The sequence below is a fragment of the Eubalaena glacialis genome, chromosome 19 (assembly GCF_028564815.1).
Source record: "Eubalaena glacialis isolate mEubGla1 chromosome 19, mEubGla1.1.hap2.+ XY, whole genome shotgun sequence".
NCBI lineage: Eukaryota > Metazoa > Chordata > Mammalia > Artiodactyla > Balaenidae > Eubalaena > Eubalaena glacialis.
This window is the reverse complement of record NC_083734.1, coordinates 13,186,625-13,472,852: the sequence shown is the minus strand read 5'-3', so window position 1 is coordinate 13,472,852 and position 286,228 is coordinate 13,186,625. Positions and strand designations below refer to the sequence as shown.

The 286,228-nt window shown below is 47.0% G+C and overlaps 5 protein-coding genes and 1 non-coding gene across 11 annotated transcripts; 2 read left to right on the top strand and 4 right to left on the bottom strand.

The window, feature by feature from the left end:
- Positions 1-11,299: 11,299 nt before the first annotated feature.
- On the bottom strand, positions 11,300-12,308 carry LOC133079646 (high mobility group protein B1-like). Its single transcript, XM_061175232.1, has one exon. The coding sequence runs from the start codon at positions 12,237-12,239 to the stop codon at positions 11,592-11,594; it is 648 nt and encodes a 215-aa protein (XP_061031215.1). The 5' UTR covers positions 12,240-12,308; the 3' UTR covers positions 11,300-11,591.
- A 60,725-nt stretch (positions 12,309-73,033) lies between these two features.
- Positions 73,034-215,093, top strand: RAP1GAP2 (RAP1 GTPase activating protein 2). Of its 5 annotated transcripts, none has more exons than XM_061176461.1 (24): positions 73,034-73,182; positions 111,320-111,422; positions 153,889-153,924; positions 158,611-158,655; positions 159,388-159,420; positions 159,834-160,046; positions 161,254-161,357; positions 170,436-170,514; positions 171,300-171,353; positions 174,054-174,137; positions 179,269-179,369; positions 181,495-181,624; positions 183,855-184,010; positions 188,971-189,042; positions 189,558-189,644; positions 191,002-191,136; positions 199,955-200,092; positions 201,854-201,972; positions 204,519-204,632; positions 204,888-205,005; positions 205,513-205,639; positions 209,321-209,397; positions 209,791-209,829; positions 210,716-215,093. In XM_061176461.1, the coding sequence occupies exons 2-23, from the start codon at positions 111,399-111,401 to the stop codon at positions 209,797-209,799; spliced, it is 2,055 nt and encodes a 684-aa protein (XP_061032444.1). In that variant the 5' UTR covers positions 73,034-73,182; positions 111,320-111,398; the 3' UTR covers positions 209,800-209,829; positions 210,716-215,093. The 5 variants fall into 5 exon arrangements, with proteins under 5 accessions (XP_061032444.1, XP_061032441.1, XP_061032440.1 ...); XM_061176458.1 differs by lacking the exon at positions 73,034-73,182 and adding an exon at positions 73,325-73,478 and having other exon boundaries at positions 111,320-111,404; XM_061176457.1 differs by lacking the exon at positions 73,034-73,182 and adding an exon at positions 73,325-73,478.
- Positions 215,094-230,397: 15,304 nt separating this feature from the next.
- Positions 230,398-231,631, bottom strand: LOC133079928 (cyclin-G1-like). 2 transcript variants are annotated; one of them, XM_061175669.1, is made up of 2 exons: positions 230,727-231,631; positions 230,398-230,677 (listed from the first exon to the last, which is right to left on the bottom strand). In XM_061175669.1, the coding sequence occupies exons 1-2, from the start codon at positions 231,545-231,547 to the stop codon at positions 230,590-230,592; spliced, it is 909 nt and encodes a 302-aa protein (XP_061031652.1). In that variant the 5' UTR covers positions 231,548-231,631; the 3' UTR covers positions 230,398-230,589. The 2 variants fall into 2 exon arrangements, with proteins under 2 accessions (XP_061031652.1, XP_061031651.1); XM_061175668.1 differs by having other exon boundaries at positions 230,412-231,631.
- A 9,970-nt stretch (positions 231,632-241,601) lies between these two features.
- TRNAW-CCA (transfer RNA tryptophan (anticodon CCA)) lies at positions 241,602-241,674 on the bottom strand. The gene has a single exon. It is a non-coding gene; the product is annotated as a tRNA-Trp (tRNA).
- Positions 241,675-243,349: 1,675 nt separating this feature from the next.
- On the bottom strand, positions 243,350-259,998 carry SPATA22 (spermatogenesis associated 22). Its single transcript, XM_061176100.1, has 8 exons — positions 259,956-259,998; positions 258,084-258,212; positions 256,189-256,249; positions 255,954-256,049; positions 251,506-251,827; positions 248,663-248,792; positions 246,658-246,755; positions 243,350-243,541 (listed from the first exon to the last, which is right to left on the bottom strand). The coding sequence occupies exons 1-8, from the start codon at positions 259,996-259,998 to the stop codon at positions 243,350-243,352; spliced, it is 1,071 nt and encodes a 356-aa protein (XP_061032083.1).
- A 5,679-nt stretch (positions 259,999-265,677) lies between these two features.
- Positions 265,678-285,762, top strand: ASPA (aspartoacylase). Its single transcript, XM_061175699.1, has 6 exons — positions 265,678-265,965; positions 269,117-269,312; positions 270,780-270,873; positions 273,781-273,888; positions 280,704-280,813; positions 284,616-285,762. The coding sequence occupies exons 1-6, from the start codon at positions 265,730-265,732 to the stop codon at positions 284,811-284,813; spliced, it is 942 nt and encodes a 313-aa protein (XP_061031682.1). The 5' UTR covers positions 265,678-265,729; the 3' UTR covers positions 284,814-285,762.
- The last annotated feature ends 466 nt before the right edge of the window (positions 285,763-286,228 follow it).

Below are 286,228 nucleotides of genomic sequence, written 5' to 3'. Positions count from 1 at the left end.
CAGAGCCTGCTGGTGTCAGGTCTCGAGATTGCAGGCCAAGAGGGTTTCAGACGCATCGCAAAGGGGTTGGGCGCATGTCCCCGTTGTCCGAATGTTCAGGGCTGGGTTGGGCTCATGTCCCCGTTGTCCAAATGTTCAGGGCCGTTTCAGCCAGGGGCCTGACCTCTGCTTGGCGGAACTTAGAATGCAGGGCAGCCTGCTCAGCCTACTCCTGCCCTGGAAGGACTCCAAGAATGTCTGGCTGGGACCCCTCCCCATCGCAAATCATCCCACCCAAACCAGGGCCAGGAGCATCTTTGAAGTAGCATTCCGGAACACTTCTCACCAGGTACATTCTGTAGCCTGAATACAAAGAACAACAATAATATTGTTAATAATAGCAACCTGGCTTCCAGAGCACTTCCTACTGGCTTTACCATAATCACGCATTGATTCAGTTTCTCTTCACAGTGATAGTCAGGGGAAGGCATTAGCACCCCCCTCTTTCAGATGAGGAAACTGAGGCTCAAGAAGGAAAGTGGTTAATCAATGTCACCCAGCAAGCAAGTGACAGAGTCAGGGTTTGAACTCAGGGCTTCCCCAGGGGCTTAACTCCTCCTCTATTTTGCTTCGTATTTCCTGAACACAGGGCCTGGCTGCCCATCCGAGTTCACAAAAAAATCTCAACATGTCAGAGCAGGAGAGGGGTCAATGGGTCAGCCTGCTCAGCCCATCCCGCCTTTCAAGGGTTCCAGGAATCAAAGTCCAAATAATCAAAATTATTATTTAGCAGTGGAGCTACTCTTCAGATGAAACCTCAGTACATAAATCAGATAAAAGTAGAGTTAATCTGTTTGAAGATCTGGTGGGGAGTGGGCAGTTACTTAGTGCCCTCTCCCTGGAAAGGAGGCACCACCCTAGGACCCCAGAACTTCCCAGATCACTTTGTGCAGTTTGATTCCTTCCCTCACTTCATGGAGGAGGAAACAGGAAGAGTTTTAAAGAGGCAGAGCTTGGATTCCTGCTCTGACTCTGCCCTGATGCCTGTCTGGGTTGGATCTTGGGCTGAACCTGATGAAGCATAAATCATTATTAGTACCCTAATTAGGTTTTTAAAAAAATTTTTATTTATTTGTTTTTTATTATTTATTTTATTTATTTATTTTGGCTGGACCGGGTCTTAGTCACGGCACGCGGGATCTTCATGGCATGTGGGATCTTTCTTTTTTTTTTAGTCATGGCAGGTGGACTTCTTAGCTGTGGCATGCATGCAGGATCTAGTTTCCCGACCAGGGATCGAACCTGGGCCCCCTGCATTGGGAGTGCAGAGTCTTACCCATTGGACCACCAGGGAAGTCACTAGAACCCTAATATAGGTTTTAGGTCACCTTTCACTCCTGGGTAAAAAAGCCCATTGCTCTGAGAAGGTCCTGAACACGTGACTTGAGTGATCAGACAGCCTGGCAGGGAGCACTCTTTTATTTTTTAAAAATAAATTTATTTATTTATTTATTTATTTTTGGCTGCGTTGGGTCCTCCGTTGCTGCGCGTAGGCCTTCTTTAATTGCGGTGGGCAGGGGCTACTCTTCCTTGTGGTGCGCAGGCTTCTTATTGCAGTGGCTTCTCTTGTTGTGGAGCACGGGTTCTAGGCGAGCGGGCTTCAGTAGTCATGGCGCGCGGGCTTCAGTAGTCGTGGCACGCAGGCTCAGTAGTTGTGGCGCACAGGCTTAGTTGCTCCGTGGCATGTGGGATCTTCCTAGACCAGGGTTCAAACCCGTGTCCCCTGCATTGGCAGGCAGATTCTTAACCACTGCGCCGCCAGGGAAGCCCTGGCAGGGAGCACTCTTGAAGGCAAGACACCTTCTGAACTCCATGGCACACTCCCAACATGATCAGCCTTGGCCCCTGCTTCCAGGATTTCAGATTGAGTCAGTTTTCTCAATTCAAATTGGCTTAAGAGAAAAAGGGAATTTACTGGTTTATGTAACTGAAAACACCAAGAACTCTCCATGTTTCAGGCAAAACTGGATTCAAGTGCTCAAATAATGTCACCAAATAATGCCCTACTCTCTCTGTCCTTTCTCTTTCCTCTGTTCCCTTTTTATTCCCTTGTGGAAGTGAGGTGGCTCTCAGGAGCTGCAGGCAACCCTCCAGACGACTAACCCTCCTGGAAAGACAGCTTCCCTTTCTCAGCTTTCTAGCAGAAGTTTCAGAATGTCATCCCATTGGCCTGTTTTGGGTCACATGGCCATCCTTCAGCCAATCACCATGGCAAGGGGGATGGATTGCTCATATTGGCCAGGCTGGGTCATGCGCTTATCCTGGGAACTGGGGGCTGGGGTTAGCTCCACCCAAATAACAAAATTTTGAGTGGGAGAGAGGGTGGTGAATACTCATTGGGCAACAAATATGTCTGATGTCTACTTACTCTTTTAGAGCAGCTCTTGCTTTGGAGGCTCCTCCTCCAAACGCTCCATAAAGTACCAAAAACTAAATTAGAATTTGGTTGTGTTCTTTAGCTCAAGTTATTAGATATGTATGACTTTTTAGCTTCTGATTATTTCTGAGGGCCTGTTGCCCAGTTTCTGATGGTGGGGCTTCAGATCTGGGAGAAGGAACTGACAGAGGCTAGAGGCTAAGGCTGTGTGAGTACTTGAAAAACATTGCAAAGTGCTCTGGCAACATTCTTTTTACTGACTGTAAAGTATTCCATTCTAAGTTGAACCATAATTTCTTTGTCTAGCCTCTACTGATGACCTTTTAGGGAATATTTTTGTATTATAAACATCACTGTAGTGAACTTATACCCATGCAAACATGTGCAAAAATAATGGTTGGCTATATTCCCCAAAGTGAAATTGCAGAGTGAAAGCACATGCACATTGTGAAAGATACTGCCAACTTGATCACCAAAGAAATTGTACTATTTTATATTATCTCCAGTGATGTGTAAGTTGCCACAATTTTGCTCACACTGACAATTAACAAACTTTTAAATCTTGGCCCATGTCACTGGTGAAAAATGGTCTCTCATTGTTGTTTTAATTTTTATTTCTTATATAAGTTGATTTTTTTATGTTTATTGGTCATTTGTGTTTCTATTTTTGTAAACTCCTTATTTGTTTCCTTTGTCCTATTTTCCCTGTTGATTTGCTCATTTTATATATATATATTTTTTCATATTAATCTGCAAAAGCTGTTTATCATGGAGATGTCTTTTTTATTTCTTAGTAAATTTTATATTTTAGAACAGTTTTATTTTTTTTAAGATTTTTTTTTTTATGTGGACCATTTTAAAAGTCTTTATTGAATTTGTTACAGTGTTGCTTCTGTTTTTTTTTTATGTTTTGGTTTTTTGGCCATGAGGCATATGGGATCTTAGCTCCCTGACCAGGGATCGAACCCACACCCCCTGCATTGGAAGTCGAAGTCTTAACCACTGGACTGCCAGGGAAGTCCCTAGAACAGTTTTAGATTTACAGAAAAATTGAGAAGATAGTACAAAGAGTTCCCGTATACCCCACACCCAGTTTCCCATATTATTAGCTTCTTACATTAGTATGGTACATTTGTTACAATAATGAACCAATGTTGATATATTATTTTGACCAAGTTCCATAGGTTATTTAGATTTCTTATGTCCTTTTTCTGTTATAGGGTCCCATCCAGATACCACATTGCATTTAGTAGTTAACGTAATTCCTCTTCTCGGCTGTGACAGTTTCCTTGTTTTTGATGACTTTGAAAGTTTTAAGGAGTACTGGTCATATTTTGTAGAATGTGCCTCAATTGGGATTTGTCTGATGTTTTTCTCATTATTAGATTGGGGTTATGAGTTTTGGGGGAAAAAGACCACGAGGATAGAGTGCCATTTTCATGCATCATATCAAGGATACATACTATCAACATAGCTTATCAATGTTGATGTTGACTTTGATCACCTGGCTGAGGTAGTATTTGTCAGTCTTCTCCACTGTAAAGTTGCTCCCCTCCCCCTTTCTATAGTGCATACTCTTTGGAAGGAAGTTACTCTGTGAAGCCCATGTCTAAGTAGAGTGGAGTTATGGTTCACCTCTTTGAGGGCAGAGTGTTTACATATATTGTTTGGAATTCTTCTGCACCTGAGATTTGTCTCTTTCCTCCCCATTTATTTAGTTATTCAATCATTTATTTATATCAGTATGCACTATTAGATATTTGTTTATTTTAACAACAGCTTTATTGGAAATCATGTGCCACACAACTTACCCAAAGTGTAAAATTCAGTGAGAATATATTCACAGGGTTGTGCAACTATCACCATAGTCAATTTTAGAACATTTTCATCATCCCCCAAAGAAATCCCATAACCTTCAGCAGTCCCTCTCCTCCATTTCCTCCCACCCCACCCTCCCCCAGCCTTAAGCAACCGCTAGTCTCCTTTCTCTCTCTATGGATTTGTCTATTCTGGACATCATTTCATATAAATGGAATCCTACAGTATGTGGTCCTTTGTGACTGGCTTCTTTCACTTAGCAAAATGTTTTCAAGGTTCAGGTTTCAATGCCTGCCTGACCTTCCCCAGTGTTCAACTGAAAAAATAAGTGTAACCTGTAAAGTGCCTGACCCTTCTGTCTTTGGGTGATGGGTTGCATCCTCCTGGAGGTGTCGCCCACCTCCACAACTGGGGGACTCTTACTATGAGCAGCTTCTACCCCCCCCACCTTTTCTCATTCCTTTCAAAATGTCCCTGACTATGCCCAGGTCTTGATGCCTACTTTTCCAGGGATAATCTGAGAAGCTGGTTCTTGCTAAAGTTTTTTTTTTAATTTTTAAAAATTTTGGCTGCATTGGGTCTTCGTTGCTGTGCGCGGGCTTTCTCTAGTTGCGGCGAGCGGGGGCTACTCTTCGTTGCGGTGCGTGGGCTTCTCATTGCGGTGGCTTCTCCTGTTGCAGAGCACGGGCTCTAGTCACAAGGGCTTCAGTAGTTGTGGTTCACGGGCTGTAGAGCACAGGCTCAGCAGTTGTGGTGCACAGGCTTAGTTGCTCCGCGGCATGTGGGATCTTCCCGGACCAGGGCTCGAACCCGTGTCCCATGCATTGCCAGGCGGATTCTTAACCACTGTGCCACCAGGGAAGCCCCTTGCTAAAGTTTTAATGGCTGCTTGTGCCTTACAAGGTTGACCCTTTGCAGTATTTAATCTCCTTCTGTGTACTGTTCAATAGAATTTCAGGTACAGAACAGATTAATAGGGAAGATATTTGGGGATGGATGGTGTTCTGTTTTTCCTATATTTAATGAAGTGCAGTGCAGCAAATACACTCACTAAGTTAACAAATTGGATTCATTAATGGAGATCATCTGTGTCAGAGCATTCTGTGGAAGAAACCGCCCAAGAACGTAGTGAGTTGATCACTGTGGCTGTTGTGATTTTTATGGAAACTGGCTCAGTCGAACAGGGTGCTGGGTGAGGGTGTGGCAGGGATTTCAGAGATGATCAGACACAGTCTTAGCACTCTAGCAGGGAGACAGACAGGCACATAAATAACTCACGCGGGCAGAGAGCAACGTTGTGATCAAGGATAAGCACAGCATCCCTGGAACCTTGGAGCAACTTTGGATGCTGGCTGGGGGCGTGGGGACAGATTTTTAGAGGCAGTGTGGTTTGAGCAGTTGGGGTGGGGTAGGGCAAGACGCACATGGAGGGAGGGCGGCTGAGATCTGAGCACAGCCTGAACAAAGGCTCCGAGGTAAGAAAAGGCAGGGCATCTTTGGAGAAGGACAAACAGATGGGGAATGCAGGGGTCTGTATGCGTGAATGTGGGCGGGGGTGGGGGAAGGCATGTAACGGTGGGAAAGGCTGGCGGGGAGCAAAGTGGGGAAGAATTAGACCTCTCAGGTGAGCCGTTTGGAGGACAGTTGATACGTGGTGGGAAACCACGAACCTTTTTGGGCTGGGGAGGAGCTGACAAGATCTGTGTTGGGAAGTGGGGGCTGGTATGGAGGAGGAAAGGATGTGTGTGTGCACGGAGGGGACTGGATGCCAGGGGCTGAAGGTGCAAAGAAGGCCTGCCTCTGTTGCTTCCTGCGTGTGTGACCTTGGACAAGTTCACTTCTGTCCCCTGAGCCTCTTCTTCCTCATCTCTAAAATGGGTTCCACCGGTTCTGAGGGGTTTGATATGAAGCTTGGAGGAGAGAGTGCAGGGAGTGGGTTTGTCTGTCGTTGGTGAAGCGGGTAAAGCCAGTGACTGGTGAGGACTGATGAGGATGGTGGGGAGGAAAGGAGATAATGATGACCACGTGACAGAAGCTTCCCTGGCATTATCTCATTTAATCATCTTAACAACCCTTCAGAGTGGGTGTTATTAGTACTCCCATTTTACAGATGAGGATTCAGGGACTCACAGTGGAAAAATCACTCACCTGAAGCTGGGAAGTAGAATCCAGGTCAGGGTGCCTGCAAAGAGTGGAGGACAGTCCCTTCCACCTGCCTTGGGGAGATGGGAGTCGGGGAGAGGAGGGGTGGCTATGGCAAGGAGGGGGAGCGCATATTGAGGAGCCCAAGGATGGGGAAAGGCATAGAAACTCATCATCAGAATAGGATGGGATTAATCAGGGCAGGCTTCCTGGAGGAGCCAAGTTTTGAGCGAGGTTTTATAGGACAGGAGTCATCTTGGGGCAGGAAGCAGGTCATGGAGGAAGGTCATGTCCCAAACTGAAGTCATAAAGTCATGATCTTCCCTCCCAAACTTGTCCTTGTCCAGCTTGAATGGCACTGCAGCCAGATGCCCGCACAAACCAGGAACTCAGCAACAACTTTGTTGCCTGTCTCCCCTTCACCCATGTCCAACCCATCCCCCGGACCAGTGGACACTACCTCCTTTGCTCACTTGAGTCCTCCCATTTCTCTCCATCTCCAGCACTATCCCCTGTACAAACCAGCACTGTCCCACTTGGACCCCTGCAAGAACATCTAACCTGGCTATCTTGCTCTTTTCCACCAGGATGATCTTACTGAAATGCCCATCAGATCATATCGAAGAGAGTGAAGGGAGACAGGCGGGGACCAGATGCTTTGGTTTGGGAGACCATAGGAGCAATGAAAGCCCTCTGCCCTCCAGCAACGTGCATTCTGGGAAATCTCCTCCCCCAGCAAATAGCCTGTGCCCCATCGGGCAATATCAGAGCACCTGCACAATTTTTTCTTTTCATAGCACTTTATGCAGTTTGTAATTTCATACACACGGACACACACACACACAATTAAACGTTTGGAATAATAGGTAATACCTCTCCTGTATAAAAAGACACACTGTTAAAAAGTCACTCCCCCATCCCCGCCATTCCCCCAGCTCTCCCTTACCCCCACCCAGGTAACTACTTTTATTAGCTTTTGTGTCTCCAGAATTTCTACATATGAAGATAAGCAAATAGGAATTCCTACTTTATTCTTTCCCCCTTTTTAAACATAAAGTACACATACTGCCCTTTCTGCACTTGATTTTTATTCTCTTAACAACATATCCTGGGGCTTCCCTGGTAGCACAGTGGTTAAGAATCCTCCTGCCAATGCAGGGGACACGGCATGTGGGATCTTCCCAGACCAGGGCTCGAACCCATGTCCCCTGCATTGGCAGGCGGATTCTTAACCACTGCGCCACCAGGGAAGTCCCTAAAACACTTTTTATGTCTGCACACTGTTTTACTGTATGGATGCACCGTAATTTATTTAACCAACCCCCTGCTGATGGGTGCTTGGGCCATTCCCTGTCTTTTGTCATTATAAACAGTGCCACGGATTACCTTGTCCAACATGCTAGAATCTGTAGATAAATTCTCTGAAGGGGGATCGCTGGATCACAGAGGAATTACATGTATAATTTAGACGGATGTTGTCAGGCTATCCAGCAGAGGGCTTGTACCAATTGACAATCCCACTGGCAATGTATGAGAGGGCCTGTTTAAAATGATATATTGTTCATGTGATTATTTGATGGCTTCTCTCCCCACAAAACTGTAAACTCCAGGATGGCAGGGATTATGTATCTTTTGCTCATTGTCGTGGGCACTCAATAAATACTGAATTAATGGACAGATTTATGATTCTACCAGGAATGGGTGGCCAGGGTGGGTGAGATCCTTTCGTGTTCACCTTGCCCAGTCCAGCTTCCCCGATCCTTGCTCTGGGCTGATTGTCGATCCAGAGGGTGGCTGGGACCCTGTGAGTGACCCTTGAGGTTCTGGAAGATCTAATCCTGACATCTGACTCATGACCCCCACTCCAGAGCAGACTTTCTCCTGCTGTGAACTCAAGAAATCCAATGTCTCAGTCTTATAAAAGGCTTGGAGAATGGACCCTTGTCTGATGCTTGAATCCCCTGCCCAGCATCTGCTTACATACCTCTGGTGACAGGGATCTCACTCCTTCCAAGTGACTCCTTTCAACTTGAGACAACTAACTTTTTAAAAATAAATTTATTTATTTTGTTTATTTATTTTTGGTTGCATTGGGTCTTCATTGCTGTGCGTGGGCTTTCTCTAGTTGCGGCGAGCGGGGGCTACTCTTTGTTGCGGTGTGCGGGCTTCTAATCGCGGTGGCTTCTCTTGTTGCGGAGCATGGACTCTAGGCGCATGGGCTTCAGTAGTTGTGGTGCATGGGCTTAGTTGCTCCCTGGCATGTGGGATCTTCCTGGATCAGGGATCGAACCCGTGTCTCCTGGCTTGGCAGGCAGATTCTTAACCACTGCGCCACCAGGGAAGTCCCAGACAACTAACTTGTAAAAAGTTTTTCCATCTATTGAGTTGAAACCTGCTCCCTGTAGCTGCCTCTTCTTCAGGGAATTTTAACTGCGGCTCTCTGGAAACAGGGCTTTCTGGCAGACGAACAGGGGGTATATTTGGGGACAGGTACCTCTCATCTATCATTTTCTAGCAAGTAGGGCCAACTCCCAAAGGATCCCTGCAGAGCCCTGCCTGCCCACCTCCTCACTCTCTCCTGTCTTGCCTGCAGGTATGTGCAGGAAGGGCGGTTCCGAATTGAGGAGAGGACACTGACAGCCTTCCAGTGGCTCTACAGCCCCCAGCAGCATCGCATCCTCAGCCGTGCTGACCTTGAGTCTCCCTCCAGGTAAGGGGACCCACTGCCCTTACTCTCATCCTTCGTCCAGGCCCCTCCAGTTGGTACTTATTATGCAGCCAGCCCCACACTGGTCCATAAACTCCCAGTGGGGAACCACGGCCCTCAGTGGCAGAGAGGGCTTCCAGGGTCTTTGAAAGAGTCTGTCAGCCGGGGTGCTTGTCCAGCCTAGAATGCACTGAGTGATTTGAGGCAAGTCATTGCCTTTGCTTTCTCCTCCGTAAAATGGGTATGATCATATTTTCCCTGCCTTCTATCAGGAAGATCATGAATCTCAAGTGAAATGATGTCTGGAGATCATCAGCTGGTTCCTCTTATTTTATATTTTTGGCCGCACCGCGCGGCATGTGGGAATCTTAGTTCCTGGAACAGGGATAGAACCTGTGGCCCCTGCAGTGGAAGCGCAGAGTCTTAACCACTGGACTGCTAGGGAAGTCCCGCTGGTTCCTCTTTAAGAGGGAGAGCGGCTGGCATGTTTGCTGGGCAGTCCCTGCTTTGACCTGGGTAGAGCCAGCCCTTCCTTTCTTGTCGCTCTCCTCCGCCATGCCAGAGAACCCAGCTGGGATCCTGAGTCCAGGTGAGGGGCACCCAGCTTCCTGCTCCCAGGCTCCTTCCCGCCCACTCTTCCTCCACACTGCGGACAGACATGAGCTGTGTTAGCAATCTCGATGGAGATATCCCCGGGGGCCCTGCTGCTGCCACACCCCTTCCCAAGGCTTCTGCTAGACCTGACCCAGGACCTTTCTTCCCACTTTCCCCATCAAAACTTCCTTGCACCAGCTTCTAAATTAGCAGGCCCCTTGAAGCCAAGAAAGAACAGGTCTTTCCTCCCAGGGGTGGAAAAGAAGAATGGAAGTGATGTCATTTGGGGGTACACCATGTGCTGGCCAGCAAGAGAACAGGGACAATGCTCTTACCGCATCTCCCCAAACCGGCCCCAGGAATAAGGTTCAGAGGTGATAGGAGACTTCACCTACCCAGACATCTGCCAGGAGTCGTGTTTAGCTAAGAGCAGTGCAAGTGCTCTCTCTTGTCTCAATGACGATTTCAGAAGGTACAGGAAGCAGTGAGGGGGACAGGTATTCTGGATCCAGTTCTGCCCAAAGAGGAAGAATTAATTGGATGATGATGTGATGTGACAGGAACCTTGGGAAAGGTGACTCAGGCCACCTGGGAACTCCTGATATTCAGGAAATGGGAGGTCAGACAAATGCCCTGAACTCTAGGGGGCAGATTTCAAATCATGCAGAGAAAAGACCGAAAAGGCGCTAGAGCTTGAGGCAAGAGTATCAGGAAGGGTGTGGCAATGTTATCCTGAATGTACAGTTGTGAATGCTTGCAGGGACAGAGAAGGAGGCTGTCCTGGGAACATGCTGGTGAAGCACAGACATGAAGGGCACAAGGTCGGAATCAGTTTCAGGCAACGTGCAAAGCCCTATTGTGAGCCAAGCACCATCTGACGTAAAGCAGCTTCTTCCTCACCTCCTTTCCTTTCGTCAAAGCTCTCCACTACCTGACGTTATCTTATTTGCCTATTTGTTCATTGTCTGTGGCTCCCCTGGAATGTGAGGTCCATGAGGGCAGGGCCTTTTCTCTCTTGCCCTCTTCTGTATCCCGAGGTCCTAGCCCAGAGAAGGAGCTCATTAATCAGGCACCAGGTGAAGGACAAATGAACATAATGCAGGCTCACCAGTAGGAAGGCTGGAAGGGAAGCTAGCTCCAAGACTGATGTGGGCCAGCTATACCCGCCCAAGATAACAGCCAGGGAAGAAGAGGAGGGTGGACCTCCTGCCCATGCAGGTGGCTTGAGGCTAACCTTTTTTGAGCCAAAGAACAAGAATGCTCTTCAGAGTCACAGGAGCCCAGTTGAGTCCATGGCGGAGGGAAGCAATCATAAGATAGGAAGGATGGAGTTATTCAAAATAACTTCAGCTTTCATACCTGGGAAGGCTACCTCCCAGGAGACTTGAAGAGGAAGCTGCCATAGCTCTGTGACTCAGCACTCAAAAAATTAACTATTATTCTTTTTTTTTTTAATAAAAAAAATTGTATTTACTTAGAAGCATTCAGAATGTCAACAAAACAGCTGCAACTTTTTTTCTTTTTTTTGCAATTACAGAGTGGTATTCAGTTAACAGAACAACAATTATTTCGTATAAGCTGCATCAGAGACAACTGAAGATGAAAAAACTACCAACCCCATATATAAGTAATTTGTGCTGTGCACCAACAAGAACCTGCTTTAAATTTCCATGCCAATTTACAACCCCCATACTGTACCAGGCAAGGTTAGTGGCTATTGAAAATACCACCAGGACAGGGCTATCTAAAGACACATTCGGTAGTGTGTTAACTATACAAAAAAAGACACTGTACAGTTTAAAAACAAATCTTACACAGCCTTACATTTCAATTTTTTTCTTTAAAAGGAGTGAGTTGTGTACAGGGGGGTTAAATGCTTTATAGACAAGAAAAAAAAACTGCGCTAGAACCAACTTATTCATCATCATCATCTTCTTCTTCCTCTTCATCCTCTTCATCTTTCTCCTCCTCCTCATCCTCTTCATCTTCCTCATCTTCCTCCTCTTCCTTCTTTTTCTTGCTTTTTTCAGGCTTGACGACTCCCTTTTTTGCTGCATCAGGCTTCCCTTTAGCTCGGTATGCAGCAATATCCTTTTCGTACTTTTCCTTCAGCTTAGCAGCCTTCTTCTCATAAGGCTGCTTGTCATCTGCAGCAGTGTTATTCCACATCTCTCCCAGTTTCTTTGCAACATCACCAATGGATAGGCCAGGATGTTCTCCTTTGATTTTTGGATGATACTCAGAACAAAACAAGAAAAAGGCCGAAGGAGGCCTCTTGGGTGCATTGGGATCCTTGAACTTCTTTTTTGTTTCCCCTTTAGGAGGGATGTAAGTTTTCATTTCTCTTTCATAACGGGCCTTGTCCGCCTTTGCCATGTCTTCAAACTTTCCTTTCTCTTTAGCAGACATGGTCTTCCACCTCTCTGAGCACTTCTTAGAAAACTCTGAGAAGTTGACGGAAGCATTTGGGGGCTTCTTCTTGTGCTCCTCCCGGCAAGTTTGCACAAAGAATGCATATGATGACATTTTGTCTCTCGGCTTCTTAGGATCTCCTTTGCCCATGCTTAATTATTTTTCCTCCGCGAGGCACAGAGTCGCCCAGTGCCCGTCCGGCTCTCATTTGCCCCGGCGCTGTCTCTATCAACTATTATTCTTATATCACAAAAGTTGTACTGACAACTTTTATTTATTATGTTTATTATGTTGTAAATGCTTTGCAGGCATAAATTGATTTAATCTTCATAACAATGCTATGATCTAGGTACTGTACTCCCCATTTATCAGATGACAAAGCTGAGGCGCAGGGTAAGTGGCAGTGCTTGCAACCACTATGCGCACTGCCTCTCAGAGAATGAGGCATGTGCCCCAAAGTGGGAGATGGCGGAGGTAATTTTTATCATTGCAGAGAGGAAATAAGTCCATGAACCATAAATAAGTGAGCTTAGCACCATTCCTGGTCAGGTTTCAGAGTCTGTTATTAAAGAGATGGTTTGGGGGTACTTAGAAAAGAAAGAGATGGAGGACCAGCAGCAGTGAGTGAATTCCCTGGGAACCCATCCTGCTGGGGGAAGCTTATTTGCTTTTCTGATTAGTTTTCTAGACTAGAAGGTAGGTTGGGGGTGGTAAAGCAGGAGACAGTGGTTCTGAGTTTCAGCAAGAAATTGTTCTTTTCTTCCCATCAAAGCCTACAGGTGACACAGAGGAATGTGGGCTGGGGGAGGGCACAGCTAGGGAGGTTGATGAGTGGGCTGCCCTTGCTGAGTCTGCTCAGTGTGTTCATGAGGGACTTGGTGAGGAAGGATGTGGACAGCATGCCGGTGACACTGCCCATGGCAGGAACCTGGGCACCATCCCAACGGACAAGATGGCACAGTTGGACCCGAAGAGCCCTGGAGGCTTGGAGTCCAGGTCCAAGTCTAGAAGGTACAGTTTAACAGAAATAAAGGAGAAGTCTATTTTGGCCTCCAATCTTGTCTGCACCTGGGCAGCAGGCTGAGGGGATCAGCTGTCTGAGAGGTTCCAGTTGACTAGAAGCTTGGGTATGGCCCCATGTTTTAAGAAAATGCTCGTGTCTTGGGGCTGCAAGAGCTCAGGGCAGAGTCCAGAGCTGAGGAGGAAAGTCCTGCTATTTTGTCTCAGACTAAGAGGAATGCTCTATCATTTCCTCATTTATTTTGTGGACAGAGATTGAGCACATTCTTTTGCTAATACCATGCCGATGTTACCCTTGAATGGCTGAGCAGGTTACATTTTGGGGTGATGGGCTAGGCTGCTGAAGGGACTCAGAGGGTGGGTTGGCCACCCGCCTTCCTTTTTGCTTTCCACCCTGCTCCAGGTCAGGCCCTGGGGTTATGATGCCTTGTCTTAAGGAAGACAAGGGTCCTGCCTCCATGGGACACACATTCTAGTGGGAGAGACAGACTATAGACGCATAGACAAGAGAATATCTTGAGATGATCAGAGTGCTGAACAAACTGAAACAGAGCATCAGATAAAGAGTGACCAGTGGGTGTGTGGGGAGTTTGGAAGAGGTGGATGGCCTCTCTGAGAAGGTGACATTTGAGCTGAGTCCTGAAGGACTCAGGGGGCAGACATATGGAGAAGCTGCTGGTGAGGGGTGTTGAATAAAGGCTGGGGAGGGGCACAGGAGATGGGAAGTGAAACAGCAGTTACAAGGCCCTACCTATGTTCCAGAAGCAGGAAGCTGTTGTGGCCAGAGCGGAGTGAGGCCATGGCCAGCAGATGGAAAGGATGCAGATTTCCATGCAATTAAATGAAGGGCTTTTTAACATGTAGAACTGCCCGAATACAGCGTGGGCTGCCCCCTGAGGGAGTGGGCTTCCCATCACTGAGATGTGCAAGCCATATTCAGAGGCCGCCCTCCGTGGAGGTTAGGGAGGAAGACTCAAGCGTCTCAAAGGCTCCCTAGGGCACCCTTCCTGCCTTCAACCCCTTCAAGTTCAGGAGCACCCTTGGTTTGGCCAAAGCTGGAAGGATGGCTGTGCAGCGAATGAATGAAAGCTCCCGGCTGTCAGGTCGAAGGCGCGGGGGGGGGGGGGGGGGCGCAGTTTCAAGGACTCTGGCAGTCCCTGAAACCTCCCACTTCCAAGTGCAGATAGCACTGAACCCCCTCTCCAGCCCCACCGCACGCAGAGCTGGCGAGAACCGCGGTGTCTTCCTCAATCCACCAGGAACCCGCAGATCTTTCCTCACCTCCGTTCCCCACCGGCCCGGGCCCCATCCTCCAGGAACTTCTGTGGGCCGGTGGGCTGTCCCCTCCTCCGCTCCCCTGGGTCCCTTGGGCGCGCCTGCCCCTCCCCGCGCCTTTGTTCCCGAGGAGCCGCCTCGGGCAGTCCCCTGGCGGCGGCGACGGGAGCATCCCGCGGGCGCCGCACCCCGCACTCGCCGTACCGGGCCCCCCTCGGCCCCCGCGCCCTCTCCTGCCGCTCGTGCCCGCCCCTCCGTCTCCCCCCCCCACTTTCCGGCAGCTACGCGGCTGCGGCGCGGGGCGAGTCGGGTGGGCACTGCCGGAACCAGGGCGCGGACCCAGGCGGCGGCGTCGCGGAGGGCGGCAGGAGGGCCCCGCCTCGGCCGGGCGCGGGCTTTCCCGCGGCGAGCGAGGCTCCGGCGGCTGGGGCGCGACTGCCAGGTGTGCGCGTGGCGGCGACGGCGGCGGGCAGGGGAAGCCGCTTTGTGCCCGGCGAGCCGCGGCCGGGGTGCGCGCGTGCGCGCCGCGGTGACGGTGCGCGCGGCGGGGCGGGCGGCCAGGGCAGCCCGTCGCCGAGGAGGAGGGGGCTCGCCGCCGGATGGAGAAGGGGGACGCCGCCGCCGCGGGCACACGGGCCGAGAGAGCCGCCGCGACAGACTGTTGCCATTCCGTCCACGTCGAGGAGTGAGCCCCGGGCACCGGCTTCACAGAAGGTCAGCGGATTCGGGGCTGGGTGGTAATCCCGTAGTCAGCAGGGATCAGGACGCGAGTCCTGGGTGGGTCTGAACCCAGGGTGGAATTGGGGTGTATGTTGTGAGTGCAAATGCAGGTGTTTGCAAAGAGAAATCAGCTCGTGTGGACGCGTGTGAGCCCTGCGCTGCGATTCCACGGAGCAGTTCAGCGTAGTGGGTTGTTTGGGAGGCGGGGTGACTGTCCTCAGACATCCCTACGGGTGGGTCATGGCGCACACACATCCTGTATGGAGTGTGTAGCTGACCGAGGTGGAGAAGCTGACCGAGGTGGAGCTCAGAGGTGGGGTGTTTACAGGTGGTGGTGAAAGGAAAAAGCCAGGACCCCCAGGAGGACCCTGTAGCTAGGCTGGGTTGGTTTGTTTTTTTCCGAAAGGACATAAACCCCACCCCATGCCCGCTCCAACCTGTGCCTGTTGCAGGGAGGGGAGCTAGGATGGTGGGGTGCTGTCTGAGAGGCCTTTGTGGACCTTTGGGGCCGGGCCAGGATCATCAGCCTGATGCTCATTTCTGGAGGCCCTGGGTGGATGAGCGTGGGGTGCTTGCCATGGGTGGGGGTCCAGGGCACGCTGGGTGTCCTGACCTGGGAGCTGGTTGAGGAGGACATCTTTCTTTCTCCTCATCTGTTTTCTATAGCTCCTCTACACCCTTCTTAACAAACCAAAGGGCATTTATATGCAAGTGGGGTTTGGGCTCTGAATGCGGGGATCTGCCTCTGCTGAGTGGCCCCCATCGGAGCAGCCTCCATAGGGAATAATAGGGTTGTCCTGGGCTGGGCGCCAGGGCCCTCTGGTTCTTTTCATGCTTTGTGACCCTGGGGCTGTCCCTTAAGCCCCAGGCGCCTCAGTTTCCCATGGAGAGGGGAGAAGGCACCGCCCCGCCCCGTTCTTCCCGCTGCAGAGTGAGGAGTAAACAGAGAGCTTACAGCTGCCTGGGGCTGGGAGGCTGGGAGTGACTCAGGGCATATGAGGTCCCCAGCAGTGTTTTCCCCCTGGAAAGTCCCAGCACATCTTTGAGACCTGGGCAGGAGTTGGGGGAAGCTCTGCCCTCACCTCCAAGCGAGTGTGTTGGATTTTCTAAGTGTGGGGCAGGGTGGGTATCTGCTAGATCTGGCTGCTCAGGCTTCCAGAAACTACCTCAGGTTCCCCCTCCTTTCTAAGATGTTGAGGACTGGGGAGGGGGCAGGGTGTGGGAAGGATTGGATGGGATGGGGGACTTAGAGTCACCAAAAATCTGGGCAGAGGCAGTTGCTAAAGTTGAGTAGGGCCAGGGCACAGCTAGCTGGGAATCCCGCTCAGCCCAGGCTGTTAGGCGATTTGTCGGGAGGTGGCCTCAGTTCCAGAGAAGATGACCCTGCTGCTGCAGGCATCCCGTCCCCACGCCGACCATGATCCTGTCTGGATCAAGTGTGGCTGAGCCACTGTGGTTCAGAATGACTTGAACCTCGAGGGAAGGGGACCCCAGCATGGATGGTGGTGGCAGCAGCAGAGCAGACCTGGGTTGAATCCCAGCTCCACCACTCTCTGTGTTTCCACCTGTGTTCCCCCAAAGCAGAACCCGAGGATGCATTCTTTTTATATTACTACCGCTCTGTCCTGGGAGGTCTCCTGAGAAGCCTTACGGGATGCGTTTCAGAACTGCCCTGTTGGGGAGAGAAACAGGGACGTGTGCATCCATCAGCTCTGTTCCGTCCGTGGACATTAACTCCCACGTGCTTCCAGGCTGCACGTGTGAGGCCCCAGTGGGTTCGTGTGGGCATCCCGCACTGCGGCTTCAAAGACGGTCCCGCTGGGTCCTCGAAGAAGCATTGCCATGTGTGCTCTCAAAGCCTGCAGGGAACCGGTCATTGCAGAAGTCGCTGGAGTAAGAAGTGGGATCGAGAGGGTCTGAAGTCCACCCTGAGGTGTCCGACACTGCATGACCTTGGGCAAATTTCCTATCTTCTCTGAGCCTCAGTTTCCTTATCTGGGGGTTATGGGTATTAAATAAAATACTACTAAGTTTTTGAACATGGTGATGGGGTCCATAGCGAGAGCTCTGTGAATGGAATATTTCTGTATATTTGGGAAGACAGCACCTTCTGGGTGGCCCAGATATTCATTCACTTAAGTGGAGGAGGGGGCTGGATTAGGTGACCTCTAAAGACCCCCCTCCTAGTCAGAGACTCTTGGGCTCAGGGGCCAGATACCTGACCTGGTCATTTCCTCCTGGAGCTGTGGCCCAGTCTCCCAGAACCCCTGAATTGCTCTGCTTCACATTCTGTGGACTGGAGACAACAATGCCAGCTGCTCATATGTGCCTTTCCCTGGGCTCTGTCCCCTGAAGGACACGGGAGCCTGGAGGGTGGGCAGAGGGGCGAGGGGAACAGGCAGCTCAGAAGCTGGTGTTTGAAGGACGGGTGGCGAGAGGGCAGATGCTGGCGTTTGGAGCTGGCAGATGGTCGTGGGCACTGGTCTGGGCCATGGTCAGTGGGGAGGACAGGGCACAGGGGTGGGGGAGGGCGAGAGAAAATGAACAGGAAGGGAGGGGAGAGCGGGTTGGCAGAGAGTGGCCCAAACTGATGGCAGAACCGGGTTGTGGGGTGAGTCGAGGATTGGGGGGTGTCTGGAGTGGTGAGCTGTGGGGTGCCTGAGGATTGGGGGGTGTCTGGAGTGGCAGGGACAGGCTGGGCCAGTGGGAGAGCGACGAGGTGGTGTGAGGGAAGGGACGGCACTGGTTGAGGATTAGTTGGGGGGGCCCTAGGGCCTAAGCCGGGGCAGGTATCCTATTTCAGGGTACAGCACCTATAAGCCCCCTCCTTTTCCTTTTTCCAGTGCATCTACCTGCTCCTCCTGGGCCACCACCCACGTTGGCAGGTGAGGTGCTGTCGGCAAACACTTGGGTCCCGTTGTGAGCGGTGATTGGAGAAGGCGAGGATGTACCTCTGCCAAGACCCGTTGCCATGGTACCACGGTGACCCTTGTCTTCCTATCCTCTCCCATCTCTGGGCAACGTGGCCCTCCCCAGGGGGAGGTCGTACAGTGGGGAAGGTGTCCAGCTGCCTCTTGCTTATGCAGGAGCAGCTCAGGCTGGCAATACAAAAGTCATGGTGTCCATCCTTCTGCCTTCAGGCAAGGTCACACCTAGCCTAGGCTGGGCGGTTGCAACAGCTACTGTCTTCATTTACAGTCATTTAAAGACTCCTCTGACCTCTGTAATTTGGGACTCCTTTTGTTTTTAATAAGTTTAGTAAAAAAAAGAATCAGTAATGCCAGCCTATCCATCTCCCTTTTTATTTTTTATTTTATTTTATTTTATTTGGCCACGCTGCGGCATGCAGGATCTTAGTTCCCCGACCAGGGATTGAACCCGTGCCCCCTGCAGTGGAAGCACAGAGCGCTAACCACTGGACCACGAGGGAAGTCCCTCCTCCCCTTTTAAAGAGCCAGATGACACTCTCTTCTTGCCCACACCTTTTTCAATGCTTTGGTGCTTCTCTAGTGAGAAGTTTGGATCATGTCTGATCTCAGTCTGCCATGCTACACTTTCTTTTTGTTGTTGTTTTTGTTTGTTTTTTTTTACTGTGTTTGCCACCACGCTTTAAGCCTTATAGATGAGTTAGAAAGAGATTCCACTCTATCTTCTCAAGATGCAAAGTGGCCATTGGGGCTCCCAAGGCAGGTGGGACACCAAGGCAAGGACTGTGCTCTGGGGAGCCTGGCCTGAGACCTGGTTTTGGTTCTGAACTTGCTCCTGCTCTCTGGGCTGGCTGGTGTTCCGCCCCCTCCCCTAGTCCAGATCCAGGGCTGTCAGCCTCCTTCCCGGGTCATGCTGGGTGCGCTAGCTGGGCCCTACCAAGTCTGGGTCAGCAGGTGGCATCAGGTATGGGCACCTGGGGGACCCTGCCAATGAGATGACTGGTAGTGAGCAAGAGCTGGAGGGGAGTTACAGGCAGTCAGGCACAGTGAGGTACACCTGTGCGTGCGTGCGCATCTGTACACGCGGGTCCCTGGAGGGCGTGTTGCTGGATCACTGTGTCTGCACATCTCTGTGTGGTTACCTGCGGTCCTCTGAGCATGTCTCTGTGTGCATCGTGCTGTTCCCCGGCTTATTCGTTTTCTTTTCTCTGGGTATGTGAGTTGGCCACGACCCGGCGCTCTCCAGGGTCCTTGAGGGTGTGCAGGTCTGATGGCTGGTGATACTTTACCCAGCAGGATTTCCTGGCCCCCTGAGGCCCCTGAGTCTTCTGCCCTGCCCAGCTCTGCCCTCTTTCCGGGATTCCTGTCCCTGTCCCTCCCTCTGCCTTGAGGAAATTGCTTCTCCCCCACTGGCTGTGTGGGTGCCCACTGCTGTTCAGGTGGGGCCTGGGGAGAGACAACCAGTCCCATCTCCAGCCCCATCCTTCAAGCTCTGAGCTGAGGGTGATGGGTGGGTGAGCCCTGGGTGGAGGAGATGAGTCAGGACGGCTGCAGCCGGTGGCAGGCTATGAAGCCAGGCTATGTGTCAGCATCTTCAGGGAGGTGTGTGCACCCCCATCCACTTCACCCATCCTCAGGGGCTTGGGCACCAGTGCAGCAGTGGGAAGGCTCCCCCACCTCCACTGTCCATATTCTCTTCCCTCGTACCCATGCCTGGCAGTTTCTGATGGGGAGCAGAATGGTCTCTGAGGCTCCAGGCATCCCACTGGCAACCTTGGCCTCAGCATAATCATTTAAATTTATGGAGCTCTTCCTGTGCCAGGCCCTGAACTCACAAGATACATGTATTAGCTCATTGGCTCCTCAGAACAATCCAATGAGGTGGCTTCTGAAAGCATCCCCATCTTACGAGGAAGTGGAGGCTCAGAGAGGCTGGGTCACTTCCACAAGGTCACACAGCTAGTAAGTAGTGGAGCCAGGACCTGAATCTGGGTCTATTCTTGACACTTGTTGCTGTGCCCTCCACTCCTCACAAAGCTGCATCCATCTCATCCTTACAATCTCTCCTTCAGAGAGGCCGACTCAGATCATCCCCTCTAAACAGAGCTCACCCCCCACCCCCCACTCCCCTTTGGATCACATCGCCCTATTGTAAATACCTGTTGTAAAGTTATCCCTCTCTTGTCCTCCACCTCCCCACCCCTAGTCCCCCCCAGGGATTTGTCTGTCTTGTTCACTGAAATACCCTCAGCACTAGCAGAGAGCCTGGAACAAAGTAGGGATGTGACAAACATTTGATGAATGGATGAATGATTGAATACATGAAGGTATGTCTGACTCCAGACCTAAGCTCTATAGCCCTTCTCTACATTGTCTTTCACAGCAGGGACCACTGCAGGGTGGCTGGGAACACAGCTCTGGAGCCAGCTCGCTTGGTTCACTGCTCTGGTTATCAGATGCTGCATAATAAACCGTCCAGAAGCTATGGCCTGAAACAACAGTGATGTTTATTTTGCTCCGGAATCTGCAGTTCGGGCAGGGCTTGTGGGGATACTTGTATCTGCTCTGCCATTGTCTTCTGGAGTGGCTCAAAGTCCAGGGGCTGGAATTGTCTGAAGGCTCAGTTGCTCACATGTCTGGCATTTGGTGCTGGCTGTTGGCATGAGGTCTTAGTTCCTCGCCACACAGGCCTCTCTGTGTGCCCCCTCTGTGTGCTAGTTTGGGCTTCCTCACAGTGTGCTGGCTGGATTAGGGGCAAGAAAGAGCCAGACAGAAGCTATTTCACCTTTTCTTACCTGGCCTTGGAAATGATGCAGCTTCACTTCTGCCAGAGTCACAGATCCACCAGGATCCAAGAGGGGGGAACGTATACCCCACCGCTTAATGGAAGGGTGTTAATGTCACAGGGTAAGAAGAGCATGTGGAATGGGGATATATTATGGGATGGTGGGGCCATCTTTGGAAAATACAGTCTGCCACAGCCACTTCTTCGGAGTGTGACCTTGAGCAAATTACTTAGTCTCTCTGTGCCCCAATTTCTCCATCTGTAAAGTGGGAACACCATCAGTATGTATTGGGTTATTTCATACTCATTGGGTTATTTAGCGGTGACTACACTTCTACCCACGGATCCCCTTGGCCTCAGGTAAGGCATTGGTCCAGGTTTTCACTGAGCTGCAGGTTCCAGCCCCAGTTCCACCCCAACTCTCAGGTAATACAGGAGGCACCTACCTGTGCAGAGTCCTTCTGAGGTTGGGGCCGGTGATGGGGAAAGAAGAGGGGACCCTGAGTGGAAAAGGCCTTTTCTGTCTCCTTTTATCATGTGATTCTAAGTCAGCCCTGCTCCCTTCAAAGGGGCAAGAGACAGGGTTGGTGGAGATGCCACGAAGCTGGGACTCCAGCAGGATTCCTCTGGGTCTGGAGGCACAGATCCCACGAGGACCCCCATCTTTATCCAGGAAAGTCAGGGTAAATGAACATGCTGTGTTTGAGGTGCAGGCCTTTTTTTGTGTGTAGCTCCCTCCTTTTCTCTGTTCCCCCTGCCTGCCTCCATCTGAGTCACTGTTCATCTGCCAGAAGAATGACTCCCCAGCCTGGCTTGCCAGGCCCGGGGAGGAATCTCAGGGTTTCCTTGTCCTGGCCCAGGTTGGGGTACTCCTCAGCTGGGCATTGGCAGGGAGCCAGGGAAAATCTAGGGGTTTGCTGGAGCCCAGCCTGGCTGTATCTCACATCTAGCACTGCCCTCATTCTCTATAGAAATGGCAGAATTGTTAAAAGCAGAGGCTCTGGGTTTGAATCCTGCTGCTGCCACCTGCCAGCCCTGGGACCTTGGGCACATCTCTTAGCCTTTCTCAGGCTCCATTTCCTCACCAGGATGGAGGACATGGTTATGGTAAGGATTAAATGAAATTAAATCATGGCGTAACTGGTTCATGGAAAATAGTCAAGAAATGTTGGCAGTTATTCTTTATAGATGAACAAAGTGAGGCGGAGGGAGTTTAAGCGATTTCCCCACAGCCACATTTAACGTCAGAATCAGGGCTGGAACCCATGTGCTCTGACACCAGGTGGTTGTTGCTTATCTCTTGCCATACAGAGAATTCCTCCATCCCTCAATCCCTTTTGCCAGGGGGCAGTATGGCTGCCATCCTAGAAATACAAGCAAGAAGATGCCCCCTTTTCCTCCTTGCACTACCCAGACTTGCCTGTAGAGGGCGCCGACACCTACCTTCTCTCCCATCTGGGGAGGGAAGTATCCAGGTGAGGCTCTGCAGTGGTAGGGGAGGGTGGGGAGTGACACAGCTGAATGGGGGAGAGCGAAGAGCTGGCCTTGTGATCTCCTTTAGACAGCTCCTAGTGCCGAAGCTTTCCTACAGATAACTCCAGGGCCCCCAAAGATAATGGGAGTATCCTAGTGGATTTCATTCCAGTGTTTCTCACTGGATTAGAATCATCTGGGGAGTTTGTTAAAGATGCAGATTCCATGACCTTACCCGAGAATGATGGGATCCGAATTTTAGCCATTGCACTGGCTAACAGGTCTATAGATCTGTGCCAGACACCGCTCTGAAGGCTTAACCCGTATTAACTCATATACCCCTCCCAACAGCCCTATGAGGTAGGTACCATTAGTATTCCCATTTTATAGATGGGGAGTCTGGTCTGAGGCACAGAGAGGTTGAGGAACTTGCCCAAGTTCACACTGCTTGCAAGCAGCAGGGCTGGGGTTTAAACCCATGCTATTCAAGCCCCAGGTGGTTCTCACACCTGGAGCATGTGAGAACCACTATTTTATAACACTGGGCCCGTCCCCTTTCTTGCCTCCTTTTACTTCCTTTTATTTGTCGTTATTTTAAATAGCATTTATTGTGTTTTTCTAATTATAAAAGCAAAACCTGCTTATTTCAGAAAACTTAGAAAGTTCAGGAAAGCACAAAGAAGAAAAATCATGATCTTTAATCTCACCTCCTGAACAATATAGTCCTGAGCATATTAGTTAGCCTGTTGCATTCTGTTCAGAGACTTACTGTACCTTGTTTGCCCTGGCATCACATATGCAGTCATCCCTCAGTATCCGTGGGAGATTGCTTCTGGGACTGCCCCCCAACCCGCTCCCCCCAGTATACCAAAATCCTGTGATGCTCAAGTCCCTTATATAAAATGGTGTAGAATTTGCATATAACCTATGCCATTCTCCCTTATACTTTATTTTTTAAATTTAAAAATAATTTAGGATTATACTCCATTTAAATTTATTATAAAATATAGTTTGTACCTCTTAATTCCCTACCCCTATCTTGTCCCCCACCACCTTCCCTCTCCCCACTGGTATCCACTGGTTTCTTCTCTATATCTGTGAGTCTGTTTCTGTTTTGTTATATTCATTCTTTTGTTTTATTTTTAGATTTGAAATATAAATGATAACAGTCTTTCTCTGTCTGACTTGTTTCACTAAGTGTAATACCTTCCAGGTCCACCAAGTTGTTGCAAATGGCAAAATTTCTTTGTTTTTTATGGCTGAGTGGTATTCGATTGTATACATATACCACATCATCTTTATCCATTCATATGTTGATGGTCAGTTAGGTCTCCCATATACTTTAAATCATGTATAGATTACTTATAATACCTAATACAATGTAAATGCTATGTAAATAGTTGCCAGCATGGCAAATTCCAGTTTTGCTTTTGGAATTTTATGGAAATTTTTTTCACGAATATTTTCTATCTGTGGTTGGTTGGCTGAAATGAACTGTATTGTTGAGAGATGTTGTCTTTCTCTAACCTACTCCTACTGTTGGAAATTTAGATTGTTCCCAGCATTTCATAGTTATGACAACAATGAGCTGGAGACCCTCAAAAGTACAACCTGGCACACAGCTCTGATTTTTTCCCCTTGGGATTTCTAGGTCAAAAGGTATGCATATTTAAAAAAAACTTCCTATTGAAGCATAATATACATACAGAGAAGTGCACAGGTTGTAAGTGTGTAGGTTGATGGATTTCCACAGGCTTGACATACCCATGTAAAACCAACACCCAGATCCCCAAACTGGCCATGATCTGCACTCTAGAAGCTTCTTGGCATGAAGGTAAGGATTCCGACGTGAACTGTCAAATTTCCCCCAGCAAAGTGGTATATTGGTCTCTTTGGGGTTTTCTTACTTAAGGTTGAAAGACAAACTATGCTTAAAAGCAGAGTGGATGGGGAATTCCCTGGTGGTCCAACAGTTAGGACTCTGTGCTCTCAATGCCGAGGGCCCTGGGTTCAATCCCTAGTCAGGGAACTAAGATCCCACAAGACGAGTGGCGCAGCCAAAAAACAAAACAAAACAAACAAAACAACTAGAGTGGATGGAAGAACCATCTGGAGTCAGATACTGAGAGAGAGAGAGACCTGGGTTCTACCTCTCTGGGGCAAGACAGACTTGCCTTCAGGGTAGAAGAGGTGACCTCAGGACTGGGGTCAGCAGTCAGTCTGAGCTCTAAATAGTTTAAGAAGGTTTTAAAGAAATGAGCTTCTGTAGCTTCCACCCCTCCCCTCCTCCTCTTCGTCTTCATCTTCTTTCTTCTTCTTCTTAGCAAACCATCTGTTTAACACTTTTTCTTTAAATTATAACATGTTCTTGGTAAAAAAAAAAAAATCAAGCAGCACAGGAGGACATAAAGTGAAAAGGTTCTTCCCCCCCACTTTTCCAGTTCCAGTCCCATTCTTCAGAGGTAACCAGTCTTGGACCATTGCTTATGTTTCCTTCCAGAAATTGTCTAGGCATATCTAAGAATTTATGTATTTATTTAAACTAATGGGATCCTATTATATGAGCTGTTCTTTTTTTTTTTTTTTTTAGTTTTATTTATTTATTTATTTTTGGATGCGTCGGGTCTAAGTTGCAGCATGTGGGCTCTCTAGGTGAGGTGCTCGGGCTCAGTAGTTGCAGCGTGCGGGCTTAGTTGCCCCGTGGCATGTGGGATCTTAGTTCCCCAACCAGGGATCAAACCCAAGTCCCCTGCATTGGAAGGCGGATTCTTAACCACTGGACCACCAGGGAAGTCCCTGTTCTGTGTCTTTTTGTTTTTTAATTTTTTAATTTTTAATTTTTAAAATAAATTTATTTTATTTCTTTATTTTTGGCTGTGTTGGGTCTTCGTTGCTGCGCGCGGGCTTTCTCTAGCTGCGGCGAGCGGGCGCTACTTTTCGTTGCGGTGCGCAGGCTTCCCATTGCGGTGGCTTCTCTTGTTGCCGAGCACGGGCTCTAGGCGCGTGGGCTTCAGTAGTCGCGGCACGCGGGCTCAGTAGTTGTGGCTGACGGGCTCTAGAGCACAGGCTCAGTAGTTGTGGCGCATGGACTTAGTTGCTTTGGGGCATGTGGGATCTTCCTGGACCAGGGATTGAACCGGTGTCCCCTGCAGTGGCAGCGCCACCAGGGAAGCCCCTGTTTGTTGTTTTTTTAGTTTTTAGGATATCTTTATGTAGTAACACATATAAATCCTACCTCCTTCTTTTCAATGGCTACACAGTATTCCATTGTATGCTTGTTCCAACAATATTGTGAAATGATGGTTATTTATGTTACTAATTGTATTTGCTATTATAAACAATGATATAGTTAACATCTGTGTGCATAGATCTTGTCAGCTTGTATGAGTTTACCAGTAGGATAAATCTCTTTTTCTTCTTCTTTTTTTTTTGGCCGTGCCACGAAAATTGTGGGATCTTAGTTCCCCAAACAGGGATTGAACCCGGGCCCTTGGTAGTGAAAGTGCAGAGTCCTAACCACTGGACTGCCAGGGAATTCCCCGGATAAATCTCTAAAAACAGAAGTGTTGGCACAAACGGTATGTGCACTTAATATTTTAATAGATCTTGCCAAATATCTACACACTCATGGTGGGTGCCTGTTTCCTTACATCCTCACACCATTATCAAGGTTTTTTTTTTTAACTTATCTGATGGGTAATAATACTTTATTATTATTTAAAAATAATTTAAAATAATGGTACATGTTGCAGCTTCTTTAGTTCACAACCACGTGTTGCTGGGAGTTCTCTTGGTAGACGGTGTTACCGAACAAATCAGAATAAATTGCACAACTGTCATATGTTGGGGTCCTGCTCTTGGAACCGAGTTTTCACAAGCGCTTCTCTTGTAATTTTTTTGGTCATCATCTTGCTTTTCAGAACTTGTGCAATGGGAAATTCAGTCTAGCCCTTGAGACAGCGTGAGGGGGGAAGTGATCAGGGCACTGTAAATCACAATGCAGATGTGAGATGTCATTTTATCTCCATCCCAAGGTGTAGATTCCCAACCAGTGTGGGTCTGCTGGCTCTGAATACCATGGCACCCTGTCTTCCTGGAGATCAGAGTGTCCTTCTCTGCCACGGTGCTTTGTCCTCACCTGGTTTATCAAGGAAGCAGAGGCTAATCTAGCCTCCCCTTTGAGGCAAGGTCAACTGAAGCCTCCAAAGAGCACGTGACCTGCTCAAGGTGATTCAGTGGTCGAGATAGGAGGAGAGCTGAGCCTTACGGGGTCGGTACTGATGCCAGCTTATGTTGTCTGGAGTGGGGGAGGATCCAGGCTGAATGATCTAGTGCCTGCTTCTCTCGGGACATCTGTTTCCTCAGCTTCCTGTAACTGCCTCATCCCCACGCCTGGGAAAGGAGCTTGTTTCATCTTTTACCTCCTGCTTGTGGCTGCGAGGACAGAGCTGCCGAAGTGGAGGAAACCACACTGTCTCTCCCTTCCCTCCTGCCCCCAAGGGACTGCAGATATGATGGAGGGGCTCCTGGCAGGGGCCTGGGCTGCCTCTCCTCCTCTGATCCCAGCCAACTTTCTCCGCTCCATGTTTCTCTAAAATCCAGAGAACTGGGTGGGTTCCCTGGAGCTCTGTCCCGGGGTTGGGGCTCTGGTTGGTACCTGCTCCCTCAGCTGGACCAGAAATACCCACAGGCCTCCACCAGGGAAGCCAGGGCCTTGTGACTTGGTGACCCAAAGTGGGCTCTTCCTCTGTGGAAGGGCAAGGAGCAACCTCAGGTGAGAAGGACTCGGGCACGTGCTCTTTCCTGCTTTGTTGTTGTTCTTTCCTGGCTGTTGAGCTGAGCTTTGCTTTCAGGGCCTTCATTTCCCCATCTGTAAAATGAGCGTTGCGTGAACTGGGCATTTCTGTAGGTTCCAGAGTCAGTGGGGCAGGTTTGATCTGATCATGCAGATCATTGTACAGAACAGTGGCTGAGAACTTGGGCTCTGGAGTCAGACCTGGCTCTGCCACCATCACACAGGTTCCTTAACCTCTCTGTGCCTCAGTGTCACCGTCTGTAAAATGGGGATAAAGTGGTGCTATCTCAGAGGTGGTTGTGAGATTGAAAGGTCAGTGCTGACCCATAGTCAACTCACAGTCACAGCGCTGCCCCTGTCCCCCCTGTCCCCATAGCTTGTCCTTATCTCCACCCTGACTGCCCACATGCTGAGTCAGCTGAGGTTTGGGAGGAAGCTGGGCTGTGCTTGGTGGGGCAGGAGGGCTGGGCCTGGCACACAGCATGCTTCTCTTTTCTCTTTACTTGCAGTCCTTCCCAGAGAGCCATGGACTCCTCGCTGCCCACCTCCACCCAGAAGAAGAACAGAGGGGTCAGAGCAGGGGCAGCTGGAAGCTGTGTGGGACCGAGGGAGGGGGTGGAATCATAATAGATAGTACATATAACAGCTCTGGTAATGGTATGGGAGCCCTGTGCTGTGTTTACGTTCATTTATAATCTTGTGAGGTTGGTGGCAGCCACCGCCTATTATGGAGGAGGAAACTGAGGCCTAGAGAGGTTAGGTAAGTTGCTGGAGGTCACACAGCTCCAAAGCTTGGGAGCCTGAGCACTGAGGAGAGGAGAGTGGATGAGGCTCTAGAATGGCTCTCACCTCCCTCCCGAGCTTATGCGGTAAAATTGAAAGCTATCTGGGAACTTCCCTTCTCTTTCTCTGGGCCTTTACTCTGGGGGGCGAAGAGGGCACCGGCCCTTCTGGACTCTCAACTTCAAGTCCAGGCTGTGAGTTCTGTGCCCTTCCTGCTGATGCAGCCAGGCCATTGCCGCTCCTTGGTCAGGTGTCTGAATCCCATGACTCCGTGTCTTTTGTGGCTGCCGTGCAAGGTGGGAGAATCCAGCCTGGTCTTGAAATGCTCCTCCCTGCCTGGTCCTTGGGCTGCCCTTCTGACCTTCAGATGCTTGGGCTTGGGCCTGTGTCTCCTCTGGGTCTGCGAACATTTGGCCCAGGTGGCCTCCTACCTGGGTTTTATCTGGGTGTCTTTGCAGACTATGAGGGCCTGAATCAGAGCATCTCTCAGCTGTGTCTTCCCCTAGAATATGTTGGTGGACAGCAAGCACACATGGTGACATGTGTGTACAGATAAGAATAGATAGGACGGAAGGCCGGAAGTGCCCAAGCTTGCTGTGACTGCAGCCCCTCCTCTCTGTCCCACATGGAAGCGTGTCAGATGATGTGCTCCAATGATGGGCTCACTAGGAACTCCTTCTAATTGATAAAAAAAGTAAGTACTTTGCAAAAGGAATGTGGGTTATTAGTTATTAGTAATGCACATGACGCCTGGGCTGAGGCTGTGAGCCGTTTCTGGCTTACCCTGGTGCTCCATCCTGTGGTTCAGCAACCCTGGGGAGGAGAGGGGGGAAGCATTGTGGAAGTGAGTCCTGTTGGGTCCGATTAGGTCTCCTGCCCACTCCCAAACCAGTCACTGCAGCCAGGAGGGTGAAGCCCTGGTTGGCCAGGCCTGGCCAGGTGTCCCCCCTGGGGGCAGATATGGAGCACAGAGCTGTCTTCCTCAGAGGGAGGCCAAAAGGATGCAGGACAGGCAGGACCCAGGGTGTCCATGGTACCTGCTGAGCATCTCCTGAGTGTGAGGTGGGTGCAGTAGGGGTGACAGATCTGGGTGGAGTGGACGTCCAGCGGGAAGCCGGTGGTCTATGCAACCCTAGGGAGTGAACCACTTGATCCTTCCTTTTCTGATGAAGGTGAGGGTGGAGGGTGCAACCTGAACCAAGGACCACCAGGCTACTGCTGAGCAGCCAGCTGCCCTGGAGCACAGGACCCCACACTTGCCACCCCTAGCCCTGAACTCGGTCAGGACCCTGTGCTGCCCCCATAGGGCCTGAGGCCCCTTGTGTCCCCTGCAGCGGAGGAGTCAAGAAAATAAAAATGCCTGTGCCCTTTGTCCACAACCTGGGGGTGGCCCTCTGGCACCACAGCGCGGACCTGACTCCCAGCTCCGGGGAAGGTGGGCCAGTGGGAAAGGCCAATGGTGGAAGCTTCTCCACTGCTTGGTAGGGGCGGGGACCTGGCACCCCGCCTGTGACCCTCTACCCTAGACTGCTGTATGTATGTGCCGCACTCTTCTACGGGGCTCTCATTAGTGAGCACCTACCGTGTACCAGGCATGGTCGGCACTGGTGCAGACAGAGATTAGGACTAGCCTGTGGTTCCAGTGAGAAAGGCAAAGACGTGCACATCGGTGCCACCTGCCACCTCTGCCACTGCCGGCAGGAGCTCGGCACTGCTGACCTCTGTCTAGACGCTCAAGGGCATCTGAGTAGTACAGATCTGTGCCTGTGCCTGTGTACGTGAGGGCGCCTTGTAGGCGTGTGTGTGATCTGAGCGTGCGCCTAGGTGTGTGCACGTGTATGATGTGTGTGTGTGAGCGTGTGTTTGTATGGGGAGTTGTATGTGTATGAGTGGATGTGCGGGTGTCTTTGTAAACGTCTGCACGCACCTGTATGTGAGTGTGCAGTACCTGCGTGCACGTGTGTGCCGGCGTCTGCTGATGTATGTGAGCACGCGTGCGCCTAGGTATACCCGTGGGTCCTGTGCGTATATGTGTGCACGTGTGTGTGCCCCTGGGCCCACGTGGGTGCACGTATACTTGTGTCCACATGCGTGCACGTGTGGGGCAGGTTTATCTGGTACGGTGGAGGCAGAAAGGCCAAGGTCCCGCCTCCGGCAGCCCCAGGGAGTCGGTGTGGGCCCGCGTCGGCCCGGCTCCCTGAGCCTTCCAGCCAGGTCTCTCTCCCTATCCCAGGCACAATCATGGGAATCCTCGGGCCTCCTTGGGTTCCGGGCAGCCTGAGCTGTGTGCGGCAGAGCTGCCAACCCGGGCTGTGGTGCAATCTGCTGGCCGAGCCCCTTCCGGAGCTGCGGGTTCCTCCGGGTGTGGGGAAGCTGCCCTCTGCGACCTCCCCTGCCTGTCTTGGTGCGTCCTGGGGGGCAGGACACCCCTCCCACCCCGCGGCCTCACCCACAGGAAGCCGGGCTGGGGGGGCAGGCGTTGGGGGAGGTGCCACGCCGGGCGCCCCGCCCTTTGCCGGTGGCTGTCGACCCCGCTGCTCCGAGGCCGCAGCAGTCTTGCCAACAGCCCCGGGGGCATCGCTGGACCAGGGGCCCCTCCGTCACGACCATGTTTGGCAGGAAGCGCAGCGTCTCCTTTGGGGGCTTCGGATGGTGGGTAACAGATGGGAGGGCGGGTGAAGGGGTGGGAGCGAATCTGGCCGTGAAGCCCGGTTGAGCCTGTGGCTGCGACCTGGTCTGTAGGGGGCAGTGGGGGGGTACTTTCAGATGCTTGGCGGGATGGAGATGGAAGATCCTGTGGGGGGAGCACCAGGCTTTTCCTCACTGTCCCTTGGGTACAATCTTCTAGGGAATTCAGAGGTCGGAGCTGGAGCCAGTGTGAGTGTGACTCTGACGGGTGAACGTGGGCCTCTGTGTCATGTGTTTCCATATATGTGTATGTGCATCTGTGATGACTGTGAACACGTGTGTATCTGGGACTGTGTGTTTAGGTGTGCACGTCTGTGCGGCTGGGTGTGAGGTGTGTGCCTGGCTGGGTGGGTGTGCCGGCGCGTGACCACGTGTGCACTCTGCGTTTCTGAGCGGATGCCGGTCTGCACCTCGGAGCTTCTGTACCTGTGTGTGCTCTTGTCTGTGCATGTGTGTTATGCTTCTGTCTGGGTCATCTCTGTGACTTCGTGGCCGGGAGAGTGTGTGGCCTGCTTGGCCTTTGGGCTGTCTCCTCTCTGCAGGGGTGAGCAGTGAGAGGAGGGGGCAGGCCTGTCACCAGGGGCCCCTCCCTGCCCTCCCCCTACAGCCCGTCTGAGCAGCTGGGGCTGTGCTCCACCCTCTTGCCTGACCCTCTGGGCCACCTTTTGCTGCTAAGTTTCTGTCTGGGACAAAGCAGAGGCTCTTTCCTCCCTATGGGGCCATAAAGTGGGGAAACTGAGGTCAAAGACTTGTCTCTGGTTACCAGCTGCCGGCAGCTTCTCAGCTGGGGAACGGGGTCTAGTGGTTTTCATTATCAGTTTCCTTTCAGCTTCTAGGCTTGGAGCATTGTCAAAGAAGAGGTTCCCATTGCTGAGGCGGGGAGGGTGGCCAGGGCTGTTCTGGTGTGGAAGCTGGGTGGCCAGTAGTGGGGGGCATAAGAGGTGAAGCAGAGTGGGAGGGAGCACAGGGGCTGCAAGACATGGGATGGCAGAGCTTCCTGGTGGGGCTGGAGGGTTAGGGTGGCTATCATGCGGGGCTGGCTTTCAGCAGGGAAGGAATATTGCAGTTGTTTGAGGGCTAAATTACAGATTCCTGGAGCCCTGGTCCACACCAGACAGTGAAAAGAATCTTGGGGGTGGTATTTTCGGAGCTCCGTTGGATGCCAGGGTGGTTGTCCACTAGCATTGGTGGACAAGGTGTTGAGAGTGAATGGGATGGGGCAGGGGAGGGAGGAGAGAGATGGCACCCGGAAGAACCTGGGGACCTTGGTTTCCTGAAAGGGAAAAGCTCAGTGTCACATCGCTGCCCTATCTCCCCATCTCAGCCCTGCCAAGCCATAGACCCTGCCCTCCGAGGCCACACCCCCGTGGGAGCCCGGTTGACTGAGTAGGTGTGGACGTGGGTCCCGGGACCGGGGCTGCTGTGGCCCAGAGTGTGACCCAGAGAGTTGGTGGGTGGCGGGTGGCGGGTGGTGGGGTGAGAGGGCATGCTGGGAACCCTGGGTTAAGGAAGGTGCTGCTACTCTTCTGCTCTTTGAGGAACCCAGATGGGACACTTCCTCTCTCCAGGTCTCAGTTTCTCCATGTGTAAATGGGGAATTTCTGCCTTACCCACAACGAAGTGATGTTGTAAGAATTTAAAAAGATTCCTAGGGAAAATATAAAATATAAGGGCTTATGGATAGGGCTTCCAGTTGGGTTGCTCTGGGTGACAGATGTTATAGCAGAGTGCAGGGATCTGCTCCTGGGTCCACCTTACTCCCATTCAGTGAGTTGAATGGGAGAGGAGGAGGATCTCCATACCAGAGGGGGTTAGGAACCCAATGAGACCCCTGGGGGCCTCGTGGAAGCACCAAGGAAGGGGCCCAGGGGGCCCATGGGGAAGAAGCTGGGAGGAGGGACCTGGGCCAGGAACCTCGGGTGTGGCTTATTTTGCTGTTGGGAACTGAGATCAGAAGGTGCTGGGAGTTTACAGGGTGGAAGGATCCCACCCCCCAGCTCAGGGGCTTGGTGCTGACTCGTGATTGCTGGGGCAGCTCTGCGTCCTCACCGTGTGGCCCCTGACACGGCTCCCCTCCTCCCTGGGGCCCCAGTAGCTGCGTGTATGGGGAGCTTGTGGCAGAGCTGAGCTGCTGGACAGAGGTGGCTATAAGAGCTTTCCAGGGTTTCAAGCCTCCTGGAGGTGGTGGTGATTTTGGTGGCATTAATGGCAATGATGACATGGCGCAGTGGTGACACTGATGGTGATGTGACCCTGGTATTTGTGACCCCCTAAACAAGAGGAGACAGAGAGTGGGAATCTCGCCTACCTTTCTGTCTCTGGAGAGAGGAAGGGGCCTCTTTTACCAGCCATAAGGGCTGACATATGCAGAGGGTAAAAATAGAAGCCTAGCAGCCCTGCCTTGTCTTCCAGCAAGGGTGGGCGCAGGCTGGGGTAGAGTTGCTGGCTGCCAGGACAGTCTGCCGCAAACGTGATCTTCCGGGCTCTGAGCTCCTGTGCCCGACAGATCCCACCTCCTGTGCACCCTGGCGCCTGCTGTCAGGTTCTGTCTCAGGAGTGGCTTATGCCTTCTTAGAGGAACTGGCAGCTCCCAGAGCAGGAGGGCCCCTGGTGCTGGAGGTTGTGGCATCTTTCTAAAGCAGAATCCCAGGCAATATCCATGCATTGATTGTCCAGCCGCTGTGACCCATGAGGCTGGGTTGCAGAGTCCTCTTGTGGAGCTTGGGTAACGAAAGGAGAGATGGCATACAAAGTGCTTTAGATCCCTGGGTCTGGAGTCAGATACTGGGATCCAGACTGGGCCAGTGATTGTATCCTCCCGAGCCTGTTTCCTCATCTCTAAAATAGGGAGAATAACAGGACCCATCTCACTGGGTTATGAGTGGCTCCAGCCCTCCCAGAGCTCCCAAGTCCTCCCTTTCTGGGCTGGAGGATGACTTCCTTCCTCCTGAAGCAACATTGTCCAGGGCCCTGCGGGGCTGGTGGTCTGGGCTGGCCCCGGGACCTGTCCCCTGCAGGTGCTAGGTGGGAGCCTTCAGCCCTGGCACTGACGGAAGCCCTTGCTTTTCTCTCGGCAGGATCGACAAGACCATGCTGGCGAGCCTGAAGGTCAAGTAAGTAGCCACTTCCTGTTACGTAAAGGTCAGAGGTAACGGCAGATAGAGCTCTTCTGGGGCCCTCATATCCCTCCTGGTTGTGGAAAACGTGAGCGGGACTGTTGCATTTGTCAGATTCTCCGTCTCAGTCCAGGGGCTTGTGGACTTGGAGGAGGCTGGACTGAGCTCTTGATTCCTGAAGTATCCGGGAAAAGGCAGATGCTGGGAAGCAAGCAGGGGGACCAGTGTGGTGGAAATGTGTACGGCAGTGAAACTTTCAGGCCACAACTCAAGGGTATAAGAAAGATAATTGTATTTTCCATCACTTTAATTTTTATATTTTAATTTTCCATCACTTATAATCATTTTATTTTTATATATAATTTTTATAGCCCCAGTCCCAAGAGGCTATTTTTTTTTTTTTTTGCCGCACTGCACAGCATGCAGACTTCCCTGACCAGGGATCGAACCCATGCCCCCCTGCAATGGAAGTGTGGAGTCTTAAGCACTGGACCGCCAGGGAAGTAAGTCCCAGGCTGTCTTTCTGACATTCCCACCTACCTGGAAAATTGTGCCACACAGTTCTAGGACCTGGCAAAACACCCCAGTGTGTGTGTGTTTGTGGGTGATCAGGTGGTCATCGAGTCATCTATTACCAGACATCTGTCATTCTGATCAGCCTGGCCCTGAGGCTCTCTGAGAATTCCAGCACCAGATTCAGGGTCTGGGGATTGATTGTCTGCCTCGGTTTACCACGTGTCTGCTGGTCTGTCTGGGGAGCCCTGAGCAGACACCCCTTTGTCCTAGAACCTCTGACTGCCCCTCTGTCATCACCTTCGTTCTTTTCCCTCTGTGTTTCTGGCCAAACCATTTTGTCTGCATCTGGATCCTCTTTCCCCCTTGAGACTTAACAAAAGTCGGTTCCCAACTGCATCCCTCCCTTGGGCAATGAGTACTGACCAACCACCTTCTCCAATTAAGTGAGTTAAAAAGGAGGGAAATTTTAGGAGGGAAAAACAGCATTGGTCACTAGCTCAAAATATTATCCTGCCACATGTGAATTGGCTCAAGCATGAAAAATTCCTCTACTAAGTGTCCTCCTTTTCAGGCAGCCCCTCCTGCTTGTAACTCCCCCATCTCAGCTGAAAGATTTTCCAGGCTGGCCTCTCTCTGCCATGCCATTTAGTTGCCAGCACTGACTGTGCATCCCCTGGGTACACTTCCCTGGGCAGAGCACAGCCAGTCTTGCGAGTTGGCATCTAAGGGGGGTCAAAACAAGGAAGCTTCCCACTCAGGTCTGTTTTGCTCAGAAGGGTGAGGGTGGGCAGTTAGCAGGGCAGGGATGGATGGAAAACTGTCCCTGCCCTCTGAGAGCTTTCAGTCTCTCTCTAGAGTTGATGCCAGGGATGTAGTGGGAGCAATCTTGGAAGACTGCCAGGAGGAGGTAGCTTCTAAAGTAGCTCTTAAAGATGGGGCGGGACAATGGGCCTGTCTGTGCCTCTGCTGATTGGCGTGGGGTGTGCATCAGGGCAGTCCAGCATTTAGGGCAAGTCACTCTTGGGCAAGACACTTAACTTCTCTGGACTTCAGTTTCCGTATCCTTTGTCCAGTGGGCACAGTGATGTCTGGCCTTCCTAGAGCTTCCTATCGCGTATTGCATGAGATGCTAGGTAGGAAGCTGAGTTACTAAGGGGTGTAGAGTGGTCGGAGTGGGTTTTTTTGGTACCGTCTTGGGACATCTAGTTCAATTTCACAAGCGTTTATTGAGGGCCTGTTTGTTTTAACTAGTAAAGATGATACATGTAACCTGCAAAGGAACTAGTTACAAGGTGGAATGAAGGGCTGGGGGCATGGGCCAGTGTTGAGACTGGGACCCCAGTGGCCTCTCTGGGTACGTGGGGGACAGTCTGAGGTCTTAGGCCTTGGGGAGGTGGTGTTGAGAGGGTTGTTTGGGACAGTGTGTAGGACTGTGTTCCTACTTGTACTTGGTTAAAATCCTTTTGATTGCAAGAAACAAAAACCCAGTGTAATCTGGTTAAGCAAAAGATGGCGTTTATGGAAAAAAATCCCAGGTGCCTCAGGGAGTCCAAGGGGAGGAGGTGGAGCTAGAGCTCAGGGAGCGTTAAACAGGAACTGGAAATGCATCCCCATCAAAATCCCAGCTGCCTTCCTTGCGAAAATTGATAAACTGATCCTAAAATTCAAGGATAATCTTGAAAAAGAAGAACAAAGTTGGAGGACTGTACTTGGTGAGTTCAAATTTACTACCAAGTGACAGTAATCAAGAGAGTTTGGTAATGGCATAGAGATAGACATACAGATCAATGGAATAGAATTCAGAGTCCAGAAATAAACCCTCACATTTGTGGTCAATTGATTTTCAACAAGTACAATATGTCATGACAATTCAATGGAGAAAAATAGTCTTTCAACAAATGGTGCTGGGACAACTGATATCCACATGCAAAGGATGAAATTGAATCCCTGTCTCACACCGTATACAAAAATTAACTCAAAATGGATCAAAGACCTAAATGTAAGAGCCCAAACTATCAAACTCTTAGAAGAAAACATAGATGAAAATCTTTGTGGCCTTGGATAAGGCAGTGGTTTCTTAGGTATGACACCAAAAGCACAAGCAACAAAAACAACAAGAACAACAAATTGATTAATTGAACTCCTTCAAAATTAAAAACTTTTGTGTTACAAAGGACACCATTAGGAAAGTGAAAAGACAATGCACAGAATGGGAGAAAATATTTTCAAATCAATATCTGATAAGGGACTCATATCTAAAATATATAAAGAACTCTGACAACTCAATAATACAAAGACAAAAAGAATTTAAAAATGGGCAAAGACTCTGAATAACCATTTTTCCAAAGAAGTTATATAAATGGCCAATGAGCACATGAAAAGATGTTCAACGTCATTAGTCATCAGGGAAATGCACATCAAAGCCACAGTGAGATACTACTTCACACCCACTAGAATGACTATAATCAAAAAGACAGATAATAACAAGTGTAGGTGAGGATGTAGAGAAATTGGAAGCCTTACACGCTGCTGGTGGGAATGTAAAAGGGTGCAGCTGCTTTGGAAAACAATTTGGCAGTTTCTCAAAAGGTTAAACATAGAGTTACCGTATGACCAGCAATTCCATTTTTAAGTATACATCCAAGAGCAATGAAAACATATGTCCATAGAGAAACTTGTACGTGAATGTTCAGAGCAACATTATTAATAATAGCCCCAAATGGAAATAATCCAAATGCAAAGATACAGTCTTCTTTTTGGGGTGATGAAAATGTTTTGGGACTAGTTCATGGTAATGGTTGTACAACCTTGTGAGTATACTGAAAACCATTGAATTATAGACCTAGAAATGGTGAATTCTATAGTAAATAAACTACATCTCAATAAAACTGTAAAAAAATAAAAGAGGGAATCTGATTGGCCCAGCATGGTCCAATCAGTTTAGCTGGAGAGATGGGGTTTATGGATAAAATATGTCTGCTGCAGCCACCTCTCTCTGTGGGAGGGGTTAGTTCTCAGAGAAGAAGGATGAGTTGTGGGCTGGGCAGATACCATAGGAGGTTTTATCCCGTCACCCCCATGACTCTTAGGACTAAAAGGAAGATCAGTAGCTGCTCCCTCATTCTCCTCCCCACTAATACCTAAGAAGAAATTCTGCCTGGGTGCCCAGGATATGGCTCTGCTTACTGACAGGTCCTTAGGCAGCCAACTGCATGTGCTAGGGCTCTTCCAGGTACCCAGATGCTGCCTTCCTTCGGCCTCTGCTGGGTGAGACATCTTTCTGTACTAATGCAGCCCATTGGCTTCTCCACTGAGCACCAGATACCCCTGGACTGCAGCCCATGCTCCCGATTGCCTCAGCTCCTTTCCCAGGGACCTGGTGTCCTTGACACGAAGAGAGTCAGCCATACAACTCCTGGAAGTGTCCCTGAGCTATGCAGCTCCGAAGATGAGGGTTCTGGCACCACCATTATTGAGCACTTACTATGTGCTCACTTTTCGTCACACAGTTTCCCTGAGGTTTCACAACCATCTCGGGAAGCAGCTACCACTACTGTCTGCATTTTACAGAAGAGAAAGGGAGGCTTGGGAGGTTAGGAAACTTGGTCAAGGTCATCAGGGAGTAGGTCATGCAGCTGGGATTTGAATCCAGGTTTGTACTTCATGGCTGGTTCAGTCCAGGCTGGAGCTAAATAGTTCTCAGCACCTCTCTCTGCCCTACTTTTCCACTCTTTTCCCGATTTAGATAGAGAGTCTTGTGCTTTGGCCCCAGAATGCACCCCTGCCTCCACAACACTGTGGATGGGAGGGCCCAGCCGCCTGCTGGAGGCCCAGGTTGAGAGGGGTCTGGGGTGCCTGAATGATGAAGACCCTCAGAGGCAAGGGGTGCTGGAGGCCTGGAGCCACACAAGAACACTGGATAGGGGGGTGGTGGCAGCACATACAGGAGAAAAAATTGGGAGGCGAAGACTAACAAATTGTTAACCTCTCCAAGCCTCAGTTTCCCCATCTGTAAAGTGGGAGGGTTGGACTGGTGCCCAGTCTGCTCTCTTCTAGCTTTGACTTTCTGTGAGTTCACCTTCATGCCTTTTGTCCTTTTGCATTTCTCTCAGGACCTTGATGATGGTAGGTGCTCGCTGTTGACTAAGCAAATGCATGCACGAATGAATGAGTGTCTTTGAGAGCAGAGGTTCTGCATACTTCATCTCTGGCTCCCCAGAGCCTTACACCATGCTTGGCATATAGCAGGTTCTCAGTCTATATTTGCTGGATGAATGAATTATGGGTCATCATGGTTAGCCCATCACATGAGATGGAGGGCTGGAGAGAAAGAGGCAGGGACAGCAGGTGGGGAACGCCCCTTCGCCAGCCTGCTCCCAGGCCAGCTTGGGATACAGTCTGTGTTGCAGTGGTTGAACCATAGTCTGACTGGATTCCCACAGGCGGAGCCTAGGTTGGCAGGGCCATGTGTTTGCTCATGGAGGTCCTTGAAGCAGCATCCAGAGGGGATGACCTGAACTGGGAGCCTCTGATACTTTTCTCCACTCTTTTTTTTTGCTGCCCCTTGCCCTCCCTCTCAGAGACTCCTGCTTCTTTGCTAAAGAAAAAGTGTGTGTGTGTGTGTGTGTGTGTGTGTGTGTCTGCTGCATGGGCTGGTAAGCCATGCTCCAGCCATCTGAGATGACTGTGATACACAGGCACTGGCCATCGTGGGACTGCGTGAGCGTGGAGATGATTCAGTGCAGCCTGTCTCTACTGCTGGGGTAGGGCATCATGCACATTCCTGATGACCGGGAAGTTAGAACCCATTGCCGCGCAGGGAAAAGAATCCAACTTTTTAATTGATGGTCCCTGCTCTTGGTCACTAGAAGTGGGCATCTCTAAATAGAGAGAAAGTGTGTAAGAGGGCCCAGAGGTCACTGTGCCGTCTTATTTCTTCCTCAGGAGAAGGAGGGAGAGGGCCTGGAGGAGCTGTCTTCCCAGCAGCCTGGCTGGGGCAGCATTTCAGCTGTCCTGTAGTTTGGTCAGAAGACACCACACAGCCATCTGTACTCTAGGTTTCAGATTTCACCAGCTAAGATTTAAAATCTTAGAAGGGAGGTGAGCGCGTAGGGCAGCAGCAGACGCTGTGTGTCAGCGTAACTTCCCTTGGGCCCTGGGGTCCCTGATGGCAGCTGCTGGAGCCGTTGTCCATGCAGGATGGGGGCTTGCCACATCTAGAAAGCTCAATTTCTTGCTATGTCACAGCCCTTTTAAACTCAGGGCTTCAGTCCCCATCCTATGAGGATTACGTACAAAATCTGGGCGATTCCCTGAACAGACATCTGCCTCTCCAGGTTCTCTTGGTGTTGTTAGCAAGGCTACATTCTCGGGGGGTGCGGGGAGAGCAGAGTCAGGACCCAGGCAGCTGTGCATCAAGTGTCTGCCTCAGCTTTCCAGCCCTACCAGAAAGCCCATCCCTCCACAGTCCACCCCTTGATTCCGATGTAATGGCCTTTTTTTTTTTTTGGCTGCATTGCAGCACGTGGGATCTTAGACCAGGGATCGAACCCGCAACCCCGGCATTGGAAGCACAGAGTCTTAACCACTGGACCACCAGGGAAGTCCCTATAATGGCTTTTTTTCATGCATCGGTTGAGGGTCACGATCACCAATTCACTTCTCCCATCTTTGACCACCAGGTCTTTGTTTACTGTGGATTACAAGACTCCTTGAGGCACAAAGATGCTTTAGAACCTTCTGAGCCTGCCCCATCTGAGTCAGCTCATCTCCTACATATCTAGGGTGTCTGCTGAGTTTGCTGGGGTTGCCAAAGGCAGGGGGAACTTGATGTTTTGCGGGGTTAGAAGGCTGAATCAGTTAAGCTCACATTTATTGGGCACCTGCATTCGAAGCCCAGTGCTAGGCGCTGGGGCTGGTGGGGAAGCAAAGATGAAAAAGACACAGTCTCGGGACTTCCCTGGTGGTGTAGTGGTTAAGAATCCGCCTGCCAAGGCAGGGGACACGGGTTCAATCCCTGGTCTGGGAAGATCCAACGTGCTGCGGAGCAGCTAAGCCCGTGCGCCACAACTACTGAAGCTTGTGCTCTAAAGCCCACGTGCCACAACTACTGAAGCCCGCGTGCCTAGAGCCTGTGCTCCGCAGCAAGAGAAGCCACCGCGACGAGAAGCCCGCGCACCGCAATGAAGAGTAGCCCCCGCTCACTGCAACTGGAGAGCCCGCGCGCGGCAACAAAGAAAAAAAAAAAAAGACACAGTCTCTGCTCATGAAAGCTTATAGTCCCATAGGGAGACAGACAGACAGACAGTTGCGATGGAATGTGACAAGTGCTAGCAGAGATGTCCTCAGAGAGGATGGAGGTGGGCTTCCTGGAGACTTGGTGATGCCTCAGCCATCTCCAAAGGTGAGTGAGGCCAGCCTGGAGAGGAGAGAGGCACCCGGGGCGGCAGCAACAGCACGTCGGCAGTGGGGTGTGAATGGCGTGGGCTGGGAGGGACCTGGGTGCAGTTATGACACCAGACAGATCACTGGGTGCGACTGCCGGCTCAGGCTGGGCCACGTCCAGGAGTGTGGGAGGGCTGTGTGGAGGGCTGGGCTTGCCCCTCTGTGTGGCCGGGAGCCATGGAAAGGCTTTAAAGCAGGGGAGTAACGTGGCCAGATTTGAGTCTGAACGCCCCGCTGGCTGCCATCTGCTGACTCACTGGAGAGGCTGGAGGCCAGAGCAGGGCCAGTGGGGTTGGGGAGAGTGGACAGACTGGAGAGCTCTTGAGGAGGCAGACTCCCCAGCCTGGAGCTGGTTTGGATGTAGGAGGTGGGAGCAAGGGGAAGGGTCCGGGTGAAGACTCAAGGTTCTGGGTGAGCCTTTGAGCGGATGTTGGTCCCGTGTACGGAGACGGGGAGTTTGGGCAGCTTGGGGTAGAGGGAGAGAGTAAGGCTCTGAATATACAGTCTCTGCTCCTCCTTTCCCCTCTCCCCTCCCAAGTGGCTGGCTTAGGTCCTGACCTTTATACCTACCCCCCACCCTCCCATAGAAGGGTACAGAGGAGAGAAGCAGCATCCTGAGGGGTGAAGGAGGTGGTCGGCCGCCGGGGAAGTAGGCTGGGCAGTGCCCTCTCCCTGGCCTTGCAGGCAGAGCTGGTGGTGGTCCCGGGCTCTGCAACCCCCCTCCTCCCCAGCTCCAGGTGTGCCTTGGCAGGTGAGCACCAGGTGAGCCCTAGCTGGTGCCACTGCTCTTGTAACCGACAGCTGGCCACACGGGATGTGCAGGGAACCCACTTCCAGACACGTTCCAGGTGGGGCCGAGGGGAACCTCCCTGTTTCTGTCTAAAGTATCAATCCTGGTTCATTGATTCTTTAGGATGATCCCTGAGCCTGAGAACAGTGCTGGTGCGTGTAGGTGTGTGTCGGCGTGTGTGCAAGCTTGCCCGTGCAGGTGGACATGAGCTTTGAGGGCCCATGTGGGTGACTGTGTGGTGCCTTTTTTGGCTTTAGCGAGTTCCTATGGTAACCACGAACATGCCTGTTTTGGGATCTGGAGTCGTGGGGCGTGAGTGGCTACGGGGAGAAGCAAGGCAGGCGGGTGCTTAGCCGGCGTTTGGGCTGTGGCCTGATTTCATTGCCAGGCACTGGGGGAAGCACCTAAAGGTGCCATTTGCCAGGCAGCAAGGTCTGCAAACCCCAGGGATTTGTGTGCTCCTGGCCCTCATCCTGGCCGGTCCCCATCATGCCCAGGAAGCCCTGGTGAGTCCCTGTTCTGATTTCTTGATGGACAAGCCGCTCCCTGGGTCTCGACCAGGTCTGGTGGGTATCTGATAATGGGCAGCAGGGAGCTGGCTGGCAGCTCTGGCCAGTAGGTACTGGGCACTGGGGCTCTTCTGAGATGGGTGCGGGATGGTGGGCAGGAGGGGCTCTGCTTATTCCTGGGGCCCCGTGGGGGTTTTTCCTTGTGGCTGGTGAGCTGAATGGTGCTTGTTGATCCCGTGGGACAGGGCTAATGGGGACAAGGGCAGGGATGCGGGGGAGCAGAATGCATATGGGGCAGCCTGTGGCCTGCCAGCCCAGGTCCAACTATCCTGGGGGGCCCCCCTCACTCCAGCTCCCTGAAAGTCCTTGTGGACGCTCAGGGCTCTGGTCATGCCCTTGAGCTTCTTCAGAGGCCTGCTGGCCTGTCCTGGATGGGAAGGCTCAGGGTCCTGTGGGGAGGAGGCCAGAGGGCTCTGCCTGGCTCACCGGGAGCTGGATTTCGCCAGGGCTAGGGGAGGATTGCTCCCACTGGGCTTTGGCGAGAGGCTTTGACTCCCCACGCTGCACATCCCTTGTGCTTCCTGTTCACACACTGTGGGCCCTTTGGGTGTGTCCGGACCCCTGCATCCTCTTGGAGAGGCTCCTGATGGACAGGTGCCCAGGAAACACTCGGACGTGTCTGGAGTTGGGGGAGTGCTTGCTTCTATCGCCGTCCTCCTGCTGGTTCCTCTGGGGCTGGGAGCAGGGAGTGGGGATGGGGGTGTCAGGAGGGGATGTAGATGGCCCCTCTGGCTTGTGCTGGGAGCCCCGCCCAGGAGCTAGCTGCTCCCCCTGCCTCTGAGGGGGTGCTGGGTGAGGCTGTGCTGGGATGGGGGCTGTGTGGCAGAGGTTGCTGGGGGCTGTGGTCCTGGTGAAGGGCAAGGGGAGCAAGGAAGTAGACGTTCTACGCTTTTTCCAGACAATCTCGGCCTTCCCTCTCTGAAAGAGTCTAGAGCCTAATCCCTAGCACCTTTCCTTGGGAGTGCTGGAAAAGAGAAGGGAGCCTTCAGGAGAGATCCCCAGATCTCTGGAGTCCTTGAATCTTAAGGCTTGAAATAAAAAGGTCAAATTAGCCACTATGTGAATCCCTTGTGCCCCTAAAACTAGTCACCCAGCCTGAGCTTGGTTACCTCCAGTGACGGGGAGCTCATTATCTTGTAAGGATGCCTATTATATTGCAATACAGCTCTGATTGTTCAAAGCTGACCATTATTTTCGTCTGGAATTTCTGTAACTGCTACCGCTTGGTCGCTCATCTCCCACCCCTAAACAAGGCTAATAATCCTGCTTTCTCCTGAGAGCCCCTCAGAATTTGGAAGGTGGCTCCTGTTCCCTGAGTCTTCTGTGCCCCTGGCGGGTCATCCCTGGCCTCTTTGGCTCTGTTTGGGATTTCTCACTGCCTGGCCTGATCTTTGTTGGAAGTGTTCAGGTTTTCTAGGCTTCATTTCAAAGCCTGGCCAAAGGGATTGGCCCTGGGCAGCCTGCAGGAGCCTGATGGACATGAGGATGGACAACGAGAGATCAAGGGCTTCAGCCTCCTTGTTTGCAGATCAGTACACTGAGACCCCAAGTAGGGATGTTCCTAACTTGAGACGGCCCAGCTCGAAGGCAGTGGGTGTAGGACCAGGACACCGGAGGTCGGCTGTCGGCCTCTGTGCAGTGCCTGGCCCCTTTCCTGCTTTCCTGTCAGCTCCTCCATCTTCACCACTTTCTGATTTAGGACCTGGTCTCTTCTTTCTGAAGACAGACCTGATGCCTGCAGGGATATGGCAGGGCCTACTACAACTGCCAGGGGGGGCCTCTGGGCACCGGCAAGCACACATCTGTGCTCTGCAGGAATGCCACCTGTCTCCCCAGATCTTCCACATTACAGGAGAAGCTGGAAATCTGGAGTTTTGGGCAACATCTTGACAACTAGCTCAAGAATTAAAAAAAAAAACAAAGCCATATGTCACCCATCCTGCAGGCCAGATTCACCCCACCTGTGCGCCACTTCTGCTCCAGGTGTGTCAGCCCTGCGGGTCTCAGCTCCTATCTCCCTGTGGCCTACTCCCTGGTCCCTTCTCCCCAATTCACCCCTTCCCTGGTGCTCTCACCACTGCCTTCAGCCACTGACTGGTCATTTCCTGCTCTGGCTCCAGACTGGACTCACTCTCAATTAATCTTTTCTCTCTTCCTAATCCAGTTCTTTCTCTGTTACTGGGTTGTGAAGCCCCCGAGTCACGGGGACTGGTTCTCTCCTGCCCTCCTCCCGGTTCAGGCCCATTGTCTCCTGCCCAGATGGTGACAAAGGCTCTCTAATTAACCTCCTCCTCGGGCCTCCGCCAACTCTAATTCATCATCCCCACAGCCATCTCTAACTGCTCCAAGGAGGCCCGTATCCACGGCACCGATGGTAGACCTTGTTAGTCCTGATTCTGCATGGGTTTGTCCCCGGGACCCTGGGTGGGGAGTGGGCAGTCTTTTTTTTTTTTTTTTTTTGAATTAACTAATTAATTAATTTTATTTTGGCTGAGCTGGGTCTTTGTTGTGGCACGCGGGCTTCTCTAGTTGTGTCACGTGGCTTTCTCTAGTTGCAGCGTGTGGGCTCTAGAGCGCGTGGGCTCAGTAGTTGCGGGGCGTGGTATGTGGGATCATAGTTCCCTGACCAGGGATCGAACCCAGGCCCCTTGCATTGGGAGCACGGAGTCTTAACCACTGGACCACCAGGGAAGTCCCCCGGGCAGTCTTTGTGTTTACTCCCCAGTGACTTCTCTTTCTGGCATTAGAAAAACTAACTGTCCATGGTCCACAGAAGATAGTTGGATCCTCTGTGCCCTCAACCAAAGCACTGGTTCTCAAGCTTTTCTGCACTTTGGTACCACCTGGGAGGCTTAAAAAGTTCTCATGCCCAGGTCGCACCCAATGCCAGGCTTGGAAATCAGAGTGTCTAGGATGGGACCCAGCATCAGCACTTTTAAAAGATTCCCGGGTGATTCCAACGTGCAGCAAAATTTGGGAACCCCTGTCCCAAGGGATAAACGAGTGTGATGAATGTCAATGGCTCAGGTGGGGCTGGATGTTAAAATGGGCTGTAGGTGGGTGAGTCTCTCTAGCTCAGGGTTTCTGTTGACAGTTGGGGCTGGAGAATTCTTTGTTGTAGGGACTCTCCTGTACACTGTAGGATGTTCAGCAGCATCTCTAACCTCTGCTCATGAGATGCCAGCAACCTACTCCCTAGTAGTGACAATCAAAAACGTCTCCAGGCATTGCTGAGTCTCCAGGGCAGGGGTGTAAGAGCTCCCCCAACCCACTGAGAAACATTGCTCCCAGTCCAAACAGGTCCACCTCTATAGCATTCTAAAGCATGTGCAGAAGAAAAGGCTACCAGCCGGTGAGCCCCATCTTAGTGGTTAATTCATGGGCTTTGGAGTCAGGCAGCTTATGTTTAAATCCTGATTCTACCAGCTGGGTGACCTTGGGCAAGTTATTTAACCTCTCTGTGCCCCAGTACATATCTAGTTGTTCCCCCTGACCCCCTTACAACTGTGTCTCCTCTTGACCTTTAGCTCCAGCCGGGTGATGTGATTTGCTGTTTCCTGGCACTTTTCAGCCTTGATGTCTGCTTACGCAGAAATGCCCGGCATGAAATGCCTTTACTTCCTCCTCTCGCGTCAGCATCATCCCGCCTGTCCTTCCAGGACCAGCTTAGATGCTGCTTCCTCCGTGAACACCTTCCCTTTGAGGACAAAGCACTCTGTTCCTCGTGCTCCTGGAGCAGCTGGAACCTCAGGGGTTCCACATTTAGCTCCTCCTGCCCTGTGCTGGTCCAGTGGTTTCTGTCTGTGTCCCTCTCGCCTTGAGGGCTGAGGCTGTGGGAGCCTCTGGGGTGCCCAGCCTGGGCTCCGTCACTGTTGGCTGTCCAGGTGAGGCGGCTGACCCCTCCCTGCCTCGGGCTGAGCTGTGAACGGGCAGGTTACCGCACTGTCATTCTCCACCCACGGCCCAGCTCATTCTGAGAGGGTGGAGTGAGCGGAAATCCGTGCCTGGCAGGCCACAAAGCCACATAACTGAATTTTGGAGCCCTGCCCTGTGGTGTGTGTGTGTGTGTGTGACAGCAGCTATTACCTCTTTCTTGGTTGCCTTGCCACCAGCTGATGCCATCTGGAATTGAGGAGCATTGAATCACAGACTTTCCCAGGACCATTTCTGGGCCGAGGAACAGCCCCTGACCCCACCCTGCCATGCCTTATACAACCCTATCAGTCAGCTCAACCCAGGGGACCACTAGTTGTCCACCCTGGCTGCAGTGCAGACCCACCCTGGGGACTCTGCTTCCTGAGGCCTGGGTGGGGCCCAGGAAACCTGTGTGTTATCAGGGCCAGAGGTGGTGCTTCTGATGCAGCAGGGTTTGCAGCTGTTTGGGAACTAATGACATTTAAAGATCTCTTTTCCCCACAGTACAGATTCAGTGGTTAGGTTCATGTGCTCTGGGAGATCTTGGGCAAGTTACATAACCTCTCTGTGCCTTGATTTCTTTATCTGGGGATAATAATAGTACCTATATGTAGGTACTGTTGTTGTGAGGTTTAAAGGAGATAATCCAGGTGAAGCATGGAGCACAGTGCCTGCTACATTGTTAGTGCCTGGTAAGTGTCCCCTGCTTTAATATTTCTGATATTGGTAGTAATAGTCCTGGGCTGGGTAGATACACGTAACCATGTGACATGCCCGCATGCATGCAAACACACCCCCATGGGCAAACCGGAGCGATGTGCACCCAGACCCAAGCCTGCTGCTGAGGACAGACATGTGCAGGTGGCAGTCACTGCAGGCTCATGCGTGAACACATGGTCCCTTGATAAATATATCAGGAGGGCAGAGGTATGTGTACACGAGGCCCAGATGATCGGGGTTTTTATTTCATTCGCACTCTGACATTATTCCTGGAGTTAGCAGCACCTGGGCTGAGCTCTGGGAGCTCAAGGTGCCCCTTGTTTCCATAGCAACCACAATGCAGTAAAAATAGGAGGACCAGGGAAGAGATGGAAGAGGCCTGAGCCAGCTGCGAGGCTGTGGGCCTGGTCTCCACGTCCTCGACCACACCGAGCCTCCTGTTTTGTTAGTTTTTTAGAACAACGACATGGCAAACCGCTGAGGACTCATGACCCAGAATTGACAGTTGTTAACATTTTGTTGCATTTTCATCAAATCTTTTTAAAAAAAAATTGTGGTGAAATATATATAGTGGCATTAAGTACATTTATAATGTTGCCCAACTATCACCACTATCCATTTCTAGAACTTCTTCATGATCTCAAATTGAAACTCTGTACCCATTAAACAGTAACTCTCCATTCCCCACCTCCCGCCAGCCCCTGGCACCCACCATTCTGCTTTCTGTCTCTATGAATTTGACTACCCCAGGGACCTTATATAAGTGAAATCATGCAGCATTTGCCCTTTTGTGACTGACTTATTTTTCTTAGCATAATGTACTCAAGGTTTATTCATGGTGTAGCATGTGTCAGAATTTCCTTCCTTTTTAAGGTTGTGTATTATTTTATTGTATGTAAATGCCGCATTTTGTTCATCTGCTCGTCAGTCAATAGACGCTTGGGTTGCTTCCACCTTTTGGCTGTTGTGAATAATGCAGCTATGAACATGGGTGTACAAATATCTCAGTCCCTGCTTTCAGTTCTTTTGGGTTATACCCAGAAGCTGAATTGCTGGATCATGTGGTAATTCTATATTTAACTTTTTGAGCTTTGTTTTTTTAAGAAAAGAAGTAAAACATCATAAAGTTAAGTTCCTGGAATCACTCCTTCTTGGCCCTGTTACATTGCCTCTTCCGTCAGTAGAGGTGAGCTCTGTCAGCAATTTGGTGTGCTTTTCTCAGTCCACATTTTTAATACTTTCACATTCATAAGATAGGTATCTAGAAACACAATATAGTTTTTTGTGTGTATTAAAAATTCACCTGCATGATGTCCTTTTGAATTTATACGTCATGGTGGTGTTCTGGCATCAGCCTGCCGGGGTTCAGGTCTTGGCTCTGCCACTTAAGAGCTGTGAGACCTCAGGCAGGTTACTTAACTTCTCTGTGCCTCAGTTTGTTCATCTGTAGATGGGAATAAGGGTAGAACCTAAAACCTTCTTGTAGGGTTATTTTGGGGATTGTGCAAATTTACATATGTCAAGTGCTTAGAACAGGGTGGGCACGTAGAGTATACTAGATGTGTTAGTTGTTACCATTATAGTTCTGCATTTGTGCCACTCCACATGGATTTTGGAATCCATCCATGGTATCAGAGATAGGTGTAGCTCCTCCTTTTTAATTGCCATGTAGTATTTTTTGTTTTTCTTTTCGCACAAACATATCACATTTTTTGTTTCCCCCATTGTGTCTCCTACTGGTGGAAACTTAACGTTGTTTGCATTTTTTGACGTTGCAAACAGTGCTGCAGCCCTGTCCCCTCACCTGACCCTCTCTGCATTTGTGTGAGAGGTCACCTGGAGAGGGACGTGGGGGGTGGGGCTGGTGGGTTGCAGCTCTACCGGATGCAGCCAAATTGTCCTCAAGAGAGGTTTTACCATTGACACTCCTACCAGGGATGTGTGAGAATTCTCCTAGAGTCCTCTTCCCCACGTCCTCACTGATATTTAATTTTTACATTGATGTGATGGACCACAGCACATTTTATTATTTATTATACAAACATTAATTAATTAACTCTGAATAAGTGAATGAAAACTTTCATGACCTCTTTGAGTCTCTCTCCACAGACCTGGATGGATATGCTTCTGTCCTTTTTTTCTTTGTTATAGCACAAGCATTTTCCCATATTGGTACAGTCTTTTTTTTTTTCCCTTTTAAAGCTAGCATTTTTCCTGATGATAAAAATAAGTAAGGGCTCACTGTAGATTTAGAAAATACATACAAATATTGAGATGAAAAAATTAAAAGCCGTTACCCACCACCTAAAATGTTTTCACTTTGATGTGTTTCTTTACAGTCTTTTTGTGCTTTTAGCTTCCTTTTAAAACTTACTATATGATAACATTTTCAACACCATTAAATATTCTTTAAAAACATGATTAAAAATATTGCATACCATACCATCATTATGATTTCCCATAGTTAATTTAATCACTGTTTTATTTTTATTTTTAAATTTATTTATTTATTTTTGGCTGCTTTGGGTCTTCATTGCTGCATGCAGGCTTTCTCTAGCTGCAGTGAGCCGGGGCTACTCTTCGTTGTGGTGCGCGGGCTTCTCATTGCAGTGGCTTCTCTTGTTGAGGAGCATGGGCTCGAGGCACGCAGGCTTCAGTAGTTGTGGCACGCGGGCTCAGTAGTTGTGGCTCTCGGGCTCTAGAGCGCAGGCTCAGTAGTTTTGGCACATGGGCTTAGTTGCTCTGTGGCATGTGGGATCTTCCCGGACCAGGGACTGAACCTGTGTGCCCTGCATTGGCAGGCGGATTCTTAACCACTGCGCCACCAGGGAAGTCCCTTATTTTTAGATGTTAAGGTTGTTTTTAATTTTTCAAAAAAAACACTAAAAAAAAATTTTTTTTTGGCCGCACCGTGTGGCTTGCGATCTTAGCTCCCCAACCAGAGATTGAACCCAGGCCCACGGCAGTGGCGCTGAGTCTTAACCACTGGACCGCCAGGGAAGTCCCTGTTATTATTATTATTTTTTTAACATCTTTATTGGAGTGTAATTGCTTTACAATGGTGTGTTAGTTTCTGCTTTATAACAAAGTGAATCAGCTATACATATACATATATCCCCATATCTCCTCCCTCTTGCGTCTCCCTCCCACCGTCCCTATCCCACCCCTCTAGGTGGTCACAAAGCACCAGGCTGATCTCTCTGTGCTATGCGGCTGCTTCCCATTAGCTATCTATCTTACATTTGGTAGTATATATTAAGTCTATGCCACTCTCTCACTTTGTCCCAGCTTACCCTTCCCCCTGTTATTAATTTTTAACTATTAGTTTTTAATGCTGCAAAAACGTCCTTGAATATAAATCTTTGTGTGTATCTTTTATGATTTCCTTTGGCTACCAATAAAGGTAAAATGTTTTCACACATTTATTTTTTAATTTATTTAAGAAAATATTTCTTAATGACTCTTGCCTATTTTTCTATTGGTATATTCATATTCTTCTTGTTGATTTCTCTCTTTTAATTAAAGCTGTTAACTCGTTGTCATTCATATTTTTATTTACAAATCATTTTTCTTAGTTTACCCTTTGCCCATAAATTTGACTCTGTTGTTTTTTGGTGCAAAAGTTTTCAATTTTAAGACAGCAAAATCTGTCCGTGTTTTTATTTGTGATTTCTTTTTTTACTTTTATGCTTAGAAAAGTCCTTCTCCATTCAGAAAGTTGGTGGTTGCCTGTATGTTCTTTTTTTTTAAAAAATAGTTTTATTTCCTTTTTACGTTTAACTTTTTAATCCATTTGAAATTTAGTTTGGGGTAAGATGAGAGATGAACTTACACTTTCAATTTTTCCAAATAATCAGTCAGTTGTTCTAGCACTAGACTTTAGTCTTCCACTTCCACCACTAAATTCTTACATATCCAAAGATACCTTTTTGGGCTTCTGTTTTATTCCATTGACCTGTCTCTTGAATCTCGTGTGGCCCAGAGGTGAAAAAGAGCAAGTTTGCTTAGGGAGTCGGTGTGGCTGGGGTCTCAGAATAATGAGGATTCAGGTCCAAAAGGTGGGGGCCTGGTTGTGCTGGTGGGCCCTGAAGGTCAGACTTCAGAGTGTGTGTTCAGTTTACTGAGCTATGGGGAGATAGATAGTTGGAGGTTTTGAGTAGAGGACTGGAGGGTCACTGTGGCTGCTAAGGTAGAGCCAATGGGACTCCACTGGAAGCAGATGGACGTGGACCAGTAACTGCTCAAGAGAGATGAAGGTGGCTTCAGGTGTGATGTGGAAACAAGATGCTCCACGGTAGAATCTGCAAAATGTGGAGACTGGCCGGACTTGGATTGGGGAGAAATGAGGGAGCCAAGGACTATGCCCTGGTGTGGCAATCTAGATAATTGTTCTATTAATCAGTTTGGTTTTTTTTTTTCAGGCTGTAAAAACTTAGGTAATGATGGTTTAATGTAAAGCTATGTAGGACTAATAATTATTTTAGCAAACACTGAGTGCTTGTTCTGTGCATCTGTACTGTGTGAAATGCTCTTACATGCATTATCTTAACCCTCACCCAATCCCTGTAAGATATGTGCCCTGATTCCTATTGCACAGATTAGGAAAATTAGCCTCAAAGAGGTTGTCACTTGCTTCAGGTCACACAACTGGCAATCTGGGAACTGAACCAGATTTATCTGTCTCCAAACCCATGCTTGTGCCTGCAGTATAAAGACACAGAAAGGCCCTGGGTAGCTCTCCAGTCACGTGGGGTCCCAGCTCTTCCAGGATTGGGGTGTGCAGCATTCTGGAAGCGTGGAGCCCTGCCTTGTACCCACTAGCAGCTCCAGGGGCGTGGGCCCTCTTGTCTTTCAGTAATAGGCACCCATGCCTTCCTCCTGCCTTCCCTGAATGTGTTTTGTATTCATAGGCCCTAGAAGAGGATCCATTTGGGTCAGTTGTTTATCATCTGATTGCTCAGGACTCTTGGTGGAATTGGCCAGAACCCAGGTCTCACCAGCCTATGTGAAAAGGGGGTGCCTTGGTTTTCATAACTGGAAGGACCAGGGAGTCAGTCTGTCTGCCCCGAGGCATAGCTAGATTCCAGGTCTCAAACAGTCCTCCAGACCAGTGCTGTCCAATACGGTCACGTGTGGCAATTTAAATTTAAATTACTTAAAATGAAGTACAATTAAAAATTCAGTTCGCCAGTCACACTAGCCACATTTCCAGTGCTCAATAGTGACCTGTGACTGGTGCCTCCTGTATTGGACAGCACAGATACAGAACATCTCCATAATTACAGAAAGTTCTGTTGGACAGCGCTGGACAGACTCCCCTGGAGATCTCCAGACAAGCCCAGAGATTCTACCCAGTCTGTGACAGGTCAAATCCTGATGTTGAGAGATATTCCCAGATTTCCAGGCCAGAAGATGTCCGCGCTGCATAAATCCGGAGCCACTAGGTGGCGCCAAGGAGGCGGCCACAAATTTGATCTTTGGAAGCTGGGAGCTCACACCCAGCTCTTGCCTCCCTGGGCCTGAGAACAGAACTGGTCCACACCCAGTTCAAGTGTATTAAGTCGTGGGTCCTGGCTTCTGCATTCTCATTCAGACACCCCAGCCCCCCCCCCCCGCCAGCCACACACACACACACACACACACACACACACACACACTAGTCGCTCAGGGCTACACTCTGAGAAACACAACCCCCAAAAAGCACGAGCTTGGTCGATGCCACCTTATGTTATAACAGCAACAAAACCAGCACCGGCTTTGTTACCTCATTCCACCCTCACCACTGTCCCGTGAAGTGGCTCCTGCTGTTCTTCCCATTTTAAAATGGAAGAAACCAGAAATTCCCTGGCGGTCCAGTGGTTAGGACTCAGCGCTTTCACTGCCGTGGCCTGGGTTCAATCCCTGGTCGGGGAACTAAGATCCCACAAGCCGCTCAGGATGGTTAAGTGACCTGCTGGGTCACATAGCTGGTACAAGATGCAGCGGGTTCCAACCAGGGTTGTCTGACTCAGAAGGCTCTGTCATTCTCTTCTCTTGATCGTACTTAATTCTGAGCACAGGCCCAAAGGCAGACCCAGTGATCACGCTTGAGACAGGTTCAGGCATGGAAGGGTAGAACTGTGCTCTACACTCGCACAGACACACATCGATGCCGTTGGTCCCACTGAGACTCGAGGGGCACACGGAGTAATGGAGGGAGTAGAACAGGAGTGACGGCTGCTGCTTCCCAGGGGTGCGAGGCATGGTGTGTGGAAGGTCTCCTGGTGAAGTGTCAAATGCTGTAAACAGTGGTGATTGTGCCTGGGTCCGAAGTATTCGGGTGTTATGGGGATGGAGGATGGGGGTGACCTCTGACACTTTCTCTGTTTACACTTAAATCCAGGGCCTCCAGGTGCAGCTGTGGAATCCCTATCAGCCAGGAAGCTGGAGCCACCCCCTCTTTCCCTTGGGACCATGTTAGTTTTTGGTCGTGTGGGTCTGGGAGGGCTGTGTTACAGAAGACACGCAAGACAGCTATGTTTTACGTGGTGTGGTGTTCCACGCGGGGGCCTAAGTTCCTCGCAGTGAATGGGACCCAGGCTTTATTAGGGGAGTCCCAGCAGCGTCGGCACGCCTGTCCCGCAAATGGCGTGGGTTCAGGAACTTGTAAGTGTCTGAGACAGGAAAACTGTTAGGATTCTAAGTCCGTTAAAAAACCATTTCTGCCTGTATCTTTTTTTTTTTTAACTTTTTATTTTATACTGGAGTATAGTTGATTAACAATGTTGTGTTAGTTTCAGGTGTACAACAAAGTGATTCAGTTATACATATATATACGTATCTATTCTTTTTCAAATTCTTTTCCCAATTCGGTTGTTACAGAATATTGAGCAGAGTTCCCTGTGCTATACAGTAGGTCTTTGTTGGTTATCCATTTTTTAGAAAATAAAGTTATTTTATTTAATTTTTATTTTTGGCTGCGTTGGGTCTTCGTTGCTGCGTTCAGGCTTTCTCTAGTTGCGGCAAGCGGGGGCTACTCTTCGTTGCGGTGCGTGGGCTTCTCATTGCGGTGGCTTCTCTTGTTGCAGAGCACAGGCTCTAGGCTCACGGGCTTCAGTACTTGTGGCACGAGGACGCAGTAGTTGTGGCTCGGGGGCTCTAGAGCGCAGGCTCAGTAGTTGTGGCGCACGGGCTTAGGTGCTCTGCAGCATGTGGGATCTGCCTGGACCAGGGCTCGAACCCGTGTCCCCTGCCTTGGCAGGCGGATTCTTAACCACTGCACCACCAGGGAAGCCCGGTTATCCATTTTTTGAAAAAAATTTATCTTGGCTGCATCGAGTCTTCGTTGCGGCACGCAGGATTTTTCAGTTGCAGCAGGTGGACTTCTTACTTGCGGCATGCATGTGGGATCTAGCTCCCTGACCAGGGATGGAACCCGGGCCCCCTGCATTGGGAGTGCAGAGCCTGTATCTTGTCTTATCTCACAATCCACTCTTAGTCAACGGCAAGTGTGGAGCAGGTACGATTGTGTCTGCCGTGGAGGGGCCCTGAGCATCCAGAATAATGTGGGCAACTTCAGCTTTCTAACGAGCTGCACGCTTCATGCTCCCCTCCAGGAGCTCTTGGCCCACACACCGACTGAGCCAAGGCCAGAGGAGGCAGCCATTTCCCTGAATGGCTGTGTACTAAATAAGGCAGCTGGAAAGAGTGCAAAACAACATAGAGCATGTACTAATTAAACAGTGTGGGGAAACAACGAAATTGAATAGGAAATAGTGTATTGGCCGAAAATTCTGTTGCCTGAGCAGAAGTTAGGAGGCGTGGTTAGAGAAGAGGAAGGGGCGGTAGGTAGAGATGCCTGTGGTTATTCTGAAAGGAACATCTGGAATTTTTGCAGGATAAACAGTGTCCAGTTTTAGCTAAAAACTTATCATGCTCCCCTTCTCCTCCCATTTTTAAATACAGACTTGTCACTTGTGTTTCTCTACCTGTCACGGCTGGGTCATTTTTGGCTCACAGTGTGGATGGGAGGAGAGAGAGGAAAAGAGGAGGAGAAACTTTGCTAGTATAACTCGGTCAGACTTGGAACAGAGAAAGCAAGAACACAGGACGTTCATGCCTTTGACCTGTGAACAACGCTGAGGTCCACTGCAGGAGAAATGAAGGCATTCGTTTCTTTTTTTTTAAATAAATTTATTTATTTTATTTTTATTATTCATTTTTGGCTGCATTGGGTCTTCGTTGCTGCATGCGGGCTTTCTCTAGTTGCGGTGAGCGGGGGCTACTCTTCATTGCGGTGCGCAGGCTTCTCATTGCGGTGGCTTCTCTTGTTGCGGAGCACGGGCTCTAGGCATGCGGGCTTCAGTAGTTGTGGCTCACGGGCTCTAGAGCGCAGGCTCAGTAGTTGTGGCGCACGGGCTTAGCTGCTCCGCGGCATGTGGGATCTTCCCGGACCAGGGCTCGAACCCGTGTCACCTGCATTGGCAGGAGGGTTCTTAACCACTGCGCCACCAGGGAACCCCGCATTCGTTTCTCTAATGAATATTCACTGGGCACCTACCTTGTGTCAGGTGCTGTTTTAGGTGCTGGGGATCCTGGCTCTGCCACCCAGTAACGGGGTTACATTGGACAAACCTCGAACCTCTCTGAGCTTCCATGTCCCCATCTGGAAAGTGGATGATGAGAGTTCCTTCCTCATAGGGATGCTTGAGGATTAAATAAGCCAACACATGAAAGGCACTTAGGATAGTCCTTAGTGCTCACGATTATTGCCAGTACTGAAGACACTGAGAGTGGTTAGGTGATTCAGGGCCTGGCCCCTGCACCCCAAGAGCTCACAATCTATGGAGGAGACAGACATTTAAGAGCCAACCACAAAGTGCAAGGCATCGCCGGTAGAGACATGGGAGGAACAGTGAATATTTCCTGGTGGAAATAGGGAAGGCTTCTTGAAGGAGGTGGCATTTGAAGTTTGAAAAGGAACCTTCTAGGAGGGGAGGGTTGCAGGGGGCATTCCAGACTGAGAAAATGGTGAGAGCAAAGGCATTGGGTGGGGGAGTGTATGAAGCTGTTTGTGTAACAGTGAGTCAGGTACTGAGGCAAGTGGAGGGTGTGCTCGGGGAGGGTCTCAAGTGTGGTACTGAGGAGGTGGCAGGTGCCCTGAAGACTGGGATGGGGAACCGTCTGTCTCCTTGGTGGTTGGGGAAGGCATCTTTGGGAGTCCTGGGGATGGATTAAGGAGGTGAGGAAACTGTCACTCTTGAGGAACTGGGAGGTGGGGACTGGGCTGGGGAGGGAGGGTGGGGTGGGGGTGGGGGTGGGGGTGGGTCCCTCCACAGCGGGGGGCGGCCCGGCCAAGGCCGAGTGAAGGTGGAATCTCCAGATGAGGTGTCTGATCCACGTGAGGAGAGTAAGAGGAAGAGTCCCCTAGAAACCGGGGTTTCACGCCCAGAGGATTTGCAAAGTTGTCACTTGCGGGCACGGAGCTGGGAGCGCAGGAGAGAAGCCCCGTTTGCAGGGGAAGATAATGACTTTGGCCTTGAACAGGGTGTTTGAGGAGCTTGAGGGTCATCCCTGTGGTGTTTGAAGTTGGGTCTTTGTGCTCAGGAGAGCTCAGCTGAATGACTATGGAGTGGTTCAAACAACAATGCTCATTGCCAGGGCCAGTTCTGAGTGCAAGTCATACAAAAGTGGACCATTCAGACCTGGTGGGGCCTCATGGTACTTTCTAATGGGGGAGGCAGACAGGAACAGAATAAAGAATTCAGGAGGTCTCAGATAATGCCCAGACTCGCTTGTGAAGGAAACAAAATAGTGAGGTGATGGGGGAGGGGCACAGGGGCTCCTTGAGGTGGGTGGTCAGGAGCAGCCTCTCCATAGAAGTGACGTTTGAGCGGAGACCTGAAGAAAGAGAAAGAGCCAGTCATGAAGGTATTTGGGGGAACAGCATTCCAAGTGGTGGGAGGAGCACATAACGAGGCCTTGAGGCAGGAACAGGCTTGGGAGGTGTGAAATGAGGAAGCAAGAGGGGCAGGAGAGGGGATGGGAAGTTTGCACCCCCAGGTGGTGGGCAAGATGGAAACATAGACAGTTCTCCCCAGCACCAGCAGGTGGCGCTGTCAGCCCAGGACTGCCAGCCCTTGGGTGTGGCCAGTCGGGCAGGTGGGCGAGCAGGTGCTTTGACTTGAGGTTTGTAACTTGGAATGTGTACCCCTGCCCTCTGGGGAGATTGAGGTGGGCACCCGTGGATGCCCTGGCCAGGGCCAGCAGACCAGGTGATAATTTCCTGACTGTTCTGCTCCCTCGGCTGTATCGTTTTCAGTGTTTCTTTGCTCATCTCTCCTCTGGCTTCTGGGTATCTGCCTGTTTTCCCTCTCTGCTTCTCTGTCTTGCTCTCCCAGTCTCTGCTCCTCCCCTCTCCCATTGCTCCCTGGTGCAGCTGGTTTCTGTCTCAAAGATTAATTACTTTCCTGATGGTAGCTCTGATGGAGGGCTTGTGAGTTAGAGTCGGGAATAGACTGTTCCTAATCTCTGTGCCTGCCTCTCCTTCCTGGGGCTTCAGTTCTCCAGGGAAGGCCAGGGCTCAGGCAGTGACCTTCATCAGAAGAGAATGTTCCTAGGACTCCTCACTCCAGGACCCCTCGGGCCTGCCTCCCAGTGCCAGGCCTGTCTTACCTCTGGCACCTCCAGCAAGCAGCCCTGGCCTCACATCATCCCTGACAGTGGGAACCAGGACTTGAGCTGAGACCGGAGATCTGGATAGCAAAGCAGATGGCATCAGACAGCAGAAGAGCAGTCACCTTCAGGGACTGTTATAATGGGTCATTTTAGTCGGCAAAGATAAAGCGTCTCCCTTACCCCCGTTAGGACGTGCTTTCTGAATTATTTCTCAGTGGAGACTGAACTGGCCGCAGCCTGGAGTTGACCTCCTGGCTGTCATTATCAGGGTTAAGGCTGTTGGGTGAGCACAGTGGTTAAGAGCTTAGTGTTCTAAAGCTTCCTGCTGGGTGGGAAGTCCAGCTCTGCACCTTACCATGGGACCCCCAGCCAAATGCTTAACCTTTCTGTCCCTTGGCCGCTTCATCTGTAAAATGGGAGCAATAGTAGTAACACCCATGTAGATTGTCAGGAGGATTGAGTCAGCATGTGTACAGTGCTTCCCACTGCAGACATGGTAAATGCAATGAAATTGCTTGCTCTCATAACTTCATCTTTTTTTCAAAAAATAAATTTATTTATTTATTTATTTTTGGCTGCGTTGGGTCTTCGTTGCTGTGCGCAGGCTTTCTCTAGTTGCGGGGAGCGGGAGCTACTCTTCGTTGCGGTGCGTGGGCTTCTCATTGCAGTGGCTTCTCTTGTTGTGGAGCATGGGCTCTAGGCGCGTGGGCTTCAGTAGTTGTGGCACGCGGGCTCAGTAGTTGTGGCTCGCGGGCTCCAGAGTGCAGGCTCAGTAGTTGTGGCGTGTGGGCTTAGTTGCTCCACGGCATGTGGGATCTTCCCGGACCAGGGCTTGAACCCATGTCCCCTGCATTGGCAGGCAGATTCTTAACCACTGTGCCACCAGGGAAGTCCCTACATCTTTTTTATTAATAATTAAGACTGCATTTTTACTTACAATATATTATTAATTAATTGATGCTAATATAATAACAGCAATGGAATGGTAACATATTTTTAGTATAATGTATAGAGCTTTCTGATCTACCCCCCAGTTAAGACTGAGACATTTGCTTCCAGCAGAACTCACTCTCCCATGCTTGTACTTACATATAAAAATCATGGTCCGTGCATGTGGATATCCATGCATGTCAGTGTCTTTACTGGGAAGATAACATAACCCACTGTTAAAGAAAACATGAGACAAGTGAGCCAGAAAGCTCCTGTGATTAATCCTCCCTCTCTAACACAGAAAGTATTTACAAGTTTGCATTGACACAGAGGACAATAGTTTTCAAAGTGAACCACCTGGGGTACGTGATAAAATTCAGATTTTGGGCTTTACCCCAGACCCACTGAACTGGAATTTGGAGGGTGGAGCCAAGGAATCTGCAGCTGTCACGATGACCGGTGGTTCTGCTCAGGTACACGGAGTGTGAGGCTCAGGCTGGAAACCCTGAGTGCTGGCAGATTTCACCTGTGGTGTCAGTTATTCCATTCACCTGCACTAAATTGTCATTGTGCTGACACCCATGTTTGGCCCGTGTGTGTGTGGAGGCTGGTGTGGAGGAGCATCCCTAGGGAGCGAGCCCTGGACTGTCCAGTGGCCTTGTCGCCAGAGCATAAATAATAAGCTGATCCCCCACTAGTGGGCATTTAGGTTGCTTCCAATTCTCCGCTATCAGAAACACCGCTGGAACAACCATCTTGGTGCATGTAGTTTCTGCATGTGCAGGATTTATTTCCTTAGGATATATTCCCGAGGATGGAATAACCGACCCCAAGGGTCTGGACTTCTGTTTTTATGACTATTGCTGATTGTCTCCACGATGCGATCTAATGTATTGTGGTTATCCTGACTGGTCTATTTATTTATAATTTATTTTGAATAGTAGATTTATTTACATGTATTTGGTTCAGAAACCAAAGCGATTAAAAAATATACATGGTGAGAAGACTTGCTCTTACTCCAATCCACCTGGTCACCTCCTTCTTAAATCCTCTTATCAGGTATTTCCAGTGCTTCTGTATTCCTATATAATACCAACATTTATTCTTCTTATCTCCATTTCTTACATAAGAAGTAATATCCTACGCAGCATGGTGTTACATCTTACTTTTCTCACTGGAGAATATATCTTGCAAATCTTTCTATAGCCGTCCATTGAAAGCCTCTTCCTCCTCCCCCTTTTTCTTATAACTGTGTATCATTTCACTGTGTGGATTTACTTTTAAAAATTGATGATTCTTTTAAGAAATTTAATTCTACATGACACAAGTAATATAAGAATACATTTTCTTTAAAAAAAAAAATCAGAACATTAAAAATACAGTCTCCAGGTGGGGGGGAGAGATAAATTAGGAGTTTGGGATTAACATATACACACTGCTATATATAAAACAGGTAGATAAGAAGGTCCTACTGCATAGCACAGGGAACTATACTCACTATCTTTTTTTTTTAATAAATTTATTTTATTTATTTATTTTTGGCTTCATTGGGTCTTCGTTGCTGCGCATGGGCTTTCTCTAGTTGTGGCGAGTGGGGGCTACTTTTTGTTGCGGTGCGCGGGCTTCTCATTGCGGTGGCTTCTCTTGTGGAGCACGGGCTCTAGGCACGCGGCTTCAGTAGTTGTGGCACACGGGCTCAGTAGTTGTGGCTCTCGTGCTCTAGAGCACAGGCTCAGTAGTTGTGGCGCACGGGCTTAGTTGCTCCGCGGCATGTGGGATCTTCCCAGACCAGGGATTGAACCCGTGTCCCCTGCATTGGCAGGCAGATTCTTAACCACTGTGCCACCAGGGAAGTCCACTATCTTATAATAACCTATAATGGAAAAGAATCTGAAAAAGAATATATACATATGTATAACTGAATCACCTTGCTGTACACTTGAAACGAACACAGCATTGTAAATTAACTATACTTCAATAAAAAAATACATATGTTACAAAAAAAAAGAAACGGTCTCCTGTGGCCACAATGCCAGTCGCTTCTTCTCCTCCCCAGAGTAGCCACTGTTCAGAGTTTGGTACATATTTTTCTAAACATTAAAAAATATTTTTACATGTATCTTAAGTAACTGTCAATGTCCATACATATAGATTTAGTTCATTCCTTCTAAACATTGTACAGTATCTAGCTTATGAATATATCACATCTGCTTAGCAGTCTTCACTCTAAATGGTTGCTTCTGGTATTTTTGACTCTTTTCCCAAAGTGCCGCAGTGAACAGCCTCAGACTCATCTCTCTACACACATGTGAGTGTTTCTCTAGATTTGAGTAAATCTTAGAGGTGACATTGCTGGGTGATAGGGTGGGTGACTTTTTATCTTAATAGTACTGCAAAATTGCCCTCTGGTTTCTACGCCCACCGCTAGCAGGCGTGTGCATTTTGCCAGTCTGTTGGGTGAAACGCCCTCTTTGTTGTGGCTGCATTTTTCTGATTGCTCACCCCTGAGTTTCTCCAGCTGTGCGTTGCCTGCCACACCCTCTGCCCCTTCCGACACCGTCCTCCCTAAGTCAGTGGATTGTTGCCCTCTGAAGTTCCTGCATCTGCCTGGGATCTTTGCAGGATGGTTTTTTGCTGAGAGTATCCTCAACCTCTCCTTTTTTAGAAGCCCAGGAACCCAGAGAGCTTTATTAACCGGAGGGGTGGCCATCGATTTGTCTGTGAGACTGAATGCACTGACTTCCCCAGCCAAGTTCAGAGGGGTTGGCCTTGGCTTTTCATTTGGTTCACACTTGTTAAGGCACTTCTGCCCTGAGGGTCCCTTGGGCACAGCTTGGAGCCCACATGCATTTCCTTTGCTGATTGAACCCAGAGGCCAGTTCTCATTGGGCTGGTCCTGGATATTGCCTGCTGATCTCAAACCCAAGTTCAAATTCTAAGGTTCCTTGAGAGGCCTAGAACTGGGCAATTGGGTGGGAAGGGGGTGACCTTGGAGACAGTTTCTGTCACCTACACCCACTTCCTTAGAAAGGAACCTTAAGATAGAAAAGACCATCTCATCTAGGCCTCTGGCTTCAATTCTTAACCCCTTCACAGTACGACTCCATCCACCTAAATGTTCATACTGCATCTCATGGGTGTATATAGCATATTCAGCCCTCATTTTACAGCTGAGAAAATAGACTAGGATAAAAGGATGTATGGATACTGAGAGGACAGATCTGCTCCAGAGGCTGGTCCTGCTGACTCAGGCCCAGTGCTCTTTGCACACCCATCTGTTGGGTCACAGAATGCATGTACGTTGTGTACATGCATGCTCCCTGCACGCGTGCACATATGTGTGCAGATTTGAGGGCACGTATCGGCAAGGGTGATGTAGTTTCTTTTCAACTTTTTGTTTTGAAAATTATCAACCTATGCAAAAATGAGAAGGATAATGCAATGAGCAGCTGTATTCACCCAGATGCACCACGTATTAACATTTGCACAGTTGTTCTCATTTTCTCTGTATAATGAGAGTAAAGTAGAGAAAATAAGTGGCAGACATCAAGATACTTCATACGCAAATATTTCAGCAGGTGTCTCCCCCAAACAGTATCATTTTCTGATATAACCACAATACTATGATCACATGTAAGAAAGTGAATATTAATTTCACAATGTAACTTAATATACAGTCCATTTCCAAATATAGTATTTCCCAGATTTAAATGTGGATTGTATATTCGATTATGTTATTGGCTTATTATTAATGGTCACTCTTTGTACTTGGTTATCACATCTCTTTAGTTTCTTTAAATGTGGAACAGCAGACCTGGCAAAGTTGTTTTTGTAGAATGTCCCACATTTTTAGAATTGTCCAAATGTTCCTTTTTTTCAATGTTTTCCTTGAATAGGCCTTGATTTTACTGAAGAAAGATAAAATGAGTGACCCACATGCTGACAGTGAGGAGGAAGGGAGAAATTCCTGTTTTATCTTCAGGGTTGGATTTAGGCCATTCTGCCTTCCCCGTGAGTAGGGTCAAGAGGATTGTCCCCAAGCCTGTCACTTATGGGCCGGGTTGGTGCCTCCAGGTCTGTTTGGTGTTCCTAGGGGCTCCTCCTGGAAAGACTTTCCTGTGGACCACTTTGAGGGATGCTCCCCTCGGGTAAAGGAGTGATGTGCTTTTCATACTTGTCTAAAGCTATTATTTTGCATGCCCATTAGGTAGAGATCTCGTATGTTAATTAACTAATTTACTAGTGACAGAAATCTAACTCAAACTAGTTCAAGGGGGAAAAAAAAGACACCAAAAGGAAAAACAGATCTGAGAACTGACTTCAGGAATGGCTGGATCCAGGTGGGTCAAAAAATGTCATCAGTCTGTTTGTCCCTATCTCTTGGCTCTGCTTTCCTCTGCATTCACTTCACTCACAGGCAATTCTCCTCTCATAAGACAGTTTAAACATAAGACAGCCACCAACTTTGGAAATCCCAGTGGGTAATAAGCTGCTTCTTTCTATGGTGCCAGCAAAAATTCAGGTCTTCACTTGTTTGGACCTACTAGGTTTATATGCCCATCCCTGAAGCAGTCATTGTGGCCTGATGAATAGAATACATGGATTGGCCAGGCCTGGACCATGTACCCACCCTACAGCTCAGGGTGGATAGGTTGAGAAAGGGACAGTCCCATCTGAACCACAAAAACCAACAGTGGTGTCAGGGTATTCCCCAAGGGAAAATCAAGGCCTGTCGACCAGAAGAAGGGGCCTGAGTGCTAGGCAGGTGGGAAAGCCAACTCCAGTTTGTCTGGTGACAGGCATGGTGAGCCTCTGATTGGTTGTGTCGTCTCCTAATCCCTTGGGATCTCCATCCTCTTCATTATGAATTTTGTGGGAGTCAGGAACTATGGAGACCTGTGTCTGGGTCCCAGCTCTGCTTCTTAGGAGCTGTGTGATCCTGGACAGAAGAGTTAACCTCTCTGGGTCTCGGTTTACTCATCTAGCAAATGGGGATGATATTAATATTCCTTCTTTACAGAGTTGTGAGTATCCAATGGAATAGAAGATGTGAATGTGCTTGTAGCTGTCAAATGCTGCATCAGGGGGGTGGTGTTTATTCCCCTCCGAGGTGATTCTCCTGCTTCAGGGTGAGCAGGGCCTGCCCTTGGAGCTGCTCCTTGGATACTTGGGATGGTGACCTACACAGGGCCATGGACCCTCGGGATGGGTGGGGTGATTCCTCCATAGGTGACCATAGAATGGGGCACAGCACTTCCCCCCAGGGGACCATCTGAGCCCTTTGGTCATTCTTTGATGAGGAAGGGAAGATGGTGGAAGTAAATGGGCCAGAGGAGAGGGCTCCAAAAATACTGCATGTCCTGCCAACCCTAGAAGACTTAATTATTTATTTATTTTTTTATTTATGGCTGTGTTGGGTCTTCGTTGCTGCTTGCGGGCTTTCTCTAGTTGGGGTGAGCGGGGGCTACTCTTCGTTGCGGTGCGTGGGCTTCTCATTGTGGTGGCTTCTCTTGCTGCGGAGCACCGGCTCTAGGTGCGCGGGCTTCAGTAGTTGCGGCGTGTGGGCTCAGTAGTTGTGGCTCGCAGGCTCTAGAGCGCAGGCTCAGTTGTTGTGGTGCACGGGCTTAGTTGCTCCGCGGCATGTGGGATCTTCTCGGACCAGGGCTCGAACCTGTGCCCCCTGCATTGGCAGGCGGATTCTTAACCATTGTGCCACCAGGGAAGTCCAGAAGACTTTTTAAAAGGTATTTTTAGAAAAATAAAGGAATGTAATTTGTTTCATACCCAAGGGTGGTGGCCAAACCCCTACCTGTCACCCAAGTGTGGGCCCCAGAGTCAGACCAAGCTTGTCCAGGGTTGGCCCTAGAGAGGTCCCTCCCCTCATCTATAAACATGAGAAGGAGACTAGTACCCTCCTCCATAGGGTTGTCTAACAGTCAGGGGGATTTTCGGGTGTCCTGAAAGCGACCTTGGAGTTGGACCCACTGATCTGAGGTTTCTCCTTGCCAGACTCACGAGGCTGTGCCAGCCTGGAATGGGGCTTTCAATGTAGGCATCCTTTTAGCCACCCTATCTGAGTTTTTGCACCTGTGAGAGGGTGGAGGGTGGGTCTCCATCCCTGGAACAGCGATGTTCTGCCCTCCCATCCAGGCAGTCCAGTTCAATTCCAGGACACATGGTCCTCCTAGTGGGAATTCCCTCCCTCACTTTCTTTCTCTCCTCCTCCTCCTCGCCTTCCTCACTTCCAACAATATTTATTGAGGGTTAGAGTGTATCAGGTGCCATTCTGGGCACGGGGTGAAGAGGGAGCAGGTGATGGTGACCTCTAAGATATGTACTGTGTCTGCGCTCATGGGGTTTACAGTCCACTGGGGCAAACAGACCCAAAAAACCAGCAAACAGACAAATCAGTACCGCCCGCCCTGCCCCCCCCCCAATCCCCTCCCTAAGCTAGAACAATTGCCGCAAAGGAAACAAACCAGGGGCTAGGTGCAGAATAACTAAGGGATGTACTCTAGGTGAGTAGTCAAGGAAGGCCTCTCTGGGGAGGGTACATTTGGACAGGTCAGCAACTGGCAAGATTAATTTCCCCATTGGATTGTCGGGGATTACACTGCCAGTTGCCCCTCCTACACTAATTCCCACACATCCCACGGCCTCGAGGGCTGGATGGGTTGAGACTGTTTCTGCTCCAGGTTCTCCAAGAAGGGACCCTCACAAAGGTCACTGCTGGCCTTGCCTGGAGACAGTCTGACAGCATCTTCTTACGTGTCCTCTGCATGACAGGTTTGATGGATGGTGTTCACACACAGCTGGCTGCTGAGCCCAGCTCCCTGTAACCTTGAAACTGCTCTAATGCATTAAGAAGAAGGAAGTAATTGGGAAACTTTGGTCCTTTAGTTATTAGCTGTGACACATGCAGCCTCATGACTATGAGTGAGGGGGGCTGGGCAGGGGAGAAAATGGATGGAAGCAAAGAGTTTGGAGCCTTGGGGGGAAAGGGAAACAGCTGGTGCAGTTTCTGAAGCTGCTTTGGGACTTGGAGGAGGGGTAAGATAGTGGGAACTAAATGGGGTTTTCCCAACGATGGAGGGAATTATTCACCAGAAGAGCTTAGATTACAACAGGAGTGATGCAGGCTAGACAGCTGGAAGAACTTTTCCTGGTGGAAAGGGCAGAAAGGCCCCAGAAAGCAGTCCTGGTGAAAAGCTTGCAAATTGCAGACTCATAGCTGCTCACTGGGAGGCTCAAAGCTTGGCTCCTGGCTGGGCAAAGCTCAGGGAATCTGTGTCTACAAGGAAGATAAACTTTGTGTTTGTCTTTAAGGCTAATAGGACTTAAAGTCATCATGGGAAAGAGCAATGAACACATCAATGAGTTAGATTCCAGAGTCCGTTGTGAAGCAAACTCTAGTTTGGGTTAGGTAAGAAAGCATTTGATTATGGCCGCCTATAGGGGCAATTTCCCTCTAGAAAGGAGTATCTGACCCAGAGTTCTTCCGGGACCCATAGAAGCAGGAGATTAGTTCAGACAACAGGAAAAAAAATTAGGGTTTATTAGGAATCAGGTCAACAGGGCCACAACCTATGAATTTTCTGGTTGCCTAGGCTTGTGAGTGATCTGCAATGTACACAATCCACACAATGTGATCTTCATGTTCTGCTTGGTACACACACACACACACACACACACAGCGTTGGGCTGCACCCCGCAGGCCTGCAAGCCGTGTACTTGCCCAGCCTTGAGACGCAAGAAAGAGCCTGGAGTCAGCGAGAGAGACATCGATGGTTTAATGGACAGGGGATCTTACATGTCTGAAGCAAGGTCCTGGAGTGACACCCTACCGTGTGAGGCAGATGAGGGCAGGACAGGGCAGCAGTCTTCACTACTGGAGGGGAGAGGGAGGTTACCAGTTATAGGGGGAATTGATGTCAGGTTGGCTCATTAGTTACCAAGGAAACGAGCAGAGAAGCACGCCCGTCACCCACTTTGATAAGCTATTGTACAATCAGTAGCTGGGGCCGAGGGGAAGTCTGTAGGCATTTACTGATTAGGAAGGTCAGTCATATGAGTAGGGAGTAGATGAAGCAGGGGCTGGTGGAGCAGGGGATGTACAGAGAGCAAGAGAACAGCCATCTTGGGCGGCCTGATCATACTCTCTTCAGGACGTGTAAGATCTGTGTGTCTGTGCAAGTAAACACTCGCCCGCTTGCTGGTACCCAGGATGCTTGGCCTAATTGTTGTCAAGCTCAGTTACAGGCATACCTCATTTTACTGCACTTTGCTTTCTTGCGTTTCTCAGATATTGCATGTTGTTTTTTTTTTTTTTTACAAATTGGAAGTTTGTGGCAACCGTGTGTTATCAGACGATGGCTAGCATTTTTTAGCAATAAAGTGTTTTTAAATTAAAGTATGTGCATTGTTTTTTTAGACATTATGCTATTGCACACTTAGGAGACTACAGTATAGTGTAAACATAACTTATATATGCACTGGAAAACCAAAAAATTATGTGAATCGCTTTCTTGTGATATTTGGTTTATTGCGGTGGTCTGGAACCGAACCTGCGATATCTCCCAGGTACACCTGTATTTGGTTTCCCAGGGAGCAGTCACTGTGAGCAAGGACTTAAAACAGCGCAGTGAGAAAGGCCACTTAAAGAGTACCTGCGAGGTGTTTTTGCATGCATTCTCCTTTAATGAATGATAACATCCATCTTTTTACTTATTTACAAAACTATCATGTAGTCCTTATAAATTTACAGATAGAAGAAAAGCACAAAGACAACAATAAAAATCATCATAATTCCATAGATAAACACTATTAACCTTTCTTCCCCCCACTATGAACATTTTCTTTTTACTTTTTTTGGTCACTCTGTGCAGCTTTTGGGATCTTAGTTCCCTAACCAGGGATCAAACCCCTAACCCATGGCAGTGAAAGCGCCAAGTCCTAACCACTGGACCACCAGGAAATTTCCTCTTTTTATTTTATATTGTGGAAAATATCAAGCATATACAAAGTAAATGGAATAGTATAATGAACACCCCCCCTAATTATCAACATTCTGCCATTCTTGTTTCATCTATACCTCTACCCACTCCACATCCTCCTTCTATTATTATTAATTTCAGTTTTTTGAGGGGAAATTTACATATGTTGAAATGCACAAATCTTAATTATACATTTTGGACAAGTGGATCCCACCATCCTGTCCTAATAGAGAACATTTCCATCTCTCCAGAAAATCCCCCACCCCCAGAGGCAACCACCGTTCTAATTTTTTGTACCTTAGGTTGTCTGTTTTAGAATGTTGTATAAATGGAATCATACAGTAAGTAATTTTTGTATCTGGCTTTTTTTCACTCCATAATGCTTTTGAAATTCAGCCATGTTGTTGCATGTGTCAGTGTTTTGTTCCTTTTTATTGCTGAGTGGTCTTCCATGGTGTGGATAGACCACAGTTTGCTGATGGACCGTCTATTTTGAATAAAGCTACTACGATCATTTTCATCAAGTCTTTGTGTGGACCATGCATGCTCATTGAAGCCTTGCAAGAACCCTAGGAGGATGGCACTGTTGTTATGCCCATTTTACAGATGACCAAACCAGGGCTCAGAGAGATGAAATTTCTAGCCCACGGCCACACAGATAGTAAAAGCTGAGGATAGGATTCTAGCCCAAGTTCGTCTGACTGCGGGGTCTTTAAGTTTTTGTTCCCTCGCTGTAGTGTCTTCGCATCACAGCTGATCGAGGTCATTAAGTATAGAGACAAATGGGTCCTCACCTCAGTGACCTGTTGTTCATAACTGAGTTTTAGCTTAAGTACAGTAGGTGGTATTGATAATAATGGCTCTGAGTCACCAAGAAAAGTTTCCATTAAACCTATATTTGAAGTGGACAAAAAATCTGTAAGCCATTTTAGAGAAATTTCTAGCCAAGGTCATAACAATAAAAGCAAGCAAGCAAACAAAGAAAAGTTTTGCTACTCAGAACTCTGTTGTCTGGAAATCTCACTTAGCTGTAATACGTCCTCTCCTGAGGAAGCCAGCACAGAAGGTGTTACTGGGTATACAGACTAGTATATAAATAATGCACATATAAGAAACCACTCTGTTCTTTGTAGAGCCAAACAGAATAGATTTTTGGAGAGTCTGCTGGTTCTTGCTTTGAAAGATGTTGCTAAGCAATGTTGCTAATATTATGGAAAGACAGCTTTCCTCCCCACTTTTCCACTCAGCCCCAGAAAGCCTAGAGTTAGAAGTGGCTCCACTGGTAGCAACAGCTAATCAGTGAGGTGGGGAACGACTGGGGACCCTGAGCATGAGATGACTGTGCTGCAGGCCACCCACCCTTGGCCCCATCTGGTCCCGATTCTCTGGAGTGACCCCTGGCAGCCTCCGTGCAAAATCTGCTTCCTGCTCATCAGAAATTTCACACATGGAAGAATCCTTTTGAATGTTTCTACTGTGGGAAAAATTATAGCCATGCCATTTAGATTCATGGATTCAAAATTCCATAAATAAACCAAAAAGAAATATTTTAAATACCTTCAGTAACCCAAGAAATAGGTGAAGAACTCCTTTCTTCTTCCTCCTACCCCCTTTTTTGTAATTCCTGAACAGGAAATCAGCGAAGTTCTGATTATCATCGTGCATTGCAGGCTCTGGGTACTAAATGATGTGCAGCCCAAAGGCTGGATGCCTGCCACTGAGTGGGATCTGTGGGTTTCCTCAGGCATGGTTTCCTCTCCCTGGAGCTCGGAAATGCCACACAAGTCACCGAGATCCCTTTCCAAAATCTGAGCCAGTTTCTCGGCAGATCCTCTGTTCAGTGTGACATGTGTGGCTCCGGGGAAGTAGGCTGAGCTGTGGTTCCCAAGCTTGGCTTCCATGCCCAGCCTGTGCATGGCCTGTTGCTATCCCCAAAGGAGCCTGTTGTGGTGGGAGGGACCCCTTTGGGGGCTGGTCATGGGCTCTGAGAGGGGAGGTTAGGAGCTGGGAGGAGAGTCGACGTGTGGCAAAGATCCCTCCTGCGTCTCTCTCTCTTTTCAAAATAGAAACTGCTTCCCCACTTCAAATGACCTTCCCAATCTTTCCCTTCCCTCCCCTTTCCCTCTCCCCTTTCCTCTTTCTCCTTTTCCTCATATGGTGGTATCCCAGAGACGCAACTGTAACATGGTCCAGCAGGGGGTGCTGACGTACCTGCCAAGAATGAATGTCAGTCTGGCTCCTTGCAAGCACAGGTGTGAGTGCTCTGCAGAGAGACATGAGGGGGCTTCTGAGTGATTTCTCTCAGAGCTGGAGCTGGTGTGTACCCCCAAAGGCGTAAGAGAGTGGGGATGCTGGCCTGTCCTGAGCAGGTCTAAAGTTGTATAACTCTTGAATTGCTCCAAAGGTTGTGTGGTCCACGGGATGGCTGGGCACACTGTCCCCTGTAGAAGGGGAGAAGCAAGATATCTGAAAATAGCTGGTTTTCGTAAAAGGCCCTACCCCGTAGCTCCACAGTCCCTCTTGCCTCACATCTACCCGTGATCCTAGCCAAGGAGGGTTGAAATCCTTTTGGGGAGCAGTGGAGGCACTGGTAGTGGAGGTGGGGTGGGGGGGAGGAGCGCTTGCTTTGGCCTCTCTCTCAGACCTGGGCGCTGGCAGCGGGGCTGATTCCTGCTTTCACGCGGATGTGTCTCCTGGAGCGGCTTCCCAGGCACAGAAAGCCCTTTTCTTCAGGACCAAGCATGCGTGTCTGTCTGCTTCACCCCACTGGCCCCTTAGGAATGGGCTGTGCAGCTGTCTGCCCTCTGTTCATGATTAACTGCCCTGTCCCCTTCCCCACCCAGCTCCCACCCAGGCCCCCTCAGCCTTTGGGTTTCCCCGGATTGGGACAGAGACCCAGGCTGGCAGCTGCCTGGCACTTTGTTCTCAGGGACTGTGGGCTGGGAAGGGGGGAGGGCTGGAACAGAGGTCCTGTGAGCTGGGACACCGCTGAGGATAAACTGCTGCTCAGTGGCCTGGGATCCGGGAGAAGACCCCTTCTCTGACCACTGTGGTCCTCACTGACCTCACTCCCTGTGGTCTGGAAGTGTCCAGTCTTCTCCGTCCACCCCAAAGTGCTCCATGGATGTGGCCCTAGAAGACCTTTGGGTCACTTATCTGAAAAATCGTTCCCTTTTGGTTCTCTTTCAAATTTTGTGATTTTTTCAAGGACATTGTCTTCATTTGGTGCAAGTGTGTAGCTAAAAACTAATGCTTGTCTATTTTTCTCTTTTAACGAAGGTGCTTCAGGTGCCGAGCCTTCGCCAGGCAACAGAATTGAGCTAGAATTAATAAGTTTGTGTATGTTTTCATGGGATGAATGACAAGCAATAATAGATTTTAGGGTGGTAATAATGTTTTCTTTTAAAATCAGTTAAGAAGTGAGTGGATTTAATTAAAGCAAAGTTAATAAGTAAATAACTGAGTAGTATGGTATTAAGACATTGTGAAGGTGGTATGTGAATGGCCTAACTTTGGGGAACAGTGGCTGGGTCACATTGGATAAACTGGATAAGCCAGGAATGGGATGGTTTTGTGGTTTCATGTGTGTTAGCCCTGCTTGTTTTGAGCAAGGATGGTCTTACATTTCTCTTACCCTAGTTTCTTGCACAAAGCTGGATGCATCCTAATTGTTTCATAAATGTTGGTGGAATGGCCAAATCTAGCAGATGGCCATTACATTCTCTGCCACTGATGGGTTTCCTTATGCTTTGGTGTTTCCTGTGTGGGTTGTGGGCAGAAGGAATGGCTCTCCCACCCCCAGGAAACTTCTACCTCTTAGGGCGCTAGGAATCAGATCAGGTTACGGTCTTTGGGGGACAACCTTATATTTTCAGCCACATTGGGGCTGGAAACATTGTGGTTGTAGATGAGTTGAGAGGGCCTGGAAGCCCAGAACAACAATGAATAAAGTTACCTGCTTGGTGGAAAGATTTTTCACTTTCATCCCAATGCCCTGTTTCTCACTGATACACTTGACCTAAAATACCTCCCAGGCAGTGGGGCATAGGTGGGAGCCATCCACATTCACCCACCTGGAAGGGAGTCAGGTCTTGCACCGAGGTGTACTCTACCTGTGTGTGGATAAAATACACCCCATGCTGGCGTAGACCTACAGCCAGTGCCTCCAGCACACTCCTGGCCATGGAGAGGTTCTGTGTATGGCAAAGGCTGGAGGAGCCCTGGGCTGTATGTGCTGCAGCGCTGCCCTCTTACCCACTGAGGACATACTCATTTCCCCATTCTTCTTCCAGACTGATTCTCAGGTCACTTACTGGTGTAGTCCTTGAAGCCAGGGTAGCTGCAATCCCAGGGGTGGGGCCTGGGACACTCCTCTCTGGCTATAGATAGATGTCCATGGCTATATCTGTGATCTCCCACCACCCAGGCAGGCTCAGGGGGGCTGAGGCCATTGCTAATGGATGCTTCATAAATAAACCAGGCACATTTTGGCACCACTCCGGCGCTCCCTGCCCTCCCCCCAATTCCAATGCCAGCAAGAAGCTGTGCCCACTGGAGAGGCGGGGTTGAGGCCTCAGGCCCTTGAATTCATTCGCAGCCCCTGTCCCCTCTCCAGCAAGGTCCCCTTCCCTGTCTGGATTTTCTCTGCTTGCTTGAACTGCGGACTGTATAAAAAACAAGGCAAATTGCCTCAGGGACCTCTTTGGCCCCAACAGGGCTGTTTCCAAAGATGGACTAATTGGCTTGTTTTAATTCCCTCCAGTCCTCTGCCGATTCCCTTCCCTAGGGGGATGGAAGGAGAAGCAAAGCCAGTAGTTAAGCAGGGGGTGGGGGGAGGTGAGGGTGGTGAGAGGGTGCTAGGCTTCCTGGCAGCAAATGGAAGTGACTGAGTGGGGCTTAGGAGCGCCCCACGCCCGTAGTAGAGACCGGGCCAGGGCCCTTTCCCCACCGCCTGGCTTCTGAAGTAAAGAAGAAGCGTGCACGCGGTGTGCAGGAGGAGGGGAAGAATGCACGTTTGGGTGTGTGAGGCGGCCCGCGCTGGGGCCCCGGCTGCCGTGGAGTAGGGTCCCCCTCCCCCCACCTGCGTCTCCCTGGCAACCTGGGACGCGAGGTGCAGGTGTAGCAGCCAGGAAATCTATCATTGACCCTATGTTTTGTCAAACTCCCAGGGCCGGGAAAACAAATGTTAACCGGGGGACTGACGCCAGCCCACATCGATGCGGACTCTGTAGTAGATCCCTCTACCCCCGCATGACAATCCTTTCCCGGATTTGGGGAAAGGTGAGAGGTAGCATACGGCCGAGTCAAAACGCCAGGGATCCCTGGCCCGGGAGGGCGGGCGCCGCGCGCTGGGCACGGGATGCCCTTCTAACCGCCCGGCAGCCTGGCCGCGGGCGGAGGAGGCCCGCGGCGGTGCCCTCGCGCGAAGGCAGTTTCGCTTGGACTGAGGACGCGCGTTTCCTCTCGGTGCATGTTTTTTCTCCCTCTGTTTTAAAGACAGTGACAGCATCGGAGAAGTATCTCGGCGGGCCGGGCTGGGAAAGCGCGTCAGCCGCCTTTGCCTGGGGAGGGAGCCCGGGGCCCGGCCAGCGGGGGCGGGGGACACGGAGCGCTGAGGAGGGGGCCGAGGAGAGGCGAGGGAGCCCTGGGGCCTGGCCGCCCGGCGGGACGGGAAGGAGCCGGGGCGTGGGGCAGAGGGCGAACGCGGGCGCCGAGCCCCGGGAGCGCTGAGCGCGAGCCGGCCGCCTTCCTCCGGGGGCGGCCGGGCCGCTTGAACCGCCCGCAGCCGGGGCGCCCCGGGCCGGGGCCCGAGAGGCGGGTCCGGGGCGGGGTCCGGGGCGCGGGCGGCGCGTCGGAGCCAGAGCCCCGGAGCCACCCGTCCGAGCCGCGCCCCTAGCGAACCTTGGAAATGCCCGCGCTGGGGGAGCGGGCACCGGCCGCCCGGCGGGCCCCGAGGAGACACTGAAGGTCGCCGGGAAGTGAGCACCCAGTCACCTGACCCCCAGGGCGCACCTAGGCGGGGCGGGGCCCATGCGAGGCGAGCAGCCGGGGACCCGGGCGCGGGCGCAGGGGCCGGGAGCGGGCGGCGCGGAGCGCGCGGAGCGGGGCTTGCGGGGGCGCGCGGCGGGCGGGCGAGGGCGCGGCCGGGCACCGCCGGCGGCCTCGCCATGTCCCAGCCAGCGGGGAGGATGCATTGCCGAAAGGCGGGGATCCGCGCCGCCGTGGTGCTCATCGGACTCCTGCACAAATCCCGAAAACAGAGTAAAGAGAAAAGGTAAAGCCTGGCAGCGCCACCTCCCCCTTCCCGCTGCTTTCGGGCTAAATTCCCGTTTTCTTTGGGGTGGACTTTTCCAAGAGGGCGTTTGGCTCCGAGCTGGATGGGGAAAAGCCTCTACTCCGGGCGCTGTCTGGGGAGCGAGTTCGGAGCTTAGCCCCCGACACTGGCTGTTATGGGAAAGCCCGGGCAGGGCATTGGCTGGGTCGGAGGGCGGCTGGGAGAACCCTTCGGACTTCATCCCCAACAGAGGGTCACCAAGTCCTTCACTTCCACTCCCCGAATTTGCCTATCGCGGCGCCCTTCCCAAAGCCTGCAGCGCGAGTAGCATTGATCCGACCCGGGCGACCGTCCCTGGCTCAGGCCCGAATGGCCCAGTACGCTGGGGATGCCATTTGCTTCTCTGCAACTTGGCTGAGCCCGCGAGGTGCCGGCCAGGTCGGGATCTGCTAGCTTTGCGCAAGGTGCCGGCAGGCGAGGAGCAAGTTTGGAGGTTGCTTGCCACCTCCATCCCTGCCTCCGTGTCCCTCTGTCTTTGGGTTTTTCTGTCTTTGACTCTTCACCTTTCTTGGGTTTACTCTCTTAATTGTTTGATCCTGGGTGTTGAAAATCGTTCTCTCAGGCGATTTCAGAGATAGGCTGGAGGACCTATGGGGTGAGAGATGTGGGGTTTGGGATGGACGAAGGAGCTTTTGGGGTTGTTTCCGGGGCTGCAGCCCCCAGCTGCAGACGTGATGTCCACGAGACCCCAGGGAGCTGCCCACACAGGCTGGCATAGCCTCCCTCCTCTGCTAGGGTATATGAGCCCAAAGCTTCCCAGCAACCGGGGGTCATTAGAGTTGACTGTCCACAGAGATGCTGTGGGGATTTGGGGTAACTGCTGGTGGCCTTGCGGCATCCTAATTTCCAGAGGAGTTCGGAGTTAGTGCTGCGTTCTGCATTGGACAAGGGCTAAGACAAGGGCAGTGGAGCCATAGATGCCTGGGTGGTGACTGGTGGCCCCTGGGCTTGCCCAGAAGCTGGGTGTGCCTGTGGGAGGTGACGGGCAATGAACTAACTGGGGCACTTGGAGAAGCTGGCATGGGTTGCTGCTTATGGTTTGGTTGTCTCTCATCCCTCCTGTTCCCCTTCCTATAACGTAGTATAATTTGATGTTTCCCACAGCGCAGGATGAGTCCTCAGTGAAGTAACTGAAGGTGGTTAAGCATGAAGTAACATTGAGTCACCTAGTGAGAAAGTTCTTCCCTTTTCAGTTCTCTGCTAATCCCTGTAATTTCTTCAAGGGGAAAGTTTTAGATTGGTGCTAGTCTGGCTTTAACACCTTTTAAACACTTGCTAATCTTCCTTTTATAACAAAGAGAGCAGACCTCTGGCTCAGGGCCTTTAAATTGGGGAACAGTGCCTGCCTATAACTTAGGTTGTTTTTGTACTATTTATTTTTAGGATTCTCTCCTGGTTTTGGCCAGTGATACTAATTTTCCCTCTTGCAGTGGTGATATAAAGCATCACTTTAAATTAGATGTATGAAGTCACAAGAATGAGCCTATTTAGTAGAAACAGTAGTAATAGTACAAATGGTATAGAATATGGCAGAAATTCTGCAGGTGATCTAGGAATGACTGATGCCCAGGGAACACTTGTCTAGCAGAAGAAGCTGCCAGCAGGACTCCGGAGCTCAGGGCTCCATGTCTGGGCCCCATTCTCCCGTAGACTTTGATTCTCATCTATTCCGTGCCCTTTGGCATTTTATCTGTACAGTGGGGGTAAACAATCCAACCCTCTGAAGTCAGAAGGATATGGGATGGCTGTTCTGAGACAACCTGGACCTGTTTTGAGGGATGAGAAGGGAGACGTGCTCCATAGAAAGGCAGATGCATCAGAACACTTCTGTCTCTGAGTGTAGAATGTGGGAGCATGGCAAAAGCCCTGCACAGAGGGCTAGAAGCTCTAGTCCTGGCTCCTCCGTTGACTGTGATGTGATAGATTTCATCTCTTTGGGCCTCAGTTCCTGCATCCACACAAAGGGCGTGCAAGGCTCAAGGGAGGTAACGTGGGTAAACGTGCATCTGAAAGGTAGGAAGTGCTGCATGGGGGTGGAGAGGTTTGATTGGAATTGCTCCCATTCTCCTGTCTCTGGGCCCATGTCCCAGAAACGAAGGTAAGATGTTTGGTGATGACAGCCCCACCAGTAGTCCAGACCAGCCATGCACGGGCCGAGGAGGCAGCCAGGCAGGTGTGGGCCTGGGCAGAGATAGTCTGGGGGCAGGGGGCTGCAGTGAGGCAACAGGGAAGGACGTGGACAGGGGACAGGAAGGGATTGGCCGGGGTGAGGATGTCCCAGGCTCAGGGTACTTGTCTTTCCTCCTGGATGCACTGTGCTCTTCCCTCAATGCAGGCATACAGTGGTGACCCTCCTAACCTCTGCCTTTGTCCTATTCTTCTGTTGCTCCTGCCATCCTGATGGCTTTGGCCATGGATTTAACCTACCAAGGAGAGAGAGGGCTTGCTTTCATGTTTGTGCTAAATGACCTTTGCTTCCCTTGCTGTTTGTTTTCTGGAGTTCCTTTGTCTTTAAGCGTCTGAAATCAGTGCCGTGTACATAATTGACCCTTGCTCTGCAGGCACCGGCCATGGGGGGGCCTGGAGCAGACTGCAGCTGCCAACCTCTCTTAAGCACTTCCTAAACTCCATGATGAGTGTTAAATTTGCCGAGTTCCTCCTTCCTTCCCCCTCTCATCACAGGGTCAGGTCAGATTCAGGTCCCCTCCTCATCCTTCCCAGAAGGCTTGATTCACCCATCGATCTTCCCAGCACCTCTACTGACAGGCTTGTGCAGATAACGCTTGTGGCTGTTGGCCATAAGGGATGTAAAGTATTGTGTGTCTTGCAGTAATGGCCCAGTGGTCCTTGTCACCTTCCTGTCCTCCGCAGGCCACTTGGAGATAGTGTATATGGGGGACAGGTAGGTGTGCCAGGGAGAATGGTAACGACACAGGTAACCCATAGGGGCTCAGAAGCAGGAGACTCCCAGGCACTCTTGGTAGGTCCTGAGAACTGTACCCAAAGCTCCAGCCTCAGTTGGAGCTGGAGAAATGTGGGTAGGGCTCATCAGCCTTGACCTGACGGCTCTCTGGGAGTTGTGGGACAACCTGGAGGTTCTGCTTCTTTCCCACCATCTTCCAGGGATTCCATCACCTGCGATCCTACAGAAACAATGTTGTGTTTGAGAGGGGGCTGAATTTGAGCATGGTTCCAAGGAGGCACCTGAATGAAGCCTTGCTTGGAGATGGCAGTTTGGAAAACTCTGTAATGGAGAGATCCTTTAAAGCGCTCTGGGGGCTTCCCTGGTGGCGCAGTGGTTAAGAATCCTCCTGCCAATGCAGGGGACACGGTTTGAGCCCTGGTCTGGGAAGAATCCACATGCCGCAGAGCAACTAAGCCCGTGCGCCACAACTGCTGAGCCTGCGCTCTAGAGCCCACAAGCCACAACTACTGAGCCCGTGTGCCACAACTCCTGAAGCCTGTGTGCCTAGAGCCCGTGCTCCGCAACAAGAGAAGCCACAGCAATGAGAAGCCTGCGCACTGCAATGAAGAGTAGCCCCTGCTCGCTGCAACTAGAGATAGCCCTCATGCAGCAACGAAGACCCAACACAGCCAAAAATAAATAAATAAATAAATGTTTTAAAAAAAAAATCGCTCTGATTTTCAGGACATATAGATGTGGCAGAGCAGGGTAAATCCAGAGCATCCCTTCAATAATAATGGAAGTAGATGGTGAGGGGAGTGGTGCCCTCTGAGGGGGAAACGGGGATCTTTAGCTGGAAGGACTGAGGTAGAGGAACACAGTCAAATTTTGTACCTTCTGAAATGTATGGGTAAAGTCCGTGTGGCTGCGGGTATGACATTCTGAACTGGAGAGAGGTCAATTAGCATAAATGAAAGAGAAATCCACATTTTACAGGGGGTAGTTATTTTGGGACAACTCCCACCATGGGATTTATGAGGAGGAAAATATAAATTCACTCATCGTTCAGCAAATCACGAATGGCAGGCTGTGGGGAGGCGGAACAGTGAATCTAATGAACCTGGTCTCTCCATTGTCGGTAGGATGTCTAGTGGGTTACTCCTGTGTACGGTATTAGAAAAAGCTCATCCCTAGCTTAAAAAGAAACCTTTATTGTGGAAATTCTCAAGTGTGCTGCAAAGTGGAGAGAATAGTGTAATATAATACCCAGTTTCAACCCTTATCAACTCATGGCCAATCTTGTTTCATTTATTTACCAATCCACTCCCCCACAAGATTATTTTGAAGAAATCCCAGACATTATATCGTTTCATTCTTAAATAGTTCATGTATCTTAAAGATAAGAATTCTTCTAAGAAACTAGCAATTATCAGACCCCCTTAGTTAACAATAATTTCTTAATATCACATTCAGTTGGTGTTCAGATTTCCCTAATTGCCTCCTAAAAGTTTTTCAAAAGTTTTTTTGGGTCAGGATTCACAAAATCCAGTGTGATTGGTGATATGTCTCATTATAAGTTTTCTCCTCCAACTCTTTTTTCCCCCTTAACGATTTCTTTATTGAAGAAACTGTGTTGTCTTGGGGAGTTTCCCAGAGTCAGGATTTTGTGGATGGAGTCTCTGAGTGTCATTTAACATGTTCTGCTGTCCCCTATGTAACTGTAAGTTGGTATTTAGTTTTAGAAGCTCCATCAGATTTGGGTTTGATTTTTTTTTTTTTTTTGGTAAGACCATGCCAGTGGAGGTTGTCTAGTTGTCTGCTTTTGTGATGTTAGCAGCCATTGATTGCTTTGTCCTTAGGGTTTGAAGGCTGGTGTCATGGATGATACTTGGGTTCTCACATGGGAGAGCCGGTGACAGCCCTGCAAGCTGCCTGGATGACGGTGTCCGAGCCTCAGGAGTGTCCAGGAGTCCTGGCCTTGGAGTCCCAGAGTCCCAGGGCTGGAAGGGGCACAAGGCAGGAGCTAGTCTGCTCCCAGGCCCCAGAACAGATGGCTGCTTGTTCTCTTCTTAGGAGGTGGCTGGGTCCTGCCCTCTGTGGAAGGGCCTGGTACTCGCCCTCTCTTGTCTCATGTTTGACCCGGTTGGCTGTCGTTGCTTTAAAGAACAAACGTCTCCCTTTAACCAGCTTCCCATTTCTAACTTCACTGCGAGTCTGAGGAGTTAAGGAACAGAATTTGAGGCATAAATGAGTTTATTAGATTCCTTTTGAGCCATTATTTTCATTTTATTTTTTTAATAAATTTATTTATTTATTTATTTATTTTTGGCTGTGTTGGGTCTTCGTTTCTGTGCGAGGGCTTTCTCTAGTTGCGGCAAGCGGGAACCACTCTTCATCGCGGTGCATGGGCCTCTCACTGTCGCGGCCTCTCTTGTTGCGGAGCACAGGCTCCAGACGCGCAGGCTCAGTAGTTGTGGCTCACGGGCCTAGTTGCTCCGCGGCATGTGGGATCTTCCCAGACCAGGGCTCGAACCCGTGTCCCCTGCATTGGCAGGCAGATTCTCAACCACTGCACCACCAGGGAAGCCCTGAGCCATTATTTTAATCTCCTATTTGGTCTCCTCGCTTCTCATCCCCCTTACCCATTCTCCTGATGGCGGCCACAGCGGAGTTCTAAAAATTCAAATAAAATTAAGTCTGTCTACTCCGTAGGCTTTCCATTACACTTTTTTTTTGTTTTTTTTGTTTTTTTTTTAAGAAAAGACCCTGATTATTTTTTTTTAATTTATTAAATTTATTTATTTTTGGCTGTGTTGGGTCTTCGTTGCTGCGCACAGGCTTTCTCTAGTTGCGGTGAGCGGGAGCTACTTTTTGTTGCAGTGCGTGGGCTTCTCATTGAAGTGACTTCTCTTGTTGAGGAGCTCGGGCTCTAGGCATGCGGGCTTCAGTAGTTGTGGCACATGGGCTCAGTAGTTGTGGCTCGCGGGCTCTAGAGCGCAGGCTCAGTAGTTGTGGCGCACGGGCTTAGTTGCTCCGTGGCATGTGGGATCTTCCCAGACCAGGGCTCGAACCCGTGTTCCCTGCATTGGCAGGTGGATTCTTAACCACTGCGCCACCAGGGAAGCCCTCCGTTACACTTTACTTTAAATTTTTTTTAAAGTTTTTTTCTCTTAATGGCTTTATTTTATTTTATTTTATTTTATTTGGCCGCATGGCATGGGGGATCTTTGTTCCCTGACCAGGGATTGAATCGCGCCCTCTGCATTGGAAGCGTGGAGTCTTAACCACTGGGCCACCAGGGAAGTCCCTCCAAGGCACTTTAAGTTAAATCTAAACTCTGAAACTGGGTCTACTTCCCCTGCCTGGTTCTGTGAACCTGTCTCTTAACACGTCCCCCCTCACTCACTGTGATCACTGTACTTATGCTGCAAAGGCCTTCTCTCTGTTTCTAGAACATGCCAAGCTTGCTTCTACCCCAGGCCCTTTATACATGCTCTTTACAGTGACTTTATTGACTGTGCTTCCTCATCATCGGGCTCTCAACTCAAATGTCATCTCCTCCAAAAGGACTTCTCTGACTATCCAACCTAAACAACTCACTCCAGCCGTTTTTACTTTGCTCTGACTTATTTCCTCCATGGCACTTATCATTCACTGATATCATCTAGCGTAGGTAATAAATAATTTATTGGCCATTCCCTCCCCTAGAAGGTGAGCTGTCTGAGAGCAGGGACTTTGCCTTTTTCACATCATTGCCTACATTAGGAGCGCTCAGTAAATATTTGCTGAATGAATGAATGAATGAATGAATGAACTCACTGACTCCCCTGGTGAAATGTGCCCATTACTTCTTACCTCGAGGTCCTCTTAATACTGCAGTGCCCTCTGACACAGGTTTCAAGATGCCCCTTTTCTTGTCTGAGATTTTCCCCCTTTCCTCTCTTTCCTTCCCTTCCGGAAGAGATTTTGGAGAGAAATGAACCTGATTGCTTGCACATGTGTATTTCCATTGTTAGTCCTCTAACTCCTTCCTGCCTCTGCGTGGTTTGGGGACCCATAGATGGGAGGGTCCAGGCTGAGTCCAGCCCACCCTGAAGCTGGGTCTGGGCGCCAGGACTGTCCTGACTCTGGGTTCCTAGATTTGGGGTCCTGGGGCTGCTGTCTGATAGGCAGAGGCAGGCTCCCTTCATTTATGCCCAAGAGGGGCCAGTGGGCGTCTGAATTAGTGAACAGTCGCCATTAGCAAATATACATTTTTTTTCTAAATGCAGCTTTATCTCTTGGGAGCCTGCGTGGTGCACAGATGGCTGGTTACCAGGATGTTGCCAAATAGAGGGCTTGCCAGGCCTGCTCGGTTAAACCAACGAAAATCACTTCTGTGCAAACGGGGGCTGCTGAAGGGCGCAGGAAGTTTCTCAGTCATTTTAAGCAGATGAGGCCTGCCTCCCGCCCCTACCCCCCCATCTGCTCAACAAACGGAGTTTATTTGCCTCCCAGATGCACAAAAAGTAAAGGAGGTAGGCAAGATGATTTCAGGTGGACAAGTGCTTTTTATTTTAACAGCTATTTAAAAAAAATGAATTCTGTCAAGTGACGTTTTTCCATGTATGACAGTTACGTAACATTTTTTAAAGTAAATTTAAGTAAAAAATGGCGAGTAATTTAAAGAAAAGTGTTAAGAAAAGTAATAGGTGGTACATGGATTTGGGGAAAATTGGGAAGATGGTGAGGAAATGCCTACGGTTTAGGGAGCGCTGTTGGCAAGAAGGGGGCACTTTTCTCATATGTTACAATGGACCCTACGGCACCAAAGTCCCGGGTTGTTGAGGACTGAATGACTGTAACAAGCCAACACCTTTTTTTTTTTTTTTAAATTAATTAATTAATTTATTTGGTTGCACCGGGTCTTAGTTGCAGCAGGCGGGCTCCTTAGTTGCAGCACTTGGGCTCCTTTGTTGCGGCAGGTGGGCTCCTTAGTTGCGGCTCGCAGGCTCCTTAGCTGTGGCATGCGAACTCTTAGTTGCGGCATACACGTGGGATCTAGTTCCCCGACCAAGGATCCGAACAATGGCCCACTGCATTGGGAGTGCAGAGTTCCAGCCACTGCGCCACCAGGGAAGTCCTAGCCAACACCTTTTTTTTTTTTTTTATTCCTTTAATGTTGTATCTATTTTATTTATTTATTTTTGGTTGCATAGCATCTTCGTTGCTGCGTGCGGGCTTTCTCTAGTTGCAGCGAGCAGGGGCTACTGTTTGTTGTGGTGTGTGGGCTTCTCATTGGGCTGGCTTCTCTTGTTGAGGAGCACGGGCTCTAGGCGCGCAGGCTTCAGTAGTTGTGGCATGTGGGCTCAGTAGTTGTGGCTCATGGGCTCTAGAGCGCAGGCTCAGTAGTTGTGGCGCACGGGCTTAGTTGCTCCGTGGCATGTGGGATCTTCCCGGACCAGGGCTCGAACCTGTGTCCCGTGAATTGGCAGGCGGATTCTTAACCACTGTGCCACCAGGGAAGCCCTAGCCAACACATTTTGAGGCTTACTGTTTTTGAGGCTGTGGGCTAAGGGCTCGCATGCACATCTATCTTAATTCTACCAGTTGTTATCTTTGTTTTCCAGCTGAGGGACAGAGGCTCAGAGGTCGAGGAGCCTGCTGGGGGCAGAATCAGAGGTGGACGAGCAGGGATTTTAACTCGGTTCTATTGAGGTCCAGAAACTGTGCTCTTAACTATTACATTATCTGGAACCCAGGATAAGCACTTATGCAGTGCCTGACTTCTGAGAAGTGCTTCCTCCATGCTGTTGCTGTTATTATGAATGTAATGAAGGGTAACATCCACATAGTAAGTGCACAAGTCTTAAAGGTACAGCTCAACGAATTGCCACATATGTATCCGCCTGTGTAGACACCACCCGGATCAGATGTAGCACTTTCCAGAACCCCAGCAGGCTCCCTCAGGCCTCTCCACAGTCCAGTTATAATTACTGTGGAGTCAGGCCCAGTGCCTCGCATCTGGGTGGTACCTGGGGTAGCCTTGACACCTGTGATAAAGGGAACTCATGTCATGAGGTGGTATTTCTGAGTGGGGAGTCCCAGTTCAACCGTGGTGGATGGGGTCAGACTCCACACTGGTTTCTAGGGGTGAGGGAGCCTGGTTTCACCTTCCCTTCTCCTTCCAGACGTGCTCAGTGGGGGCCTGGAGCCGATGCTGTGTTTATTTGCTGCCCTTGGAGCAAGGCTGGGTTGAAAAATTGTCACTTGCTTTTAAGCTTATCAGTTATGAACACTGTTTCATGAAGGCTGGAGCTCTGGCCAAGTCCTTCCCGGAGCCCTTCGGGGGTGGGCTGACCCTGCGGGGCCACTTCTCCAAAGGCAGGAGGGAGCCGGCTGTTGGTTAGAACCATCCCCTCCCCTGTCCTTCTCCTCCTCCCCACTCTTCTGTTTCTTTACTATTAAGATCTTTACCAACCACACTGAATGTGTGTGGTAGAATCAGGGCGCTGTGCTGATACCTGTTGTCATAAGTGCTTACTCTCGGGGCTAGAACAACTTGTAACAGCCCCCGAGCAAGGCGCAGCTCTCACCGGGTTTAGAGGACAGACCCTTGTAAGGGTGGAGGCGGGACCCCCCTCATTTTTCACTGTCATGTGCTACAATACCACACTGTCCTGTCTGTAGAGAGTGGGGACAGCAGAACTGCTGGCACCTGGGAGTTTGTAATCTGAGGCAGAGGTGGGAAACTGGCCCCTGCACACTCCTCAGATCCTCATGAAGCCTCCACTGTGTACCAGACACTGTTGCAGGCACTGGGGAGGCCGCAGGGAACAGCACAAAGCCCTGCCCGTTCTCAAGGGGGCTTGTTAGACCCACATATGTTTTCTACTTTTAAGCTGGTATTTTTAAATTGGAAGGTTCCATGTTACAAATGTGTATTTCCATCTTCTCTTGAGAAATCAGACGCCATGGCAACATTGGCTGGGCCCGCCTTCCTCATGGCACCTACAGTGCCAGCTGCCGGCTCCATACAGGGCTGGTGCCCTCCTGCTGACCCCAGCACCCATACCTGGCTGCACCTGTGTCACCTACCCCAGCCCTGAGGGATTGGATGTACAGTGTGGGAAGCAAGAGGCTCAGGGTTGGGGAACTCTATGTGTAATTAACTGAATGTGGAGGCTGGGGGTTGAGTCTCAGCCCTGCATGCCCTTTGGGTCTCCTTGGTTTGGGGCAGGTCCATTGTGATTGGAAATGAGGGGTCCTGGCAGCCTGGCTGGGTGCCGTGCAGGAGCTGGGCTGCAGAATAGCCACTGTTAATTTGCCTGTAGATGTTCCTCCTCCCTTGCCCTCCCTAATTACCCACAAATAAAATAACAGAAATTATGCGAGGCTGGGTTTTACAGAACAAAAACTCAGGAATCCCAAGAGAAGGGACAGGGAAGGGAACTAATATTCAGCTCCACTCTGGGCATGGCACTGGGCTGGCACTTAAACCTCACTAATTTCTTTCTTTGCACGACTGATCATTGTCATCTCCATTTCTCATGGAGGAGAAAACTGATGTTCAAAAGGGGTGGCAGGGGACTTCCCTGGTGGTGCAGTGGTTAAGACTCCGTGCTCCCAATGCAGGGGGCTGGGGTTCGATCCCTGGTCAGGGAGCTAGATCCCACATGCATGCTGCAACTAAGAGTTCTCATTCCACAACTAAGGAGCCTGAGTGCTGCAACTAAGGAGCCCTCGAGCTGCAACTAAGGAGCCCATGAGCCGCAACTGAGGAGCCCACCTGCCGCAACTAAGACCTGGTGCAACCAAATATAAATAAATAGATAAATGAAAACCATAAAAACCAAAAAACAAAAGGGGTGGCGTATTCAATGTCACTCAGCTTGTATAGCAGAGCTGTGATTCAAACCCAAGTCTGTTTACTGCCAAATTCTAGGCTTTTCTCCTATCCCTATTACATGGTGACCCTGGCCAAGTTACTTGACCTCTTTGCCCTTGACTTTCACCTTCTATGAAGTGGACCGTAATGCATCTCAGGTGTATGAAATACATACCAGGTATATGAAAAGGCTTCAGGTTATATTGAACTAGGACACTTGAGCACATTGTCGTTATTTTGTAAGGAAGGGACTGGATAGGTCTCTCGGGCAGCTGGGCTTCTTTTGAACACCAGGCCTTAGCCGGGGGGTGGGGTGCGCTTGGGGGACTGTGGAGCCTTAGTTGGGGGAGGGGTCTGTCCTGTCAGCCTTCAGATAAGCTGAAAGGTCTCTTGGCTGCTCTCCTCACTAATTAGAACAGAAATTCCTGCTCCTTTATGAGAACGGGAAGGTCTGGGCTGGAGCCCGGGTTACCCGTGCCATCTGTATTTTAATAGAACATTTATTTTAATAAGATATTTAATCTGAGATGCAAAGGCAGAAACAGTATGTAAATCAAGAGGTAACTGAAACAGGCTGTCTGAAAACTCTATCTGCAAATGTGCCAGAAAGGGCTTTTGAGTGTGACCTCAACAAAGACTGGTTACTGATAGCCAAGAAGGTCCCCCAGGGGCACAGCCACGCGGAGCAGGACACAGGCTGTAGTGCAAGTGATGGGAACAAGGCCACCTGGCTTCCGCGTCTCAGGTCCTCTGAGCTCTCCCCGCTTCTGGAAGGTGCTGCCACCCCCTGCAACATTGCCTTCTCTTTCTCCTCCGTAAGTGCAAATGCAGGCGGCAGTCCTGCTTCTAAATGAGTTGGGTTCCAGACATTCATTCGTGCTGTTTCGGTTCACGTCCATCACTATACGTGGAGCACCGGATGTGTACCAGGCCCTGGACGATTGGGTCCAGGAGGAGAATGAGACACACTCCCTGCCTCAATCAGTCTGTGTTCCCAAAGGAGAGACCAGACATGTAGTGTGAACCCAAGACCGGAGATGTTGGTTGCTGGAGAAGAGGTGCCTGGTGCCCTGGAGGCCACCCGAGGAAGGCTTCATGGAGTTGGTAGTGTTTGAGGTGGGCCATTGAGCCTGGACAAGATTTCTGAAGGGAGTGGTGAAGTGGGGAAGTACATTCTAGTTAAGTAGGATATGTAAGCAAAGGAATGGAGGTGGGATGAGCAGGGGACATGCTCAGAACCCAGTTGGACTGTGGTGTGGATTTCATGTTGGGGAATAGTGGGAAATGAGGCTGTCAGGGTCACCTGAGTCCATTTTGTGGTTGGTGCTGAGTGTTGGGGAGAGAAGCGCAGGTTAGGCAATGGGAGGCTTCTATGCTCTGGGCCTCCCCCAAACCCACGTGGCAGTTTGGTACCCCAGTTAGCATAGAAAAGTAGAATTAGCGTTACGGTTGAAATAGAGTTCTGTAATATTTGTTTTATCGCAATCTATTGAGTCAGGGTTTGGGGCTAGAGGGTCTTTGTGTTGGAGGAGAGGTGGGTGGTACCTCCAAAATGACTCTTTTGCTGGACAATTGAGCTGAATTAGTCAGGGATCTTTTGGTTTCAAGTGACAGACCCCCATTCCAGTTAACCTAAAGGAAAAAAAGAAATGTATTGGTTTAGGTCAACTGGAAGGTTCAAGGGAGCACAGATTCAGGAATGGCTGGATCCATGGCTCCAGTGGTGTCCTTGGGCACCAGTTTTCTTTCTCTGTCTCTAGGCTATGTTTTTCTTTGAGTTGGCTTCATCCTCAGGTTATCCACAAAGTTGGGTGATGGCTGCTTCAAGCTTACATTCTCCCAGTTTAGCAACACCAGTAGGAAGAGCGAACCTATTTCCCAATAATTTCAGCCGGAGTCCCAAGGATGACCTACTGGATACAGTGGGTAGTGCACCCACCCCTGACTTTGGCCAGAGGGATAGGATACACTGATTAGCCAGGTCTGGGTCTTGTGCTCACTCTTGGTTCCAGAGATGGAGTCGCTTGGGCTGAGACAATAGGAGGGGTGGGTCACCTAAGGAAATTTGGTGTGTTGCTATCAGAAGATGAGGGGATGGAAGCAGGGCAGGAAAAAACCAACAGCTGTCCACTCTCCTGGCCCTGGTGTTTTAGCTGGTGGTGGTCTTGGTTCAGTCTTCGCTGGAGGCTGCAGCTGTTGGTACTCTCTTGATGCCTCCTTCCACCTCTGCGGGTGAGGTGTTCACTCTTCTTCCCTGATACAGCATATTGGATGCAGCCTTAGTAAACATGCTCCCTGGGCCACCTTTTCCCTGAGTCCATCCTGAACTTTGAGGCAGTCAGACGGGTGACTGTGCTAGACCTTGTCCCAGAGGACAGCCAGGCCTCCCTCAGGGTTGGCCCTCAGCTCTGGGGTTGGATCATGCTTTGAGTCCTCTTTTGCTGATGTTCAGTGGAGCCCAGTTGCTTCTCAACCCAGAAAGTCTGGATTCCTTGCATACAGATTACCACTGCCTCCAGCCGTGTAGCCAATAGGTGCTCTTGGTCACAAGGCCCCGGCTAAGAGTGATCCATCCCCCTGTTGGAGGCCCAGGCCCAGCAGAGGTCTCAGGTGTATGAGACGTAGGGACTCCTAGGTAACAAGGATGTAACTGCAGGAGGGCAGAGGGGCAGCCAGAAGGCTCATGGAAAAACCCAGGGAAGCAACACCATATGTGATCCTCGATGCATATGGTGTTCAAACTGTGACCCTCAGTTTCCCTATCTGTGAAATGGGACTAGAACTAATGAATGATTGTCACTTGTTCTTTAATGGAATTATTTGTGTAAACAAAAATCTTATTCGGCAATTCCATTCCTAGGTATATGCCCCAAAGAATTGAAAGCAGGGGCTCAAACAGATACTGGCACACCCGTGTTTATAGCAGCGTTAGTCACAGTAGCCAAAAGTGGAAGCAACCTAAGTGTCCTTCTGCTGATGAATATATAAACAAAACATGGTATATCCATACAATGGAATATTATTCAGCTATAAAATGGAACGGAATTCTGATACGACATGGATGAACCTTGAACACATTATGCTAAGTTAACTAAGCCAGACACAAAAGGACAGAGATTGTATGACTCCACTTATACGAGGTACTTGGAATAGGTGAATTCATAGAGACAGAAAGTAGAATAGAGGTTACCAGGGGTTGGGGGGTGGGGTGGGGAGAGTTATTGCTTGATGGATACAGAGCTTCTGTTAAGGGTTCTGGAAAAAGTTCTGGAAACGGATAGTGGTGATGGCTGCACGGTACTGAATTGCACACTGAAAAATGGCTACAGTGGTAAAAGAAAAAAAATCTTATTCAGGACCCTAAAATGTAACGCAGATAAAAGAGAGTGTTTCCCTGGGTGGAGATGGGGTAGGCAGGTGGAGGTATCTCTAGTCCCATTTCTGTGAAAACTGAGATGCGTGTGGAGCCAGAGTGCCTGGGGGACTCCAGGGAAAGGACAGCCCTTCCTTCCCTAACAGCCCATGTTCTAAAGTTGGAGGTCAGAACAAGGCCACTGTCCTGCCCAAGCCTCACTCCCCACTGATTGTCTTGTGGTGCTGGGGAAGGTCAGCCCAGGGAGCAGGCGCCGGAGGGACCGGGCCACCTCATGTGAGCTCTCCTTGTAGTCCGTGTTTTCTTTTCCTGAAGTCAACAGCTCAGGGATGGGCATTTGCCAGTGCGTTATGGGGCTCTCCTTGGAGGCTGAGGGGACGAGGGGTGGGTGGGGACGATGGGGGGCGGGCTCAGCATGAGCTGAGTATGAAGAAAGGAGCCTTGGCTCTGTGCTGACCTTGGGCCACAGACCAGAGCCCATGGCCACACAATGGAGGGCTGGGGTTTGTGCACACAAAGTGGCCTGAGATGGGCAGCAGCCACCCCCGGGGGCGCGGACCATGCAGAGCAGACATCTCTGCTGTTCCTGACCATGGCACGTGCTCAGAACCTTCTATGAGTACTCTCTGGGCTGCTTCTTGCCGATCTGATTTTTTAAAGAAACGTTTATTATATTTTTAAAATCCATGTTTCTTGCAGAAAAATTGGAAAACACAGAAAAGTACAAAGACTAAAATAAAACTCATCTGCAATCCCAGATGGGGGAATTGCAGAGATAACCACTATTAACATTTAATATATTTTCTTTGGTCTTTTTTCCTATCCAAACACATACCCACCCACACAGTATATTTACATCTGCATCTACATCTGTTTCTCTCTATTTTAACACAATTGGGATTATACTTTATACACAGTGTATTAGTCAGGACTCTTGAGGGCAAGTGACATAAGCCCAGGTTGAATAGCCAACAAGATCAGAGGGTTTAATTGGCCGGCATAACCTATTTGCAGAAACGGCCTCAGGAACAGCTGGATCCAGGACCATGAACAATCTCTCTTCCTCTCTGTCTCTTGTGTCTGTGTCTCTGTGTTGGCTTCATTCTCTTGGGCCATCTCTCCCCATGATATTGAAACCACGGTTGCAGACCACTGTGGCTTTACATTTTAATCCCTTTTCCTCCAGAGAGGGAAAAATAGCTCCTTTCCACCAATTCCAGTTAGACAGATCCCAAGGAGGAGTTCTGATTGGCTTGGATTATGTGCCCATATCTGCATCAGTCCCTGTATGAGGGTGAGGGTGGGGAATGATGATGGCCCCGCCTGAGTCCGGGGATCATTCCTGTGGCCATTGTGGGTATTGTGCCTACAAGAGTCCTTTTCGGTGGGAGAGGATCAGACCCCTGAAGTAGGGGTGGGGAGTTTTAGTACTAGAGGAAGGGTAAGAGTGAGTTGGGCAGGTAAGACGATAGACAAAAGCTGCTTTGGCAGTGGTTCCAGACACAAGGGCTAGCACAGTGTGTGGGGTGAGCATGTGGGCCCTCTTTCTTTTCTTTATTTTTTTTGGGGGCCATGCCGCCTGGCACGTGAGATCTTAGTTCCCCGACCAGCGATCAAACCTGCGTTCCCTGCAGTGGAAGGGCAGAGTCTTAACCACTGGACTGCCAGGGAAGTCCTGGCCCTCTTTTTTTTTTTTCTTTTTGGCTGCGTTGGGTCTTTGTTGCTGCTCGCGGGCTTTCTCTAGTTGCAGCGAGTGGGGGCTACTCTTCGTTGCAGTGCGCGGGCTTATTGCGGTGGCTTCTCTTGCTGCGGAGCACGGGCTCTAGGCACGCGGGCTTCAGTAGTTGTGGTGCGCGGGCTCTAGAGCACAGGCTTAGTTGCTCCGCGGCATGTGGGATCTTCCCAGACCAGGGATCCAACCCGTGTCCCCTGCATTGGCAGGCGGATTCTTAACTACTGCGCCACCAGGGAAGTCCCTGGCCCTCTTTCTTGTACCAGTTTAGTGGGAGATCAATGGGTACCATCCTATAAGCAGCACAGTTTGGCAACACTTGTCATCATTATGCATGCATATCCCCTTTGACCCAGGGAACCACTTTTGGGGATTTATCCAGCATGTATATTTCCATACTTGTGGAATGGTGTAGTACAAGGTCAATTCACCACAATGTTATTTGAAATAGCAAAACGTTGGAAACAACCAAATGCCTATCAGTAGAGAACTGGTTACCTAAATTATTTCAAATTCATGCCATGGGCTACTATATTACTTAAAAAAGAATGGTGGAGCTTTCTATGTAGCGACAGAAAGTTCTTCCAAGATGTTTTGAGTAAAGAAAGCAAGGTGCAGAGTGGAATGTATAATATATTAACTTTTGTGTAAAAAAAAAAGGGGAATATAGGACTCAATCTTTGTATTGGTTTATATTTGCATAAAGATGCTGCAGAAGGATGTATAAAAACCATTTCATGGGCCAGGTGGGAACTGGACAGACTGGAACAAGGGTAAGACGAGGCCTTTCACTGTACACCTTCTAATAATTGTTGGCTTTTGGACTACACGAATGTATCACTCATTCAAAAATCAACAGGTCAGTTTCCTTAGGAGGTGATGAAAAAGTTCTGGAACTAAAACCTTCCTGGTGGTCATGGTTGGACAACATTGTGAATATACCTAAAGCTACTGAATTGTATACTTTAAAATGGTCAGTATGGTAAATTTTATGTTATGTATGTTTTATCACAACTAAAAAAAGTGAAAAAAGTCAACAGACCAAAAAAAAAAAAAAGTGGAAGAAACCGAAAAAACATGGTATGAGGGTCCTGGGGTCAGATTGCCTGGGTTCAAATCCTGACTTTGCTACTTCCTAGTTTTATGATTGGATAGATAAATTACTTAATTTTTTGGAGAATTAGTTTAGTCATTTATAAAGGGTGGATAATAAAAGACTGTATCCTGAGAATTGGATGAGAGGTGAAGGATTTAGCTGGGGAATCTTAGGCCTCCCTGTGGGTTAGCTATCCAGAAAGATGAGGATTGTAAGGGCTGCCTGAGTTGGCTCCCTCCTTCTGGCTAGCTGGGACATTTGCATTTTAATGGAGACTCTTGAAGACTAAAAACAATCAAGACTCAAAGGGAGGAATGGTTGGAATTTCAGAAAAATTTATAGTTCCCAACTGGGGAAAATGAGGTCTTTTCATTTCCTGGGCAGAGTTAAACTTTTACCTTGTCCTCACCTGTGGCCCCAGATGGATGAGTTGAAAGTAGCAGAGGTGGGCTAGGAGAAAGGAGAGAGGAGAGCTGAGAATCAGACCCAAGACTGACAGAGCTTGCACCAAGCCTAAGGTTTGAATCTGGAGAAAATGAGACAGCCCGTCAATCAACCAAGAAATCGTGTCACCCCGCCCCGCCCCCCCCACCCCAATCGCATGTCCACCTCCAGCTACTGCCCCTGGCTCTGCTCCCCACCACAGTGGCTGCTCTGGTTACCAAATCCAGTGGTTACCTTTGGGCTCTCACCTTAGTCATTTGACACTGCTTAATACTCCCTCCTTCTTAAAATGCTTTCTTCGTTTTGCTCATGAAAACACCCTCCTGCTTTCCCTCCATCTCCTGGCCAGTCTATCTCAGTCTCACCCTCCTTCTCCTACGTGGACATGTGCCTGGGCTGATCCCTCAGTGATCTCCACTTGGATGTCTGAAAGACATTCCAAACTGAACACATCCAAAGTGGAATCCCTGGTCTCTGTCTCTCTCCCCTCCCCCAAACTCATCCCTCCTGTAGCTTTCCCTGTCTCAGTTACTTAGGCCAAATTCCTTGGACCCATCCTTCATTTCTCTACATTGTCCTTATCCCACCCTCCGCCCCCATCCAATCCATCAGCAAATCCTGTTGGCTCTGCCTTCATTCGCCATCCAGAGTTGGACCACTTCCCACCACCCCCACAGCAGTCAGTCTAGTCCAATCCATCATCAGCTCTCACCTGGGTTATTGAGGTAACGTTTTAACTGGCCTCCCTGCTCTCAGTCTTTGCCCTCTTACAGTCTGTGCTCAACACTGCAGCCAGAATGATCCTCTGAATCCATAAGTCAGATCACATCTCTGTTCTGCTTACGACCCTCCCTCCCATGGCTTCCCATTTCTCTGCAGTAAAAGCCGAAGTTCTTACCATGCCACAGGCCTTACATGATCTGCCCCCTGTGGTTTCTCTCCCCTCGGCTCCTATTCTTTTCTCATTGGTCACTCTGCATCAGCCACACCAGCCTCCTTGCTATTCCTTGACCCACTAAGCTATGCTCCTACCTCAGGGCCTGTGCACTTGCTGTTCCTTCTGCCTGGAATGCTTTTCCCCCAGATATTCTCATGGAATGGTCCCTCACTTCCTTTAGGTCTTCCCTCAAATGACAGCTTCTCATTGAAGTCTTCTCTTGATGACCCTATTCAAATTTGCAAACGTTTTCCTGCTTTATTTTTCTTTGTAGCATCTGTCACCACTTGATAAACCTCATATTAAAAGCTTTTACATCATTCGGTGTTTATTATCTCTTTTTCTCCACTAGAATATAAACTCCACGAGGGCAGGGTTTTTCATCTATTTTGTTCACTGTTCTCTTTCCAATGCCTAGAACAGTGCCTGGCACATAGAAGATACTCAATAAAAATGCAGTGAATGGATGCATGACCTTCGGTCTTCATAATGAGGGGAACTGGATGCTATTTCAAGGCCTTATGTAGGGGACTCCTTTGATCAGATTTACATTTCAAAGGGTCACTCTGTCTCCTGGGGGAGAAGGTATCAGAGTGGGGCAAGAGTGGGGCTACGGAGATTGGTTAGGAAGATGTCAGTGGCTTGAAGGTGATGGTGGAGGGGGATGGAAGGATGTGGATGGACTTGAGAGAATTGGAGGAGGCAGAATGAAAGGATTGTTGATCGTTAGAGCTGCGCTTCCTAGACTTTAATGTGCACACAAGTCACCTGGGCATCTTGTTGAAATGCAGCTTCCTCTGCCATATGATCCAGCAGTCCCACTCCTGGGCATATATCAGGAGAAAAACATGTTTTGAAAGGATACAGGCACCCCAGTGTTTATTGCGGCACTGTTTACAATAGCCAAGACACGGAAGCAACCTAAATGTCCATCGACAGATGACTGGATAAAGAAGATGTGATACATATACACAATGGAATATTACTCAGCCATTAAAAAGAATGAAATAATGCCATTTGCAGCAACATGGATGGACCTGGAGATTATCATACTAAGTGAAGTAAGTCAGACGGAGAAAGACAAATCTCCTATGATGTGGCTTGTGTGCGGAATCTAAAAAAAAAAATGGTACAAATGAACTTATTTACAAAACAGAAACGGACTCACAGACTTAGAGAATGAACTTGTGGTTGCCGGGGATGGGGGGAAGGGTGGGGAGAAGGGATAGACTGGGAGTTTGGGATTGACATGTACACACTGCTATATTTAAAATTAAATGCCTTTCCATAAAAAAAAAAAAAAAAAGAAATGCAGCTTCCCATTGGTGGGTCTGAGGTGGGCCCGAGAACCTGCATTTTCAAGGAGCTTCCAGGTGATGCCCCTGCTGCAGGTCCATGGATTCACCTTGGGGTTGGCTGTCAGGCATAAGGCAGGAGGAAGAGTCAGGAGTGCTCGGGGCCTTTGATTGGGAGACAGAACCCAGCAGGAGGAATAGGTTAGGGGAAGTGTTGAGGTCACTTTTGGACACGTTGAGTTTGAGGTGCTGTGAGATCCCAGAGGAGATGTCCAGCTGGCAGTGGGATCTGACTCTCAGAGGAGAGGCCCGAGCTGGAGGCAGAAAAGGGGGTCATCACAGAGATGGCAAAGGCAGCCCCAGCGTGGGTGAGGCTGAGTGGGGAGAGGGTGAGCTGAGGCGGGGGGCAGGGCTACGGGGAGCCCTCTCCCTCCCTGGGAGATCCATTGCCAAGGGAAGGGCCTTGGTTAAGACACCCGACCAGACACTGGGCGTGGGACAGGTGTTTTCTTCACTGGGCTCATTCAGTGCCACCCTGACCTCGCTGGTTCAACAGCCCCACAAAGAAAACGACAGGAGCCTTTTCCTTGAAGGAGGCGGCCAGCCTGAGGGCACAGGAGGGAAGCCAGACAACTCTGGTTCTCGAGGAGGCGGGACATTCTCCAGTTTTCGTGCTGCTGTCCCAGGGGGCCTGTCCTGGAGCATTTTGGTGTCCCTGCTACCTGGAGCCCCATTGTGGACTCAGGCAAACCTGGGCGCAGATCCCACTTCACCCCTTGGTAGCTGGGTAACCTTGGGCAAGGCACTCCACCTCTTTGGACTTTGGTTTTCTCATCTGTATGATTGGGGTAGTAACAGTGGTGGTTGTGAGGGTCAGTGAGATGGTGTGTCTAGCACGTGGAACCCAGAGGCTGGCACTGGCCAGTGCTCAGCAAAATTATAATTATCTCCAGAGGGTGTGGCGAAGTCAGGATGGGCACTGGCTTTGCCCACTCCCTCCCTGCCTGCCCTCTGCATGCACTTGGCTTGGCCCGACCTCCAAGCACTTCTCACATTGAAGGGGCCCTGCTTCCTCCTTGGTCCCTCCCCTTGGCTTGAACCCCCAGTCAGATCAGTCCCTGTGATCTCTCTTGCTTTGAATCCCACCCCTGTTGGTGCCCATGCATTCAAGCTGGTCTCTTGTCCATTCACTTTTCCCTTCTGAGCCGACTGTAAGCTCCCTGGGGGCAGCATAATTGTCTGTCTGTCCATCCATGTCCCCCATTACATATCAGTCCTTGAGCCTGGGTAGGGGCTGAGGATCCAGCAGGGATGAGGCAGGCCTGATCACTGCCCTTTTGGAGTTCATAGTCCGGCGGGTGGAGCTGGGGAGCTGGGGAGAATGGCCTTTTGGTGAGGGTCTGACTTGATGGGAGCCGTCAAGGGCTGAACTGGCAGCTCTGAGGGCAGTGAAGCCTATTCTGAGCTCCCCCCGGCTTGGGCGGAAAGCACTTCCCGTCCGCAGGGCACTGGGATGTTAGGGCAACCGCTGCCGCTCCTCAAGGTTTCCTCCATTCTTGCCACTTCTTCCCAGAAAGACCTGGCCCAGCCCTTTGTGTGGTTCCACTGATGTTCCCGCCACAAGCCTCAGCTCTGGGTGCCCCCCCCGCCCCCCACCCCGCCTGCTGGGGCTTCTTCAGCTCTGTGGCCTTTTAACTGATGGATTTTGGCCGTTATGGGGAGGGAAGTGTCTTCCATCTAGAAGCTTCTAAAAGCTTCCATTTTCTCTCTTCCCCCTCTCTCCACCCTTTCTTTTCTTCCTCTTTTTTCATCCTCTGCCCTGTCCCCTTGCCCCCACCCCCAATCCCCGTTCTGTAAATTTGTAAAACAAACACATTAAAAAAAAAACCAAACTCATTTACCTATTCCATCTGCAGCTCAGAGCAGGATAAAGCTGCCGCCTCCCTTGGGAGTTGGCTTTTGAGCTTCGGGCGTTAGTCAGCTCTGTGCCTGGGGCGATTGGCGGAGAATCCCAGGGCCCTGCCATGTGGCCTGGGGCCTCGTCAGCCAAGCGTCAGAGGCTCTGACCCAGATAGGCGGGTGGATGGCCCTTTCACTCTGCTGCCGTGCTCACCTTCTGATCTGGAGAGGGACCCAGAAAGGACAGGCAGGGGACTGGGAGACGTCAGCCAGCCTTCTGAGCAATAGCAAAGCTAGGACGGGCTACCGCAGTCACCCCTGGTCTGTGTGGACCCTGGGCTCCTTGTCAGACTTGGCCTCTGCCTGCTGTCCTCTCCCAAGGGAGAGCTGGGGCTACAGGGATGATTTGCGGGGGGCCACCTCCACCTGATGGCTTGCGTTCCTGGCCTAAGCGGACAGCACACGTGCTGCCTCAACAAGGACACGGCCAAGTCCTTTGCTCGGCCAGACAGGAGTTCATTGTTCAGCACTGTTGGAGGTGCGGAGGGTGAGTGGTAGCTGTAAGGAGCTCCGGGTGTGGTTCTTAGAAGCCCGCCTGGAGTTTGCACTGTGAGTGAGGACCATCCTTACCTGGCGGGACCCTGACTGAGCAGGGAAAACCAGGTGTAGTGATTTCCGTGCTTTGCTGAGGAAAGGCAGAGGTGAGAGAGATCAGAGGGGACGCAGCTTCCCTTTCCTTCATTCTTTCCTTCGCTCATTCACTCCACACATAAACAGGAGAGCTCAGCCCACAGACCTTGAGTCATTCTTGAGTTTGAGTTCTAGTCTCTCCACTAACTCGCTGTGAGTTCTTTAGGAAATCATCCCGCCTTCTCCAGGCCTCAGCTGACTCATCTATATATAAGACGAAAACATCACGCCTTGTCCTGATGATCTTCGCCAAACCGTGCTTGGCAGAGAAGGTGATGATAAATGTCGTCAGTGCAAATTGTTATATGAATGTAAGGTCTTAGTGTTAACAGACAGTTTTGAGGGTCTGCAGTGCTGCCCTGGGCCCTGTGTGCTCTACGGAGGTGGCCAAGACAGTTCCCATCCTCAGATCACTTACAGCCTAGTCTGTGAGTAGATTCATTTCTTGGAGGATCTGCCTGGAAAGTTCTCATCATGCTTCCTCATGGGGTACTGACCCGTCATAGCCCTCAAGCTCTTCAATTCATTCAACAGATAGTTACCGAGTGCCCAGAGGAGTCGGGTGATGCGTGGGGGGCAGGTTGGAGGCCAGCAAAGGGCCCTGGTGCCCCACTGAGTCTTTTCTTTTTTTAATTTATTTTTGGCTGCGTTGGGTCCTTGTTGCTGCGCGCGGGCTTTCTCTAGTTGCAGTGAGCGGGGGCTACTCTTCGTTGCGGTGCGCGGGCTTCTCACCGCGGTGGCTTCTCCTGCTGCCAAGCATGGGCTTCAGGCGCACGGGCTCAGTAGTTGTGGCTCGTGGGCTTAGTTGCTCCTCGGCAGGTGGGATCTTCCCGAACCAGGGCTCGAACCCATGTCCCCTGCATTGGCAGGCAGATTCTTAACCACTGCACCACCAGGGAAGTCCCGCCCCACTGAGTCTTGAAGCTGTGCCCGGCTTCTGTAGCAGAAAGAGCTGTGTCCTCTCCCCTTACTTGCTCCTCCCATCCCATCACACACACTAAGTTCCAGCAGTGCCTATTTATCAGATGATTTTCTGGCTGGCCCAGGAGTGGCCTCTTCCTGTCTCTCTTTGGTCTACTCCTTGGGACAGGGAGATCTGGGAAAGGACAACAGAGGTCCTGGGCAGGGGCCCTTACTTCTCAGTGGCCCCAGCTGCCTGTCGAGGCTGACTTCATGCCTCCTGGGGAGAATAAGGCCATGTCCATGGACAGACCCTTCCAGCATTATTGATGTTGATGTATCATCTTGTCACTTAAGTGACCAGGGCAGCTGGAAATGATTCAGCAGGAAGGCTGAAACAGCAGCCTTTTCTCAGCCCTGATTCCCTGTGGCAGGTGCTGGGTCTGCTCCCTGGGGCTTTGCCTGCTCTGGTTTGATGGGTTGCATCAGAAGAGCAGAAAGCAGATGTGGCAGGGCCCCTCCCTGCCCCCAGTCCACTTCATGAGATGCCTCTGGATCCTCTGAATTTGTTCCCAATGAGTTTCTCTTAATATTTACAATAAAATATGAAAATCAGAATTAGAATGATAGTCTCTCACTCGTGGTGTCCTTTGAAACAATGCAGAATAGACTATTTGTATTTAAAGGGATTTTTTTAGTCATTAAGCAAATGAAAAGTAACTTTCTCTTAAAAAAATACTCATCCCAGGCCCCTTTCCCAGCAGCGTTGCTTTTGGACCCCAGGTTGTTGTAGGAGGGAACTTCAAGGCTCTTGAACTACTCTTTTCCCAGCAGAATGTTTAATGAATGATCCCAGTGCCCTAGCTGCCAGCTCACAGAGGCCAGAGCTGCAGGGCTGCAGAGCTGAGTACCAGGATTGATGCTGAGGCCACCAAAGCAGGAGTGTAACAGAGGGGAGCCATCTAGAACTTGCCCTCCAGGGCCCCTTAGAATCCCAGCTTTGCTACTTACTTGCTGTTGGACCTTCCACAAGTCACTTAACCTCTCTGAGTCTCAGTTTCTTCATCTGTAAAACGACAGAATAATTCTGTATCTACCCCATAGGGTTGTTGAAAAGGTGAAATGAAATAATGCATGTAAAGAGCTGCACATAGTACTAAATACATCTTAGCTGGTATGATGAGGATGACGATGATGATGAAGAATGCTTCTTTTATGTCCACTATCCATGTCCAGAGGAGTAATCCAAGCTCGGAAGCAAAATCAGTTACCAGGGAATGACACGAGCTTAGTAACAGATCAAACTGGTGGGGAATGGGTTAACTGTGTCTCAGACTCTTGAGCAGGGCACTGAGGTCAGTTGAAGCCACAACAGTGAATAGACCAGATTGTAGTGGAGATAGCAGCCTCCTGCCCCATGCTGCTCTAACTTAGCCCTCTAGGTCTGAAGGTCTATGAGTTTCTCATTTTCTTATTCTGAACTCTTGAGTTCATTCAGTGCCAGCTGCTATGCTGGGAATGGGCCGGTGGGCAGGGTACATGTTAGAGACCTGTGAAGGGGCCAGACAGAGGTGGCTTCTGTTCTCACTGATTCAGGAGGTGGGCCTGGCCTGGGAAGTAGGTTTCTGCTCATCACTTGGGGCTCTTGGTTATCCAGGGGTGCTCCAGGCTGCCAAGCCCTTCTTCTGAACCTTCCAGTCATAGAATACTGCAAGGATCACACCCAGATTCCGGGATGCTCCTGGAGGCTCTCACAATTATCCTTCCTTTCCTAGTGTCCACTAGAGAGAAGCCAGTGCTGGGAGGAGAAAAGAGGTTTGATATTGCTGGGTTTGGTTCATCTGCTTGGGTTCCGTAGGCTGGGTCAGAGCATGTTGTTGGTAAGATGAGATTGTAGCCCTCGCTCCTGCGGGCTGAGTCAGCTATGGTTGATTTCTTGGCCCCAGGGGGATCCCCTTTGCCCTGGACATTCATCTCCCAGTGGTGCAAGAATGAGGGTGGGCCATGTGCCCTGTCTCGGTCCTGGAAAACAGCTCCAAGCATTTGTCTTTCTAGTGAGTGAAATTTTCAGATAGGGAATGACATTATTAATTGAAAAGATCAGACATACTTACCCTGAAATGCTATGATCTCTCCCCACTGAGACTATCATTTAGTTTGAACCAATGATGAAAATCCTTAATCTGGTATATCACCAAGTAATAACTTATTCGGAAGAGTTAAGAATTAAGAGGCAGAGTCTTGGAGTGATAGCTTAGCTGGGAGGCTGGTTTGCTCTGTGATAGGGTGACTCCTAATGCCAGCAGACTGTTGGCTGGTTTCTTAGCATGGATGGTTTAAAACACCCCTGTGTTGGGCACTCCGGAGGTGGGATCAGGGGGTTGCTCCTTCCTTCCCAGGTTTTACCAGGAATTCAGCCAAGACCTGGGGCCACTTAATGCGCAGTGTATCCTTCCACTAGCACCATTTTTTTGTTGTTGTTGTTCAATTCAATAGTCCATGTTTACTTATTATAAGTGTGTAAATATTATTTATTGTTGAGCCAAAGAGGGTGCTATAATTGTGTTTCCCTTCTTGTATAACCTTTTATTTTTCCGAGAGTTAATGAGCAACTCATGTTTCCCCCATTAGTGCAGTTTTCTATATACCTATCTTTATTTTTCTTTTACTATTTTAATTTATTCTACCATAATTCCTTTAATAGCTTTTCTTCCCCCACCCCAAAGCTTATGCCCACTGCATATTCTGTCAGTTCTACTCTTTCTAACAGGAGACCTCACTTCCAGAGCTTTCTATCTTCTGCTGGATTGATTGCTGCTTTTTAACAGTAGCCTTCCAAGAAAGGGTGCAAGGTGGTAAATTTTTTTGGGCTTTTGCATATTTCAGAATATCTTTGTTCTACTCTCACAGTTGCTTGATAGTTTGCCTGGGTATAAAATGTTAGGTTGAAAATAATTTTCCTTCAGAGTTTTGAAGGTATTATATCATTGTTTATACTAGATTCTATAATTGCTGTTGAAAAGTCTGATGATATGCTGATTTACATTCCTTTGTATACGGTGTGTTTTTATTTTTCCTTTCTGGAATTGTTGATGATTTTTCATTTACCTAGGCATACTGAAATGCCCTGACAATGTTTGGGGTGGATCCTTTGTCATTTACTGTGCTGGGTGCTCAGTGGACCCAGAGACTCAGGTCCTTCCTTCAGTTCTGGGAAGTGTTCTTGTACTGATTCTCTGATAAATTTCTCCTGTTAAGGTGAAACAACAACCATTTTATTATGCTCAAGCTCTGTGTGTTAGGATTTTAGGTAGTGCACATTGGTGATGGATGGCTTATCTCTGCTCCACTATGTTTGAGACCTCATCTTGGGTGGCTCAGATGGCTGATGATGGTTGGGATGCTCAGCTGGGGCCATATGTCTGGGGCCTTGGTTCTGGCTTGGTTCCTCGGTTCTTCGCATCTGCTGGGGGTGAAATGTCCAAGATGGTTTCTTCACTTGTAGAGACTGAGATGTCTGGGACATCTGAGAGCTGGCTGGGTGTCTCTCCATGCAACCTCTCCATGTGTTAGCCATAGCACGGCAATCTCAGGATAGTCAGACTTCTTACATGCTGGCTTGCTTTCCCTAGAGTAAATGTTCCTAGAGATCGAGGTGGAACCTTCAAGGGTTCCTATGACTCAGCCTTGGAAGTTAAGTAATATTATTTCTTTCCCATTCTGTCAGTCAAAACTGAGTCACAGGACCAGCCCAGATTCAAGGCAGCAGCGGGGACGGTACAAGTGCATCAATACCAAGAGATATACTCACTGGGAGGCCACCTTTGGAGACTAGCTACCACAACTCCCCTCTCTCTTCTCTATTACCTCTTTCTGGAAACTTTATTGGTCAGATATTGGATCCTCTGATGTTTTTACCTTTTCTCTTTCATTTTCCATATTTTTATCTTTTTGTCCTACTTTTTGGGAGACTTCCTCAACTTAGCGTTCCAATCATATTTCTCTTTTCTGAGATCTCTTTCTTTCCTGATCATTCCATTTTTACAGTGTTCTCTCCTTGTGTTGTGCATGTAAAATCTTGTCTTATATCTGAGGCTATATTACTTTATAGTATATTTTGAATTTTCCATTGGTTCCTTGCAGTGTCTGTTTCTTTCAGGTTCCTCTTGTTTATTTTGATGTCTCTTGCTTATGTTGGAGGCTTTCCTCAAATGTCTGGCCACCCTTAGCTGTCCCTCGGTCCTTAAGAGTGAGGTATTGGAAGTGGGTTGGGAGCCCTGTGTGCTTGGGCTGGCGTGCACCTGGGGGTTTCCATGCAGGGTGATGATTGGGTAGTAAGCTGCTCTTTTCATTGGAGGAACCTAGATGTTGTCTTTTCTTAGGGATGGTTCAGTTTCTCCTGGTGGTGGTGGCGGCGGCGGTTGATGAGGTCATGTGGTTGGTGAGGAAGTGAAAGGTTGGGGGATGGGGTCCAAAGACTTAGTGTCTCAAGTATCAAACACTCCCCCAGGTCATCCATCCCCCATCCTTCTTCCAGGCACTTGTAATCTCTTCTAGGCTGAATTTTCTTCTTCCATTGCATTTGCCTGTGTCATTTTACACCTTTTTAAGGGGCTTCAGAAGAAGCAAAATAAATGCATGTGATCAGTCTGATGTGTTCATCATAAAGTCTCAGCAGGCTTAAGAGTATATCTGTCTCTATCTCTATCTCTATATCCATATCCATATTTATATTCATCTCTCCTAAAGGAAGTGAGAGAGAACTGCTTAACAATTATTTTTTATTGTGATACATGTCCTATGTCCGAAATGATGCGCGAAATGAACACCCATATACTTGCTATCCAGGTCAGGAAATCCGCACAGGTTGGGAAAATGCTGATATTCTGTGCCTTTGTGACTCCGTGGCTTTATGCTTTTGATTCTGAAGCTGTCTGGGGCTGTGACCTTGTGAGCTGGCTGCCTTTGCTCTGACCATGATGTAGCTCCCTCAACTGAGGCCAGGCAATGCTAAGCAGAACCGCTGACCACGTGAGGGAAGCTGCTCACTCAGCAGTTTTCAAGTGATGCAGTACGTTAGGGGCTGGATGACAGGCAGGTAGGTTATTTCCTCAGTGCTATGGACATGGAGCCTCTTGGACAATGGGGTGACTTGCCCACCATTGCTTCCTTGGCACTTGCTCTTTGCTTGGCTTCCAAACTCCATCCGGGCATGGTTCTCCCTCTCACCTCTTCTTATCTGTCCTGCTGAAGGCTTCTGTTCCTTTTTGCTTTTTCAGCCCTACCTGTTCTCCCTGGGGGCCTCCTTTCCTCTCATGGCCTCAGCTCCTGCCTCTGTTTTCCTTACACCTGTGTCTCTATTTAGGCTGCAGTTCTTTTCTGATCCCACCTGGGGATCCCAGGGGCTCCTGAGCTGCAGCTCATCCAGAATGAACGCTTTATCATCTGCCTCTGCAAATCCAGTTCTCCTCCTCTGTCTGTGTCATGGTTGAAGCATCACTCAGTTTTCTGAAACCCAAGTCTTTTCACGTTTTTGGCTGTCTCTTCCTCCTTTTCTCTTAGTCACCAAGTGCCCTTAATTTTGGCTATGAAATGCCTGATGGATCTGACCCTTTCGTTTCATTTTTGTGACCATAAGCAGAATGGAGCCCCTCCCATGCTGTTCCTCCCTTCGCCCCTCCCCTTCCAGTCACTGCGTCCTCCGCTCTGCTGCCTGGGGCCCTCCAGCAAAACCCTGCAGGTCAGCCACCTGCCTTCCACGTCCACGCTCCCCTTTGCCCATGAGACAGAGTTCAGCTTGCTCAGTGCCTGTTTCCCAAACCACCTTCAGTGCTTCTGTCATGTCTGTGTGACACCTGTATCCGTTACTTAATAGTTTTCTTTAACTGGCTCAGTTTTAAAAACTTGAATGAACTCGTTTTAGAAGGTGACGTTATGTCACTAGCATAAAGGGAAGATCAGGGTGGCCTGCCACAAGTAGAAGATCAATAAGCGATTACTGCAATAAAGGGCACCCCAGATCACCTCAGGGGCCCGCAGGGAAGCGTGCCCCCCACTCTGGGAAAGTGCGACATGGATGCTTTTCCTGAGCGGGCTCTAGCTCTTCCCGGCAGGCAGGGTGGCACCGTGGTTAACATCGTGGACTGCGGAGCCAGACTGCGTGGGTCCAAGCTTTGCTCTGCTGCTTTCCTGCTGTGGGAACTTGGGCGAATAACTTAACCTCTCTGAGTCTCAGTTTCCCCATCTGTGAAGTGGGGTTAATGATATTTGCTGCAAAGGGTTGTTGTGAGTATGAAACGAGATAGGATATGTGGGTCGCTTCCAACAGTACCTAGTACATGAGAAGCCCGGAGGCCTGCTTGCTAGTTTTCACTTTTCCTTTTTGAGGGCGTGTTAAGTGCCGGGCATGTGTTCCTCTGCGGCCCCATAGTGCTCCTTGCTTTCGCTCCTCTGTGCCTCTGTTGAGCACCTTTCCCCTTCCTCTTTCTCTCCCAGACAGATGCTGGCCTTTCCCTCCAGGTCTGGCTCAGCTGTCACCTCCTCGGTAACCTTAGCTGATCTCCCAAGGAGACCTGGCCCCCTCTTTATTCTGTATCTGTTTTAACCCATAACCCACAGTGCACATTTGGCAGATGGGTCTTTCACGTGGGTGCGCTGTGCCTCCAGGATAGCTTTTGCATTTTCACTTCTCCCTCCTGGATTGTCTTCTCAGAGGCGTGTAAATAATCCTGACGTCACCGCCCACGCTAAGACACACAGCCCATCCTTGGTCCCCAAGAGCTCGAGCCCAAAGGACGTGGAAGCTGCTGGCCAGTGTTCTCCTTTCAGATGCTGCTGTGGCACTTGGGCCCGGCAGAGCTGGCTTTCTCTGGAAGGAGCCATGGAATTGGAGTCGGAGATCTTGGGGTTGAGGCCCGACTCTCCAGTTGTCTGGCTCTGTGACCCTCAGGCCCACATGGAACCCCTCTGAGTCTCCGCTTCCTCATGTGTGAACCCTACGGGCTGAGTCAGTTCTAAAGCTTATGTGTTCAGTAAAGGCGTATTTTCCCGGGAGTGTGGGGTTTGCCCGTGCGGACGGGTTGGTCCATCACCTCTGAGTTGTGATGCCGGGAGGGAGGCTGTGTCCCCCCCAGCCGGGGGCCACAGCTGGTTCTCATGGCTGGTTTGCCCTGTCGTGTGCTGCTCCTCCTGAAACCTGCCCTTTCTCCTACCCCTGGCCCAGTTTAGGGATTCAGGGTCCTCCAGGGAAGGGCAGTGCCATCCTCCACCTACACACTCAGAGAGATGCCGGCATGTTCTTTGCAGCTGCAGGCACGGAGCATCGCCCCGGCCTCCCCTTGGTCCCACGTGCTGGCCTGCGGCTGAGTCACACCTGGCACACCTGCGCAGCCGTAGACCCGTAGATCCCCGGGCCCCCTGCCCCACCTCTCCCCTCACACAGGGCCCCGGCACTCATGCTTTATAAACGTCTGTCCATAAACCAGCCGTGCTTCCTCAGGTTCTTCCTGAGATGTCGTGACCTGCTAACCTCCCACTTTCATGCTGAGGTGACGGGGGAGCCGCAGCTCTTCTCAGGAGAAGAAGAGAGAGGCTCGCTGCGGGGTTTGGGCATCTCCCTCTGCCTCTTCGGGCCTCAGTGCCCTTGTCACCATGATCAGGCTGTCGGGTGGCTTCTATTGGTTTCTCCCTGCTCTGCTGGTCTCTGCGTCTGTGAACCCTGGGATTGGGTGGGCATGGTGGGGTGGGATTGGGGTTGCATTCCCTGGGGAGTTTTGCATCCTCGAGGGTCCAGAGTTGTGCTCTGAGTCTCCTGGATCCTCTTAGAGTGTGCATGGGAATGGGATGTGTCACCAGAGCCAGCCCTGCCAGGTGCGGACAGGTGAGCAACACCTGCTCCTTCCCAAGGGGCTCTCCAGGGGGGGATCAGGACTCAATCCCTCCATGTGTTGGAGCCTCTCATTCCTGAATCCCGTGTCCCCTTCCCTCTCTCCGTTCCCCCGCCCGTTCTGCTGGGCTGGCATCCTTCTCCCTTTCTACACTGGCCCCAGCAGAGTGTGGACAGTAATGTCTTCACCTCCATGTCTGGGCCCTTGGGGCTTGGGATCAAGCCGTGTGCACAAACCCAGGGCCTGGCGGCCCACCCACAGTGGCTGGACTCTCCTGTCTGAAGTATGTGGGCATCCAGGTTCCCTCGGATTTGAAGCCGTCCCTGCCTCCTCTCTGCTCTCTGATTGGCTTTCTGCCTTCGTGTCCCCGCCACCATGCCCATTCCCTCCAGCTTATCTGACGGCAACCTTGGCAATGACAATGGCGGCCAGGTATTATGTTTTTGCTGTGGACCAGGCACTGTGCTAAGTGCTTTATAGGCCTTATTCAGACCACCCAAGGAGGTGAGTAGTATTATACCATTTTACGGATGAGGAAGCTGAGGTGGGGAGAGGTAAAGTAACTTGGTCACGGTCACACAGCTAATCAGGGGTGGCACTGGAATTCAAATCCAGGTCTGTTGGACCAGAACACCAGGGCTTTTGATCCACTGTACACACTGCCTGCCCGCCTCCCTCGAGGCTAGAGCCTGGCCCTCTACTCCAGCATCTGCCAGGCTGTCCTGCCACGATAGACAGAACTTCTCGGACGTGTTTCCAACCACAGGGATGCCCCAGCACTGCTGGCTGCTGGAATGAGGGCTACGTGATTGTGCCTCTGGCCTTGGGTCTCTGTAGACAGCAAGGTGGATTCCTCTGGGCAGGGACCCCCAGCCCATACCCAGCCCGGTCCCTGCTCATCCCTCCCCCTGGCCCAGCTTGCCCAATGACCACACAATTCTCTGCCACCACGAAAACTGTCTAAGACTCTCGTCATATTGAGGAGTTGAGCACAGTTTTCCGAGTCCAGTGCAGGGAACAGGAGTTGGGGGTTAGCCTGCCCATTCTGCAGAGGGGAAAGCAGAGATAATAAGACTCTGAGGGTCCAGCTTGTCACGGCTAGAACTGGTGGGCGCCAGTCCTGGCTTCTAATTCCCTTTTCTTCTCATCATATCTCCTTCTTATGATGATTTCTCTGGAAGCTTTTAAATTTCATTTTGTTTTATTTTATTTCCTATCATTTATGGTCTAGTTGGTTACGCAGGGTTTGGAAATGTGAAAAGTTGGAACTCCAAAACCCTCTCCTAAGTTCTTAAGTACTATGCTGCAAGTACTTAAGAATGCTGGGGGTGGGGAAGAAAGGCACTGCTTTCAAAAGGTAGGATTAGTTTGGAAACCGTACTCAGCATCTTCAGCATCTCCAGAATGCAAGACCCTGTACACAGCCCGGGGCCCCGGGGCCACCAAAAGGCAGCCAAAGAAGAAAATTAAGCGGCAGGAATGACAGAAATGGAGCCCATTCAGCCCCTTCATCCTTATTTCTTTCTAAAAAATTGAGGTATGATTTACATACCATGAAATTCACCCTTTTAAAGTGTACAATTCAGTGGTTTTTAGTATATTCACAAAGCTGTGCCATCACCACTGCATAGTTCCAGAACATTTTTATCACCTCCAAAAGAAACCCCGTACCCATGAGCAGACCCTCCCTACCCCTTCTCCTTCTGCGCCCGCCCCCTGGCAACCACTCATCTGCTTTCTGTCTCTGGATTTGCCTATTCTGGACATTTCGTATAAATGGAATCATGTAATAGGTGGCCTTTTGTTTCTGGCTTTTGTCATTTAGCATGTTTTTGAGGTTCATCCATGTTGTAGCATGTATCAGTACTTCATTCCTTTTTATGGCTGAATAATATTCCATTGTGGAGGGACCGTGTTTTGATTATCCATCCATTGGTTGATGGATGCTTGGGTTATTTCCACCTTTTGGCTATTGTGATAATGTGTCTCGTTCCTTTTGGTTTGGTTTTCCTGGGAAGCTCTTCATAGCAGCCAGCTGTATGCATTTCTCTAGCTTGGCTACTTGGAAAGCAAGAGAAAGCAGGGCCGAACATGGCAGGGTGGCTGGGGAGCTGGTGTAGTGGGAGATACAGACAAGGGGAGTGTGTAGGTTTGGGAGAAACTCTGTGCCAGAGGGAAGGCTTAAACCTGGCCCCAGAGCCATCTGCTGTTACAGGGGATTTTTCCTGTTGTTGATTATTAACCAATGGTTAAGATCCTGACGGTAGATCCCCGGGGCTAGAACTGGTGCTTATTTGAGATGCCAGAAATGTTTTCAAAGACATGTAAACAGCCCTGGACCCTTGCTTCTCTCTTTCCACTTGGAAACCTGATCACCATTTTATGAGTTATAATAATAATGGTCTACATTTGTATAGGACTTTATATTTTATTTCACAGCCATTATGTTTAATTCCTCAGAACATTATCACCCCCATCTTTGCAGAGGAAGGAACTGGGACACAGAGAGGTGAGGTAACTTAACCAAGGTCACACAGTGGGGTAGCAAGTAGAGACAAACTTGAACCCAGGAATCTCTTGATTCTTAATGTAGGTCCTTTTCATAGAAATGTGAGAGAGATGATAGCTGCGATGACTTCAGATGGTCTGGGGCAGAGACACTGGAGGCTGGAGGCGAGGACCCTGGAGGCCTGGGTGCTGTAAGTGGGGTCTTTGCCTGGAGGTCTGCCCAGTTCCCTGTGAACAGCCCCATCTGGGTGAATCATCCCCCTGCTTTCTCAGCTTCCTCTCCTGGCTCTTTCATCATTTCCTCCTGAGATTTACATTTGGCTAAAGCCAGATTCGACCTCTCCCGGCCTCCCTGAGCCCTCCCAGCTGGGGAAAGAATCCCAGAGTAGAGAACCTCAGCGCCAGGCAGCTCTGGGGCAGAGGGATGCTGAGTGGGCTGTGCCTCCAGGACCCCAGAGGCGGGAGGCTCTTCGGACCTGCTCATTCACACCTGCTCTTACCACCCTTCTCTTTTAGCTGAGTGTGTAATCTCCCTGCTTCCCTCCTCTGCCTCTATCACCAGCCCCTCTTCTTGTGGGTTCCTGGGTAGGCCTGGGACCCTGCGGCCTTAGAGCTGCCTGTGAGCTGGCTTGGCTCGAGAGGCAGTTTTCAACGTTAGTGCCATGACCCGTGTCAAGATCACTGTGGGTTATAAGAAAGTCATTACAAATAAGAGGGAGGATACCATTTCTGCTAATAATTTACCTTTTGCTTATAATAAATTAGAGCAGATTCAAGGTTATCTCTTGAGATAATCATGTCACTTTCACCACTCAGTATGTGTGATGTGTTTGGCTGAGAAAGGGCTGGAACTGCATTGAGTACCATGTTCTTACTCTGTCTTATCTTAGCACCAGCTGGTGGCTAGGCCCGGCCGGGCTGTCCTTGGGAGGGTGGCTCACACACAAATGCCATTGGTTGTGAGGTCTGGGGCAGGGCGAGGTGGAGACCAGCTGACCATAGCAGGGGTGGTGAGGCTGAAGCAGGGATTTCATCCTTTTGGGTTTTGGTCTTCCAATTACAAAGCCAAGGCTAGAACATGGGACTTGGGCAGTGTATTTGTTTCCTAGGGCTGCTCTAACCAAGTACTACACACCAGGCAGCTTAAAACAACAGACATTTATTGTCTCAGTTCTGGAGGTGAGAAGTCCAAAATCAAGGTGTCAGTATGGCCATGCTCCTCTAGAAGGCTCCAGGGAAGAATCTTCCTTGCCTCTTGTAGCTTCTGATGGTGGCCTGCAATCCTTGGCCTTCCTTGGTGCTCCAGGTGCATCGTTCCAACCTCTGCCCCTGTTGTCACATGGCATTCTCCCTGTGTGTCTGTGTCTTCAGGTGACCACCTTCTCCTCTTATAAGGACACTAGTCATATTGAATTAAGGGGTCATCTTAATGACCATATCTTAACTTGAGTACATCTACAAAGACCCTATTTCCAAATGAGGTCACATTCACAGGTAGGTGAAGACTTCAAAATATCTTGGGACTTCCCTGGCGGTCCAGTTGTTAAGACTGTGCTTCCAACGCAGGGGGCGCGGGTTCGATCCCCAGTCAGGGAGCTAAGATTCCAAATGCCGCACAGCGCGGCCAAAAAAAAAAGACTTCGAAATATCTTTAAGGCAGTTCATGATTCAATCCATAACAGGCAGTCAGCTCTTAAATAAGTACCTTTGGCTCCTAGGAGGGAGGGCTGAAGTCGAGAGTAGGGTTTGGTGCCATGTGGCCCATCCCCTCCCGTAAAGCCATTCCAAGCCATCTAGATACCAAGGCAGGGTAGTTTCTAATTTGCGGCCATCGGTGTGCATGTGCTCTGGCTTCTGATCTTTTTGAGGGCAGTGGTCATGCCTTCTCCCCAGCCTGGTGTCCCCTCTGGAGTCTTGGACAGGGCCCTGGAGCTAGCAGGAGGCCGATAGCCACTGGTGCTCCTTCCTGCTCCAGCACCTTCCAGGCTCCAAGCATCATTTGAGAAATCATTCTGGCAGATGCCCCGTGCTCCCACGTGATAGTCCTCACCGATTCCTGGAGACTGGTCCAGGGAGAACAGACTGGCTCAGGGGAGAGAGGCTCAGTCCACGAAGGGCTGGGTACGAGGGCCCTTTGCCTGGGACTCAGGGACCTTGGTAATAATCTCAGCTGCTCTGGTCCTGCGGGCGTGGACATCTTCCACCTTGTGGAGAGAACCGGACAGTGTGACTATGTATATGAGGGTCCCCCGACCACTGATATGAAAAACCTGCTGGCATTGCCCTCCTCTAGGGTTTGTGTTCCCAGAGAACCGGGACGGCTACTGGTCAAGTTTGCCCACAAGCCATCTCCAGGGGAGTAAGCCAGAGGTCCTCAGCGAACCCCACACAGTCCTGTAGACTCTGGGTGGGGGCTTGCCTCCCCTCCCTTCCCTGCATGGTTTTCCCTTCCAGGCTCCCAGACCCACCGAGGAACTGCCCTGTCCGTCCTCACCTCAGGGGACCTGAGGGTGATGCTTCCCTTCCCTGAGCATCTTTCCTCCCTTCCTTTTCCGTCATCATGAGTCTCGGGCTGCAGGCCCATTGAGGAGGAGCAGTGCCTGCTTGGAAAGGGTGGAGTGGCTAGCGGAAGCAAGCTTGTTTCCCACCCAGCTCTGTGGGATCCACAGGCAGGCGAGGGCCAGAGCAGTCGGACGTTACCCACGGTGGTAACATCCAAGGCCATAAATGCAAGGGGAGGCTGGTGGCTCTGACTGAGAAGTAGAAGGAGCTGCATCCGTTCCTTTGTGTGTGACCGTGTGTGCGCACGTCTTGAGTGTTGAGTCTTGGCTCTTTGGTTCCTGTGTTAGTTACAGTCTGGATCAGGAGAGAGGGGACCCCACTCTCCAGTCATCGGAGTGAGTCCAAGGTCCAGGAATAAAGGAGGAGGAAGGCAGATGGAGGTGCAGAAAGGGGGATTGGCAGGGTTGAGGTTAATGGGGTCACATGGATCCTCCACCAAGCCAGATGTTCACACAGCCTCCTTACCTGGCTTCCTGGGGGACAGGTGACAGGGACAGGCAGGGGCTGTGCCAGGGTAGCTGAGCCTGCCTGGGCTGAGGGGAACCAGGCTGGGGTGGTGTCTGAGCCCCAGGGCCAGGGTTTCCTCTGGAAAGACAGAGGGCGGGGGTCTGTAGGGAACATGGCTTCTCTCACGAAGGGGGCTTGGGGTTGGAGCTGTCACCCCCATTGGCAGGACGTGGGCTGGAACAAAGTACAGAAGCATTCTCTCCAGGTGGCAGTGGGGGTCCTTTGGTCATTTAAGTGGGACCAGGTTGGGGGCTGACTCTTGGCTGCTTCAGGGTGGGGCTCTGGAGAAGCAAACAGTTGCAAAACTGGGGGCTTTGTGGCTCAGCCTGGTCTTCTTAGGCTCTTAATTCTGTTATCCTTGCCTCTCCCTCCTGTCCCAGGATATAGCCAGGGCACATCCTGGACACCAGAGTCCCTCGTCCGGAGACTCCCCCAGGTTCTGCCCAGCTGGCCCTGTGCGTAACCATCGCTCTGAAGGCTTTTTCGTGGCACACATTCTCCCTACTGATTGGACTGTAAACCAGCACTCCCTGGTCACCAGCAAGGGCCAGATGGAAAGTGGGGAGTGTGTGAGAGCAGCGGACTTGTCGCAATTGTGTTGTCATGGTGACACAACTCTGTTTAGCTGTCTCTCCATGGTCCTAGCCCACATGGACTAAAATAAGTTTTACCTGCAGCATACACAGCAGGCAGCCCTGTCTTCCCAAAGTCTGACCAGTGTGTGTGTGTGTGTGTGTGTGTGTGTGTGTGTTTGTGTGTGTGTGTGTTTAGGGAAAAGGGGCCCCCCCCAGGGAGGATGAATTGAAAACGTTTACCCCTCTCCCCTTCTTTTCCTTCCCAGTCCTGGATCTCTTTAGACCTGTGGTTCTCAGACCTCAGCATCACAATCACCTGGAGAGATTGTTAAAACACAGATTCCTGGGCCCCATCACCCGGGAGTCTGGTGTGCACCTGAGAATGTGCATTTCTAACAAGTTTCTGGGTGATGCTGATGCTGTGGTGCGGGAACCACACTGGGAGTAGCCCTGCCTAAGATTTTAGCACATCCTGGCAAAGAAATGCACTGGCTCTATTTTCTGCATGTGTTAGACTGTGTCCTTAAGCCCAGCTGCTGTTAGAGGAGAGAGGGGAGGGGCAGACAGGCCCCCACTCACCTCTTCTGTGTTCTGTGGCCTAACAGGAAGCAGGAGCTGGCCAACAGCTCGGATGTGACCCTCCCAGACCGGCCGCTGTCCCCTCCTCTCACTGCGCCTCCCACCATGAAGGTAAGAGGCTTCCGGCTGGTAAGTGGGGAAGGGAAGTGGGCGGGGAAAGTGCTGTTGCCTTGGCCCCTGGCCTGGCTGCTTCTGTCCCCATGGGGGCCTTGGAGTGTCTCCACACCTCTGAAGGCAGCGTCCACTTGAGATAACCAGTGTAGGAGGAAAGTGTGATTGTGAGATTCAGGAGTGTCAAGGGGCGGTGAGGAAATAGACTGGGGCTGAATGGGGTGGGCGGGATGCTTGGTGATTAGCGAGAGGCCTTGTGGAGCTGTAGGTTCCGGCACAAGGGGCCCAGGCGGGAGTAAGTGGGGACACTCAGAATGCAGCTGGGGAGCCTTACGGGGCTACTGCCCAGAAGGGCTGCCTGGGGCTGGGGGTGGGGAAGGAGGGGTCCTGTGGGCTGGGACCCTCCTGGGACTTCAGTGGCACTTGTGTGCTGCTCTACCTGCCTCTGACTGGCCTCCTGGGCTCACCCTGTCACCCTAATCTCTGTGGGAGAGTTGCCTTGGAGGTTCTGGGAGCCAGTAATTCTTTTCCTATTAGCACAGGAAAGAGATTCACAAATCTCTTTCCTGGGAGACTACATCCCAGGACCCTGAGGGGGCTGCATCCTCCCTACACCGAGCTCTCCCCCCTTACTGTTCAGTCTTCCTGGCAGGGTGGCCACATGGGCCTGAGCTGACCCTCAGGGAGGACTTTGGTTCAGCCAGTATTCCTGCCTAGGCAGCAATGCACCTCCCTCCTTCCCTCACACTTTGCCAGGTGAGGACTAGCTCTGAAGACGTCACCTGAGTCATCTGAGGCAACATCTAGGCCAGCCCCCATCTCTGTCCTGGGGTTCTGCTACAAGGTGACTCACAGGGAAATAATTAGGTATCTCTTTCCTGGGAGTCCCTGTTGTACCCCCTCTTCCCTGACCTAATCTGTTGCAAAGTGATACCCTCAAAGGAGGTAGATAAAAGCCATCTTCCCATTATCATCCCACATTGAATGCCCATCACACACAGAACTGAGGGGGAATATCACAGAATGGCAGTCAGAGCCTGTCCTGGTTGAATTAGTAATGCAGGAGTGGGTAGGGTACAGGGCTGACCTAGGAGACAGCTCTGCTCTCCTCCTGGTGGGGTACCCAGGGGCATTGAAAGCCAGACCACCTTCATCAGCCTAGTCACAGTGCTGGCATCCGAGCCAGGTGCTGGGGCGGCTTGTTTGCACAGGGAATTACTGAGACATATTGCCATTCTGAGTTTTAGTCCCTTGGTCTGCAGAGTTGGGTGTGGGATGCTTGTCTCTTTGCTCATGGATGGCGGGAGTTTGCAGGGAGGAATTCTGAAAGTCTCCTAGGAGGAGTCACTGAGTTCTCTTGGCAGGCTTTACTTATGTGCTCATTTAATTTACCCAACACCCAATATTTATTTAAATGTTGTGTTAGTCAAGACTCTTGGTGGCAAGTGACAGAAACATAACTCGCTTTGGCTTAAGCATAAAAGAAAATTTATTGCCTTCGTAATGGCAAGTATAGATTCCAGGCACGGCTGCATCCACGAAATCCGTCTCTTACCATTTCTCTTCTGTGTTTCATCCTCTGTCAAGCTCTGGCTCTGTGGTGGCAGATGGTGACAGTAGCTCCTACTTGCTAAGTAACTCCAGTGGAAAGAAGAGTATCATTTTTTCCCCAGTAGTTCTAACAAAAGTCCCAGGGAGGAAGCTCATTGGCTGGGCTTAGGTCACATGTCTATCTCAGAGCTGGAAGGCTCTGATTGGCCAGATCTGGGTCTCTTGCCCACCCTCTAAACCAGTTGTCCCCAACTTTTTTGGCACCAGGGACCGGTTTTGTAGAAGACCCATTTTTCCACAGACCGGCAGTGGGTGGGGGGGTGGAATGGTTTCGGGATGATTCAAGCACATTTCATTTATTGTGCACTTTATTTCTATTATTATTACATTGTAATATATAATGAAATAATTATACAACTCACCATAATGCTGACAGGAGGTGGAGCTCAGGTGGTAATGCGAGCAATGGAAAGCAGCTGTAAATACAGATGAAGCTTCGCCCGCCACTCACCTCCTGTTGTGCGGCCCGATTCCAAACAGGCCGCAGACCGCTACCGGTCCACGGCCCGGGGGTTGGGGACCCCTGGTCTAAACTGTAAGAACGGATAATGGGGGAGGGGTGGCTGTTTAAAGGAAAATTGAAGGTGCTACAATGAGAGGAAGAGGAAACGGATGCAGGGCAGGCAAGACCAACAGCTTTCTACTACACGTGCTGACCATGTGCCAGGTCTAGTGCTGAGCACTGAGGACCTAGTAGCAACAAAGCAGTATGATCCCTGTTCTCTTGGAGTTTGTCATCCAGCTACGGAGACAAAAGTTGAAAAAATAATTTCAAGAATGAGGGATGGACAGTTAGGTGTGATGAATGTTTCAAAGGAGAAGCACAGCATAGCTAGGACAATATAAGGTCTGTGGAGGGGAAATCTAATCGAGTCTTGGAGAGGGTCAGGGAGGGCTTTGAGGAAGTGATGCTTAAGCTGAACCCTGAGAGTGGAGTAGGACTTAGTGAAGCAGAAGTGCAGTCAAGGTGGAGGAAAGTGTTCTAGATGCTTGTCACTCAGAGTGAGGCCAAGAGACCAGCTGCACCTGCCTCATTTGGGAGCTCCTTAGAAATGCAGTCTCTCAGGCCTCACTGCAGACCACTGAATCAGGATCTGCATTTTACCAACATTCCCTAGTGATTCACATGCACATTACAGCTCCAGAAGCACTGCTGTAGGCTCCGTCCTCCCTGAGGCAGGAGCGAAGGTTATTCTTGAGGAACAAGAATGGCTAGAGCACTCACAGTTAGGGACAAAGAGGCTGACCCTTGGAAGTTTTGCTCAAGATTTTGGGCTTTATCCTAACTAGGGGCATCGAAGTCATTGAAGATTTTAGTCAGAGGAGTAAGGTGACAGGACTTTTGCAAAGTCACCCTGGCTCGTGTAGAGGATGTGTGGGACGGAACGGAGTGGAAGTGGGGTGAGTTGGGAGGCCACTGCAGGAGTCCAGTGGGAGAGGACTGACTCTGAGGGGCCTGTGACCACCTGGAAGTGGTCAGATCTCAGAGATCTCCCAGGAGGTGGATTGGTGAGATATGAGGATTTGGGGAGAGGTAGGAAGCAAGAATGGTCCCAGGTTTGGATCAGCCGGATAAACGATACAGCCATTCTCTGAGAGGGGGTGACCCAGGAGGGAGGATGAGGATTAAAGTTCTAAGTGCTGACTTGGACATGCTTGAGACACCGATGGGGGTGTCATTGAGCAGCTGGGTATTTGGGGGCCCGGCTCAGAAGAAGGGTGTGACTGGAGATAAAAATCTGGAGTCATTTTTGTAGAGATGGGAATTGAAGCTGGGGGTGGAGGGGTGGGTCGGTTGGTGAACTCTCCAGGGAGAGGATGGAGTGAGAAGATGGGAGATTCCTGGGGTGGCCTCCCCAGGGAAAGGCTGGTGTGGACGAGGCTGGGGACATGGTGAGAGGGTTGGGCAGATGTGTCAACGGAGCTCACGGTGGCCTCTGGGGTTAGTGTCCTGGTGGCTACTTACAACTACGATGCTCATTTACCTCTCCCCAGCCTGCTCAGCACAGAGGGAGCAGCCGTTTCGGGACTGCATTTACCAAGTCATGTTGTTAGCCCAACGCGTCCCTGTATTGAGTTCAGGGCAGCGACTGTGTCCTGTTCTGTGGGTTCCTGGTTCTGGTAGATGTTTATGGTGTGTTGACTATTCTGGAATCCAGGTTGGAGGAGCAGGCACTTCCCTTCCACTCCTCTGGTTTTGTCTGAATCTCCTATCCCAGCAGACCCTCTTTCTCCAGGTAATACTTTTCTAAATTAAGCCAGAATACAGGGACTTCCCTGGTCGTCCAGTGGTTAATCTCCACGCTTCCACTGCAAGGGCCACAGGTTCGATCCCTGGTCAGGGAAGTTCGCATGCTGCACGGTGCGGCCAAAAAAAAAAAAAAAGAAAAGCCTGAATACATGTGTTCTTCAAGATGTGGACTGAAGCCCCCTCCTTCCCTATCAGTTTCACCTGTGGAGTCACCTGTGCAGGTCTGGGCTCCCGCCTGCGATGTCCTCTCCAGGGTGGGATTAGGCCTCTGTTTTGCTGATACCTCCCAACTTCCCCAGGTTATTACTGCACGTTGAGGTCTGAGACACTGAGGGTGGAGGCTGGAATCTCTCCAGGGTCACTGGCCCTGGAGTTCCATCAGCTCCCCACCCCTCCCAGCATCTGGGCAGTGGAGGAGGGTCTCATTTGGTTCCCTTGGCAGTGCAGGCTTGGGTTAGGGGTGGCAGTGAAACCCCTTTGGTATTGATTAGCTTGGGAGTCACAAAATGTCAGGGATGGGTGATCCATTTCCTTTTTAGGGAAGCTGGAGGCCAGGAGGTGGGAAATGACTTGGCCAAGGTCCCATTGAAGATAGCTGTGTTCCTCCTGTAGTCATAGAGTAAGTTCAGTTCTAAGACCCAAACCATTTTTGATAAGATGCTCTCATCCCACCCCACACACCAGGGACAACCTCCTCTAGTTGCTTCCCCCATTGGGAAGGGAATGCTGGAGCAGAAGCTGGCCTCCAGCCCGAGAAGCGCCCCTCCCTCCCCAGGCCCCTGCCCCCCACTGGCCTGCCTGCTGCAACTGGTCCTTTACGCCCCCTTCTCCACCTCGTTGTGTTTGTGGTTTTCAAGGGAATTTTTTTTTTCTCGCTAATATGAAACTGAGAAAAAGCCACCAAAGAGATGCTGAGCAGATGGGCAGAATGAGAGCCCAGTTCCCAGCCAGAATTCAAACTGTGGATGGCGCAGGGTGGGCTGGGAGAGGGGTTTGGGGCTGTCTCCCTGGGAATGCTGTGGATTGTTTCCAAGCCCACATCTTTTATGATCTGGTTTTCATGCCCAAATGGATCACCAGGCACCAAGGAGAGCAGGTGTGTGCCCAGCACTGCGCTAGGCCCCGTGTGGTCAAACTAAGGCCGCCGTCCTCGTCCCTCAAAGAACCTGCTGTCTTCGGGGGGCCTTAACTGAGCAGAAGAAACCATATGGCTGAGCATGTGACAAGTTGCAGTGTGTCATGTGGCTTCTCAGTGGGGGGGAGGGGAGTGAGGATGGCTTCATGGGGAGGTGGGTGGGGGAGTTGGAAGGGACCCTAATGGCAAGCACGGGGGTTGAGTGACCCCCTGGGACCGACCATGCAACAGCCTTTTGGGCTTGAAGGGGTTGGGATTGACCCTCCTGATTCTTTTCCAGCTCACAGTAAGTGCACGGGGCGTTCTATCGAAGGTAGTGATGCTGGGACTTGGTGTGTCCTTGATCTGAATTGTCACACTTGTCTCTGGAGCCCCACCAGGCCTGGGCTGGCCCGGTCAGCTGGGAGGTGACCCTTTCTCATCCTTCTCCATCCCTCTTTGTGCCAGTCTGAGGGCAACCTCCTCCACCCCAGACCTTCTCCTTTCCCGAAGAGAACAAGGAGGCCTGGGGTGCCCGCTGTGAGGGGAGCAGAAAGTCTCATGCCTGCTTTGCCCCCCTGGTACTTTGCTCTCCATCACTCACCGATGCCCTCGAAACCCTCAGTGATGGGTCAGGCAGGTGCAAAGTCCCCACATGTTGGGGAAGAAAGTGGAGGTCAGAGGTGCCTTCTCTGCACTCCTTTCATTCCCTTTGGGCAGAGCTGTGCTGGGTCTCCGCCTCCTGCCCTCCCAGGCTCCGTAACTGCCCACCAGCCACTTTCTGTCTTGGGTGGGGAGGCGCTGGGGTTTCCTTTCCAGCTTGTAGCACTGCCCCAGGCCCGATGCCATCTCTTACTTTGCCTCTGGTTCCTGCCACCGTCTTCTGTTCTCACTGGGAGAAGAGACCACTCACCCGCCTCTGTCAGGGTTGAGTCAGGGGGTGTCAGCCCCCGTCAGATCTACCAAGTTTGTATGGACGAGGTGAGGAGGCGTCTGTGGGAAGGATGTTGGGACTCCTCTTGGGCGGAGGCAAGAAGGGCTCAAGGACACCAGCAAGGGGGTTTGGTTTCCCCTCTTCAAGAAAGCTCTGCAGTGGGGGGCGTGACAGTTGGGACAAGCATTTGTTGCGGCCCATGACCACCGCTGCAGGAGGTTCAGCTGGCTTTCTTGTTGGCGCTCCTAGGAGAGCTGTCTCTGGTTCCCCCACAGACCCTATTTATGTCGCTGGTCCAGATGCTGTCTCCTCAGGAACCACTTCCCAGGAGGCCTCTGATTTCATACAGGCCAGTGGACAGGGGAGCCCAAGGGCAGTGCAGATGCGAGGGGGGCTTAACCTGGCTCTGCATCTGTTGGGGGGCACCTTGGAGGCTTAGAGAGCCGGGAGATGTCTGTGTGTGCACCACCTGCATGAACCTACCCCTCATGTGTGCACATGTGTATATTGTACCTGATTTTGTTCATTGTTTTAAGGCCAACGAGCCTACACTTCTTGAAAATTACTTTAGGTGTAACCGGATTTTTAAAAATTTACACACATTGAAATGCATAAATCTTAACTGTGTACTTTTATTAATGGATACACCCATGGGACCCATACTCTGATTCAGATAGAGGACCTTTCTCTTCCCCCAGAATGTTCCACTATGTCCCTTCCTAGTCAATCCCAACCCCCGCCCCTCGGGAAGCAACCAGTATTCTGATTTTTTTTTCCCACTGTAAATTAGTTTTGCCTGTTCTAGAACTGAATTTAAAAGGAGTCATGGGGACTTCCCTGGTGGTCCAGTGGTTAAGACTCTGCTTCCAGTGAGGGAGGCCCGAGTTCAATCCCTGGTCAGGGAACTAGATAAAAAAATAAAATAAAAGGAATCACATAGTCTGTACTTGTTTGTGTCCAGCTCAGCATAATATCTGTGAGATTCACCCATGATGTAGAGTGTTATCAGTAGTTTGTTCCTTTTTATCCCCACTGTATGAATACAGCACAGTTTGTTTATTTTCCTGTTGAGCGACATTTGGGTTGTTTCCAGTTTTGAGCTATAATGAATAACCAAATGCTCTGAATATTCTGGTATAAGTTTTGTTTTGTTTTGGACATGTGTTTTCATTTCTCTTAGGTAAATACCTAGAGGGAAATGGCTGGGTCAAAGGGGAGGTGAATGTTTAACTTTATATGAAACCGCCAAACTTTTAGCCAGGTGGTTGTACCATTTTATGTCTCTACCAGCAGTGTTACGAGAGCTCTAACTGCTTCACATCCTTGTCAACATTTGCCATTGTCAGTCTATTTAATTTTAGCCACTTGAGTGGGTGTGTAAGGAGGGATATTTCATTGTGGCTTTAATTTGCATTTGTCTGATGACTAATGACGTTGAACACTTTCTCATATGCTTGTGGACCATTCTTACAGTTCCTTTGCCCCTCCTCCCCCTTTAAAATTGGGTTGTTTGTCTTCCTGTAGGCATTCTTTACATATTCTAGATACAAGCTCATTCCTTGTCTTAACAGCGTCTTTGATGAACAGAAGTTTTAAGTTTGATGATGTCCAATTTATGGATATTTTTTTCATTTTGTGTCTGTAGCTTTCTTTGCTTATTCCATATCACAAAGATTTTCTTCCATGTTTTCTTCTAGAAGTTGTCTAGTTTGAGCTATAGATCTAAGATCCATCTCAATTTAATTTAATTGTGTGGCATGATATAGGCATTGTTGGGCAGCAAGCCTTATACTTGCCCAGCCTCGAGACAGAAAGAGCCCAGAGTCAGTGACAGAGACATCCATGGTTTAATGGACAGGGGATCTTACATGTCTGAAGCAAGGTCCTGGAATGACACCCCACTGTGTGAGGCAGACCAGGGCAGGACAAGGCAGCAGTCTTCACTACTGGAGGGGAATGGGAGGATACCCCTTATAAGGGGAATTGACTTGACATCAGGTTGGCTCATTGGTTACCAGGGAAACCAGCAGAGGAGCAGGTCCTTCACCGCCCCTTTGCCCCTTTGATACGCTATCATGGTGGAGGTGTTCTGATCTAAAGAATAGAACTAGCTGGGTTGGGGGGGCAAGTATGTAGGCATTTCCTGATTAGGCTCTATGACTAAGAGGGAAAGTCTGTCAGGTGAGTAGGGTGTAGGTGAGGCAGGGACTGGTTGAGCAGGGAGATGTATAGTGAGCAAGAGAATAGCCATCTTGAGTGGCCTGATGGTACCGGTGTCTAGGTCCATTTATTCCCTTATGGATATCCAGTCATTGAAAAGACTTAGGGTTGCTTTGGTACCTTAGTCAAAAATCCGCTGGCTGTATACATGCACCCATGCATGTGTATGGTTGTCTCTGTAAGCCGTGATGTTTCTCTAGATCAGGGCTGGCAAATGTGTGACACTTGTGCCATCCCACCAGCCTTCTGCCCCTATGGCAGATGTTAGTAATGATCATGGCACCCTTGCCCATGAGTTTAGACGTGGATTCAGAATCCTCTCCAACAAAGCCCTGCAGGTAGCCACCGCCAGTCATTTGGAGCTGACACTTGAGATGAATTGCTTCTGGCATCTCTGATTGAACTTGGTGGAAGAGGTTAAGTTGTTTGCTCGATGTCCCACAGCTGGTGAGGGCAGGGCCAGGATTTGGACTCAGGTCTGTATGTGTGGCTCGGAAGCCTGTGCTGTCTTAACCACACTCCAGACTGCTTTCCGTGAGTCATGTGAGCATGTTACTTAATCTCCCTGACCTCCAGTTTCTTCCCCTGTAGAATGAGGACAATGGCCACCCGGAGGAGCCGGTGTGAGGAGTAATGAGGTAAACCATGACGCAGCTAGTGGAGTGCTTAACACATAGTGGGGGCTCAGTAAGTGGTTGTGATAATTATGATGGTGATGATGGTGATGGTGATGGTGATGATGATGGTGGTGGTGTTGATGGTGATGATGATGATGATGATGTAGTTCTTGCCCTTGAGAAACATACAGAGGGCTTCTCTCTAGGGAACTGGGAGCCACCAGCACATGAGAGTCCTTTGCCTGTTCCCGTGGAGCCTTCTGAACTGGAGGCCCCGGGGGGCGCCCTGCCTCCTAGAAATTGCTAATGGAGCCCAAACCTCAGGCTTTGGCCTAGGCATCCAGTTCACTAGGGCCTTATTCCTTCTCTCCTTTGTTTCAGGGGAACAGGCCAGCTGGGCTTCCAGAATGGTGTCTCTGGGAACCCTACCTCTCTCCTTTGATCCTCCAGCCCAGATCCCTTTCCTTCTGACAGGCCACATGGTCTCCCCCATCATGGAGGTTAATCCAGTTCCTTTGACCTGGACCCAGATCCCTTTGAGGCTCTTTCTCAAAAAGGTGACACATATGGAGTAGTAGTTAAGAACACAGTTTCTGGAGCCAGCTTGCCTGGTGTAAGGCTTTGCCACTTCCTAACTGTGTACCGTCTCTGGGCCTCAGTTCCCTCATTTGTAGAGTAGGGATATGAGAGTACCTGCCACGTGTGGTTGTAATGGGGATTAATTGAGATGATGTACATTTATCACTTAGAGGCACGTGGTGTGTGCTGCAGGAATGTTAGTACTTATTATTCCTTCAGAGAACAGCAATGCTCAGAGGGGAAGTCTGGAAGGAAGTACACTGATTTTTCTATTGCTAGTATAGTTCCTCCTCAGGACTCCCTGATGCCCTGCCTGGTACCCAGGACTGAGGTGCCTCTCCATAACCAATGAACAAAAATTGAAATTGCATTTTGTGTGATTGGCCCCACCTGAGCCCTGTGTATCCGACCCAAAACCCTGCCTGATAAGTATGGATGACAGTAAGGGTATTGGAAAAAGGCCAAAACCAAAGATCCTGCCCAACAAACTCAGGTGGACCTAGGGGAGGGGTCTTTAGGAAGGAAGCATCCCTCTGGATCATGTTCCCATCACTTGAAGTCAGGCTGCCCTGAGCTAATCAATGTTCACAGACCAGATGGTCCCCACGGTGATAGGGAGAACCCGTAAGGCCAGTGTCCTCATGAAGGATTTTAGGATTGGACTGAGTGGAGATCTGGATAATTCAAGGCCATGGAGAGTCCCGGGGTTGGCCTTGGAATGCATTTTATAATCTGTTTGTCCCCATCAGAAGGTTCCTTCCTAATTCCTTTTGCCTGCGGCTAGTATTGAAACGAATCTATATTTCTAGACAGATACTAACCTTGTGCCCCGATAGAGCACTTGGCATTCAGGGCGTCTCCTTGGGGATGCTTCGCATGCTGCTGTAGCCCTAGTCATGCCACCTGCCTTTGAAGGCCTGGCAGCTGTCCTACCCCATAACTTAGCCTCTAGTTTACAACATCCCTGCCTGTTTTAGGTCCTGCCTTCCTTGATGGACAATCCTGGGTCTGGCACACAGAGCCCGGGCCTGGCCCTGGGCCTTAGTAACAACTGTGTGACATTGTGCAGTTCGGTCATCTCCTAGGAACCTCAGTTCCTTCATCTGTGGGACTAAGCCCACCCTGTAGGGTTGCTGTGAGGATTACAGGAGGAAGCGGGTGGGCAAGGGCTTCATACCAATGTAATACCACACAGGTGTTACATTGGTATGTGATGGGTACTCGTGGTTTTTTTCGTGGGCAGTGAGCTAAATGCTTGTGGGGTGGTTTCATTGATTATCCCACTCCTCTTCTGGCTGCCATAGACACTTCTGCACTGAGACCGGCTCAGAAGTGGGGTCCTGCCAGATTCCATGCCTCGCCTCGCATCCCCACCCCATGCATACCTGGGGGTCATGTCATTGACCTGACACTCAAGCCCAGTGTGTCTGGTGCTTTGTGGGACAGCGGACAGTGGGTTTTGTGTTTGTTCCTGGAGGGAGTCACCCCCGCAATATGAGTCCCGTAGGTACCTCCTGTGTGTCCCCCTCCTGTTGGCTTTTTTCCCCTGGACCCCTAGTAGATTCCCTGTTCTTGGATGAGTGTGGAGGTGGAGTTTCAGGCCTTAGGGTGTGTATTCATTTCCTGGGGCCACTGTAACAAATTACCACAAACTTCATGGCTTAAGACAACAGAAATTTATTCTCTCACAGTTCTGGAGGCTAGAAGTCTGAAATCAAGGTGTCGGCAGGGCTGAGCTCCCTCCAAAGGCACTAGAGGAGGCAGATCCTTGCTTGCTTCTTCCTGTAGGCGTGTAGGTGGCTATAGGCATTCCTTTGGTTTGGGGCTGCATGATTCCACTCTCTGCCTCTGTTTTCACATGGCCTTCTCGTCTCCCTGGGTCTGTGGGTCTCTTATAAGGATTTAGGGCCCACCTGGATCCACCTGGCTCTCATCTCAAGATGCTTAATTATACCTGCAAAGACCGTTTTTCCAAATCAAGTCACATTCACAGATTCTTGGGTGGACATATCTTTTTTGGGGGGCACCATTTAACCCACTATCGGGTGTGAGTGGCCCTCTTTCAGGAGCCCCCGATGGGAGCCTGGTGAGGCCCAGAAGCTATGCCAGCACCTGCTTACTCTTGTGTAGTTGGAGGTCATTCAGGTGTGACTGCAGGTGTGTGTATGTGTGTGATGGGGCAGGGCGTTGCTGGAGCAGGGCTGGGAGGAACTGGCCCAATGCAGCTCCAGCTCCATGGCCCGAGGGGGCAGGACATGTTCTCCTATCCTTGTTGTCACAGGGCCTGGTACATAAAGGGCCCAGAGCAGGTGCTTCATAAACACTTAGTGGTCGGTGCTTAATACATACTCATAATAGGTGATTTATGAATTCTCATCGATTGATCCAGCCTTGAGAATGTGGCATTGAACTAAAAAAGCCCAGTATTTTCTTGGAGAATTTATTTTTAAAATAAATTTATTTATTTATTTATTTTTGGCTGCGTTGGGTCTTCATTGCTGCACGTGGGCTTTCTCTAGTTGTGGCGAGTGGGGGCTACTCTTCGTTGCAGTGCGCGGGCTTCTCATTGCGGTGGCTTCTCTTGTTGCGGAGCACGGGCTCTAGGCATGCGGGCTTCAGTAGTTGTGGCACGCGGGCTCAGTAGTTGTGGCTCGTGGGCTCTAGAGCACAGGCTCAGTAGTTGTGGCGCATGGCCTTAGTTGCTCCGGGGCATGTGGGATCTTCCCGGACCAGGGCTCGAACCCGTGTCCCCTACATTGGCAGGCGGATTCTTAACCACTGCGCCACCAGGGAAGTCCCATCTTGGAGAATTTTTATAAGATTTTTTTTTTTGCAAGTGAACAGCAACCCCTCACCCTACACCCTATTTTAAATAAAGTGATACATGCTTCTTATAAAAAAAGTAAGCAATTGTAAAGTATAAAGTAAAAAAATCCAAAACAAAACTCTAGTAATAATCCCACCATCCAGCCATATTCATCATTACCATTTGCTAAGCCTCCAGACATCTCGGCATCATGCACACAGACAGAGGCATAAATAAATGGGATCTGACTTACTTCACTCTGTATGACAGACTCTAGGTCCATCCACCTCACTACAAATAACTCAATTTCATTTCTTTTTATGGCTGAGTAATATTCCATTGTATATATGTGCCACATCTTCTTTATCCATTCATCTGTCGATGGACACTTAGGTTGCTTCCATGTCCTGGCTATTGTAAATAGAGCCGCAATGAACATTGTGGTACATGACTCTTTTTGAATTATGGTTTTCTCAGGGTATATGCCCAGTAGTGGGATTGCTGGGTTGTATGGTAGTTCTATTTTTAGTTTCTTAAGGAACCTCCATACTGTTCTCCATAGTGTCTGTATCAATTTACATTCCCACCAACCGCACAAGAGGGTTCCCATTTCTCCACACCCTCTCAAAGTGAGAGAGTGGCATGGACTTATATATACTACCAAATGTAAAATCGATAGCTAGTGGGAAGCAGCCGCATAGCACAGGGAAATCAGTTTGGTGCTTTGTGACCACCTAGAGGGGTGGGATAGGGAGAGTGGGAGGGAGAGAGACGCAAGAGGGAAGAGATATGGGGATATATGTATATGTATAGCTGATTCGCTTTGTTATAAAGCAGAAACTAACACACCATTGTAAAGCGATTATACTCCAATAAAGATGTTAAAAAAAAAAGAAATTGCAAAAATAAATAAATAAATAAATAAATAAATAAATGGGATTGTACCGTTTGTGCTCATTTGTAATAAAAAAGAGTTAAGTTCGATTTTATTTACATTTAACCAGTGAAGAGAAAACCAGGTGGCTCAGAAGGAGTCACTGAAGTTTAGATAAATGTTTCTGCTCCAGAAGAGATAGTAACCCCTGTAAGAGTCCTCTAAAGATGAGGTAAATTATTCTATTAAATTATTTTATTAAAAAAATACGGACAAATTTTTGGTTTTCTTTTTTGGCTGCGTTGGGTCTTCGTTGCTGCATGCGGGCTTTCTCTAGTTGCGTTGAGCGGGGGCCACTCTTCATTGCAGTGCGCGGGCTTCTCATTGTGGTGCCTTCTCTTGTTGCGGAGCCTGGGCTCTAGGCGCGTGGGCCTCAGTAGTTGTGGCATGCAGGCTCAGTAGTTGTGGCTCGCAGGCTGTAGAGCGCAGGCTCAGTAGTGGTGGCACATGGGCTTAGTTGCTCCGCGGCATGTGAGATCTTCCCGGACCAGGGCTTGAAGCTGTGTCCCCTGCCTTGGCAGGCAGATTCTCAACCACTGCGCCACCAGGGAAGTCCCCAAACAAATCTTTGAGGGTGGTGACATTAATTTTTTTAAAATAAATTATTTCCACTTTATACATAGTGTTTGGCTCCCTTCTTTGGGATATGAGGACCAGGTGATTTTGGAGGAGCGGTAGTGCAGTCTGGGCACGGCGTGGCTCACTCCTTTTGAGGGGAACTGCCATGCCCTTACCAGCAGCCTGGGCTGCCAGGGTCTGCATCTCCAGGTGTGTGGAGAGGTGGAGGGAGCCTTTCAAGAGCTCCACCCCAGGTCCACGTGGAAATTAAGCAGAACCTGTTGCGGGAGTGAATTGGGTTTGCTAGCAAATGACACGGCTGAGCTGATTTGATTTGGCAGCAGGACCGAGAAGCTTCTGAAATGTCAGATGTTAATATGATGGCTGGTTGACTCTAAATGAGAAGCCAGGAGTGAGGGGTGGGTGGCCCGGTGGCATCATCTGCTGTGGAAGGGGAAAAGAGGAGGGACTGGGGAGAGGGGAAATAGGAGGGGGGAGGGGAGGGGAGAGGAGAGGGAAGGAGGGAAAGCAGGTGGGAAAAGGCAGGAAGGGGATGAAGGAGGTGAGGTGGATGGGCTGGGTTTGCTTCTTTGAGGATCACGAGCTGGTAGGCCTGGGCCCAGTTTGCCCTCAGATATGCTTTGTTTGACCAACATGGTATTAAAAAATTGATTTCCGTACTATTGGGAGGGATGTGCTCTCTCCAACTATTTTGCCTTATATCCTCCCTGTGCCTAAGGGTATCCAGGTTTAGGACCTTTTCCAGATGCTCTGCTACTGTTTCTAGAGTTTTCCCTTCCCAGGGGCTCACCCTGGTGGGTGGCCTGGGCTCAGAGGAGACCAGCATTGCATCTCGCCCCAGAGATGATGATTCTGAAAATCCACTGGACCCCCGATGGCTCCCAGCATCACTGCCTTGTGGATGTCCAGTTGGGTTTCAGGACAGCATTTGAGGGTCCCTTTGGGGTGGTTATTCCGTGGTCGGGAGAGCCAGGCTGTGGGATGTAGGAGACAGGAGCTATGCCTTGTGTAGCTCCGTCTCCTCATGCTTGATGGCCCTTTGTTGAACTGGGAAGATGTGATGTCTACCCTTTGAGGGTATGATGGCTAGGAGGAGGCAAAGCCCCAGAAACCATCTCCGAGAGTGACCCAAGATGGGACATGACCTCCACTGAGTGGTCTGGTGGTCCCTGCTTGGGTGTGGAAGCAAGGGTGGCCTGGGTATGCTCAGAAAAGCAGAAAATCCTTGGACGATCCTCTCCCTGTCACTTCCCCATGAGGGGATGTGTCCTGGGGTCTGGGGTGGGGGGAGAGTGGGTCCCTCAAACATTAGAATAGTGAAGGAGAAAGCAGGTCAGGAACCGTGGTGAGATCTGAAGAGCAGGAAGGTGGGTCTTCAAAGCCTGGGAGGATTCCGTAAGTGTCAGGGATGGGCCTTGTCACCCCAAGAGCAAAGCTGAGCCACGGATCCAGAGCCTGGGGGTACCTGAGGTTAGTGCTGGCAGCGGAGGTGGGAACCTTGAAACTCAGGCCTCCCAGGTCATCGGTCCAGCCTGAGTTGTCATGGACAGGCAGGGTCCCAAGTCCTGTTGGCATGGCATGGTCCTCTGCCATCTCTCGGGCAGCCTTTCTCCTTGCTTATGGGTCCCAGGCCCAGTGAAGGTCAGGAGTCCACACCTGGTTTCCTGAAGATCAGCAAAGAGCTTCAAGGCAGTTATCAAAATATCAAAATAACGTTCATCCCAGACTGTGAATATGTGTCACAGAACATTTCAGTTTTGCAGAGCAGGGGCGTGGTGCTAGAGTGTCAGAGTTCCTTCCTGCCCATGGTTATATTGGACTTATATCTGTCGAGAGGTCTGTATTAGTGTCTTATGGCTGCTGAAACAGATGACGACAAACGTAGTAGCTTAAGACAACACAGATTTATCATCTTAGAGTTCTGGAGGTCAGAAGTCTGAAATGGGTCTCATTGGGCTAAAATCGAGGTGTCCATGGGACCGCATTCCTTCTGGAGGCTCTAGGAGAGAATTTATTTCGTCGCCTTTTCCAGCTTCTAGAAGGCCACCTGCATTCCTTGGCTCCCAGCCCCATTCCACCATCTTCAAAGGCAGCAACATTGATTGGGCCAGGTCCTTCCCACACTGCCATCTCTCTCATTCTCTCTCTTCTGCCTCCTTCTATTATAAGGACTCTTTTGTTTATATTGGGCCTACCTGGATAATCCAGGGTCCTCCTCTCACCTCAGGGCCAGCTGATCAGCAACCTTAATTCCCTCTGTCACCATTAACCTCACATATTCACAGGTTCTGAGGATTAAGGACAAGAGCATCTTTTGTAGGTGGGTGTTATTCAGCTATGACTAGCTCAGGCTACTTTCATGGTTCAGTAGGAGAGCCTGGGTCTTCTTAGACCTGGGTTCCTTATCTGTAAAATGGGGGAGATATTTTTACCCCTAGTGGGAACCCTAGAGGCCCAGCACACAGTAGGTCTTCCATCTGTGGTATTCTATGATTCTATGACTGATACTTTGCTTGCCTGATTTCATTGCTTTGTGAGCCCATGACTGATTATATGATTTCAAATGTCCTCCCCTGACCATGGGGTTTGACGGGTAGGCATGTCACATGTCCCTAAGCTTTTCCACGGAGAAAAGAAGGTCACACAGTGTTCACATCGTCAATCTAGAGCTGAGATGTGACCTTGATTTTGTTACCTTCAGTCAGCAACTTGCCAATCTCCCATCCAGGTGGAAAGATAACCTCTCATGGAGGAAAAAAATGACATACGTGAGCTTCCAGCCCTGATTTGGCATTGTCCAGTCTTCCCTTGAAAGGAGGTGCCATGGCCTGTCTCCAATCACACGTGTTCATCTTCCTCCCATCTAACCTGAATCTTTCTTCCTGCAAGTTCAGCCTGCTGGCTCTCAGTTTGGCCGGCAGGGAAACAGCAAAGCTGGCCACCAGGTTGATAATGACACCAAATCCCAGTGATCTGCTTCTAACAGATCCCATTCTAAAGTGTCACCACTTCCGTTGCAGGACCACCCTCTGCTTCTTGCTGTCAGAGTGGACCGTGTGTTGTGGGTGTGAGGTCACCTGGGGGCTGAGGGTGGGAAGGAGTGGGAGGGGAGAGAGGCACTTCATTGTGCTGAGACTAGCCGTGCTTAGATAACCGTCCCCAGGTGACCTGCCTGGCGTGGAAAGTCCCCCTCCTGGTCCCCCAGGTCAGATAGTGTTGCCTGGCTACGGGGTAGCCAGCAAGGCTCTGGCAGGGAGAGTAAACAGGCACACACGTTTAAAATTTAATATCCCCGGGAGGGTAAACACCCGAGCAGGGCCTTACAGCGCACCGATAATCTCTAATTCTCCTTGCTCCATGAGTGTGTGTGTGTGTTGGGGGTGAGGCATCACTAAGACCCAGATGGTCTCTTCTGGGAATCGGCCATCAGCTGTTGTGAGGGACGGGCGGGGGTGGGCGAGTTACAGCTTCAGCCCCATGATGACTGTCACCCTGGTCACCTGGGCAAGACTCCTGGGAGACCCTGGCATAGCCTGGACTCCTCCGCTGGGATGGAGCGTTGAGGGCACGGGGATCTGGGGGTGGCTGGTCCAGATTCTGCCTTGGACTGCAAAGAGATCGCTATGGTGGGCCAGGCCCCCGTGGAAGGCATGGACCACACGGGGCACCGAACATCAGGGATGAGTGGGGGCTGAAATCGGCAATCTGCTGGCCAACTGGGTATCTTGTGAGGGGCTGTCTGACGAGAGGGAAGGATGCCTTTTTCCAATTGGTTCACCCAGAGGGGTGCCCTGTTCTAATTCCCACAAAGGCACTTCGCAGGCAAGCCTTGGTCCTGCTAAAAGGAAAGTCATTATGCTGGTTGAGGCCCAAAGACCACTTGCAGGGTGCCAAGCATCCCATGGCTTGTTCACAGGCAGCTCCCTTCTCTCCTGAGGAGGAGCAGGGGTCCCAGCAGCTGTGGGCTATGGGGGAGGTGGGCAGACTCACTCCCTCTGTGTGGGGTGGGAAAGTAGGCCAGCATCCTCTTAGCTGGAGGTGCACAAATGGCTGCTTGGGGCATCTCCCGGCACTTGGCTGGGGAGACCCTGGGGTGGTGTCCTAGTAAGGTCATTCCTGGCAGGGATCATTTGACAGCAGTGGGTGGTCTACAGCCAGTGAGGCTGATTATTTTCCTGGCATGTGCTTCGTGCTTCCTCCTCTTCCGTTGCTTGGGCTTCTTCCTCACCCCCCACCCCGCAGCCTCCCTCCTTCTTTCTAAATCTCCTCACTCAAAGGTGCAGTTTGGATGTCACCTCCCCCATGAAGCCTTCCCTGAGCTCCTCCAGCAGGAGTTTGTATTGGTTGGTCTACTGCACAAGAACACCTTACACGTGGAAGTGCCAGTGAAATCCCTTCATTTACTTGGCTAGTATTTATTGGTCACCTGCCATGGATTAAGGACTGCTTTAGGGCCTGGGGACACAGCAGGGAAGCCGGCAGACACGATTCCTGTGGACACGGAGCTTACTGTCCAGTGAGGGAGACGGACGGTAGGTAAGAAAGTCATCAGACAACAGCAGCTTCTGATCAGTGCCCCGAAGAGAGACACAAACATGGTGTTTGGGGAGGGGCATCATTTTGAGGGTGCTATTCGAGAATATTGTGTCTGTGGGAGGGAGAAATGGCTTCGCTGGGGGGCTCAAGGAAGGCCTGGAGGAGGTAACATTTTAGCCGAGCCCTGAAAGATGAGAAGGAATGGCCGTGTGAAGAGCTGGGAGGGTGTCTGGATGCCAGATATAACAAGTGCAAAGTCACCGAGGCAGGGAAGAGTCTGTCCTTTTTTTTTCTTCTTTTCTTCTTTTTATTGAAGTAGAGTTGATTTACAGTGTTAGTTTCAGGTGTACAGCACAGTGATTCAGTTATACATAAATATGGGGTTGGCCAAAAAGTTCGTTTGGGATTTTCCATAAGATGTTACAGAAAAACCCAAACGAGCTTTTTGGCCAACCCTGTATGTATATATGTGTATATATATATATATATTCTTTTTATTGTTTTTAATTTAATTTTTGGCTGCGTTGGGTCTTCGATGCTGCTCGTGGCCCTTCTCTAGTTGTGGCGAGCGGGGGCTACTCTTCCTTGCGGCGCCTGGGCTTCTCATTGCGGTGGCTTCTCTTGTTACGGAGCACAGGCTCTGGGCGTGTGGGCTTCAGTGGTTGTGGCACGCAGGCTCCGTAGTTGTGGCTCACGGGCTCTAGAGCGCAGGCTCAGTAGTTGTGGCGCACGGGCTTAGTTGCTCCGCGGCATGTGGGATCTTCCCGGACCAGGGCTCGAACCCGTGTCCCCTACATTGGCAGGCGGATTCTTAACCATTGCGCCACCAGGGAAGTCCTAGATGTGTTCTTTTTCAGATTCTTTTCCATTATAGGTTATTACAAGATACTGAATATAGCTCCCCGTGCTGTACAGTAGGTCCTTGCTATTTGTGTCTGCACTTTGGAAGAACAGAAAGGAGGCCTGTGCAGCTGGAGTAGGGTGAGCGACGGGGGAGGTTGCCGAGAGGCAAAGCATCCAGGCCTGTGGGTCTTGGGAAGGGTCCTGATCAGCAGAGTGATGTGATTCATCTCTGGCTGCCACGTGGAGAATGGGCTGTAGATCAGCAGAAGTGGAAGGAGGGAGAGCAGATGGGAGGCTGTGGCTCTAGTCCGGGCAAAAAGCGACGGGGGCTTGAACCCGGGAGGGTGTTGGCAGTGGAGATGGAGAGAAATGGATGGATTAGGGTTATGGTGAGGAAGTCGAGATGACAGGAGGTGTGGTGGATTGGACTTGGGAGGTGAGGGAAAGGGAGGAATCTAGATGTCTCATCATCCTAGATGAGACTTGAGCAATGGGTGGGTTTTGGTCCCATTTTTCTGAGGAGGAGCCTGCGGAGGGACAGGTTCAGGATGGAAGATCAGGGACTCTATTTTGGACATGCCAAGTTTGAGATCCCCATGAGACAGCAAAGTGTAAAAATCAAGTATGCATTTGGAGATGCTAATTTGGAGGTCCAAGGAGAGGTCAAGGTTGGAGATAATTCATGTAGGGGAAGCAGCATGGAGATGGAATTAAATTCAGGGGAATGGATGGGTACCCTGGGAAGGCAGCAGAGACAGAGATGAGGGAAGGTCCCAGGTTGAGCCTTGAGGGTCTCTACAGAGGAGGAGGAGCCTGCGAGGAGAGCTGAAGGAAACCCCAGAACGCTGCAGGGAGGAGGAAGTGGTGCTGAGGGATGAGGATGAGGGGAGAAGTTCTGGGATTTGGCAACATGGAGGTCACTGGTGACCTTGACAAGAGCAATTTCAGGGGAGCTGCGGGGCCAGATTTATCGACTGATGGAGGCAGGAAGACTCTGTTGCTTAAGGTGTGCAGAATTCCACAGCTGACCAGAGTGGCCAAGCGTAGGAAGACCGTGACTCTGTCTGCTCCAGCTGGAGGTGGGGTTTCCCATGTGTACAGTCAGGCTACCCTCCTGGTAGCTAGGACCCCATGACCACCCTGCTCCTCGAAGGCACCAGGCTTCCTTCACAACTCGGCACACAGTTTCCTTGGGCAGAACAGATCCAGACTGCTTGGTGGTTCTAGGAGGGGATGGTCATGAGGGTGAGTGCCGAGCCTGAGCCGTGTAGGTTCAGCCAAAATCACGAATGCACCTTCCTTCTGCATGGCTTATCCTTTAGGCCTGGGAGAGCAGGGTCATGATTTCACCTCCTGGTGGCCCTTTCAGACTGGTCACTCCCTGGGCTCCAACTCACCCTTCCCTCTGCATAGCCATGTGGCCAAAGGAACTCCCAATTCACTGTAAACGGGGCTGTGTCTTGGGACCAGAGCATGCCACCTGCCCTTTGGGGAGCTGAAAGGAGCCTGGAGGTGTGTCTGGGACTGGAAGGGGCCAGAGGTCTCTTGAGATAGATCTGCTTTGCAATCATCTGTCTTGGCCGCATCCATCCACATAGCAGGGAGCTACCTGGATCTCCACCTGTGGGTCTAGAACTTCCATATGGCTCACCTGGCCCCCTTGTGGCTTATACCATCAACACCAGATGGTAGGCTGGGGGGAACTGGGGAGCAGTGACAAGCCCACCAGCTGCCTGCTAAGCCATCTGGGCAGACCCAGGGGGTCAGGCTGCCAGGAGCTGGGGCCCTACCACTGTGCCCACTTCCATCCTCCCCACTCGGGTGTCCCTGGAGATCTCCTTAGGGGAGACCAGGCCTGGGTCAGAATGCATCCCGTGTTCCCAGCCTCACAGGCTCCTCTGCTGTTTCAGTCCTGCCCAGCCTACAGCTTCAGGGAAGGTCTGAAAGGTGACACGAGCTCTCTGAGCCAGGCACCAGCACCACTTCCAAAATGTCTACTGGGGACTTCCCTGGTGGTGCAGTGGTTAAGAACCCACCTGCCAATGCAGGGAACATGGGTTCCAGCCCTGCTCCGGGAAGATCCCACATGCCGCGGAGCAGCTAAGCCCATGAGCCACAACTACTGAGCCCGCGTGCCGCAACTACTGAAGCCCGCATGCCTAGAGCCCGTGCTCCGCAACAAGAGAAGCCACCGCAATGAGAAGCCCGCGCACTGCAACGAAGAGTAGCCCACGCCTGCCGCAACTAGAGAAAGCCCGCGCGCAGCAACGAAGACCCAACGCAGCCAAAACTAAATAAATAAAATAAATAAATTAAAAAAAGAAATGTCTACTGGACGCACGGATCTCTTTTGGTGGAAAAGGGACGGATTGTGAGAAGCAGGCTGAGGTCTCTAACTTCGTGCCTCCTTCCCTCTGCGCGCCTCCTTTGTTGTCTGTCTGCTTTTGAGGAGGGGACCACTGGGCAGGCAGATTGCAAACAGCAAGAGATGATAACTGTTTGTAGCAGGAGGGCGTGTGCAGCTGGCTAACGGTCCTTGCCTTGGTGGCTCATAAGCCTCCCAAGGACTAGGTGTGTGTGTTTGCGTGAGTGTTTACGTGGGGTGAATGTGAATGTCTGGGTAGCTCTTTGTTGTACCATCGTGCCCTTGGGGGGACTGTTCGGAGGTGGGCGCTGTGGGACTCTGCGTTGGTGGGAGTGTGTTCGCCCCCGAATGCTTCCCCAGCCAGGATAGCTCGGCCTGGGACAGGCAGCCCAACGGCCCTACCCTAGACCTTGTGAGGGCCTGCATTTGCCCCAGCACCCCGTTCATTAGCCCCAGCTGGCGAAAGGGGGCAGGGCAGTCGTGTTAGTTGACATATGGTTTATGGGGAAGAGAGCTGTTCAGCGTCCCCCGCGCTGTGTATGTATAATTAGGCTGTTGGAGCTTGGGGACCGACTGTAAGAATCACTTGGGACCGAAGCATTTATTTAGGTGATCATTAACTAGAAGATGGGGAAGGAAAAGAACGTGCAATTTGCAAACATCCCCTTCCTGCAGGTTAGTCTGAAGTGAACCCCCCTGCAGCCTTCCTCCTGCCATCTCCTGCCATCTGGGGAGGGGCAGGTTGGGGTCCTTTAGGGGCTGCCCAGGGCTGAGGTGGGATGCCTCGGATGGCATCTCCCAGGCACATCCGGGAGCGTGAGCCCCCAAAGTTGCCAGTTTCCCATGACTTCTTTTCTGATACTGCCCTTTGCTCAGCCAAGCACAAAGCATGTATTGATTTATTCAGTTCTCAGCCTGGTACATCTGATGAGAATCGGCTATGTGCTAGGCAAGGGACTGGCCCCAGCGAAATCCCAGTAACCTATTGTCCTGGGTGGAGACGAGCACAGATAATTGAAATTCTGACTCAGATAATCTCTAAACCTTGTTTTTGCCACTTACTAACAGTGCTGATGCGGGCATGGGGGGCGGGGAGCTTTGTTTTTCTTCATCTTATAATAGAAGTGGTGCATTTGGGACATTTCGTAGGCAGGAGGGTGTTGGGAGCAGCAAACAGCTTGCTGCTGGTGATAGGGCACCTAGTGGTCTCTCTGGGGTGACAGCTCAGCCCTGGTGTAGGGGAAGGGAGAGCGGCTACCTTGCATACTCCATAATGAGTGTGGAAACTGAGGCACAGAGATGGTAGAGGCCTGTGGAGAAGGTATGTTGGTATATGGTATATGTCTTGGTATGTGGCACCTTCTACTTTAGAAATATGTGAGGTTGCGTCCTTGCACTCACTCAGTCTTGCCCAAACTGCCCTAGGGGTGAGCTGGGTAGTGAGAATAGGATGAATGTTTGTTTTGGAGATGAGTCAGCTGAGCCCCGATCACGGCCACGTGACTGGCAGCATGAGGACACCTCCCCAGCCGTAGCCGGGTATGTTCATGGGTCCCTGAGATGACACTAGACTCTTCCAGGAGGACAGGGACACTTCTATGGGTGGGGGCACCTGGAGGGGGAGCCTTGGGCAGCTTCTGGGATCAAGGAAGAGGAGCAGGGTCTGCCGGGGGGCCCCAGGTTCCCCATTCATTCTGTGATGGGTTCTCTGTGAATGGCAAACCCAGGAGCTTCTGCAGCTTCTTTTCTCTCCCAGGCACACATCAGGGCCAGGATTAGGGGAGGAGGCTAATCGGTCCCAGGGTCCTTAGTGCTTGGTTATTTTATTTTTTTCATTGAAGTATAGTTGATTTACAATATTGTGTTAGTTTCACGTGTACAGCAAAGTAATTCAGATATACACGCACACACACACATATACACACATATTCATATTCTTTGGTTCTTAAAACTTGTTTTGTGGAGGGAGAGGTGGAGAGGTGGTGGCTGGGCTTCTGCTGCCCTTGCTGCAAGGGCAGAGATGGCTTAGCAGCGCGCCAGAGTCCGGGCGCGCTGGTAGCATGACTGCAGTTTCTACCCTCAAAGAGCCAGCAGGAAAGTGGGCAGAATTGGGAGGGGAAGGGAGAGGGAGAGGGGAAGGAAGTGTAGTAATGTGCGAGGATAAGTCGGAAGGACGCTGGCTATGCAGGAAACTTGCCTGGGGAACAAGGACCACCAAGGTGTGATGGAGGGAGGGAGCCATGCCTCTGACACTCAGCCAGACACCCACCCACCCGTGCCAGTTAGGAGAGACACAGCTGTGGAGCACCAGCCATTGCATTTCAGGGACAAAGGGGCTGGGAGTGAAGCAGAGATTTTTCTGGGAGGCCAACACTGCCCTTTGGTCCTACCGTCTCAGCCTCAGTGTTGCTTTATTTCCTATGCCTCTGGACAGACGCAAGCGGGGGGACCTGGGCCTCTTGCCTGGGCCACAGGTGTGGCCACTGGTGAGACCAAAGCCAGACTCACCCCCTCCTCACTTTTCTGCCACCAAGCCTTTGTTGAGGCTGTTGCCACCCGCAGGGTCTCTAACCCTTCAGTTCACCCTGTTGCAGACCCAGCAAGGTTTATTTCAAATCACCTGATGAGGTTTATAGGCTATTTTTCCAGTCCCCCACGGTGATGCTCAGACCTGAAGCCGAGCCCAACTTTGTTGGAAGACTGGAAGTTTCAGGCCACAGGCTAGATCAGAAGCAGAAGCTCTGCCAACTGGCACCCCCAAGCCTGGCTTGGAGAGCCTCCATGGTGTGCACACCGTGATTCCCTAACCAGTGCTGGGCTGGGATCTAGTGGTGCCAAGGTAGGGACAACTTGGAAGCAGCAATGCCAGTTATTTCCTAGAAGACAGGGCTGGATTGCTCCAAGGCAGCCACACGCTCACAGAGCCTCTTGCAAACACACACAGGGTCTGCTGGTGTCGCTCATAACCGCTGAGGGTGCCTATCGTCTCCTCTTCATGCTGTTTACACTGTAGGTTGGTACAGTGCTTTACAGCTTATAAAGCACTTTCTTGAAGTCTCCTGGTTCTCACAGCCACAATGGAAGAGAAGAACTATTTTGCCCACTGTAGAGATGAGAAAATTGAGTCTTAGAGAAATGCAGCCCTCTGCCCTTAGCCAGCTGGTAAGACACAAACTTGAGGCTCGTGATTTCAAGTTAGCATTCTTTCTCCTACCCTGAGAAAGAATTACTGAGTATCTACTACTGTATTTCATCGTTGTGAAGACACGCTTTTCCCCCCCCGTCTCATTTAACATCTCTGAAATCAGGCTGCATTTCACTAGCAATAGTGCCATAGTTTGTAATTGGTGGTGTTTTTGCTTTGTTAGTGGTACATAAAATAATATGTATCTTATGATGGGTGTCATTCAAAATTTGACGAAATGTGGCATGTGTACAACTCTGGGGTGTGCAGACATGGCTTCTGCCTGCCAGGAGTTTTCAGTTAAGGGGAAAGATCAGACAGTCCTAGTAGTCATTCAGATAATACAGAATATAAGGAGAATTTCCTGGCAGTCCAGTGGTTAGGACTTGGTGCTTCCACTGCTGTGGGCCCGGGTTCAATCCCTGGTCGAATCCCTGGTCGGGGAACTAAGATCCTGTAAAACGTGTGGCACGGCTGAAAAAACCAAACAAACAAAAAACCCCAAACAGAATATGATACCCAAATCGAGTCATGTGCTCTGGGAATTCTGACTGAGGGGTTTCAGAAAGACTTGAGGGAGGATGGGTGGGATTTGAGCATCCTGCTTCATGTGGACCAATCAGCTGCTCTGAACAACATATCCAAGCCCTGTTAGTGTGGTGGTTCAAAGCTTGGATGCTGCAGGCTGTCTGTGTTTGCGTCGCTGATGCCACCTATTGACTAGTTATTTAACTCTCAGCCTCAGTTTTCACGCCTGAGAGTGGGGATGGTAATAGTGACTGCCTCGTGGGTGCTCATGGGGATTAGATAAGAGGATGCATGTAAAGTACTTTGTCAAGGGCCTGGCACCCATAGTGAGAGTTCAGTAAATGTCAGCTGCTCCCATCACAAAATTAATCCCATAAATCCAACAGATTTAGAGCCAGCCGGCATTTGTTGATCAATTGTCCCTGTGTTAGGTGCATTCACATTTATCATCTCACTTCATTGTCAACAGGAAGGTGGGGGTCATTATTCCAACTTTACAAATGACGAGAATGGGGCCCGAGGTCACAGCTGGCCAGAGGCTGGGCTGGGATTTGGATGCTGGTCTGTCTGATTCCCAGTCCGGTGCTCTTTTTACCGGACCACAGCTGCTGGTGAAAAATTAACAGGCAGGGAAGGAAACCCTGCTGATCCCAGTGGCCTTGCTGCAGGCAGGGTATTTTATAATCAAATTACTGTTGGGCATTCTTAACAGTGGGTTTTCTGGTGTTGAAGGAAGAGAGGTCTCATTCAGAGGCTTGGAGGCTAATTTGACAGAGGGGAAATGTGTTCAGACCTTAATCTCTCCTTCCCGTCTCCCAGTGGTCAGTGGGCACTTTTGCCCCACCAGAGCGGCCGTTGGTCTCTCTGGCCCTCGTTCCTTCTTCTGTGCTTGCCTGTCCTCAGGCTCACTTTCCTGGCGTGTGCACTCCCCTACCGCTCGCCCACCCTGGAGAGGCCACCAGTGTGGGGTCATGCTACCACCGCTGCTCATGACCCTGCCAAGGGCTGTGGGCCTCCTCGCCTGGAGTCTCCTTCCTGCCCCCTGAGTTTAGCACAAACACACTTACCTTCTCTCCCTCCCTGTCCCCCCTCTTCCTCGCCATTTTCTCCACCGCATCCCCTCTTTCACCTAGAACACTTGGCTCTGCTACTAACAGGCTGCGTGACCTGAAGCAGGTCAATTGCCATCTCTGAGCTTCATTTCTCACCTCCTCCCCACCTGGATTATCATAAGGGTCAAATGGGAGGTAGTGGGAATGAATCCTGGGCCTGGATATTGACTCCTGCTCTACCACTGTGTGTCCTGAGGTGCAGGACTTGATTTTCTTGTACCTCCATGGCCTTATCTGCAAAATAGGGGGAGTAGCCCCTTTCGGAAAGTCCCTCCTTTGCAGCACAGCCATTGTCCACTCCTCTTTGAGTCCATACAGGCGTTGGCTCATCCCCATTACTGTTCCTATTTTATTGAGTTCTAATTATTTACTTCTGTGATTGTCTTAGTCTTTAGATGGAAGTCATTTCCTTTATTCAGTCCTTCATTCAGCAAGTATTTATTGAACACCTACGTGCCAGGTGCTGAGGTTAACAGATGAAGTGGGGGAAACAGACAATTAAATGAGAAATTATAATGCAGAGAGATAAGTGACTCGATAGGGTATATGCAGGATACTATGGGAGTACTACCTGGGGGAGGGGTGGATGCCAGGAAGGCTTCCTGGAGGAGGTGACCTCCAAGCTAAGGCCTAAAGGACAAGTAGGAGTCAACCAAGTAAAGGGGAGTAGGTAGGAGGAGAGGGACTGAGGCTGATCTTCCCAGGGTCCCCAGCCCCGAGCCGGTGCCTGGCCCAGAGGGAATCAGTATGTTAGTTGCCTAGCTCTCTTCTTCCTCGCCACCTCTGGATGTGTTCCTGTGCAGAGGCAGGGGCTTGGACCACAAGGCTTCCTGGGCCCTGGTGTGCTGTGGCCAAGGGCCTTGCAGAAGTGTTCTGGATGTGGCATGTCCTGGAGAGCTTGGCTGCAGGGGGTGGGGGTGGGGCCCTGGTATTGACTCATTGGCCCAGAGCAGGAATGCAGATGAGCCAGAAGCAGGTGTGGGAGGGAGCAGGGAGGATACTGAGGATGCAGGAGCCTTATCCAGGGTTCCTTTCTCCCGGGGAAGGAGAGAAGGGCTCGTTAGGGACAGCCCAGTGGGACCCCTTTTGGGGCAGGGAGGCTGGTGAGCTTGATCACATCCCTTCTCCTAACATGACCTTTCATATCAGAATTGTAAGAGCTGGAAGGGACATTGCCAGCCTTCTCTGTAGCCAGGGTTTCCTCTAGCACGTGACTCCTCCAAATGTGTGAGATGGCCCAGTTCACATCCTAGAACCCTGTCCCCTTCCCCCCTTCCCTGACCTTCATTGTCACTTGAAGCCCCCAGGGATGGACTCATCATGCCAAGACCTTCTTTGACCTCGATTGAGCTGTGCCCTCCCCCAGTCCCTGGGGACATTTCCTGGCCTCTCTGATCTCCCACGGATGCTATTGTGGTTTCTGGGGCTCAGACAAGCGCAGGATGGGGCTGGGCTGGACAGAGGGGGTGGGCTGTGTGTCTGGCGGCAGGCTGGGCTGGAGGAGGGAAAGCAGAGACAAGATCGGCTTCCTGGGTTTGGCTGAGCAGGTGGTGGGGTACTTTTCACACTGTTTTGGGGGCCAGGGCATGAAGAGTGAGCACAGAGCCTGCACTGGGATGAAGGAATGAAGATCATCATAGTTGCCATTTACTGAGGGTATTTGTGCCCCACCCTCCCTGGACATATTATATACACCATACCTTATCCTACAGCCACTGTGCAGAGTGGGTCAGATTTTTCCATTTTACAGATGTGGAAACTAAGACTCAGAGGCTGAGTAACCAGCCTTGCACAGCTTGTGAGGTGCAGAGCTGTGAGTTAAAACCTTGTCTGCTGAACACTAAGTCCAGGGCTATTTCTTCCACACCATGCTGCCGTTTTTTGAGGGATTTAAAAATTCATTCCTTTCCTTTTGAGCTGGGACATTGCTTTTCTCCCAAAGCTGGAACAGGACCGAGGGTCGTGGATGGATATTAAATGTGATGTGTTTATTAGTGTCGGAAGAGACTGCAAGACCCAGGTGAGCCCTGGGCTGAGCTCTGGGGCCTGGTTTCTCACTCTTGTTAATAGCACATCACTCGGTGCTCTGGGCCCTGGGCCGTAGATGCAGTATGAGTTTTCCTAAGCCATTTGCTTTATTTATTTTTAATTTTCCTTGTGGGATAGCCACAGGACATGAGGATCGCTCTCTTTTTTAAGGCACATTAAAAATTTTTTTAAACCAAAGTAATACATGCAGTGATTAAAAAACAAAACCCAGACTGTTTTGTGAAAGAAAGCAGTTCACCTTGCCTCTGCCCCCTCCTACAAGCCCCACCTGCAAAGGAACCATGTCTTTACTCTTTTAGCTGTTTCTTCAAACCTTTGAGTAGGAAGTTTTGGGCTCTGTGAGGGCCATGTGAATGCCTTTAAAGGTGCAGGCACCTGCTTTCTTTCTTCTACTTCGTTTTTATTCTCCTTACACATAGAGCTTCTCAATTCGCAGATGGAAAATTGAGGTCCCAAGCCAGTGGGGCCTGCCTTGAGTCCCACAGCATCCTGTGCCCCAGTCTTTCCTCTCGTCACGCATCACAGGCCAGCAGCATTGAGAACTCACTCGAGATAAGAATGGAGGGACTTCCCTGGTGGTCCAGTGGTTAAGACTCCGTGCTTCCACTGCAAGGGGCACGGGTTTGATCCCTGGTCAGGGAAGTAAGATCCCACATGCCGCATGGCGGGACCAAAAAAAAAAAAAAAAGGTAAGGATGGAAGGCAGGAATGCTTCCCGCACCCTGACTTTCCCACACCCCTAAATGGGTCTCCCCTTACAACCTGCTGACATGGTGCCTCTCCCCTGGGAGGGACCCCTTGCCCTTACTACGTATGATGTGTGGTGGCTCCGCCAGCCCTGGGTTCCCCAGAAAAACAACACTGGCGAAGGAGGGGTCAAAGGTCAGGTCTAGTCAGTGTGGAATAATAGCTCCGGGCGGACACCCAAATCCTGCAGTTCCTTGTTTAATCTTAAGGAAGTTGTTCAACGTCAGCAGCAGCTGGGGTGGTGGCAGCCACAGCTACAGTGCTGCTCAGACAGACGGTCAGGGCCCCCTGCCTCGCCGGGGAAGCCACTAGTGGAAGATGACGGATTTCTTAAAGAACTTTTTGGTGAGTGCACCCGGGCTACGGGGCAGTGCCTGTCCACACCGGCTGCCTGGAGTGGCTGGGTCAGGGAGGAGCCAGAAGCCCTCCTGCTGTCACCTGGCAGGGAGCCCCTGGTGCCTGCCTATCGTGGGGTATGGAAGCCACCTGTCACTCAGGGGAAGGAGGAACAGAGATTAGGGACAGAGGGGATTGTGTGTGTGGAGGGGACATGGGAGGGCGTGGGACAGAATCGGGGACCAGAGCCTTTCCTCCCTGGCGTGGAGATCTGAGGTGGCGGTCCTGGCATGAGACCGGCCAGAGCTCACCTCTGTGCTCCTCTGTCAAGGCTTCCTGATGCTGGGAGAGGGCCTGAGGGGACCTTCAGCCAACTGCAGGCTGTGCCAGGTGGGGTGCCAGGATGGGAGAGGGAGGGATTGTGTCGCTGGGCTTCCGCCTGGCTCCAGGCACTCGGAGCCGGCGGGCCAGCCCAGTGGGTCCAGCCCTCTCCCCTTGGTGCTGTGTGCTTGGGATGGCCCTGGCAGGGGACTCTGTCCTGTCACAGAGCCTCCGAGCTGTGCTGTTAGTGTGACCCTTGGGAGTGGTGTGTGTGACGCTCCTGCTGGCCTGGGAGTTAAGGTCCTTTCCTGCCAAGTCAGATTGTCCCTGGAGGCTCTGTGGGCCCCCCTGTTTCAGCTCTGCCAGGCCCCTGTGCACATGGGGGCCCAGGCTGACTCGGCCAGGTGGGAACTGCTGGCCTCTTCTCCTTCACGACCTACCTGCTGCAGGCGGGGGTGGGCTGTGTTCTTTCCTTTCTTTCCCTTCCTGGGCTGTGACAGTTCAGGGATGAGTGTGGGGAGTGATAGGACACCTGTTAGGGGTTTGGACCAAGGAGTCCCCCAATCTCAGGCTGTGCTACTACTGGCTCCGGAATGGGGGGCAGGCTGTGAGCCTGGTGACACTGTTACAAACCGAAATGGCCTGACGCCCCTGGACCTTGGCAGGACATGGAGTGGTGCATTGGAGGGTTTTAAGCTGGAGACGGATGTCATCTGATTTATCTTTCAGAAAGACCATGTGGCTGTTGTCCAGGGGGCTGATTAGGGAGGCATCGGTGTGGAGGCTGCTACATGGTCCTGATGAGGGGCAGTGAGAGGTGATGGATGTGGGGGAGCTGCTGAGACGTGCTCAGACTTGGGATATGTTTTGACAGTGGACTTGCAGGTCTGTTGGCTGTGGGGAATGAGGAGGAAGAAATCAGTGATGACCCTGGGGGTTTTCTCCTGAGCGTCAGGATGGGTGGACGATGGGGAGACTGGCTAAGGTGGAGGAAAATTTTTGAGGGAAAGAATTAATGATAAAAAAAAAAGAGTTAAGGAGTGTTCTATTGGGCCTAGTTAAGTCTGAGGTGTCTGTCAGACACGCATGTGAGATGTGGAGTTGGCAAACCCAGATAGATCTGGACCTGAATCTGGCTTCTGCCTTTACTAAGTGTGTTCACTTTGGGCAAGTTGCTTAATCACTCAACCCCTTCCACCCCTCTAACCCTCCCTCCCTGGGACTACTGGGGTGGCATTTGTACTAATGGGGTGGCACTGATTCAGTGCCCCAGTGCCTGGCATGTCACGTGTGCCCAAAAGAGGATACCTTGGAGCTCCCTACACTTTCCTTACATCTTCTCATTTTCCAGCTCAGGAACATTCAATGGCTCCCTATTGTACAGAGCAGAGCTTGGAAATTGTGTCTTGTGGACTGACTTGGCTCATAGATGAATTTTGTTTGGTCCACATAGAGATTTTGAAAACTTTTAATTGGTTACCAATGCATAAAAGTTGGGAGAGTTTACATACAAATTTGGATTTCTGGCTTATCCTGAAAAGCTGAAATCTCTGGTAACATTGAGCCTGCATTTCCTCTTGCAGCCTGGCAGAGATGAGCAGCAGTTGCCTCTTTTGGAAGGAGCATGTACTCTTCATTTTACCATTGTTTCAGTCCCCCAACTCTTGTTGTTGTTGTTGAGGGGAAATTTTCACAATGTAAAATTAATCATTTAAAGTGAATAATTCGGGACTTCCCTGGCGGTCCAGTGGTTGAGACTTCGCCTTCCACTGCAGGGGGTTCGGGTTCGATCCCTGGTGGGGGAGCTAAGTTCCCATGTGCTTCGGGGCCAAAAAACCCAAAACATAAAACAGAAGCAATAGTGTAACAAATTCAATAAAGACTTTAAAAATGGTCCACATCAAAAAAATAAAATAAAATAAAGTGAATAATTCAGTGGCATTTAGTACATTCACAGTGTTTTGCAACCATCACCTCTATCTAGTTTTAAACTATTTCCATCACCTCCAAATAAAATCCCATTAAGCTGTTGCTCTCCATTCTCCCCAGCTCCAGCCCCTGGCAACCACTCATCTGCTTTCTGTCTCTGTGGATTGATTTACCTATTCCAGATATTTTACAGAAATGGAATCATACAGTATGTGACCTTTTGTCTCTGGCATCTTTCACATGGGATGTTTTTGAGGTTCATTCACATTGAAACATTTATTAGCACTTCATTCCTTTTTATGCCTGAATGATATTCCGTTGTATGGATACACCACAGTTTGTTTATACATCCAACAATTGATGGACATTTGGGTTGTTTCCACCTTTTGGCAAGTGTGAATAGTGCGGCTCTTTAGTGTACAAGTGAAGAACATTCTTGTGCAAGTATTGTTTGGGTACCTGTTTTCAGTTCTTTGGGTATCTACCTAGGAATGGAATCGCTGGGTCATATGGCAGCTCTATGTTTAACTTATTGAGGAACCGCCAAATTGTTTTCCACAGCAGCTGTACCATTTTACATTCCCACCAGCAATGTATGAGGGTTCCAATTTTTCCACATGCTTGCCAACACCTGTTATTTTCTATTTTTTGATTATAGCCATCCTAGTGGGTATGAAAGTGGTATCTCATTGTGGTTTTGATTTGCATTTCCCCATGACTAATGACGTGGAGCATTTTTTTCATGTGCCTATTGTCAATTTGTATATCTTCTTTGGAGAAACGTCTATTCAAGTTCTTTGCCCATTTTTAAATTGGGTTGTTTGTCTTTTTGTTAAGTTGTAAGAGTTCTGGATGCTAGGTGCTTATCAGATATATGATTTACAAATATTTTCTACCATTATGTTGGTTGTCTTTTTACTTTCTTGATAGTGTCCGTTAAAGCACAAAAGTTTTAAATTTTGATGAAGTTCAGTAATTTATGTTTCCTTTTTTATTGGTGTCATATTTAAGAATCCATTACCAAATCTAAGATCATGAAGATTTAACTTATGTTTTCTTCTAAGAGTTTTACAGTTTTAGCTCTTAGGTTTAGGTTGTTGCTTTTTGTATTTTTGTATATGGTTTGAGGTATAGGTGTCCAACTTCATTTCTTTTGCATGTGGGTATCCAGCTTTCTAGCACCATTTGTTGAAAAGACTGTTCTTTCCCCATCGATTAGTCTTGACCCCCGTGTCAAAAGTCAGTTGGCCATAAGTGCATGGATTTATCTCTGGACTCTAAATTCTATTCCATTGGTCTATATGTCTATCCTTATGCTAGTACCACACTGTTTTGATCACTGTAGCTTTGTAGTAAGTTTTGAAATTGGGAATTGTGAGTTCTTTTTCAAGAATGTTTTGGCTTTCTGAGTTCCTTGAGTTCCCACATCAATTTTAGGATCAGCTTTTCAATTTCTGCGAAGAAATCCAGCTGGGATTTTGATAGGGATTGGATTGAATCTGTAGATCACTTGGGTGATTACTGCCGTCTTAGCAGTATTGAGTCTTCCAACCCATGAACAAGGAATGTCATACCATTTATTTAAGTCTTCTTTAATTTCTTTTATCAATGTTTTTTAGTTTTCAGTGTATGAATCTTTTACCTCCTTGTTTAAATTGTTCCAGGTATTTTATTCTTTTTGATGCTCTTGCAAATGGAATTGTTTTCTTAATTTTATTTTCAGATTGTTCATTGCTGGTGTATAGAAATACAAATGACTTTTGTGTGTTGATCTTGTACTCTGCAATTTTGCTGACTTCCTTTATTAGCTCTAGTAGTGTTTTTGTGGATTCTTCGGGTTTTCTATATTGGATTATGTCATCTGCAAATAGAGATAGTTTTATTTTTCCTTTTCAATATGGATGCCTTTCATTTCTTTCTCTAATTGCTCTGGCTAGAACTTTCAGTACACTGAATAGTAGTGGTGAAAGTGGGCATCCTTGTTTTGTTCCTGGTCTTAGAGGAAAAGCTTTCAGTATCACTGAGCATGATGTTAGCTGTGGATTAAAAAAAAAAAGCCCTTTATCATGTTGAGGAAGTTCCTTTCTATTCCTAGTGTTCCGGATGTTTTTATCAAGAAAGGGTATTAGATTTTGTCAAGTGCTCTTTCTGCATCAATTGAGATGATTATGTGGTTTTTCCCTTCATTCTATGAATGTGATATATTACATTGATTGATTTCCTTATGTTGAATCAAGCTTGCATTCCTGGGATAAATCCCACCTGGTCACAGTGTATAATGTGCTGTTGGATTTGGTTTGCTAGTATTTTGTTGAGAATTTTTACATCTGTATCCATCAAGGATATTGGTCTGTAGTTTTGTTTCCTTGTAGTTTCTTAGTATGGTTTTGGTAATGCTGGCCTCATAGAATGAATGAAGAAGTGTTCCTTCCTCTTCAGTTTTTTGGAAGAGTTTATGTAGGATTGGTGCTAATTCTTCTTTAAATGTTTGGTGAAATTTACCATGAAGCCATCTGATCCTGGACTTTTCTTTGCTGGGAGGTTTTGGATTACTGATTCAATCTCTTATTATATCTTCATTCTTTTATGTTACTTGCCTGGTACTTGTAGTCATTTGCATTTTCAAATCCTCTCTTACAGATTTAAATATAAATCTGCCTAATTTTTAAGATGTCCTATAAAAACCAGCCATCCTCCCACCCTTCCACCCCGCCCAATCTCTGCTCTGGCCAGGTTGGTCCCTTTCACACACCCCCTGCATTAAACATGATAATTCCATAGGTCAGTTGTTCTCACAGTGTAGTCCCTGGATCAGGAGTATCAGTATCACCTGGGAATGTGTTAGAAATGCAGATTCCCTAGGGGTGGGGCCAGAAACCTGTGTTTTAACAAGCTCTCCTGGTGATTCCGTTGTATCACCATTGCCATAGGTAATAGAGAGCCTTGTAGGCTCCTGGCTCAAGTTGACATAGTTGAAGCTGTGCCTCTGCAGGACTCAAGCAGCTGAGGAGCTATGTTCAGTGTGAGTTGGTATGAAGGGAGACCAAAGAAGGGAAAGAGAAGCATGAAGGTTGCACAGGGGAGAGGGGGGAAGGAGGCGTGGTTGGAATAGGACCTGGATGCAACTTACTGGGGACACCTGTTGGCTGTCCAGGGTGAGGGGTGCAGTCTGTGGCCAGAGAAGAGACAGCCCTTACTAGCACATGCATTGGCCTGTCCTGCCCTGACTGTAGCCATCCTGAGGAGATAGCCCCGGCCACCCACAGGCCTAGGAGTCAGTCTCCCCTGCCCACTTCATTCTCATTCATTCAGGAAATGTTTCTGGAGCATCTACTCTGTGCCAGGCAGCTGTAAGTCCAGGGATATAGCAGTGCACAAAATAATCATAGCCCTACCCTCAAGGACCTTCTATTCTAGTGAACCACTCTTTGCCCTCTTCTGCAGGTTCCAGCAACCAGAGTGGCGGCCAGCTGGCCCTCATCCTGATGTCCTCTGGATGGGGGCCTCTGAGCCAGCAACAGAGCCAGGGCAGCGCAGCATGTGCTGTGCTTGGGCGGCCTTGGGACACATCCGGTCTGGCTCCTGATGGGGTGTGTGCTCTGGGTTCCCAGCTCCCCCAGCTTTCCAAAAATCTCTACAAAACTCTCCAGAAATCCTTTTCTTTTGTGGTGTCTTCCTTCTCTGTGTAATGAGAAAACCTGCTCAGACCCGTTTTCTTCCTCTCCTCAGCACCACCCAGCCCACATCTCCATCCCATTCTCCTGGGACTGTGTGGGGTGGAAGACACCTTGTCCTCCATCCTTGTCTTGTTTTACCGTTTCTGGTTGCTATTGACATGCCTTTGCCTCCTTGTACATGTCCTGGTTTGAGGTGGGATAAGGAGACACTTGCTGCTGTGCATGGAGCAAGTTCTGCGTTGGGTGCTGTGTCCGGCTCTGCAGACTGGCTCATGTTATCCCACCACAGCCCTGTGAGTCAGTGCCGTTTTGAGCCTTGTTCCAAGGTGCAGGCGCTCAGACGGCCTCGTCCTATGTGTGAGCAGTGGGCGTGTGGTACCTTCTGGGCAGGGGTGTAGGAAGACTGCTCACACACAAATACAGCCTGCCTGCAGGAGGGGAGCAGAGGAGCCCAGAGCTAGGGCAGGACCCCCAGCAGGGATCTGGTGGGCAGCAGATGGATGGCAGTGGGTGCTACTTCTCCAACTAGGGTCAGAGAGGACGAAGAGGAGGAGGGAGAGGGAAGTGTGCTGGTGGGGGCCCTTGCTGCGATGCAGCAAGAAGGAGAGAACAGGTGGCTGCCCATCTGCCAGGAAAGGTCACGTCCACGTGTAGAGCTGCTGTGGACCAGAGAGAGGCAGGCCAGGCCGCTCCTGCCTGTGGGAAGGGCACAGGGTGCTGAGATGGGGTGGTGGCCCTCCTATACTCGCACATGCTGTATTCCTTCCATTGCTTCTACTTCTTCACCACCTGGGCGGGGGGCTGGCACCAGAGTGAACAAGTAGGGGCATCGGGCAGATTCCTCAAGGCTGGCCTTGCAGTTCCTGTTCACTTCTGTTCCTGCTACGTCGGACCCCCTCTGGCCTTCTCCCCGCAAGGACTCATTTTGTCCTTCTGAAGGAAGACTGGTCGGTTCCTATACTGAGAAGTGGGAGGACACGGCTTGAACCCAGACCGAACCTTGGGGCCCAGCCTGTGGTTTTCTTGGCTGGGTGCTGGCTCTCAGTGATTATTTCACATCCTACTTGACTGGCTGTTAAAGCAGAGCCCAAGGGGAAATGCTGGCCACTGCTCTGATTTGGGTGTTGATGGCTGTTGCTAATAATAAATTAGACAGCTGGGCCGCTGCTATTGATGAGAAGGCCGAATTACATTTCTCTGTGAAAATCCAGCGCCTGGCTTCCCAATGGAGGGGGATCCCCTTCCCAAGAATGCTTTAGGCATTCTGTCCTAAAGGGCCTGTGGGACGATGCCAGTGAGTCAGTGAGCATTTATTGAGTGCCTGCTATGCGCCCTTGGCCGTGTGAAGCAACCTCAGGGGGTGTGGACGAGGGTGGGACTCAGTGGCCGGAGCTGCCGTTCCAGGCTGGCCTGAGTCACCCTGCTTCTGGGTGGAAAAGGAGACTTGCTCTTTGCCAAGGTTGGAACTGTCCCATTGGAAAGTTCAACAAGTCACCCTGAAGTGGGGCTGGGCCAGCTGGGGCCAAGTTGCCACTGGCTGATTTCTGCTCCTGGACGCTGTCCACGCAGCAATTGTCCATCCATGTGTTACTCAAGGCTGAGGCTGAATCACAGCCCTTTCATCTCACCACCTGTGCCAGCCCTGAGGCCATGGAGCATCTTCATTCGGGAAACAGACCCATTTTTAACAGTAATCTAAACACGCTGCCTCTGGGAAGACCAATGAAGTCAAGAAAAGCTAAATCAGGAAAAGCTAACTATCCTGAAGGTACTAGACCATCTCCCAACAGGACCAAGCTTGTTTCCAGAGCAAACTTTCTAATAGTTCCTTATAGTAGTTGCTGTTTACTGAGGGCTGGCTGTGGACCAGGCCCTGGCACTTCTTGTCTACATTCTTACTTCATCCTCCCATGAGCCCTGAAAGGCAGGGGCTGATCCCGCTTTCAGGTGAGGGAAGTAAGAGACATTGAATCACGTGCCTTGTGCCACACAGCCGGCCAGTAGCAGGTCGGTCACTTCCCATACCTGGCTTTGACCACTGGATTCTACTCCCTCCTGTTGAGTTGGCCTTCTTTATCCACGGGTTCTGCATCCACTAGATGAATCTTTAGATTCAACTAAAGATTTCGATTTTGATCCCCAGTTGGTGGAACCTGCGGATAAAGGGGGCAGCTGTGCTCTGCCATTTTAAATAAGGGACTTGCGAATCCTCGGATTTTGGTATTTACAGGGGTCCTGGAACCAATCCCCCACAGATACTGTGGACGACTTTATCTTTCTACTCTACCCAGACCTCGGTAGCTCTCCAGCGCCTTCCAGATTAAGCCTGAATTCTTGGCGTTCGGAATCTCTCAGGCCTAAACCCCAGCCCTCCTTTCCAGTCTGAACTTCAGGATGTTGACCCAGAGGCCTCAGGCAGCCAGGTTCATCCACTCACCATTCACTGAGTACACACCGTGCTTCTCCACCTTTGCCCTCACAGTTACCACTGCCTGTAATGCCCTCTCCACCCTCTCTATCAAGTGATTTCTGTTTATCCTTTAAGGTCTGGTTGGAATCCAGCCTCTTACAAGAAGAATTCCTTGATGTGGTAGTTTTAAAATATGTCCACAAGTTCTTTGATACTTTTCTCCTTCAGAACCTAATTCCCCTCCCCTTGAGTGAGGGCTGGTCGTGGACACTAGCTTCTAAAGAATAGGATAAAAGGGAAAGGATGGTGTAAAGGTAGTATAGCTTCCTTCATGCTTTCTCTCTTGGATCACTTGCTCCGGGGGAGTCAGCCGCCACGTTTTGAGGATACTCAAGCAACCGATGGAGAGGTCCGTGGGATGGGGAACTGGGCCCCCCTGCTGACAGCTTTGTGAGTGTGCCGTCTTGGAAGCAGATCCTCCAATCCCAATCGAGCCTTCAGGTGATGCAGCCTCTGCTGACATCCTGAATGCAACCGCCTGAGAAATCCTGAGCCAGAACTGACCAATGAAGCCACTTTTGAATTCCTGACCCATGGACATTGTTGTGAGTCACCAAGTTTTGGGGTAATTTGTTCTACAGCAGTACAGAACTAATATCCTTACCCCCCAGCAAGAAGTGCTTCATGCCTCCTCTGAACCACTGGTCATCTGTAACATAACCCTGTGTAACTTTGTCTCATAATTAAGGTCAAGTACCCAAGAAATGGAGCCCTTGCCTAGTACTTCCAGTGACCAGTCCATGCCTTCCCAGCGCTTAATCATTTGGGGTTAATTGATTAACCAACACAAGGGCATTGTGTAGGAACACACCTAAGGTATTTTTGGTTGCCAGTTTATATGGATCCCAGGGGGTAAGCTGGATATGGGGGTGACTCTTAGTCTGTAGTACACAGGGCCATGGTTAGACCTGGAAATGAATTGGCCTGAATTCAGGGGCTTTCTGTGGGCACAAAAGGCTGTATAACTTGTGTCCTTGGGCACAGCGTCTTATGAGGGTACAGCAAGGGCATGTAGCAGGAGTTGGGAGAAGCAAAGAAAGGCATGCCAGAGCCTCTGCTTATGTGTTGAAGTCTTTGCAGTTGATTAATTGCAAAAATAACTTATAATTGTTATAGAAAATTTAAAAAATACTGAAAAGCAAAAAGGAAAAAAATTATCCTTAACTTATAACTCATTTTGGCATATATCCTTAAAGATATTTTTCTCTGGAGGGGTGATGTGTGTATTCAACATGAGACATATATGTTGAGAAAAAAGGGGTCACATTGTTCTAAACCCTCCTTTTCTCACTTAGTAGTACAACGTGAATCTTCCTAGAAGCATAATCAACACAGATCTCCTCTTAGAGTATTTTATTGTACGGGCATACTTCCTTGTATGATTTATTCTTTCCCTCATTGATGGGTACTTCGGCTCTTTCCACTTTTTTACCCATAAACAGTGTTTCGACAGATATCCTTGTATACATATCTTTGTGTAGTTCCCCAAATATTGCTTTCGGGTAAATTCCTTTAAGTGGGTTTATGGGCCAAAATACATGAACATTTTTCAGGGTTTGGGCACATAATACCAAATTGCCCTTCAGAAAGTACCAGGCGCACACTTACCTACAGTCCTTGCCAACACTGGATTTTCTTTTTAATTGTGGCCAATCTGATAGGTGAAAGATGTTATCTTACTATTATCTTAATTTCTTTCATAACTTGGGAGGTTGGGCATGTTCCATTTGTTTATTGGTCATTTTATATTTCTCCTTTAGCAAGTTGTTTGTTCCTGTCCTTTGCACATTTTTCTGTTTTCCTTTCCAAAACTTCTTTCTTTGAAATTGAATTATGCCAGTGATGTAGGTCTACCTGCTTGTGAAGCAGGCTGTGTATAAAGCAAAACCCCCTTCACTACTCTCTCCACCTTCTCGATATAATCACTTTTTGATAGTGTGAGGTATATTATTCTGTATTATTCTCTATGTATTTATATACATACATATAGGTCATTTTAAGTTTTGTTTTTATTAAAAGGGGATCGTATTCTATGTGATGTTCTGATTTGCACCCCCCCCCTTAATATATCTTGGAGAGCATCTTATATAAGCAATATAGATCTACTGCTTTCTTTTTGAATAACTGAGTAGTTTTTTTTTTTGAACGGCTTTATTGAGATATAATTCAGTACCATAAAGCCACCCATTTAAAGTATACAGCTTAATGGTTTTTAGTATATTTACAGAATTGTGTAACCATTACCCACAGTCAATTTTAGAACATTTTCATCAGCTCAGAAAGAAACCATATATCCTTTAGTTATCACCTTCCAAATCCCCCATTTCCCTCAGCCCTAAGCAACCACAAATCTACTTTTTGTCTCTATAGATTTGCCTATTCTGGATATTTTATATTAACGGAATCATGTGGCTTTTTGTGTCTGGCTTCTTTTACTTAGCATAATGTTTTCAACGTTTATCCATGTTGTAGCATGAGCCAGTACTTCATTCTTTTTTTTGTTACTGGCTGAATACTATTCCATTGAATGGATATGCCATAATTTGTTTATTCAAAAGTTGATGGACTTTTGGGTTGTTTCCGCTTTTTGGGTATTATGAATATTGCTGTTGTGAACATGAGCGTACAAGTTTTTGAGACATACATTTTTAATATATGTTTTCACTTCTCTTGGGGGTATATACCTAGGAGTGGAATTGCTGGGTCAAATGGTAGTTCTTTTTATGTTGCTGGATTCAGTTTGCTAGAATTTTGTTGAGAATTTTTGCATCTATTTTCATAAGCTATATTGGTCTGTAGTTTTCTTTTCTTGTGATGTTAATTTTGGTGTCAGTGTAGTACTAGCCTTATGGGATAAGTTGAGAAGTGTTCCCTCTTTTATCTTTGGAAGAGTTTGTGAGGAATTAGTATTACTTCTTCTTTAAGGGGTAGAATTCACAACTGAAGCCATCTGGACCTGGGCTTCTCTTTGTGGGTAGTTTTTTGATTACTAATTCAATCTCTTTATTTAATATAGGCCTTTTTAGATTTTCTGTTTCTTCCCAAGTCAGTTTTGGTAGTTTGTGTATTGCTAGGAATTGTCCATTTCATCTCAGTTATTGGCACACAGTTTTTCATAGTATTTGTATTTTATTCTATGTAGCTTATTCTAACCAATTTCCTACATTTAAGTTGTTTCCGTTTTTTGCTGTTACAAAAAATGCTGCAGTGGCCATTATATTGTATCCATCTTTGTGTTCATGTGTAAGTGTGTTTATAGTACACATTCTTCGAAGAGGAATTGTTGGGTCAGAGGTCTGTGTATTTAAATGTTGATTGTTTCTACCTCCTTGTCCTCTTTTTGCTCATCTTTCTAGCCTTACTGATCTGAATAAGTTCTTTATGTCTATTATTCTTGGTATCCTGGAGATTGGAGTTGGTAAGAATACACAGAACAAGTGGGAAGGATAGGTTTGAGAGCTGGGTGTTTGATGGCTGCTTCTGGTCAAGGGTGCTTGATGTGGGTGACCCAAGCTTGTCCTCAACCCTGTACATTCACAAGTGGGGTTTCCAGACCCTGGAACCTGAACTGCTGGGGGGTCAGAGACTCTTTGCCTCTGATGGGCCACCTTTAGCCTGGGAGAGGTCGCTTGGAGTCTGCAGCAGGGCCAGGTCTCTGCAGGTGACTCCACAAGGGTCCTTTCCGTGGTGGTTCTCTTCTGAGAATGCTGAGGGTGATGGGGCTGCAGGCAGTTCTGGCCCATTGGTGCCTGCAGAGGAAAGCAGGGTGGATGCCCTGCCTCTGCATGAAGAAGTGACAAGGACATGCTTCCTTTTCACTGCTTTCTTTTGTTTCCTATTCATCTGGGGACTGTCTCTTCTGGGCGCTCATTAACTCGTGGCTTGCCAGTGCCCTGATGTGGGCAGTGATCTTATGACAAAAAAGTGTAGCTGTTTTCACAGAACGGGAAGTGGGGACACTTCTGGGGCAACCTCTGCATGTGTTTGTTAGGGTAGAGCTTTCAGTCCCTCACCCTTTCATTCCACTTTTTCTCCTTTTGGTCTTACCTGGAGTTTACAAGGGTGGCACCAAAGTAGGTTAAAAGTTTGGACTTACGTAGTTTATGATTTTAAAAATAACCCATCCAGGACACTGGAGGCTGCAGTTCAATGGTTTTTAGGTTTTGCTTACCAGTTCTTGGGTCCCAAAAGGTGCCTTGGGGACAGGGGACAGGGACAGGCAGAGGTGGCGCATCAGGGGCTCTGCCTTGGCCAGAGCAGCTGTGCTTTTACTGGTTTTGTATGTTGGAGTTCTAAGTGAGACTTCTGTGAGAAGACAGAAGAACTGTGTGTTGCCACAAAAGTTGGAAAACTACTTGTGTGGGACATCTTGGCCTCACTGTTGGGTTGAAAACATCCCAAACACGAATCCTGCTGGAGGCTGAATCCCAGGGCCGACAGGCGTTTTGGAGACCTTGGCTTTTCCCAGGGGCCCCTCCCTCTTGACAGAGACTGAGTAACTGTTCTCCCCAGGGCCATTTGCCAGCCCGGGCATGCTTTTTTCCCCCTCTTGTTGTATGGGGTATTCTGGCCCTCCAGCCCTGCAAAGGCAAGATCAAATTATCTTCTCTCTTGATCCAAATTATTTTTGTCCCTGGGGAAGCCCTGGGTCGAGCTTCCAGACAGTCAACGGAGAGGCATTCTCAGCAGACCTCCTGGCTGACGCCCCATCTTTCTCTCCCCGCCCTCTTTGTGTCTTTCAGTCAGCGGAGTTCTTTGAGATGCTGGAGAAAATGCAGGTGAGCATCCTCATTGTCGGGGAGCCAAGCACCGGGTGGGGATGCTGCAGTGACCTCAGCGGACACGACACCAGCAGAACCCACAGGCAAAACTCGGGTCCTTGGAGGGAGGGCAGAGAAGAGAGAACTCACAGTCCTGATGGCCTGGACCACCTGAGGCCATTTCCATGTCGAACGGCACAGAGGATTCTGGGACGGCTCCCGCCTGAAGGATGGAGAGAAGACAGACAGAACCTGCCAGCAGGGCAGACGGATGTGGGGAGGGTTTGAGAGGGTCGGTTGTTCATGGAATGGGTTGGAAAGAAAGCCCCTTCTTAGGGGACTCATCTCACGTCTGCGAGGCAGAGCAGCGGAGTGGGAGACAGACCTGAGTTCAAATCCTGCATCTAATACTCGCTAGCACTAGTTCCTTTCCTTTTCTAAGCTTCTCGCTCCTGTTTTCTGTCTACTCACAGCACTGTTCTCACCTCACTCTGACACCAGACGTGTGGCAGTTTTCCCACACTAAACAGTTCTGCGAAACCAGCTGGGTGCCCTACAGTTTCACTCAATTCTGAGACTGTCTACCTGGAGATAGGGTCAGCTCCCACAGGTGAAGGGCTCAGTCTCACAAGACCACCCTCCTCCCCTGACTTCGACACCAATCCCAAGTCCAGGTTGGCACCTGTGCTTCTGACTCACTGGCTATAAATCGGAGGTTCCCACGACCCCCTCCTCGGGTTTGATTAATTTGCTAGAGTGGTTCACAGAACTCAGGAAAACAGTTTACTACTAGATTATCAGTTTATTATATAAAGCTGTAACTCAGGAACAGCCAGATGGAAGAATGGCCTAGGGCAAGGTATGTGGGAAGGGGTGCAAGCTTCTGTGCCTTCTTTGGGCACAGCATGTGTTCACCAACCAGGAAGTTCCCAAGACCCTGTCCTTTTGGGTTTTTGTGGAGGCTTCTTTACATGGGCATGATTGATTAACTCATTGGGTATTGGTGATTGATTGAATCTCCAGCCCCTCTCCCCTCTCTGGAGGTTGGGGGTGGGGCTGAAAGTTCCAACCCTCTAATCGGGCTTGGTTCCCCTGGCAACAAGCCTCCATCCTTAGGGGCTTCCCAAAAGTTACCTCATTAACATAAACTTATAACAAGACACTCCTTTCACCTTTATGGCTCTGGAGCTGTTTCAGGAATCAAGGACAAAAGTCCAAATGCTATAACAAAAGATGCTCCCATTGCTCTTATCACCTAGGAAATTCCAAGGGTTTTAGGAGCTCTGTGCCTCAAATTGCATGAAGACCAAATATATATTTCTTATTATAAATCACAATATCACAGCTTCTATAAATAAGAATGCCTGCTTACATGTAAAATACCCACTTACATGGTTGTTGGGATGAAACGAGAAATATGTAAATACTTTGTAGGCACTGCACAAAGATCAGTGTTCAGTGTGGATTTGGGGGTCCTTTATAGTCACCCCTCACCAAGGGGTCAGGGCTCACAGAGGAGAACCACTGCCCTAGGGAATATGGGGGGAGGTCCAGAAGGCTTAATAAATGTAGGTGGGAAGAAGATGCTGATAATAGCCCACGTATTTCAAGCACTTCTCTGGGCTCAGAGATTGACAGGCATTATCTCATGTCTTCCTGACAAGGCTCACAAGAAGTAGGCATATTATTATTATCCCCATTTCACAGGTGAGAAAACTGAGGCACAGAGATATTAAATAAAACACTTAACGGCTCAGGGCTAGTAAGTAGCTTCAAGGCTTAGCCACTATATTATGGTGCTCTTTACCCTAAGTAGATGCTCCAGGCTCCAGGAAGGAGGATCCGGTAGTGATGGAAGGTCTAGGAGGAGAGGCAGAGAGCGTGCCCACAGCGGGCCTGAGATGCAGGTGGAGATGCTGAGAAGGCAGCTGCTATCAGCAAACGTGGTCCTCATGGGAAAGCCAGGTCTCCCTAAGGCGGGAGGGGGAGGGACTGTTTGAGGGAAAACTATTATTAGTGGTTGTGTCATTATCACGAGCAAGTTATTAAAATGCTGCTCTGTGCCCAGCAGTGTGTGGACTACAAACTGATTTATGTGCATTTAGGGAACGTACAGTCAAGTTGCGGAAACAGGGAGGGCACCGGCCTTGACAGTGAGTGATGGGAGGCAGTGTGTAATAGGTGCTCAGTAAAGCTGGGATCTTCACCTCGAGCCATGGAATCCCTGCACTCTGGCAAGCTGGCGGGGAGTTTGCAGCTCACCCTGCCTTCTCTCTGGTTGCTCCCACGATCCACTCACCCCTCACCGCTAGCCGGGGTCCCCGGCCTCCCCAACAATGGGCTTCTCTGAGCACAGAATCCAGCCCCACTTAACCGGCCTCATCATCCTCGTGTTTCGAGGCTGCTGGGTTGTCCTCTCAACTAGATTGGGAGCCTGGCAAGGACAGGGGTCTTTTTTTTTTTTTTTTGCCATGCTATGCAGCTTGTGGGATCTTAGTTCCCCGACCAGGGATTGAACCCGCGCCCTCTGCAGTGAAAGCGTGGAGTCTTAACCACTGGACCACCAGGGAAGTCCCAGGGGTCTGGTTGCTTCCTGTGTGTCTCCACGGCAGGCGGCTGACACCCTTGGGTGGTTGGTCAATTTCATCTCAGTTGAGACTGCTGGTGGCTGAAACCGGACTCCCCAGTGCTTGGGCCTCTACCACGTGCCCACTGGGTCCCAGCCTCCGAGGGGCCACAGTTTCCAACTCCTCTGCCTGTATGAAACTCACATGGGAAGCGGCTTCTATGAAGTGTGGCTGGAGTCTGTCCTTGAGTGTGGGCGCCCTCTCTCATGCTGCGGGCGTGAAGACTGAGCCTCAGAGCAGTGAAGCATCCAGGGCACTCTGAGAGTTGTGAAGAGCTGAAACTAAGATCCAGGACTCCTGACCTCCCAGACAGAGAGTCTAGGGATTTGAAGAAGGGCACAATCCCTGTGAAGCAACAGGGGCTGAGTGCACAAGCTTTGGATCCCTTTGGTCCTAGGTTCAAGTTCTAGCTGAGTATCCTTGGTCAAGTCACTCTACCTCTCTGAGCCTCAGTGTCTTCACGGCTAGGAATGGGGGTGGGGGGCATAATCATAATACCTGTTGCAAAGGATGACACACAAAGACGGCCCAGTGCTGCGTGGTGGCTCTGTCGTGGGGGAAGGCACGGGAGGAGGTTTGCTGTCCTGCCCAGGGGCTGTTGCCAGGCAGGGATGACTAGTGCAGGGCAAACAAAACAAACTCCTGACATCACCCCCATCCCCATCCGCCCAGTTTGCCTCCCTGGGCAGGGTCTGCTGGCCGCTCAGGTGGTTTTTATGCTTGTGTGTGGGAAGGAGCACCTGTCCAGCGGGAGGGGGCCCTCCCACGCCCTCCCACGCCCTCCCACGCCCTCTTGAACAACACCGCAGGTGACTCAGCCCAGCCAAGTCTGGAGAAGCCCAAGTCTAAATCCACCCAGTGAGCAGGAGTCTTGTGCTCTGAGAGCTGTGGGATAGGACCGTGCACTTGTAGACACACTTGTAGACGCACAGCCCAGCTTCAAATCCAGGTGCTGTCACTCACAAGCTGTGTGACGTTAGGCCAGCAACCTACTCCCTGGGCCTCAGTTTCCTCGTTGGTAAATAGGTGCTGAGGGCTTCAAAGGAGACAACAGAGGGAGCGCCATGGAAGGCCAAGTTCCTGAGGTGTATTATTATGATCAGGCAGCGGCCGCTTCTGGACACTCGTCTCTCTAGAGGGGACCTGTTTCTCCTAGTGTGTCGCATTGTGCCCCAGCGTCTCCCACCCTCGTTGGATTTATTCAAACAATCTTGGGAACACCATGTGCCCCCCTCCCTCAAAACCTAGTTAATTCAGAACGTGACTATAGGACCAGGCCCTGCTCCCCGGAAGAGCATTTTCCAGATACCTGCAGATGATCCCCTTTAATCCAGGCCCAGTCATGGTGCCTGTCCCTTGCGGTGACACATCTATGAGGCGGGAGGGTGGGTGTTAGAATCCTCATTTTGCAGATGAAGCCATGGAGGCTGCAAGAGACTCAACTTTGTCAAGGGTCATGGATAGTAAGACAGCGGCAGAGTGAGGACCGGGTGGCCTGCCTGTCACCCGTGGACCTTCCCACCAGGGAGGGGTGGAGCTGGTGTGGCATGAAGTCCAGCATGTGGGCATCGATGACACCCGAAGATGCAGGTTCCCATCCTCACCCCTTACCTACTGGCTTTGAGAGAGCCTGGTGGAGATATTTAAGCACCAAGACGAAAATGCTGCCTACCCGTAGTTTTACTATATACTGATCACTCTTCCAAGGGCTTAACACACTCTCAACATTTAATCTTCACCACAAGAGTAAGTGATGTTTTCGTTCCCATTTTACAGATGGGAACACCGAGCTACAGAGAGGCTTTGTGACTTGCCCAAGGTCATCAGGTCATAAGGGACAGTGTTGGGATTTGAATCCTGGTGATCTGGCTTGAGTCCACGCTCTTAACCCCCTACGCTGCTGCCTTGCCTGAGGCTGCTGTGAGGCCTGAGTGTGTAAGGGCCCAGCACGTGCCAGCTGTTGCTGCTATTGTTACTAACCTCCAGCTAAGGCAGCTGCTCCTGATAGACTCCTCTGTTTGGCCTGTCTTCTGTGACCTTTGCTTTTCCATGGATCCTCTTTTCCTTGTTTCTGCAGGGGATCAAGCTTGAAGAGCAGAAGCCGGGACCCCAGAAGAACAAGGTGGGCTGGGCGGGTGACAGGCAGGGGACAGAGCTGGCATGCTGGGGTCTGCTATCTTACACTAACTCTTATTTTCACCAAGAGCCACTTAAGTGGCCACACTGTGTTGACCGGTGCACAGTGGGCAGCAAGGGGGGCCCTGGCTTGATGCCTTTGGGGCAGCTTCAGGGTGGGCTGGGGTGGAGGCCTTGGTGAGACAAGGCTCGTGGCTCAGCTTGGCTTCTCTGCACCTGCTCCTGCAAACGGACTGCATGCAGCACGTAGGGGTGTCAGGCTCTATGCTCCAGGCTCCAGAGGCATCAGCTCTCAGCTTCAGCTTCCATTGCCAAGGCGCAGGCATGCAGCTTATCACTTAGAGGTTAACCCCCTTTCCTGGAGGGGGCTAGGTGGGACCAGAGGTCATCTTCCTGTTACAGCATCCTAGGGTGAGAAGCTGGGTCACAGGAGTGTGGGACTCAGCACTCTGCATACTGCATCTTCAGCTGGCAGGGTTTGCACTCAGGTTCTGTCAGTTTGGGGAAGAACTCAAGCCAGATCCCAGAGCTGCCTCTAGGCTGTTCTGTCCGGTGTTCTTCCCACTGATGCTCCCAAAGCCCTGGTGCAGCCTGCCAGGCCCCCCAGCGTACTCTTTACCCCCTCTGGAGTAAGGAGTGGAGAGGGGAATGGAAACAGTGATCAAACTTTCTGGGCATTGCCGGGACTAATGGTGACATTGTCTGGTTTGTCTTGCAGGACGACTACATTCCGTACCCCAGCATCGATGAGGTAGGAACCCCCCTGGCCGCACTGCAGCTCTGGGTCCTGTCTTTGGGGGGGGGCCGGGGGAGCTGACGGTGATGATGTTGATGGTCCCTGCCCCACCCCACGTGGGAGAGAACCCTGGCCCTGGGACTTGAGGGCTTGAGGCCTCTTGCCATCTTTCCCTTTGTGACCTTAGCTTTTCCATGTTTAAATTGGGGGTACCCATCCAAGCTTTGCACCTCTGATATTACAGGGTTGGTGAAGCTGGAGACGTTGTAGGGCTTAGGGGAGGGGTTCATGTTGCTGCTTTTGGCCTCAAAGACGGGATCCCCTCCTTGGAGCAGTTCAGAGGTTGGAGGGCACCCCTACTGGCACCTCTCCCCACCTCCTGCAGACCCAGGGCAGGCTGCAGTGCAAGACTCTCCCTCTGCCTCTAGGTGGTGGAGAAGGGAGGCCCATACCCCCTGATCGTCCTGCCCCAGTTTGGGGGCTATTGGATTGAGGACCCTGAGAACGTGAGCACGCCGACCTCCCTGGGCAGCAGCATCTGTGAGGAGGAGGAAGAGGACAACCTCAGTCCCAGCACGTTTGGCTACAAGCTCGAGTGCAAGGGTGAAGCCAGGGCCTACCGCAGGCACTTCCTGGGGAAGGTGAGGCCCAGGGGGCCGGGGGGCAAAAATAGCTGCTGGAGGGGGAGGGCCCCAGGAACCCAGCGTTCCTCTCCAGTTACCCCTTTATCTCTGTCTCTCCTTTTCGAAGTCGCCCGCCCCGTCCTTGCTGCCTGCCTGTGTCCTCGTTGGAGAGGTCTGACCGACTCTGCTCCTGGGCAGGGGTGGGGCGGACGGAGGGTGTGCAGAAGTTAGGAAGGCTCTTGGTGTGATGAGTCTGGGTGGGGATCACCCCCTACAAATATTTTAGGAGGTGATGGAATGGGTAGTGTTTGGGGGTGAAGGAGGGTGGAAGGGACAAATATGTTCTCACACCTTGGAAGTCTGTTTCTGTCAAAGTGGTACAAGTCTCTCGTGTCCTCATTCAAGCAGGTCCCCCTGAGTACTTGTACCGGATGATGTGCTGTGAGCCTCTGATGGCTTAAAAGTGACAAAGTTACATTTCTTTAAATACATTCTGCCCATTAGACTTGCCAGGTTCTGGAAGTCCCGAAGGCAGATTCCAGAAATCTCCGGCCTAAGGCAGCTTTGCAGTCTTAGGAGCTGCATCAGAACCCCCTGGGGAAGGTGTTAAAGTGCAGATTCGAGGGCCGCATCCTGATATGGCCTGTCTGGTATGGGCTCCCTGGGCCAGGAAGAGACCCACTGTCCAGAGGACCTCCTGGCTCCCCTTGGGTGGAGGTGCCAGTGGTCCTCCTAGCTTTATTCCCACAGATAGTCTGAATTGGCAAGCGTTGCCCCTGGAAGCAAGGAAGGGGACTCGATATCTTGTGGTGAAGAACTTGGGCTTTGGTCAAGACAGGTGTGGGTCTGAACCCTGGATCTTTCACTTATTAGTTGTGCGACCCTGGACAGTTAACAACTCTGAACTTGGTTTACCCATCTGTGAAATGGAGATGGTGTTTTCTCCTGCATAAAGTTGTAGTCAGGATTAAAGGAGATAAGGGCGATTAGGCCCTCGGCCCAATGCCTGGCACATCCTGGGACTCAGTTGGGCCTCTTACTGTGACCCTTCTCCTTCTTCCCCTCCTCCACCCTCCCCCCATCATCACCAATAGCAGCCACAGCAGTAGCATCCTTCTCTTCAGCATTGCTATGGGGCTTCTGACTCCTGGTGAAGGAGGTGATTTGGGGGGAACCTGTCCGGAGGGTCCCCTCCTCCCCGCTAACACCTGATTTCTGTCTCTAGGATCATCTAAACTTCTACTGTACCGGCAGCAGTCTGGGGAACTTGCTCCTGTCCATCAAGTGTGAGGAGGCGGATGGTATTGAGTACCTTCGGATCATTCTCAGGTGGGGCTTCTGCACTGTTAGAGGCCATGCCTCTAGTGGCCAGGACCCAGAAATACCAGTCTGACCAGTCTGCTCTGGGTGTGCTGGGGAAACAGACCTGGCTGGAATCTTGGGGCTATGTCTGAGTTGCCAGGCAGGGAGACCAGGTGTTTATGCCTGGGGCTGATTGCGGGAGTCAGAGTGGTGTCTGGTTCAAGGTCATCTAGACCGTACCCCAACCTGCCTCTCTTGTGGGAAGTGGGACTCTGAGGAAGATGGCTTATCCTGCTGAGATGCAACTCCAACCTGTCCTGGGAGAGGGTTTGCCAGAATACTACCTACGGTGTGCAGCCAGTCAGGGAAAATAGATCCCAAAGCATCTGTGTGCACCCGAGACGGAGTCGTGGTCACAACGGGAGCACTGATTCACAGCTAAGCCGGGGACCTCTCTCTGGAATATGACCTCCTCAAGGGCAGGAACTGGAACTGGTTTCTGTTTGGTGTGACTAACGTGTTTTGTAGAACCTCCTTTGCAATAATGACAGAGGGATGGTCTGTTGTCTCTGCAGGCTTATGGTCTAGTGGAGAGGAACATGGAGGAGTTTAATATGTGGTGCAGGTATTATTTTAGTGATTTACACAGGACGCTGTGGGAGCACAGAGTCTGTCTTATTTATCTCTGTCCCCGGTGGGCTGGTGGAGAAGCCAGGAAGACCAGTGCTGGTGCTTAGCCATGAACCTGTCAAGCTCCCAGTCCATATTTGTGAATCTAACTGGAAGTCCTTGAAGGTATTTGGAAAAGAGCAATAACATTTTTTTTTTTTTCTGCCCAGATTTTGAGATAAATTTGGGATGGACAGGGATACATAGCCTTGCTGTAGGAGAGGTGAGAGGCAGGGGGGGTGCTGGTACAAGGAGTTGTCAGCACTCATCCAATTTTGATTTGCTTTTTATTAAGAAAGGAAGCAGTTTTCTTTGCTGAGGTTCACCTGGCTAGAAATGATGTTTGCAAGGCAAGGAAGAGTCCATTAAATCGCTAGAGCCAATTTTCTGAGGGAGTAATACCTGGATCCCCATCTCCTAATAGGATTTTGAGCTAGGTGAACCTCTGTAAAGAAAATTACTCCCTTTCTTAATAAAAATCAGACCCAGGTTGGGTAGAATTTCTGAGTAAGAAGATAATTGAACACAAGGATCTAACCCTCTTTTTCTAGTATATAGCCTATCTGAAATGCTGCACCTGGACTAAAAATGAGAGAAAGATGCCCAGCACACAACATACTTTGATGATTTTTTTTTTTTTGGTAATCTGTGGGGTAGTTAGGACTGTAATGTAGGTGATATTGAGAGTTGAACCCCATTGCTTCTTCCTTAGAAAGCAATGTAGTGTGGGAATATATGAAATTGGAGATTTGGGGACAATTCTGTGCTGTTTAGAAGTAAGAGTGAGCCCTGGAACAGTCAGGGGTCTTTCTACATGGAACCACTTTTGTTGTTTGGGGTCAATAGCATTTGAAATCAGTGCCCTGGGGAGCCCAAGCTCAAATGTGGCTCTCCCAAACAGAAATCCAGCGAGTGGGGTGGCAGAGAGAAGCCATTCACCAGCTAGGAAGTTGGATAATCACATCGTGTACCCAGAGTAATGGCCAAATTGAAAACCAGACATAAGAAAATTGGTCCCACAGCCTAGTAACTTTACCAGGCACAAAGAAGAAATTATGCAGAGATGAAATTCCTCTGCTGGCAGTGACTCCTGTCCCAGCTTCTTCCTCATTCCCTGTAGGCTTCTGGATTATTTAATTGATGTCTTATAACAACCAGCTCTCTAGCCTAAAATCTGAGGAGAGTATTCTAACAGCATCCGTGTGTGCCATGAGAGTTGCCAAGGAGAATCTACTCACAGTTTGGAGATAAATAACAAGCCTGAGTAGATGTCTCCTTTTTCAAGTTTGGATATAAAAAGAAGAAGGAGAGGGGGAAAAAAACCCCTCATAGTTTGGTGAAAGAAAAGATTCTGCATCTAAAAAAGTATAACCTAGCATTTAGAAGGTAGGGAAATAACCAAGCTTTGAAAAGGATTTGTCATAGAAAGCCAAGTAAAATTTAGATATCTATTAACTTTGTGTTTTCAGCAGACTTCTAGAAAAAAATAAACTGTTTTAAAGACAAAAGATTAAATAAGGCAATAGAATGATATGAAGAAGGTGCTGGTTAAATTAAGGAAATAATATAAAAAAACTAAAAATGGCCAAGAAGAATTCTAAATGATATTACAAACAGTAGAGAGCAGAATCTACTTTGTGGAAAACCCAGTTAGTAATATTGAGAATAAGCTTAAGAAGCTCTCACATAATTCAAAGGTAAACACAACAACTGTAAAATGATAAGCAAAATTATAATGAATGTGGAGGATAGTGAACAGGAGTTAAACATGTGGATAATGGATGTTCTTAAGCTGATTGAAGATTTAAATCTGCAGATCAAAATGACTCACCAAATATCAGACAAAATCAATGAAAGGAAACTAATAGCTGGACATATTCTGATGAAAATTTAATATTCCATGGATATAAAATCACTGGTAGAATGAAAACATTTCAAATAAGAAAGGATGACAAGAAAACATACCCATATAGAAAAAGAGAGAAAATAGAGGAATCATAAATAAATAAATATGATAATGGAAATAAGTCTGGGTACATAGGTGATGTATAATAAATATAAATAAGTTAAATTCCACTATCACACAGAAAAGATTCTCAGTTTGGGTCATCTCTCCAAGGAAAAAAAAATCAATAAATTAATTTTATTAAAGAAAGTAACTATATTTAAAAAGAAAAGTGTTGAGAAAAAGTTACAACAATCAAATCTGAAAAGAAAGCAGAGTGGGCAATATTAATATGGAAAAAAAAATTAAAGGCAAAACAATCAGTGTGACAAAGAGGGCTGTTGTCTATTTGTGAAAGATAAAATCCACAGCGAAGATATCTTATGAACCTTTTTGTTGTTAATAGTATATATTTTAACATAATATATGTGTATATATATATACACACATATATATATATATAGTGATTAAAATATGGAGAAATTGGCAGAATACAATTGTAGCGGTAGATTTTAACATACTTCTTACCACTTGACATCGACTAGGGTAGGGAATGAGAGGGTATGGATAATCTCATTAATATTATTTATGTCAATTGTATATATGTATCTTTATATGTATCTTTACCTATACTTGGCTATCAAACTTTGATCCTCTCATGGAGATTTCTGCTTCTTTTCAAGTGTCTATGGAATATTTACACAAATTGATCATAAGGTAGATAGGGCTTTAAAACAAAACCTAGACTTCTAGGCTCCAACCATTTAAAAAAATAACAAATTGTTATACATATATAACAATTATATATAACATATATGTGTAACATATATACACATATATATGTTATATATGTACATATATAACATACATACATATATATTTGAATATAAATATGTAAGATATATAAAGACATGAATAACTATATATCTTCCCATTTCCTCATTTCCCTAGCATTCTGTAGAACCTAGTGTTCTGTAACTTGCATCTCGTAACAATATATCTAGAGTTCTTTCCATATTAGTACATAAAGAGTTTCTTAATTCCTTTTACTGCTGCATAGTATTCTATTACTTGAATGTGAAATAATTTATTTAATAGATCCCCTATTAATGGCCATTGTCAGTCTTTCAGTATCACAAATAATGCTGCAATGAATAACCTTGTACAAATGTTAATTTGTATGGACTAAAATAATTTCTCAGAAGTAAAATAGCTGGGTCAGAACATAAATGCACATGTATTTTAATAGATTTGCCAAATTGCCTTCAGTAGGAGCTGTATAAATTTGAACTTGGATTTTTGCCAATCTGATAGTTGAAAATGGTATTTTAGTATAGTTTAAATTCATAATAATTTTATTGAATTATGTTGGGCATGTCTTCATATATTTAAGGATCACATGTATTTATTTTCTGTGAACTGTCTGTTCATAAGCTTTGCTCCTTTTTTTTAAAAAAAGGATTGTTAGCCCAAATTTCTATTTTTAAAAATCTTACAGATCATTCTTGATAGCAGTAGATTTAGGAACCAGAGTTTTGAGCCACAGAGTAAATCTAAATAAATTTTAAAAATCAGACACTTTGGGCTTCCCTGGTGGCGCAGTGGTTGAGAATCTGCCTGCCAATGCGGGGGACACGGGTTCGAGCCCTGGTCTGGGAGGATCCCACATGCCGCGGAGCAACTAGGCCCGTGAGCCACAATTACTGAGCCTGCGCATCTGGAGCCTGTGCTCCGCAACAAGAGAGGCCGCGACAGTGAGAGGTCCGCGCACCGCGATGAAGAGTGGCGCCCCCACTTGCCGCAACTAGAGAAAGCCCTCGCACAGAAACGAAGACCTAACACAGCCATAAATAAATAAATAAATAAAATGGAAAAAAAAAAAAACAGACACCTTGCTAGATATATTTGCTTACAATTTGACAGTAAAACTACAAATTAATAACAGTAATGTTTAAAAAACTCACTTAACCACTTAGAAGTAGGCTATCTCAACACTTTCCTAAATAACTGTTGGGCCAAAGAGGAGATCAAAGCTGAAGTTATAGAATATTTATAAAATAATGACATTTAAAATATTACATCTAAAAGCTTATGGGTTGTGTCCAAAGCTATACTTAGAAGAAAATTAATTGCCTTAAAAAGTTCCTTATTCAAAAAGAAAGAATCATATTTGTAAGTTGTTGTTAGTAACCTGTCTGTGCCTCAGTTTGTTTACCTGTGAAATAGTGATGGTAGTATCCACCTTAAAATTATTGAATGCATATTATGTGTCAGAACCTGATACATTGTAGCTACTCAAGAATGGTAGCTGCTATTATTATCAATATTATTACTTAAAGTAAGAGGAAGGAGTTAACAAAGATTAAAGTTGAAACAAATAAATTAGAAATAAAAAACCTCATGAGATTTGATAAGTAAATCTAAACTACAGATTTATTTATAGCCTAGAAAAAGATAAACTTCTGTTGAGGGAACAAAATAACAACAAAATAGGTAACTATTCAGCTAGTCAAATACAGATAAAAAGAGAAAATAAAAATACACAAAATTAGGCATTAAGAAGGCATATAACCACAGATGTAAAGAAGATCAAACAATTTAACAATAGATGTTAATAGACATTATGTTCAACCAATGCTATTATATTGAAAATTTTATTTGAAGCAGATGCCTTTCTGGGAAAGTATACATTACTAAATTTAACATGAGGTGAAAAACCTGACCGGCTCAATAATAATAATGGAATAAATTGAAAAAGTTCTCAAAGAATGATCTCTCCAAAAGTTTCTAGATCTAAAAAAAAAAAAAAGTTTCTAGATCTAGATGGTTTGCAGGTAGTTATTTGAAACTTGTAAGGAACAGATTTCCTTAGAACTTCAAAGATAAATAGGAAATTTTAAAGATACTTAAGGATAAAGACAGATTATTTGTGAATGACAGCTAGGCTGAGAGCAGACTTCTTATCAGCCATGGGACAATGGGACAATATATTTAAAGTGGTGGTAGACAGCTGTTTCAGACATTTTTAAAAAATGAAGGGAATATATCACTTACAGACTCTCCCTGAAAGAATTACTAAAGGATGTACTTCAGCTAGAAGAAAAGAGAAACCAAAAGGAAAGATGCAACTAAAAAGTGAGAAGAAATAGGTAAACTATGTTGATGAGTTTAATTATTGACTGGAAAAAGGAAGTATTTTTTTTTTAAAAAAAGGATTCTTGAACTAAATTTATAAACAAATGTAGGAAGGACAGTGGGAGGGAAGAGTTCAGTAGCTATTGTGTCCCCTCCTTCCTCAGGAGAGAGATAGCAAGTAAGTTTAGAGTTTGTTGGAAAAATATAAATATGTGTATTGGAAGTTACAGGAATACAATATATAGCTCTAAACTGGCAGAGGGATATAAAGAGAATTAAAAAAACTTTATCATACTGAAGTCAGGAAAGGAGAAAAAGGAAAGAAAACACAGGGTTATTAAAAACACAAAATGATAAAAATAATTCTAAATACATTAGTAATCACAAGTATAAATTAGCCTATGAAAATATCAGGCTATCAGACTGGACTAAAAATGCAACTATACTCTACTTAATAAGAGACATGTCTAAAGAAAAATGACATGGAAAGATTTAAAATAAAGAAATAAAAAAAGATATGCTGGAGAAATACTAACCAGGAAGGCTGGTGAGCAATAGTAACATCAGACAAAATAGAGTTTTAGGGAAAAAGTATTAGTAGGGATAAAAGGAACACTCCTTCGTAACTTGGGAATCCTTCCCTACTCCTGATTTTCTTGCTCTGTGAAGGGAACACTTCTGTGTGGCACCCCTGGCTCTCTTTACCCTCTTGAAACAAGGCTAAATTTGGGAGTAAGAACTTGATGTGTATAGCTGTGTTCTTTTCCCTTTCCCTCTTGGAGCTAGCTGCCCTCAGGGCATTCCCCCTGCTCTCTGTACTGTAAGTCTCACCTGAGCAGACCCCACGAGAGGAGGCTTGCCCCTGCCCAGCACTGCCTGTGGGTGTGCGTAACTCTGGGGTGTAGTCAGAAGACCCACTGCACCTCCACAGTAAGCTCATGTGCTTCCTCTTCACCTTTATCAGTGCCAAAGGAGTTATTTTAATTCCCGAATTACTTTTAATTTCTTTTTTCTGTATTTGTTCATAACTTGGGCAGAGAAGGATGCCCTTTACTGGACCCCTCAGAGGCCTCAGCCTACATGATGATCAAAAGAACAGTCCACCTGGAAGACCTAACAGTCATGAACTTGTATTTAGTAACATAGTCTTGAATTTAAAAAGGCAAAAACTGATAGGAATATAAGAAGCAGACAAATCCTCATAGTGGGAGATTTCAGTAACATCTCTCAGATGCCAATGGACCAAGTAGACAAAAAATTGTGAGGCTATAGAAGATTTGAACAACACAGTTAACAAATTTGATCTTGTAACATACATTCTTGAACTCAACAAAAGAGAAAAAAATACATTCTTTTTCAAGCTCAGATGGAACATGAAAAAAAAGTCCATGTATCAAGTCAGCAAATTTCAAATAATTAATATCATACAGGGTATGTTTCCTGAATATACAAAAATTAAACTAGAAATCAACAATGAAAATACTGAAAGATAAAACTCATATATTTGGAAAGTTAAAAAAATAAAGAAAACCCTTTTAAATAACTCAGGTGCTGAAGGGGAAATCGCAAAAAACTGACAAAATATTTAGAACTAAGTGACAATGAAAATACTACCTACCAATGTGTGGGATGCAGTTAAAGTGGTACTTAGGGAGAGATGTATAGTTTTAAATGCATTTGTAAAAAAGAAGAAAGATTCAATGTGTAAGCATGCAGGTCAGGATGTTAGAAAAAGAATAGTAGAAAAACAAAACCCAAAGAAAATAGAAGGAAAGAAATAAAAAAGGCAAGAATAAGCTAGTGAAGTAGAAAGCAAAAATAAAAAAAGAATAGAGATAATAGACAAAACCAAAAGCTATCTCTTTGAAAAGATTAATAAACTAAACCCCCAGCAAGGGCTGACTAAGGAAAACAGAGAAAAGATACAAACAGATACTATTTCCACAATGAAGGAAGGGACAGGACTACAAATAGAAATGAAGTCTTAAGAGAATACCAAAAACAAGTTTATATCAATGCATTTGATGGATAATTTTATAGAAAAAAAACATGAATTACCAAAAGTGACTCAATAAGGAGTAGAAAACCTAAACATTCACCATTAAAGAACTGAATTGGGGCACTTCCCTGGTGGTGCAATGGTTAAGAATCCACCTGCCAATGCAGGGCACATGGGTTCGAGCGCTGGTCCAGGAAGATCCCACATGCCGCGGAGCAACTAAGCCTGTATGGCGCAACTACTGAGCCCACGCGCCTAGAGCCTGTGCTCTTCAACAAGTGAAGCCACCGCAATGAGAAGCCCCCGCACTGCAACAAAGGGTGCCCCCCCCACCCCCCCGCTCGCCACAGCTAGAGAAAGACTGCGCAGCAACGAAGACCCAAAGCAGCCAAAAAAAAAAAAAAAAGAACTGAATTGATAGCCACAGGTATCCTCCCAAAGAAGAACAGCAGGCCCAGAGATTTGTTTGTGAAATCTCAGACAAATTTTAGCAAACCTTTAAGGGACAGAAAATTCCTATGGTATACAAACTATTGCAAAGGATGAGATGCTCACCAGCCATTTTACAAGGCTGGAGTAACACCTTGATATCAAAACCTGACAAGGGAAGTACAAGAAAATAAAATAGGCCAGTGTTGCTATTGAACATAGATATGAAACTCTAAATAAAATATCAATAAATTAAATTCAGCAGGATATGAAAAAAATAATACATCATAAGCAAGAGGAGTTTTGCCCGTGGATTGAAAATATAGCTCAACAGAAATGTAATCCACCAGGTTAACAGATTAAAAACCATATGATTATCTCAGCAGATGCAGAAAAGCGTTCGGTAGAATTCAACACTTTCGTAATGTGGTGAGTGAATCAGGGGAACAGGCTAAATTTAGCCTCATGGTGAATCCCTTTATAAAGCAACTTTCATCCCATTTATATTTTACGTAAATCCAGATTTTCAAATATTAGTTTTCCTTTTCATAAAGGTTTAATTGCATGTCAGACCCAAATATGTCCAGAAGCTCTGCCCAGTTCTTCTGGAGAACACAAAAAACCCACAAAGAAACAAAAAAGTAATGTCGAACTTGAAGGTAGCTATTTACATTTCCCGTATTTCAGTTGCAGTCAGCTGTACCAGGCAGGTTCTTTGAGTATCCATTTCCCATGGGGTCCCTAAGTAGGATTCCATTTTCCAATTTGAGTGCAGTATCCAATGCCAGGGTTGGGCGGAATGAGGCAGGTCTGACCCAGGGTGACATGAAGCAGGTACCTGCCTTGTGGCCTGGCGTGACCTCAGCCACCTTCCTCATTGACTCCATTTCTGTGGACACCCCTTTCTCATCCTCATCCACGTGTGCAGGTCCAAAGTGAAGACAGTACATGAGCGGATCCCCTTGGCCGGACTGAGCAAGTTGCCCAGCGTCCCTCAGATTGCAAAGGTAAAAGCTGACACTGAGAGGAGGTGGCTTCCTCTTTTAGGCCAGGTCTGGCCTCTGGGGTGGGGGCGGAGGCTCTTTCTGGGTGGGCTCTGCCCTTGGGGAGGGGAAGGCCATTGTCCTCTTGGGCCCTTGACTGCATGGATGCAGTTGGGGGGAGCGGTTGGCGGATGCCCCCCTTTCCTCTACACCTTGCCCATCTCATCCTCGCTGCTGAGGCTGATCAGGGAACAGGATAATCCATGGTCTCTGCCCCCAAGTTCACAGCTAGTTCAGGAGACAAGAGAAATGGAGAGACAGGGCTGGAGAATAGAGGAGGAGGGAGGGGAGGGGGCAGCTGGGGAGACTTCACAGCAGAGGACAGTTGGGTTGAGGGATGACCGGGCTGTTGATTGAGATGGAGGGGCCCCTCAGGTAAGGAGCCATCAGCTGGTAGAGGGGCCCATGTCACTTCTCTGGGATCCTGGGAACTTGGAAACTGAGTGATCAGAGTGGGGTGAGAAGGATGGTCAGCTGGGTGGGGTTGGACCCACACTCTGGGAGTGGGAATGCCAGGCAGAACTGTGCCGGATACCTTCGGTGGCCTCACTTCAGCAGGAAACCCCAGGAAGGTCCCTTGACTTTCCTGACCACATGCGAGTGCGTGAGCAGTGGCCCCAGGATCTGACCCCAGGCCCCCTGACCCCCGCAGGTCTTGGCCTCATGCTCTTTTTCTTGGTGGGCAGAGGAGCGCAGGTGCCCTCCATGGACGTGGCCCCTGAGCTGTGTGTTTCTCTCTCCCTGCTTAGGCTTTCTGTGACGACGCAGTGGGGCTGAAATTCAACCCTGTCCTGTACCCCAAGGTGAGGACCTTTCCCCCCTCCCCTTGTTCAGGGCTCTGCCATTTGGCACGGATTTGCACGCCTGTGGCTCTGTGGGAAGTTATCTGCATCTTGGGGGGTTTCGTGGGGTCTGCGTGATAAACCTCCATGTCTCCCCCTCTCCCTGCCCACCCCTTCACAAACTGATCTGCTGGAAACCCGTCCTCAGCCATGCCTGGGTCCCCAGCCCGCTAGAATTGGTCCCCAGCTGTGTGGAGGTGGCAGACAGGTAGCAATGTTGCAGTTTCTCGGTCTGGTCGTACCTGCCTGAGGCCAGTGCTGAGCTGGGGATTCTACCTCTAGCTGGGGGGCTGCTGCAGACCTGGTCAGCCATCAGGAAGGGGGCGAGGGGGGCAGAAGGCAGAACCCCACTAAGAAATAAAAGGCCAGACCTCGGCTCCCTGTTGCCAACGTTACTACAGGTCTGAGGCCTTACAAGCCTCGGCCGGCCCCTAGTTAATAAACTTGGCTGGTTCTCTGTTAACAGTTTCCTTAGGCTTGGCCTGATCTTGACCCCAGTTCTAATGCCGGGGTGTGGGTGGGGAGAGGAGCAATAATAACGAAACAAACTCCCAAGCCCGCTCAAGAGCAATTATGCTGTGAGAGGACTTAATAACCCACGGACAGTGAATTGCTTTAAATAGGCCATAGGAAGAGACCCAGGGCACTGGCTGCTGCTTTGCGAGCCCGCAGGGCCTGGGGAGAGGCCATGGAAGCAGGGCAGTGCTTCCGGGCATCCACCGTGGGCCGGCTGGGGCTCGCTGGGGCAGGCTGGCGCTGATTCAGTCCATTCCGAGTCCCAGTTCTGACAGCCAGGAACCAGGAGGTGAGACGTTTGATGAGGGAAGAGGGGTCCTGTCCCGGCTGGGATACCCAGAACCCCCTGGAATGAAGCCTCATGTCTTCACAATTGGGCTTGACACACTATTTGTCCCCATGCGGGGGCTGAGCTAATGGCAGGGTCCTCTCCTGCACAGAGAATGTGCCAGAGCCCTTCTCTCAGACACCTCTTTTACCCCCCGAGCATCTGTAGGCGCTTCCCAGTAAGATGCTGTGCTCCATGGAATATTTTCTATCATTCAGACTGCCCTCCCCTTTATAATTAAAGCTGAATTAGTGAGGTTTAACCCAACATCAGAACCCCATCATAAAGCCCTAACTTAACTACAAGTTTGGCTATTTTTGTTGTCAAATCACAGCCACTGAGAGAACCCGATGACTCTCATTTTTGCATAGTTTTCTCTATAGCTTGGAAAGCCTCCGGCTCTGGTAATAATGGGAGAGCAGCTGTATTTTCATGTTTTCTAGATTGGAAGGACTGCTTCGTCCGGCTGGGATGTTAATCTGGCTGAGATGTGTGTGTGTTTTTACAATTCACAGAGTTTAGAATGTTCCTTGGAAGGTGTCCATGACCGGGTGCCTCTTCCCGGGCAGGGCAACTGCTCCAAGCCTTTGACTCATCCCAGGCGGGAGTGGGGGGCACCCTTTGGGGTCGGGCAGCGCTGTTCTTCCAGGGGGAGCTGAGAAGTGTCCATTTCCTCAGGCAGCTGAGAGCCACACAGAGATATGTTGGGGGTGACATCCTGACATGGGCCACATACTCTGGCCAACAAGTCATGCCTGGTTTGTTCTTCCTGTAGCAAAACATGTGGTCGAATCCCTCCTTTTTATTGCAGAGACCATCCCAATAGTCCCCAAGTCTTGTCTTTCCTAACAAGCTGGTCCAACTCTGATCTTTCTGGAGGGTTTACATAGATGATGATGATAATAGCTGCTGTGTGCTCAGCACTTCATGTGCTTGATCTCCCTGAATCTCCACAGCTACACGTCTCCATTGAACAGGTGAGGAGGGACTTCCCTGGTGGTCCAGTGGTTAAGACTCTGCGCTTCCAATGCAGGGGGCACAGGTTCGATCCCTGGTCGGGGAACTAAGATCTCGCATGCTGCACAGCATGGCAAACAAAATAAAAATTAAAAAAAATAATAATAATAATAAAAATAAAGAAACAGATGAGGACACTGAGGCCCAGGGAAGTTAAGTGGCTCACTCAAAGCTGCACAGGTGAAAGCAGTGGATTCAAAATGAGAGCTTAGTGTTTCTGACCAACTCTTTGAAGCAAAATAGAAAATTAGATGGAACCAGTGGTCAGGGTTTTTTTGTTTGTTTTTTCTTTGCTTATTGAATTAGCGTATGTTCCTCCTTAGAGACCTCTTATTTTATGGATAAAGGGGATTGAAGTCTGGGCAGGAGCCGTGCCTTGCTCAGAATCACACTGCTGCTTAGAGGTGGAATTGGAGCTAGTATCATCCTCGCTGACTGGTTTTGGGGTCCCGGCTGCACTTTTTACTCCCCGGATAAAACACTGGGGTAAAGTCAGTTGCCCGTGTCCTGCTGGACTGCCTGTGTGTCCAGGCCTTGGCTGGCATATCTGGAGGGAAATGGAATGGGTGATCCAGAGGTTTGGTCACCACTGGGGGAAGTCCAGGGGCTGGGAACAGCTGAGACCTTTGGAGTTGCATCTTGACCGTGTACTTTGGACTTCACCCTTTCTCTTCCTCCATGTGTGGATGTTTCATATCAGGGGGGCATGTTCTCCACCAAAATGGGTGCTTCCCCTTCCGCTTGCCTCCTCATTTTGCCTCCAGGTTAATAATCTGATTTCTTCTTCCCACATTTTCCAGGCCTCCCAAATGATCGTGTCCTACGATGAGCATGACGTCAACAACACATTCAAATTTGGGGTCATTTATCAAAAAGCCAGGCAGGTAAGCATCACGAATCCATACTGGTCACTAGAGCCTGTGGTTTCTCCCTGGGGACTTTTGTTTTCCCGTCCCCCAAGCACAGGAGCCCTGCATTAGGTTCTTAAATACTCTGAACACAGTGACCACATTTCATATATGAATTAGACTGCAGGTGGTAGAATCTTCAAGGTGGGCTGCTGCTCTCAAAAAGGCCTGCAGATCCCTTAAATGGTAATGTAGCTTTTCACGCTGTGAATTCTAATCCTTCCTGGCTCCCTCCGCTTATATTTAACAATGAGCTGTTCGTCACAAGAAAACTCAGACTGGGTGGAGGGAATGGATGAGCACAGGCTGCTTTCTCCTTGCCCACCACTCTCCTGGCTGGGAATTAGCTTTTGCTCCCCAGACTTGAGTAGTGTCCTGGCATCAGCTGTGTGCTCTCTGCCCAGCTCTGTGTTCACTGATGTCACGCTGGTAGCTTGAAATCAGCCACGATGGAAGTATTCACACCATGGAAATGGGCAAACACCAGGGCTTCTGTTTCTTGTCTTTGCAGAGCAGGTTGTTAAAAATGTTACCGGTACACAGCGCTTGTCCTCCTCTATCTCTTGTAGCGCTTACGTGCTGCTTTGGCGTCAGTTGACCAGAATGGTGTTTCTCAAAGTGCGTTCCGTGAGACACTAGTCCAGTGAGGTACTCTGTGAACAGATGAGTTCCAGGGGGGTGGGTGTGGTCAGTTGTGTGGGAACAACTTTAAAGGTTCTAAGAACCCCCAGAGTAGAGAACTCTTTATAACTTTGTTGAACTCAGCGTTTCCCATACGTATTTGACCACAAACTTCCTATCCTCCTACCATGAACTTTTATTAGCATCCTGAGAAGTGGTCTGCTGAACACACCGGTATTTCCTCATCTGGGTTGTATGGAAGAAGGTTCCACACCTATTTCATCTTTGTATCATCCAAGAGCCTAGCATGGGGTGTTTATATAAATACACTCAATTTTTTGTTATGTGAATGAATGAATGAATGAGTAAAAGTTTTGACCCTGTGAGTGGTAGGTCGATAATATCTTTCAATATTATCTGTGTCATCTTTTTTGCGTGACAGTGTCTTTCTCAGCTGGATGATAGCTGACTTCCCTGTCTGAAGATATTAGACCACAAGAGGCATGTGTTGACTTAAAAACACTCTAATTAATGAAGGCTTGTGGAGCTGAAAGACCAACACAGATAAATCTTATAATTTAAGGGAATTATTCAAGTAGGCACTCTAATTATTTTCACATACTGCATTTTTATTTTGTACAGCTCTGATAATACAGTCCCACTAATTAAAGCTCTTTGCTTATGAAATTTACCAAAGCAGATCTCATAAGGTGATTACAGTCCAATATTCCAGCAGAGTTATAATTACTGAACATTAACCATCCATCTCTGAGAAGGAAGCTGAAGGAGTCTGTATGTTGTTTATGTACCTGACACCGCTGAGGCAAGGTGGGGTCGCCCAGGCAGATAAAAGTCTTTTCTTAAAAGATTTGGATTGTTGTTTTGCAAACCTACATTGGGGGGATTAATATGAACATTTGTTGTGTGAAAGCCCTATGCTGGTCTTAGGATATAAATAAGCCCCATCTAACTCTCTGTTTGTCAGGCACTTTGCTAAGCCTGTGGAGGATACGGTAATGACTAAGAACATCTCCCTTGAGTCCATGGTCAAGTTCAAGGCCAGTATAAAAATAAAGACAGTAATACCAGGCTGGGTGTAAATCCTAGAGAGAGGTGCATACCCCAGAGCATAAGCTGGATTGTTTTCTCAGGAGAAGATGTATGTTGCTTGGAAGCAGCTATTCTCCCGAACCCTAGCTTCATGACCTGGGGCATACAGCATGCTGGACTAGAGTTGGGATGCCTTCGTGGCATGTGACAGATCAGGCATCGGGAAACCTTTTCTGTAAAGGGCCAGATAGTAAATATTTTAGACTTCACAGGCCATACTGTTTGTGTTGCAACTATTCAACCCTGCCTTTGAAGTTCAAAAGCAGCCATAGACAATACTAAATGAATTGGCCTGGCCATGTTCCAATAAAACTTTATTTATAGAAATAGGCAGCAGGCCCAACTTGGCCCTCAGGCCATAGTTTGCTGACCCCTGCTAGAAAGCAGTGTTTTCCAAATTTTAGACGTTCACAAACCACATCCAAGATCGTGTCATTCTACCCTTACATTTTTTTATTGCACCTATACCACTAACTACTTACTTTTCTTTAAAGTTTTCTTTCACCTTAAATTCAATTTTTAAAGGATATTTTATATCACTACTCTTACTGGGAAATTAGTATCACTTGCATAAAATGAAGGTAATTCTAAAAAGAAATACTGTAAAAAAACAAAATAAAGTTATTGAAATCTAGCTAGACTCTGTTTCCTATTGAAGGCTTAGAACCTGAGGTCGGTTCTTTTTTCTTATAAAGCAGGCATTAAGGAGATGTTAAAGAATCACTTATTGGAGACTTCCTCCTTAAAGGGATTGCACAGACTGGAGTGTCTTTGTGTCATCTTCAGCTGTTCATTGCCATCTATGGGTGTTTGCAGAGCCTTCAGCTGTTTGCAGAGCCTGCCACTGTGGGCAGAACCTTTTGATCAGGCAGGGCCACTCAGTGTTTTAAGCCTGTCACAATTGCAGAGCTTGCTACTGTTTTCAGCTTTGCTTTCTATTTTTAAAAAAATGATTAAACTTTTAATTTTTTGATATTTGTAAATTTACATGCTGTTGTATTAATAAGAAATAATACAGAGAGATCTTGTGTACCCTTTATGCAGTTTCCCCCAAAGGTAATGTCTTATAAAATGATAGCACAGTATCACAGCTGGGATACTGATGGTGATAAAATCCACAGATCTTATTCAGATTTCCCCAATTTTACACATACTCATTTGTGGCATGTCTGTGAATTATATTCCATTGTATGGATATATCAGATTTTGTTTATCCATTTGTTAGTCATTGTATATAATTTTATCACACATGTAGGTTCCACAGTCAAGATACGGAAGAGTTCCACCAACACTAGGATCCTGGTGTGGCTCATGCTTTTATAACCATGCTAACCTCCCTCCTGCCTCCACGCTCCCTTCCCCGGCTCCAGTCCCTAACCCCTGGCAACCGCTGATCTGTTCTCCAATTTCTAGAACTTTGTCATTTCCAAAATGTTGTATAAAAGGAATCATACAATATATAACCTTTGGGGATTGGCTTTTCTCCACTCAGCGAGATTCATCCAAGTTTTTGAGTGTATCAATGGTTCATTCCTTTTCATCGCTGAGTAGTGTTCCATGGTATAACTAGATGTACCACAGTCTGTGTAACCATTCACCTATTGAGGGATAGACATCTGGATTGTCTCCAGTTTGGGGCTATTATGAATAAAGCCACTGTGAACATTTATATACAGGTTTTTATGTGAGCAGAAGTTTTCATTTCTCTGGGATAAATATTTAGGAGTACCATTGCCTGGTTGTATGGTGATTATATGTTTAGTTTTGTAAGAAACTGCCAAGCTGTTTTCTAGCGTGGTTGTTCCATTTTACATTCCTACCAGCAATGTGTGAATGATCCATTTTCTCTACATCCTTGCCACCATTTGGTGTGGTTACTATTTTTCATTTTAGCTATTCTGATAGATGTGTAATGAGATCTCATTATGGTTTTAATTTGCATTTCTCTAACAGCTAATGACATTGAACATCTTTTCTAATTGAACATCCTATTTGCCATTTGTATATCCTCTTGAGTGAAATGACTGTTCATGTCTTTTGACCATTTTCTAATTGGATTTTTTTTTACTGTTGAGTTTAAAATTTTTAAATAACAGCTTTATTGAGGTATAACTGACCTACCATACAATTCACAATTGCATGTGATTTATATCTGAATAAAGTGTACAATTTAGTGGTTTGTAGTATTTCACAGAATTGTGCAACTATCACCACTAACTACAGAAAATTTTCACCACCCCTAAAAGAAACTCCATTCCCATTAGCAGTCACTCCCATCATCCTCATACTCTATAACTCCTGTCAGCCACAAATCTATTTCTGTCTCTATGGATTTGCCTGTTCTGGACATTTCATATAAATGGAATCATAATATGTGGCCTTCAATGTCTAGTTCTTTTACTTAGCATAATGTTTTCAAGGTTCATTCATGTTGTGCAATGAATCAGAACTTTATTCTTTTTTATGGATGAATTATATTCCATTGTATGGATATATCACATTTTGCTTATCCATTTGTTAGTTAATGGACATTTTGATTGTTTCTACTTTGGGGCTATTATGAATAATGCTGTTACTAATATACGTGTACAAGTTTTTTTGTATGGACTTTTGTTTTCATTTCTCTTGAGTATATTCTTAGGAGTGGAATTGCTGGATCATATGGTAACTGTATGCTTAGTTTTTTGAGGAACTGCCAGGTTATTTTCTAAAGAGATGGCACCATTTTACATTCCCACCAGCAACGTACGTGGGTTTTGATTTTTCCACATTCTCACTGACACGTCTTATTGTCTTTCTTTTTGATTATGGTGTGAGTGGTATCTCATTGTGTGGTTTTTTTTGTCTGTTTGTTTGTTTTTGGCTGCACCTCGTGGCACACGGTATCTTAGTTCCCCAACCAGGGATCAAACCTGCGCCCCCTGCATTGGAAGCGTGGAGTCCTAACCACTGGACTGCCAGGGAAGTCCCTCATTGTGGTTTTGATTACTGTTGCGTTTTCAGAGTTCTTTATGTATTTTAGATACTAGTCCTTTGTCAGAAGTCCAACTATTAATTTTTCATTTTTGGATCGGTTTTCGGTATCAAGTCTAAGAATTCTTTGCTTCAGCTTTGCCTTTTTTTTTTTTTTTAAACTGAGCAGCAGCTTTTGTTCAAATAGAAAGTCCTCCTTAACCAGCCCCCCAAATCCAGCTCTGTTGAGTGAGCCTCTATTAGTCCTTCTTCCCGTGGATGACAGAGCCACTGGATGGCAAATGAGGGGGATGGGGAAAGGAAGAAAGGGACCAGGTATCTGGACAATCACATTCCTTCTCTTGGCGGCAACGAGAAGGCTTATTTTTCTGAACTCCTGCCCCTGATCCTGTTTCTCTTTCAGACCCTGGAGGAAGAGCTGTTTGGGAACAGTGAGGAGAGCCCAGCTTTCAAGGAGTTCTTAGATCTGCTGGGAGACACCATCACGCTGCAGGACTTCAAAGGGTGGGTTTTAGCCAAGTGATGGCTCTGCCCCTATTGATGAGGCCCTAGAGGAAGGGTGAGGGCTGACTGCAGAGTTTCAGGGGGTGGCATGTGAGAGTTAACAACACGCACAAGGAACATGGGATTACTTTTCAGCAAATGATCAACATTCATTGATTGCATCTCGAAGGAATCGGTGGTACAGGGGATAATCCTGAATGGCAGGTGGTCTGAAAGGCATTGACTTTTGCCCTTAGGATGCATGATGAAATCGTTCCACCTGAGATTTGCCTTCCTAATTACAGTTGGCTCAGACTGAGAGTAAACTGAATCCACCTTCCCTTCCAGGTGAGCAGGTCACTCACCTGCTAGGCATTCCGGAAAGAGGACCCTATGTAGTTTTGGGGGAAATGACCCATTTTAGATAAGACACAAAAAGAATGGTTAATTAAGAGTTGGTGCAAATACCGTAATCCCTCTGGCAGGAATCTATGCAACGGTGTATGGTTCTCTAAGCGGACAGAAAGAATATTGGGGCTATTTCTTGGAAAGCTCTGGCCTTTGATGTTCCTTGACAAAGGCAACACTTGGGGAGGGCCTTCGGACCTGGCCAGGCTGTTCTCTGCTTCGTGGCTGGCACACGGCTGAGCCCTCAGAATTTCCCACCTCAGCAGCCGCATTAACAGGATGTCCTAACGTGTGAACGCACTAGCTCTGTGTCTGGCATGGAGTAGGTGCTTGATTATCACTTATTTCCTCTGCTCCCTTCTCTCCTCCTCTTCCTTCTCCTTTTTCTTTTCTCCTCTTCCTCCCCCTTCAATGTCATCACTGCTGTCTGGAGCCAGTCACACATGGGTCAAAATCCCATCTCTGCCACTAATTAGCTCTATGACTTTGAACAAGTGACTTAACCTCTGCAAGCCTCGGTTTCCTTGTCTGTAAAAAGGGAAATAAAGATAGTACTGACCCCACAAGCTTGCTGGAGAATTGAAATAGATAATGCACGTGGAGCACTTAGGCCAGTGCCATGCAGAGTAAGCACTGGTCGTCATTGTTATTGTTCTTATTATACCACCTTCCATTGGCTCTGAGATGCCATCCTTATAAGATATATCCTGATTTCAGAGAGGTTAAAATGGGAAAAAATGTTCCATCTTGCAACTGATGAAATAAAGTATATTAAAACCAGGAAGGACCCCAGAGGTCATGTAATCCTATCCCTTTATTTTCAAGAGAAAGGAAACTGAGGCCTGAAAAGATTAAGTAATATGCCCAAGGTCATGTGCTGACTTAGCGGCAGAAGCTGGTCTAGAACCTGAATGCACCGAACTCCTGGCCACATGTGTTTTCCGCCATGTGGGGCTGAGCACATTTCTGGCTTGTATTACAGTGCTTGGGGTTGGGGGGACCTGATGTTCAGGATCTGTTTTATTTCATTTTCTTAAAGGAATATGTATCCCACTCTCCTTGCTGAAGAAGATGAGCCACGGCTAGCAGCCATGTTTCTATAAAGGAAGAAGGGGCAGCTCTGAGAAGCCCACCCAGTTCCTTAGTATTTTTTTTTTCCTGCCTGCAAGGAGGTAGCCAGAGAAGGGACCTCCTTGGATACCTCCCAGCTGGGTGCTGCTGTGGTGGGGTCTCCATATCTGGGACTGGCTGGGTAGAAGTCAAGCATCTGTCCCCTCTTCTCGCTGACTCCGGATACTCCTGTGGGGCTCACCACCATCCAATAGGATGGACGGCTGCCCTGGCTCTGGGCTGAGGACCTGGACACAGCCTTGCAGAGAGCAAAGGCTTATGCCCAGCCTTGGGGGCCACTAGCAGCTGGGACGGCATTTGTCTGGGGTTGTGGATGGACGGACGACCTCTCTTCCCATGGTGTGGAGGGGACACAGCCAAGGCTTGGAATGGAGGTTCTGCCTTTGTCTTTTAAATAGTAATTTATGGTTAGAAGCCAGGGCTCATCTGCTCAGAAGATGAGCCTTATCTGCTTTCGCAGCATCATAGTCTCTCTGCCCTCAACTCTTCCACATCTTCTCATTCATTCTCCTGCCCCCATGTCCTTAGGGAAGGTTGTACCAAGTTGCCCACTTCCCTTCTCTCTCTTTCTCTCTCTTCCCCTGGCACTTTCCTGTTTCCCTGACAGTTTCCGAGGAGGCCTGGATGTGACCCATGGACAGACGGGGGTGGAATCAGTGTACACGATATTCCGGGACAGGGAGATCATGTTTCACGTCTCCACAAAGCTGCCGTTTACCGAGGGAGACACCCAGCAGGTAACCGGGTTCAGGATGGCTTCGGGAGCCTGGGGCGTGTGAGGTGAAAGCCTGCGTCTGGTCTGGTCTCCCTGGAGAACCGAGGCTGCCTTCCCCATTTTCATAATCAAGAAGCCCGTCTGTTCAACTTTGTTCCTCTTATCAAAACCTGAACTACTGTGTTATTCCACCAAGGCGGCAGGTCAGCAGCCTATGTGGGAGGCGGGACAGGGCTCCTGGTTATCCCACTGTGACTGATGGGGTAACAGTGGTTAAAAGACTGTTTCCCAGGTGATCAGGGGCAGAGCTGTGAGCAGAGCCCAGGTGCCCTGATCGTGTAGGCTGGTGATAAAGAGTACATGATGGGGTCTGCAGGTGGCGGCTTGAAGCCAGCTCTGCCACTGAGGGGTATGTGACTCTGGGCAAGCTGGTAATCTTGTGTCCTCATTTGCCTCATCTGTAAAATGGGGATAACACCACGTACATTAGAGGGCTGTGGTGGGGATCACATAAGGTTCTGACTGTAGGGCTCAGTACGATGCCTGGCTTGTGGCAGGCTTCCTACCTCATGACTGTTCTGTCCAGGCCACTCTTCCTGGCCCAGAGACGTCAAGCTGGTTATTGCATGTGACACCCCCGCACCCCTCTCCAGCTTGTCTAGTCATACAGCCTTACCTCTTAGGACACCTGCCGTGGGCAGGAATCCAGCCTTTTCCTTGACTGGAGAACCCTGGATGAGACCTCTGCTTCCAGTGTATTCCTCCTTTCCCTCTCATTTGCTGCTTCTGACAGCTGCATGTCCCCGGGGAGGACCTGGCTTTTTTTTCTGATTGAGCCCTGAAACCAGCAGCTGGTCCCTGGCTGTGGTCCCATTTGCCCCGTCCCACTCTTTGTACCATTTCAGTCTCCAGGAAGATAAGGAAGGAAGCTAGGCCTTTCACCAAACTTGGACCCATTTGTTTCTGAGCAGGGAACCCAGGAGGGAGCACAGATGTAATATTGTAAACATAGTGCCTGGCTTCTTAGGAAAAAAGGAAATTGGCAAAGGAGACTGCAGTTTGGCTCTAAAATAACTACTGAATGTTCCAGAAACAAATAGGAGCAGGATTCCTTTTGTACCCAAAGTAGGTTTTCTCTCAGTGTTTTACCTTCAGCTCTGTTCCCTCACAGCCTCCCTCACCCACTGCCCCAGCCTAAGACTGAGGGCTGTTCTCTGCCTGGCTTGTTCTCAGTGTCACCTGTTAAGTGGGATGTGCACAGAGCTTGGCTCTCAGCAAGGATTGAATACATGTTAATTTCTCTTCCTAAGAAATGGGATGATGTGTGTGCCCTAAGTGAGACAATTTGTAAAAGTGCCCAGCACGGGGCTTAGTATACAGCAGGTGCTCAGTAAGTGAGAAACTCAGTGGGAAACAGAGCTTGCGTGCAGTAGGTGTTTAATAAAGGAACAAAGTGTAGGTAAGCACCTAGCCAGGATTTGGTATGCAAGAGGGCCTTAGCATTTGAAATCTTGCATGGGAACAGCTCAGCATGGTTCCTGGCACACAGTAGGTGCTTGGGGATTGAGATCACCTGTGACAGCACCTGGCAGAGCTTGGGATGCTGAATCAGGGTTGTATTTCTCTCTCCCCCATGACCTCCACCAAGCCAGGTTGCCCGTATTTCTCTGAGCATGGTTCTTCTCCCTTCTGGTGTAGGATGATCTGCCCCCTCCTTCCTGCTCATCCACATTTCCATCAAGTGCTCCCTTCTCTCCCAATCTCCTCTTCCAGGAAGCCCTCTCACATTGCTACCAGGCCTCTGATTTTGCCCTCTTCTCTGCCCCCATAGTGTCAGGCACTTTGTGGGTAGCGGCTGATTTAGCATTTGCTGGCTGATGGCTTTGTTAGTGTTCTCAGGTGGCTCTACCTGTGTTTGTGTCTCTCCCAGATCAATTACAAGCTCTCCCAGGGCAAAACCCGGCCTCACTTTTTAACTAGTCTCCGCAAGTCCTGAGTCAGGGCTACCTCTACGTGCTGTAGAGCTCAGTAAGAAGCTTGCCAGCCTCCTCCTGACAACGTAGGCATTTTCCTCATTTTTTTCCTTTTTAGTGGCTTCTAGAGATTGAAAGAAAAAGCTCCTTGGAGAGAGAGGTCACAGCGTTCCGGGGTTTATGTATAACGATAGAATAATGAGGAATTTCCTATATAGACCTATTCTGTTTTCAGGATGTTCCTAACTGGCTTATAACAATGGAACACTTTTTGATTAGCTCCAGAGAAAGAGACACATTGGGAATGACATTGTGGCCATCATCTTCCAAGAAGAAAACACACCGTTTGTCCCAGATATGATTGCCTCCAACTTCTTACATGCCTACATTGTCGTGCAGGCTGAGAACCCGGGCACGGAGACCCCATCCTACAAGGTAAGGAGAAAGTCCCGTCGGAGGAGGTGGTGGGCCCAGGCACCTCACCACACTTCATGGAATCAGCGATATCGAGCAACACCAGGGCTCAGTGGCTCCTCAGACCATCCTCCAAAATGTGATAGATTTCCCACGAGTTCTCGGGTTTCTGGGGTTTGCGAGCTAGATTCTTGGAGAGCACCTTCCGAGGTCACCTCATCCATCTTGCTGCCTTCAGGTTCACAGCCTCTAACTCAAGGGTTGAGAGGCACCCCGTGTCCCTACGTGGAATCTGGTAATGCCATTTGCTAGAGCGAGGCAGAGCCAGAGGAGAGCAGAAAAGAGAAAGTGGAGAGGACTGTCAGGAAAGGGGAGAGGAAGAAGGCGGTAACAAACAAAGAGAAGAAAGGAAAGGGAGAGATGTTCATGGTGAGAAGGGTGGAGAGCAGGGTAGACCCTGGCCACTGGGTGGGCCCCTCTGGTTTAGCCATTCTGGGCAAATGATCTTAATTTGAAGACTCCCAGGGAGGTGGGGTTGTGAGCATCTGGGTCTATACCTCCTGACCCATTAGTGGGCTTTCACACTGGCTCAGAATCTTCACGGATGTAGATGAGCCTCAGCTGCCCTCATCCTGTCCCCTCCTGATGGCTGTGTCGCTAACCCTCTCCTTTGCTTCTCCATGAGGAACAATTCCAACCTCTTGGGTAACAGTTTCTCTGTATCACAGTGGTGTTGGGGGGGCATGGGACCCAAGGGAGATAGACTGAGGCAGGGTTTTTAAAGTGGATGTTAGATAGTTTTTGTTATGTATTCCTTGTAGATAAGTACAAAATGTGGAGTTCCCATGCTTCTTTGTGTTTTCTGGGGAGAGAAGCCATAGCTCAAATTCTCAGAGAACTCCCTGTTCCCCACAGTGTTAGGAACCACTCTTGTAAAGGAGAGGGAAAAGGAGCCTGGAAAAGGAAACCATAGGCCTGAAATGTTTCCTATATAATAACTTAGGCCAGTGCTGGTCCCTGGGGTTCATGAGGCCATACCACTTCATAGCCATCTTTACAGAATATCAATTTTGCTTGAATATTTTGGGAAAGAAAAATGATGTTATATAATTGTTATATCAGCACAAACCCAGGTGTATGAAGTGCAAAATTCACATCAGCTTTAAAGCCAAATAGGAGGCTTCCAAAACAAAACAAGAAAACCCCACTGTCTCTTGTTGAGGACAGCTGATTCCTTTATATGCCCACATTCATCCTCCTCTGTCACTGAGCAGTTTTAGCTGTAAAGTTGGAGAAGCCATGGTTTGGGTGTTTCCTTCAAGGCTTTCACCAACGGAGACGTTCATTTCAAACAACTGGTTGATAAATTTGTTGGTGGAAGCAAGTGTCCTCATTCAGTGCCTACTGTGTGGGCACTTGGAAGTGACATAAAGAACCAGCTTCAGGGAAGGGACAGAAGAGGCTGTGAGTGCAGTTCAGCCACTGGGTCACTCAAACAGCCACCTGGTTCTTTTAACAGCCAGTGGTGGCAGAGACGGATCCTCAGAGTAAAGCTGTGTGATAGGAGGGCTCCCAAGGCCTGCCAGGCAGTCATGTATGTACGTGTGGCTCATCTGCTGGGCCTCTGCTGGCAGAATGAGGCCTCTCGTGGACATCTAGTATTTGCTTTTAGTTCCTGATAGGAAATGGAGTTCAGCTAACTGCCTCTCCACTTTCCAAGAGCTTTTGTAGAGTAGGAAAATACGAAAGAGAAAAATCAGAGACCCAAGAAAGCACCACCCCACCTCCAGCGTTGATGCCAGAAGTCTTTACCAAGTCTCCCCAGCCACCGTTTCTGGTCCAGGGAAAAGCACTGTCCTCAGAGAGGTGGTGAGAAGCAGAGCTCACAGGGAGAGCGGGGCTGTCCCTGTGATGTGGGACCTTGGGCTCCGCCTGCCAGGCAAACATCGAAGCTGGAGGGCAAGACCTGTGAGTGGGGCTGGGTCGGGGGGCAGAGGGCAGGGAGGGAGATCAGCCTTTCAAGGTGCTCCCCAAAGCTCTGTCCATCCACGGCCCCAGCAGCACCCCGGTGATGGGCAGGCTGAGGAGGACATGGTTAGATCCCTCAGGGGGGTCCAGGTGACACGGGACCTTAGCTGACCCCTGCGGGCTTAGGGGCTATGGCAAAGGAGGGTGAGATTTCCTTGGGGGCTGGGCAGTGCCCCAGGGGGCCCCCACTGGGGAGGACAAACAACAGGGAAGAAGAGGAAGGGGGTGAAGGACAGGGGTGGGAATGTGCAGGAAAGTGTCCCAGACCGAGAGGCTCCAGAATCTGGGGTTCTGGTCCTGGCCCTGCCTCTGACTGCTGTGTGACCTTGGGCCAGTTCCTTCCCTCTCTGGGCTTCTGTTGCCTTCTGTGTGAAATGAGGAAGTTGGAGTAGGCAATCTCTGAGCTCTTTCCAGTTCTGACGTGCTGAGGAGGGGAAGGAGGGGGAGTTGAGAAAGAGGGGGGTGTGTGTGTGTGGATTAGAAAGTGGTTTGGGGGAACTCTAGTATTTCAGGTGTACTTTATTAGGTGCAGGTCAGCAGGGAAAATAAAAAAAAAAACATTGAGTGACAGTGGTTACCTCTTATCTGATCTGCGTTGGACACTGTGCTAGGCCCTTAAGAGCAGTCTTCTTGAATTCTCCCAAGCCTCTGGCCAGGGAGGCCTCCATTGGCCCTGTTTACAGGGGAGCAAATTGAGGCTGAGAGCTTAAGTTTCTTAAGGCCCGAGGCTACAGAGCCCAGGAACAGTGGAGCCAGGGTCCTGTCCAGGTCGGACTGTGGTCTTCATCACAGAGCTGTCAGAGCAGGTGGAAACTTGGACCCACGATCTGGGGTGTGCATGAAACATCGCATCGAATTATGTTTCAGATGTGAATTTCATCCCCATCCTGCTAGCTTGGAAGGAAATTACAGCTGAGCCATCGCTAGGACTCTCTCCCCACCCTGTCTGAGCTCATCCTACCCCGACTCCTCAAGTTCTGCAAAGGTGTCGGGAATGTTACGCGAAGCAGACCCCGGAGGCAGTTTGCTGTCCGTGTGCCCTCTTTCCCTCGCTACTGGTCTGCTGCTTGAGCAACCCTGTGGTTCCCTAAGGCTTCCAGGTCATGCTTGGACAGACGCGGGGATCTTATGAAGTCTGGAGTCCTCAGAGGCTCCCCGCCTCCCTGGTGTATTCTTATTACTTACACACCCCTGTCTCCTTCCGCTTTCCAGTTCTTGAAGAGTCCCTTCCCCAGGGTCACCTGCTGCCTCTCTCTTTCTAAGCCCTGCCCCCACCCCTGCCGGGAGGCCTTGGCTGGATTTAGAAAACAGGAAGGTGAGGTTGTGTTCAAGCAGCTTCTGCTTTCAGCTCAGCAACCCAACCGTCCCCAAGAGGAGGGAACAACAAAGGCCCAGGTGTTTCGCTGGAAAGGGGTCAGGAGAGGGAGCACGTGCGGATAGAGAATAGCCATCAGAGGAAGGATCCTGTCTCCTGCCTGTCTGGCCCGGCTGCTGCAGTGGGCTCGTGGGCGCGTCTGGTTGGGAGACTCGGGTGGATTTAAGAGCTTATCTGCAGCTACTTACCCAGTCAGCACAGACTACTCCAATGCAAGCCTGAGAAGGAGGGGGCATCGGGGTGGGAAGAGGGGAGAGCTGGGCCTGGCCTCTGGCCTCATCCTCGCCAGCAGCCTGTCAGTGGCCTTCCCCCTCCCTCTCCCCCAGTTTTGGCTCCTTGGGTGGAATTCTTGACTTGTGCCACGGGTGCACGGTGGGTGGTGGAGGGGGAACTGTTTAGCAGCTGGAACCAGCCAGAAATCACGTCAGCCAAGCACATACCATTTCCTGACTCTGGGCACTGCCGTGTGGGCCATGAGGACAGTCTTGCACTTGGGGAGAGAAAGTCATATTGACCAGCCCTCTCCCGCTCCCTTCCCCTGCAGACCCTGGCAGGGCCTTTCCTTGGCCTGGCTCCGAGCTGCCTGCTCACCCGGTCTGGCAGACTCTGCATCTGCCCTACTTCACAGGCTGGGGAGGCTGGCGGCATGCCAGGGCTGGGCTCGCATCAGCAGCCGCCGGGGAAGGGAGAGGGCAGAGTCTCCAGAGAGGCCTGCAGCCTCGTGGGCTGAGAACAGGTGAAACCAGGGCACCTCCGTGCAGAGAGGGAAGAGGGAGGTGTGGGGCCTGTCCTGAGCCTGGGAGACCCTCACACAGAGCGCCTTGGTGTCCTTCCACCCCCAATTCCCAGGCCGGGCCCTGGTGCTCTGTTAGTTCCAGCCTTGCCCAGCCTGACCGACCCTTTGTGTCTGAGACCAGGGCTCCCAAACACCAGTCCACTGACCACACAGAAGCTCTCGGGTGCGTTTAATAGTTGCAGATTCCTGGCTCCACCCCAAAGCTGCTGATTCAGTAGGTTTGGGGTGGAGCCCATGCAATCGGTATTTATTTTTAAACACTTGAAGTGATTCTGACGTCTGGCTGGGTTTGGGAGTCAGTGTTGTCGGAAAGAACCCCAGAGCAGGGTCGGGGTGCTCTGGATTCTCTGTTCATCTCTGGGGCTGATCTCCTGTGTGCCTTTGAGGCTCCATGGCTCTGGGCATCTGTTTCCTCATCAGGAATCCAGGGCTAATAATTCTGCCCATCCCAGTTGAATGAGGTAATGAGATAGCATCTCCTGAGCTCTTGTACTACATTAGAATTAGGGTTCCAGGCTGCTCCTCAGCCCTGTCCAATCGTCTTGCCAAACTTGCTTCCAGCCTCCAGGAATGCAGATGAGGGTATGGGGATGGCTCCACGCCGTCCAGCCCCACTTCTAGGAGCAGTGACTCGGCTGTGCTAATGATGGTTCTTTATTTGTATTCTGGGAAGGGGAGGAGGGAGAAGGGGAGTAGGTCCCCTAGGACCAGGGCTCAGAACTCTCGTCATCCTCAGCTTGGGTCTCCTCCCTCCTGGCCCACACTGAGCCTCTGTGTTTCAGGTCGCAGTCACCGCACGGGAAGACGTGCCTGCCTTCGGCCCACCTCTGCCCAGCCCCCCTGTTTTCCAGAAGGTAAGAAATTCTCCTTTCTGCTCCTCTCATGTCCGAGACTCCAGGTTTCCACACCTGAGTGGCAGTGGTTGCAGGGGGGCTGAATTGGGCTAGAGCCTTAGGAGAACCTTCAGCAGGGTTGGGGAATCTCCTCACTTGGGGTCTCTCCCCACCTCTCCTTGTGCTGCCAGCCTGGCCCAGCACAGGGCCTTTTGTCAGGGTGTTTGATACTGGGGTTGTCTTTCTGCTAAAAGAAGGGTTTTTATGCCATGCTCCAGTCCCAGGAGCCTTGGGCACAGATGGCTTCCAGTCATGGAAATGCCACTGTGGGTGTGGAGGGTTGGTTTTCCCAGCACCAGGGAAGCTGGTTTCCATGTTAGCGTCTTAGCAGGTGGGCTTAGGCTGGGCTAGAACTGATGAAATGTCAGAAGGGGACCTTTCAGGGGCTCTCCCCAGACCCCCTGTTCTGCCTACCTCTTCCTGTGGCTGAAGCCCTTTGGGCAACAGCTAAGGGTGGGGTGTCTTGTCTGTTCCAGGGCCCGGAGTTCAGGGAGTTTCTCCTCACCAAGCTCACCAATGCAGAGAATGCTTGCTGCAAGTCAGACAAGTTTGCAAAGCTGGAGGTGAGAGTGCGGTTTCTGATCTTCCTCCTGCCCTCCTGGACAGCCTTTCCTGGGGGTCTATTCTTGGGGGCTGTTTAAGGTGGGGAAGCACCATCTTTGCCCCTCTAAGCCTTCAGCCTTGTGTTGATATGGAGCTCTTTCTTCTTGCGGGAACGCCATCCAAACTTTAGGTCTAGTCAACCATTCACCAATCATTTATTGAGTATCTACTGTGTGCTAGGCTCTGTTCTGTTCCCTGGGATACTGGGATACGTGAGGCACAGTTTCTGCTCTTATAGAGCTCATAGGCTGATGGGAGACAGGTATGATGCAGTGCGCTGGACTGTGATGGAGACCAGCACAGAGGCTGCTTCTGCTGATGGGGAATGGAGGGTGTGTTCAGGGAAGGCTTCTTGGAAGAGGTGGCCCTTGAGCTGCTGAGTCTGGATATCTGATGAACCTTTTGCCAGGAGGAAAGAGGGGGGAGCGTTATTCCAGGCATGAGAAACAACATGAGCAAAGGCCAGGCAGATTCAGAGCATGACTTTGTGAGGGCGCTGCAGAGGGTTGGATGTGGCCTAAGGAGGATTCATGTGGGGCCTGGAATGGTGGGAGGCCCACCTAGGGATGCTAGTTGGGTCAGATCAACTAGAACTAGAGGTGATGAGTCCCTAATAAAGTGCAGGAGGAGGTGGGAGAGAGGGTAGATTGAAGGCGAGGAGGGCAGGAAGCGTGACCAGTTAGAAGCTATTACGGGAGTCCAAAAGAGACAGTGACACTGTGCTTACACCAGGCACAGGAAATGGTCAGAATCAGGAAGACCTGATGGACGCCAGTATATAAGGGTAAGGGTAAGTGGGATTGGTGGGGTGGCTCTTGGGCCTTTATCTTGGGCTCTTTGCTGACATGGGGACCACTGGAGATGAGTTCTGTTTGGACCTGCTGATTGGAGGTGCTGGCAAAGGCTGGGTTGTGGAAAGGGCTGGTCCTGGTCTATGTGAATGGCGCCCCCTGGAGGCTGTATACATGGCCCTGGACGCACATCTGGATGGAGAAGAGCTGCGGGCAGTTGGGTACGTGGAGGCGGCACCTGGGGCAGAGATCTGGGCTAGGAGGCATCAGGGCAGAGCCATGGGAGGGCAGGATGGCCCAGGGAGAAGAGGCAGAGGGAAGAGCACAGAGGGCCTGGCCCGGAGCTGTAGTGTTAGCTGCAGCATTTGTGAGCGTGGATCTCAGCCTGGATATCGGTCCATACCATTGCTGGGATGCAGTTGACCAGAAGAGCAGCCCTTGTGCCAGGTGTCGGGAGCCCCCCAGGGAGAGGGCACAGCTCTGCCGTCAGTGCCAGCTTCACAGCCCCCACCCTCTTCCCTTCCAGGACCGGACGAGGGCCGCCCTCCTGGACAACCTTCACGATGAACTCCACGCCCACACTCAGGCCATGCTGGGACTGGGCCCAGAAGAGGACAAGTTTGAGAATGGGGGCCATGGGGGATTCCTGGAGTCTTTTAAGGTACGGGCACAAGAGCGGCTGGGGATTGCTAGGGCAGGGAGGCGGGGGGGGGGGCAAACAAGGGACGACAGCAGGACAAAGTCCACGTGACCCTGAGACCAGAGCCCAAGTGCCAGCCAGAGGTGGCAGGACCAGCAGGGGCATCACAGATGTTTGCAGAGGGCAGGGGTCTCAGGAAGTGTGAGTGGTCAGAGCAGACGACAGTGTCTCTGGCATCTTCCACATCCTTTCTTTGATCTGGATCATCTCCTCATCAGACTCCTGGAGTCTGGTAAGAAGGAACAGGGGAAGAGTTAGTAGCAGGAGAGGAGCCCGTGCAAACCAAGAACATTCCTGCTTTCATCTGCCCCTTTCTGTGGTAGGGGAGCCCAGGGCAGGATGGCAGGAGCAAGGAAACAAGCCTTAGGAATCTTCAGCAGCCAGTGTGGGAGACTGCAAGGATCGTTCCCAGTTGCCAGGGCAATGGAGGACCTGGCCAGGGCTGGTGGGATGGAGTTACAGGCAAGTCCTCGGGGACTTTGCAAAGGGAAGAGCTTTCTAGCCAGAGTGAGCTACTAAAATAAGTAGTGAGCTTTCTGTCCCTGGAAGTATTCAAGTAGAGCTTGGACAGACACTTAGCTGGCATGGGGTAAAAAAGGTTCATCATCACGTGCTTGCCAAGTGCATGTTGGTCCACCCAGCACTTACATCCAGCATCCGATTTGAGGCTGGCTGTAATCCTGTGCAGTTGGCAGAACTTGGGTCTTGTTATTTTTCACTCACACACAAGGGGATAGGCTGAGAGAGGCTGAAGGGCTGCTCAAAACATTACACCTACAGGAGAGGTAGAACCTTGTTTCAAACCCAGATTTTCTGGTTTTTAGGTCAGTGTTCTGCTGGATTGCCCGTTGCAGAATGATTTGTAAAGCTACCATTTTGGTGGCAGTATGTGTGGGGTGAGGGTTAGACCTGCCTATATTAGAATCCCAGCTCTGTGCGATCCTGGGCATGGTCTTTAAAGTCTCTGAGCTACAGATTTCTTTTCTTTTTTTTTACATCTTTATTGGAGTATAATTGCTTTACAATTTTGTGTTAGTTTCTGCTGTACAACAAAGTGAATCAGCTCTATGTATGCATATATCCCCATATTCCCTCCCTCTTGAGCCTCCCTCCCACCTTCCCTATCCCACCCCTCTAGGCTGTCATAAAACATCGAGCTGATCTCCCTGTGCTATGCAGCAGCTTCCCGCTAGCCATCCATTTTACGTTTGGTAGTGTATATATGTCAATTGAGCGACAGATTTCTTACCAACAGCACAGGGGTGATCAATAGGACCTCTGTCATGGAATCAGTGGGAAGACTCCTTGAAATAATGCCTGGAGAAGTACATGTGGCCTGGAATACAAGAAATGCTCAGTAGAAGTGTTAGCTGTTATTACTGTTTTCATGGAAAGTGAAAGCTTAACATACATTATTCCATCGAAAGCCTCATGACTGCCCTCTGTGCCCTGTGAGGAAGGCTAATATTATGGGCATAATAATTTTGGTATGATAATTCATACCCAATTTTAATAATGATGGGTGTGATTTTACATGTGAGGAAACTAAGACTCAAAGAGACGAAGCAATTTGTCCGAAGTCACCCAGCAGACATGGGAGTTGAATCTGGGTTTACCAGATTCCAAAGCCTGTGTTCTTAACAGCTACATGACACTGCCTCCTGGTTCCCGACTCCATTAAGATTCCACCCATGCTAGCCCAGCCCGGGCAAGCCTGGGGTCCGTCCCTCGCTGCCAGGCTGGACCACAGAGAGCAGGGCAGGGCTCTGATGGCCTAGTTGGGGCCAGCTGCTGAGATTCCTCATGGGGGTGGGGGTAGGGGCTGAGCTGCTCGCCTAGGCTGGTGGGAGATTCCTGGGGCATCTGTTTCAGTTGTGATGGACAGTGGCAGCCAGGGTGAAATAGAAATTGGGAAATCAAGAAGAAAGGGGGATGAGGGATAAGAGACGAGATGAAAGGGGAGGAAAGAGGGAGCCAGGTTGGCTAGCCCAGCCGAGAGAGGGGTGAACGTGACACCTGGTCATTAGGAAAACCTTGTAGGCTCTGCCCCCCATCATAGCAAGTGTATCAAACTGTTCCCGCATCCCACAGTCAATGTAATTGATGTAAGACTTGAGCTACAGTTGACTAGCTAACCTCATGTTATATTTTGCAGACATGTAATGAAGCAAATTGCTTTCAGTTTTGCAGGTTTCTTTCTGTATTTGGGAGTTAATAATTATTTTTTTCAGATTTCAAATATTTTTATAACCTGGAAAAGCTTATAGGCTGTGGACAGTGGATAAAATGGCCCAGCAGCTACAGACAGGTTGTGAGTCTAAGGGCCATTTGTCCAGGCCCTTCCCTCCAGCAGGAGAAGCAGTTGATCTGTCCTTGACTCCACAGGGTCTGACTAAAGGGCTTTCCAAGAGAGATGCTTCAAGACTTTATCATCGCTTGTCTTTGATCCTGTAATCCAGGGAACTCATCTTTTCAGCCCTAAATCCTTCCATCTGTAGGCTGAAGATAGACCCGCTTCTGCATTCTGCTTCCCTGCTTATCTCCGAGGTAGCACTGCGGGGCGAGGGAGGGGATGGTCACAGTCACGCAGTCACGGTCATGGTCAGTCACACAGAGTAAGCCTTCAGAGCTCTGCCGGTTATGATCAGCTTTTTTGCAAATCCTGCTGGGTTTAGTCTTTTGCCCTGTCGCGTCCGTCATTGCCCTCACGTCTCCCAAGCTGGGGGCAGGCCAGGCTTAGCAGCACGGAGCCCAGTGGCTTGAGGGATTCTGATGTTTGGGTCTTGCCTGTGGCCAGGCCTGTGGCCTGACCCAGCTCAGGAAACTGTCTCTAGTTCTGGTATTTCTTCGTGGGCCCCTAGGATGGTGCTGTGTGTCAGAATCATTGGCATTCCCTTGGAGTTCCTCCCCCAGACCTCCATGGGATCCCTCTTGTAGGAATGGTGCATGAAATGACTCCAGGAAGAAAAGTTGCACGTTTCATCTCGTTCCTGTCAAATTTTCATCTCACAGGTTCAGGGAAACATAACCAAGAATTCCCAGGACTAAAAGTGATCTCAGCCATCTCTGCCCTTGCCTCTGTGACTGTTCTTCCCCCACTATCCAGGGCAGTGACCCTCTGTCTCTGTCCCAAGGAGCAGACCCATCACTGCCCTGGGCTGTGCTGCCTGGCACCTCACACTACTTAGATTAGCTCTTCACATCTTACTTCAGTCCCGCTGGCTCTAATTTAAGCTTTTCTCTCATGAGAAACAGAACCGTCGGTTTCTGGACATCTACACCTGCTTCTCAAACTGAGGTGCTTGGAGATATTCGGAGGAATCTGCCAGTTCTACGAACACTTTAAAATTTAGCATTTTTACTTTAGATGATAATCTAAATATATATTTAGATTAAATATATATTTGCCATTAAACTCACAATTAAGAGACATTTCTATGGAGTAAGTAGGTTTATTGCAAATGCAGCCCATGGGACCACTGCTGTTGGAGGTCCGTGGACATATTTTTGGAGTCTTGCAAGAAGAGTTTTCTATATAAAGGAATGTACATTACTCACCTTTGAAAAATACTGCTCTCTAGACAGTTGTTCTCAAATGTCATTCTCAGGCACTGCCAGCTGTTCATGGTGTTTTTATTGGTCCATAATGAAAGGAGTGATGCTACTTGATGTATCCACATGCTTTGTACCTAAAACAAATGTGAGCCATGTTTTAAGAAACACTGAGCTGGCCCTGTCCTCTGCTGACCTCATCATGCAGAAAGGGGATGGAGGACCAGGGAGGGGAAGGTCACCCAGTGTCATTGGAACTGGGACCACAGCAAGCAGGGAGTTGTCAGGTGACTTTCTCCCAGCGTCTGAGGGACTGTGATAGTTGATGCACTGGTCTGATCTGACCCCTAGTGGCAGGAAAGGAGCACCAGGCTGCAGAAATCTCTGCAGAAGTACCTGCAGGCAGGGCAGCCCTGTAGCTCATGGATTGGAGCTCTGGTCTCTCGGGGTGGAGATGCGGAGGGATAGTTCCTTCTCCCGTTGGGCTGCTAGAGGGACAGAAGACCCTGTTCTGGACCTAGGACTTCCTGATTAGGAGCCATCTCAGCAGGACAGCAATTAGCATCTTTCTCTCCAAGGGCCCCTGCCTCGGTTGCTTGCCTGGTACCGATAGGCATGTCCCCTTCCGTGCTCATCCCTGTGCACTGAGTTTGTTAAATTGAAACACTCACGAAACCCATTTAAGCAAGCGAGGTTTGTGGTTGACCCAGAGGAGACGTGCTCCCTCGATGATACCAACCGGTGCTCATCCCCCCTGGTTGAAATGAAGTGACATAGCAGGTACCGAGAAAGTGACTCCCTCTCTCTTTTCTGACTCCCCCAAAGGAGAACTCTTTCGAAGGTAAGCCGGGAGGTGAGCTGAGGGCAGGGAAACCCTGGTGACTGGGGATGGTGATTGGCTGGGAGGAGAGCAGACTGTGAGGACAGGTAGGGACAGCTGTGTGAAATGCGGAATAGACAAGTCTAATAAGACTCCAGGGGCCAGAAATGGTAAGACTTCAGGTCAGCGCACGGAAGACCTTTCCAAAGGTCAGGCTGTCCGCTGCTGGAACAGGCAGCCTTGAAAGCAGTGAGCAGCCTGCCCCTGGGAAGATGCAAGCAGAGGAGTGGTGCACCATGGCCTGGATGTACAGGGGCTGAGTGGGAGCGGGTCCAGATGGTCCCTGCAGAGCTGATGCCCCTGCAAAGGCTTCACGTGCCTTTGCCCTCCTGCCTCCCTCTTCCCTGCCTTCCGTTCTTGTCTTCACCCTTTACCTGATCTTCTGCCCAGCTTGAAAAGGCTAGTACTTCCCGCTCTATATCACATTGAAACGTGGAATACTTGAGACCTTGTCACTGGGTGATTTTGTCCAAATCAAGCATTATTTTAGGGTTTTGAGGTAGCCATAGTCTCTCTCTCCTTCGGTCCCTAAGGGTGGGGGAGGAGGGCTGACCCTGAGCAAGCAGGTAACACACCAGGTGTCCGGTCATGTGGACACACCCTGTCTTATGTCATCCTCGTGTTTACAGATGAGGGGACTGTCTCCAAGAGGTTCACATACTGTGCTGGGAAGAACCAGCATTCAAACCCCTTCCTGTTTGCTTTGAGCAGCAGATGGCTCCCCTGCACATCCCTGGAATTCCATGTCAGCCCATTACCTCCTCCACCTTATCTTGTTGACTCAGACAGCAGCACCAAGGGCATTCAAGAAGATTCTTCCCAGACTGTTGGAGATGTCTGGGGGGAGAGGTGCTGAAGCTCCATGGTTTCTAATCACCCTTAGTCCGTCAACCAGTTGAATTAGATGTTCAATATGAACCACTTATGGGGATCCTGGGACCCTTCTATCTGGGGCCCAGGTTCTGATTTGGGTCCTGGCTCCATCTCTTACCTGAGGTGTGACCTGGGTAATCTTTTACCTTTAGGGACCTTTTATTTTATTTATTTATATTTGGCTGCATTGGGTCTTCGTTGCTGCGCGCGGGCTTTCTCTAGTTGCGGCGAGCGGGGGCTACTCTTTGTTGCGGTGTGCGGGCTTCTCATTGCAGTGGCTTCTCTTGTTGAGGAGCAGGGTTCTAGGCACATGGGCTTCAGTAATTGAGGCACGTGGGCTCAGTAGTTGTGGCTTGTGGTCCCTAGAGCACAGGCTCAGTAGTTGTGGCACACGAGCTTAGTTGCTCTGTGGCATGTGGGATCTTCCCAGACCAGGGCTCGAACCCATGTCCCCGGTACTGGCAGGCGGATTCTTAACCACTGCGCCACCAGGGAAGTGCCGGGACCTTTTCTATCAGTGCCATCCTCTCTGCATCTCAGAGTGGCAGGATTCAATAAGATCGTGTATGTGGAGCTCAGTAGACCAGATACCATCACACAGGGCTTATGACCCATGTCAAATCTTCTCTGGAAAGAGACATCGAGGAACAGATTAGAATATAAATGATTAATTGACATGTCATTGTTGATGACTATAGTGGTGGCGGCACATGAGGGCACCAATGGAATGAAATGATGCTGAGATTTATGGAGCACTTGACTCATTTAAGGAAACTTGATGTTTATCCAGGGACCCCCTCAGAGTGGTACTCCACCTCTCCTGCCCTCAGTTCTCCAAAGGGTTCGTGACTTAATGATCTTTGCGGGATGAAATGAATAGAATGTGCTGGCTGTTTTAACCATGTTGCAGGAAACTGTTGCTAGGTGACTCTGTTCTGTGGTCTAGAAAGGGAGAGAGAGGGAGAGAGATGAGGTCCCTTAAGGGGTGTCTTTGGCTCAGACGGGAGAGCCTAGGTGACATCAGGAATACAAGACTGGTAGGCTCCATGCCTATTTGCAAACGGTCCTCCTTTCTGAATCAGCTTCCCTCGTCAGGACAGAAAGGCAGGCGGGTTGTGGTCCTTGGCTGGGTCAGAGCTTAGAGAATTCCTGACCTTGGGGAGAGACCCCAGGGGTATCTGCTATTTGGTTTGGGAACAACATTCGTGCTAATTTCTTGGGGCCACCTTGCCATAGACCAAGCTCTTCTCTCGATACTTCAAGGGAGGGAAGGAGGTTAGTTCTTCCACACAAGACCATCTGGAGGTTGGCACGTGGAGCGTGTAAGCTGACACGTGTGTGCGAGTGCGGGAATGAACCCAGTGAGGATGAGAGCAGCGTCCTTCTGCGTCAGTTTTCTGGAGCTGAGGTTCTGCTGGCTCACACAATAAGGAAAATCCATTAGTTCCCTTAAAGCAGGGCCCAAGGTGGCTCACGGTCATCCAGGCTCCTTCCCCTTTCCCTTCTGCCATCCCCTGCTCATCAGCTTTACCTCTCAGGCTTGACCCCTCACAGCCCCAAGGTGCTGCTATGGTTTCAGGAGCAGACATGTCACATTTCTTTTGGGAACATTGAGGAAACCTCTCCACAAAGCCCCCAGCAGATGTCCCTTCATGTTCCACTGGCAAGGGCATGGGTGATGTGACTACCTTAGATGGATCATGATTTACTCCTTTGTCTCATGGAGGAAGAGGGGGACATTGGATCAACAGTGGCTCTGCCAGCAAGGGATGTGGGGGGAGGGGGATGGCAGCTGTATGTGAGCAACTAGTGATATCCTCATCCGTGTGTCTTTGCACATGGACCTGAGGCCCTGGGGCCTTGGATGACTAATGAATGCAGAGGGCGCACCCGCGGGCCCTGGGTCTTTAACATTGCCCTACTTGCAGGAACGTGTCTTGTTCCCCCAGCTGACTTGTATGTTCCTTGGAGGTAGGGGCTGTGTCTTCCACTTCTTTGACTCCCTTCCCGTTATTCTCCCAGTTCCTGGCACAGTGCCGGGCACACGAGAAGCACGCAACAAATGCTTATGATTAACAATAAGAATAGCCACATTTATGGGGTACTTACGATGTGCCGGGCCCTCTGCTAAGAGCTCTATATGGATGCTCACCACAGCCCCACAGTGTAGATTTCCTCCATCCCATTTCACAAGCAAGTCTCAGAAAAGATGAGGAACCTACCAGGGGCACCAGCTAATGGGTGATGGAGCAGAGACCCCAGATATAAATTCTGGCAGTTGGACCCTGGCACTCCATGCTTGTGACTGCTAAGCTGCATTGCCACCTGGCTGTATTATTGAGTGACCGAATGAGTGATTAAAGGGAAGTGATGGGAGGGTTTGGGGGTTACTAGAGAGAAACTTCCCTTCCTAGACTCTCAGGTCATCTTTGAAGGCCTCCAGAACCACGGAGCATCATCCACATGGTAGGTAGGATCCTGTGGGACTTCCCTTGTCAGGAAATCCTCCCTTGGGTCGATCTGAGAACTGCCACTGCCCTTGGGTCCAGTTCCAGACCAACGTAGGCCTGCAGGTCCCTCCCTGCTGATGGCTCAGCAATCTTGATTTTAGCTCTTCTCATCCTTGCATGCTCTGTGACAAGCCCCTGACCGTCCTGGTTGTTCCCTCCTGGACACTTCATTGTTTGCCCACGTACCCTTTGCTCTTCGGTGGCCCTAAGTGGGCCTGAGCAGTTCTGTGCTCCCAGAGACCCCACGCCTCTGCCCGGCCTGAGTGTACATCTCCTCCACTAGCAGCTGTGCCAGGTTGCAGGCTTGTCTTCACAACCGCTTAAGCCTCTGCAAGTGTGAGGGAAGGCTTGATGCACAGAATAGTAAGAGCTCCTTATGGTTCAGCAAGGCGAACGTATTCCACGTTGCACAAAGTGCACTTCGGGATGACGGCAGAAGGGATATCCAGTGTTTAAACACAGAAGCACACTTAGCTTTCTGCAAAAAATAGAGTCAGATTGGGGGATCCTGCATGGAGCACATCATTCCCGTTTTAGATGAGGAAGCTGTAGCTTGGAGAGGTGGTAACTAGACCAGGGTCACCTGGGTTTAGTGAGCTATCCAAATCTCACTTTCCTCACCTGTAAGATGAGGATAACAGCCTTTGTCCACCTTGCTGGGAGCTGGGGCACTGACCCCTCAGACTCCCCCTGGCCGGTGTCCTCCCTCGCCTCTGCCTGCAAAGAGCCACCCATGCCCAGAGCATAGGATGGAACATGTGAAAATTCTCTGCAAACTGTAGTGACTGTAGTGTGGGCCACTGAGAGAGAGAGAGAGAGAGAGTGTGTGTGTGTGTGTGTGTGTGTGTGTGAATATGTGTGCACAGGCTGAAGGCTGTGTCTGCAGACCCTGTCAAGTGGGACAGGGTCATCTAGAGGGACCAGACTCCAACCCTTAGGCCCCTGTCACCTGCTGTCCCCACAGAGGGCCATCCGTGTGCGCAGCCACTCCATGGAGACCATGGTGAGCAGCCAGAAGAAGCAGCATGGCGGGGGCATCCCCGGCAGCCTCAGCGGGGGCATCTCCCATAACAGCACGGAGGTCACCAAGACTACCTTCTCGGTGAGAGCCGCAGGCCCTGGGGCAGCACATGGGTCCTGGGGAGGGTCCCCCAGGCCTCAGTGGGGGAGGCTTGGGCCAGGTGATGAGACCAGTGATGACAGAGGGAAACTGAGGCTGTTTTGGGGGTGAGCCCAGGCCCTGCCCTCCGAAATGGAGCCTCCATCCCAGGCAGCGCCTGGGGCTGGCCCGGCCTAGAGGCCCTCCCGTTGTCCTCTTCTCTGAGTTTCCTCGACAACTGGGCCTCCTCCTGAAGGCCAACCCTGCAAAATGGGCCTGAAGCGAGTTTCTTTGCTTGGGAGCTTGGAACCCGTGACTGTGAGAAGAGTGTCCTTACTTTGTTATTATTAATGGTAACAGTAACTGCCCTCCACTTGCTGTGCACCAGGCACTGAGTTAAGTCGTTCACAGACATTATCTCATCCGATCCTGTGACAGCTGTCTGGGGTAGGTATTGATGTGTTTGTTCTCCATTCCTCCTTGAGGAAAAGGAGGCCCAGAGGTTTTAAGTAACTTGCTACAGGCCACCCAGGTAAGCTGAAGAGCTGGGATTTGAATGCAGGTCGCCCTGATCCAAAGTCGAAGCTCTTAGTCACTGTGTAGACGGTTCCCAAGGAAAGAGCCTGGCAGGTCTGTGGGTTTGAGTGTGGTCTGCTCACACCAGGGGCTGGCCAGGGAAGGAACCAGTCAGTCCTTTGAAAAAGCAAAGTGACTTTGGATTTGTATAGACTAGTCTTTTCTTCCCCTTTCTTCTTTTTTTTTTTTTTTTCTCTTCTCTTCCTTTCCTTTCCCCTCTTTTATTTCTTTTCATAGTGGAACACATCCACCATGATACCAATGATTAGTATTTTAAATGGTCTTGCATAATTCATTTAACTTACCAAATATTTTCGTAGCTATTACCTTGTTCCTCCCAGAACGTCTGTGAAGTGAGAAGGGCAGAGCAGTTATCTTCATTCTGTGGATGAAGAGACTGAGGCCCAGAGAGTTTTGTCACTTACCCAAGGTTGCACAGCATGTGGATGGCAGAAGTTGGGGCCTGGGTTAGAAGCCTGGCGGGCTCTAGAGATTGGCTGTAGGCTCTTGTCTCCCCCTCCTCGGTCTCCCACCTCTCCATGGTCCCCCCGTGTGTAGCCGAAGCAGAGCCATGTTCTTGGGGGGCCCCCTTTGCCGGGGCTGCGTGTGGACCTGACTCTGCTGCTCCCGATCTGTCTTATTATTGTGACACCAGCTTGGACCCATTTCTTTGTGAGCAGCTGATGGAGAGTCAGGAGCCCTGGGCTCTTGTGCTCGTCTGCTGGTGATTTGCTATTACGACCTTGGCCGAGTCTCCTCACCCCTCGGCTCCTCAGCTTTTTCGCTGGTAAAGCGTGAGGCTGGACCAGGTCTCTCCCTGGGCTCTCAGCTTTGTGGTTCTCAGTCTGTGACCCTGAGTCATCCTGTCCTTATAAATAGGCAGGGCTGTCCTTAGGGTGGCCCTGACCCGGTGTTCCTCCAAGAATTCTGGTCTTTGGTAGATTGTTACCTGGGGCCACAAGGTTTGGCTTAAGAACACAGGAAAACATGCTGCAGGTGGCTTGAATCTTAGGGTCCCAGATCCCATTACTAGATCCCAACCTTCCTGGCTGGCTTGCTGTTTTCTGGGATCTCCTCCAGACCAGCTGGGGATTGCAGGACCTATTGTAGGCCAGAAAGGGGGCTAAGAGGAAGGAGAGCTGGGTTTGGGGGTGTGGTCAGCACTCATTCTGGTGGTTTCATTGGCAGCCTCCGGTGGCAGTGGCAACAGCGAAGAACCAGTCACGGAGCCCCATCAAGCGGAGGTCGGGGCTCTTTCCCCGTCTGCACACGGGCTCTGAAGGCCAAGGGGACAGCCGGACACGATGGTAACTGTCCCTTGTGAGGTTTGTCAGCTCTCACCACTGATGCAGCCGTCAGATGGATGCAAGAGCCGTCAGATGGATGCAACCCATCCTTGGGGAGGGCTTTGCGTAGGTTCAGGAGATGGCTTCCTTTTGACCCTGGTCCCTCCTTCAGGGACCTGCACACCCCCGTCACCCACTCAGCTCCTTATCCACCGAGGCAGATTTGCCTGGTCTCTGCATGGGACTTTCCAAAGTTGTCCTTGTTGCCTTTTGACCCAAACTAGAAACATTGCTTGGATTCTTTTTTTTTTCTTTGCCTCCTGTTTCAGTGCTTACTCAAATGTCCACTCTTATGGAAACCTTCCCTGATTCTACCAGGCGGAGTTCATCAAACTTTCCTCTGGGCTTCTAGAATGTTCTCTCTCTCTCTTTTTTAAAGCAACTCTCGTACTGCATCATACTTAACCAGTTCCTGCTAATGGTCTTTCTGATCCTTTAATCACTGAGCCCTCTTGTCATTTAATTCGGCAAGCAGCATCGCTGAGTGCCTGCCGTGTGCTGGGCGCAGTGCTCTGACAGAGCTACAGAAGATGCAAACCTGCCTTCCAGAAGCTTACAGTCTTGTGAGGGAAAGGGAGGCTTTTAGGCCGATGTCCAGGCCTCCAAGTTGTCTGTCTTCAGCCCTGGATGGCACCATCCCCTGAGCTTGGGTGTGCAGGACCAGGGCCAGGTTTATGGAGGGGGATGAAAAGCTCTGTTTGGAACCTGTACATGTGAGTGAGTCCTTGTGGGCCCCCCAGGAGAGAAGGGCAGAATTGGGGGTGGTCAGAACTGCAGGTCTTGAGCTTAGGAGAGAGGCCTTGACTGGAGAAGAAGCGATGGGAGTCCCTGGGGGTGGAGGTGGTGTTTAAAGAGGGACCAAGGAATACGACCACACAGGGGGGTGTATAGAATGCCTGGGGAAGACCTGCGTTTAAGGGCAAGTGGAGAGAGAAGAGCCGGTGAAGAAGACTGGGAAGAAGATGAGAGAGGAGAGAGCCTGGAGGTGTAGGGGTGAGGGGGTGGATCTTAGAGGCCAGGAGAGGAGGCATTCCAGGAGGGAGGGGCAGCTGTGTCAGGCACGCAGAGAAGTCCAGCTCAGTGACCCAAACCCCTGCTCGGGTTGACAATTAGGAGGTTGTTAGCGACCTCATTAAAAGTGCATTGAGGCACCTCTCGCCTCTGGAATGTCTATAAAACAAAAAGGTAAATAATAACACAAGCTGGGAAGGATGTGGAGGATTTGGAACCCTCGTGCATAGCTGGTGAGAATGTAAAATGGTGCAACTGCTTGGGAAAATAGTCTGGCAGTTCACCAGAGGGTTAAACAGAGAGTTACCAAATGTCCCAGCAATTCCACTCTTAGGTATGTACCCAAGAGAAAGAATACACGTGTCTACATAAAAACTAGCACACAGATGTTCATAGCAGCATTATTCATAATAGCCGAAAGTGGAAACAGTCCAAATGTTCATCACTCATTGAATGGGTAAATAAAATGTGGTATAGCCATAGAACGGAATATTATTTTGCAACAAAAAGGAGTGAAGAACTGATACCTACTACAACATAGATGAACCTCAAAAACACTATGCTAAGTGAAAGAAGTCAGTCACAAAAAGACCACACCATATTGTATGATTCCATTTATATGGAATGTCCCAAATAGGAAAATCCATAGAGACAGAAAGTAGACAAGTGGTTGCCAGGGGCCAGGGGGAGGGGAAGATGGGCAGTGATTGTGAGTGGGTCCAGAGTTTCTTTTAGGGGGGACTAAAATGTTCTAAAGTTAGATCATGGTGATGGTTGTACAACTCTGTGGATATACTAAAAACCATTGAATTGCACACTTTAAATGGGTACATTGTATGTGGATTATGTCTCAGTAAAGCTGTTATACAAATAGAAGTGCATTGAGGACAGGCCCGTCATGTCCCCAGCAGCGGGCCCGGCTAAACAGTGGGTATCTGTGCTTGGTCTTTGGTAAACTAGAGGAGGAGGAAGCCCTGGAGCCCCGGGCCGGGAGTGGCCCACGTCCCAGCACAAGGGCCACCTCATCACCCGGATCCAGAGCGTTCATTTTACAGTCTGTGTGAAGTGTGTCTCCTGGAGTTAAGCAGCGGGTGGCCCGGCCAGCACCCTGAGGAACCCATGTGTACTGGGTTTTTTCCCTGTTGGGTGGATGTCCCAGACCCCTTCCATTCCCTCTGTGGCCTGCCCTTGACCTGGAGCTCTGCTGGGTGGGATGGCCAGCTTGGGTGGGGGTTGACTTGGGCTCAGGGACATCAAGCCAGGACTCTTGCTTGATGGGTCTTGACTCTCACCCAGGAGCCTGGAGTAGCCCCTGATGGAGCAGAGAATTCTGTTGTCTGTTGCAGCGTCTGAGGGGGGCTCGGGTGGGAATGGAGGTCCGGTGGCCATGCTCCGGCAGGGGCACTATGCCCCACAGGTCCCCATGGTGCTGAGTGCTGGCGGTGGGTTGGGGCCTGGGCCCACGGCCTCACTCCTCTTCATCCTCACTTCCTCAGCGACAGTGCATCCAGCAACCCAAAGACCCCAGAGGGCGGACACTCTTCTCAGGAGATAAAGTCTGAGACCTCATCCAATCCCAGCTCTCCGGAAATCTGCCCCAGCAAGGAGAAGTAAGAGAGTGGGGGTGGGGGGGCTGGCTTTAGCCACCTGGGGCCCGGGAATATGTGCTTTGCTCCAGGCAAGCTGAGAGTCGGCGTCTCTTGCCTTGGGAACCCTCCAGAACGCAAAAGTCCACCGGCAGGTGCACGCGGGGGGCTGCTGGTGGGCGAGCTCAGGCCTGCTGGGCCTGCCTCATCCTCGGTCCCGGCAGGGCCGTGGCTGGGGTCTCGGTGTGTGACCAGGGCCTGCCTTCCTGTTCCCTGCAGGCCCTTCATAAAGTTGAAGGAGAATGGCCGAGCCAACATCTCCCGTTCCTCCTCCAGCACAAGCAGCTTCAGCAGCACGGCAGGGGAGGGCGAGGCCATGGACGAGTGTGACAGTGGGGTAGGTGTGGCCCCGTCCAACCCTCGGGAGCAGGGGGGTACCCTGGGCCCAGCCAGATACCGCTCTGTGCATCAACATAGCTACTGTGGACAGAGCCCCGTGCAGGCTCTGCAGGTAAAAGGAGGCGCGTGGAAACAGGAGAGGGCCCAGTCGGCCATCGCCACCCTCTGGGAGCAGTGGTTCAGTGGAGGGGGGGGAGGGTCCTCCCTCAGAGTGACAGACGAGCAGCAGCAGGGGTCAGAGGCCAGACTGAACGGTGCCCCTGCCATGGGGTTTCCAGCTGGAGGGGGGAAGGCTCAGCCCTCTCTGTGGGGCTGGGTCAGGGCTACCTCCTGGGGGGCGGGGGGAGAGGTTGGAATCAGGGGTGAAGGCAGCAGAAGGAAAGAGCAGGTCCAACTGGGGAGTGAGAGGCAGTGGCTGCCCAGGGTGGGACCGGGGGGAGTGGACGGCTGCCTGTCTCAGGCTGCCGGGGTGGAGCTGCGTCACTCGCCCAGCCTCTCTCCCCAGAGCAGCCAGCCGTCCACAACCTCTCCCTTCAAGCAGGAGGTGTTTGTCTACAGCCCGTCCCCAAGCAGCGAGAGCCCCAGCCTGGGGGCAGCCGCCACCCCCATCATCATGAGCCGGAGTCCGACAGGTCAGTGGCATCTCGTGGGCGGTGTGTACCGTGTGACCAGCGGAGGCGGGGCTGTGGCCTGACCGTTGTTGGTGGGGCACGTGCCCCAGGCACACGGAACTGGCCCGTTTCTATTTCAGGCCCAAAGTATTAGGGCCTCCGGCGCTGCCAGCTCACCGCATCGGTTCATCACCCTTCGGAGGCCTGTGTTCTCATCCCCTCCTTACTCTTGGGGAAACTGAGGCTCAGAGAGTTCAGTGATTTGCCAGGGGAGCTGGGCTTGTGTGATTGGAAAGCTGAGGCTCTTTCCCTGACCTCTCGCCTCACCCCATCACCGACCCAGGGCCCCTCTGTCCCAGCGACCATCCTGATAATACGGAGATAAGGGGTGGGAGGAGTGTTGCAGGCGGACACAACAGCAGCAGAAAGGCCGGGGGGGAATCCAGAGACTGTGTTCTGGACCCGCACGTGGTTCAGTGCAGCTGGAGTGCACGGAGGGGACACGTGAGAGAGGAGACAGTGGTTAGGACAACAGGCTGGGGCTGCCACGGGGACCCTGGTGAGGATTTTGCACTATCCTGCCAGCAGTGGAAGCCGTTGGAGGGCCTTCAGTCTTTGAAGGTCCTTTAAGTATAGAAGCGCCATCCGAAGGAGAGAGACCGTTTTGGCGGCTGCAGCTGGCTGAACAGAAAGGACTGGTGGGGAGTGGGCACAGGGAGGGAGAGCAGTGAGGGGTCACAGTGGCTGGTGAGGGGTGACAGGGCCATGGATCTGGGGGGGCTGTCTGGGACAGTGGGAGAAGGACGTGGATTCAAGGGATGTACAGGCTCACTAGTGGGGGCTCAAGCAAGGCAAGGAGTCCGGGCCTTTCAGGGTTCTGTGATCCCTGCAGTCGGGCAGAGAAGGAGGAGCCAGCTCTGGGGAGAGGGCGAGGGGTTGGAGCCCGAGGGGCGTCCAAGCAGACATGTGCTGTAGGCACCACTGGGTGTTGGGAGTGCCTGTAAATCAGAGCCTTGGTCCTGCCCTCGAGGAGGGCAGCATAGTGTGGGGCAGGATTCTGGAGCCTGGGTCCAAATCCTGGATCTTCCACTTACTAGTGATGTGCCAATGGGCAGGTTACTGAGTCTTTCTGTGCCTCAGTTTCCCCAAGTGAAAAATGAAGGGAGGGGACTAGCTTCTACCTCGTATGGTTGGTTGTGTGAAGAGTAAAAGAGAGACTTATAAGAGACTTAGAACTGTTAACCTAAGTATTTGTTAAACAACGAGAATAAAACAGTAGTGTAATCAGTGGTTCTCAACTGGGGCGACGTTGCTCCCCAGGGCACGTTTGGCAATGTCTGGAGGATTTTTGATTTGCATGATTGTGGGACAGGAAGGTGCTGCTGGCATCTAGTGGGCAGAGGTCAGGGATGCTGCTAAGCATCCTACAGTGTACAGGGCAGTCCCCACGACAAAGGATTACCTGGCCCAAAATGTCAGGCTGAGGTTGAGGAGCTCTAATCGAAATGATAGAAACACAGGGCCAGTGGGCCCACAGGGTGGTTTAAGCCACAGTGCTTCTGGGGTTCTCATGGTGAAGGAATGTTGGCAAAAGGCGACATGTGATGTTGGGGATAAGGGGAAGGCCTGGTTCACAAGCAAACAATCGCTTGTGTAGTGTGGCAACCCCCCCCCGTGGCTGGGCAGCTGTGGAGCTGGGTTCTAATCCTGGTGCACCATTGGCAGCCCCACCTCTCTGAACCTCAGTTTCCTCATCTGTAAAGTGGGGTAGTAATACAAATTCCCTGGTTGTTTTTTTTTTAACAAGGCTTAATTAAATACTGAATGAATGAATGAATCTATAATCAAGCCTGGCTCTGACTTGGTATTAAATAAATATCAAAATAAATAAGGTTTCAAGTAAAAGGAGGTTTAGAGTATGACTTGCTGAAGGTCACCCAGGACAGAAGGGGACCTACAACGGGTCTGTAACACCTGCCCAGTGCTTATTGCGACCCCACCTCCTATGGAGTATTTAACCCTGCGGAGCTGCCTCTTACCCACAGCCCCACAGGAGTTATGCTTTGTACCCGCAGGACCAGGGTGGGTTTGCAGAGATCTGGAAACCTGTTTTAGGGGGAGAGACAGGGCCGAGGAGAGGGAGATGGCTGGGAGGGCCTGACATCTGATCCTCCATAATCTCCGATGCCCTGGTCGTTGGTCATTTCACACCTGGGCTCCCTGGGGCCCTGAGGGGGGCTGGTGGGTCACACTGAGAGATAATCATAGTGCTGAGTGGAACCCTTGAATATGAAGCATCAAGACTAAGTCAGCAGCCTTCAGGTGGAGTGTACTGAGCTGTAGATTCTCTCAGCCAGAGGAAAATCAGAAAGCCAAGCGGCCCCCCCGGCCAGTGGTGTGCTGGTAAAAATGTTTGACAACTGGCTCTCCCACCATACCCATACACACACACACACACGCACGCACACGTTATGTGTTTACTGTAAATTTTACTGATATAAAGGATCTGAAGCACACAATTTATAAATAATGATAAAATATACAATATTCTTTTTTTTTTTAACATCTTTATTGGAGTATAATTGCTTTACAATGGTGTGTTAGTTTCTGCTTTATAACAAATGTCCATTGACAGATGAATGGATAAAGAAGATGTGGCACATATATACAATGGAATATTACTCAGCCATAAAAAGAAACAAAATTGAGTTATTTGTAGTGAGGTGGATGGACCTAGAGTCTGTCATACAGAGTGAAGTAAGTCAGAAAGAGAAAAACAAATACCGTATGCTAACACGTATATATGGAATCTAAAAAAAAAAAAAATGGTTATGAAGAACCTAGGGGCAGGACAGGAATAATGACGCAGACGTAGAGAATGGACTTGAGGACACAGGGAGGGGGAAGGGTAAGCTGGGACAAAATATACAATATTCTTTACTATAAATCGACAGAGCCAACTGATTCTCACAAAGCACCTTTACTGATATTTGCCCAACCTTTGTATCCGTAGACACCGTAAGGTTCCAAATGACGGACAAGTATAGTTCCGACATGAATGATGATTGATATTATTTTGTCAGTGATGTGAGCAACTTCTTTGCTGAATCAGATAATAGTTTTCAAATACTGGAAGAGTATTTTCTCAGTTTTTTGTGCCATTCACAATGGAATGGCTATAGACAAACACATTTTCAAGTCTAATCTATATTATTAATGTTTTCTTCATGAGTTTCTTAAGTCTAGACAAGAAAACAATTATTCAAGCTCTGATTTATAGAGTTTGCTGATTTCTCTGGTGTGAATACTCCTGGCTGACCTCAAGCGCCCATTGTGACATGGAGTTGGGAAGAACTACTGGACAGATATAATAGACGTAAATAACCTTAGGAGAATAAATAATAGTAAAATGTAGTGAAATAACTAGGAAATGATAACTTCTGAGTATTTATTACCTTTGGGGAATATAATTTGTTTAATTGTAAGCTTATATAATTAAAAAAAAATAACTATGTGTAACAACCAGCTCACAACATTTCTGAAAATTTGAGAGTTGGCTCTCGTGAATCGGTGCAGGTCAGCTAAAGTGCCTAGTGGAGAGGAGGCCCCCCTTCTCCTGGCCTCCGTATCCAGCCCCCACCCTGGAGCCCCAGTGACCTCTGCAGCCCCACCTCCTCTCAAGGGCTTCCTTCTTTTTCCTAGACGTCAAAAGCAGAAACTCCCCGAGGTCAAACCTGAAATTCCGCTTTGATAAGCTCAGCCATGCCAGCTCCAGTGCGGTGAGGATCTAGGGGTGTGAGGGTAGCAGGGGGAGCCTCCCACCTCCCACGTTCCAGCCCCGGCCATCCTTCCTGGGGGTGGAGGAAGAGGGCGCCTCACACCTCACATGGTGGGAGGCGGGGAGAAGCCCTGGTCAGATCTGGGGGTGCCGTTGGTTCCCGCACGGTGCAGGCATCAGCCTGGGGCTCGCCAGCCACCGTGGCCACGCTTCCTGTGTTAGAGCCACACCCTTGGACACAGGCAGGTTCCAGTTGGGAACTGTTGCTCCTGGCGTCTCATGTCCCTTCCCGGGCTCTCCAGAGAGCTGAGCACTGAATATACAGAAGCTGTAGTTGGTGGGGATTATGTTGTCTAGTTATTTAAAACTCTCATATGGATTTTTCTTGAAACAGGGTCACTAATGTGAAAGAGGAGTCCTTCGCTTGTCAAAGGTGGGTCAGGTGTTAGTCCTGCTGTGGCCACAAGGGAGGGTGTGTTACTAAGATTGGGGCACTTGTGGCCTGATAACGTGAGAATGGCCAGAGAGATCCTGACCAACGGGTGGGCTAGTCACCTCTTCCCTGGAGCCTCTGTGATGGGGCCCAGCTCTAGATGGGGAAGAAGGCAGATGGTCTTGGGTGCCAATGGGAAGGTTTGCCTGATAGGATTGGGCCAGACTCGCTGAGTGGGTCTCCCTTCCCCACAGGAGCTTGTTCCAGCAGGCAGAGGGCAGTAGCCCAGAGCCCTCCTTCCTCACTTGGCCCCCTTGCCTCCCTGTTTCAGCAGCCTTTCCCTCCTTGTGTCTTTGGCCAGGGCTCTGGGCTGAGATGTGTCCTCCTTGTGCGTCCAGAGATGCTCTGGTCCCCTAAACATTGTTCGGGATGAGCCCAGGGAGGACCCTGCTCCCAGCCCCCAGCCAGGGGTGCATGAGGTTTACAGCAGAGCAGGGCATGGGTCCAGCACTCCACCACCAAGGCCTGGCCTCCTGCTAGGGCAGTTACTAGAGACCTTTCTGACTTCCCAGCCCTCTCCCTGCCATGGGGCTCCCAGGGGTGTGAGTCACATTTGGAACCAAGGGGAGGGGCACAGCTGAGCCCACGTTATGTAACCCTGATCTATGTAAATGGGAATGTTGACAGTCACTCCAACTCCCATCATGTACTTCAGATGGCTGGTTCACCAAAGTAATGTTTATGCCCAACTTCTCGAGCTGTAGAAAGTCTGCACCCTTGTATTTGGCAGCCTCCCGTCCTGAGCATATGTAGCCATGGGCACATATGTCTCCTTCTCTTCCTTTACCTACTATTTGGTCATCATCTCCCTTCTTGTTTTTTCCAGGGAAGCCCGATTCTGTCTTGGAGAAGGCTCCTATTCCAGCAGTTTGGGGGTGCCGTCCACTACTCTGACCGTCACAGGCCTGCTTCTCCACTGGCCACCTGCCCACCAGACCAGCTATCTGTCCCATTGTCCTGACCTGGCCACAGCCTTGCCCATCCCTGCCAGCACCTCCCCCTCTCGGACAAGGCCTCATTCCTCCAGGCTCCCCCTGCTCCTGACCGCCTGATGTGATGTGTGTCTGGGTCATTTGTCATCTTGTTCTGTCTGCAGGGGAGCGAGTTGGGCAAGGGGGGATCTGGATACCGGTCAGAGTCCAGAGAAGTAGAGAGAGTGGTGAGGTGGGCAGCAGAGACCGACAGCAGGATGCTGCACCCAGGCAGGGGCAGCGCCGTGTCCTGGACACGGCAGGAAGGAGGCTGTAGCCACAGCAAATGCATTTAGTGGTGGTGGAGGGACCATTTTTCCAGGAACCCAGATTTGTAGCCATCCTCGAAGGTGTCCTGATAGAAGTCGGTTCTGCCGCTCCCACATGTCTGGAGATCCCAAACTTCTATTTGCTTCTGTGCTGGGAGTTTCTTATCCATCTGCTGACATCAGGCCCAGGTTGCCTCTGTCCCTGCTTCCTGTGTATCTTGAGCCACGAGGCCGGTTGAAGCTGAGACCCAGCTGGGGGTGTGCGGGAGCGGGCGCCGGGTTCTTCCTGGACGTCCTCATTTCCCACAGGCTCCTGATGTGGTGGCTGTGGGAGAAGCCATCAGTCTCTCCCCTCTGAGCAGATGCTTTTCCCTTGAAGGGGTGGGCAACGGGAGCGGGAAGGCATTCAGGGAGAGCCAGCAGCAAGTCCCGGGCACTTGGCCAAGGAAAACCTCAGGGCCCAGGGCTAGGCCGGGATCCAGGTCCCTGCTGGTGGTGGAGGTTCGTGGGAGGCGTAGAGAGTTACTTCAGCCCACCCACTTAGGCGGGAGCCCGAGAGAGGGGTAGGTGGGCCCCCTAAGAAACAGACCTGAGAAGTGGCCTCTACCCTCTGTTTGCTAATGGGGGTGCTCCGGGCAGGATCTGAAATGTGAGGGACAACTGGTCAGGTTGGTTGGGCCACGTGTGGGTGTAGATCTTAGGTGTGGGAAGGGGTGGTGTCCTTCTGCAGTTTATGTGCCTGGCCTCTGCGGGGGGCCCAGTGCTCTGGGGGGCTCTTTCCGGCTACCAAGCCCTTTGGTCCTAGCAGGGCTTGATCCCTCCACCCCCCTACCCCTAAGTCCTCCTCTTCCCCTCTGCAGCCACAAGAAGCCTGTAGGCATTTGTCACATCGGTGGGATTCCTGCAACCTGGGTCCCAGCTGGGTGCAGTTCAGACACTGCCTGTCACCTGCACCCTCAGCCAGAGCCACCTTTGCTGGGCTGAGCCAGCTCGCTCTCTGAGAAGCGGCCCCTCCTCCCTTCTCACCCATCTGAGTCTGCAGTGCGGCAGGTCATTTCTGCTGACTGGCCGTGGTGGGGTTTAAGGCGAGGTATCCTCCAAGTTAAACAGAGTCTGAAGAGCAGACCCTTGAGGTGCTACAGCTCCAAGTGTGTATGGGGCCTTAGTGACTCGGGGCTGCCAGGGTGACACAGGCTGGGCACCTGCTTTATTGAGCAGAGGACAAGGATTTCCAACCAGATGCTTTATTTGCGTTGGGATCTGGGCCTATTCCCAAGGCAAGACATATAAATGTTACGCTTGTTTTTGACTGATGTGACAATTTCCCTGTTGCTTTTGCTTTTAGAGCAAAACCTTCATCCTTCATCCCCAACTCACGTGGACTTTGTGGGATCCTATTTACAGGCTGGGTGGACCTCTTCCCTCATGCTAGAAATGTGTTTACTTAAAGTACTAGTCCGGTAAGATTTATTCTAGTTAGAAGGTCAACAAATGTCTGTTTAGCTTTTATTAAAAATCCCTGTAGCGGCACCCACTGCTAGGCCTGCAGATTCTGGCAGCGTTCTGTTGGCTGGGTTTCTGAAGGAACTTGAAAGGTCAAACTGTATTTCTTTAAAAACTGTTCCAGGTTCTGGCTCGCTTCTCTGGGTAGCTGGTATTTACAGCTGCCTGGTGGTTGAGCTGTGCTGTGTTTGTCGTGGTCTGGGGGTCCTCTGGGGTTTTTAGGTTGTCTCCATTCTGTCCTACTTGAGAACCTTATAGCCACCTTCCCCCACTGCTCTGGCTGCTCTCCCTGCAGGCCCCACCTCCTGGGAGGGCTTTGCCCCCTGCCTCTGAGCCAGTGGCCAGGATGGCTGGGTGTGTCCAGAGAAACTGAGAGGCGTAGGTGGGCCCCCTAAGAAACAGACCTGAGAAGTGGCCTCTACCCTCTGTTTGCTAATGGGGATGCTCTGGGCAGGATCTGAAATGTCCCTCCCTCTGGGTCCTGCCTCACCACATCTAGAAAGTTCATTCTGGTCATTCTGGCTTCCAGACCAGCCCCCGTGAAGTCCCAGGGCTGAGGGGGAGGGGGAGAACAAGGACAGGACAGTCTCCCTTTGCCCCTCTGGACCATGGGACAGGCAGCTTGGGTTCCTGGAGGCTGCTTTTCCATCCCCCTCTTGCATCTGCTTTGCTCCAAAATGTCTTTCCTTTTATTGCCCCATCCAGTCTTGGGGCTCAAAGGTTGCTCAGGCCTCATCAGACCTTGTGACTAGACTCATCCTGATGGTGCTCTTGCTGGTATTTGAGGTGTCCCATAGGAGAAGTGTTTCCTGGATGTATCTCTGGCTCTGGGACCTGCCTGACTCACGGAAGAAACTATACTTCTCAGGCTCTGTCGGGCATCCATATGCCTCTGCTGAGTTGATGCTTAAAAACAGATGCAGAAAGAGCTAGAGAGAGAAGGTCTTAGCTAGAGTTTCTGTCTGTGCTAATGAATGGAAATGGTGTTTTGGGAAAAATATTCTGTGGTTCAGCCTTGTCAGCTTCATCTCCATGTCCAAGCCTTCCGGGCCCCTTCTTAGCATCTAATCCAACCGTGTCACCTTCCAGATGAGAAACTTCAGCTCCAGTGAAGGGAAAACAACTTGCTTGAGGTCACATAGCCAGCTGGTGACAAAGCTGGAATGAGAACCCACAACCAGGGCCCTTTCTTTGGCACCACCTATGGGGTTGGTGGAACAAATGACTGCATTTGGAGAAGCCAGTGAGCGGGTGCCTCGGCACTGGCTGGGAGGTGTCAGCAGCCAAGGGTGCTGGTGGGCCTCAGTCTCTGTTCTTTTCATCAGGAGGGATGTTCCCTGGGATTTTTTAGTGAGAGCCGTGCGGTTTTGGCTGCGGCTTCGGCAAAGAAAACAAAGAGGGAAAGAGATTCCCAGGGACTGTTCCTCGGTGACATCAGTTCTTCAACCCTTGTCTTTAATGGGGGTGGAGACCAGGGGAGAGATGCAGTTAACCAAACCTCGCTTTCCCCTTTTTAAGTTAAGGAGAAAAGTGTTAAAGGAAAACTCTTTGACTCTCCCTGATCCTTAAACAAAGGTGGTCAGTAAAAACCTAGGCTCAAGGGACGAGAGCCGGTTTCATGTTCCTACCCTAACTGTTTAAGGTGCCAACTCAAACACTACCTTCATTCAATTCTGAGTCAACAGAGACAGGTCTGTTGCGGGGGAATGATCAGGGTTCAAGTAGTTCTTATGGCTACCCGTGGCCGGCAGGGACCCCACAGGTCCTCCCCCAGACACCAGGTACCCCTCTCTCAGAGGCAGAGTGAGTCAGCAGTTTGCCAGGGCTGTCCCTGCAGCCTGGGGGCCCGGCTGGGACATTTTGCTAGCCTCTGATGGCTGTTTTACCACCAGTTCCTTACCCACTGCCATCCCACAGCTCCCTCCTTTCAGCTTTGGGAGAAAACCCCCACTAAGGCCAAGGACAGAAGAGCCCTGCCTGGTGAGAGACTCTTGGGGGCAGGGGCACTGTCCTGTGCCTTATCAGCCCCAGGGGGAGGGTGTTTGGCTGGAAGACTGGAATTTAAATGCCTTCATTTCTGATTTTGTGACATTTCTGCTTGGAAGTGTCAATCCCCCCTTCCCGCTCCTTAGCATGTGTGCCAGCTCTCCCCTGTCCTGGGCATTGCCTTTCCACACTCCAGCCTGGGCAATGCTGCTGTTTAAGTGTGAAGAGATTCCTCTGTGTGCTAGAACCTGCAAAGTGTAGCTTGGAAATGATGATCCGTGTGATGATGACTTTTCTGTCTTTCCTCTTCGAGAGGAGGTGATTCATAGACCCCCGACTGCGTATGTAATGTAAATAGTGTACATTTAATTTATTGCTATGGTAGCACATTGTATTTGTTAATGTATAAAACAAATTCTAAAAGGTTGACAAATGTATATTTTGTTGCTTAAATGTGTCTTTGCAGAAATTGACAATAAATACGATATTTTGTGTCCATCAGAGTTCAGACTTCTTTGCTTGGGATCCCAGTCCTGAGCATCGCCTTTCAGGTCACCAGAGGTTGAATCCATATTCCCACGGGCTGCATCTGGCCTGTAGATGTGTTTATCAAGAATCCTCCCCACTCTGACCACCCACCCCCCGCAGTCTTCATCCTCGATATCCAGTCAAGTTGCTCTTCCCTCACCCTTGATAGCTAACCAAGTTCCTGTTAATAATTTTCCATCCAATTCCTCACCCTGCCATGGGCTAGAAAACCCCATTTGTCCCTGTTGTATTTGGAGTTGAGTTCAATCTCTCTCCTCTATCACAGTAACCTCAAATAAAGTCTTCCTTGCCTTTTGAACTCTGGGGCAATTTTTCTTTGACAGGTAGCTAACTGCTCCCCTGCCCCAGCCCCTCTTTCTCGTCTACACGTCCACACCAGTGTTCGATGGGGGAAGAGGGAGGCAGAAGACAGGAATAAGACATTTATTAGGCAAAAGGCCTGTGGAAAAAAATGGGGAGGGAGCTGAAGAAAGCTGAAGAGCTGTCAGACTGCGATGCAGGTCTGACCCCGAGTGAAGGAGAGATGGGAGGAAGCAAGGTGGGGTGGAGGCATCTTTTGATGTCAGTTCATTTCTGAGAAAATTCTAAGCAAGATGATTGCGGAGTCCCCCAGCCAAAGTCACTCCCCAGAGGAGTCCTGCGTATCACAAGAATGAGTCTAAAATCACTATCCCTGCCACACCCAGGCATTGGGTGGGAGCAAGCCTGTGGGAAGTCTGGCTTTGGTGCCAACCATGGAATACAGAGATGGCTCTCTCAGAGGACACTTATTTGTGGACACTCAATCTTGTAGGAATAGAGAGGGACAAGCCAAATGCTCTCCTTCTTTCATGGAGCCAGTCCCCCCCCCCACCCCTTATATCGCCTGGGGAATGAAGTAGGGTGTTGGTTTTATTGCTGGTTCTAATGAAATGGTACCTCTCTACAAGCCTGGAGGGGCTCCATGGCTGGCTCCAGCGACCCAATGATTCTCTGAATTTGCAGTGTGGACTTGGTGGGTCACTGCTATGGCTGATTCAAACATCTGCCCTCAAACATTTAATGGTACCCCTGTGCTGCCATGGCAGACGCTGTTTATGGGAACCAGAGTGAAGTTCCAGAGAGAAACTCTGAGACGTAGTTATGACACCTAAGGGCAGTGATCCTCCACAGGGTACCCCCAGTCTCCATTTCTTCAGGCAGAGATAATACCTGTTGGGAGTATCAGGGTGTGGAAAAACCTTGTAGAAGGTCATCCCCACTTCAGACCAGCTCCCTCTACTCTCAGAACAGAAAATTGCTCTCATCTGGGGATGGCTTCTTAAGCATTTTTGCTTTAGGGTGCGTAAAAATCATCTGGAGAGATTGTTAAAATGCACATTTCAGGCACCATTCCAGAGGTTAGAATTCGATTGGGCTGGGTGGGTCCCAGGAATCTGCAATTTTAATGAGCACATGAAGAATTCTGATGCAGTCTTTCACTTTGGGAACCACTGATCCAGTTTGTAGTCTCTATATATGTCCCTCTCCTATTACAATAGTCTCAGGACCAGTGAGAAAGGGATAGGGAACAGTGAAGGTGTGAGGAGTTTGAGAGATGCCAGTCCCCCACCTAAGGGGATTGTCATGATCATTATCACAAATGTGGGAGAAATGTCTGTCCCAGCAAGACACAAGCTCTTACAGGAAAATGAAAGGGAATCACTAGAGAGAACAGAATAGAGAAAGATAAATAAAACATGAAACTTGTAAGGAATAGCTTAAGATGAAAATGCATTATGGCTGCATGAATGACCAGGGCATCTTGTAATAAGAAACACTGGGAGAAAAGATGAGGTCATGCATGAAGCAGAGAGAAGGAATTTGGTGAAAAGAAAAAAAAAAAAATCAGATCCTAAGAATTAAAAATTAAAATACAGCTAGAGCCTCTTTCTCCAATCCAAAACACATTATCAGATGAGAAATGTGATGTGAGACTTCAGAAACCCACTGGCAATCTAGGAAGAAAACAGCTGCTGGAAAGGGCTGAAGACAGCACCCCTGGGTGACGTGTTCCCGGTCACTAAGGATGTTAGAGGCAAAGTAATCTAGTAACTCCAGTCGGTAAACAAAAGGATGTGGTTGATGAATGGACTCCATCAAGGGGAATAATAACATGAAACAGCCCGTATAAAAGAACGAGCAGAAACAAGTTGCCACATAAATGGCTCCACACGAAGACATACGAATGAATGATTAGACAGACGTAAGTGAGACTGTGTTACAGAAAAATGCAGACACTTTATGAGAAAGACTGTAGAAAACGTGCTTGAATTATTAGATCGGATGAATTTTATGAATCACCTATAAGACATTATATTAACAGTTTTAAAAAATATAAGAGTAACAGCGAAGTCTTCATAGCCTTGCTCTAAAATATCAGTTGGTAGGTTTTACAAGAACTTATCACTAATGAGGAATCTGAGGAAAAATCCAGGGAAAATAGACAACAAAGCCCAGATGAAATCCAGCTATGCCACTTAGTATAATAGTGAACGTAACGGAAAAGGATTTTAACTTGTTTAATTATAGAATTTTCTTTTTTTTTGGCTGCACCGTGTGGCTTGCGGGATCTTAGTTCCCCGACCAGGGATCTAACCCAGGCCCATGGCAATGACAGCATCAAGTCATAACCACTGGACGGCTAGGGAATTCACTAGAATTTTCTACTAAGGAAGAGAGTTTCCAAAAACTAGAAAGGATAAATTTCCAGCAGATACTAAGAACTGGACTCTATTACAAGGATTCAGCAATGATAAAATTATTATCTAAGGTTTTAATTCAGTGACTAATTAATGCTAGCCCATGTTGACTAGGATGACTTTGCGGAGCGTGAAGCCAGTTCAAACTAGTTTAAGCTGACAAAAAAGGAGGCATTTATTAAAAAGAGACAGGGGTCTATACAAAAAATAGATAAGCAACAGAATTTACTGTATAGCACAGGGAACTATATTCAATTCTTGTAATAATCTATAACAGAAAATAATCTGAAAAAAAACTGAATCAATTTGCTGTACGCCTGAAACTAATACAATATTGTAAATCAACTATACTTCATTTAAAAAATGAGAAAAAAAATAGACATGTGTTGTCTCCTAGATTCAAAAAACAGGGATGTAGCTGGGCCACCAGAAGGACAGCAAAGGCCGTCAGACCTTATGCCTCTCACCTCTCCTTTCTGCATTTCTCTGTGCGTCTCCGTTATTTTTCTTTCTATTGGGTTGTCGGTCTCTTCCTTGTGAATATGTGATGGCTTTTTGTTTAGCTTTATTCTCTCTCTGAAGACTAGCTAAGCTGGTCTCAGCACCATTTTCCCTTCACTGCCTAGACCTTGAAATGACTGGGGTCCTTGAAATGTTTCCTTTGCCAGCTGGCACGATGTTAAGCTTTGTCAGTGGAGGGTGCAAGAGAGGCATTGCAAAAAGAAAGGAGCTGTGTTTCTGGTACTCCTGTGCAGGCATGGCAAGCTCTTAAGCCTCGCGTGGAAAACCCTTGGAGCACAGGCGTAAGCGGTGGCTCCAGGCCATTTGCGATTTCTCCTCATAAAGAGCTGTCTCACCGTCTGAGGTAGAGCGCTGGCAATCTGGCGATTTTCCTCAGAGTGTGGTGTCTCTGAGGTGGAGAACCGGCCATCGGGCATTTCTCCTCACAGAGCTCTGTCTCTCTGTCACAAAAAATTGAGCTGGCCATCATCCCGAATTTCGCCTCAGAGAACGCTGTTTCTGTCTGAAAAAGTCTGTCGTCTCTCTAGCACTTCACCTTCTAGAGAGCTGTGTCTGACTGAATGGTAGTTTTGAACCTCCGGCCTTTCTCCTCGGAGAGCTCTGTGTCTCTGGGTGAGCTGGAAGTCTGGCCACTGAGCATTTCTTCTCATGAAGAAGCTGTCTTTTTGTTTGCTAAAGCATACCAACCATCTAGCATTTCTCCTCTGTCAGCAGTGTCTGTTTTTCAAGGAAGAGTTTTGAGTCTTCGGCACTTCACCATACAGAGAGCTGTCTTCATGTCTGAATAAGAGAGCTGGATACCTCTTTTCTCCTCAGAGTATTTTCTCTCTGTCTAAAGAAGGCTAGCCATTCAGGATTTCTCCTCATAAAGAGCTGTCTCACTTTCTGAGGTAGAGTGTGGGCAATCTGGAGATTCTACTCAGAGCGTGTGGTCTCTCTGTCTGAGGAGAAGAACTGCCTATCGGGCATTCTCCTCACAGAGCTCTGTTTCTCTTTCTCGGAAAAAGTGAGCTGGCCATCCTGAATTTCACCTCACGGAGGCCTGTGTCTGTCTGAAGAAGCCTGGATCTGCCAGCAGTTCACCTTCTGGAGAGCTGTCTCTGACTGGATGGTAGCTCCGAGCCACCTGCCCTTCTCCTCAGAGAGCTCTGTGTCTCTGTATGAGCTGGAGGGCTGGCTGCTGGCATGTCCTCACGGAGGGCCGTCTTTCTGTTTGTAAAGCACACTGAGCACGAAGCACTTCTGTCGTGTTAGCGCTACCTGTGGAAGGAGGAGGACTCCGCCTCCGGCATTTCACCTCAGAGAGAGCTGTCTCCCCGTCTGAACAAGAGAGCTGGACATGTGTCTTTTCTTCACACAGCTCTGTCTTCTGTCTGAAGAAGATGGCCGGCCATTTGGGATTTCTCCTCGTAAAGAGGTGGCTCCTTTCTGAGGCGGAGTGTTGGCGATCTGGCATTTCTCCTCAGAGTGTGGTCTTTCTTTCTGAGGTGGAGAACCGGCCATCGGGTACTTTTTTGTCACAGAGCTTTGTCTCTCCGTCTGAAAAAGGCAGATGGCCGTCAGGAATTTCGCCTCCCAGTGTGCTGTGTTTGTGTGAAGAAGCAGCCTGGCTCTCCAGCACTTCACCTCCTAGAGACCGTCTCGGACTGAGTGGTAGGTCAGAGTTTCTTGTTTTTCTCCTCAGAGAGCTCTCTTTCTCTGTATGAGCCGAGCGCCAGGCTTCGGGCATTTCTCCTCAGAGTGTGTTGTTGCTGCCTGAGTCGGCGACCCCGCTATCAGGCACTTCTCGTCTCAGAGCTCTTTCTCTGTCAGGAAAGGTGAACTGCTTACCCTGAATTTCTCCTCACAGGGCGCTGTGTCTGACTGAAATGAGGTCAGACTCCACGCCATTCTTTTTCCAGCGCGCTCTTTTTTTTGTCTGAGGTGGATCCCAGATAGCTTGCATTGCTTTCCCTCCAGTGCTGTCTCTCTGTCGGAGGCGGAGTTGTCACCACTCGGGCTATCTCCTCACAGAGCTCTGTCTCTCTGTTAAAAGAGGGGGGTCGACTTCCCGCGATTTCTTTGCATAGGACACTGCCTCTGTGTTGGAGGAGGAGGCCAGCGCTTTGCCATTTCTCCTCCTAGCCGGCTGTCTCTCTGGAAAAGAGTGCCTGCTGGCCCCCCAGCATTTCTCCTCATAGGGGGTTTTCTCTCTGTCTGAAAGAGGGACCCGGCCGTCCAGCATTTCTCTTCATAGAGCGCTGCCTCTGTCTTAAAAGGAGGGCCGACACTCAGGCATATCACCTCACAGAGCGCCGTTTCTCTTTCTGACATAGAAGGCTGGCGTTTGTCATTTCTCCTCATTGTGCTCTGTAAAGCAACAATACGCCAGTAAAAATTAAAAAATAAAAATAAAAAAGAGGGTCAACCCTTCGGCATTTCTCCTCATGGAGCTCTGTCACTGTGTAGGCCAAGAAGGCCTGGGCGTCCGGCATAATCTCCTCAGGAAGTTCTCTCCCTCTCTCTCTTTCAAGGGCAGTGCCGGCCACGGGGCCTTTCTCCTCATAGTGCGCTGTGTTTATTTCTAGGTGCTGGGCTGTCCATCGGGCATTTCTCTTCCGGGAGGGCTGTCTTTCTGGTTCTTCTGCGTGCGCTTCGCAAGCTCTCAAGCCTCACTTGGCAGACCCTTGGAGCGTAGGCGCATGCGTCGGCTGCCGCAGGACCTGGCGCAGGCGCCCAACACGCAGGGCGGTTGGGCTGTGCTCGTCGCGTCCGAGGAGCAGTTCAAGGTGTTCACGCCGCCCAAGATGAGCGCCAAGACCAAGTTCAAGCTGACGGCCCACGAGGGCAAGGTGGCCCTGGCCACGTTTGCCAGCGTGGCCTGCGACGACTACGCCGAGACCTGCCTGGCCTGCCTCACCAACCTGGGCGACGTCGTAGTTTTCCCGGCACCGGACGCTTGCAGCGCGCACAGCTTCTCCAGTGCCCGGGGCCTGCGGTGCGCAGCGGCCAGCAGCACCCAGTGGCCGGTGGCTTCTCCCAGCGACAACCTCTTCTTGCACCTGCTGGTTCGTCCCCTCCGGAGTTTGCCGTGAAGTCTGAAACTGGCACCCTCTACGTGGAGGGCAAGGAGAGACCGAAGAAAGAGGCAGACCACTCCAGATTGGTAGGTGCAGGTTTAATAAGCAAGGGAACTTACTCCCGAGGTTTATCTTGGGTGGCCGCGAGAGAAGTAGATCTCTGCACCTGCCTGGCGGAACCTTAAAAGTGTATACAGAAAAAAAAAAAAAAAAAAAAAAAAAAAAAGTGTATACAGAGGTCTTAACTCGGTTCAGTCATGTACAGCCAGACCTCTCAGCTACACATTACTATCTCAAGGCCGTGTACCTGAGGCAGCTTCTAGCAGGGAAGGCAGCTGGAGCGGAGGGTGAGGAGCCTCAGATTTCCTGGGTCCAGCTCTTGGGTCTGCCAGTGGTTAGGTCCCCTCGGTGGCCTCCTCCATCTCCCCTCTCCTGCCTCCCCCAGTGCCAGGTGGTTTATAGCCGTGTGCCTCCAGTGAAACACTTCCCTGAGAACAGAGGGTGGGTTTCCAGCAAGTTCTGGTGTGGGACCATGGTGACTCCTTTTCTTTTTCCATCGAGTGACCCAAGGCCAGCAGGCTCTGGGTCTCAGGCCTAGGGGGAGCCCCTTCCTCAGGCACTAGATCTCAGCCCCAGGGGTGGTGGCTGCTCCTTACTTCTGCTATTCCTGTATTCTTTAGCGTTCTCTTCACTTCCCAGCAGTCAGTCCCTCATTACTCCAACCCCATGTTATAGTTAATAATTCTTTTTGTTAAACTTTCCTTATTCAGGCTACTATGTGGTTTCTCTCTCCTGATTGGACCCAGACGGATAGACCAGGTTTCTTATTTTCTCTGCTAAAAACCTTTCCATAGCACACAAGCCCACATCACTCTCATTTAAGAGTCAGTCCAGGGTCAGTATTTAGTTCTATTCAGAGTCCCATGAGGGAGAATCTGATTGGCCCAAGAAGGTCAGGTGATAACCTCCTAGTCCAATCAACTAAAGCCAGGGGATTGGGGCATGTGGCCACCACAAAGAGCAGTTAAAGGGTCGTTGGGACCTGGGCAGGTTCCCAGCAGGTGTCTACTACAGAACCCTGTTTATTAAAGATAAATGAGTGTATGGAAACCTGGGACATGCTGATAACCTAAAAATACCTGGCCATTTAATGAATGTGGAAAAATTAATAATGATGCTGGAGAAATATTGATACTTTACATGTTCTTACTGACCTTTTTCCTACTGACTTTAAAAAACAGCTTTATTAAGGTATAATTGACAAATAAAAATTGTAGTATATATTTAAGGTATACAACTCAATTTTTTAATATATTTGTATGTTGTGAAATGATCACCACAGTCAAGCTAATTAACATTTTTGTGACCTCACATAGTTACCATTTCCTCCTCCGCCCCCTCCTCTTCCTCCTTCTCCTCCTGCTCTTCCACCACCTCCTCCTTCGCTTCCTTCTTCTTTCTCTCCTTCTTCTTCTTGGTGAGACTACTTAAGATCCACTCTTAGCAAATTTCAAATACACAATACAGCACTGTTAACTGTATTACTATACTGTACCTTAGATCTCCAGAAGTTATTCAAGCTTCGTACCATTTGACAAATTATCACCTCATTCACTAACCCTCTCCCTACCACCTGGCAACCACCATTATATCTCTGCTTCTGTGAGTTTGAATATTTTATTTTATTGAAGTATAGTTGATTTACAATATTTTATTAGTTTCAGGTATACAACATAGTGATTCGATATTTTTGTAGATTATACTCCATATAAAGTTATTATAAAATATTGGCTATATTCCCTGTGCTGTGCAATATATCCTTGTAGCTTATTTATTTTATACATAGTAGTTTACACCATTTAATCCCCTACCCCTTCCCTCTCCCCACTGGTAACTACTAGTTTGTTCTCTATATCTGTGAGTCTGCTTCTTTTTGTTTCATTCATTCACTTGTTTTATTTTTTTTAGATTCTACATATAAGTGAAAACATACAGTATTTGTCTTTCTTTGACTTATTCCACTAAGTGTAATACTTTGCAGGTCTATCTATGTTGTTGCAAATGACAAAATTTCATTCTTTTTTATGGCTGAGTAATATTCCATTGTATATATGTGAATATATATATATATCTCACATCTTCTTTATCTATTGATCTGTTGATAAACACTTAAGTTGCTTCCATATCTTGGCTATTGTACATAATGCTGCTATGAACATTGGGGTACGTGTATCTTTTTGAATTAGTGTTTTTGTTTTCTTGGATATACATCCAGGCGTGGAATTGTTGGATCATATGTTAGTTCTATTTTTAGTTTTTCAGGGAAATTCCATAGTCTTTTCCATAATGGCTGCACCAATTTACATTCCGACCAACAGTGTACTAGGGTTTGCTTTTCTCCACATCCTCACCAGCATTTGTTATTTGTAATCTTTTTGATGATAGCCATTCTGAGAGGTGTGAGGTGATATCTCATTGTGGTTTTTATTTGAATTTCTCTGATAATTAGTGATGTTGAGCATCTTTTCATGTGCCTGTTGGCCATCTTCTTTGGAAAAATGTCTATTCAGGTCTTCTGCCCATTTTTTAAATGGGTTTTTTTTTTATATTGAGTTGTATGAACTGTGTATATATTTTGGATATTGACCTCTTATCAGTCATATGATTTGCAAATATTTTCTCCCATTCAATAGGTTGTCTTTTCATTTTGTCATTGGTTTCCTTTGCTGTGCAAAAGCTTTTAAGTTTAATTAGGTCCCATTTGTTTATTTTTGCTTTTGTTTCCTTTGCCTTAGGAGACAGATCCAAAAAAAAATATTGCTATGATTTATGTCAAAGAGTGTTCTGCCTATGTTTTCTTCTAGGAGTTTTATGGTTTCCGGTCTTACATTTATGTCTTTAATCCATTTTGAGTTTATTTTTGTATTAGTTGTGAGGAAATGTTTTAATTTCATTCTTTTACATGAATTTGGCTATTTTAGATTCCACATACAAGTGAGATCATGCAGTATTTGTTTTTCTGCGTCTGGCTTATTTCCGTTAGTATAATGTCTTCCAGGTTCATCCATGTTGTTGCAAATGACAGGATTTCCTTCTTTTTTCAAAAGCCTTAATAATATTGCATCATATATATACCACATTCTCTTTATCCATTCATCTGTTGATGGACATTTAAGTTGTTTCCATATCTTGGTTATTGTGAATAATGCTGTAGTAAACATGGGAGCGCAGATATCTCTTCAATATTCCGATTTCAGTTCCTCTGGTGATATATCCAGAAATGAGATTGCTGGATCATATAGCAGTTCTATTTTTAATTTTTAAGGAAACTTCATACCGTTTTCCATAATGGCTGTATCAGTTTATATTCCCAACAACTGTGGATAAAATTGGACCCTTATTTCACACCACATAAAAAATCAACTCAAAATGCATTAGACTTAAATGTAACACCTGAAACCTTAAAAACTAATCTAAGAAAACACAGGGAAAAGGCAACAGTTATTTTGGATATGACAGTAAAAGCATAGGCAACAGAAGCAAACAAGTGGGATTACATCAAACTAAAAAGCTGCACAGCAAAGGAAACAATCAACACAGCAAACAGGGAAGCTATCAAATGGGTTTTGTGAGCCACATACCTGATATGATGTAATGTCCAAAATGTATAAGGAATTTATACAACTTAATAGCAAAAAACCAAATAGCCCAATTACAGAATGGGCAAAGGGACCTGAATAAACATTTCTCAGATGAATAGTTACAAATGGCCGATAGGTACAAGAAAAAGTGCTCAACATGACTAATCATCAGGGAAATGCAAATCAAAACCACAATGACCTAGCACCTCATATCTGTTAGGATGGCTCTTACCATAAACCAAAAGATTACAAGTGTTGGCAGGAATGTGGAGAAAGGGGAACCCTCCCACTGACTTCTAATAATACTACTCTATCCCATTATTTAAATGGTTGCATAGTATTCCATTTTATGTATGTTTGAGTGGTTATTTAACCAGTCTTTTGCAACTGCAAGCAGTGCTACAAAGAATATTCTTCTACATAAGTCTTTGTGTTTACAGGCAAGTATATCTACAGGATAAATGCCTGAAGTATTATTGTAACAAGGGGAATGTGCATTTTGCATTTTGATCGGTTCTGCCAAGCTGCCCTTCACACAGCCTACATTAATTTACCACTCTACAAGAACGTATGAAACTACCTTATTTCCCTCACTATCAATAAACTTTTATACTTTTGCCTTTCTGATAGGTGAACTATAATATTACATTATAGTTTTAATTTACATTTTTCAAAACTCATGACTGTCATTGAGCATCTTCCCTATGTTTAAAAGGTATTTGCATTTCTTTTTCTGTGAATTGTTAATGCCCTTTGTCATTTTCTCTTGGGTTGTTGGTCTTTTTCATACTGGTTTGATTTTTTAATATTAAGGAAATTAGTCCTTTGGCTAATGTTGGCAGTGTTGCTTCAGTTTGTTCTCATCTTTTTGGCTCCTTTTATGCTGTGCAAAGTTAAAATTTTTTAAGTTTAGTCAAATTTATCAGTTCTATCAGCTAGGAATATATTCAGCTACAGGAAATAAAAAGCCAACTAACAATGGCTTGAAAAGATGGGAGAATATTTGTTACATGCGACATGCAGGGAAAAATTAGGGCATCAGCGGAAAACTGCATTGTCTAGAACACAATGGGTTATCTGATTCTGATTCTATCGGATTTATTTTACAACTTTGTAAGTTTTAGATAACTGATAGCAAAACAAAATAATTCTAGTCTATAGACATACAAATGAATTATGCCCAGTAGAGCGACAACTCTCCCCTACTGTCCCCCTCAATGGAAAAACCAGTTTGTTTGTACATTTCAATATTCCTCATCTAAATATGTATCTGTTCTTTGGACTGTAACACCTTGGCAGTGTTAAAATCTTTAACACAAGTTCATTTTTATAATATATGAGAGCCATGATTTTACCTTACTTTGAAAATTATCTTTTAACAAATATGAAGTCTGAAGGTAGGCAGTTTAGGGGCTCAGTGATGCCATCAGGGAACCAGGGTTTCGCCATTTTTTCTGCCTCACTATCGTTTTTTTAAAAATTAATTAATTAATTTTATTTTTGGCTGCGTTGGGTCTTCGTTGCTGCATGCAGGCTTTCTCTAGTTGCAGTGAGCAGGGGCTACTCTTTGTTGCAGTGCGTGGGCTTCTCATTGCGGTGGCTTCTCCTGTGGAGCACGGGCTCTAGGCGCGTGGGCTTCAATAGTTGTGGCTCGCAGGCTCAGTAGTTGTGGCGCACAGGCTTAGTTGCTCCGCGGCATGTGGTACCTTCCCCGACCAGGGATCGAACCCGTGTCCCCTGCATTGGCAGGCGGATTCTTTTTTTTTTTTTTAAATATGGTTGAAAGTGTTACTTGTTCAGCATTAATCTACTGCAAATGCATGTTCATCCGCCATGTTTTATTTATTTATTTGTTTATTTTTGGCTGTGTTGGGTCTTCGTTTCTGTGCGAGGGCTTTCTCTAGTTGCGGCGAGCGGGGGCCACTCTTCATTGCGGTGCGCAGACCTGTCACTATCGCGGCCTCTCTTGTTGCGGAACACAGGCTCCAGACGCGCAGGCTCAGTGGCTGTGGCTTACGGGCCCAGTTACTCCGCGGCATGTGGGATCTTCCCAGACCAGGGCTTGAACCCGTGTCCCCTGCATTGGCAGGCAGATTCTCAACCACTGCGCCACCAGGGAAGCCCCGGCAACCACTTTTAACTCCTTAAGCATTTAACCCCCCTGGTTGTTCCTGCCATATTGTTTGATGATATGCTTATATTGATATTTATTGATCAATTTTAGTATATTTAGTGTCTTTCTCTAAGGACAGATGGAATTAGTTCTCTTAACCCTCCTTCCCTCTTTCATCTTCCCCAAATACAACAGTATTTTCAGTTATGTGAGCAATCAAGGTGTACTAGTCATTATAATGATATAAATTTTGCTCACTATAAAGTAGAATTTCGTTTTCTTTCTTATACAGCTTTATGTTTTTCCCCAGAGAGAATAGTTACCTCAGTTGTAACTTATCTACTTTCTCATATACAGTCTCATCTCTTTCTTGAAGTCCTATTGAGTTTACTTTTTTCCTGGCAAAAAGCTTTGTCTTTTTGCTCCGGTTTGTCCTGGTTGCTTTCTAGGTTTACCTGTACAACCATTATACTGGGATTTCTGTTTTGCTGCTCTCCTGGGTTAAACCTGTGCTTTTCTGGATCCCATGAACTCCTTGTTCTTGATTTAACCCTTGATTTTGCTGGGGCTGGTACCCCCAGGAGCTTCTTAAGAAAGAATGGAGACAACCTTTTTGAGTCCTTTCATATCTGAAAATGTCTCTATTCTGCCTGTACACTAGATTACCATTTTGGCTGGAAATTCTGGATTGTAAATATTTATTTCCACAGAAATTTGAAGGCATTACTCCACTGTCTTTTAGCAATCAGAATAACCATTCTGATTCTTGAATCAATCAATACAGTTGATTATATTTCTTTTCTTGAAGAGTTTATGACCTTCATATACAATTGATGTGAAATTTCTTTCTTTTTTTTTGGCTGCACCATGTGGCACGTGGGAACTTAGTTCCCTGACTAGGGATCGAACCTGTACCCCCTGCATTGGGATCACAGAGTCTTATCCACTGCGCCAGCAGGGAAGTCCCCTACACTATCCTCTTATTGTTACTAATAGTTTCAATTGACTCTCTTTATGTTTCCAAGTATACATTTATCTCCATATAACAAAATTTTTGCCTTGCCTTTTCTGGTGAATGGGATCTTCTTTTCCTCCACAACATCTTTTAAGTCTTTGACGCTAGAATATAGGAAAGCCATAGCCTTCTTTCCTTTTATTTCTTTCCCTCTTTCTTTCTGTGTACCCATACATAACACATTCTGCACACAAATATATCTTTCTTCCAAATACCTTACTGAATTCTTTAGTTTTTAGTGGATTTTTCAGGTTTTTCAGGTATAATTCATTTTACCTGACATACTGATAGTTTCTTTCTTACTTTTTTCTTTCCAGTTAACTGCCCTGCCCCCTCTAAAGTCTTACAGCTCGGTCAGGCTCTCCAAAACTTTAAATGAAATTGATGAGAGTAGGGGTATTAATATCCGTCTCGACTTTAACAGGAATTCTTCTGGTGTATCACACAGTTTGAGATTCATTGTGGTCTTCCGAGTCTTTATTAAAGGTTTTATACAAAAACCTTTATTAAGGTTTCTTTGAATCCCTAGTTTACTGAGAATTTTTTTGTTTTTAAACTCAGTAACCGATGTTAAATTTATCAGTGCCTTTGTTCGTTTAACGATCTGACTGTTGTCGTTGTGCATTGTTTAAAAAAATGTAATCCTGGACTTAATCTGCTCGTATTTTATTTAGAAACTTTGTATCAAACGCCTTCACAAAGGAGAGAGCCCGGGCAGTGGGAGCGGGCGCCTGGTGCTCGTGGGAAAGAATTACTTAGTTTTAAGGAAGGATAAGAGGGTCCGGGACTATTTGCTCCCCAGTGGACCGGGAGGGTCAGCAGGGACATCCTTTCTTCTGAGCTTGGGGAACACTACGAAGGTTGGAAGCAGATTTTAAGTTTCTAATAATGACGCTGAGATCTCCGCCGGACCGCCACTGGATGGCGCGCGCAACCAGCGGAACCAGCGGAACCAGCGGAACCAGCGGAACCAGCGGGCGTCGCTCCGCGGCGTTTCGGGAAGGATAATTAGAGCGCTTCTCCGAGCTTTTCATTAGCTAGTTCTGCAGGAGTCCCGCCTTTCCGGTATCCTCATTGGCTGTCGGCCCAGGAGGGGTGTGCGTCTTTGGTCAGCCCCTCGTGGGGGTCTTTTTTTTTTTTTTTTTTTTTTGCATTTCAGTAACTTTATTGAAAGGTATATCCCTGAGTACCAAAACATAATGGTAGTTGGTTAGGTTACCTCTGCCAACTCAGAATTAACACTGATGTGTTCAAAATATTGAAATTTATCAGTCTTTTGGGAAAACTGGAAAGTTATCCATAAAACATGGTTTACAAAAGTATAAGATACACTGTGGTTCTTTGGTTTATTTTCCAATGCGTATCTCCCCATAACATGATGTCAAATTTGGGTACAGCCATCCTGGATGGATTCAGGCTACACATTCCACTAACTGTTTATAACACTTTAACACAGATCTCCTTAGGTTCACTGAAATCCTGAACACTACCTCAGCAACCTTATAATTATGAAGATGCCTACTTACCTTTCTTAATACTTTCTTTTGGCACAGTAGGGGCAATTAATGGAAGTATATTCTCTCCCTTTTAAGCAAAATTCTAAATTAGAAGCAATGACAGTTTCATAAAAACAGTGCTTAGTAAAAACTTCTGGAGTGTTAAATCAGAAAGTTTTCAGAGTGACGTTAATTTGTTTTGAGTTACTACTGTAATAAAAACTAATTTTCTAATTTTCTTGATGGGACTAGACTGAGGCAGTAAATTTTGTATAAAACTTTTAAAATCATGGATATAAACATCACCTGTTTTCTAGAAAAATATTAAAGATAACTTAATATGCTGAAATTAATAGGTCTGTAGTTTTGCTTTATATAAAATGCCCTCAAATTTAAATGTGATTCCCATGTAGCAATAAAGTCCACATCTCTGGATTATATATTACTTGTATTATGGGTGCCAAGAAACCATTTTCACTGCCTAGAATACTGACCCTTATTATGCCTTAAAAGTGCATTTGTGAAGTGGTGGTTTTGATGTAAACCTCATATTTAAATTTAAATTTAAATTAAGTAGGTTACCATTTTTAACACCACCTAAATACAATATATTGACCCAATACAGAAAGTTGGATCAATGTTAGAAATGAAGATTCACAGTTTACCTTCCCAGGCTTGTCATTAGCATTTTACATTTATGCTGTTAGCTTTGATTTGTATGCTTCACAGGTGAATTCAAATGTGAGTAATTCCACTATAGGGTAATGTTAATTAGGCAGTTTTCCCAAATCTGAGAACACCAATGTTAATCTACTTGTGATGTTTTGAGGCTTCACAGCTTAAATCCGTTATAACATTATGGAATCCACAGCTCAGGATTGTGGAGAAAGGCTTCAGAAGAGTTTTTTGTTGCTGTAAGAATCCAATTAAGGGACCATTTCAGGAATTGTTGGAAGGTGGGTTATTCTGTAGTAACTATGCTTCAGTTGCCGTGCAGTACGCCCAGAAACAATCCATTTCAACTTCTGAACATTTGGTTTGGAACACTTGTTTGATGAATATTCAGTTAAACACTTGGATACGAGTTCTTGCCAGAAAGTCAAATCTCTGCCATTGATCTTGGAATGTTTCTGAAGACATTCTACTCCTTCTGTTAACTCTACACACTTCTGTGCCTGGATCTCCAAGGCAATGATAGACAATGCCAACACAGATGGCTTTGCTTTAGAAAATATGATCCTGCAGTAGCATGCCTTAAGTTGAGCTTCTAGTCTTTCAAAATTAAGGCTATTCCTCCTTTCATATGGCAAGTTCTCTTGAAGGAGTGAATAATAGAGCTGTAGAAACTGAAAGGCAGTAGTAGCTTTGACTTTCCAACACACCTTCTCCAACACAATCTTTTCCATTCTCATCAAGTCTGAAACCGTGAACTTACACTGGCTTATTCGGATCAAGTCAGTTGCCAATGGGACATTCCTTTCCTCTTCTATTGACTTTACAGCCAAATAGAAGCAGCTCAGTCCAACACACCCAAGGTGCTTGGGCTGTACCTTCATTTTAGACAGGAATCTGTCCAGTAAATTCACAGCTAGAGAAAATGTGTCCGTGTCAAAGCCAAAGAACTGAGTTAGATGAAGGAGATCTTTTACTTCAAAGTCCCTCAGTCTTGCAGTCATTCTAAGGCCATTATCGTGTGCAGATTCAATTAGTCTCAAGCCGCAGACCTTTGGCTGACATCTCAACTCCTGTTCCAACAGGGCATTCAGCTGGTGTAGCAGTTTCTGAGAGTCAGTTGTTGTCAGTACCTCTATCATCTTGATCGCGACTGCAGCTCCTCAGCGGTAACCACCCTCCCCGGGCCTGCTCTCACCTCACCCCAAGATATTAGAACCGAGAAGCCTACGAGGCGAGAGGGCTCGCGGGCAAGACGGGAAAGGCCCGGGGAGGGGGAGCCGTCTTGGGTGGAGGTCTCTGCAGCGCCGCCGAGACGACACTGCCGTCCTCGAGGTCAGCTCGGAGCCCCCTCGTGGGGTCTTGAAAGGGGTGAAGGACAGACCGAGAGGTCCGGATTTACAGGGATCAACCAACCAAGGCCTCCCGTTGGTCAATCAAACAGGAGGCCCCCCCACCCAAGACTTCCCATTGGCTGCTGCCCCGCGCCTGTCGCTTTGGCTTTGGCGTGGCCGAGGTTCTCCTTAGCACTTTAGCCGGGCTTCCTTGGCGGAGCCGATGCACTTCGGATGGATTTTATCCCTCTTTGGTGCTGTTTGCCTTAGACCCGCGGCACACAGGGCTGGACGAGCTTCGGGAGACAGCTGGAACTGGGGCGGAGTTGGGGGGCTCATCAGTGCCTCCCTCAGTAGAAAACGGCTGGAGCGGGGGGAGCGATGTCTTTCCCATGGGCTAGAGAGCTGGAGTATGGGGTAGAGTCCTGAATAGGGAAGGAGATCACTGTGGGCAGCTCCTACCCTTTCCTGCCAGAGCTGGGAAGGCATGTTCCTTCACTTGTGTCTATCCCTAATAAACACCTTACACTCCAGACTCCATCTCAGCAGCTGCTTCTGGAGAACGCAACCTGTGACATTGCCTTGATGGCATCATCGCCCACCACTGTAATTATTTCAAACTGCCTAAAACTCTTTGCATATACCGTGCTGTTTAAAGTTCCTGTGCTTTTATTCATACCATTCTCTTTGCCTCAGTTTTCCTTCTTACTTTCTTTTTTTATCAGCATAACTCCTTTTTCCTGTCCTTCCAGACCCAGCTCAGGGGATATCTCCTCCTTGGCTTCTGTCCCTTGGTTTGGTTTGCCTCTCTATGCTTTCCCACCTCCCTGTGTTTACAGGATACTACTGTACCTGGTGGGTGCAATATGAGGTGTGTCTTGCACCCAGAAGTGATGGACTCTAGAGCAAGAAGGGACCCAGGACTGCCGGACAGGGTGATTGTGGTTCTGCAGTGGGAACAGCAATAGTGTAACTCCTTTGGGTCAGGTAGCAGTGAGGGGGTTATTTGCCTGCAGGTGAGAGGGACAAAGTATGGAAAGTCAGGTTGGAGACAGAGACGTGCCCTGAGTTGCTAGTGAAATCTGGGGAAAACAAGGAACACTCATACTCAGAGGAACCAGCTGCTGCAGTCCCTTATCCTGGTAAAAATTCTTATTTAGACCCAACTCTTACCAAAAACAGTGCAGAATGCAGGCCTCCATTTTAACTTCACCCTCACCCAAGCCAGTGATACACAGAGACAAAAGATAGTTAAATAGGGAACCTCAGCTACAAACAGAAGTGCATACATCAGGAATCACCAGCTATTTCAAAAACATAAAATCATGAAAGTGTGATGATGAATAGAGAACTAAACAAAAGGAAGAACTTACACCCAAGGAAATAGACCAAACTGAGCAAGAACAAGACCTCCAGATAATTATAAGAGTATCTTCAGAGAAATATCGCAGGGTAGCAATCCATGAAACAAGGACAGTTGTGTAAAAGAACCAGTTGGAGTTCTTGCAAATGAAAAATGTAATTGTTAAAATAAAAAAATTGAATAAATGTTCCAAGTAGCAGAATGTTCAGATCTAACATCTGAAGTGAGGTAAAAGGTCAGCCTGATGATTTTTCCTAAGTCATGGCACATAGGGATAAGGAGATGTGAAATATGAAAGGTTCGAGGGCAGGGGGTTCACTTCCAGCTACGACTTTGGGTCAGAGGGTGGAAACTTCCCAGGTTCCATTCAGCTCTTTTATTTTTCATGCACAGGAAGTCCAGTTCTACATCCCACGAGATGAGTCCTCTGACTTCAACTCCTGGCTTGATGGGAGGTAAAATCCCAAACCCCTAAGCTTCCCAGTAGTCCCAGAGGCCACCAGTTCAACTCCTTACTGCTGAGGGTTCACTTTCCACCTCTGGTATCTGGTCATTTTTCCTTCTAGTCTTTCAAAAGACTATTTTTAAATTAAAAATATATCATCCAGATCTTCTATGTGTTTAGAGAGAAAATACGTGTTTCCCACATTTTGATCAAACCCAATGGCAAATCATACTTTCAGATCATTTAAAAATTTTAAAAATTAATTAGGAATAATTTCAAACATACACTACAATATAGGGAATAATTTTAGATGCATATGTACTCTCTACAAAAATTAAATTATATTATTTTGTTACCTTATTGTGTCACTTCTCTCTCAAAAAAAATTTAAAATGTTATAAATACCACTAAAGCACCATTCCAATTCCTTTCTCAAAGGAACCATTTTCCTGAATTTGATGTGAATCATTTTCATGTATGTTTGTATTTTAGGAGAACATATCTCAAACTTTTGGTTTCAGGATACATTTACATTCTTAAAATTTTGAAGACCCCCCAAGAGCTTTGGTTTTTGTGATTTGTAAATGTATTTATTTATTAATTAAATAAAAAACCAATAATGTGCCTTTTATATGTTATCATAAGAAGGACTTTATTATTATTATTTTTAATAGATCTTTATTGGAGTATAATTGCTTCACAATACTGCGTTAGTTTCTGTTGTACAACAAAGTGAACCAGCCATATGCATACATGTATCTCCATATCCCCTTCCTCTTGAGCCTCCCTCCCACCCTCCCTATCCCACCTCTCTAAGTCATTGCAAAGCACCGAGGTGATCTCCCTGTGCTATGCAGCTACTTCCCAGTAGCTAGCTATTTTACATTTGGTAGTATATACAAGTCCATGCCACTCTCTCACTTCGTCCCAGCTTACCCTTCCCCCTCCCCGTGTCCTCAAGTCCATTCTCTACATCTGCGTCTTTATTCCTGTCCTGCCCCTAGGTTCTTCATAACCTTTTTTTTTTTTAGATTCCATATATATGTGTTAGCATACGGTATTTGTTTTTCTCTTTCTGACTTACTTCACTCTGTATGACAGACTCTAGGTCCATCTACCTCACTACAAATAACTCAATTTTGTTTCCTTTTATGGCTGAGTAATATTCCATTGTATATATGTGCCACATGTTCTTTATCCATTCATCTGTCAGTGGATATTTAGGTTGCTTCCATGTCTGGCTATTGTAAATAGAGCTGCAACGAACACTGTGGTACATGACTTTTTGAATTATGGTTTTCTCAGGGTATATGCCCAGTAGTGGGATTGCTGGGTCATATGGTAGTTCTATTTTTAGTTTTTTAAGGAACCTCCATACTGTTCTCCATAGTGGCTGTATCAATTTACATTCCCACCAACAGTGCAAGAGGGTTCCCTTTTCTCCACACCCTCTCCAGCATTTATTGTTTGTAGATTTTTTGATGATGGCCATTCTGACTGGTGTGAGATGATATCTCATTGTAGTTTTGATTTGCATTTCTCTAATGATTAATGATGTTGAGCATTCTTTCATGCGTTTGCTGGCAATCTGTATATCTTCTTTGGAGAAATGTCTATATAGGTCTTCTGCCCATTTTTGGATTGGGTTGTTTTTTTGATATTGAGCTGCATGAGCTGCTTGTAAATTTTGGAGATGAATCCTTTGTCAGTTGCTTCATTTGCAAATATTTTCTCCCATTCTGAGGATTGTCTTTTCGTCTTGTTAATGGTTTCCTTCAATCATTCTTAAAGTCCAAAAAAAATTAATCATTTTTAAGACTGCTAAATTTGCCTGCATTAAAATTTAAAATCTCTACTCATCATAGATGAGTAATTTGTAACTTTTTTAAAGTGAAAAGACAGTTACAAATTAAAAGAGATTTGCATCATATAGAGCTATCCTGGAGTATCCAAAATATATCCCAAACTCCTACAATCAATTAAAAACAAATACAAGGGATCCAATAGAAAATAGACAAAAGATATGAACAGGGATTTCACAGAAGAGGAAACACAAATGGCCAGTAAATTTAGGAAATGAAGTTCAGCCCTGCTTGTGATCTAGCAAATGCAAATTAAAATCACACTGGAGAGACACCATTTCACACTCACTAGATCGGTCTAAATGAAGAAATGAGATAACAGCAAGTTTTGATGAGAATATAGAGTAAAAAAGAAAAAAAATCTTATACACAGCTGGTAAGACCCTAAAATGGTACAAGCCCTTTGGGGACAGTTTGATTTTATCCTTTAAATCTGAAGATGCACAAACTCCATTTCTAATTAGCAACCATAGAGAAATTCTTGCACATGTGCCCCAAAAATATGTACAAGAGTGTTCACAGAAACAAAATACCTTGAAACAGAAAAGGAATGATAAATTGTGGTATATTCTTACCATGCAATGCTATACAGCCTTTAAAACATAGTTGTAGACACTAATACGAGAATCACACAAACATAATAATGAGTTAAATAAACAAGTCAAAGAAGAATAACTATTGAAGGATCCCATTTATATAAAGACCAAATATAATGGTAAAATCTAGATGATGGGCACATGGATGTTCACTGTATAGTTTTTGAACTTTAAGGTGTGCGTGAAAATATTTGCAATAAAATATTATGGGAAACCAGTTTGTCATTAAATAGAGGACCTGGCTAGATATCTTGCTATCAGATATACCAGTTTTTATAACCTTTGAAACCACTTCTAGAAATCTGTTCTAAATGTAGAAGCCATAATACGGGGAAATTTTAAGTAACTTACATACCTACCAATAAGGGAATAACCAAGAAAACTTTATATTCACCATCTCTTTATTGAAACTCTTTCTCTTCTTTGACCCAGTGTGAGTCTGGAGGTGAGGCTAGGGAGGGAATGGCACCCAAAGATGAGATTCCCTCTGATATTCTACCCATTGTCCTTGGACTTGGGCATATCGACGCTCTCTGCCCTCTTCCAGGCGGCTCTTCCATCCCTCAAGCAAATCGACCTCACTGGGACCCTCCATCACTGCCATTTTTGTCTAAATTCTAAGGTGAAGTAATTTCCATTCTCAATTTACATCCTGTTGAGTAAAATCTATATCACTATCACCTTTAAGTAAACATGATGCAGCCATCATCATCATCATCAGTCCCAATATAAATCAAATGGTCTAAAAACTCAAGCAAATTTTCTTTTTTCTCACTGGCTGATATTTATTACATGAGAGCTTTGAATTGCCACATGTTTACATAATGAATCTTTTTTCTTTTCCTTCATAGTTAACTGAGTTAAAGTAACTTCTGTTAACAATCAAGCCAATAGGTCTTGGAGCCAGTTAAAACTTCCCTCGAAATAAGGATATAGACAAGGAATATGAAGAATATAGGTGGGGGATATGAAGAATACCTGTCTCCCCTGTTCCTTATATAAAAATATAAGTAATTTTTACTTTTGTCATGAGGTAACAAGGAATCTAGTCTTGAGAATGTAATAGAATATCAATGTATGAGACAAGATCATTGCACAAATTGGGGCTAGAAACTACTCAGGATATAGGACAAAAATCAGAGATGTAGACACTTGGTTGCACTATTATTTACAATGGTGATAAGTTGTAAACTAAATACCCAGTGGTATAGTGAATGTTGGCAAATGCAAATGATAGATATTAGAAAGTTATTATAAAATTTTGAAGAATAATACATTACATGAAGCTCAAAAAATAAAGATAGGAAAATAAAATTTCATTTCAATATCATGCATTTTTGTAAACAAACAAAAATATTAAATGCGTGTGTGTGTGTGTATGAACTTCTTGTACAATAGGGGGAAACACGATGCATTTGGTTTTGTACGTGTTGAGCTTGAGGTTCCTGTGGGATATTCATGTAGAAATATCCAACATACAGGTATTAAGATCAACAGCTTAGTGTCTGGGATGGAAATAAAAATTGAGGATCATCAGCATGCATTGCCTTTAGATTGCTATGGGAGTATAGAGGAAGGGCACCTACCCAGCCCAGGAGCGTATGGATGATTTCCTGGATGAGAGAAGACCTGGGGTGGGTCTTCAAGGGTGGAGTTTCCTGGGTTAACAGGGTGGGAGAAAAGAAGACTGTCCAGGGAGGGAGCACAGCCTTTGTTATGTCAGGAGGCAAATGTGTAGTAATGGGTTCCATGTGGGTTCTGGAACCTAGAGGTTCCCTTCCATGGACAGCTGTCAACAGAGATCTCATCCTACTTCCCTGCCAGTGTCTCCTTGGCCTATGGCAGTCTTGAGTCACTATGAGGCTCTTCCATTGATCTTGCAAAGAACTTCTCTCAAACTTGATAACAAGAGCCAGTGGGAAGGATTTCATAATTAACAAGGAATCATTAATGTTTTTTTAACATCTTTATTGGAGTATAATTGCTTTACAATGTTGTGTTAGTTTCTGCTGTATAACAAAGTGAATCAGCTATACCTATACATATATCTCCATATCCCCTCCCTCTTGCGTCTCCCTCCCACCCTCCCTGTCCCACCCCTCTAGGTGGTCACAAAGCACCGAGCTGACCTCCCTGTGCTATGCGGCTGCTTCCCACTAGCTAGCTATTTTACATTTGGTAGTGTATATATGTCCATGCCACTCTCTCACTTTGTCCCAGCTTACCCTTCCCCCTCCGCGTGTCCTCAAGTCCATTCTCTACATCTGCGTCTTTATTCCTGTCCTGCCTCTAGGTTCTTCAGAACCACTTTTTTTTTTTTTTAGATTCCATATATATGTGTTAGCATACGGTATTTGTTTTTCTCTTTCTGACTTACTTTACTCTGTATGACAGACTCTAGGTCCATCCACCTCACTACAAATAACTCAACTCCGTTTCTTTTTATGGCTAATATTCCATTTGTATATATGTAAGCACAAATTTTATATTTAGTGATTCCAATTCTGTTGGTCTCTGGACCACACTGTATTTAAAAATATTACTGCACCCTCCCCCAATAAATGTAATCAGAACCTCTGGGGAGAGGGGGTGCTATCTAAAGCTCCTTATGTAATTCAAATGTATATTCAAGGGTTAAGGACCTCTGCATTAAATGCCTGCCCTACAGAGATGTCTTCTTTTGAAAACATCTTGTGAGATATAATAGTAATATTTATAAATGCTATCATTAATAAAAAGACTAATGTAACTGGTGAACAGCAGTCAAAATATTTCTAGAATGTGGAGAAATCATGGGAAGTTGAGAGGTGAAGAGGAGGGATAACTGAGAAACTCTCCTGCAGAACACCATACAACCTGGGAAATCAAGACCCTCAGGTCGGAAGGACCTAAGGGACCAGCTCATTCACCCTGTGCCCAACTTACCTAGTGTGTGAGGGTGACTCCAGGATGTGGACCTGAGATCCTGCTCCCCTTTATTCACTAAGGCATGTGAAATAACAGCCTCTGTAGTCATCAACTGTGTCTGCAACATCCCTTCTCACATCTCTCATTCTGCACATCCTTGGGCCTAAGAGGCCCTGGATCCCATAGGAGTCTAGATCCTGGAGGAACTCATTAAAGACAAAGCAATTACCCAGGACCTCTCTAGGACAAATGCTCTCAGGGTCCTGGAGCAGTGGCTGATTACAGTCACTGATCACACCTGACTATACATTGGGGAAGGTGGGGATGGAGAAAAGCTCACGTATGAATGCTTAATCACTGCCTGTTTAGAGAATGGATAGTAGTCCTGTGGAGCCTACGTTTTCAGCAGTGAAAAAAGATGAATGGAGAAGCCATAAAAAGCAGGGACCAGAATGCAAATATCCCAAAATAGCTTAGAAGTATAGAAGTTTAGGCTTTATCTTATGGGCAACAAGAAGGCATCAGAGTACCACCATGAAAGACATATTTTGCAAAGATTCCCAGGGTGGCAAAATCTCTCACTACAACTCAATTCCCCATAAACCTATCCCAGGAGAAAGATAAACCTGCAGTTAACAAGCATTAGACTTCTGTGATTCAACCATATGCAGATATATGGAAAGGACAAGAATAAGAGAAAAGATAAACTCTTCCAGATCATGTTCAAATCCTTCCTCAGGCCAAGACAGAAAAGGAAACCCTGATGTGCATCCCACTGAGGTACATCTAGCTCCTTACTTATACAGGAAAACCTTAATAGCACCTGCCATCACCATTATGTCTACTATTCCCCACATGTGCTAGATTACCTCCTAGTTTCCAGCTCGTCCTTACCCTGCAGTTTATCACAAGGCCATAGCTAACATTTGTAACTCCTTCTTCCATACCTATTCCATGTTCCCTTTGTCAGTACTTCAGCTGGTGATGGGGTTCTTCCTATTCAAACTTCATTCATTGGGAATCTGAATCCTCAGTATTGTTGCCTTTATTAGGTTGCTATAGTTTTCCATTAACTTTTACTGAGTGGCACCCCAAAGAATCTCCAGAATACAAGGCCTGGTCTTTCCTTTCCTCACTGTATAGAGAAACCCAATTTTCTATTAATTTGGATTAAATTACCCCAGTCACCATTGTAATTCTTTTGTTTGCCTGTTGGTTCAGTGACATAAAGAACCCAAAATGGCCAAGTGGCCACCTCAGCTCCCATTAGAATAGAATCATTGAAGCAATCCTGGTAGAAGCATTCTTCCCTTGAGAACTGCATCAGACACTTCTTGTGCACCACTTCAGATTCCCTCAGACATCATTTTTTATTCCAGCCACAGCTGCAGTAACCAGTTCTGCACAGATTCCAACCAGCTTCACATAAATACAATATAACCTAACTACCTCACGCTTGCTCCACCTGCTTCTTGTGTCCTGCCCTAGGGTTTCTCTGATTCCATGGAGTAGAACATCATGGGAAGCCAGTTTAACACTCAAACATATACAACCTGAAAGTATAGGGGAGTTAGTGACCCATGGGCCAGCCCTTAAATAAAAGGTGCTGATGAATATATGCTTTCCCCTTTGATGCATTTCATCAAGCCTAGTGGTGGCCAACTCAATAAACTACCCCAGAATTGGCTCTCCCTTCTTCCCTATGTACACCCCTTTATCTGTCACTTCTCCCCATGACATAATATTCCCAAATAAACTACTTGCAAATAAGACTTTGTCTCAGTCTCTGCCTTTTGGGCAACCCAGACTATGACAGAAAGTAACATCTCGAAACCAGCAGAGCCCAAAATTGCGGGGGTGGGAAGCAAAAATTCTGTGAGTACATTATTTGGTCTAATAATGACAGAAGTCAGTCCTGCTACCAACCGTTGATTCCTAGACTCATAAATCATGTCTATGGGAGCAACGGCACCATATATGGGTTCCTGGTTCAAAGTATATACCATATTCTATAGGAGAGTAGATCATCTTTCTGGATGTGATCTCCCAACTGAATCTTTGGTACAAGGCAGTAACTATAAAACTAGAGAACTTGCCATCAACTCCTGCATCCTCCTTTCATGTACCTTCCAAGGGATTCCTCCACCTTGATTGTTTTTAAAGCTGGAGACTATCACCCCCCTGCACTTGCTTGCTTCATGGAACAGTGAGCAATAAAGATCTAAAGGATGAGGGCAAAGATAGGATGTATAGAGGAAAGGCCAGAGTGCAGATGTGTTTCAGAAGGACAGGTCTGAGAAAACAGAATTAATGCAAATACACGTATATAATATATATATGTGCAAATACACATATATTATTGGGGAAATAAAGTTAAACCCTTGTGCCTTGCAACCTACACAAAAGTAACTTCCAAATGGATGAAAAAGTTAAATATACAAAATAAGACTATAAAAGAATAAGAAAAATACATTAAAAACCTTAGTACAAAATTTAACTCTTATTTTTTCCAGAAGTTTCCCAGTGGTCCCCAACACCGTTTATTGAATAGTCTCTCTTCCCCACTGATTTCAGGTCCTACCTTTATCACTAAGTTTTCTATATATTTGGGTGTGTTTTTGTACTTTTTAAAATTAATTATTTATTTATTTGGTTGCACCGGGTCTTAGTTGCAGCACGTGAGATCTAGTTCCCGGACCGGGGATCGAACCCGGGCCCCCTGCATTGGAAGCATGGAGTCTTCACCACTGGACCACCAGGGAAGTCCCTATTTTTGTACTTTAAATTCTGTTATATTGTCCTGTCTATTCATGAACCAGTACCATATTTTACATGAATAAATATGCCTTCATAATACGTATTTAGTTTTTTAATGCCTGCCATTACTTTGACACTCTTTCCTTCAAATGGTGGAGCCTAATTTCCCTCCTCCTAAATGTGGTCCATACTTAATGACTCACTTGCAGCAAACAGAATGTAGTGGAGGTGATGCTATGTGACTTCCTAGGCTAGGTCCTATAAAGGATAGCTCCACCTAGCTCACTCACTATTGGATTACTTGCTCTAGGGGAAGCTAGCTACCATGTCATGAGGACACTTAGGCAGCCCTTTGGAAAGGCCCACATAGTAAGACACTGGATCCTCCTTCCAGCAGAAAGCACCCACTTGGCAATCACGTGCATCAGCCACCCTGGAGGTGAGTCCTCCTAAGAGATCCCAAGCCAGAGCTGCCTAGCCAGGCCACTTATGAAATCCTGGCCCACTGAAACTGTGAGAGATAATAAATGCTTGTCATTTAAAGCCACTCATTTGGTGGGTAATTGGTTATGCAATGATAACTATAATAATATGTTTAAGGCTTTATAATATTTGATAAAACTATCCTCTGTTGTTCTTTTTCAGAGTTTTCCTGACTATTCTCATTTTTTGATGTCTATAACCTTTAGTATTCATTTGGCTAATGTGTGTGTGTGTGTGTGGTTTGTATACATACAGAAAGAGAAAAAGAAATTATGTTATAAATTAATTTTAGAAAAATCAACGTCTTTGTCTTCCTATCCAAGAAAATGATTTATTTTTCCATTTGTCCCAGTCTTCTTTTGTGTCCTTCATTAGTATGTATTTTAAAGTTTTGTTCATATACTTTCCACATTTATCACTTAGTATTGGTTAGTCCTAGATATTTTTTTAAATGATATCTTTATCCATTTCACACTCTAATGGTTTGGGTCATATAAATAACACCTACTGATGATTTCTGCATATTAAGTTTTCTATTTTAGTGCCTTACCAAATTATCTCATTTTACAGTAGTTTCTTGGTTGATTTTCTTAGGTTTTCCATATATACAATTATATCATCTACCAATAGCAGTAATTATTATACCCCAAATATTTCTCTTTTGTCTAATGTATTCCATGGGCCCCAGAATATAAATCCCGTAAATTCAGAGATTTTTGTTACTTTGTAACCTGCTCTGTTAACAAACAAGCACATGAAATAGTGCTTGGCACAGAGTATGTGCCCACTAAATATCTGAAGTAATTAAATGAACTGCATGGACCGGGAGCTCCAGTATAGGGCACCCTGACCTTGTTCCTGACTTTAGTGTGAATGCGTCTGTATTTCCCCATTAACCTTGATGTTGGCTTTTAGGCTGACTCAAATGTACTATTATCCCATGTTAAATAAGTATGTGCCTATTCTTATTATATTGAGCATTTTTATCTGAAATGGTTTTTTAATTTTAGCAAATGCACCATTTTTATAATAACAGTAAAATTATTTTTCAAAAATTCTTTCCACATTTAAAAGGATTTAAATATTTTAATTCAACAAGTGAAATACAGAAGAACAGTAGCCATAAAACCATGGAGATGGTAATTTAAACAAGAACAGAAAAATGCTTAATTTATACTATTTAAACTTCATCACTACTTAAATTTCATTCATTACATTAGTATAGTATCTCATTTCAGCATCTACAATTTTAACAAATGCTTGGAAAGTTTTTTGTTCAGAAACAGATGCTGGTCTGACAGAAACACATTTAAAAATATTCTTTTTCTGGTCATAGTTTCCAACACACCTATGAACTCGGCCTCTAATCAGTCTTGGAAGTTCACGATCCTGTTTTTTAAAAAATAAATATCAATAAAGTTATTTATTACTTCATTTGAATTTCAATTTTTTGAACTAATAATATGATCAACTAAATATGAATCACTCCAAAATGCTGTAATTCCCTTACCTCATTTAGGGCCCCACTGCGACAAGACCATAATAGCTAGTCTTAAATGGGTGCCCTGACACAGAAGACCTTCACTTGGGTAGGGCTTCTTACAAGCTAGTGAGCTGCTGCTTCTTAAAAGACTGAATAATTCCCAATATAATGGCACTTGAATATTCACTTCTATTAGACTTCCAGAGTCCCACTTTCAGTAGATGACCGAATAGGTAGTTCAGACCAACTTTCCCACTAAAAACAACTAGAACACCTGGATAGAATATTTATTTAAAAATATCCTCATAGACACCAGAGAGATAAAAGGCAGTGAGGAGTTACAGAGACCCCATCTGGGAGAGGATAGGAGTCCAGAATGGGGCCTGATATTTGGGGATGCTTTACCCCCTGAGGTATCTGCTAATTACAGTCAAGGCAATTTGAGAGTCTAAGAAACTGAGCAGAGCTTCTGACAGCTCATAGGGCTAGGAGAAAAAATGGACTCCAGGGTTCCCCCAAAGAAAAGAGATTCTGGTAACCACCCCACCCCCACCCCAGGCTTAGGGTTGGGAGACTCAAAAGGGTTGTGCCCTAATGGGACTAGTAAGCCAGAAAAAGACCAGCCAGCTCCAAATCCTCTCAGTCATGAATAAAATTATTCTGAGATTTCTTTCGCTAAACAGTCATAAAAAGCACTAACTATAAAGGAAAATGTTGATAATTGCTAAAGGACCATATTAAAGTGAAGATTTTCTTTTCCTCAAAAGCCACTACTAAGACTGAAAAAGCAAACCACAGAGTATGAGAAGATATTTGCAATGTACATAATAGACAAAGAACTTGTACTCAGAATAGTTTTTTCAAAAACTCCTATAAATCAGTAAGGAAAAAAATAATTCAGCAGAAAAAAATTACAAGGGGCCTGAACAGATTTTTCAAAAGAAGATATCTAGATGGCCAGTAAACATCAAAAGTGCTGAACCTCATTAGTCACCAGGGAATTGGAGAGAAATGAGATAGCACTAAACTTACCCACTAGAATGGCTAAAATAAAAAACATTGACTACTAAATGTTGATAAGAATGCAGAGAAACTACAACTCTCCTATGCTGATTGTGAGTATGTAAACTGTTACAACCCTTTGGAAAATTCTTTGGCAATAACTACTGTTTTAGAACATACAAATGCACTACAATTCAGCAATTTTACTTCTAGGTATATACCCAACAGAAAGGCATGGATGTGCACAACAAGAGACATATATAAGAATGTTCACAGAGTATTATTCATAATAAAAAAAACCCAGGAAACAACCAAGATGCCCACCAACAGTAGAATAGAAAACTAAATTGTGATATATTCATACAAAAGAATATTGTACATAGAAATATAAATAAATGAACTTTAGCTACATGCAACAACACAGATGAATCTTACAAACATTGTGTTGAATGAAAGAAACCAGACATAAAACAAGACGTACCACATCATACTATTTATATAAAGTTCAAAAACAGGCAGAATTAATTTATGATATTAAAAGTCACAATAGTGGTTACTTGTAGGCAGAAAACAAGAGGGAGTGAATGGGAAGAGGCACAAGGATGCTAGGGTGATAGCAATGTTCTATTTCTTAACCTTGGTAATGTTCACTTTGTGATACCTTCATAGAATTGTACAGGTATGATTTGTGCATTTTTCCGTATATGTTATATTTTAATAAAAGTTTTTTTAAAACTTATCAGACTAGAGAAAAATAATAAGCTTTCAAGATAATTATAAAAATTAATAACATGACAGCTACTATTTCTTGATCATCTGCTATGTGTCAGATGCTATACATTCATATATTTTATTATCTAATCTCCAAAACAACCTTTCAAAGTAGGAATTAGTCTCCCCAATTTACAGATTAAAAAACTGATGCTCAAGAAGTTTAAGGAGCTCACTCAAGGTCATACAGCTAGTAAATGGTGGAGTACAAACTGGAATCCAAGTGTGATTTCAGAATTAAGCCCAATTTCAGAATTAATGCCAAACTCTTTTACAAAGTATGTAAGCCTTATAAGGTTTCCAGCCTCCTTTGTTACCAAGCCTCTTCCCTACGTCCCAGCCCACTCTCTCTGCATTCCCCCAAGTTCATAACCACCACTACCCTTACCCCCATCACTTACTAACTCTACACTCCGGTAATTGTAAACTACTTGCAGTTTCCTGAACAATCCAGGCTCTATCTGAGCTTCATGTCTTTACATGTGCTGCTCCCTCACCTTAGAATGTGTTCCTCCAACCTCTTCCCCCACCTCCCAACACTTTGGCTTAATTTATTAGACCTTAAATATCTAAGACAAGACTACATTCTTCAAAAATCTTTCCCCAGGACTTCCCTGGTGGCGCAGTGGTTAAGAATCCACCTGCCAATGCAGGGGACACAGGTTCGAGCCCTGGTCTGGGAAGATCCCACATGCCGCGGAGCAACTAAGCCTGTGTGTCACAACTACTGAAGCCCGCACGCCTAGAGCCCGTGCTCCGCAACAAAAGAAGCCACCACAATGAGAAGCCCCCGCTCGCCACAACTAGAGAAAGCCCGCACGCATCAACGAAGACCCAACTCAGCCAAAAAAAAAAAAAAAAAAAAAAATCTTTCCCTGATCTGACCCATCCTCCCTATCTACTTCTATAGCACCCTGCACACACTGCTTGTCATACCGTTTATCATACCACAGTGTAACATTTACATTTCTGTCTTTCTACCTGAGATTATAAACTCTTTGAGAGAAAGAGCCATTTATCACTTTTATTCCACTTTGTATCCCCTGCATCTAGCACAGCGCCTGGCACATAGTAGCCCTCCATTTTAGTTGAACAAATAAATAATTTTAATATCATAATTAAAACCAAACAAAATGTTGAAAGTACCACTAAATCATTAACAGAATTTCTACTACAGTTGAATTATAGCCTGCATTTGTATGTTTTTGTTGGCATAGGCTTTGCAAAGAATACTTAAACAGATACTCACTATTTCATAAAATACACAAGGCAGAGTATTTTTCCCATCTCTCAGAAGAAAAGTCTTTGAACAATATGGGCCAGGTGTAACAGCTGAATCGAGAACAGCTAAGCAACATTGAAATAGAGGGGGAAAATATCAGTGTTGGTAAAATGCAAATAAAGTTTAACAAAGAGAAGTTGATATTTAAATAGCTATTCCCCCACCAACCTCTCATAGTTTTGTTTATACATTAATAAGAAAACATCTTAAGAGGGAAAGATATTTCTGAAACTGTTTTATTCTAAGGAAAGCAAAATTTCTGGCCCTCTCCAACCTAGGATCAGGTTATATGACAAAGTTTATACAACTGACAATAGCTGGCCATCTGAAGCTTTTTTCTTTGAATGTGTTTGATGGAGTGGTTAAATCCTCAGACCAGTCTACTACATTATAGTAAACAAAATACACACGTATAACAAATAAACGTCATGGTTTAATGAAAAAAGAAGCATTGAATTAGAATCAGAAGTCATGCAATTGAGTCTCAGTTCTTCAACTTACTAAATTGAACAACTGTTTAACCTCTTTCAAATCTGTTTCATCTATAAAATTCAAATGATAATTCATGTTTATCTCAAGAAATTACTATCAAATGAGACCATTATTCATTCCTTTAATAACCATCTATTAGGTACTGATAGTGAACATTTGTTATTTTGAGGTCAGCCTCCATTTCCCCTAATAATACCCAGATTTTCCTTTAGGAAATCTCTCCTATGCCATTCTTAGCCATATGATTTGGATGGGATTTGTCCCCACCCCTAGACCCAGGAGTAATCTGAGACTGATGTAAGCCAGTCAGTGTATCCCCTTCCTCAGCTACAGAGCTCAGGGTTGCAGTGATGGGCTTGTTGCCCAGTCAGAAATGATGATATGCAAGGGGTCATTTGCTAGTTTCTGGGAAAGAGCAACCAGAAGAAACTATCAAAGAATGTGACTGTGGTACAAGGAAGAATGTGTGGTATAGAGGATTTTGATAATCTTCTTAATGTCATAAGGGAAGAGTCAGAAGCTGCTGGAGAGACCATAATTGGAGCCTCAGGATGAAGCCAACACTAACAGGATAGAAAGATGGCTAAATCTCAAAAACATAATGCTGGATGAAAATGTAAACTCTATATTTTAAAACACATAAAACAGTAAATATATATAAATTTATGAAATCAGATGTATAGAGTAAAATTATAAAAGCATGGAAAGGAAAGATACCATAGTGATTATCTCTAGAGAAGAAGAAAAATGGATAGTGGTTTTCACAGATATCTATAACATAGGTAGGTGGATATTTATTCTCTGTATTTTTCTGTATGTTTACAATATTTCATAATTTAAATTAAATATTTTATTTAAACTATGGAAAGAAATATGTTTTGAATCTCTACTTCTTGTTTATCTCTTCAGTCTAAGTAAAATTAAATTCCAGAAACATTTTACAAAACTCTCCTCCCTTTTAAATATCAATTTAGAAAACAGGCTAATTGTAGGGTGTTTACTCATATCAGTAAAGGATTCTTCACAAATGTTCTTTCAGAATATTTGATTTATAATTTAACTTATATACAAAATTACTACTGGATTTAGTGTAATATAGTAGAGAGAACTCTCTATTGAGAATAAGAAGACTTGGGGTCTAGATCCATTTCTGCTGCTAACTAGCATTATGATTTTTAGTCAAGTCTATTTTAATTATTTGACCCATTTCCTCACCTACCTCAAGGGTTGGGTTAGATTACTTTTAAGAATCTTTCCATTTTTGACATTATGAATTAGAATTCTTCTACCATGAATAATCAAATACATCTTATGTCACACAAATCTATGACAGATACAGGAACTGAAGAAAATCCTAATAAACCATAATCTCCTTTTATAAAATTTTATTTTTCTTTAAGATCCCCTAGGTATTCCTATTAACATTCAAAATTATTGTCCAAATGGTATTAATGAAGTATTTTTGAAGTAGTATACCTACCTAATATTTCAAAAAGAAGTACAGTTTTCTGTGCATGTTCACACCAGTACTTCATGCTTTCAATAACTGCAGATATAATTCTTAAAGAATTATCTTTCTCCTTAAGCTTTAACTGATACAATGATGCTTCCTTTTGAAAAAATGAAAACATAGCATTAGAAAAACCTGTCATTTTTTTCGTCATACTCATTCACTTTTCTATGTAAAGATTCTAGGTCCTTATAACAGGCAAATGTGTAAAATAATGTTAAAAGACTATGTAAAATATGTAAAAGGAACTATTGACAATTTTAGTACAGTTACTCCCCTAAATTAAAGGCATCATTAGTACTTTATAAAGGAGGAGAAACTAGAATGCACTTGGAGAAAATTAATCAAGAAGAGGATTATTTTTTTTTCTTTTTATCTCTGTTTTATATGGGCATTTATTCACTCATTCGTCGATTCTTTGAATATTTTTAAAGCATCATGTGCCAATCCTGTGATAAACACAGGTGAGTAAAACACAATTCCTTTCCCTAATGTGCTCACACTCTAAGAGGGAACCCAGACACATTCATTCATTCATTCATTCCAAAAGTATTTATTGGCACCTACTACTATGTGCCAAACATAGCTAATGAGGAAACAGTACTGAACAAAACAGACAATCTATCTACCTTCAGAGACTGTACAGTCTAATAGGGGATTCAGAAAATAAATAAATATAGAATGTCAGGAATTGCTGTATTCTATGCATTAAAAAAAAAAACCAACAGGGTAAAAGGATAAAAAGAGCAGGGATTATTATTTTAAATAGGTTGTTGAGTGAGGACTGAGTGAACAGCAAGTGTAAAGGCCTTGAGATGGGAATGTGTTTGGCATTTTTAAAGATCACCTAAAAGGGTGGAATGGCCAAGATGGCAGGTAGGAAGACCCTGAGCCCACCTCCTCCCATGGGCACACCGAAATTACAACTATTTACAGAGCAATTATTGATGAGAAAAACCAGAAGACTAGCAGATAAGAAATTCTACAACTAAAGATATAAAGAAAGAACCACAACAAGACTGGTAGGAGGGAAGATACAAGGTATAGTCAAGACCCATACCCCCAGGGTGGGCAACCCACAAATGGGAGGTTAATTGCAATCACAGAGGACCAGGACCTGGCCTCACCCACCAGCCTGTTGGACCAGTACTGGCATGCCTCAGGCCAAGAAAGTAGGCAGGCCTACAAGAAAGAAAGAGGAAGGAAGGCAGGGAGGGAGGGAGGTAAAGAAAGCCTGATGACATAAGGTCATACAAAAATAAAAGTTGAACTAATTAACTAAAATTTTAAAAGATCAACTAAGAATACAGTGTGCTAAGATACTAATTTTTGGGGAGGGGGCACCTTCCTTCATGAGGGCGGTGGCATACCCAAGAACACTTGATGGAACATTTTTTTCCAACTACAATTACCTTCCCTCCTCTTCCCATTCCTAACGAAGATATGAATGCTTCCTGTTGAGATTACTGCCATAATGAGCCACTGTTACTAAGGTGACTATCATATCATTCTTGTGTACAAGGAAACAAGGTTGAGAACCACTGTGGAACATGCTATATTAGTCAGATTTCCAGAAAAAAAAATTGACCCCAGATGGCTTATTGAAAAAACTGCTTACAGGTGTATGGGCAGAATAAACATAGGGTACTTAAGCACTCAAAGACTAACAACAGTAAGAAACTTCTACCACTCCTAGGCTGAAAGGACAAGAGGAGGAAATAAAATTACCAAGCCTGTGAAATCTGGACTTACGGAGGGGCTATATCATGCAGGGACACAGCTACCACCTGAGACACAACATTTAAGCAGGGGGGGAATGGGAAAACCCAACCTCTCTCTCTACCCTTTGATGTCCTGCCTGGGACTTCCACTCCCACTGGCTGACTCCTAACAGTAGGCAGCTAATGGATCCCAGAATGATGCACTATGTAGGACCATTTAGCCTTCCAGAACACAGACAAGGGCAGAGGATAAAGAATCTATTAGACCAGGTGGCAAGCAAGGGAAGATAGCAAACAGCCAGCACATATATGAAAGACATTTACAAAGAATGACTAGAGTGAGAGGTGGAGAGAGGAAATAAGGCTGAGGCACAGGTATGGGGAAAAATATAAACCAAAGCAGAGTCATATTAGAGTGCGTTTAGAGAATTGTGAAGAGTCTGAAATGGCTGGAGCATTGAAGAATTAGTGAAATATGGAATACGAAGCTGTAAAAGTAAATAAGACCAGATTATAGAGCAGAAGTTAGCAAACTACGGCCTGCAGGCCAAATCTAATCTGCTGTGTTTTTTGGGTAAATTTTCATTGGAACTCAGCCACACCAATTAATTTATGAATTATCTATGGCTGCTTTTAAGGTACAACAGCAGAGTTGAGTGGTATAGATGAGTACTTGTAAGAGAGACAATATGGCCCATAAAGCCAAAAATATTTACTATCTAACCCTTTACAGAAAAAGTTTGCTGACCCCTATTAAAAAAAAAAAAAAAAAAGAGTGACATATGAAGAACTTCAAGAATTTCTGCAAGCAATGGATAAACTATCATCATCTCAATAATTAGCAAACAGTGAAATTCAGAACCTGGTAGGAAATTCTAAAGCAACTCTGAAAAGAAGCAGCCATTCACAACCTCTAAGAAAATATTTTGGACACTAACATATACCTACTCCAACAGAACTGGGTATTTGTGCTAATCAAGTAATGTATACCAGGGGAGTGATTTCAAATGCTCTTATCTCTGTAATTTTCTAAATACTTACCTCATTTTTTAAATGTAAATACAAAAATGCAAATAATATTTAAAAGTTTACCTTGAGGGTGTTTTCTTCTGGAAAGCCATCCATTTTTTTCTTAAATTGATTTTGTTGAAAATTGGGCTTAAATGCCTGTAATGCACCGTTTTTGTCTAGACTTCTCATTGTGGAGCCAGATATTTTTGACGAATGTGTTTCTCTTTGGTGAGGTAAGTTAGTAGATTCAGATACTCTTAATTGTTTCCGTTGTTGAGCTCCCAAATTCACTGGACATGAATTTATTCCATTATTTGTCATTAGATTTGTTCTTTTGCACTGAGGCTTAAAATCATTTCTATCCCAAGTTTTTAAAGTGGTATTTTTGTTGCCATCTCTGTAGCTGAAATAGTTTTTTTAAATTAGTATTAATTTTGTTTCTATATACTTTTTCTTAAGTGAAAGAAAATTATTAATGAAAATTTGCATTTACATGGTAATTTGTGGTTTATAAACTACTTTGTAATTACTGACCAGTTAGAAATTCCAAATACATCATCACAACAACCCTACAATATATTATACCTCTCTTGGTGAGGAAACTGAGTCTTGAGGAGGAAGTAACTTACCCAAAGTCATATAGCAAGTTACTGACAATCTAAAACCCAGAGAATCCTAGTCTCCCAACTCAAAGTTCAGTGCCATACAGTATATTTCTAAATTATACAAGCCTTCATATGACAGTGGTTATGAATCCTCAGGGGCCACGGCAGTGAAAGCGCCGAGTCCTAATCACCGGACCACCAGGGAACTCCCTGCTTCCTTTTTTATACATTTATTTTTTGATTTTCTACAAAGTAAAATTTTCAAAAGTTAAACTATTGCTCATCAGTGATTTTAAATCACAAGGAAAATAGATATAGACAGGGTAGATAGCTGTTTGATTAGAAATTTTGTACTTTTACTGTGTAGCTTAAAAACCCTACTTATGAATGTTTCAGCATTTTACTAGCTACATTAACCTAAGTGAGCCGTACCAGTTCATCAGAACATGATGTTAATGAGGCCAAAATCAAAAGTATAATTTCTGAGCAGGCTAGTTAAGAGTTCCACAGGGAAAAACTAGTCTAAGTCACAAATGCTTATTCCTGAATAATTTTCCTAAAAATACCACAAGAGGGCAAACAATGCAACCCATACCTTGTTAGGGAAAATAATCCAAGAAAAAGTCTAGGTTCCCTAGACCAGATTATATGGGACCCGAAGCTTGTATAATTTAGGGAGCTTTCGTAAGTAAATTAGGTACAAAATTCAGTATGAAAATAATGAGAAAAGAAATCACCACAAATAATTAAAAATTTTTTTAAGTTGATAAATACCACAAACATCACAATATCCAGGAAAAACTTATTAAGTAATTGCCTAATACACCTCTATAAAATTTTTTTCCTACATTAATCACCTCTTCATATGGCAACAATTTTATATTCAACAGAGAGAATAGAAACATAGTTTTCTCCTTCCTCATGGCTGTGGAAATTACTTTTATTTTCATAGTTTAGGAAAGTTTCTTTTAGCTTTACAACTCCTTATTGGTAACAACGCATCTGCAACTTTCTCCAATGTTTTTGTTCAGGAGGTGCTCCTAGCCTGGGGAAATGCCGTGATATTTCTGTTTAAAAATTAATTAATTGATTAATGGCTATCTCTGGATCAGTGTGACTATGAATAACTTTCTTCCATTTACTTTTTTTCTAGAATGATATTATTTTTATAATAAGAACAGTAGGCTATTATAGAAAAAAAAGAATACTTTATCTTCCCTTAAAAACAATTTATTGAGCTTTCCTGGTGGTGCAGTGGTAAAGAATCCGCCTGCCAATGCAGGGGACACGGATTCAAGCCCTGGTCTGAGAAGATCCCACATGCCGTGGAGCAACTAAGCCCATGCACCACAACTACTGAGCCTGCGCTCTAGAGCCCGCGAGCCACAACTACTGAGCCCACGCACCACAACTACTGAAGTCCGCGTGCCTAGAGCCTATGCTCCGCAACAAGAGAAGCCACCGCAATGAAAAGCCTGCACACCGCAACCAAGAGTAGCCCCCGCTCCCCGCAACTAGACAAAGCCCACGCACAGCAACAAAGACCCAATGCAGCCAAAAATAAATAAATTAAATAAATAAATTTAAAAAAACCAATTTATTGATCTATCTAAACCTATTTGCCAGGTTGTGCCCAATTTCCAGTTTCTAAAGTCTTCACCTCTCCTCAACTGAGATTTCTTAACCATCAAGTGCAATCCCAATTTCTCAAAGACCAATTATTTAAGACTAATTGTAGGAGCTTTAGTATAAAAGCTCGAAGATGTTAACATCAGTTCACCCTTGCTTATTGTCTAGTATACTAATTCTGGTAAATTAAACCTATCTTGACAACTTGTCTAATAGCTTAATACCTATAAGAATAGGAGTCTACATTGCTCTTGCAAATTCCATGTTTCAAGAGATTCTAGACAAGGGTTATCAGGTAAAATACAGGATGCCCAGTTAAATTTGAATTTCAAATAAATAACAAATAAAATTTTAGTATAATTATGTCCCAAATATTACATGTGACATACACTAAAAAATTATTTGTCCATTACCTGAAATTCAAATTTTACTGGGCATCCTATATTTTTATTTGCTAAATCTGGCAATGTTAGCCTAGATTCTAAACCTAAGCATAGAACCAGTTAAAAGATCTTCAACAGATTACCAACTGCCTACTTGGGTTTTCAAATGTCTTCTGCTCCTGGATTTTCTGTTGTTATATTCCAACTGTCTGACAGATCATTTATTATTTCAAATTGGAATATCCAATACTGGCTGCCTATCCAGATTACAATCCGTTACCTAATTCTCTAATGTCTATCAGAATGCATTTTCTCCTAGCACTTGCAGCTGGAACTATGCCTCCGAGGACCATCTCAAACCACTGAATAGGCCTAGTTTGAAGCAGCGGTACTGAAGAAAGAACTGACTGGTCCTGAGGAAACTAGCATGAGTAATAAAAACAATACTAAATTTTTAAAAATAAAAATACTGTTTTGTATTAACCACTTTATTAAAAGTTTCCCCCTTTTTAAAAAATATGGTATCTTCATCTACTAAAAGTGAAGGTGATGTTAACTTCACAGGGTTGTTGTAAGGATCATTAAAATAACAACAAAGCACTAACCAATGACTGATATATGATCTGGGGTTGGTGTTGTTTTCCAATAATGTGTTTCCAAAATTATTTCTTTCAGTAGTTTGCCACTTACCCAAAAATACTAAAGTCCAACCTAAAAAAATAATCCATGTCCTTTATCTATTCATTTTTTTCGTATTATTTAGACATTAAACTTAGATATTTCTGGCAATGACCCAGAAGTACCCTCACCATCTTTTTTTTTAAAAATAAATTTATTTATTTATTTATTTTTGGCTGCGTTGCGTCTTCGTTGCTGTGCGCGGGCTTTCTCTAGTTGTGGCGAGCGGGGGCTACTCTTCATTGCGGTGTGTGGGCCTCTCACTGTCGTGGCTTCTCTTGTTGCGGAGCACAGGCTCTGGGCGCGAGGGCTTCAGTAGTTGTGGCTCGCGGGCTCCTGAGCGCAGGCTCAGTGGTTGTGGCACACGGGCTTAGTTGCTCCGCGGCATGTGGGATCCTCCCGGGCCAGGGCTCGAACCCGCATCTCCTGCATTGACAGGCGGACTCTTAACCACTGCGCCACCAGGGAAGCCCTACCCTCACCATCTTACCATATGCTTATGATTTCATTCTCTGTCTTTCTTTCTTATTCCATCCTATTTACCTTGGAGCTGATTATCTTACTGGGGTAAGGCTGAGCATTCTATTTGGTTCTCAAATATATCCTAAATATATCCGACATTTTTTTTTCATTTTTTTTTTTAACATCTTTATTGGAGTGTAATTGCTTTACAATGGTGTGTTAGTTTCTGCTTTATAACAAAGTGAATCAGCTATACATATACATATATCCCCATATCTCCTCCCTCTTGTATCTCCCTCCCACCCTCCCTATCCCACCCCTCTAGGTGGTCACAAAGCACCGAGCTGATCTCCATGTGCTATGCGGCTGCTTCCTACTAGCTATCTATTTTACAGTTGGTAGTATATATATCTGACATTTAGATACAGTTATTCTTGACTCTTTACCTATTGTCAATTAGATCATTAATAATCCACAGCAAAATCATAAATTCATGGTGATAAATATTTACAGAAATTTCATTATAACATGAAGTATTCTTTGGAAATATAATCACTGCCAAATTTGCCTATTTTTAAAGTTGTATATGGCATGTTCTCTTCTTTTATAAAACACAGCTAATATCACTATAGTTAGTTATTAAGTATATAAATTTCCTAAATATAATTCTGTTTAAGAAAGGAAGAATATATAGAGGAGGAGGGAAGGGAGTAAAGGAGGAGATGGGAAGGAGAAGAATGAATAGAATAAGAAAAATCTTAAGTAGACTCACCTCCAACCACTCTTGCTTCTTTCAGCATTTAATTGAATAGATTTAGACACAGAATCTTGACTTCTCAGGGGATGAGAAACTGAATGTGGTATTTGCCTTTCAAGGAAATATGTCTTATTAACTATTAATAATTTGTTCCCCGATTGAGAAATATAAAAATATAAAATATATATAGAAGAATAACATCAGTCTGTAACAGACACATACATTCATTGGTATATATTTTTCCACATACCCTGTGTTCACTGTTTTCATTAAAGGAGGCAGCTCCGGATTCATAGCTTCCCAGGCCCAATCTCAAAAGATACAAGTAATATAGGTAAGAGTAAGATAGGGAGCATTTTTTGAAATAATTCTTTCATATTTATTTAATATGTGGGGGGAGGCAGTTGAAAGTTTGAAGGAGAAAAGGACTTGAATATATGGACACGTTCTTCAATAGTACTTTGTTGTGGAATTTGTCATAGGCTGCCTTATTAATTTTTTAGATGTCTTTCTTTCCCATTGCATTCTAAGCAAGGTAATAGTTTAATCTGTATCTCTTCCACAGTCAATCCTAGTATAGCACCTTGTATTTTGTAACATAAATTCAGTGTAATCAATGTTTCTTAATCCCAACCCACAGCAAGAAATACATCGAAACCCGGAATATATACAGGCATGGTGTGCATGTGTATGCGCGCACGTTTGTGTTTGAGAGGGAATATAACAATTTTACTATCAATTCTTATTCTTACTATATGATATACTGACACTTTCTATTCTATTCTTTTCTATTTTATTCTCTTCTATTTCTTTTTTTAAAAGGTTGGTTATTTCCTAACCTACTAATGGATCAAGAAAAAAAATTTGAAAAACACTGATCTAGTCCTATCTCTTGCCCAATATAAGAATCTTGCTATATCTCTGACAGATAGTAATCCTGGTCAGAGTTTGAAAAGTTCAGTACTTCAGGAGGCTGCACACTTCCCTATGGAACAACTCTAATTGTTATTTTTCAAGATCATCTATCATTCATGCTACTTATAAAAATATTTTAAATAGTAGAGAACTTTTTAAATGGCAGAAGATGACCATTTATGCATATCCATGTGAATTTTTAATTTTTTATCCATAAAAATGAGAATAATATGAAATTCATACTTCCAATTCCTCAAATGTGGAAGAAAACAAAATAACTATAGATGTAAAAGTAGATTAAGGTCTATGGTTGCACAGGATTTTTAAATTCTAGTTGCATAAAATCCTATTAAAGATTTTTAAGTGTGTCCCCCAAAAATGTAAATGTATATAACCAGCATGTACCAAGTATATTTCAGACTGTCTGCCTGTCCATGCCTTCTTCCAGAGAGAAGTAAAAAGTAAGCAAACATTAAGACCTTTCAGCACAAACCACCACAGCTAATTGTTTCAGATATGAGAGGCTAACCATAAAGATAAATTAGGATTTCAGTGACCTCATTTAATATGAGCTGAAACAGAGGCTCTCTGTCTCTAGAATTTGAATCAAGAGAAACAGAGTGCAGCCAATGATGGGCCCTGAGAACTAGAACTAAAAGGTTATGTTAACACCAAGCAAGAGCAATTTAGTTCACACGCCAGTCGAAGCTATAAGGAAGCCAATGGGATGAAAGAGTGAAAAGCCAATAAATGAAAAAAGGCAAAAATTATGTAAGAAGAGAAAAAAGACTAGGGCCAAGCACTAGAAATTCCTGGGCTTCTACCCTTCCTAAGGTCTACTTTCTTCCATTTTTCCCATGTTCCCATTCACACTTATCCTTATTCCTGAAGGAACTTGAGTTTTTCCATTCTTTATCACCAAATGTTTAAGTCACAAATATCTATACGTGTTTTGAAAAAGAAAAAAAAACCTTTACAATGTAGGTTACTACTTCATTAGAACAAAGGCTCCAGATTTAAGATACTCCATTTAAATGCTAAGACACCCTTGTAGACAAGGAAACTCAAACTACTGTACTGGAATGTTCAGAAAGAACCAAGTAATCCCTATAATTGGATAGTGGAAAGAAGAAAAACTAAACTTTATATTTCCATTATAATAAAATAGAAATGGTAATTTTCTATAATCCTACTTCTTATTTTCTGAAAATTTTCACCTTATTTTCTTACCTGTTGGTAGAGGAGGGAAATCATAACTGTCAGAAGCAGTACTGATACCTGGATCATTTTTAAGTGGATTGGATGTTAATGGCTGTCTATTCCTCTTTTTCTGATTGAACAGTGGTACGGGCAAACAGCCTAAATTGAATGTACCGATAAATAAGTACATAATAGGCAAATAGTCAGATCTAGTTATAGACTAATTACTAGTATATAATAATACACGATTTGAATTGGTCTGCTTCTATACATTAATTTTATATTTATTACAGATATATTTCTATAGATTTGGAATTTTTTTACACTCTTTTTAAGAGCCCAAATAGCCTTATTTGTCTCTCTAAAAACTCCTTTCTTGTTCTATGTTGACACTGCCTTAATTCCTCTTGTTTGGCAGTAATTCCCATCTCCTCCCTCATCCCCCTACCCTTTCCAAATCCACTTTTTGTTTTCCTTCCTTCCCTCCTGTGCTTGCTTATCACCATATCAACTGGAGGGGACACTTCAAGTACAATAGAGGTAAGGGAGAACCAAAATTTGACCCATTTTGCTTTCCAAAACCCTAACCACTCTCTGACTATGGTAGCATACCCTTTAAGGCCATGGTTCTCAAACTTTAGTTTGACTAAGATTTATCTGTGGTTATGCTTAACATGCCAGTTCCTAGACCCCACCCTCATAGATTTTATTTCAATCGACTTGCTTTGGAAACCAAAACTCTGCAATTTCAACAAGAACTCCAGGTGTCTGTAATGCATATTTTCTGTGGATCATTTTGAGAATGCCTTAGAGTGATAGTAATAAATCCAAATGAGAATAAATACTACTCCAAACCCTCCAGTTGAGGGACCTGGGATCTCAAGTCAAGTCAAAAGTCAGAATTTATGAACACTAAAACTAGAAGGGATCTCAGAGGAAAAAGAGGTCCAAAAAGCTTACACATTGCCACAGTGAAAGAACCTAGATAGGGCCCGAGCTTCCTAACTCTCAGTTCAGATATCTTGCCACTATACCATACTCTAGTTGGTCCATCAACACTTACACTTACATGAGAATATAGACTCTGGTAACTGTCTGATGAACAGCTGGGAAAACGATGTGGGCTCTGGAATCAGACTGTCTAAATTTGAATTACAACTTCAAAGCAGGTTCCAATTACAATTTTAAAGTACAAACTACGGCTATTTCCTTAAACTCATTGTGCCAATATGGCATATAGTGAGAGGCAGAACAATATAGTGATTAAAAGAATGGAGTCTAGGTTCAAATCCTGGCTCTTCCACTTCATAAATTACTTATTTAACCTCTTTGTGCCTTCGTTTCTCATCTAGAAAACAGGGATGATAATAATAACTCTCTCAGAGTTAAATAAATTAACATATAATTAAATGCCCAGAATACAGTACACCCCCCATAAATAATAGCTATTATTATCTTCATTGTGCATTATCATCATTCCTTTGGTTCTCTTCATTCTTGCCCTCTGTCCTTATACTAACAAATTGGGAAAGCAGAAATGGCAGGGGAAGCTATTAGGGAAACAGAAGCACTTCTGAAAATATTTTAAATAGTCACAAATAAATATTAAAATATTATTAATTTCTTTATTTTCAGCTTAAAAAGCACAAAACAACTCAAGCACATGGGATTTGTAGAAAGAATACAAGAGTAAATCCAGGAAAGTCTGATTTTACTTCCACCTAAGCCACTAAGTGTTTCGTCTTGAGTAAGTTATTTTACTTCCTTTGACCTAAAAAGTAAAGAGGCTACACTATATGTTCATTCTTTTTATAAGTTCCTTCCAAAATGTTGCATCTATATACTATACAAGGTTTACATAACATATACAAACTATAGAAATTTTTAAAAGTCAGTCAATACCTGCTGTATTTCGAGTTGAATTTTCATTTATGTTTCTCTTCATTTCCTTCAATATCAAAGTCTATAATTTTTTCTTTAGCGCTCCAACTTTACAACATGAAGTTGTTCGACTAAACCTTCAAAGAAAGAAATTTATACCTTGTATTGTATCAACAACAAAATCAAGTTCTCAGCCTAGTAATTACTGAAATTATGGTTTAAACCTATGGTTTCAAACCTGATAATGTAAACTCTCTGCCAGGCTCTTTTGCTTTCTGAGTAAGAATTTACAGCATAACCCATTTTTCCAAATCTGTTTGAAATAAGACTAGTGTGGCTATAATCTTGCTTCCTAAACATATGTGGATTTTCACAGAGTCTACATAATTTATTTCAGAATCAAGGACCCAAAATGAGAATAATTCTGAACCAGATCTACAAAGAGGGAGAGGGACTACAACATTGGCAAACATACTTACAAGGCCAGGGAGGAAACATACACAATTGAACTAGCCATGTGAGAACGTATTCTGTGTCTCACTTTTAAAGCACTGTGCAGATCATCTGATTTGGCCATTAGTTTGAGATCCCTGGATTACATAATGCCAAAGACTAAGGCCTCACTTAATATCCAGAATAATTGTACTTATAAGTTTCCACTCCGTTTCTATAACTTCAACAAGTGAAATAAGATTTTTTTGTTTTTTTCTTTTACCACAGAATTTCTGTTGTAGTTTTTTCCATGTTTAGCCTCTTATATTTCGATCCCAATTTAATTCAATAAATACTTGCCTATTTCATAAAAAAGTAAGATTCAAACCTAAATAAGATCATTTCTGCTCCCAAGTTCTCTGCCCCATGAGACAAATAGACATGAACACCACTGAGTAACAATGCAAAGCATACTGAGGTACATATTAATTTCCAAATATCGTTTCTAGAAATAAAACTTGGGAAACATGAGGTCAGGGGCTGCCCCTGCTTTGTTTCCACATATTGGTCTTGAACCTGGATATAGTATGCCCTTTAGAAAATATTCTTGATGCCGTTCTAGGAACCAAAACAGGTTATGTGACCTTTTCTCAGCCCAGAAATACCAACGCAACACACATCCTGAGCTTAGAGGGGGACGACAAGAGACTCAGGCAAACAAAAGCGCCACATCCTCCCCTGGACCACTGACCCTGGGGGCAGGGGCCCTGAGGTGCCCCCCACTCCGGCTTCCCACTGGACCCTAATTACATTAAGGCGGGTGGTGACATCGATGTGCAGAAAGTCTGCTCAATGCGCACACACGCACACACCCCGCCCCAAAGACCGTTGCCTCAGAAGGAGGCCATCGGGCCTGCTTGGGCGCCTCTTGGGGAAAAAACATCAAGCTCCAGTCAGGGCTCGTGTTCTCTTCCAATAACCTCTCCTGACCCAGGGATCGCGCCAGTTTGGTAACTAGGGCCTACACAGACTCTTTCCCTTCTTGGCCCTCCTGCCATACGACACGCAACTTTAACCCTCAGGTTCCTCGCCTCCGTCAACCGTCACCCTGCCAGCGCAGTCAGCGACCACCAACCGCCTTCCCACCGCCGAAAAAGCGCGGAAGTCGCGCTCTGCGCATGCGCGACCCCGCCCGCGCGCCACCGTCGGCGCAGGCGCAGAGGCCACCACCTGGGTCTTCGGCGCCGTGACGTCGTCCGTTCTGTGGACAAAGAGGGAAAGACACGCACGCCTTTTCCCTGGCACGGAAGCATGAACGCGCCTCCGTTTGCGTTCTTGTACTGTTGGGTACACGGCACAGGGATGGCTCTACCTCTTTGGAGTTTTGCCCAGAGAGGGACAAGCCTGCTTAGCCAACCTTCGCCCCAGCTTCATCAGGAAGTTAGGCCAGAGCTGGTTGCCCAACCCCGTTCCCACACCCTGAAGTCGTTTCTTACGTCTAGACGTCAGTTTGTGAGATGCTGGGGGCACCCCGGAGTGTGCCTAGAATAGGATGACTGAAAGGCCACAGGCCTCAAAGCCAAGTCAGAGGGGTCTTTCTTGGTCTGGCTGAGATTCTGAGTGAGGTCAAGCAGACGGGACATTGGAGTCGCCAGGAGGCTGGGAGAGCTGAGGCCTGGGTTTAGATGACAGTCCCGCAAGGCCAAGCACGGTCAGGAAGGCAGGGCCAGTGCTGCACAAGCTCGGGAAGGGAAGGAGTACATGCCTCAGAGACCTAGGACCCCGGAGAGGAAAGGGAAGGTGCAGTGACCTGGGCTCTGGCCCTCGGCCATTGGACTGCCCCTCTCTGGCCCTTTGATCTCCGGCACGTTAGCCCCTCTAAACCTACATTTCCTTCCTCAGTAAAATAGCAATAATAATACTTAATTGCCCTGAAGATGCTAAAAGAGAAAATGAACAGTTCTGACACGCAGTAAATGCTCAATAAATGTTAGCCCTTATATAATAACAGTAGCTGCCATTTACTGAGTACTTACTGGAGGCCAGGAATAATAATTCTACTTCTGTCTGGGTTCAAAGCCCATTTTTTGTTGTTACCCTACCTTCTGACCATTTGAAGACTGGAGTAGGTGAAGGGAAGAGTTGCAAAGGGACCCAGAGATAAAGGGAATGTTGTTAGTGAAGTCCTAAGACTATGAGACCATGAGACTTAATTAGTAGTTTCTTTGAAGATTAGGTCAAATAAAAGAGAATGTTGGAAAATAGGATTAGAGGTAGATTGAGACCAGATAATAAAAGATCTTGAATGCCAAACTAAGGAGTAAGTCTGAAGGAATAAGTTCTTCGTTTAATTTGGAAAAGACTTCACACAATAAAATGTCTGAAAAAACTTGTTTGTCTTCATGGTTCCAGAGAGGAGGTTTTTTAAAAAATGAGTAAAATCTTCAAGGAAGCAGATTTTGACCTGATATATACATATGTACACACACACATATGTAACACCCATCTACTCCCCAAAATAGATTTCTCATTGAAAGAAAAAGACTTTAAACCCACTAAGGCAACATCCTGAGCTACATCTGTAAGGACTGCAGAAGTGGAATCTTTGCTAGCAATTTATAAACCTATCTGTTCTATCACTATCTTGTTCTGGTTATCATTTATTTATTTCCACCTAGAAAGTTATTCTGGATGGATGACAGCTATAGGACCACAGGGGAAGAAAAAATTAAAATAGTAAGAGTAGTTTGATTACATGACTGCTGGACAACCACACTGTGTATGAGACGCTTTATGTGTCGTATTGGAGAGAAGACCCTCTCTATCCCCCAATCATACTATTTTGGAAACAACTCTGCCTTAAATTTGTCTCCTACAAATTTTCTGACATTGATCAATTGGACAGCCATGACTATGAAAAATTTATTCTCCCTTTGTTTCAAAGTATATTATTTTACTAATAAATCAGTCACCAATGTCCCTACAAAACATTTGTAGTACTGGAAGTCAGGCTTATTTTTTTTAAGTACTTCAAAACATTAAATATTCAACCTAATTGTGAGATAGTGACAACTAGAAAGGGTCTCACTTTGTATACTATGAGTTCTCTGAATTCTCAGAAAGAACTAGACTAATAAGAATTTGTATTTTTTATAGGGCTCAAATACTTAGTGCGCTTTGGGAAACAGGGAGTTAAAAATCTTTCGGAAGTTAACTTGGTATAAGAGTATGAAAAGCCTCTGTTGCTCTAGTTCTAAGGAAATGCTCTCCTTTTTTTCTAATAAAGCTTTCCGCAGAAGACAAACTCTGTACACAATAAACAGGGTAAGTATAGGACAGAATTACTACAATTCATTAACTCTCAAAAAAGTTACTCATTTTGACATGTAAGGGAAACTTTATTTATGAATGTTAGATGTGCTTCAGAGTGCTGTTCTGTTAAAATTCCATAAAACAAGCCTCGAAATGCAAGTCATTTGTGCCAGCTACAAGTACATAGCTGAAGCAGCATTTCCAGAGAGACTAGGGCAAAGGACAGAACTAACCACAAATTGGCAGAAAAGAAACAAAACATAATCGAGTGTTAATAATTCACCATAGTTACTGCTCTTAAAACCAAAGTAACTAAACAATACGACTGTCATCTGTCTACATTTATGCTTGTTTTCTGCATCTCTACAATGAAGTGTTCAGTGTACACGGATGTGGGCAAAAAAATCAAAGGCTACAGGGCTTTATCTGAAATTAGAACAGTAATTTTAATGTGTACATTTTGATTTTATTATTATGCTTTCTCTATCTCTGCATTATAACCTCTTAAAGGAAGAACACAGGTATTGGTTTATTAAATATTTTGAAGCATTCACATTTTATATTTCCATCATGTGTTTGTTTGTAAGCTTGTTTGTTTCCTGAGTACACTGTAGTGACTGTTCATGTGAATTCGGAAAGAGCAAAATTAGAACTTTGGGGAAAGCCAAAAATAACAGGGAACACCCTCTTGTTCTGTGAAAAACACTGGACTTAGATTCAGCAAACCTAGATCTCAGGCCTAGTTTTCTCCTGGAAGCTCGGGAAATTTAACCAAGTTACTTAACCTCTTTTTTCTCTACCTCTGCAATGGGGATGTCAATACCTAACCCATCCTATCTCATAAAGTGGATATGTGAATAAACTGAGATAACATATGCGGAAAAACATTATAAATTGAACTACTCTGCAGTTGTAATGAATTACTCTTGTCGTACCCCTTTCAAACAATCTCCCATTACTAGCACATAGTGTTTTCAGTACTTGAACATATTTGACTTTCTGGATGATTGAGCATGAAATCAAATCAGATTTGGCTCAGAGTCATTTCTGCAAAGGGATGTAATCATCTTAGTACAGTATTCTGGATACTTTCCCCTAATAAGACCCCCTCTTGAGTAACACATTCCAGTGGAGAGTCTCTGTTGCCAGTAAGTTAGGCTGTGTCCATATAAACTCATATAATCTGGTTCGTATATATAGCATGCCCCAAGACATTTTCAGGCATTACAAAGTCTTGAAAATTACTAACAGTTGTTTTTCCTTTAGTCTTTGGGCAAAAAGTGAGGAAGATCCCTAAGCAAGTCGACATAGAATTACTAATAACTTCATGAGAAAGAAATGAAAGCATGTTTCAAAGTAGCTTTTTAAGACCCAGTGATCATTGATTTGGTTCTTGCATCTCCGACCATGAAAAAGCATTCTGAAAGAAAGGATAGTGGTTCCAGAGGAGGTCTCTGAAGATCTGCCATTGGCTGCTTATAGAGATGAAATTCAAATGCCCTCAGATGAGAAAAAAGGGCCTGAACTCGTTTCAGAGAAGAAATGGTTTAAAGTGGAAACATAAATATTGAATAATAACAGGCATACTATAGACCTTTTCTTTATTTTTTATATTTTTGAGGATAAGAAAAGTGTAATCTATTTTTACTACTACAAATAGTCATGAAAGCACCATTAGATGACATTCTAGCTGAAGAGAAAACAGAAGTTTTGCATTAGTGTGAGGTGTTAATTTATCATTGCATTTAGGTCTACCGACCATTTGAGGGAGTTAGAAGTTAAACAGCTGTATCTCTAGTTGATCTCTGCATATTTTAATCCAAATATGGTAAAGGGCAGGGCTAAAGAAGGGAGTGTCCTTATAATAAACAGGGCTCAGAACTTGTAACAGAAAATTAAAATACACTCCACTCAAGTTCTCGTGTGGTTAACTTTGCACTTTGGTTAAAGTCTCATTTAGATTTAAATTTCTAAACTTTGCTTATGAAATTAAGTTTTCTTTGATCTCCTCTCTTCTGAATTGCAGAAATCAGATAAAACTACTTGATAAAATGATTTCCTGTCACGCTGCTGAAGATCCTATTAAAAAGGTTGCTATCTTTGGAGGAACTCATGGGAATGAACTAACAGGAGTATTCCTAGTTAAGCACTGGCTGGAGAACGGCACTGAGATTCAGAGAACAGGGCTGGAAGTAAAACCATTTATTACCAACCCAAGAGCAGTGAAGGAGTGCACCAGATATATTGACTGTGACCTGAATCGAGTTTTTGGACCTGAAAATCTTGGGTAAGACTATATGTTGTGTTGTGTGTGTATGCATGCACACGTGTGTGTATGTGGATGTGTCTGAAAAGTAGTGTGTGTGAGAGCACATGCATATACGTTTGATATTCATGTTTGTACATATAGTCGCTATTGTGAATAAGATCACTTTCACTTTTGTTATATGCCATTATGAATTACTCAGTTCTCTAAACTGGGCATTCATGTGCTCTTTTATAAACTTTTATAACCATCAGACTGTTCTTAACTGATTTTGTTTTTAAATGTATTCTATACAGACTGAGACAACAGATAACAAAGGTTTTTATTTTTAAGTCGTATCTTTAAAGAAACAGATTTAATAGTCTTTTGCATTAAATGAATGTTTGGCCACTATGCTTGGGTACATATTTGTTAGCTTTCTAGGTGATTTACTACTATGTGTTTTGCAAGTATGTTTATGGTAGTGCAGAAAGTTCTAGTTAAGAAAAGTGCAATGTTTCAGTTAATATTTGTTTAATGAAAGAGTGAATAAATGTCTATCATCAGAAAACATTAGACCGCTCTGTGATCTGAGGAGTAGATGTACTACCTTCAGTAATGGATCACTAAGACCTGAATTTTCTGAATTTAAATTACAGCTGATGATACATTGCATGCAGTGTATGCAATCATAACACTCTAGGTATGTCCTTATTATTTTTGCCTTTTTTTTTACATCATTATAGCTACTACGGTAGATATATAGGCTTCTAAGCTTTTTACCACTTCTTTCTTTCATTTACATAAAAATATTATTAAACACCTACTCTTCATGGGGCACTGTGCCAGGTACTGTGGGAGTACAAAGCTATGTACAAAGTGGTTTCTACTTTCAATGGGTTGGCAGACTACAAGCTAAGATATAAGTCATGCACAGGAACAACTAATGGAGCACCACTTCATGTACTCATTTTCTATTAAATCCTAATTTGAGTTTAAAGGGTTACTTAATCTCATCACAGATCAGAAGATGGTTACTACATTTATACAAATTTGCCTCACTTTATGGAATAAATTCTTCTGGGGCAATTTTACATTAGCCATAGCTTGCGTATCAGGCCATGTTCTCACTAACATAAATTTCAATTTCAAAAATGCTTTATCTTCATGACTGAGGTTATGTCAACACAATTAAGGTTTATCTATTCACCTAAAACAGCTATTAACTAACTCATATTACAAGTAAGGATTTCTTGAAGAATAACTGTTAGTTGGCATGTTAACTTCCCAAATAACTCTGAGATGAACTAGAGTGAGTTTTCTTATTATGACCACTCAATAACATGCATTTCAATGAGAGTAGTCTCTTAAATTAAATTCACTTTCTACTTCTTGCATTTAACACTTATCAGAGGCTAGACAGTTCTCTCTCAGGGTGGTTATGGAAACTTATGAAATAGATAAGTTAATTACCTTCTCCCATCTTCCCTCTCCCAAATTTTGCTGCTTTTCCTCTATTCGTTATCTCAGTGATGTCACGATTACCCACCAAATCACCTATGGAAATCATCTTAGAACGTTCCCCATTCTTCATCCCCTACGTCTAGTGGGTTACGAAGTCTCCCAATTATTCAAGTATTGAATAGTTGTAGGTATTTTGCAAATCCAGTCTTCCTCACCATTTTTACTGCCTTAGTTTACTTTTTGTATAGGTAGTTAGAGTAGCGTCCTAAAGAATCTTTCTGCATCCAGCCTTACTCCAATCCTCCCTACCATGTATTGTCTGTATGGCACTAGCCATAGGGATCATCCTAACATGCAAATCTTGTCATGTCTTTCCCCTGCTAAAAATTCTTCAAAAATCTCCTATCCAGAATAGATTTAAGTAGTTTAGTATATAGATGTCATTCCCTTTAGGATACTTGTTCCTGCCTATTCTTTCAGCTTTATCCTTTGGGACTCTTCCCGTGGGACCTGGATTCCAGGCACAAGAACTCAAAGTGTCTATTATCTTTCAAGACTTCAAGACTTGACCATGAGCAACTGGGTGGCTGTGGTGTGATTTACTCACATGGGGGAGAATGAGAAGAAAATCAGTTGGGGGAGGGGGAGAATTCATGAAGTTGTTGCATGAATTAACTTTTAAAGTGCATATGTATCTTTTAGGAACTATGTCTGGTTGCATATAATAGAAATCTGAAAACAGTGGCTTAAACAAATAAAGGTTTCTTTTTCACAAGTAATAAGTCCAGAGGTAGGCAGTCCAGGGCTGGTACAGTGGCTCAATGATATTATCAGTGCCACAGACACCTCCTATCTTCCCACTGCACTAGCCTTGATACGCATCTTTTGTCCCATAGTTGAAAAATGGCTGCTCCACTTTCTTGACTGATTTCCAGGCAAGAATTACCCAGGCGCAAACTGTAGGTCCTTTGAAGATACTAACAAAAACAGTCAGAGAATGGAAATAAATGGAATTAGAGAGAAATGTGGTTGAATGCTTTAATGAGGAAAAATAAATTTAAATTATCATGTACATTAAGAAAAAAATGTATCCTAACCATTGAGGGTGGGGCAGGTAGAGACTCATTTGAGAATTCAATAAAAACTATCAACCGTCATCCCAGAAAATGCATGTATGCATATACCTGCAAATTTTTGCATTTTTGCAGGGTCTAAAGACTCTTCTCTGTAAAGCTTGACCCTGAACCACTAGTGGTTCCTGGACACCACTTAAGAATCCCTAATTAGATGATGTGAGCACCTAAGTTTGACTATTTTTGTGCACTAGAACTAGCTATAGTGCAAAAAAAAAAAAGAAAAATAGGTGCATTTGATGGTCTAGTTCCATTATAGCCTAGTGTACTTAACTACTAAGAGACTGTTGATTAAATTAATGGAAGAATTTTGTTCAGGGTTGAAGTCAAATGATAAACTGAAATGTCCTTCTTGTGACCAGCCACATAAATGAACTATTATTTGCAAGCATGTCAATGCAACATTACATGGAATCAAATGGAAGGAAAAAATGTAAATTTTCGATTATAAAGTTTTCAAATAAATTTCCAATTCCTTCACAGATTTTTCATATTAAAGGTTTGGCAACTGGTTTCTTATATACTGTGTTCTTATTGTATATTTATGTTACCTTAGCCACAGATGTTGTTAATCTTTTTCTCTCTGCTAATAACAGCAAAAAAATGTCAGAGGATTTGCCATATGAAGTGAGAAGGGCTCAAGAAATAAATCATTTATTTGGTCCAAAAGATAGTGAAGATTCCTATGACATTATTTTTGACCTTCACAACACTACTTCTAATATGGGGTGCACTCTTATTCTTGAAGATTCCAGGAGTGACTTTTTAATTCAGATGTTTCATTATATTAAGGTAATGTCAATGTTATTAATTTACAAGTTAGTATAGGACCCATAATTTTAAGTCACTTATAGATGTGAAACAACCAGAAAAGGGTCAGGAGGGAGGGTCCAAGAGAAATGGGGGATTGGGAGGAGCACCAGAATAGAGGTAGGAGTGACAGGCAGGAGAAAAGGAGAAGAAATGAGTAAAATAATAAATGCAATGAATAAAATAATAAAACATACGGACCATTGTGTCTATAAAATTTTAAATCTTTTATCAAGACAGCCACCAAATCATAGGGTATTTGGTAAAATTAATACCAAAATTTTAAATGGTATGGTTGAAGTGGCTCAATTACCATTTTAGGAAGCTCAAAAAATAGTCATTTAATGTTGACTAAAGACCAATGATAAAAAGATTGGCTCTCTTTAGTCCTGCCCTTGTCTCCATTTGATTCAGATACCCTAACATACATCTGATCTTTCAGTACTTCATACAGCTAATCATATTAAGGCTCAAAAATCTACAAGATGAAAAAATCAGCAATCCATTGCTATACCTAGAGAAAAACTGCTAGAGAATAATAAGCAAACAAGAACACAAATAATAAACTGTATGATTATTTTTATATAAAGGATAGCCTTCCTTCCGGAGAGCTGGTATGAGCTAGTATGATTTAATGGAAAGAGTGTGACCCATATAGCCAGTGCCTGGGTTCAAATCCTGGCTTTCTCTCACTAACTTTGAACAAGATATTCAACTCCCAAAACATTGCTTTCTTCATTTTATAAAATTGACATGATAACAATACTTACCCCATATGGCTGTTATAAGCCTTAAATGAGATAAAATATTTAATGCACTTAGCTGAATGCCTGGCAGATAGTAAAGATTAACTATTAGTTTTGTTTCCTTGAATTTTTGGCGTTGACTAAATAGTAGTTCTGGTAATAGATCATAATGCAGCTATTCTTTGTTGCTGATTGAAGGGAGAGCTGAATACTTTGCTTGCCAGGCACAGAAGCAGCATGTTATCAAAACTGGGTGGGCCGTCTTGAATTCTCATTCAGATAAGTGGAGGTAGGGGGAGTTACCCGACATCTGTAGGGACCTGGCCCATAGGGGTAGAAAAAGAATTCTTTAAGAGACCAATACTAAGCTAAATAGTAAGTGTAACCAGTGGTGAAAACAAAAATAACCAAATCCATTCAGAAAAAGAATTTATTCATATTCTTTGTTTATGGTTCTGGGGAATTGTTTAATGTACATTTTATCCAGAAAGCTATGTATAATCCAATTTTATATGTAATTCATTTATGTGCTTTCAAAGCTTTAATAATACCATCAGATTTTAGAGTGTGTTTCACAAAGCTGTCTTACTAATCTTAGTTGATGAAGTGAAACATATTGAAGACATTATTGACTCTCTAATAGCAAAGAGAACAAGGCATATGGTCTTTACATAATAAGAAAAATGTTTTAAATTCTTTTCAGACTTCTTTGGCTCCATTACCCTGCTATGTTTACCTTATTGAGCATCCTTCCCTCAGATATGCAACCACTCGTTCTATAGCCAAGTATCCTGTTGGTAAGTCATATTTCCCACTGTCACAACTAAACAAAATATGTCTCAGATGAAACTCTGAGAAAATTAATTTAAAGACTATTTATAGCTACTTTGCTTATCATTATGGCTTATAATTGTCAAGTAATAAGCAAACTATCTCCAGGCAGTCTCTAACTATATCAGATTTCCTCAATTTCATTGAGCAGCTTTCTACATTCCAGGAAAAAACACTGAGCTGAGGGAATTTGAATCTTTTATAATGGACAGTAAGCAGCCTGCCTTTTGCTTAAGAAAGACACCATCCCTATCTTCCAAGGCTATTTACTATACAAACATTCTTTAAAAAAATAATCTGGAGCCAAGGTAGTCAGTATCTTGCTGGCAAGATGTGCAGAAATACAAAAGACCCATGGAAAATTCTCTCCCAACATCCCTCTTAGCACCTGCTTTACAGTAGAGTCTCTGGTAACCTGTATTTGTTATCCATTCACTTGTTTGCCCTGTCAGTTACTGGGCTGTGAATTCATCTTTACCTTCTGGTAACCTCCAACATGCAGCTTTGCACTCTCACACACCCTCCGAGACAGGCAGTCTCTTTTTCTATATTCCATTCTCTTTCCTGAGTGACCTATTAGCATAATTGTTTGCAGACCACACTATAATCATTAAAATTGCTGTCACAACTTAAAATCTTTTTTGTCAGATCTCAGGTGGTTTAAATAAGAGAAATTTAATTTGAAAACAAGTTGTCAAACAATAGAAGCAAATTTAAAGTTATCTTGGTTATTCAATTATTGATAATTTTGGTGCATAATCAAGGGATCAGTTGAGGCAAGCTAAATAGCCAAGTATAGATAATTATTTGAAACAAACCAAATGCTTGACAATAATGGGTAAAGTTCCTTTTTCTCTGTGACACCATATAAAGCATAGGATTTCCAAGTCTTGAGAGAGCAATCTTGGTCTATTACATTTATGGGGCAATGCTGCTCTTAGGTAGAACAAATATCTACTGATATGTTTGGCTCTTAAAAAGAGAGCCAAATCTTTCAAAGGTTTCAATATGGGGGAGTATTAAGATCATCATAAGTAATTAGAAATATTATATGTTCTCCTTTCAACATTACTATTTTATTTGGAATATTTTTTATATCATCCAGTCATTGGGGGGAAAAACACTTAAGATCAGAGAGACACTCTCTCCAACTCAATGTTTTATAATACTCCTATGACTTTAGGTGCCACAAGATGTTCATTGTCATTTCAAGCATCATATGCCAACATGACAATATCTAGTGGAAGAAAGGAGACTCTCAGGAACTCCCCTGCAGACCTTCCATTATGGCCAGTTGCTCAGAACTGGGTCACATATCCGTTCTTAAATTAATTACTAGGGTTAATGAGATTACTATGATTGACTAAAACTATTCTACATTTACCCCTGAGTTGGATACCCCAACCAAAATCAGGACTCTGTCAGCAAGGAGTAAGACAGAATGAATTTTGGGTAGGCAACCAACAATGTCTTCTACAGTACACATACAGACATATCCACGAACACATTTTCACACATTTGTACAAATCATTTATGTACTGATGCATACCTTAACCACACTTATGTCATATACTTAAGTATATCCAGGAAAGCTAAGCACAAAAATGAAAATGAAGATAAAAGAGAATACAGTAAGATTTTGTGAATTGAGAAATAACAGAAGTGAATGAAAATAGAATAGGTGGAAAAGAATGTATATGAATTGGTGGAAGAGAGTGGATGATGCTATACTTGGTAAATGGTTCTATAAATGGATAAGATGATGATTGGAGTGATAACAGTGTGGGAGACTTGGACAGGAGGGAAGGGACTAGATAAGTGGTTTAGAGAAAGAGTATTTTGTAGGTTTATGGATGGATGCTTGACAGCCACAGGAAGTAGACCTGATAGTACAGGCAGAATTTTATTGGGGTGAGAAGAAATGAATACAAATTTTTTCTACAGAAAATTAAAACCATTGCACTATCATGTTGGGATGGGTTGCTATATTAAGGGCAAGAATGTTGCTCTAGGGTCACATAGATTGTCATTTGACTTAAATCCATGGCTCGTTTAGTCTAGATTTCTATTACTAAATATTATAGATGTGTTTTCTCCTACAAGCTAAATGTTAGGTCTGTGACAGTTTCTCTTTGTGGCCACTTATTATTTTGTCAGTATATATTTGTCTACTCCTTTTACTATATTATTACTTTTTAATATTTTGACAATATTGAAGGAAATTTAAAGAAAAAAGACCCCAAAACCTTACTACTGTAACACAACTCTTTGATTTTTTTCCATGTTCTCTCCCAGTCTTTATTTACTATGCATATAACTTGTACATGTAAATGTTCTGCTTTATTTTTTGCCTAACATTAGGTCTCAAATATTTTCCATAATGCTGCATGGTCTACCTGTTTAATCATTTTTTTATAAATTTATTTATTTTATTTATTTATTTTTGGCTGCGTTGGGTCTTCATTGCTCTGCGCGGGCTTTCTCTAGTTGTGGCGAGCGGGGGCTATGCTTTGTTGCAGTGCGCGGGCTTCTCATTGCGGTGGCTTCTCTTGTTGCGGAGCACGGGCTGTAGGCACGCGGGCTTCAGTAGTTGTGGCACGTGGGCTCAGTAGTTGTGGCTCGCGGGCTCTAGAGTGCAGGCTCAGTAGTTGTGGCACACGGGCTTAGTTGCTCCGCGGCATGTGGGATTTTCCCAGACCAGGGCTCGAACCCGTGTCCCCTGCATTGGCAGGCAGATTCTTAACCACTGCGCCACCAAGGAAGTCCTCTTTAATCATTTTTAATGATGGGATTCCAGATCTTGATATATGAGAATGCTCGATCTTATATTCTAATACTTATATAACTGTGACTATCTCCCCTTCTGTACCTAGGTATAGAAGTTGGTCCCCAGCCTCAAGGGGTTCTGAGAGCTGATATTCTGGATCAAATGAGAAAAATGATTAAACATGCTCTTGATTTTATACATAGTTTCAATGAAGGTAAGTAGTAGGCAGAAATTGTTTCTTTAATTGTTAGCTTGTGTGTGTGTAAATAAATCAGAAAAGGAAGATGAGATGGAGTACTCATAATGACTTAACCACTAAACATTGAAATAGCAATGGAACCTAGGTTAAATTTGCCATGTTTGTGACACTAGTTGCTTTTTAAAAAATTTAATCACTTCAGCCATTCGTCAATGACCAGTGTAGACACATTCAAGAAAAGCAGCTACCAAATAAAGCTCCCCAAATGAAATCCTCATTTTCCTATTAATATCCATTTTTAAAAGCAAAGAAATACAAACGTCCAATAAACAGATGAAAAGATGTCCAGTATCACTAGTAATCAAAAAGTGCAAATTAAAATGCAAAACCATTTTCTCCCATTAGATTGGGAAAATATTAAAATCTGATAGTATTAAGTGTTGGTAAGGGTGTAGGAAAAGGAGACACTCTCCTTCCCTGCTGGTATAAATTGGTAAAGACACTTAGAGGATAATTTTACAGTAACCACTTTCTAATATGCGCAAATCCTATGACCCAGCAATTCCACATCTCAAAGAAACACAAACACATGCACACCTACATGCCACATACAAGGGTGGTTAGTGCAGCATTGTTTGTAAAGCAAAACAATGGAAATGACCTGAATATCCATCAGTTGGTTAGTTAAATAAAATAGCATGGAAAGATCTTCAAACTACATTGTTAATTGAAAGAAAGCAAGTTGCAGACCAAAACATACAATATGCCAATTTGCTTCAAAATAATAATAATAAACACTTGCTAGAATACACATAAATATATATGTTAGTACGTAGGAACAGTTCTAGAAGAAAACATATCAAACTGATAACAGCAATTACTGGGGAGAGGAGGGGAAAACCAGGTTAATTTTGTTTTAATTGTGTTCAGGAAGAATGATGTATTCATGTATTATTTGTGCAATTACAAAACAGTTAGATGGGGCTGGTGGTGAGATGGGTATATGGATCTCTAGGTACTATCTGCTCATTTATTTGGTAAACCTAAAACTGCAGCAGAAAAAATAATGAAATCTATTAATTATTTTTAAAATAACTTTAAAATTTTTAAGAATTATAATAAAAGTAAAATCAAAGAGGCATCTTATGTAAATAATTATTCATTCATACAGGCAGAACTGAAATTATCGTTGAGGAATGGGCCATTACAGTGACAGAGCTGGTGAATAGTTCAGTGCCTGTGGGGAGTATAATCCCTTAACCTGTTTGTGCACCCTACTGTGATCACAGGAATTTCTTCTGTGCTTGGGAATCCTTTGACTCCAAAGTCACAAAGACTGAAAATCAGCATTTAACCACCTTTGTCTGGGGACAGGTTCTATACCGTCTAATGGACCTGGTGTTGGGAAGGTCATCACTTATTCACAAGAAACCATTCAAATAGTGAGTGTGAGACTATGATGTTAAGAAACAATGCACCCAGGTAGAAGGCCACAAACCTGACTGAAAAAAAACATGGTTTTCAAATCACAATCCATAGATTCCTGCCACAGGGTGGGGATTTAGTAGCTGTCCTAGTAGCTCCGGGACAGCCACCCCACCTCTGCTTCAATCAGAGCAGTTCTATCTGTTTTATCCTTGTAACATTTCATTTAACCAAAGGATTCTGCAATTCAAAATTTTAAAACCAGTATTAATTTAGACTATCCAGTTTGATGGATTTTTAACTAACATGGAAAGAGCACCATTATCCAAAGAACGCTGGCAAAAGGATCATAACCGTCTGAAGAAAAGTCTCTAGAAATGTATAGAAGAGCTCCATTTCTGGCTCTGTGCTACTCAAAATTATTATTAGTGACTTGGATAAGGACATAAGTGACATGCTTATATAAGTGGTAAGTGACAGGAAGCTATCAGGAAAATATCTGGGTTCAAAAGGTGGATCCAAAAAGTTCTGACAATATTTAACAATAATCTAAACCAAATGTTTAAGGTTAAATACATCAGGAACAAAATTTTACTTTCATGTTAAAAAATCCCAGAATGAGGGCTTCCCTGGTGGCACAGTGGTTGAAGAGTCTACCTGCCAATGCAGGGGACACGGGTTCGGGCCCTGGTCTGGGAGGATCCCACATGCCGTGGAGCAACTAGGCCCGTGAGCCACAATTACTGAGCCTGCGCATCTGGAGCCTGTGCTCCGCAACAGGAGAGGCCGCGATAGTGAGAGGCCCGCGCACCACGATGAAGAGTGGCCCCCACTTGCCGCAGCTGGAGAAAGCCCTCACACAGAAACGAAGACCCAACACAGCCATAAATTAAAAAAAAAAAAATGCCTGTAAAAGTGTGTTTAAAAAAAAAAAAAATCCCAGAATGAGGGAGGTGATAGTCTCTTTTCTGCTTGGATAAACAACATTTGGAGACCTCTGAATAAATTCCAAGTCCATATTTCAGGAGAAACATGTATAAAGTAAGGTTAGCCAAGGAGGTAGTTGAGCATGTTGAAGAGTTTGAAAACCATAATAGGAATGATCCCAAAGATGCACATAGAACTTCAGTTTACAAAGTACCTTCACATGTATCCTCGTGTATGTGACAATATGAGTGGAGACTGATAGAATCAAAGATACTTAGACTGGCAAAAAGAAGTCTTAAGGCCAATTTTATTTCAGAGTTTCAGAAGTGTTATATTGGAAAGGAATTAGACATGTTTTCTGTGACTCAGAGGCCAGAATAGAATCGGTGGGATAGTGTTACCTAAAGACAGAAATTTCTGGGACTTCCCTGGAGGTCCTGCGGTTAAGACTCCGCGCTCCCAATGCAGGGGGCCCAGGTTTGATCCCTGGTCAGGGAACTAGGTCCTGCATGCCTCAACTTAAAAAAAAAATCCCACGTGCTGCAACTAAGACCTGGCTCAGCCAAATAAATAAATATTAAAAATAAAAAAGAAAGAAAGAAATTTCTAATTAACGAAGCTGACCAACAATGGAACAGACCACAATTTGTGAGGCTGTTTAAGCAGGAGCAAGACGACCACTTGGTCAGAAAGATACGGAGAATATTCAAGCATCGAGGAAACTTAGGCATTTGAGACTCCTAGCTCTGAGATTCTAAGTAGCAAAAACATGCTCCTTTGTGTTCTACCACTTTCTCCTTTCCTCCCAATGGACCTTCTGGTTTAAAGGTATGACATCTGATGTTTCCATCTTCATCTTGGAAGGTGTGGTAAATTCTAAAAATGGCCACAAATTCTTCCCTTCCCTGCTTCCATGTCCTATCAAGAGATGGTGTCCATTTTCCTACCACGTGAATCTGGCTTGGCCATGTGACACGTTTTGTGCCACAGAAGAGGTTTGAAAAGAACTTGAACATCAGGGCTTGCTCTCTTGCTGACCTTGGGAACCTTGCACTGTCATTCTGTGAATCAGTCCACCCTAGCCTGCTGGATAATGAGGGACTGTGAGGCTGAGAACTGAGACACCCCAGCCAATAGTCCTGCAGCTCCGGCTGACAGCCCGTCAAATGCCAGACATGAGAGTAAAGCCGTCTTAGATCATCCAGCCTCCTGCTGACCTGCCATCTCACCACAAATGCATGAGCAAGCCAATTAGAAATCAGCCAATCCAGCCTAGACCAGAGGAACGGGCCAACCAACTCACAGAGTCATGAGCTAAATTAGAAGGTTGTTGTTTTATGCCACTAAACTCTGGCATAGTGTGTTATGCAGCAAAAGCTAACTGATACAGAAGTAATCGTGGGGTATCTGCATTCCAACCCTGGCTGCACTTTCCGCGCCAAAGGGAAAGGAAGATTTTTCTTTGGATTGCAACCATAGCACACTATGGGCTCTACGTTGGATGAAAGTTCGTCCTGTTTATTCAGAGTTTGCCTGGTATAAATGTAAACTACTCCTTTTCCAAGTTTCTGGGCATTGGGTTGTTTAATGCTGCGTCTTTGTAAGTTGGACTCCACTATTGGCAGACTGCCTGCATCCCAATATCTCACTGCTCAGGAGCTACCCAAATGTTTAACATAGTTAAGAGAAGGAGCACAGTGGGGAAGTCATCTAACCAGCTGAACGTCCTCCTGAAGTTATGCAATCACAGAATGTCAGAGCTGGAAGAGTCCTCCAAGGTAAACTAATGTGAAACCTTCGTTTGAGAGGTAAAGAAAGTGAGCTTCGAGAAGTTCAGTGTCTTGCTCACGTTTACACAGCGAGGAGATTAGAACCTAGGTATCATGACTCCCAGTCCTAGCCTCTTTCTCTTCCACACTGGCGTTTTAAGTTCTGTTTTCTACCTCTGTCCTACCTCGGTGTACTTGTGGACAGTGTGTCAGTAGGAATAATTTGAGAACATCTTTTGGTTTAGTGTTGTTTGTGAGCATCCTTAACTAAAATTTTATGGAACCATATAAGACCCCGAATAGCCAAAGCAATCTTTAGAAAGAGGAACAAAGCTGGAGGCATCACATTCCCTAACTTCACACCATATTGCAAAGCTGTAGTAATTAAACCATATAATATTGGCATAAAAGCAGACACACAGATCAATGAAATGGAATAGAAGGCGCAGAAATAAACCCGTGCATATATGGTCATTTAATTTACAACAAAGGAGCAAAGAATATACAATGGGGAAAGGACAGTCTCTTTAATAAATGGTGTTGGGAAAATTGGACAGCCATATGCAAAAGAATGAAACTCAACCACTATCTTAACCACCATACACAAAAGTTAAGTTAAAATGGATTAAAGACTTGAACATAAGAATTGAAACTATAAAACTTATAGGAGAAAACATAGGCAGTGAGCTCCTTGAAATAGGTCTTGGTGATTTTTTGAATCTGACACCAAAAGCAGAAGCAACAAAGGCAAAAATAAACAAGTGGGACTATGTCAAATTAAAAAGCTTCTGCACAGCAAAGGAACCCATCAACGAAATGAAAATACAATCTACTGAATGGGAGAAAATATTTGCAAATCATATATCTGATAAGGGAGTACTATCCAAAATATGTGAAGAACTCATACAACTCAATAGCAAAAAAAAAAAAAAAAAAAAAAGTGTGATTTAAAAATGGGCAGAAGATCTGAATAGACATTTTTCCAAAGAAGACATACAGATGGCTGACAGATACATGAAAAAATGCTTTACATCATTAATCTTCAGGGAAATTAAAATCAAAACTATAATGAGGTATCCCCTCACACCTTTTAGAAAGGCTGTTATCAAAAAAATAAGAAATAACAAGTTTTGTTGAAGATGTAGAGAAAAGGGAACACTTGTGCACTGTTGGTGGGAATCTAAGTTGGTGCAGCCACTATGGAAAACAGCATAGAGGTTCTGCAAAAAATTAAAAATAGGACTACCATATGATTTAGCAATTCCACTTCGAGGTATTTATCCAAAGAAAATGAAAACACTAGTTCGAAAAGCTATAGGCACCTCTGTGTTCATTGCAGCATCATTTACAATAGCCAAGGTATGGAAACAACCTGTGTCCATCAATGGAAGAATGGATGAAGAAATTGTGGTATCCATATACAATGGAATATTATTTAGCCATAAAAAAGAATGAAGTCTCGCTATTTGTGACAGCATGGATGGACCTCGAGGACATTATGCTGAATGAATAAGTCAAGCAGAGAAAGACAATTACCATATGATCTCTCTTATATGTGAAATCTAAAAATGAATAAATAAAAATTTAAAACCAAGCTCATAGATACAGAAAACAAATTGGGGGTTGCCTTAAAGCAGAAACAGGTAGGGATGGGAGAAATGGATGAACTGTCTGGGGGGGTTTTTAGTTTAAATAAATTGAATTTTTTTAAAGCCACTCTAACCTATTAGATAGCCTGGAAGTTTCATTTTTCAAGAACAGTGTAACCATGAAAAACTCAGTAAGACACAGACAAATCCAATAAATAGAAGAAACAAAGAAATCAAAGAAAATAAGAAATCGAGTGTTGGGCTATTTGGTGTATTGGATTGGTTCAGGATTATGAAACCTAAACTTCTTATTGTTAATAGAAAGGGTACAAGTCCTTTATAATATATTGTCCACTTACTCCATAGGCCAAGAAAGTTAAAGGCCTCTGGGACCTGAGATCATTAGTCATAGAGCCAACACTCAGCATTTTGGTAATGCTGGCAATGATGAAATAAGATAACACTAGAGCAAGAGCTGTTATGGCCAATGACATGTGCCTCTAGGGTGGCTTTTTCAGCTTTAGGCATTTTTCTTAATAGCCCCAAGTTGGAAACGTGCAAGATGTCTATAAACCATAGAAAGAATAAATAAATTATGGCATTTTCTCACAGTGGAATACTATACTGCAAATAAAATGAACAATAGCTACACACCACAATATGGATGAATCTTCCCCAAAAGTTCATCTTAAGAAAACAGACACAAGATGCATATATTGATTGATTATATTTGTAAAATATTCAGAAGTAGGCAAACCTGAACTATATTGTGTGGGATTCATGCATGGGTGGTGAAGCTATAAAGTAAAGCAAGTGAGTCATTACCAAAATTAGTGGTTACTGCTCAAATGGGAAGGCGATGGGATTATGATGGGAAAGAGACATGCAGGGGATGCTAATCACTTTACAGTTCATTAAACTATATATTTATGTTTTATGTACTTTCTGAGTGTTATACTTCACAATAAAATGGTTTAAAAGCAAGAAAATAGTGTGTTCTCCCTGTAACTGTCTGTCTTCAGTTTTTGGTTGTTGTTCTTCTTCCTTCTTTAAAGTATCAACTTCCCTTTTTTCAGGAGATTTTGTTAGTTACTATTTATACACATTGTTTTTGCCATAGGAAAAGAATTTCCTCCCTGTGCTATTGAAGTCTATAAAATAATGGAGAAAGTTGATTATCCCAGGAATGAAAGTGGAGAAATGGCTGCTATTATCCACCCTAAACTGCAGGTAACATTCACTATTTCTTTTAAATGTTGAAAATAATGATGCCCTACCTTTGAGTAGAACTTTACAGTCCATAAAGCATTTTACATGCATTAGCTCATTTGATGTTCTCAAAAACACTGCAGTCTAATGTATTCAGACTGTCACGCAGTAAATATTTACTGCGTAAATCCTTTGCTGGCTCTGGGGGTACATCAGTGAACATGGTTTATATTCTTGTGGAATTTATAGTCTAGATATACTAAAGTCTAAACTGTGATCTTGAAATGAAGGTAACCAGATGCTATAACAGAATAATGAGGTGGGGATGGGGGTCAGAGAATGTGAAATTCCTGTTCAGGTGCAATGGGTAAGAATTATTATATCTATTTTAATATAAGAAAGCAGAGGCTCAAAAATTAGATCCTTCCCATAGTCCTATAGTTATTGATGACAGATCCAGAACGAATGTTCTTTGCAGTTGACCACATTGCTACCACCTCCCTGTGATTACTACTGTATAAGTTAGAGCAAAACAATCAAAACCTCTTTCTTTGGAATGGTTTCTGCCACCTTTTCCTGACTCCTCAAAACCCCAATATCTGCTCCTTGTGTGGTTTGATCAATAATAGCATAGTGAAGGGGAAGAAAAGGCTCTTAGGAATGTATAGGAGGTTTAAAACTGGAAAAGGCAGAGATAAAAGCAGAGAGGAGCAAAGATTCCAAAAAGCTAAAACATCCATCTCCACGCACACTCTCAGACCTCAGAAATGTGGAAGTGATCCAATGGATTGTCTAGTCTGGTGCATTCAACCCTGGATGCACATTGCCTAGAGAGCCTTTTAAAAAATAACAATGCCGGGCCCCCACTCTGGGATAATCTGATCTTATTGGCATGGGTAATTAGGGTGGAAAACCACTGATCCAGTTCAGACTCCTGTTTAATGACCCTAATGATAGTTATTCAGACTTACAACTTAATAAAGTAGCCTGCCCAAAAATACAGACTCGTGGAGCAAATCCAGCTTTGTGCCTTAGTGGGATCCAGGTGGAAACTTGAAGAAGGAGCCTTAGGCAGTGTTTTAAAGGACAGAAAGATAAAGATTGGGGGAGAGAAAAGAGGAAAGCACTACAGGTAACAAAAATTGCATGTACAAGAAACAGAGGCCAAAGTGATGATGTCACAACAGGTTACAACACAGGATTTCTTTTTTAATTTTTATTGGAGTATAGTTGCTTTACAATGTTGTGTTAGTTTCTACTGTATAGCAAAGTGAATCAGCTATACGTATACACATATTCCCTCTTTTTTGGATTTCCTTCCCATTTATGTCACCGCAGAGCACTGAGTAGAGTTCCCTGTGCTACACAGTAGGTTCTCATTAGTTATCTATTTTATACATAGTTATCTCATTAGTTATCTATTTTATACATAGTATCAATAGTTACAAATGTAAGTTTTACATTCCCTCAAGGACATCCATGAAAAATACAAAAATCATCCTGGGGAGGCAGAGAGGTAAGATTAATGGGATCGGTAATAAACAGGGCTAGTTGTAGGTCTTGAAAGTCAGGAAGGATAATTTTGATTTGGTAGACAATAAGGAATGGCTCAGTATTCTACAGAAGGGATTGATTGACTGATTATTTCAATAAATATATTTGAAGGACTTCTCAGCTTGTTCTGGGCCCTGGGATTCAAGATAGGGTCTCTCATAGAGCTTCCATACTAATAAGGGGAGAACAGACCATGAATAAGTAAACAATACATCAACCACATGATTTCAAATTGTAATAAGTGCTATAAAAGAAATAAACAGAATAATACAGGAGCAGTTAACAAAGGGTTCCTACTAGATGGAGTGGTCAGAAAGAGCCATCTCTGAGATGAGGGCATTGAAGCTGGAACCTGGAAGATGAGAAGTCAGCCATGTGGAAAACAAGCGCAAAGGCTCTGAGGCTGGAACAAACTTGGAGTGTTTGAGGAACAGCAAGAAGACCAGTGTCAACGGAGAGTAGGGAGTGAACAGAGACCCTGGAGCCAGAGACTCAGGCAGGCACCTGGTTATGAGTCCAGATTTTATTCTAAAAGTGATGGTTCTTAATCAGGGGTGCTCACTAGAATTCTCCAGGTTCCCTACTCCCACCCCCAAATGCTTGGAGCCTATCACAAAAGCACTAACACAGTGCTTCTCAAACTCCGGCCACATGAGAATCACCTTAGGAACTTTTTAAAGTCCTCATTCTCCGGCCCAGGGATTCTGATTTAATTCATCAGGGTGGAGACAAGAAGTCAATTAGGTTCACCAGGCGATTTTCATGTGGCTCAGGTTTGGGTAGCACTGCCCATCGGAATCTCTGCAGGTGGGGCTAGCAGACAGTGGGGAGGTGTTGAAGAAACCCTGTCAGTCGTTCTGGGGCACATCTCTGACTGAAAACCACTGGTCTGGAGCAGTAGCTCTCAGCCACTCTGTCCTGTAGAATCACCTGGGGCCTTAAAAAAAATACAAACAGCGAATTATAAATGAGTAGCATGAGGGAATTGGAGGAGGTGGGTGATGGAATTATGCTTCTTGATTACATGCTTATATGACTCTGTGCTATGTATTTGTCAAAACTCATAGAACCATACCCAAAAATGGTTGGATTTTACTGTACGTAAATTTAGAAAATAGTGATGCCTGAGCCCCACTCTTGAGATTCCCATTTGATGTATCTGAGATGGGGCCAGCCCTTATTCATCTATATTTTTCAAACGTCCCAGGTAATTGTAACGTGCAGCCAGGGTTCAGAAAATCGCTGTGGTGCAACGCTTCTCAAACGTAAATGTTGCCCCTGTGAACCTCTGGGGATTTGTTAACGTGAAGATTTTGACTTAGTAGGTCTGCGGTGGGGAATCAAATTCTGCTTTTCTACCAGACTCTCAGGTGATGCTGCTCTGCTGCTGGGAACTGTTAGAAATACAGAACCTCAGACCCCCACGCCAGACCTATAGAATCAGAATCTGCACTTTAACAAGATCCCTACGTGATTTGCAAACACAGCAAAGTTTGAGGAGAACTGCTCTAGGGTTCCTATGGGGTGCCAGCACTGGTGTTTGAGGGCTTACAAGTCCAAACCCTGGTGGGGACCTCTCAAACGATTCAGTTGTTATCCTAATGTGGGGACACGTATGGGAAATAACCACGTCGTCTTAGAGTTTTCCCAGCCCACACCCCACCTTCTCCCACCAGTTCCCACCAGTATAGAACCTCCTAGCATGCAGGCACAACGTCACTCCTTTTTTATCCCCAACAGTAGAATGTCTTATACACAGAAGGCTCTTAATGGATATTTCCTAAATTTGACTGAGCAGAATTTAACTTCAGGTAGCAAGAGTTAGAATATGCACCTGAGGAGACGCGCATTTAGTTTTGCCTTTTGATATTATAAATCTCTTTGGCAATATTCAAGGCAAACTTGATATCGAAGCAAACTGTAATCACATGTGTCAGTTATAAAAATAAAAAGGGGAACTCTTAAAACCGCTGCCAAAATTAACTGCTCACTCTCAGTTTAGTCAGATAACTCATATGCCTCTACACTATCTCTTTTAAAAGAAGACAATGCTGTCATTTTAGTTGTCTAGAACCTGACATTAAAATTTTTTAAATTTATTTTTTATTCAAGTATAGTTGATTTACAATGTTGTGTTACTTTCTGGTGTACAGCAAAGTGATTCAGTTATACATATATGTGTTTTTTTTCATATTCTTTTCCATTGTACAATTTGTAAAGTAGGCGAAAAATCTAATGTAGTCTATGTATTCTAATTGTTTCCTGAGAGGATCAAGACTGGAAACCATTGCACCCTGGGGATCCTGTGTTTTTAACTCTTGATGGAAAGACTATTCCACTGGGCGGAGACCATACCGTGTACCCGGTGTTTGTAAACGAGGCTGCATATTATGAAAAGAAAGAAGCTTTCGCAAAGACAGCTAAACTAACACTCAATGCGAAAAGTATTCGCTCCTCTTTACATTAGAAATCACTTCTAGCTCACTTGTTATAGAGTACCTTGAAAAATTCTACTAGTTCGTAAGCTCCTGAAGAGCAGGACTGTGCCTTATTCATTTCCACAGCACCTAGCCCAGTGCCTTGCACACAACGGACGTTCAGGTAAATTTCTTGAATGAGTGAATACATTAATGAATACCTTTTATAGATATCGTACTTTATGTATGTAACTTATTCAAAGAAGCACATTTCTTATTTCTGTATAGCTTTTTATACCTTATACTTTGATAGTTTAACATTCTTGGTAAACAGCCTTTGAATTTAAAATTTAACATTGAAATAGATACTATATACAAAACAATAATAACTTGAGCATATAATTAAATGTTGTATGTTTTCAAGTAATGTAAAAATGCTACTAGAAACTAATGGTATTTTAAATTTTTTCACATTTGAATTAATGATAAAGTATTAAGGATCCAGTCTATCAACTTTAGCAGTAGTTGTGATATCTGTAGATTTTTAAATGCTCTTTTGAAGGTGAAACGTGAACAAGAAATGAGGGCTGATTGTAAAGGTGACATTATGAATAAATCAAGAAACTCTGAATGGTCCTTTGTCCACTGACAGTCACCCACACAAAGCATCACAAAGCATCACTGCTCTGGCATGCCCACTTGTTCTGCGCTGACCTCAGGGAGCGAAGAACCTCCTTCAGACCTCTCACACGCCCCGCTAGAAGCTCACGTTCCTTCCCAACTTGGGAGGCATGTTGCTCCCAGCCCTCCCTTCTTACTTGGAAAGAACGGCGCTTGCCCTTCTTCCCAACCAACGTGTAAGGAAGTCTTTGGGCTCCAGTAGCATAGGTAGTAAAGGCAGAAAGAGCAGAGGGCAGTGGACACTAGTGGAAATGTGACCCAAAGCCATCTCTGGTTCACAAATGCATTCTTTTAAGACATTCCCCCCTGGCCTAAATGCCCAAGTCCCTCACTCCCAGGATTCTTCTCCTCAAAGGTCCCCGGGCTAAAACGCTGCCTCTCTCCCGCTCCAATCCCTGCAGGAGCCTCCCCTCCCTCCTCATGGCAGCCAAGTAAAGAACATTTTATCCCATGACTTGGACCCCAAGGAACCCATGTTTACGGTTTCAGATATATTTACAAAATCACACTAACATTATCTGTAACGTATATATGTCTCTCTCTCTATAGACAGTTCTATTCTTGCAAAGCAAATTCCATTAAGCCAATTTCATTCCATATTCAATGCTCTATAGCACAAAGTTAAACTGTTTCTAAATTTTCAGCATTTATTTTTGCACTTTACCAAAATTATTTTCATTGGAATAAACTCTCTTCCTTCTGAATTCTTTAGTAAAGATTTGATTTATCAATCACCTTTTGTATATAACAAGTTTTACCAAGCTTCCTTCTCCCATAGAACATA

Coding starts and splice junctions, on each gene's coding strand:
- LOC133079646 (XM_061175232.1), bottom strand. CDS start 12,239: ATGGGCAAAGGAGATCCTAAGAAGCCGAGAGACAAAATGTCATCATAT.
- RAP1GAP2 (XM_061176457.1), top strand. CDS start 73,372: ATGTCCCAGCCAGCGGGGAGGATGCATTGCCGAAAGGCGGGGATCCGC. Junction 189,043..189,557: donor GCCCCCCTGTTTTCCAGAAG/GTAAGAAATTCT, acceptor TGTCTGTTCCAG/GGCCCGGAGTTCAGGGAGTT. Junction 189,645..191,001: donor ACAAGTTTGCAAAGCTGGAG/GTGAGAGTGCGG, acceptor CTTCCCTTCCAG/GACCGGACGAGGGCCGCCCT.
- LOC133079928 (XM_061175669.1), bottom strand. CDS start 231,547: ATGATAGAGGTACTGACAACAACTGACTCTCAGAAACTGCTACACCAG. Junction 230,678..230,726: donor ATTGTTTCTGGGCGTACTGC/ACGGCAACTGAA, acceptor CTTCCAACAATT/CCTGAAATGGTCCCTTAATT.
- SPATA22 (XM_061176100.1), bottom strand. CDS start 259,998: ATGAAGAGAAACATAAATGAAAATTCAACTCGAAATACAGCAG. Junction 251,828..255,953: donor AGAAGCAAGAGTGGTTGGAG/GTGAGTCTACTT, acceptor AAACTATTTCAG/CTACAGAGATGGCAACAAAA. Junction 243,542..246,657: donor CTTGTGTATTTTATGAAATA/GTGAGTATCTGT, acceptor TTTAAAAAACAG/GATCGTGAACTTCCAAGACT.
- ASPA (XM_061175699.1), top strand. CDS start 265,730: ATGATTTCCTGTCACGCTGCTGAAGATCCTATTAAAAAGGTTGCTATC. Junction 270,874..273,780: donor TATAGCCAAGTATCCTGTTG/GTAAGTCATATT, acceptor TTCTGTACCTAG/GTATAGAAGTTGGTCCCCAG. Junction 273,889..280,703: donor TATACATAGTTTCAATGAAG/GTAAGTAGTAGG, acceptor TTTTTGCCATAG/GAAAAGAATTTCCTCCCTGT.